At 43.9% G+C, this 262,165-nt stretch overlaps 16 protein-coding genes and 2 long non-coding RNA genes across 44 annotated transcripts; 9 read left to right on the forward strand and 9 right to left on the reverse strand.

Moving 5' to 3' along the window:
* Positions 1-4,410: 4,410 nt before the first annotated feature.
* On the reverse strand, positions 4,411-6,933 carry LOC149975681 (uncharacterized). 2 transcript variants are annotated; one of them, XM_090204231.1, is made up of 4 exons: positions 6,648-6,933; positions 6,503-6,561; positions 6,344-6,397; positions 4,411-6,313 (listed from the first exon to the last, which is right to left on the reverse strand). In XM_090204231.1, exons 1-4 carry the CDS (start codon positions 6,683-6,685, stop codon positions 4,926-4,928), a joined length of 1,539 nt encoding a protein of 512 aa, XP_090060357.1. In that variant the 5' UTR covers positions 6,686-6,933; the 3' UTR covers positions 4,411-4,925. The 2 variants fall into 2 exon arrangements, with proteins under 2 accessions (XP_090060357.1, XP_090060356.1); XM_090204230.1 differs by having other exon boundaries at positions 4,411-6,397; positions 6,648-6,929.
* Positions 6,934-14,605: 7,672 nt separating this feature from the next.
* LOC149975682 (uncharacterized) lies at positions 14,606-25,092 on the reverse strand. Of its 2 annotated transcripts, XM_090204228.1 has the most exons (5): positions 22,757-25,092; positions 21,955-22,129; positions 21,473-21,659; positions 17,765-17,817; positions 14,606-17,674 (listed from the first exon to the last, which is right to left on the reverse strand). In XM_090204228.1, exons 3-5 carry the CDS (start codon positions 21,544-21,546, stop codon positions 15,021-15,023), a joined length of 2,781 nt encoding a protein of 926 aa, XP_090060354.1. In that variant the 5' UTR covers positions 21,547-21,659; positions 21,955-22,129; positions 22,757-25,092; the 3' UTR covers positions 14,606-15,020. The 2 variants fall into 2 exon arrangements, with proteins under 2 accessions (XP_090060354.1, XP_090060355.1); XM_090204229.1 differs by lacking the exons at positions 21,473-21,659; positions 21,955-22,129; positions 22,757-25,092 and adding an exon at positions 17,909-18,086.
* A 5,700-nt stretch (positions 25,093-30,792) lies between these two features.
* Positions 30,793-33,159, reverse strand: LOC149975683 (uncharacterized). Of its 2 annotated transcripts, XM_090204233.1 has the most exons (4): positions 32,892-33,159; positions 32,747-32,805; positions 32,588-32,641; positions 30,793-32,557 (listed from the first exon to the last, which is right to left on the reverse strand). In XM_090204233.1, the coding sequence occupies exons 1-4, from the start codon at positions 32,927-32,929 to the stop codon at positions 31,308-31,310; spliced, it is 1,401 nt and encodes a 466-aa protein (XP_090060359.1). In that variant the 5' UTR covers positions 32,930-33,159; the 3' UTR covers positions 30,793-31,307. The 2 variants fall into 2 exon arrangements, with proteins under 2 accessions (XP_090060359.1, XP_090060358.1); XM_090204232.1 differs by having other exon boundaries at positions 30,793-32,641; positions 32,892-33,153.
* A 7,686-nt stretch (positions 33,160-40,845) lies between these two features.
* LOC110511450 (uncharacterized) lies at positions 40,846-44,413 on the reverse strand. Its single transcript, XM_036949384.2, has 3 exons — positions 44,149-44,413; positions 44,005-44,057; positions 40,846-43,914 (listed from the first exon to the last, which is right to left on the reverse strand). The coding sequence occupies exons 1-3, from the start codon at positions 44,175-44,177 to the stop codon at positions 41,261-41,263; spliced, it is 2,736 nt and encodes a 911-aa protein (XP_036805279.2). The 5' UTR covers positions 44,178-44,413; the 3' UTR covers positions 40,846-41,260.
* A 12,333-nt stretch (positions 44,414-56,746) lies between these two features.
* LOC149975684 (uncharacterized) lies at positions 56,747-59,582 on the reverse strand. The gene is made up of 3 exons (XM_090204531.1): positions 59,449-59,582; positions 59,304-59,362; positions 56,747-59,198 (listed from the first exon to the last, which is right to left on the reverse strand). Exons 1-3 carry the CDS (start codon positions 59,484-59,486, stop codon positions 57,262-57,264), a joined length of 2,034 nt encoding a protein of 677 aa, XP_090060657.1. The 5' UTR covers positions 59,487-59,582; the 3' UTR covers positions 56,747-57,261.
* A 12,655-nt stretch (positions 59,583-72,237) lies between these two features.
* Positions 72,238-75,055, forward strand: LOC110493505 (osteocalcin 2a-like). The gene is made up of 4 exons (XM_021567820.3): positions 72,238-72,606; positions 72,773-72,976; positions 73,504-73,639; positions 74,262-75,055. Exons 1-4 carry the CDS (start codon positions 72,546-72,548, stop codon positions 74,362-74,364), a joined length of 504 nt encoding a protein of 167 aa, XP_021423495.2. The 5' UTR covers positions 72,238-72,545; the 3' UTR covers positions 74,365-75,055.
* Positions 75,056-76,297: 1,242 nt separating this feature from the next.
* LOC110493504 (target of Myb1 membrane trafficking protein) lies at positions 76,298-84,142 on the forward strand. Of its 2 annotated transcripts, none has more exons than XM_021567817.3 (15): positions 76,298-76,490; positions 78,168-78,252; positions 78,433-78,511; positions 78,734-78,883; positions 79,361-79,495; positions 79,779-79,934; positions 80,268-80,384; positions 80,642-80,775; positions 81,122-81,164; positions 81,369-81,504; positions 81,668-81,740; positions 82,040-82,115; positions 82,527-82,604; positions 82,694-82,733; positions 82,861-84,142. In XM_021567817.3, exons 1-15 carry the CDS (start codon positions 76,439-76,441, stop codon positions 83,001-83,003), a joined length of 1,497 nt encoding a protein of 498 aa, XP_021423492.2. In that variant the 5' UTR covers positions 76,298-76,438; the 3' UTR covers positions 83,004-84,142. The 2 variants fall into 2 exon arrangements, with proteins under 2 accessions (XP_021423492.2, XP_090060658.1); XM_090204532.1 differs by having other exon boundaries at positions 76,320-76,490; positions 81,372-81,504.
* Positions 84,143-84,964: 822 nt separating this feature from the next.
* On the forward strand, positions 84,965-86,117 carry LOC118940361 (noggin-2). Its single transcript, XM_036949390.2, is given in 2 exon segments — positions 84,965-85,713; positions 85,715-86,117. Coding segments are annotated over 2 exon segments (888 nt in total). The 3' UTR covers positions 85,854-86,117.
* Positions 86,118-86,753: 636 nt separating this feature from the next.
* LOC110493503 (GTPase IMAP family member 9) lies at positions 86,754-91,740 on the forward strand. Of its 2 annotated transcripts, none has more exons than XM_021567808.3 (4): positions 86,754-88,320; positions 88,663-88,760; positions 88,891-89,667; positions 89,921-91,740. In XM_021567808.3, exons 2-4 carry the CDS (start codon positions 88,730-88,732, stop codon positions 90,304-90,306), a joined length of 1,194 nt encoding a protein of 397 aa, XP_021423483.2. In that variant the 5' UTR covers positions 86,754-88,320; positions 88,663-88,729; the 3' UTR covers positions 90,307-91,740. The 2 variants fall into 2 exon arrangements, with proteins under 2 accessions (XP_021423483.2, XP_021423486.2); XM_021567811.3 differs by having other exon boundaries at positions 88,046-88,320; positions 88,659-88,760.
* A 1,891-nt stretch (positions 91,741-93,631) lies between these two features.
* Positions 93,632-98,795, forward strand: LOC110493501 (uncharacterized). 2 transcript variants are annotated; one of them, XM_021567806.3, is made up of 4 exons: positions 93,632-94,251; positions 94,482-94,552; positions 96,798-96,827; positions 97,059-98,795. In XM_021567806.3, the coding sequence occupies exons 3-4, from the start codon at positions 96,807-96,809 to the stop codon at positions 97,452-97,454; spliced, it is 417 nt and encodes a 138-aa protein (XP_021423481.2). In that variant the 5' UTR covers positions 93,632-94,251; positions 94,482-94,552; positions 96,798-96,806; the 3' UTR covers positions 97,455-98,795. The 2 variants fall into 2 exon arrangements, with proteins under 2 accessions (XP_021423481.2, XP_090060659.1); XM_090204533.1 differs by having other exon boundaries at positions 93,638-94,187.
* Positions 98,796-99,025: 230 nt separating this feature from the next.
* Positions 99,026-124,646, forward strand: LOC110493500 (bMERB domain-containing protein 1-like). 2 transcript variants are annotated; one of them, XM_036949391.2, is made up of 6 exons: positions 99,026-99,610; positions 105,690-105,810; positions 110,748-110,821; positions 116,933-117,047; positions 119,492-119,577; positions 120,252-124,646. In XM_036949391.2, exons 1-6 carry the CDS (start codon positions 99,523-99,525, stop codon positions 120,362-120,364), a joined length of 597 nt encoding a protein of 198 aa, XP_036805286.1. In that variant the 5' UTR covers positions 99,026-99,522; the 3' UTR covers positions 120,365-124,646. The 2 variants fall into 2 exon arrangements, with proteins under 2 accessions (XP_036805286.1, XP_090060675.1); XM_090204549.1 differs by lacking the exon at positions 99,026-99,610 and adding an exon at positions 101,367-101,629.
* A 182-nt stretch (positions 124,647-124,828) lies between these two features.
* LOC110493497 (meiosis regulator and mRNA stability factor 1) lies at positions 124,829-148,447 on the reverse strand. Of its 16 annotated transcripts, none has more exons than XM_090204539.1 (28): positions 148,159-148,447; positions 145,199-145,407; positions 142,129-142,980; positions 141,743-141,887; positions 141,087-141,146; positions 140,117-140,325; positions 139,881-139,998; positions 139,598-139,773; positions 138,584-139,096; positions 137,677-137,831; positions 137,149-137,325; positions 136,633-136,840; positions 135,931-136,109; positions 135,669-135,749; positions 135,074-135,310; positions 134,812-134,931; positions 134,478-134,659; positions 133,897-134,117; positions 133,389-133,531; positions 132,890-133,023; positions 131,714-131,916; positions 131,164-131,391; positions 130,493-130,732; positions 129,730-129,960; positions 129,340-129,400; positions 128,943-129,047; positions 128,645-128,803; positions 124,829-128,476 (listed from the first exon to the last, which is right to left on the reverse strand). In XM_090204539.1, the coding sequence occupies exons 2-28, from the start codon at positions 145,358-145,360 to the stop codon at positions 128,229-128,231; spliced, it is 5,547 nt and encodes a 1,848-aa protein (XP_090060665.1). In that variant the 5' UTR covers positions 145,361-145,407; positions 148,159-148,447; the 3' UTR covers positions 124,829-128,228. The 16 variants fall into 16 exon arrangements, with proteins under 16 accessions (XP_090060665.1, XP_090060664.1, XP_036805293.2 ...); XM_090204538.1 differs by having other exon boundaries at positions 128,943-129,050; positions 148,159-148,291; XM_036949398.2 differs by lacking the exon at positions 148,159-148,447 and adding an exon at positions 147,928-148,107 and having other exon boundaries at positions 128,943-129,050; positions 141,743-141,842.
* Positions 148,440-156,860, forward strand: LOC110493499 (nuclear distribution protein nudE homolog 1). Of its 2 annotated transcripts, XM_021567804.3 has the most exons (9): positions 148,513-148,666; positions 149,038-149,172; positions 149,630-149,783; positions 150,224-150,372; positions 150,726-150,862; positions 151,614-151,781; positions 152,320-152,405; positions 152,629-152,780; positions 155,009-156,860. In XM_021567804.3, exons 2-9 carry the CDS (start codon positions 149,087-149,089, stop codon positions 155,103-155,105), a joined length of 1,029 nt encoding a protein of 342 aa, XP_021423479.3. In that variant the 5' UTR covers positions 148,513-148,666; positions 149,038-149,086; the 3' UTR covers positions 155,106-156,860. The 2 variants fall into 2 exon arrangements, with proteins under 2 accessions (XP_021423478.3, XP_021423479.3); XM_021567803.3 differs by having other exon boundaries at positions 148,440-149,172.
* Positions 156,861-156,914: 54 nt separating this feature from the next.
* On the reverse strand, positions 156,915-195,805 carry LOC110493498 (myosin-11). Of its 4 annotated transcripts, XM_090204536.1 has the most exons (43): positions 195,486-195,747; positions 190,530-190,971; positions 189,855-190,011; positions 182,155-182,182; positions 177,943-178,042; positions 177,728-177,751; positions 175,130-175,222; positions 174,830-174,893; positions 174,080-174,178; positions 173,507-173,650; positions 172,751-172,846; positions 172,432-172,550; positions 172,070-172,222; positions 171,678-171,851; positions 171,274-171,447; positions 171,038-171,152; positions 170,626-170,819; positions 169,886-170,007; positions 169,596-169,665; positions 169,235-169,395; positions 168,823-168,931; positions 168,538-168,669; positions 168,097-168,303; positions 167,784-167,921; positions 167,357-167,480; positions 166,881-167,052; positions 166,354-166,566; positions 165,971-166,115; positions 165,458-165,664; positions 165,093-165,197; positions 164,726-164,878; positions 164,148-164,396; positions 163,615-163,827; positions 163,215-163,427; positions 162,868-163,029; positions 162,036-162,164; positions 161,837-161,925; positions 161,491-161,614; positions 160,401-160,526; positions 160,075-160,266; positions 159,747-159,919; positions 159,346-159,384; positions 156,915-158,196 (listed from the first exon to the last, which is right to left on the reverse strand). In XM_090204536.1, the coding sequence occupies exons 2-42, from the start codon at positions 190,872-190,874 to the stop codon at positions 159,354-159,356; spliced, it is 5,838 nt and encodes a 1,945-aa protein (XP_090060662.1). In that variant the 5' UTR covers positions 190,875-190,971; positions 195,486-195,747; the 3' UTR covers positions 156,915-158,196; positions 159,346-159,353. The 4 variants fall into 4 exon arrangements, with proteins under 4 accessions (XP_090060662.1, XP_090060663.1, XP_090060660.1 ...); XM_090204537.1 differs by lacking the exon at positions 177,728-177,751 and having other exon boundaries at positions 195,486-195,805; XM_090204534.1 differs by lacking the exon at positions 159,346-159,384.
* A 5,946-nt stretch (positions 195,806-201,751) lies between these two features.
* Positions 201,752-203,012, reverse strand: LOC110493495 (centrosomal protein 20). The gene is made up of 4 exons (XM_021567797.3): positions 202,856-203,012; positions 202,400-202,597; positions 202,185-202,269; positions 201,752-202,048 (listed from the first exon to the last, which is right to left on the reverse strand). The coding sequence occupies exons 1-4, from the start codon at positions 202,881-202,883 to the stop codon at positions 201,916-201,918; spliced, it is 444 nt and encodes a 147-aa protein (XP_021423472.3). The 5' UTR covers positions 202,884-203,012; the 3' UTR covers positions 201,752-201,915.
* A 500-nt stretch (positions 203,013-203,512) lies between these two features.
* On the reverse strand, positions 203,513-235,695 carry LOC110493494 (multidrug resistance-associated protein 1). The gene is made up of 32 exons (XM_090204548.1): positions 235,611-235,695; positions 235,203-235,314; positions 228,295-228,471; positions 227,040-227,165; positions 224,300-224,437; positions 220,590-220,712; positions 219,367-219,428; positions 219,007-219,138; positions 218,266-218,472; positions 217,201-217,378; positions 216,746-216,907; positions 216,526-216,618; positions 215,596-215,799; positions 212,858-213,004; positions 212,680-212,767; positions 211,991-212,060; positions 211,785-211,911; positions 211,453-211,629; positions 211,167-211,334; positions 210,762-210,957; positions 210,561-210,642; positions 210,283-210,400; positions 209,863-210,070; positions 209,014-209,324; positions 208,554-208,753; positions 207,822-207,948; positions 207,450-207,551; positions 206,917-207,063; positions 206,560-206,718; positions 206,298-206,464; positions 205,516-205,710; positions 203,513-205,337 (listed from the first exon to the last, which is right to left on the reverse strand). The coding sequence occupies exons 2-32, from the start codon at positions 235,242-235,244 to the stop codon at positions 205,229-205,231; spliced, it is 4,542 nt and encodes a 1,513-aa protein (XP_090060674.1). The 5' UTR covers positions 235,245-235,314; positions 235,611-235,695; the 3' UTR covers positions 203,513-205,228.
* On the forward strand, positions 206,938-209,657 carry LOC110493496 (uncharacterized). The gene is made up of 2 exons (XR_002469151.3): positions 206,938-207,066; positions 208,434-209,657. It is a non-coding gene; the product is annotated as an uncharacterized LOC110493496 (long non-coding RNA).
* LOC149975685 (uncharacterized) lies at positions 211,462-216,277 on the forward strand. Its single transcript, XR_016487694.1, has 2 exons — positions 211,462-212,551; positions 216,109-216,277. It is a non-coding gene; the product is annotated as an uncharacterized LOC149975685 (long non-coding RNA).
* Positions 235,696-262,165: the final 26,470 nt, after the last annotated feature.

Here is a 262,165-nt window from a genome sequence, read left to right on the forward strand (position 1 = left end):
AAAAACAATCCCGCACAAAACAAGGGCGGGACAAACTACTACATATAGGGAAGCTAATTAAACTAAAATACACACAGGTGAAACTAATAAGACAAAACCAACAGACAAACGAAAAAGGGATCGGTAGCGGCTAGTAGGATGGTGACAATGACCGCCGAGCACCGCCCGAACAGGCAGGGGAGCCAACTTCGGCGGAAGTCGTGACAGAACCATAAACAATTAATGAACATGCACCTGTTGAACGGTCGTTAATACACTAACAGCTTACAGACGGTAGGCAAATAAGGTCACATTTATGAAAACTTAGGACACTAAAAGAGGCCTTTCTACTGACTCTGAAAAACACCATGCCCAGGGTCCCTGGTCATCTGGGTGAACGTGCCTTAGGCATGCTGCAAGGAGGCATGAGGACTGCAGTTTGGGCCAGGGTGATAAATTGCCATGTCCCTACTGTGAGACGCCTAAGACCGCACTACAGGGAGACAGGACAGACAACTGATCATCCTTGCAGTGACCGACCACGTGTAACAACACCTGCACAGGATCGGCACATCTGAAGATCACACCTGCGGGATAGGTACAGGATGGCAACAACTGCAGAGTTACACAGCTACTTGCCACAGCTACTTGCCCAAGCCTCCCCAGCTTTTCCTTCACCCAAATCCAGATAGCAGATGTTCTGAAAGCGCTGCAAAACCTGGACCCGTACAAATCAGCTGGCCTAGACAATCTGGACCCTCTAAAATTATCTGCCGCCCTTGTTGCAACCCCTATTACCAGTCTGTTCAACCTCTCTTTCGTGTCGTCCGAGATCCCTAAAGACTGGAAAGCTGCCGCGGTCATCCCGCTCTTCAAAGGGGATGACACTCTAGACCCAAACTGTTATAGATCTATATCCATCCAGCCCTGCCTTTCTAAAGACTTCGAAAGCCAAGTTAATAAAGAGATCACTGATCATTTTGAATCCCGCCCTACCTTCTCCGCTGTGCAATCCGGTTTCCGAGCTGGTCACAGGTGCACCTCAGCCACGCTCAAGGTACTAAACGATATCATTACCGCCATCGATAAAAGACAGTACTGTGCAGCCGTCTTCATCGACCTAGCCAAGGCTTTCGACTCTGTCAATCACCGTCAATCACCGTATCCTTATCGGCAGACTCAACAGCCTTGGTTTCTCAAATGACTGCCTCGCCTGGTTCACCAACTATTTCTCAGACAAAGTTCAGTGTGTCAAATCGGAGGGCCTGTTGTCCGGACCTCTGGCAGTATCTATGGGGGTACCACAGGGTTGAATTCTCGGGCCGACTCTTTTCTCTGTATATATCAACGATGTCGCTCTTGCTGCGGGTGATTCCCTGATCCACCTCTACGCAGACAACACCATTCTGTATACATCTCACCCTTCTTTGGAAACTGTGTTAACTAACCTCCAAACGAGCTTCAATGCCATACAACACTCCTTCCGTGGCCTCCAACTGCTCTTAAATGCTAGTAAAACCAAATTAATGCTTTTCAACCGATCGTTGCCCGCACCCACCCGACTAGCATCACTACTCTGGACGGTTCTGACTTAGAATATGTGGACAACTACAAATACCTAGGTGTCTGGCAATGCTGTAAACTCTCCTTCCAGAACTTTCCTTCCAGAATGTTGGATCTCCAATCCAACATTAAATCTAGAATCGGCTTCCCATTTCGCAACAAAGCCTCCTTCACTCACGCTGCCAAACATACCCTCGTAAAACTGACTATCCTACCGATCCTCGACTTTGGCGATGTAATTTACAAAATAGCTTCCAATACTCTACTCAGCAAACTGGATGCAGTCTATCACTGTGCCATCCGTTTTGTCACTAAAGCCCCTTATACCACCCACCACTGCGACCTGTATGCTCCAGTCGGCTGGCCCCCACTACACATTCGTCGCCAGACCCTCTAGCTCCAGGCCATCTAGAAGTATATGCTCCGCCTTATCTCAGCTCAATGGTCACGATAACAACACCCACCTGTAGCACACGTTCCAGCAGGTATATCTCACTGATCATCCCCAAAGCCAACACCTCATTTGGCCACCTTTCCTTCCAGTTCTCTGCTGCCAATGACTGGAATGAATTGCAAAAATCACTGAAGATGGAGACTTATATTTCCCTCACTAACTTTAAACATCAGCTGTCTGAGCAGCTAACCGATCGCTGCAGGTGTACATAGCCCATATGTAAATAGCCCACCCAATCTACCTACCGCATACCCATATTGTTTTTATTTTATTTTCTGCTCTTTTGCACACCAGTATTTCTACTTTCACATCATCATCTGCTCATCTATCACTCCAGTGTTAATTTTCTGAACGGTAATTACTTCGCTACTATGGCCTATTTATTGCCTTACCTCTCCATGCCATTTGCACACACTGTACATACTCTTTTTTATTGTGTTAGTGACTGTACGCTTGTTTGTTCCATGTGTAACTCTGTGTTGTTTGTGTCGCACTGCTTTGCTTTACCTTGGCCAGGTCGCAGTTGTAAATGAGAACTTGTTCTCAACTAGCTTACCTGGTTAAATAAAGGTGAAATATATATATTTTTTTAAATAAACACCAGGAACGCACAATCCCTCCATCAGTGATCAGACTGTCCGCAATAGGCTGAGAGAGGCTGGACTGAGGACTTGTAGGCCTGTTGTAAGACAGGTCCTCACCAGACATCACCGGCAACAACGCTGCCTATGGGCACAATCCCAGGGTCGCTGGACCAGACAGGACTGGCAAAAAGTGCTCTTCACTGACGAGTCACGGTTGTGTCTCACCGTGGGTGATGGTCGGATTCGCATTTATCGTTGAAAGAATGAGTGTTACACCGAGGCCTGTACTCTGGAGGGGGATCGATTTGGAGGTGGAGCGTCCGTCATGGTCTGGGGCGGTGTGTCACAGCATCATCGGACTGAGCTGGTCACTGCAGGCAATCTCAACGCTGTGTGTTACAGGGAAGACATCCTACTCCCTTATGTGGTAACCTTCCTGCAGGCGCATCCTGACATGACCCTCCAGCGTAATGCCACCAGTCATACTGCTCGTTCTGTGCGTGATTTCCTGCAAGACAGGAATGTCAGTGTTCTGTCATGGCAGGCGAAGAGCCCAGATCTCAATCCCATTGAGCACGTCTGGGACCTGTTGGATGGGAGGGTGAGGACTACGGTAATTCCCCCGAGAAATGTCCAGGAACTGGCAGGCGCCTTGGTGAAAGAGTGGGGTAACATCTCACAGCAAGAACTGGCAAATCTGGTGCAGTCCATGAGATGCACAGCAGTACTTAATGCAGCAGGTGGCCATACCAGATACTGTTACTTTTGACTCCCCCTTTGTTCAGGGACACAATTCTATTTCTGTTAGTCATGTCTGTGGAACTTGTTCAGTTTCTCAGTTGTAGATTCTTATGTTCATACAAATATTTACACGTTAAGTTTGCTGGAAATAAACAGTTGACGGTGAGAGGACGTTTTTTTGTTTATATTAACTTCAGTTGCAGTGAAATGATAAAAATGCATCTTTAAATTGTCTTGGGAACAGAAGTGGATAAATATTTCTATCAGCCTCTCGTGTAATGCACGTGTAATCTGACACTTTTGCAAGCAGACAGCATTTCAATCACATTCAATACACACGCAAGACTAACTGAAGTTACCATTCTCAGCTTTCCATTTCCTTAAAATGTGTCAAAATGACATTTGGCACAGGACCAATGTTTCCACTGTGTTCTAGCATGCTACCTGGTCCTTAAATCATTTTACCTGTTAAGATTACTAATGCATTCATTCTATCAACGTAAGACATTTGTGAGCACTACTTTAGTCTTCTGGGGCAACAAGTTATGACAGAAGAGAAGCTGCATGTATTAAACTATAGTTCACAAATGACCTACCTTAAGTAAGCAGAAACTTGTCTAAATTAGGGGTGAAAGTAGCCGTTAAGCTCAGTTATGGTGGATCAAACTGAGCAAGTAGCCCACTTTAAATGAATTTGACAGAGTCAGACCACCATGAGATGTATGCGCAGGCTCCGTTTCACCACAAAAACAGAATTGAGGTTTACATGCCACAGTAGCCCATCTCCAGGGTACAAGCTTTCTCAGGTTTTGTAAAACAGGATTTGATGTATTTATTTTGTGTTGAAATGTAAACTTCAGTATCCCGAACGAAATATTGATGTCAGTGGCTTTAACTGTAGAGCCAATCTAGGGATTTGTCAACCAGCAGCAAAGATAAAAAGTCATTATATATTTCAAATCCAAAAGAATAGGAACGGTGAACCACATTCCCTTTTACTACAAATTGCACTGGCAACCAACACTGTTCTCAACCAGCAAGCCAAAGGTAGACATTAAACACACAGTATTTCAAAACACAAGGAGGCACTTAAAGGTACAATATTTTATTGTTTTACAAGTAATGCAGGGTAGCATGAGCAGCAGCAACTCCCTGGCCAACACAAAAGCATACAGTGGAAGCTTAAAGTGTCAGCAACAGCTTGGAATTGGCATCTAAAGGATGAATCTACCATTGCAATTCTGTTGATAGATGATTAGTACAAATTATTTCAAAATCAGAACGCAAAGTGCAGGTGAGTGTAAAAGTTATACATTACATCCCAGTAGACGTTCCCTTGTGGCAGGGCTCCTTTAGCAGGTTGTGAGTTTTTAGCAGGTGGGGATATGGTTGGTTCAGAGATGCCAACGTCACTACAGTCCTTGAGAGTATCTCCGCTATCAAAATGGTATAACCTCCCCAGTGGTGTGGCAGGTTGTGGAGTAGACAGTTGTTACATTCTCATACACACATTTGTAACATATATTGCGATAATAACTGACTGTTCAACGATGCTGCCTTGAACACTGCTGGAGCTGACACATTGAGTGCTTTCATTGTCACCATCAGACCCAAAATCCATGTTGCTTGAGGAGTTGGCCCTCCTGTTCAAGGCCTGTCGCTTCTGCCGAGGCAAGGGCGCCTGTCGCTTCTGCCGAGGCAAGGGCGCCTGTCGCTTCTGCCGAGGCAAGGGCGCCTGTCGCTTCTGCCGAGGCAAGGGCGCCTGTCGCTTCTGCCGAGGCAAGGGCGCCTGTCGCTTCTGCCGAGGCAAGGGCGCCTGTCGCTTCTGCCGAGGCAAGGGCGCCTGTCGCTTCTGCCGAGGCAAGGGCGCCTGTCGCTTCTGCCGAGGCATTTGAGCCAAATTCCGCACCTGATGAGGTACCGTGGCCGGTTGCTTCAGCTAAGGTATTTGGGCCAGTCGTGACGCTTGCTGAGGCATTGTGGGTGGCCGCTTGCACGGCACTGTGGCCAGTTGGTTCCACTGCCGAGGCTATGTGGCCAGCTTCTTCACTTAAGGCATTTGGGCTAGTCATGGCGCTTGATGAAGCATTGTGGCCAGTTGCTTCACCTAAGGCATTTGGGCCAGTCGTGACGCTTGATGAAGCATTGTGGCCAGTTGCTTCACCTAAGGCATTTGGGTCAGTCGTGGCGCTTGATGAAGCATTGTGGGTGGCTGCTTCTGAGGCACAGGATCCGGTTGCTCCACCTAAGGTATTTGGGCCAGTCGTGACGCTTGATGAAGCATTGTGGCCAGTTGCTTCACCTAAGGCATTTGGGTCAGTCGTGGCGCTTGATGAAGCATTGTGGGTGGCTGCTTCTGAGGCACGGGATCCGGTTGCTCCACCTAAGGTATTTGGGCCAGTCGTGACGCTTGATGAAGCATTGTGGCCAGTTGCTTCACCTAAGGCATTTGGGTCAGTCGTGGAGCTTGATGAAGCATTGTGGGTGGCTGCTTCTGAGGCACGGGATCCGGTTGCTCCACCTAAGGTATTTGGGCCAGTCGTGACGCTTGATGAAGCATTGTGGCCAGTTGCTTCACCTAAGGCATTTGGGTCAGTCGTGGAGCTTGATGAAGCATTGTGGGTGGCTGCTTCTGAGGCACGGGATCCGGTTGCTCCACCTAAGGTATTTGGGCCAGTCGTGACGCTTGATGAAGCGTTGTGGCCAGTTGCTTCAAAGGTATTTTGGCCAGTAGCCACACCTGCCGAGGTATTTTGGGTGGCCGCTTGCACGGCACTGTGGCCAGTTGCTTCCGCTGCCGAGGCACTGTGGCCAGCTGCTTCACCTAAGGTATTTGGGCCAGTCGTGATGTTTGCAGAGGCATTGTGGGTGGCTGCTTCTGAGGCACGGGATCCGGTTGCTCCACCTAAGGTATTTGGGCCAGTCGTGACGCTTGCAGAGGCATTATGGGTGGCTGCTTCACCTGCCGAGGCACGGGAGCCGGTAGCTTCACCTGCCGAGGAACGGGAGCCGGTAGCTTCACCTGCATTGTGGCCAGTTCCTTTTAATTGATTTTGGGGAATATATCTATAATTACCTACGAAAGAAAAGAAAGTTACATATCGTAAAATGCCAGCATTTGAAGTTCTGCTATTTATACAGTGTTACTTTTACTGAATTAAATGTGCAGAACAAAACACACCTTTAGGTGGAGGATAACAGGTTATCCCTCCAATTAGCAGGCAACAAATCCAAGAAATTCTAAATAAAAATAAAAACATCCTAGTCAGTTAAATACCTTTAAAACATGGAAGACAAGGGAATCAAACTAGAGCCATACAACTTACCTCAAAGACATTTCAAAACTCACAGCCATTTTTCTCATCAAATCCTCAGTATTCAGAACTAATGGTAGCCAGAAGCCTTACCAGGAGATCCCTGATATTGTATCTGATTGTCTTTTTTTGCTGCGCCTTACAAAGGAATCCTAGCCCCTTCTAATCTGGCTGGTTAATTAGGTACATCTGCAAGCCACTGAACATAATTTCCATTGGTCCAATTTCCCAATTGGGGTTAGGTGCGCTTGATTTCATTCAGCTGGTGTACTGGAGGGTTTGCGCATTCATGGACAAATCCAATGGTTTTAAAGAGTGAACTATATCTACCCAGTGCACTGGGTGAGCTTAATCAAGTGCACCTTCATTTCATGCTAACTAAGATCCTGCCAGGGGCTTTTGCAGGTGCAACCTCAGTCGTCCGGTAGAAGTGTGTTGTGCAAAAGTATATTTTAGATTTTTCAAAGTAGCCTCACTTCGCCTTGATGACAGCTTTGCACACTCTTGGCATTCTCTCAACCAGCTTCATCTGGAATGCTTTTCCAATAGTCTTGAACCAGTTCCCACATGTGCTGAGCACTTGTTGGCTGCTTTTCCTTCACTCTATGGTCCAACTCATGCCAAAGCATCTCAATTGGGTTGAGGTCGGGTGATTGTGGAGGCCAGGTCATCTGATGCAGCCCTCCATCACTCTCCTTCTTGACCAAATAGACCTTACACAGCCTGGAGATGTGTTGGGTCATTTGTCCTATTGAAAAACAAGCGATAGTCCCACTAAGCGCAAACCAGATGGGATGGCGTATAGCTACAGAATGTTGTGGTAGCCACTGTACCTTGAATTCTAAATAAGTCACAGACCGCGTCACCAGCAAAGCACCCCCACACCATCACACCTCATCCTCCATGCTTCATGGTGGGAACCAGACATGCGGAGATCATCCGTTCACCTACTCTGCATGACACAAAGAATGCATATACAATTTCATCCCGTATCATGAGTCTTTGGCCAAACAGGCAGTCGACTACAGCAGGCAAATGTGCTAATTTGTGTCAATGTTTGTGAATGAGTTCCATATGACACATTATGCTAGCTAAGCTTCCCTGCTAGTGCCTTGCTGGCTTCATCATTGGAACTTAAATGGATTCATTTAAGGTCTGAGTTCTCATAGTATGTAGTTAGATGATTTCACCAACAATACTTGGTTTAGAAAAATTGACTTGTTCTTATTTTTTTTATTTCGCCTTTATTTAATTAACCAGTTAGGCCAGTTGAGAACAAGTTCTCATTAACAACTGCGACCTGGCCAAGATAAAGCAAAGCAGTGCGACAAATACAACCACACAGATACACATGGGATAAACAAACGTACAGTCAATAACACAATAGAAAAATATGTATACAATGTGTGCAAATGAAGTAAGGAGGTACGGCAATAAATAGGCCAATAGTGGCAAAGTAATGACAATTTAGCAATTTACACTGGAGTGATAAGCAGTGGGGCAAAAAAGTATTTAGTCAGCCACCAATTGTGCAAGTTCTCCCACTTAAAAAGATGAGAGAGGCCTGTAATTTTCATCATAGGTACACTTCAACTATGACAGACAAAATGAGAAAACAAAATCCAGAAAATCACATTGTAGGATTTTAATGAACTTATTTGCAAATTATGGTGGAAAATAAGTATTTGGTCAATAACAAAAGTTTATCTCAATACTTTGTTATATACCCTTTGTTGGCAATGACAGAGGTCAAACGTTTTCTGTAAGTCTTCACAAGGTTTTCACACACTGTTGCTGGTATTTTGGCCCATTCCTCCATGCAGATCTCCTCTAGAGCAGTGATGTTTTGAGGCTGTTGCTGGGCAACACAGACTTTCAACTCCCTCCAAAGATTTTCTATGGGGTTGAGATTTGGAGACTGGCTAGGCCACTCCAGGACCTTGAAATGCTTCTTACAAAGCCACTGCTTCGTTGCCCGGGCGGTGTGTTTGGGATCATTGTCATGCCGAAAGACCCAGCCACGTTTCATTTTCAATGCCCTTGCTGATGGAAGGAGGTTTTCACTCAAAATCTCACGATACATGGCCCCATTCATTCTTTCCTTTTCAGTCGTCCTGGTCCCTTTGCAGAAAAACAGCCCCAAAGCATGATGTTTCCACCCCCATGCTTCACAGTAGGTATGGTGTTCTTTGGATGCAACTCAGCATTCTTTGTCCTCCAAACACAACGAGTTGAGTTTTTACCAAAAAGTTATATTTTGGTTTCATCTGACCATATGACATTCTCCCAATCTTCTTCTGGATCATCCAAATGCTCTCTAGCAAACTTCAGACGGGCCTGGACATGTACTGGCTTAAGCAGGTGGACACGTCTGGCACTGCAGGATTTGAGTCCCTGGCGGCGTAGTGTGTTACTGATGGTAGGCTTTGTTACTTTGGTCCCAGCTCTCTGCAGGTCATTCACTAGGTCCCCCCGTGTGGTTCTGGGATTTTTGCTCACCGTTCTTGTCATCATTTTGACCCCACGGGGTGAGATCTTGCGTGGAGCCCCAGATCGAGGGAGATTATCAGTGGTCTTGTATGTCTTCCATTTCCTAATAATGGCTCCCACATTTGATTTCTTCAAACCAAGCTGCTTACCTATTGCAGATTCAGTCTTCCCAGCCTGGTGCAGTTCTACAATTGTGTTTCTGGTGTCCTTTGACAGCTCTTTGGTCTTGGCCCTAGTGGAGTTTGGAGTGTGACTGTTTGAGGTTGTGGACAGGTGTCTTTTATACTGATAACAAGTTCAAACAGGTGCCATTAATACAGGTAACGAGTGGAGGACAGAGGAGCCTCTTAAAGAAGAAGTTACAGGTCTGTGAGAGCCAAAAATCTTGCTTGTTTGTAGGTGACCAAATACTTATTTTCCACCATAATTTGCAAATAAATTCATTAAAAATCCTACAATGTGATTTTCTGGATTTTTTTTCTCATTTCGTCTGTCATAGTTGAAGTGAACCTATGATGAAAATTACAGGCCTCTCTCATCTTTTTAAGTGGGAGAACTTGCACAATTGGTGGCTGACTAAATACTTTTTGCCCCACTGTATGTGCAGATGAGGATGTGCAAGTTGAAATACTGGTGTGCAAAAGAGCAGATAAACAAAAATAAATATGGAGATGAGGTGGGTAGTTGGTTGGATGGGCTATTTACAGATGGGCTGTGTACACCTGCAGCGATCGGTAGGCTGCTCTGACAGCCGACGCTTAAGTTAGTGAGGGAGACATAAGTCTCCAATTTGAGTGATTTTTGCAAATCGTTCCAGTCATTGGCAGCAGAGAACTGGAAGGAAAGGTGGCCAAAGGAGGTGTTGGCTTTGGGGATGACCAGTGAAATATACCTGCTGGAGCGCGTGCTAGGGGTGTGTGTTGCTATGGTGACCAGTGAGTTGAGATAAGGCGGAACTATACCTAGCAAAGACTTATAGATGACCTGGAGCCAGTGGGTTTGGCGACGAATATGTAGCGAGGACCAGCCAACGAGAGCATACATGTCGCAGTGGTTGGTAGTATATGGGCCTTTGGTGACAAAACGGATGGAATTTGCTGACGGCATCCAATTTGCTGAGTAGTGTGTTGGAGGCTATTTTGTAAATGACATCACTGAAGTCAAGGATCGGTAGGATAGTCAGTTTTACGAGGGTATGTTTGGCAGCATGAGTGAAGGAGGCTTTGTTGACGTTCTGTTGTCTGTTTGGGAATATCTTTGTTTATTGATAGGTTAAACCGTTCCAGGCATTGTAAAGATCAAGTACACTGAATCCACTTTTTAAGACCCTGTGGATCGATAAATGTACTTGAAGGAAGAATGAGCTATAGGTTAAAAATCTATTGACGCTCATGTGAATCAATATAGGAAAAAACAAAAAAAATCTATACATTTAAGCTAGAAATATCAGGTTTTTGCATGGGCTGCATCTTAATCCACTTTATCCGCCTGCCCATGTCGCCCTTCCGCATCTGGTGTACGGGGCCGAGCTACAGCTAAATTGTCAGACCATGTGACATAACTGAAATCCATCTTCTCACGAAAGCGTCTGTGGCGTCTGAACGGTTTGGCCTACAAACTATTATGACCACTATGGAAAGGGGAGATTCACAAACATGGTTCCGTTTTGCTCTACGACCCCAACAAGTTTCACATACTAATCTGAAGGTAACCCATACAAACTAATGGAAGTATGGAGGTAGTTGTGCCAACATCCATAAAGGGTTAAATATGTGCCATCACCTAGATATTGGACAGACTTCAAAACTTTGCCATTTATAAAAAATGTGTTATTCAATGTGTTTATGTGGGCTATAGTAGCAAAGGCACAATTCTATATTTTATCAAAACATTGCGATAAAATGTTGATACCTAAAGTGTCCCAAAGATTCATACAGCTAATTGATCATGGTTGAACGTTTAAAACAATTCCTTATGTTACGTCTGGATTGTCAACACCGTGTACAATGCATGCTTACATAACTACATCTAGAGCATTGGACTAGTAACCGGAAGGTTGCAAGCTCAAATCCCCTAGCTGACAAGGTACAAATCTGTCGTTCTGCCCCTGAACAGGCAGTTAACCCACTGTTCCTAGGCCGTCATTGAAAATAAGAATTTGTTCTTGACTTGCCTAGTTAAATAAAAGGTAAAATAAAAAATACAATTTAGCCGCAACAGTATTAATGGGGTCAGAAACTGATGTTGATTGATTAGGCCTGGCTCGCAGTCGGCGTTCCAATTCATCCCAAAGGTGTTCGATAGGGTTGAGGTCAAGGCTCTTCGCAGGCCCATCAAATTCTTCCACACCAAACTGTTTCTGTATGGACCTTGCGTTGTGCACAGGGGCATTGTCCTGCTGAAACGGCAAAGGGCCTTCCCCCAAACTGTTACCACAGTTGGAACCACAGAATTGTCTAGAATGTTACTGTACGCTGTAGCGTTAAGATTTCCTTTCACTGGAACAAAGCGGTCTTGCCCAAGCCATCAAAAACAGCCCGAGACCATTATTCCTCCAAACTTTAGTTGGCACTATGCAGTCGGGCAGGTAGCGTTCTCCTGGCATCCGCAAAACCCAGATTCGTCCTGCCCGATGGAGTGATCAGTCTCTCCAGAGAACTCACTTCCATTGCGATAGAGTCCAATGGCAGCGAGCTTTACACCAAGTGTTGTAACCGAGGACAGACGATTATGCGGTACAGCATTGTTCTGAGAGTTTGTGTGGCCTATCACATTAACTTATTTGACCGGGGTAACATTTGACAAACTGACTTGGAAAAGTGTCATCCTATGACTGTGCCACGTTGAAAGTCACTGAGCTCTTCAGTAAGGCTGCATGCATGGCTGTGTGCTCGATTTTATACGCAGGTCAGGACAAAATAGCCGAATCCAGTCATTTGAAAGGGTGTCAATATACACAAAATATGACCATGAGGAAGGTCTGACATTTCGCGACTTGACAACACTAATGTAGAGCCAATCTTTGAATAACCGGTAGCAAATGTAAACCCCAGATATTTGAAAACTGAGCCACATTCTCTTTTACTACAAACTGCACTGACAACCCACATTATCTGTTTGAAATCAGCAAGCACAGTGGGCACAGGAGAACCCTCAGTATTTCAATGACACATTTTTATTGATTCAATCATGCAAGAGTAGCAAGAGCACCGGCAACTTCCTGGTCAAAACAAAAGCATGACTAAAACCTGAAAGAAATTTAAAAAGTGTCAGCAACAAAATCTTATTTCATCAATTTGACATTAAAAGTCTCACCATCAGCTTCTAAAGGATGAGTCCAACATTAGATTCTTCTGTTGGCCGAAACATGGTTAGTTAAAAGGACTTCAAATTCAGAAAGCAAAGTGAAGATCAGATTAAAGTTGCACGATAACTTGTAGGATCCTTTACTAGTGGTGAGTATGTGCTTGGTTCAAATATGCCAACACTGTCATTGGGAGCTTTTCCACTCTTAACAATGTTCCCAGGAGTGTAGCGCGTTTGGGAGAAGACAGTTTTGCCATTCTCGTAGTGCGATTTGGAACTGTAGGAACGGATTGGGATGAGAACTGACTGTTCAACGATGCTGGCCGGAGAGCTACCATAACCACCATCTTTAGTGCTTCTGCTGAGACATGGGGCCAGTTGCTTCTGGAGCATTTGAACTACATGCCATAATTGCTGAGGCATGGGGTTCAGTTGGTTCCTTTAGAATAGGAGCTGGTGTCTTTTTAGATTGATAATTACCTAGGAACCAAGAGAATTCAACATAGTAAAATGCCATAATTTATTAAAGTTATTGGCACTATACAAAGTGTTATTTTAACTGAATGACTGTGTATAGCACAAACACATTTAGGTGGAGGATAGCAGGTCATCTCTCCAATTAACAGGCAACAAATCCAAGGAATATTAAATGTTTTTTATCCTAGTCAGTTAACACAGATGCCTGTGAAACCTGGAAGAGAATAGGAAACAAACTACAGCTAGTAGTGAACATGGCTGAGGTGCACCATGACCAGCTCTGAAACCAGATTGCATAGCGGAGAAGGTACGGTGGGATTCGATATGGTCGGTAATCTGTTTGTTGACTTGGCTTTCGAAGACCTTAGATGGCAGGGTAGGATAGATATGTCTGTAGCGATTTGGGTCTAGAGGATAGTGGACCAATCCAATGGTTTTGTAGAGTGAAATCTAACTAGCCATTGCATTGGGTGAGCTTAATCAAGTGCACCTTTTAATGCAGGCTAATGAAGTTCCTGCCAGGGCCTTTTGCAGGTGCAACCTCAGTGGTCCGGTAGAAATGTGTTGTGCAAAAAGGCTGCACACACACACACACGAGATTGTGTCCAAAAATTCCATACTGTGACAAATTAAATGAAGTTGTCTGTTGACGTACGCTAGGCAAGAGATGGTCCAACAGCTAAGTGTAACTTCTTGTAGAAAATTCAATGCATATACAATTTCGTTCATGAGTCTGGCCAAACAGTCAACTACAACAGGCAAATGTCAAGTTGTCCCAAAGACCTGGGTGACATCTTATGCTAGCTAAACAGTCATGCTAGTGCCTACCAGCTTCCTCTTTGGAACTTAATGGATCCATTTAAGAGCTGAATTCTCATACTACGCAGTTAGATTAATAATTGGTTAAGAAAACTGTGCATGTTTGAAGACAGTCTGTACAGAATATATTTGTTAATTGATCGGTTAAACCGTTCCAGGCATCGTAAAAATCAAATACACCGAATCCATTCCATAGGAGTCTGTGGTACAAGAAATGGACAAGGAGGAATGGGCTACAGGGCAAGAGTATTGAGGCAGTCAAAGTGAAAGGCCCATCAAAATCCAGTTGAAGCTAGAACATTGAATGGGCTGCGTCTCAATACACTGCATCCGCCTGTCGCCCTTACGCATCTGCGGTGGACAGGGGCCGAGCTACAGTGGTGTTGGTTAGACACCCCAAAAATGCAGTCTCAAAAACATCTATAGCTTCAGAACGGTTTGGCCCACAAACTGACAATTATGGGAAATTGACTCCCGAACATAGTTACATTTCCCTCTATGACCCCACAATTGTAAGACAGGTAACCCATACAAACAGAAGTATGGAGGTAGATGTGCCAACAGGGGTTGACGCATCTAAAAATAACATTTGAGCCATCAGCTAGATATGGAACAGACACTCCTAAACTGATTTGACTCTTTGCCATTTCTGGTATGGGCTATAGTATAAGGCCAAATGCAAGTTTGAAACCAAAAAGTCACTCAATTTAAGTAGCTAAATGAGCCATGGTCTGACCATATAAAAAACATTCCCTATGTCATCTTACTGACCAACAACTTAGACCTAGGTTGAAGACCGTCTCATTCTATACAATGCATGCCTACATCTAAGTATGAACATATGAAGAATGTCTGACAACTCACCCCTTGACAAATGCTCTTATGTAGACCCAAGCTTTTATTTTGAACAATCAGTAGCAAAGGTAAAAGATTAGAAAACCAAAGAATTAACTGAACAGTCATTTTTACTACAGACTGAACACCACCTGTTCTCAATTAGAAAGCAATGGACACGAGAACCATTATTTCAAAGAGACAAGGCATTTTTGAAAGTAAAATGGTTCATGTACTCCCTCACTCTAGCGTAGCAAGAGCACCAGCAACTTCCTGGTCAAAACAAAAGCAGAAAGAAATGCAGTGTCAGCAACACAGAAAGTTAAGTAACCAATGTCAAAAACAATTCTCACCATTAGCTTCTAGAGGATGAATCCATTACATTTTCCTTTTAAATATGGTTAGTACAAAGGACTTCAAATTCAGAGAGCAAAGATCAGAGCAGGTTAAAGTGAACCATTAGCTTGCAGAATCCTTCACTAGTGATGGATATACGCTTGGTGCACCAGTACCAACAAAACTGTCCTTGGGCGCACTTCCACTGTCAACAGGGATAGCCTCCCTAGGAGTGTAGCGGGTTTGGGAGAAGACAGTTCTGCCATTCTCGTAGTGCGATTTGGAACTGTAGGAATAGATTGGGATGACACCCGACTGTTCAACGATGCTGGCCTGAGTGCTACTAGAGGCACCATCTTCAGTGCTTTCGTAGTGCTTCTGCTGAGACATTGGGGCCAGTTGCTTCTGGGGCATTTGAGCTACATGCCATAATTGCTGAGGCATGGGGGTCAGTTGGTGCTGTGGCATGGCAGTGTGTTGCTTCCGCTGCTGGGGCATTTGAGCTGGATACCTCACTTGCTGGGGTACGGCGGTCGGTTGCTCCTGCTGCTGGGGAAATTCAGCTGGATGCCACACTTGCTGATGTGTCTGCGGCATGGCGGTCAGTGCAGCGACTTGTTGCTTCTGGACCATTTTAGCTGGATACCACACGTCGTGAGGCTGCTGGGGCATAGGGGCCGGTTGCTTCTGTGCCCGATGCCACACTTGCTGAAGCACGGCAGCCGGTTGCTTATGCTGCTGGGGCATTTGAGCGGATTGCCACAGTTGTGATGGAATGGCGGTCAATGGATGCATAGTGGCTGGTTGCTTCTGCTCCTGGAGAAATTGATCTGGATGCCACAATTGCTGAGGTGGCTGGGGAATGGCTGTCGGTTCAATTTGCTGCTGAGGTTCAGTAGCTGGTTGCTTTTGCTGCTGAGGCATTTGAGCTGGATGCCATACTTGCGGGGGCATGGTGGCCTGTTGCTTCTGCGGTTGAGGCATTGGGGCTGGTTGCTTCTGCAGCATGGTGGCCAGTTGTTTCTGCTGCTGGGGCATTTGAGCTGGATGCCACTCTTGCTGGGGCATGGTGGTCGGTTGCTTCTGTGGTAGAGGCATGAAGGCCAGATGCTTCTGGGGCATTTGAGCTGGATACCTCACTTGCTGGGGTATGGTGGCCAGTTCCTGTTGCTGCTGGGGAATGTGCACTGGATGCCACACTTGCTGAGGAATGGCGGTCGGTTCAATTTGCTGCTGAGGTTCAGCGGCCGGTTGCTTCTGCAGCTGGGGCTTTTGAGCTGGATACCATGGTTGCTGGGGCATGGTGGCCGGTTCCTTCTGCTGCTGAGGTTCAGCAGCCGGTTGCTTCTGCTGCTGGGGTTCAGTGGTTGGTTGGTTCTGGGGCATTTGAGCTGGATACCACACTTGCTGAGGTTGCTGGTGTATGGCGGTCAGTTCCTTCTGCGGTAAAAGCATTAGGGCTGGTTGCTTCTGCTGCTGGGGAAATTGAGCTGGATGCCACTCTTGAGGCATGGTGGTCAGTTCCTTCTGCCGCCGAGTTGCAGCTGCTTGTTGCTTCTGGACCATTTTAGCTGGATACCACACGTCATGAGGCTGCTGGGGAATGGGGGCCAGTTGCCACAATTGCTGATGCTTGGCAGCCGGTTGCTTATGCTGCTGGGGAATTTGAGCGGATTGCCTCAGTGGTGGAATGGCGGTCAGTTCCTTCTGCAGGTGACGCATAGGGACTGGTTGCTCCTGGGGAAATTTGGCTGGATGCCACTGAGGTTCAGCGGTTTGTTGCTTCTGGGGCATTTGAGCTGGATGCCACACTTGCTGGGGCATGGCAGTCAGTTGCTTCAGCAGCATTTGAGCTGGATGCAACACTTGCTGAGGTTGCTGGGTTATGGAGGCCGGTTCCTTCTGCTGCTGAGGTTCAGTAGCCGGTTGCTTCTGCAGCTGGGGCTTTTGAGCTGGATACCATGGTTGCTGGGGCATGGCGGTCAGTTCAATCTGCTCCTGAGGATCAGCGGCCAGTTGCTTCTGGGGCTTAGCTGGATACCACACTTGCTGGGGCATGGCAGTCAGTTGCTTCAGCAGCATTTGAGCTGGATGCAACACTTGCTGAGGTTGCTGGGTTATGGAGGCCGGTTCCTTCTGCTGCTGAGGTTCAGTAGCCAGTTGCTTTTGCTGCTGGGGCAATTGAGCTGGATGCCACACTTGCTGGTGCATGGTGGCCGGTTGCTTCTGCTGCATTTGAGCTGGATACCATGCTTTCTGGGGCATAGCTGTTGGTTGTTTCTGCGGTATAGGCATTGGAGCCGGTTGCTTCTGGGACATGGTGGTCAGTTCCGTCTGCTGCTGAGGACCAGTAGCTGGTTGCTTTTGCTGCTGAGGAATTTGAACTGGATACCACACTTGCTGAGGTAGCTGGGGTATGGAGGCCTGTTCCTTCTGAAGCTGAAGTTCAGTAACTGGTTGCTTCTGGGGCATTTGAGCTGGATACAACATTGATTGAAGCTGCTTAGGATAAAAGGCCGATAGCGTCTGCTGTTGGGTCATGGCGGCCGGTTGCTTTTCCTGCTGGGGCATTTGAGTTGGATACCACATTTTCTGAGGTGCCTGGGGCATGGGGGCCAGTTGCTTTTGCAGGATGGCTCCCAGATGTTTCTGTTGCTCTTCGGTCAGCTGCGCTTGCAATTGAGCTGTTGGAGAGTTGTAATTACCATATCCTTTAGACCTAAGTGGGCCTGTATAGAGCCATGCTGCATCAGAACCTGGTGCAGGATACCCATCACCTAGGTTAGATAAAGAAAAAAAGTAAAATGCCAGCCTTTGAAGTTATTGGTACCACAACAGTTAGTTGAAATTCATGTGTAGAAACTCACTTGATGTAGAACAGGTTATCCCGCCAATTAGCAGGCAACAAAGCCAAGAAACTCTTTAAAAAAAGAAAGTCTGTTATAAACAAAGCTACCTGTAACACCTGACGTACAAGGGAAAAAAACTAGAGCAATACTTTAAAAACCTACCTGAAAGCGATTCCAATCATCACGGCCATTTTGCGCCTCAAAAGCTCCCCAGTAATCAGAAATAATGGCTGGTATAAGCCCTAGCATAATATTCCTTATGATGTATCTGGCAGGCTTTTTTGGTTGCTCCTTTTAAACAAATCCCAGACCCTTCTAATGGCATTGGCTAATTAAGGACAGCTGTTAGCCCCTGATCTACATTTGATTCCTAATTCCAAATTGACCCCTAAATCCTACACCCTGGCCTAAACACTTCTGTGCATCAGAAATGATTCAATAAGCAATATGGCAACAATTGCATCCAGCCTATCAGAAGGCAAGGTGATGCAATTACCATATTGCTATAACCTATCTAATCGTTTAAAATACCCATAAGTGACTAAGTGGTAGGTGTAGGGGCTAGGGGTTGATTTGGAATTCAGACATTTACTCAGGTGTGGTTGATTCTCTAATTGAATTCCTGACAGGTTTGACAGCCCTTACTCTAAAGCACGCTTCAAACTCATTACACGGAGGGCCAAGTGTCTGTGGGTTTTTGCTCCTTCCTTGTACTTGATTGCTGAATTAAGGCCACTAATTACTCCCCTCACCTACGGTAGTTGTCTAGGTCTTAAACAAAAACCTACAGACACTAGGCCCTCCATGGAATGAGTTTGACACCCCTGCTCTAATGTAGGAAACACATTTTGTCTTGGCACTTCATTGATCGGTTTAAATTATTGCTTGTACAAAATTCACTTAGTTCATTTGAAGATTAGAGGCTAAATGAGCAGTTAGGCACCATTATTTTACACATGCCTTCTTTTAAACCGTGTGTTTCATTCAGCATAGCAACAGTAGATGGTTAACATGTTTCAGTTGCACATAGTGCCACATCTTGGACAAATTCTGAATTCAGACAGACGCCAATTAAACACTCACATTATGCAAACACTGCACACACATATGCTTTAATTTTTCAGAGGCAAACATATAGTAGGGCTCGTTTGAGTGGTAAGGCTAAAGCAACTGACTGTAGACCAAAGTCAAGAAGTTAAGTCAGGAGAGGTGCATCTGCTACAACCGAAATTCGGATAGTAAAGTTGTTTTCCAACAGCAAGGCTCAGATCACCATGGCAGTGTTGCCATTGTTTATAAAAGGTTTCCTTTATAATGTCAAAAAAACATGTCTCCAACACCCACTCACAAACTGAAATAATTTGTTACATTATACAAACAATAAATGAGAGAGAGCCTTAATCACATCATTTATGCACTGTAGGCTACACATTAACTGCAGCAAATTGGTTCCTGTTTCAGTCATGTTCTTTTTCACTTGGGTTAAACAAAAACAATAATGATTGGGTGACAATGGAGATCCCACATGACAGGTGATGGCTGCAGGATGAAGTTGGTGAAGAGCAATTGCAGAAACTTGGAAATTCTGCAGATTTTTGTAAAGTTCATGCAGTCGACATATCGACAGACTCACGTGGGAAATGTTTTATCCCCAGAACGCAAAACACTTTGAAAGGCGGTGACCAACAATTGTCACCGACTTGACAATAGTGATCAGCTCTGAGGTGCCCACTATCTCCATAAAATGTCTCCCTCATATGGATGAAATAATACAAGACAACAACCCATCCTCTGACCGTCTACCCTCCTTTGTGGAAGCTATTTTTCCAATGTTGTCTCAACTTTGATTGCAGTACACATCCACAAACACATAAACACGAATGACACTGTTTAGATAGCTATGCATATATCTCCAGCCCCCTTAAATCTGCCAAAGTGTTTTCCCTATTCCGACTGATGTTTCCGCTTGCAATCCATCTCTGATAATTATACTTGATTCAATGTCTGTGCCTTGAAAATTCCAATCTCCTTTTCTTCTCCTGTTTCTTTCAGCACAGCAGGCAGACAATCTGTTCTTTTTTCTGGTCTTTTATATTCACCCCGAGTGCTCCAACCATTCTGTACTTTATTGTACGGCCCTTAATGTCTAGTAAACTCCCCTCTTCCACTGCTGTAGGCTGGCCTACTGTAACTGGAAGGCAAATGTATGTCACTTAAATCAGACCGGGTTCAAATACTATTTAAAATATTTCAATTAATTTCACATACATTCAAAGTAAGTATTCTGATCTTTTATTTGAAAAGATAAGTAGTTAAATGTTATGTATTTGGAAATACACTTGGAAAGTGTTTGAAAAACTCAAAATCACACACTATTTTACACTCCAATGTATTAAATAAGTATTTGAAATACTGTCAAATAGTACAATTTGTATTATAACCCAGATATTATAACTCAGATACTGAAATACACATGTTTTTGAATACAGGTCTGCACTTAAATGTAGCATTTGCATGAAAATACACAGATATATATTGTATTATACTGCATCACATTCTATTGTATTTCTTGTTTCTTTGCGATTGCATTTGGAATCCTCAACTGTTGTTTTTTCTGAAGACAGATTCCAATTCTTATTTCTCTGTTAGACCCTCCAGGCCCTATTAGTCTACTGAGGTCAGTCAGTTGCGATTGTAACCATCAGATCCAAAATCTCAGTGGTGAGTAGCCACTGAGCTGTTGTCAACTCGCAGATGGCAGTCCTCACATAAAGACACACCATGCCCACCAGAGCACACACATAGCCTACATCAGATTCAGGCAGAAATCAATACGGACTCCAAAACAGACAATTATTATTTACATTCATTTATTTGTTTGTTTTACAACTCAGTTTTAGGATCGGGTACTAGTGCCTGCTTCACCTCCTAAAATTAAGAAAAAAGTATTTGAGAAGCAATGTAGATAGATTATATAGAGACAACTCAGTATAATTCACTGCTGCTTTCTATATATTATCAAAGCCACTTAAACGTATACTGCTCCATAGACATGGGTTCAAAATGAATTTGTTTCTTTCAAATACTTTTTTAGCTGCTCATAATTGAGAGTTTATCTGTCACTCCGGGCAGGCTCAATCATCCCTCAAAGGCATTTGAAAGAAAACCAATAGTATTTGAACTCAGGTTTGTTTTCACCTCAGACCTTGAGATCGCCTCTTATGAGTGAGTGGAGATCTCTCCCTCGGGCATGAGCCATTTCATGGCTGACTCGCTGTCGTAAATGCCCAGACATTTTTCATTGGACTTCAGCCTGTTCACCAGCACAAACAGGAACTGAGACAAATAAATCATAGTTATGTTCAGTAGGGCACAGCGTAGCAAAACGTTCTGCAACCGAAACTAAAACTAAAATCAGTTTTTTTTTGGACGAGACCAATGTCAAAAGTAGTTCAATACACATATATGAATTTTGTTGATGGGCATTTCCTTTTCTCCCGCATTTGGTAAGGGTTTTCTCAGATCACAAAGCAGTGCAACACATCTGACTCCAATGAATCAATTTACAAATTCAATTCAAGCTGCAATTAAAGAGTTGATTCAAAATAACTTGTTCCAAATAGTGGATTAGGGACATTATCTTAAGATCTGAATCAAATAGCCAATATAATAGAGGTTTTGGTGAGTCGCTCTTTTCAGGTCCAGTAGCTGCTTGCCTGATCTCACCTTTTCAACGAATTCTGGGGCCAAAGCTCCTGACCTAGCCGGTCCTTGAGCACTTCATAGTCACCACTCCCCATGTTGATGAAGAGCAGGATGTCACCCCTTCACCTCTGACTGGTACAGACCCACTGCTGTCTGTCTGTCTGTGTGAGAGTGTGAGAGAGAGAGGGAGAGAAAACGAGAGAGAGAGCTAGCGACAAAGAGAAAGACAAAAGTATGGGAAATAGATATCAAAATAGGCATGTGCCAGTACATTAACTGTCTGTATGTATAGTCTGGTTATATGACTGAACATGACAGGCTAATAATACAAAGATGTGATGCCAAGGTGTAGTTTTAACCAAGCTGGTTTAAATCTTGCTGTCCAGGTATTTGTAATGCGAGTCAAGCAGGTGATTTCTGATGGAATTTTTGGACGGTTGCATCTGGCGAGTCATTGTGGCTGGTTGCTTCTAATGCAGAGGCACGCGAGCCGGTTGCTTCACCTAAGGTATTTGCGCCAGTCGTCACACTTGCTGAGGCATTGTGGCTGGTTGCTTCTGCCGAGGCATTGTGGACGGTTGCTTCTGCTGAAGAGGCATGCGAGCACGTTCCTTTTGTTGCTGGGACATAGGAGCAGGTTCCTTTTAATGAAGTGTGGAGAATATATCTATAATTTACCTTGGAAACAAAGACAAAAAGTTCAACATAGTAAAATGCCAGAATTTGAAGTCATAGGAACTATTCAAATGCTGTTTTTTTTTACTTAATTCATTTGTGTATAACAAACACTTTTAGCTGTAGGATAACAGGTTATCCCTCCAATGAATAGATCAATTGAAGGTCAGAATTCTCATAATATGCAGTTAGTGAATGATTTCAGCAACAGTAGAGGACTGGCCACCCCACATAGCCTGGTTCCTCTCTAGGTTTCTTCCTAGGTTTTGGCCTTTCTAGGGAGTTTTTCCTAGCCACCGTGCTTCTACACCTGCATTGCTTGCTGTTTGGGGTTTTAGGCTGGGTTTCTGTACAGCACTTTGAGATATCAGCTGATGTACGAAGGGCTATATAAATACATTTGATTTGATTTGATTTGATTTAGTTGGTTTAGAAAAATGTACATGTTCAAAGACATTCTGTTGTGTGTAGAGAATATTTGAGTTAATTGACATATTCCCAACCAATTGTGTTTTTTGTTCGTTTGAGTTGTTTGGAACTTATTATTTTACTTCTTTTGTACATAATGTTGCCGCTACCATCTCTTATGACCAAAAATAACTTCTGGGCATCAGAACTGCAATTACTCACCACGTACTGGCAGAATCCTTTATTTTTTTTTTACGAATCCGACAATCTCGACGTGAATGACATACTGCTTTCCCAGGAACAGGCCCAGATCCCCGTGATTTGTTTGAAGAGAAGGTGGAGAAAAAGGGGCCAAGGGCTGGACTGCCTTCTGAGAATTAGTAGGCCATCGAATAAATCCCCACATCCTTCCATTCTGCTAGCAAACGTGAAATCATTGGAAAATAAAATACATGACCTACGCGGAAGATTAATTCAAAACTGTAACATCTTATGCTTCACAGAGTCGTGGCTGATTGACGACATTATCAACATGCAGCTGGCTATCCTCCAGGATAGAACAGCGGCATCTGGTAAGAGAAGGGGCGGTGGACTATGTATTTTTGTAAATAACAGCTGGTGCACGATATCTAAGGAAGTCTTGAGCTATTGCCAGCCTAAGGTAGAATATCTCATGATAAGCTGTAGACCACACTATCTACCTAGAGAGTTTTCATCTGTATTTTTTGTAGCTGTCTACATACCACCACAGACTGAGGCTGGCACTAAGACCGCATTGAATGAACTGTATTCTGCCATAAGCAAACAGGAAACCGCTCACCGGGAGACGGTGCTCCTAGTAGCCTGGGACTTGAATGTATGGAAACTTAAATACATCTTACCAAATTTTTATCAGCATGTTAAATGTGCAACCAGAGGGGAAAAAAACTCTGGACCACCTTTACTCCACACACAGAGACGCATACAAAGCTCTCCCTCACCCTCCATTTGGCAAATCTGACCATAATTCTATCCTCCTGATTCCTGCTTACAAGCAGTAATTTAAGCAGGAAACACCAGTGACTTGATCAATAAAAAAAGTGGTCAGATGAAGCAGCTGCTAAGCTACAGGACTGTTTTGCTAGCACAGACTGGAATATATTCCGGGATTCCTCCGATGACATTGAGGAGTACACCACATCAGTCATTTGCTTCATCAATAAGTGCATCAATGACGTCGTCCCCACAGTGACTGTACGTACATACCCCAACCAGTAGCCATGGATTACAGACAACATTTGCACTGAGCTAAAGGCTAGAGGTGCCGCTTTCAAGGAGCGGGACGCTAACCCGGAAGCTTATAAGAAATCCCACTATGCCCTCTGACGAACCATCAAACATGCAAAGCATCAATACAGGACTAAGATTGATCGTACTACACCGGCTCTGACACTCGTTGGATGTGGCAGGGCTTGCGACCCTTTACAGACTACAAAGGGAAGCACAGCAGAGAGCTGCCCAGTGACACGAGCCTACCAGACGAGCTAAACTACTTCTATGCTCGCTTCGAGGCAAATAACACTGAAACATGCAAGGGAGCAAAAGCTGATCAGGAAGACTGTGTGATCACGCTCTCCGCAGCCGATGTGAGTAAGACCTTTAAAGAGGTCAACATTCACAAGACCGCAGGGCTTGACGGATTACCAGGACGTGTACTGCGAGCAGGTGCTGACCAACTGGCAAGTGTCTTCACTGACATTTTCAAACTCTCCCAGTCCGAGTCTGTAATACCAACATGTTTTAAGCAGACCACCATAGTGTTCTTGAGCACAGGGACTAAGGTAACCTGCCTAAATGACTACCGACCCGTAGCACTCACGTCTGTAGCTATGAAGTGCTTTGAAAGGCTCACATCAACACCATTATGCCAAAAACCCTAGACCCACTCCAATTTGCATACCGCACTAACAGATCCACAGATGATGCAATTTTGTTGCACTCTACACTAATATTCTTTGCTATTCTTTGACTAGAGCTCAGCATTCAACATCATAGTGCCCTCAAAGCTCATCAATAAGCTAAGGACCCTGGGCCTAAACACCTCCCTCTGCAACTGGATCCTGGACTTCCTGACGGGCCACCCCCAGGTGGTAAGGGTAGGAAATAACACATCCGCCACACTGATCCTCAACACAGGGGCCCCTCAGGGGTGCGTGCTCAGTCCCCTCCTGTACTCCCTGTTCACTCACGGCCAGGCACGACTCCAACACCATCATTCAGTTTGTCGACGACACAACAGTGGTAGGCCTGACCACCGACAACAACGAGACAGCCTATAGGGAGGAGGTCAGAGACCTGGCAGTGTGGTGCAAGGACAACAACCATTCCCTCAACGTGATCAAGACAAAGGAGTTGATGGTGGACTACAGGAAAGAGAGGACCGAGCATTCCCCCATTCTCATCGACGGGGCTGTAGTGGAGCAGGTTGAGAGCTTCAAGTTCCTTGGTGTCCACATCACCAACAACACATCACCAACATGGTCCAAGCACACCAAGACAGTTGTGAAGCGGGCACGACAAAACCTATTCCCCCTCAGGAGACTGAATAGATTTGGCATGGGTCTTCATATTCTCTAAAGGTTCTACAGCTGCAGCATCGAGAGTATCCTGGCTGGTTGCATCTCTGCCCGGTATGGTAACTGCTCAGCCTCCGACCGCAAGGCACTACAGAGGGTAGCGCGAACGGCCTAGTACATCACTGGGGCCAAGCTTCCTGCCATGCCAGGACCTCTGTCCTAGGCCGTGTCAGAGGAAGGCCCTAAAAATTGTCAAAGACTCCAGACACCCTAGTCATAGACTGTTTTCTCTGCTACCGCACGGCAAGCGGTACCGGAGAACCAAGTCTAGGTCCAAGAGGCTTCTAAACAGCTTCTACCCCCAAGCCATAAGACTCCTGAGCATCTAGTTAAACGGCTAATCAGACTATTTGCATCCCCCCTTTACACTGCTGCTACTCTCTGTGGTTATCATCTATGCATAGTCACTTTAATAACTCCACCTACATATTACCTCAACTAAACGGTGCACCTGCACATTGGCTCTGTATCCCCCTGTATATAGTCTCGCTATTGTTATTTTACTGCTGCTCTTTAAATTCTTGTTACTTTTATTTCTTATTCTTAGTCATATTTGTTTTTAAACTGCATTGTTTCTTAGGGGCTTGTAAGTAAGCATTTTCACTGTAAGGACCTGTTGCATTCGGTGCAATTGACTAATACAATTTGATGCCTACATATTACTACATCTAAAGTATGAACATACTGTATGAATAAGGTCTGACATTTCCCCACTGGACATTGACCATGTTAACATTAGCACAGCAGTCTGGATTGTAGCTCATATCCCACATAAGGTCTTTACTCGGGATGAGCTCTTTACATGCACTTTTAATATCCCGCTCATGAGTATCCCTTTATCCATGAATAAACAGAATATTCCTCATTTAAGTGTATGGGTTAAATGGAATAGTAACTGAAATATGGACACTGACGGCAGGACTATAACCTCACATGTAATAAACTCAGCAAAAAAAGAAACGTCCCTTTTTCAGGACCCTGTCTTTCAAAGATAATTTGTAAAAATCCAAATAACTTCACAGATCTTCATTGTAAAGGGTTTAAACACATGCTTGTTCAATGAACCTGTCACTGGATACTAGGAGCGGTGAATCAGGCGCAGAGAGCAGGATTCAGTATATGGTGATTTATTCTCCGGACAAAAAACGGTCACGACAACATACAGGGCGCATAGAACAGACCAGCCCAAACAGTCCGGAGAATACACACATGAAAACCACATCCAACAGAGTAACAAAAAACAATCCCGCACAAAACAAGGGCGGGACAAACTACTACATATAGGGAAGCTAATTAAACTAAAATACACACAGGTGAAACTAATAAGACAAAACCAACAGACAAACGAAAAAGGGATCGGTAGCGGCTAGTAGGATGGTGACAATGACCGCCGAGCACCGCCCGAACAGGCAGGGGAGCCAACTTCGGCGGAAGTCGTGACAGAACCATAAACAATTAATGAACATGCACCTGTTGAACGGTCGTTAATACACTAACAGCTTACAGACGGTAGGCAAATAAGGTCACATTTATGAAAACTTAGGACACTAAAAGAGGCCTTTCTACTGACTCTGAAAAACACCATGCCCAGGGTCCCTGGTCATCTGGGTGAACGTGCCTTAGGCATGCTGCAAGGAGGCATGAGGACTGCAGTTTGGGCCAGGGTGATAAATTGCCATGTCCCTACTGTGAGACGCCTAAGACCGCACTACAGGGAGACAGGACAGACAACTGATCATCCTTGCAGTGACCGACCACGTGTAACAACACCTGCACAGGATCGGCACATCTGAAGATCACACCTGCGGGATAGGTACAGGATGGCAACAACTGCAGAGTTACACAGCTACTTGCCACAGCTACTTGCCCAAGCCTCCCCAGCTTTTCCTTCACCCAAATCCAGATAGCAGATGTTCTGAAAGCGCTGCAAAACCTGGACCCGTACAAATCAGCTGGCCTAGACAATCTGGACCCTCTAAAATTATCTGCCGCCCTTGTTGCAACCCCTATTACCAGTCTGTTCAACCTCTCTTTCGTGTCGTCCGAGATCCCTAAAGACTGGAAAGCTGCCGCGGTCATCCCGCTCTTCAAAGGGGATGACACTCTAGACCCAAACTGTTATAGATCTATATCCATCCAGCCCTGCCTTTCTAAAGACTTCGAAAGCCAAGTTAATAAAGAGATCACTGATCATTTTGAATCCCGCCCTACCTTCTCCGCTGTGCAATCCGGTTTCCGAGCTGGTCACAGGTGCACCTCAGCCACGCTCAAGGTACTAAACGATATCATTACCGCCATCGATAAAAGACAGTACTGTGCAGCCGTCTTCATCGACCTAGCCAAGGCTTTCGACTCTGTCAATCACCGTCAATCACCGTATCCTTATCGGCAGACTCAACAGCCTTGGTTTCTCAAATGACTGCCTCGCCTGGTTCACCAACTATTTCTCAGACAAAGTTCAGTGTGTCAAATCGGAGGGCCTGTTGTCCGGACCTCTGGCAGTATCTATGGGGGTACCACAGGGTTGAATTCTCGGGCCGACTCTTTTCTCTGTATATATCAACGATGTCGCTCTTGCTGCGGGTGATTCCCTGATCCACCTCTACGCAGACAACACCATTCTGTATACATCTCACCCTTCTTTGGAAACTGTGTTAACTAACCTCCAAACGAGCTTCAATGCCATACAACACTCCTTCCGTGGCCTCCAACTGCTCTTAAATGCTAGTAAAACCAAATTAATGCTTTTCAACCGATCGTTGCCCGCACCCACCCGACTAGCATCACTACTCTGGACGGTTCTGACTTAGAATATGTGGACAACTACAAATACCTAGGTGTCTGGCAATGCTGTAAACTCTCCTTCCAGAACTTTCCTTCCAGAATGTTGGATCTCCAATCCAACATTAAATCTAGAATCGGCTTCCCATTTCGCAACAAAGCCTCCTTCACTCACGCTGCCAAACATACCCTCGTAAAACTGACTATCCTACCGATCCTCGACTTTGGCGATGTAATTTACAAAATAGCTTCCAATACTCTACTCAGCAAACTGGATGCAGTCTATCACTGTGCCATCCGTTTTGTCACTAAAGCCCCTTATACCACCCACCACTGCGACCTGTATGCTCCAGTCGGCTGGCCCCCACTACACATTCGTCGCCAGACCCTCTAGCTCCAGGCCATCTAGAAGTATATGCTCCGCCTTATCTCAGCTCAATGGTCACGATAACAACACCCACCTGTAGCACACGTTCCAGCAGGTATATCTCACTGATCATCCCCAAAGCCAACACCTCATTTGGCCACCTTTCCTTCCAGTTCTCTGCTGCCAATGACTGGAATGAATTGCAAAAATCACTGAAGATGGAGACTTATATTTCCCTCACTAACTTTAAACATCAGCTGTCTGAGCAGCTAACCGATCGCTGCAGGTGTACATAGCCCATATGTAAATAGCCCACCCAATCTACCTACCGCATACCCATATTGTTTTTATTTTATTTTCTGCTCTTTTGCACACCAGTATTTCTACTTTCACATCATCATCTGCTCATCTATCACTCCAGTGTTAATTTTCTGAACGGTAATTACTTCGCTACTATGGCCTATTTATTGCCTTACCTCTCCATGCCATTTGCACACACTGTACATACTCTTTTTTATTGTGTTAGTGACTGTACGCTTGTTTGTTCCATGTGTAACTCTGTGTTGTTTGTGTCGCACTGCTTTGCTTTACCTTGGCCAGGTCGCAGTTGTAAATGAGAACTTGTTCTCAACTAGCTTACCTGGTTAAATAAAGGTGAAATATATATATTTTTTTAAATAAACACCAGGAACGCACAATCCCTCCATCAGTGATCAGACTGTCCGCAATAGGCTGAGAGAGGCTGGACTGAGGACTTGTAGGCCTGTTGTAAGACAGGTCCTCACCAGACATCACCGGCAACAACGCTGCCTATGGGCACAATCCCAGGGTCGCTGGACCAGACAGGACTGGCAAAAAGTGCTCTTCACTGACGAGTCACGGTTGTGTCTCACCGTGGGTGATGGTCGGATTCGCATTTATCGTTGAAAGAATGAGTGTTACACCGAGGCCTGTACTCTGGAGGGGGATCGATTTGGAGGTGGAGCGTCCGTCATGGTCTGGGGCGGTGTGTCACAGCATCATCGGACTGAGCTGGTCACTGCAGGCAATCTCAACGCTGTGTGTTACAGGGAAGACATCCTACTCCCTTATGTGGTAACCTTCCTGCAGGCGCATCCTGACATGACCCTCCAGCGTAATGCCACCAGTCATACTGCTCGTTCTGTGCGTGATTTCCTGCAAGACAGGAATGTCAGTGTTCTGTCATGGCAGGCGAAGAGCCCAGATCTCAATCCCATTGAGCACGTCTGGGACCTGTTGGATGGGAGGGTGAGGACTACGGTAATTCCCCCGAGAAATGTCCAGGAACTGGCAGGCGCCTTGGTGAAAGAGTGGGGTAACATCTCACAGCAAGAACTGGCAAATCTGGTGCAGTCCATGAGATGCACAGCAGTACTTAATGCAGCAGGTGGCCATACCAGATACTGTTACTTTTGACTCCCCCTTTGTTCAGGGACACAATTCTATTTCTGTTAGTCATGTCTGTGGAACTTGTTCAGTTTCTCAGTTGTAGATTCTTATGTTCATACAAATATTTACACGTTAAGTTTGCTGGAAATAAACAGTTGACGGTGAGAGGACGTTTTGTTTATATTAACTTCAGTTGCAGTGAAATGATAAAAATGCATCTTTAAATTGTCTTGGGAACAGAAGTGGATAAATATTTCTATCAGCCTCTCGTGTAATGCACGTGTAATCTGACACTTTTGCAAGCAGACAGCATTTCAATCACATTCAATACACACGCAAGACTAACTGAAGTTACCATTCTCAGCTTTCCATTTCCTTAAAATGTGTCAAAATGACATTTGGCACAGGACCAATGTTTCCACTGTGTTCTAGCATGCTACCTGGTCCTTAAATCATTTTACCTGTTAAGATTACTAATGCATTCATTCTATCAACGTAAGACATTTGTGAGCACTACTTTAGTCTTCTGGGGCAACAAGTTATGACAGAAGAGAAGCTGCATGTATTAAACTATAGTTCACAAATGACCTACCTTAAGTAAGCAGAAACTTGTCTAAATTAGGGGTGAAAGTAGCCGTTAAGCTCAGTTATGGTGGATCAAACTGAGCAAGTAGCCCACTTTAAATGAATTTGACAGAGTCAGACCACCATGAGATGTATGCGCAGGCTCCGTTTCACCACAAAAACAGAATTGAGGTTTACATGCCACAGTAGCCCATCTCCAGGGTACAAGCTTTCTCAGGTTTTGTAAAACAGGATTTGATGTATTTATTTTGTGTTGAAATGTAAACTTCAGTATCCCGAACGAAATATTGATGTCAGTGGCTTTAACTGTAGAGCCAATCTAGGGATTTGTCAACCAGCAGCAAAGATAAAAAGTCATTATATATTTCAAATCCAAAAGAATAGGAACGGTGAACCACATTCCCTTTTACTACAAATTGCACTGGCAACCAACACTGTTCTCAACCAGCAAGCCAAAGGTAGACATTAAACACACAGTATTTCAAAACACAAGGAGGCACTTAAAGGTACAATATTTTATTGTTTTACAAGTAATGCAGGGTAGCATGAGCAGCAGCAACTCCCTGGCCAACACAAAAGCATACAGTGGAAGCTTAAAGTGTCAGCAACAGCTTGGAATTGGCATCTAAAGGATGAATCTACCATTGCAATTCTGTTGATAGATGATTAGTACAAATTATTTCAAAATCAGAACGCAAAGTGCAGGTGAGTGTAAAAGTTATACATTACATCCCAGTAGACGTTCCCTTGTGGCAGGGCTCCTTTAGCAGGTTGTGAGTTTTTAGCAGGTGGGGATATGGTTGGTTCAGAGATGCCAACGTCACTACAGTCCTTGAGAGTATCTCCGCTATCAAAATGGTATAACCTCCCCAGTGGTGTGGCAGGTTGTGGAGTAGACAGTTGTTACATTCTCATACACACATTTGTAACATATATTGCGATAATAACTGACTGTTCAACGATGCTGCCTTGAACACTGCTGGAGCTGACACATTGAGTGCTTTCATTGTCACCATCAGACCCAAAATCCATGTTGCTTGAGGAGTTGGCCCTCCTGTTCAAGGCCTGTCGCTTCTGCCGAGGCAAGGGCGCCTGTCGCTTCTGCCGAGGCAAGGGCGCCTGTCGCTTCTGCCGAGGCAAGGGCGCCTGTCGCTTCTGCCGAGGCAAGGGCGCCTGTCGCTTCTGCCGAGGCAAGGGCGCCTGTCGCTTCTGCCGAGGCAAGGGCGCCTGTCGCTTCTGCCGAGGCAAGGGCGCCTGTCGCTTCTGCCGAGGCAAGGGCGCCTGTCGCTTCTGCCGAGGCATTTGAGCCAAATTCCGCACCTGATGAGGTACCGTGGCCGGTTGCTTCAGCTAAGGTATTTGGGCCAGTCGTGACGCTTGCTGAGGCATTGTGGGTGGCCGCTTGCACGGCACTGTGGCCAGTTGGTTCCACTGCCGAGGCTATGTGGCCAGCTTCTTCACTTAAGGCATTTGGGCTAGTCGTGGCGCTTGATGAAGCATTGTGGCCAGTTGCTTCACCTAAGGCATTTGGGCCAGTCGTGACGCTTGATGAAGCATTGTGGCCAGTTGCTTCACCTAAGGCATTTGGGTCAGTCGTGGCGCTTGATGAAGCATTGTGGGTGGCTGCTTCTGAGGCACAGGATCCGGTTGCTCCACCTAAGGTATTTGGGCCAGTCGTGACGCTTGATGAAGCATTGTGGCCAGTTGCTTCACCTAAGGCATTTGGGTCAGTCGTGGCGCTTGATGAAGCATTGTGGGTGGCTGCTTCTGAGGCACGGGATCCGGTTGCTCCACCTAAGGTATTTGGGCCAGTCGTGACGCTTGATGAAGCATTGTGGCCAGTTGCTTCACCTAAGGCATTTGGGTCAGTCGTGGAGCTTGATGAAGCATTGTGGGTGGCTGCTTCTGAGGCACGGGATCCGGTTGCTCCACCTAAGGTATTTGGGCCAGTCGTGACGCTTGATGAAGCGTTGTGGCCAGTTGCTTCAAAGGTATTTTGGCCAGTAGCCACACCTGCCGAGGTATTTTGGGTGGCCGCTTGCACGGCACTGTGGCCAGTTGCTTCCGCTGCCGAGGCACTGTGGCCAGCTGCTTCACCTAAGGTATTTGGGCCAGTCGTGATGTTTGCAGAGGCATTGTGGGTGGCTGCTTCTGAGGCACGGGATCCGGTTGCTCCACCTAAGGTATTTGGGCCAGTCGTGACGCTTGCAGAGGCATTATGGGTGGCTGCTTCACCTGCCGAGGCACGGGAGCCGGTAGCTTCACCTGCCGAGGAACGGGAGCCGGTAGCTTCACCTGCATTGTGGCCAGTTCCTTTTAATTGATTTTGGGGAATATATCTATAATTACCTACGAAAGAAAAGAAAGTTACATATCGTAAAATGCCAGCATTTGAAGTTCTGCTATTTATACAGTGTTACTTTTACTGAATTAAATGTGCAGAACAAAACACACCTTTAGGTGGAGGATAACAGGTTATCCCTCCAATTAGCAGGCAACAAATCCAAGAAATTCTAAATAAAAATAAAAACATCCTAGTCAGTTAAATACCTTTAAAACATGGAAGACAAGGGAATCAAACTAGAACCATACAACTTACCTCAAAGACATTTCAAAACTCACAGCCATTTTTCTCATCAAATCCTCAGTATTCAGAACTAATGGTAGCCAGAAGCCTTACCAGGAGATCCCTGATATTGTATCTGATTGTCTTTTTTTGCTGCGCCTTACAAAGGAATCCTAGCCCCTTCTAATCTGGCTGGTTAATTAGGTACATCTGCAAGCCACTGAACATAATTTCCATTGGTCCAATTTCCCAATTGGGGTTAGGTGCGCTTGATTTCATTCAGCTGGTGTACTGGAGGGTTTGCGCATTCATGGACAAATCCAATGGTTTTAAAGAGTGAACTATATCTACCCAGTGCACTGGGTGAGCTTAATCAAGTGCACCTTCATTTCATGCTAACTAAGATCCTGCCAGGGGCTTTTGCAGGTGCAACCTCAGTCGTCCGGTAGAAGTGTGTTGTGCAAAAGTATATTTTAGATTTTTCAAAGTAGCCTCACTTCGCCTTGATGACAGCTTTGCACACTCTTGGCATTCTCTCAACCAGCTTCATCTGGAATGCTTTTCCAATAGTCTTGAACCAGTTCCCACATGTGCTGAGCACTTGTTGGCTGCTTTTCCTTCACTCTATGGTCCAACTCATGCCAAAGCATCTCAATTGGGTTGAGGTCGGGTGATTGTGGAGGCCAGGTCATCTGATGCAGCCCTCCATCACTCTCCTTCTTGACCAAATAGACCTTACACAGCCTGGAGATGTGTTGGGTCATTTGTCCTATTGAAAAACAAGCGATAGTCCCACTAAGCGCAAACCAGATGGGATGGCGTATAGCTACAGAATGTTGTGGTAGCCACTGTACCTTGAATTCTAAATAAGTCACAGACCGCGTCACCAGCAAAGCACCCCCACACCATCACACCTCATCCTCCATGCTTCATGGTGGGAACCAGACATGCGGAGATCATCCGTTCACCTACTCTGCATGACACAAAGAATGCATATACAATTTCATCCCGTATCATGAGTCTTTGGCCAAACAGGCAGTCGACTACAGCAGGCAAATGTGCTAATTTGTGTCAATGTTTGTGAATGAGTTCCATATGACACATTATGCTAGCTAAGCTTCCCTGCTAGTGCCTTGCTGGCTTCATCATTGGAACTTAAATGGATTCATTTAAGGTCTGAGTTCTCATAGTATGCAGTTAGATGATTTCACCAACAATACTTGGTTTAGAAAAATTTACTTGTTCTTATTTTTTTTATTTCGCCTTTATTTAATTAACCAGTTAGGCCAGTTGAGAACAAGTTCTCATTAACAACTGCGACCTGGCCAAGATAAAGCAAAGCAGTGCGACAAATACAACCACACAGATACACATGGGATAAACAAACGTACAGTCAATAACACAATAGAAAAATATGTATACAATGTGTGCAAATGAAGTAAGGAGGTACGGCAATAAATAGGCCAATAGTGGCAAAGTAATGACAATTTAGCAATTTACACTGGAGTGATAAGCAGTGGGGCAAAAAAGTATTTAGTCAGCCACCAATTGTGCAAGTTCTCCCACTTAAAAAGATGAGAGAGGCCTGTAATTTTCATCATAGGTACACTTCAACTATGACAGACAAAATGAGAAAACAAAATCCAGAAAATCACATTGTAGGATTTTAATGAACTTATTTGCAAATTATGGTGGAAAATAAGTATTTGGTCAATAACAAAAGTTTATCTCAATACTTTGTTATATACCCTTTGTTGGCAATGACAGAGGTCAAACGTTTTCTGTAAGTCTTCACAAGGTTTTCACACACTGTTGCTGGTATTTTGGCCCATTCCTCCATGCAGATCTCCTCTAGAGCAGTGATGTTTTGAGGCTGTTGCTGGGCAACACAGACTTTCAACTCCCTCCAAAGATTTTCTATGGGGTTGAGATTTGGAGACTGGCTAGGCCACTCCAGGACCTTGAAATGCTTCTTACAAAGCCACTGCTTCGTTGCCCGGGCGGTGTGTTTGGGATCATTGTCATGCCGAAAGACCCAGCCACGTTTCATTTTCAATGCCCTTGCTGATGGAAGGAGGTTTTCACTCAAAATCTCACGATACATGGCCCCATTCATTCTTTCCTTTTCAGTCGTCCTGGTCCCTTTGCAGAAAAACAGCCCCAAAGCATGATGTTTCCACCCCCATGCTTCACAGTAGGTATGGTGTTCTTTGGATGCAACTCAGCATTCTTTGTCCTCCAAACACAACAAGTTGAGTTTTTACCAAAAAGTTATATTTTGGTTTCATCTGACCATATGACATTCTCCCAATCTTCTTCTGGATCATCCAAATGCTCTCTAGCAAACTTCAGACGGGCCTGGACATGTACTGGCTTAAGCAGGTGGACACGTCTGGCACTGCAGGATTTGAGTCCCTGGCGGCGTAGTGTGTTACTGATGGTAGGCTTTGTTACTTTGGTCCCAGCTCTCTGCAGGTCATTCACTAGGTCCCCCCGTGTGGTTCTGGGATTTTTGCTCACCGTTCTTGTCATCATTTTGACCCCACGGGGTGAGATCTTGCGTGGAGCCCCAGATCGAGGGAGATTATCAGTGGTCTTGTATGTCTTCCATTTCCTAATAATGGCTCCCACATTTGATTTCTTCAAACCAAGCTGCTTACCTATTGCAGATTCAGTCTTCCCAGCCTGGTGCAGTTCTACAATTGTGTTTCTGGTGTCCTTTGACAGCTCTTTGGTCTTGGCCCTAGTGGAGTTTGGAGTGTGACTGTTTGAGGTTGTGGACAGGTGTCTTTTATACTGATAACAAGTTCAAACAGGTGCCATTAATACAGGTAACGAGTGGAGGACAGAGGAGCCTCTTAAAGAAGAAGTTACAGGTCTGTGAGAGCCAAAAATCTTGCTTGTTTGTAGGTGACCAAATACTTATTTTCCACCATAATTTGCAAATAAATTCATTAAAAATCCTACAATGTGATTTTCTGGATTTTTTTTCTCATTTCGTCTGTCATAGTTGAAGTGAACCTATGATGAAAATTACAGGCCTCTCTCATCTTTTTAAGTGGGAGAACTTGCACAATTGGTGGCTGACTAAATACTTTTTGCCCCACTGTATGTGCAGATGAGGATGTGCAAGTTGAAATACTGGTGTGCAAAAGAGCAGATAAACAAAAATAAATATGGAGATGAGGTGGGTAGTTGGTTGGATGGGCTATTTACAGATGGGCTGTGTACACCTGCAGCGATCGGTAGGCTGCTCTGACAGCCGACGCTTAAGTTAGTGAGGGAGACATAAGTCTCCAATTTGAGTGATTTTTGCAAATCGTTCCAGTCATTGGCAGCAGAGAACTGGAAGGAAAGGTGGCCAAAGGAGGTGTTGGCTTTGGGGATGACCAGTGAAATATACCTGCTGGAGCGCGTGCTAGGGGTGTGTGTTGCTATGGTGACCAGTGAGTTGAGATAAGGCGGAACTATACCTAGCAAAGACTTATAGATGACCTGGAGCCAGTGGGTTTGGCGACGAATATGTAGCGAGGACCAGCCAACGAGAGCATACATGTCGCAGTGGTTGGTAGTATATGGGCCTTTGGTGACAAAACGGATGGAATTTGCTGACGGCATCCAATTTGCTGAGTAGTGTGTTGGAGGCTATTTTGTAAATGACATCACTGAAGTCAAGGATCGGTAGGATAGTCAGTTTTACGAGAGTATGTTTGGCAGCATGAGTGAAGGAGGCTTTGTTGACGTTCTGTTGTCTGTTTGGGAATATCTTTGTTTATTGATAGGTTAAACCGTTCCAGGCATTGTAAAGATCAAGTACACTGAATCCACTTTTTAAGACCCTGTGGATCGATAAATGTACTTGAAGGAAGAATGAGCTATAGGTTAAAAATCTATTGACGCTCATGTGAATCAATATAGGAAAAAACAAAAAAAATCTATACATTTAAGCTAGAAATATCAGGTTTTTGCATGGGCTGCATCTTAATCCACTTTATCCGCCTGCCCATGTCGCCCTTCCGCATCTGGTGTACGGGGCCGAGCTACAGCTAAATTGTCAGACCATGTGACATAACTGAAATCCATCTTCTCACGAAAGCGTCTGTGGCGTCTGAACGGTTTGGCCTACAAACTATTATGACCACTATGGAAAGGGGAGATTCACAAACATGGTTCCGTTTTGCTCTACGACCCCAACAAGTTTCACATACTAATCTGAAGGTAACCCATACAAACTAATGGAAGTATGGAGGTAGTTGTGCCAACACCCATAAAGGGTTAAATATGTGCCATCACCTAGATATTGGACAGACTTCAAAACTTTGCCATTTATAAAAAATGTGTTATTCAATGTGTTTATGTGGGCTATAGTAGCAAAGGCACAATTCTATATTTTATCAAAACATTGCGATAAAATGTTGATACCTAAAGTGTCCCAAAGATTCATACAGCTAATTGATCATGGTTGAACGTTTAAAACAATTCCTTATGTTACGTCTGGATTGTCAACACCGTGTACAATGCATGCTTACATAACTACATCTAGAGCATTGGACTAGTAACCGGAAGGTTGCAAGCTCAAATCCCCTAGCTGACAAGGTACAAATCTGTCGTTCTGCCCCTGAACAGGCAGTTAACCCACTGTTCCTAGGCCGTCATTGAAAATAAGAATTTGTTCTTGACTTGCCTAGTTAAATAAAAGGTAAAATAAAAAATACAATTTAGCCGCAACAGTATTAATGGGGTCAGAAACTGATGTTGATTGATTAGGCCTGGCTCGCAGTCGGCGTTCCAATTCATCCCAAAGGTGTTCGATAGGGTTGAGGTCAAGGCTCTTCGCAGGCCCATCAAATTCTTCCACACCAAACTGTTTCTGTATGGACCTTGCGTTGTGCACAGGGGCATTGTCCTGCTGAAACGGCAAAGGGCCTTCCCCCAAACTGTTACCACAGTTGGAACCACAGAATTGTCTAGAATGTTACTGTACGCTGTAGCGTTAAGATTTCCTTTCACTGGAACAAAGCGGTCTTGCCCAAGCCATCAAAAACAGCCCGAGACCATTATTCCTCCAAACTTTAGTTGGCACTATGCAGTCGGGCAGGTAGCGTTCTCCTGGCATCCGCAAAACCCAGATTCGTCCTGCCCGATGGAGTGATCAGTCTCTCCAGAGAACTCACTTCCATTGCGATAGAGTCCAATGGCAGCGAGCTTTACACCAAGTGTTGTAACCGAGGACAGACGATTATGCGGTACAGCATTGTTCTGAGAGTTTGTGTGGCCTATCACATTAACTTATTTGACCGGGGTAACATTTGACAAACTGACTTGGAAAAGTGTCATCCTATGACTGTGCCACGTTGAAAGTCACTGAGCTCTTCAGTAAGGCTGCATGCATGGCTGTGTGCTCGATTTTATACGCAGGTCAGGACAAAATAGCCGAATCCAGTCATTTGAAAGGGTGTCAATATACACAAAATATGACCATGAGGAAGGTCTGACATTTCGCGACTTGACAACACTAATGTAGAGCCAATCTTTGAATAACCGGTAGCAAATGTAAACCCCAGATATTTGAAAACTGAGCCACATTCTCTTTTACTACAAACTGCACTGACAACCCACATTATCTGTTTGAAATCAGCAAGCACAGTGGGCACAGGAGAACCCTCAGTATTTCAATGACACATTTTTATTGATTCAATCATGCAAGAGTAGCAAGAGCACCGGCAACTTCCTGGTCAAAACAAAAGCATGACTAAAACCTGAAAGAAATTTAAAAAGTGTCAGCAACAAAATCTTATTTCATCAATTTGACATTAAAAGTCTCACCATCAGCTTCTAAAGGATGAGTCCAACATTAGATTCTTCTGTTGGCCGAAACATGGTTAGTTAAAAGGACTTCAAATTCAGAAAGCAAAGTGAAGATCAGATTAAAGTTGCACGATAACTTGTAGGATCCTTTACTAGTGGTGAGTATGTGCTTGGTTCAAATATGCCAACACTGTCATTGGGAGCTTTTCCACTCTTAACAATGTTCCCAGGAGTGTAGCGCGTTTGGGAGAAGACAGTTTTGCCATTCTCGTAGTGCGATTTGGAACTGTAGGAACGGATTGGGATGAGAACTGACTGTTCAACGATGCTGGCCGGAGAGCTACCATAACCACCATCTTTAGTGCTTCTGCTGAGACATGGGGCCAGTTGCTTCTGGAGCATTTGAACTACATGCCATAATTGCTGAGGCATGGGGTTCAGTTGGTTCCTTTAGAATAGGAGCTGGTGTCTTTTTAGATTGATAATTACCTAGGAACCAAGAGAATTCAACATAGTAAAATGCCATAATTTATTAAAGTTATTGGCACTATACAAAGTGTTATTTTAACTGAATGACTGTGTATAGCACAAACACATTTAGGTGGAGGATAGCAGGTCATCTCTCCAATTAACAGGCAACAAATCCAAGGAATATTAAATGTTTTTTATCCTAGTCAGTTAACACAGATGCCTGTGAAACCTGGAAGAGAATAGGAAACAAACTACAGCTAGTAGTGAACATGGCTGAGGTGCACCATGACCAGCTCTGAAACCAGATTGCATAGCGGAGAAGGTACGGTGGGATTCGATATGGTCGGTAATCTGTTTGTTGACTTGGCTTTCGAAGACCTTAGATGGCAGGGTAGGATAGATATGTCTGTAGCGATTTGGGTCTAGAGGATAGTGGACCAATCCAATGGTTTTGTAGAGTGAAATCTAACTAGCCATTGCATTGGGTGAGCTTAATCAAGTGCACCTTTTAATGCAGGCTAATGAAGTTCCTGCCAGGGCCTTTTGCAGGTGCAACCTCAGTGGTCCGGTAGAAATGTGTTGTGCAAAAAGGCTGCACACACACACGAGATTGTGTCCAAAAATTCCATACTGTGACAAATTAAATGAAGTTGTCTGTTGACGTACGCTAGGCAAGAGATGGTCCAACAGCTAAGTGTAACTTCTTGTAGAAAATTCAATGCATATACAATTTCGTTCATGAGTCTGGCCAAACAGTCAACTACAACAGGCAAATGTCAAGTTGTCCCAAAGACCTGGGTGACATCTTATGCTAGCTAAACAGTCATGCTAGTGCCTACCAGCTTCCTCTTTGGAACTTAATGGATCCATTTAAGAGCTGAATTCTCATACTACGCAGTTAGATTAATAATTGGTTAAGAAAACTGTGCATGTTTGAAGACAGTCTGTACAGAATATATTTGTTAATTGATCGGTTAAACCGTTCCAGGCATCGTAAAAATCAAATACACCGAATCCATTCCATAGGAGTCTGTGGTACAAGAAATGGACAAGGAGGAATGGGCTACAGGGCAAGAGTATTGAGGCAGTCAAAGTGAAAGGCCCATCAAAATCCAGTTGAAGCTAGAACATTGAATGGGCTGCGTCTCAATACACTGCATCCGCCTGTCGCCCTTACGCATCTGCGGTGGACAGGGGCCGAGCTACAGTGGTGTTGGTTAGACACCCCAAAAATGCAGTCTCAAAAACATCTATAGCTTCAGAACGGTTTGGCCCACAAACTGACAATTATGGGAAATTGACTCCCGAACATAGTTACATTTCCCTCTATGACCCCACAATTGTAAGACAGGTAACCCATACAAACAGAAGTATGGAGGTAGATGTGCCAACAGGGGTTGACGCATCTAAAAATAACATTTGAGCCATCAGCTAGATATGGAACAGACACTCCTAAACTGATTTGACTCTTTGCCATTTCTGGTATGGGCTATAGTATAAGGCCAAATGCAAGTTTGAAACCAAAAAGTCACTCAATTTAAGTAGCTAAATGAGCCATGGTCTGACCATATAAAAAACATTCCCTATGTCATCTTACTGACCAACAACTTAGACCTAGGTTGAAGACCGTCTCATTCTATACAATGCATGCCTACATCTAAGTATGAACATATGAAGAATGTCTGACAACTCACCCCTTGACAAATGCTCTTATGTAGACCCAAGCTTTTATTTTGAACAATCAGTAGCAAAGGTAAAAGATTAGAAAACCAAAGAATTAACTGAACAGTCATTTTTACTACAGACTGAACACCACCTGTTCTCAATTAGAAAGCAATGGACACGAGAACCATTATTTCAAAGAGACAAGGCATTTTTGAAAGTAAAATGGTTCATGTACTCCCTCACTCTAGCGTAGCAAGAGCACCAGCAACTTCCTGGTCAAAACAAAAGCAGAAAGAAATGCAGTGTCAGCAACACAGAAAGTTAAGTAACCAATGTCAAAAACAATTCTCACCATTAGCTTCTAGAGGATGAATCCATTACATTTTCCTTTTAAATATGGTTAGTACAAAGGACTTCAAATTCAGAGAGCAAAGATCAGAGCAGGTTAAAGTGAACCATTAGCTTGCAGAATCCTTCACTAGTGATGGATATACACTTGGTGCACCAGTACCAACAAAACTGTCCTTGGGCGCACTTCCACTGTCAACAGGGATAGCCTCCCTAGGAGTGTAGCGGGTTTGGGAGAAGACAGTTCTGCCATTCTCGTAGTGCGATTTGGAACTGTAGGAATAGATTGGGATGACACCCGACTGTTCAACGATGCTGGCCTGAGTGCTACTAGAGGCACCATCTTCAGTGCTTTCGTAGTGCTTCTGCTGAGACATTGGGGCCAGTTGCTTCTGGGGCATTTGAGCTACATGCCATAATTGCTGAGGCATGGGGGTCAGTTGGTGCTGTGGCATGGCAGTGTGTTGCTTCCGCTGCTGGGGCATTTGAGCTGGATACCTCACTTGCTGGGGTACGGCGGTCGGTTGCTCCTGCTGCTGGGGAAATTCAGCTGGATGCCACACTTGCTGATGTGTCTGCGGCATGGCGGTCAGTGCAGCGACTTGTTGCTTCTGGACCATTTTAGCTGGATACCACACGTCGTGAGGCTGCTGGGGCATAGGGGCCGGTTGCTTCTGTGCCCGATGCCACACTTGCTGAAGCACGGCAGCCGGTTGCTTATGCTGCTGGGGCATTTGAGCGGATTGCCACAGTTGTGATGGAATGGCGGTCAATGGATGCATAGTGGCTGGTTGCTTCTGCTCCTGGAGAAATTGATCTGGATGCCACAATTGCTGAGGTGGCTGGGGAATGGCTGTCGGTTCAATTTGCTGCTGAGGTTCAGTAGCTGGTTGCTTTTGCTGCTGAGGCATTTGAGCTGGATGCCATACTTGCGGGGGCATGGTGGCCTGTTGCTTCTGCGGTTGAGGCATTGGGGCTGGTTGCTTCTGCAGCATGGTGGCCAGTTGTTTCTGCTGCTGGGGCATTTGAGCTGGATGCCACTCTTGCTGGGGCATGGTGGTCGGTTGCTTCTGTGGTAGAGGCATGAAGGCCAGATGCTTCTGGGGCATTTGAGCTGGATACCTCACTTGCTGGGGTATGGTGGCCAGTTCCTGTTGCTGCTGGGGAATGTGCACTGGATGCCACACTTGCTGAGGAATGGCGGTCGGTTCAATTTGCTGCTGAGGTTCAGCGGCCGGTTGCTTCTGCAGCTGGGGCTTTTGAGCTGGATACCATGGTTGCTGGGGCATGGTGGCCGGTTCCTTCTGCTGCTGAGGTTCAGCAGCCGGTTGCTTCTGCTGCTGGGGTTCAGTGGTTGGTTGGTTCTGGGGCATTTGAGCTGGATACCACACTTGCTGAGGTTGCTGGTGTATGGCGGTCAGTTCCTTCTGCGGTAAAAGCATTAGGGCTGGTTGCTTCTGCTGCTGGGGAAATTGAGCTGGATGCCACTCTTGAGGCATGGTGGTCAGTTCCTTCTGCCGCCGAGTTGCAGCTGCTTGTTGCTTCTGGACCATTTTAGCTGGATACCACACGTCATGAGGCTGCTGGGGAATGGGGGCCAGTTGCCACAATTGCTGATGCTTGGCAGCCGGTTGCTTATGCTGCTGGGGAATTTGAGCGGATTGCCTCAGTGGTGGAATGGCGGTCAGTTCCTTCTGCAGGTGACGCATAGGGACTGGTTGCTCCTGGGGAAATTTGGCTGGATGCCACTGAGGTTCAGCGGTTTGTTGCTTCTGGGGCATTTGAGCTGGATGCCACACTTGCTGGGGCATGGCAGTCAGTTGCTTCAGCAGCATTTGAGCTGGATGCAACACTTGCTGAGGTTGCTGGGTTATGGAGGCCGGTTCCTTCTGCTGCTGAGGTTCAGTAGCCGGTTGCTTCTGCAGCTGGGGCTTTTGAGCTGGATACCATGGTTGCTGGGGCATGGCGGTCAGTTCAATCTGCTCCTGAGGATCAGCGGCCAGTTGCTTCTGGGGCTTAGCTGGATACCACACTTGCTGGGGCATGGCAGTCAGTTGCTTCAGCAGCATTTGAGCTGGATGCAACACTTGCTGAGGTTGCTGGGTTATGGAGGCCGGTTCCTTCTGCTGCTGAGGTTCAGTAGCCAGTTGCTTTTGCTGCTGGGGCAATTGAGCTGGATGCCACACTTGCTGGTGCATGGTGGCCGGTTGCTTCTGCTGCATTTGAGCTGGATACCATGCTTTCTGGGGCATAGCTGTTGGTTGTTTCTGCGGTATAGGCATTGGAGCCGGTTGCTTCTGGGACATGGTGGTCAGTTCCGTCTGCTGCTGAGGACCAGTAGCTGGTTGCTTTTGCTGCTGAGGAATTTGAACTGGATACCACACTTGCTGAGGTAGCTGGGGTATGGAGGCCTGTTCCTTCTGAAGCTGAAGTTCAGTAACTGGTTGCTTCTGGGGCATTTGAGCTGGATACAACATTGATTGAAGCTGCTTAGGATAAAAGGCCGATAGCGTCTGCTGTTGGGTCATGGCGGCCGGTTGCTTTTCCTGCTGGGGCATTTGAGTTGGATACCACATTTTCTGAGGTGCCTGGGGCATGGGGGCCAGTTGCTTTTGCAGGATGGCTCCCAGATGTTTCTGTTGCTCTTCGGTCAGCTGCGCTTGCAATTGAGCTGTTGGAGAGTTGTAATTACCATATCCTTTAGACCTAAGTGGGCCTGTATAGAGCCATGCTGCATCAGAACCTGGTGCAGGATACCCATCACCTAGGTTAGATAAAGAAAAAAAGTAAAATGCCAGCCTTTGAAGTTATTGGTACCACAACAGTTAGTTGAAATTCATGTGTAGAAACTCACTTGATGTAGAACAGGTTATCCCGCCAATTAGCAGGCAACAAAGCCAAGAAACTCTTTAAAAAAAGAAAGTCTGTTATAAACAAAGCTACCTGTAACACCTGACGTACAAGGGAAAAAAACTAGAGCAATACTTTAAAAACCTACCTGAAAGCGATTCCAATCATCACGGCCATTTTGCGCCTCAAAAGCTCCCCAGTAATCAGAAATAATGGCTGGTATAAGCCCTAGCATAATATTCCTTATGATGTATCTGGCAGGCTTTTTTGGTTGCTCCTTTTAAACAAATCCCAGACCCTTCTAATGGCATTGGCTAATTAAGGACAGCTGTTAGCCCCTGATCTACATTTGATTCCTAATTCCAAATTGACCCCTAAATCCTACACCCTGGCCTAAACACTTCTGTGCATCAGAAATGATTGAATAAGCAATATGGCAACAATTGCATCCAGCCTATCAGAAGGCAAGGTGATGCAATTACCATATTGCTATAACCTATCTAATCGTTTAAAATACCCATAAGTGACTAAGTGGTAGGTGTAGGGGCTAGGGGTTGATTTGGAATTCAGACATTTACTCAGGTGTGGTTGATTCTCTAATTGAATTCCTGACAGGTTTGACAGCCCTTACTCTAAAGCACGCTTCAAACTCATTACACGGAGGGCCAAGTGTCTGTGGGTTTTTGCTCCTTCCTTGTACTTGATTGCTGAATTAAGGCCACTAATTACTCCCCTCACCTACGGTAGTTGTCTAGGTCTTAAACAAAAACCTACAGACACTAGGCCCTCCATGGAATGAGTTTGACACCCCTGCTCTAATGTAGGAAACACATTTTGTCTTGGCACTTCATTGATCGGTTTAAATTATTGCTTGTACAAAATTCACTTGGTTCATTTGAAGATTAGAGGCTAAATGAGCAGTTAGGCACCATTATTTTACACATGCCTTCTTTTAAACCGTGTGTTTCATTCAGCATAGCAACAGTAGATGGTTAACATGTTTCAGTTGCACATAGTGCCACATCTTGGACAAATTCTGAATTCAGACAGACGCCAATTAAACACTCACATTATGCAAACACTGCACACACATATGCTTTAATTTTTCAGAGGCAAACATATAGTAGGGCTCGTTTGAGTGGTAAGGCTAAAGCAACTGACTGTAGACCAAAGTCAAGAAGTTAAGTCAGGAGAGGTGCATCTGCTACAACCGAAATTCGGATAGTAAAGTTGTTTTCCAACAGCAAGGCTCAGATCACCATGGCAGTGTTGCCATTGTTTATAAAAGGTTTCCTTTATAATGTCAAAAAAACATGTCTCCAACACCCACTCACAAACTGAAATAATTTATGTTACATTATACAATCAATAAATGAGAGAGAGCCTCAATCACATCAGTTAAGGCTACACCTTAACTGCAGCAAATTGGTTCCTGTTTCAGTCATGTTCTTTTTCACTTGGGTTAAACAAAAACAATAATGATTGGGTGACAATGGAGATCCCACATGACAGGTGATGGCTGCAGGATGAAGTTGGTGAAGAGCAATTGCAGAAACTTGGAAATTCTGCAGATTTTTGTAAAGTTCATGCAGTCGACATATCGACAGACTCACGTGGGAAATGTTTTATCCCCAGAACGCAAAACACTTTGAAAGGCGGTGACCAACAATTGTCACCGACTTGACAATAGTGATCAGCTCTGAGGTGCCCACTATCTCCATAAAATGTCTCCCTCATATGGATGAAATAATACAAGACAACAACCCATCCTCTGACCGTCTACCCTCCTTTGTGGAAGCTATTTTTCCAATGTTGTCTCAACTTTGATTGCAGTACACATCCACAAACACATAAACACGAATGACACTGTTTAGATAGCTATGCATATATCTCCAGCCCCCTTAAATCTGCCAAAGTGTTTTCCCTATTCCGACTGATGTTTCCGCTTGCAATCCATCTCTGATAATTATACTTGATTCAATGTCTGTGCCTTGAAAATTCCAATCTCCTTTTCTTCTCCTGTTTCTTTCAGCACAGCAGGCAGACAATCTGTTCTTTTTTCTGGTGTTTTATATTCACCCCGAGTGCTCCAATCATTCTGTACTTTATTGTACGGCCCTTAATGTCTAGTAAACTCCCCTCTTCCACTGCTGTAGGCTGGCCTACTGTAACTGGAAGGCAAATGTATGTCACTTAAATCAGACCGGGTTCAAATACTATTTAAAATATTTCAATTAATTTCACATACATTCAAAGTAAGTATTCTGATCTTTTATTTGAAAAGATAAGTAGTTAAATGTTATGTATTTGGAAATACACTTGGAAAGTGTTTGAAAAACTCAAAATCACACACTATTTTACACTCCAATGTATTAAATAAGTATTTGAAATACTGTCAAATAGTACAATTTGTATTATAACCCAGATATTATAACTCAGATACTGAAATACACATGTTTTTGAATACAGGTCTGCACTTAAATGTAGCATTTGCATGAAAATACACAGATATATATTGTATTATACTGCATCACATTCTATTGTATTTCTTGTTTCTTTGCGATTGCATTTGGAATCCTCAACTGTTGTTTTTTCTGAAGACAGATTCCAATTCTTTTTTCTCTGTTAGACCCTCCAGGCCCTATTAGTCTACTGAGGTCAGTCAGTTGCGATTGTAACCATCAGATCCAAAATCTCAGTGGTGAGTAGCCACTGAGCTGTTGTCAACTCGCAGATGGCAGTCCTCACATAAAGACACACCATGCCCACCAGAGCACACACATAGCCTACATCAGATTCAGGCAGAAATCAATACGGACTCTAAAACAGACAATTATTATTTACATTCATTTATTTGTTTGTTTTACAACTCAGTTTTAGGATCGGGTACTAGTGCCTGCTTCACCTTGAGATCGCCTCTTATGAGTGAGTGGAGATCTCTCCCTCGGGCATGAGCCATTTCATGGCTGACTCGCTGTCGTAAATGCCCAGACATTTTTCATTGGACTTCAGCCTGTTCACCAGCACAAACAGGAACTGAGACAAATAAATCATAGTTATGTTCAGTAGGGCACAGCGTAGCAAAACGTTCTGCAACCGAAACTAAAACTAAAATCAGTTTTTTTTTGGACGAGACCAATGTCAAAAGTAGTTCAATACACATATATGAATTTTGTTGATGGGCATTTCCTTTTCTCCCGCATTTGGTAAGGGTTTTCTCAGATCACAAAGCAGTGCAACACATCTGACTCCAATGAATCAATTTACAAATTAAATTCAAGCTGCAATTAAAGAGTTGATTCAAAATAACTTGTTCCAAATAGTGGATTAGGGACATTATCTTAAGATCTGAATCAAATAGCCAATATAATAGAGGTTTTGGTGAGTCGCTCTTTTCAGGTCCAGTAGCTGCTTGCCTGATCTCACCTTTTCAACGAATTCTGGGGCCAAAGCTCCTGACCTAGCCGGTCCTTGAGCACTTCATAGTCACCACTCCCCCTGTTGATGAAGAGCAGGATGTCACCCCTTCACCTATGACTGGTACAGACCCACTGCTGTCTGTCTGTGTGAGAGTGTGAGAGAGAGAGGGAGAGAAAACGAGAGAGAGAGCTAGCGACAAAGAGAAAGACAAAAGTATGGGAAATAGATATCAAAATAGGCATGTGCCAGTACATTAACTGTCTGTATGTATAGTCTGGTTATATGACTGAACATGACAGGCTAATAATACAAAGATGTGATGCCAAGGTGTAGTTTTAACCAGGCTGGTTTAAATCTTGCTGTCCAGGTATTTGTAATGCGAGTCAAGCAGGTGATTTCTGATGGAATTTTTGGACGGTTGCATCTGGCGAGTCATTGTGGCTGGTTGCTTCTAATGCAGAGGCACGCGAGCCGGTTGCTTCACCTAAGGTATTTGCGCCAGTCGTCACACTTGCTGAGGCATTGTGGCTGGTTGCTTCTGCTGAGGCATTGTGGACGGTTGCTTCTGCTGAAGAGGCATGCGAGCCCGTTCCTTTTGTTGCTGGGACATAGGAGCAGGTTCCTTTTAATGAAGTGTGGAGAATATATCTATAATTTACCTTGGAAACAAAGACAAAAAGTTCAACATAGTAAAATGCCAGAATTTGAAGTCATAGGAACTATTCAAATGCTGTTTTTTTTACTTAATTCATTTGTGTATAACAAACACTTTTAGCTGTAGGATAACAGGTTATCCCTCCAATGAATAGATCAATTGAAGGTCAGAATTCTCATAATATGCAGTTAGTGAATGATTTCAGCAACAGTAGAGGACTGGCCACCCCACATAGCCTGGTTCCTCTCTAGGTTTCTTCCTAGGTTTTGGCCTTTCTAGGGAGTTTTTCCTAGCCACCGTGCTTCTACACCTGCATTGCTTGCTGTTTGGGGTTTTAGGCTGGGTTTCTGTACAGCACTTTGAGATATCAGCTGATGTACGAAGGGCTATATAAATAAATTTGATTTGATTTGATTTGATTTAGTTGGTTTAGAAAAATGTACATGTTCAAAGACATTCTGTTGTGTGTAGAGAATATTTGAGTTAATTGACATATTCCCAACCAATTGTGTTTTTTGTTCGTTTGAGTTGTTTGGAACTTATTATTTTACTTCTTTTGTACATAATGTTGCCGCTACCATCTCTTATGACCAAAAATAACTTCTGGGCATCAGAACTGCAATTACTCACCACGTACTGGCAGAATCCTTTATTTTTTTTTTACGAATCCGACAATCTCGACGTGAATGACATACTGCTTTCCCAGGAACAGGCCCAGATCCCCGTGATTTGTTTGAAGAGAAGGTGGAGAAAAAGGGGCCAAGGGCTGGACTGCCTTCTGAGAATTAGTAGGCCATCGAATAAATCCCCACATCCTTCCATTCTGCTAGCAAACGTGAAATCATTGGAAAATAAAATACATGACCTACGCGGAAGATTAATTCAAAACTGTAACATCTTATGCTTCACAGAGTCGTGGCTGATTGACGACATTATCAACATGCAGCTGGCTATCCTCCAGGATAGAACAGCGGCATCTGGTAAGAGAAGGGGCGGTGGACTATGTATTTTTGTAAATAACAGCTGGTGCACGATATCTAAGGAAGTCTTGAGCTATTGCCAGCCTAAGGTAGAATATCTCATGATAAGCTGTAGACCACACTATCTACCTAGAGAGTTTTCATCTGTATTTTTTGTAGCTGTCTACATACCACCACAGACTGAGGCTGGCACTAAGACCGCATTGAATGAACTGTATTCTGCCATAAGCAAACAGGAAACCGCTCACCGGGAGACGGTGCTCCTAGTAGCCTGGGACTTGAATGTATGGAAACTTAAATACATCTTACCAAATTTTTATCAGCATGTTAAATGTGCAACCAGAGGGGAAAAAAACTCTGGACCACCTTTACTCCACACACAGAGACGCATACAAAGCTCTCCCTCACCCTCCATTTGGCAAATCTGACCATAATTCTATCCTCCTGATTCCTGCTTACAAGCAGTAATTTAAGCAGGAAACACCAGTGACTTGATCAATAAAAAAAGTGGTCAGATGAAGCAGCTGCTAAGCTACAGGCCTGTTTGCTAGCACAGACTGGAATATATTCCGGGATTCCTCCGATGACATTGAGGAGTACACCACATCAGTCATTTGCTTCATCAATAAGTGCATCAATGACGTCGTCCCCACAGTGACTGTACGTACATACCCCAACCAGTAGCCATGGATTACAGACAACATTTGCACTGAGCTAAAGGCTAGAGGTGCCGCTTTCAAGGAGCGGGACGCTAACCCGGAAGCTTATAAGAAATCCCACTATGCCCTCTGACGAACCATCAAACATGCAAAGCATCAATACAGGACTAAGATTGATCGTACTACACCGGCTCTGACACTCGTTGGATGTGGCAGGGCTTGCGACCCTTTACAGACTACAAAGGGAAGCACAGCAGAGAGCTGCCCAGTGACACGAGCCTACCAGACGAGCTAAACTACTTCTATGCTCGCTTCGAGGCAAATAACACTGAAACATGCAAGGGAGCAAAAGCTGATCAGGAAGACTGTGTGATCACGCTCTCCGCATCCGATGTGAGTAAGACCTTTAAAGAGGTCAACATTCACAAGACCGCAGGGCTTGACGGATTACAAGGACGTGTACTGCGAGCAGGTGCTGACCAACTGGCAAGTGTCTTCACTGACATTTTCAAACTCTCCCAGTCCGAGTCTGTAATACCAACATGTTTTAAGCAGACCACCATAGTGTTCTTGAGCACAGGGACTAAGGTAACCTGCCTAAATGACTACCGACCCGTAGCACTCACGTCTGTAGCTATGAAGTGCTTTGAAAGGCTCACATCAACACCATTATGCCAAAAACCCTAGACCCACTCCAATTTGCATACCGCACTAACAGATCCACAGATGATGCAATTTTGTTGCACTCTACACTAATATTCTTTGCTATTCTTTGACTAGAGCTCAGCATTCAACATCATAGTGCCCTCAAAGCTCATCAATAAGCTAAGGACCCTGGGCCTAAACACCTCCCTCTGCAACTGGATCCTGGACTTCCTGACGGGCCACCCCCAGGTGGTAAGGGTAGGAAATAACACATCCGCCACACTGATCCTCAACACAGGGGCCCCTCAGGGGTGCGTGCTCAGTCCCCTCCTGTACTCCCTGTTCACTCACGGCCAGGCACGACTCCAACACCATCATTCAGTTTGTCGACGACACAACAGTGGTAGGCCTGACCACCGACAACAACGAGACAGCCTATAGGGAGGAGGTCAGAGACCTGGCAGTGTGGTGCAAGGACAACAACCATTCCCTCAACGTGATCAAGACAAAGGAGTTGATGGTGGACTACAGGAAAGAGAGGACCGAGCATTCCCCCATTCTCATCGACGGGGCTGTAGTGGAGCAGGTTGAGAGCTTCAAGTTCCTTGGTGTCCACATCACCAACAACACATCACCAACATGGTCCAAGCACACCAAGACAGTTGTGAAGCGGGCACGACAAAACCTATTCCCCCTCAGGAGACTGAATAGATTTGGCATGGGTCTTCATATTCTCTAAAGGTTCTACAGCTGCACCATCGAGAGTATCCTGGCTGGTTGCATCTCTGCCCGGTATGGTAACTGCTCAGCCTCCGACCGCAAGGCACTACAGAGGGTAGCGCGAACGGCCTAGTACATCACTGGGGCCAAGCTTCCTGCCATGCCAGGACCTCTGTCCTAGGCCGTGTCAGAGGAAGGCCCTAAAAATTGTCAAAGACTCCAGACACCCTAGTCATAGACTGTTTTCTCTGCTACCGCACGGCAAGCGGTACCGGAGAACCAAGTCTAGGTCCAAGAGGCTTCTAAACAGCTTCTACCCCCAAGCCATAAGACTCCTGAGCATCTAGTTAAACGGCTAATCAGACTATTTGCATCCCCCCTTTACACTGCTGCTACTCTCTGTGGTTATCATCTATGCATAGTCACTTTAATAACTCCACCTACATATTACCTCAACTAAACGGTGCACCTGCACATTGGCTCTGTATCCCCCTGTATATAGTCTCGCTATTGTTATTTTACTGCTGCTCTTTAAATTCTTGTTACTTTTATTTCTTATTCTTAGTCATATTTGTTTTTAAACTGCATTGTTTCTTAGGGGCTTGTAAGTAAGCATTTTCACTGTAAGGACCTGTTGCATTCGGTGCAATTGACTAATACAATTTGATGCCTACATATTACTACATCTAAAGTATGAACATACTGTATGAATAAGGTCTGACATTTCCCCACTGGACATTGACCATGTTAACATTAGCACAGCAGTCTGGATTGTAGCTCATATCCCACATAAGGTCTTTACTCGGGATGAGCTCTTTACATGCACTTTTAATATCCCGCTCATGAGTATCCCTTTAGCCATGAATAAACAGAATATTCCTCATTTAAGTGTATGGGTTAAATGGAATAGTAACTGAAATATGGACACTGACGGCAGGACTATAACTTCACATGTAATAAACTCAGCAAAAAAAGAAACGTCCCTTTTTCAGGACCCTGTCTTTCAAAGATAATTTGTAAAAATCCAAATAACTTCACAGATCTTCATTGTAAAGGGTTTAAACACATGCTTGTTCAATGAACCTGTCATGGGATACTAGGAGCGGTGAATCAGGCGCAGAGAGCAGGATTCAGTATATGGTGATTTATTCTCCGGACAAAAAACGGTCACGACAACATACAGGGCGCATAGAACAGACCAGCCCAAACAGTCCGGAGAATACACACATGAAAACCACATCCAACAGAGTAACAAAAAACAATCCCGCACAAAACAAGGGCGGGACAAACTACTACATATAGGGAAGCTAATTAAACTAAAATACACACAGGTGAAACTAATAAGACAAAACCAACAGACAAACGAAAAAGGGATCGGTAGCGGCTAGTAGGATGGTGACAATGACCGCCGAGCACCGCCCGAACAGGCAGGGGAGCCAACTTCGGCGGAAGTCGTGACAGAACCATAAACAATTAATGAACATGCACCTGTTGAACGGTCGTTAATACACTAACAGCTTACAGACGGTAGGCAAATAAGGTCACATTTATGAAAACTTAGGACACTAAAAGAGGCCTGTCTACTGACTCTGAAAAACACCATGCCCAGGGTCCCTGGTCATCTGGGTGAACGTGCCTTAGGCATGCTGCAAGGAGGCATGAGGACTGCAGTTTGGGCCAGGGTGATAAATTGCCATGTCCCTACTGTGAGACGCCTAAGACCGCACTACAGGGAGACAGGACAGACAACTGATCATCCTTGCAGTGACCGACCACGTGTAACAACACCTGCACAGGATCGGCACATCTGAAGATCACACCTGCGGGATAGGTACAGGATGGCAACAACTGCAGAGTTACACAGCTACTTGCCACAGCTACTTGCCCAAGCCTCCCCAGCTTTTCCTTCACCCAAATCCAGATAGCAGATGTTCTGAAAGCGCTGCAAAACCTGGACCCGTACAAATCAGCTGGCCTAGACAATCTGGACCCTCTAAAATTATCTGCCGCCCTTGTTGCAACCCCTATTACCAGTCTGTTCAACCTCTCTTTCGTGTCGTCCGAGATCCCTAAAGACTGGAAAGCTGCCGCGGTCATCCCGCTCTTCAAAGGGGATGACACTCTAGACCCAAACTGTTATAGATCTATATCCATCCAGCCCTGCCTTTCTAAAGACTTCGAAAGCCAAGTTAATAAAGAGATCACTGACCATTTTGAATCCCACCCTACCTTCTCCGCTGTGCAATCCGGTTTCCGAGCTGGTCACAGGTGCACCTCAGCCACGCTCAAGGTACTAAACGATATCATTACCGCCATCGATAAAAGACAGTACTGTGCAGCCGTCTTCATCGACCTGGCCAAGGCTTTCGACTCTGTCAATCACCGTCAATCACCGTATCCTTATCGGCAGACTCAACAGCCTTGGTTTCTCAAATGACTGCCTCGCCTGGTTCACCAACTATTTCTCAGACAAAGTTCAGTGTGTCAAATCGGAGGGCCTGTTGTCCGGACCTCTGGCAGTCTCTATGGGGGTACCACAGGGTTCAATTCTCGGGCCGACTCTTTTCTCTGTATATATCAACGATGTCGCTCTTGCTGCGGGTGATTCCCTGATCCACCTCTACGCAGACAACACCATTCTGTATACATCTCACCCTTCTTTGGAAACTGTGTTAACTAACCTCCAAACGAGCTTCAATGCCATACAACACTCCTTCCGTGGCCTCCAACTGCTCTTAAATGCTAGTAAAACCAAATTAATGCTTTTCAACCGATCGTTGCCCGCACCCACCCGACTAGCATCACTACTCTGGACGGTTCTGACTTAGAATATGTGGACAACTACAAATACCTAGGTGTCTGGCTAGGCTGTAAACTCTCCTTCCAGAACTCTCCTTCCAGAATGTTGGATCTCCAATCCAACATTAAATCTAGAATCGGCTTCCCATTTCGCAACAAAGCCTCCTTCACTCACGCTGCCAAACATACCCTCGTAAAACTGACTATCCTACCGATCCTCGACTTTGGCGATGTAATTTACAAAATAGCTTCCAATACTCTACTCAGCAAACTGGATGCAGTCTATCACTGTGCCATCCGTTTTGTCACTAAAGCCCCTTATACCACCCACCACTGCGACCTGTATGCTCCAGTCGGCTGGCCCCCACTACACATTCGTCGCCAGACCCTCTAGCTCCAGGCCATCTAGAAGTATATGCGCCGCCTTATCTCAGCTCAATGGTCACGATAACAACACCCACCTGTAGCACACGTTCCAGCAGGTATATCTCACTGATCATCCCCAAAGCCAACACCTCATTTGGCCACCTTTCCTTCCAGTTCTCTGCTGCCAATGACTGGAATGAATTGCAAAAATCACTGAAGATGGAGACTTATATTTCCCTCACTAACTTTAAACATCAGCTATCTGAGCAGCTAACCGATCGCTGCAGGTGTACATAGCCCATATGTAAATAGCCCACCCAATCTACCTACCGCATCCCCATATTGTTTTTATTTTATTTTCTGCTCTTTTGCACACCAGTATTTCTACTTTCACATCATCATCTGCTCATCTATCACTCCAGTGTTAATTTTCTGAACGGTAATTACTTCGCTACTATGGCCTATTTATTGCCTTACCTCTCCATGCCATTTGCACACACTGTACATAGACTCATTTTTATTGTGTTAGTGACTGTACGCTTGTTTGTTCCATGTGTAACTCTGTGTTGTTTGTGTCGCACTGCTTTGATTTACCTTGGCCAGGTCGCAGTTGTAAATGAGAACTTGTTCTCAACTAGCTTACCTGGTTAAATAAAGGTGAAATATATATTTTTTTAAATAAACACCAGGAACGCACAATCCCTCCATCAGTGATCAGACTGTCCGCAATAGGCTGAGAGAGGCTGGACTGAGGACTTGTAGGCCTGTTGTAAGACAGGTCCTCACCAGACATCACCGGCAACAACGCTGCCTATGGGCACAATCCCAGGGTCGCTGGACCAGACAGGACTGGCAAAAAGTGCTCTTCACTGACGAGTCACGGTTGTGTCTCACCGTGGGTGATGGTCAGATTCACATTTATCGTTGAAGGAATGAGTGTTACACCGAGGCCTGTACTCTGGAGGGGGATCGATTTGGAGGTGGAGCGTCCGTCATGGTCTGGGGCGGTGTGTCACAGCATCATCGGACTGAGCTGGTCACTGCAGGCAATCTCAACGCTGTGTGTTACAGGGAAGACATCCTCCTCCCTTATGTGGTAACCTTCCTGCAGGCGCATCCTGACATGACCCTCCAGCATAATGCCACCAGTCATACTGCTCGTTCTGTGCGTGATTTCCTGCAAGACAGGAATGTCAGTGTTCTGTCATGGCAGGCGAAGAGCCCAGATCTCAATCCCATTGAGCACGTCTGGGACCTGTTGGATGGGAGGGTGAGGACTAGGGTAATTCCCCCGAGAAATGTCCAGGAACTGGCAGGCGCCTTGGTGAAAGAGTGGGGTAACATCTCACAGCAAGAACTGGCAAATCTGGTGCAGTCCATGAGATGCACAGCAGTACTTAATGCAGCAGGTGGCCACACCAGATACTGTTACTTTTGATTTTGACTCCCCCTTTGTTCAGGGACACAATTCTATTTCTGTTAGTCATGTCTGTGGAACTTGTTCAGTTTCTCAGTTGTAGATTCTTATGTTCATACAAATATTTACACGTTAAGTTTGCTGGAAATAAACAGTTGACGGTGAGAGGACTTTTTTTGTTTATATTAACTTCAGTTGCAGTGAAATTATAAAAATGCATCTTTAAATTGTCTTGGGAACAGGAGTGGATAAATATTTCTATCAGCCTCTCGGGGAAAATGCACATGTAACATGTCATCTTTGACACTTTTGCAAGCAGACAGCATTTCAATCACATACAATACACACGCAAGACTAACTGAAGTTACCATTCTCAGCTTTCCATTTCCTTAAAATGTGTCAAAATGACATTTGGCACAGGACCAATGTTTCCACTGTGTTCTAGCATGCTACCTGGTCCTTAAATCATTTTACCTGTTAAGATTACTAATGCATTCATTCTATCAACGTAAGACATTTGTGAGCACTACTTTAGTCTTCTGTGGCAACAAGTTATGACAGAAGAGAAGCTGCATGTATTAAACTATAGTTCACAAATGACCTACCTTAAGTAAGCAGAAACTTGTCTAAATTAGGGGTGAAAGTAGCCATTATGGTGGATCAAACTGAGCAAGTAGCCCACTTTAAATGAGTTTGACAGAGTCAGACAACCATGAGATGTGAAACGGAGCCTGCGCATACCACAAAAACAGAATTGAGGTTTACATGCCACAGTAGCCCATCTCCAGGGTACAAGCTCTCAGGTTTTGTAAAACAGGATTTGATGTATTTATTTTGTGTTGAAATGTAAACTTCAGTATCCCGAACGGAATATTGATGTCAGTGGCTTTAACGTAGAGCCAATCTAGGGATTTGTCAACCAGCAGCAAAGATAAAAAGTCATTATATATTTCAAATCCAAAAGAATAGGAACGGTGAACCACATTCCCTTTTACTACAAATTGCACTGGCAACCAACACTGTTCTCAACCAGCAAGCCAAAGGTAGACATTAAACACACAGTATTTCAAAACACAAGGAGGCACTTAAAGGTACAATATTTTATTGTTTTACAAGTAATGCAGGGTAGCATGAGCAGCAGCAACTCCCTGGCCAACACAAAAGCATACAGTGGAAGCTTAAAGTGTCAGCAACAGCTTGGAATTGGCATCTAAAGGATGAATCTACCATTGCAATTCTGTTGATAGATGATTAGTACAAATTATTTCAAAATCAGAACGCAAAGTGCAGGTGAGTGTAAAAGTTATACATTACATCCCAGTAGACGTTCCCTTGTGGCAGGGCTCCTTTAGCAGGTTGTGAGTTTTTAGCAGGTGGGGATATGGTTGGTTCAGAGATGCCAACGTCACTACAGTCCTTGAGAGTATCTCCGCTATCAAAATGGTATAACCTCCCCAGTGGTGTGGCAGGTTGTGGAGTAGACAGTTGTTACATTCTCATACACACATTTGTAACATATATTGTGATAATAACTGACTGTTCAACGATGCTGCCTTGAACACTGCTGGAGCTGACACATTGAGTGCTTTCATTGTCACCATCAGACCCAAAATCCATGTTGCTTGAGGAGTTGGCCCTCCTGTTCAAGGCCTGTCGCTTCTGCCGAGGCAAGGGCGCCTGTCGCTTCTGCCGAGGCAAGGGCGCCTGTCGCTTCTGCCGAGGCAAGGGCGCCTGTCGCTTCTGCCGAGGCAAGGGCGCCTGTCGCTTCTGCCGAGGCAAGGGCGCCTGTCGCTTCTGCCGAGGCAAGGGCGCCTGTCGCTTCTGCCGAGGCAAGGGCGCCTGTCGCTTCTGCCGAGGCAAGGGCGCCTGTCGCTTCTGCCGAGGCAAGGGCGCCTGTCGCTTCTGCCGAGGCAAGGGCGCCTGTCGCTTCTGCCGAGGTACCGTGGCCGGTTGCTTCAGCTAAGGTATTTGTGCCAGTCGTGACGCTTGCTGAGGCATTGTGGGTGGCCGCTTGCATGGCACTGCGGCCAGTTGGTTCCACTGCCGAGGCCATGTGGCCAGCTTCTTCACGTAAGGCATTTGGGCTAGTCGTGGCGCTTGATGAAGCATTGTGGCCAGTTGCTTCAGCTAAGGCATTTGGGCCAGTCGTGACGCTTGATGAAGCATTGTGGGTGGCTGCTTCTGAGGCACAGGATCCGGTTGCTCCACCTAAGGTATTTGGGCCAGTCGTGACACTTGATGAAACATTGTGGCCAGTTGCTTCACCTACGGTATTTGGGCCAGTCGTGACGCTTGATGAAGCATTGTGTCCAGTTGCTTCACCTAAGGCATTTGGGTCAGTCGTGGCACTTGATGAAGCATTGTGGGTGGCTGCTTCTGAGGCACGGGATCCGGTTGCTCCACCTAAGGTATTTGGGCCAGTCGTGACACTTGATGAAGCATTGTGGCCAGTTGCTTCACCTAAGGCATTTGGGTCAGTCGTGGCGCTTGATGAAGCATTGTGGGTGGCTGCTTCTGAGGCACGGGATCCGGTTGCTCCACCTAAGGTATTTGGGCCAGTCGTGACGCTTGATGAAGCATTGTGGCCAGTTGCTTCAAAGGTATTTTGGCCAGTAGCCACACCTGCCGAGGTATTTTGGGTGGCCGCTTGCACGGCACTGTGGCCAGTTGCTTCCGCTGCCGAGGCACTGTGGCCAGCTTCTTCACCTAAGGTATTTGGGCCAGTCGTGATGTTTGCAGAGGCATTGTGGGTGGCTGCTTCTGAGGCACGGGATAAGGTTGCTCCACCTAAGGTATTTGGGCCAGTCGTGACGCTTGATGAAGCATTGTGGCCAGTTGCTTCAAAGGTATTTTGGCCAGTAGCCACACCTGCCGAGGTATTTTGGGTGGCCGCTTGCACGGCACTGTGGCCAGTTGCTTCCGCTGCCAAGGCACTGTGGCCAGCTTCTTCACCTAAGGTATTTGGGCCAGTCGTGATGTTTGCAGAGGCATTGTGGGTGGCTGCTTCTGAGGCACGGGATCCGGTTGCTCCACCTAAGGTATTTGGGCCAGTCGTGATGCTTGCAGAGGCGTTATGGGTGGCCGCTTGCGCGGCACTGTGGACAGTTGCTTCCGCTGCCGAGGCACTGTGGCCAGTCGTGGCGCTTGATGAAGCATTGTGGCCAGTTGCTTCAGCTAATGTATTTGGGCCAGTCGTGACTCTTGCAGAAGCATTGTGGGTGGCTGCTTCTGCGGCACGGGATCCGGTTGCTCCACCTAAGGTATTTGGGCCAGTCGTGATGCTTGCAGAGGCGTTATGGGTGGCCGCTTGCGCGGCACTGTGGACAGTTGCTTCCGCTGCCGAGGCACTGTGGCCAGTCGTGGCGCTTGATGAAGCATTGTGGCCAGTTGCTTCAGCTAATGTATTTGGGCCAGTCGTGACGCTTGCAGAGGCATTATGGGTGGCTGCTTCACCTGCCGAGACACGGGAGCCGGTAGCTTCACCTGCATTGTGGCCAGTTCCTTTTAATTGATTTTGGGGAATATATCTATAATTACCTACGAAAGAAAAGAAAGTTACATATCGTAAAATGCCAGCATTTGAAGTTCTGCTATTTATACAGTGTTACTTTTACTGAATTAAATGTGCAGAACAAAACATACCTTTAGGTTGAGGATAACAGGTTATCCCTCCAATTAGCAGGCAACAAATCCAAGAAATTCTAAATAAAAATAAAAACATCCTAGTCAGTTAAATACCTTTAAAACATGGAAGACAAGGGAATCAAACTAGAGCCATACAACTTACCTCAAAGACATTTCAAAACTCACAGCCATTTTTCTCATCAAATCCTCAGTATTCAGAACTAATGGTAGCCAGAAGCCTTACCAGGAGATCCCTGATATTGTATCTGATTGTCTTTTTTGCTGCGCCTTACAAAGGAATCCTAGCCCCTTCTAATCTGGCTGGTTAATTAGGTACATCTGCAAGCCACTGAACATAATTTCCATTGGTCCAATTTCCCAATTGGGATTAGGTGCGCTTGATTTCAGTCAGCTGGTGTACTGGAGGGTTTGCGCATTCATGGACAAATCCAATGGTTTTAAAGAGTGAACTCTATCTACCCAGTGCACTGGGTGAGCTTAATCAAGTGCACCTTCATTTCATGCTAACTAAGATCCTGCCAGGGGCTTTTGCAGGTGCAACCTCAGTCGTCCGGTAGAAGTGTGTTGTGCAAAAGTATATTTTAGATTTTTCAAAGTAGCCTCACTTCACCTTGATGACAGCTTTGCACACTCTTGGCATTCTCTCAACCAGCTTCATCTGGAATGCTTTTCCAACAAGTCTTGAACCAGTTCCCACATGTGCTGAGCACTTGTTGGCTGCTTTTCCTTCACTCTATGGTCCAACTCATGCCAAAGCATCTCAATTGGGTTGAGGTCGGGTGATTGTGGAGGCCAGGTCATCTGATGCAGCCCTCCATCACTCTCCTTCTTGGCCAAATAGACCTTACACAGCCTGGAGATGTGTTGGGTCATTTGTCCTATTGAAAAACAAGCGATAGTCCCACTAAGCGCAAACCAGATGGGATGGCGTATAGCTACAGAATGTTGTGGTAGCCACTGTACCTTGAATTCTAAATAAGTCACAGACCGCGTCACCAGCAAAGCACCCCCACACCATCACACCTCATCCTCCATGCTTCATGGTGGGAACCAGACATGCGGAAATCATCCGTTCACCTACTCTGCGTCTCACAAAGAATGCATATACAATTTCATCCCGTATCATGAGTCTTTGGCCAAACAGGCAGTCGACTACAGCAGGCAAATGTGCTAATTTGTGTCAATGTTTGTGAATGAGTTCCATATGACACATTATGCTAGCTAAGCTTCCCTGCTAGTGCCTTGCCGGCTTCATCATTGGAACTTAAATGGATTCATTTAAGGTCTGAGTTCTCATACTATGTAGTTAGATGATTTCACCAACAATACTTGGTTTAGAAAAATTGACTTGTTCTTATTTTTTTTATTTCGCCTTCATTTAATTAACCAGTTAGGCCAGTTGAGAACAAGTTCTCATTAACAACTGCGACCTGGCCAAGATAAAGCAAAGCAGTGCGACAAAAACAACCACACAGATACACATGGGATAAACAAACGTACAGTCAATAACACAATAGAAAAATATGTATACAATGTGTGCAAATGAAGTAAGGAGGTACGGCAATAAATAGGCCAATAGTGGCGAAGTAATGACAATTTAGCAATTTACACTGGAGTGATATGCAGTGGGGCAAAAAAGTATTTAGTCAGCCACCAATTGTGCAAGTTCTCCCACTTAAAAAGATGAGAGAGGCCTGTAATTTTCATCATAGGTACACTTCAACTATGACAGACAAAATGAGAAAACAAAATCCAGAAAATCACATTGTAGGATGTTAATTCATGTTAATTAATTTCCTGCCAGGGGCTTTTGCAGGTGCAACCTCAGTGGTCCGGTAGAAGTGTGTTGTGCAAAAATATATTTTAGATTTTTCAAAGTAGCCTCACTTGCCTTGATGACAGCTTTGCACACTCTTGGCATTCTCTCAACCAGCTTTACCTGGAATGCTTTTCAAACAGTCTTGAAGGAGTTACCACATTTGCTGAGCACTTCTTGGCTGTTTTTCCTTCACTCCGTGGTCCAACTCATGCCAAACCATCTCAATTGGGTTGAGGTCGGGTGATTGTGTAGACCAGGTCTTCTGATGCAGCACTCCATCACTCGACGTCTTGGTCTAATAGACCTTACACAGTCTGGAGGTGTGTTGGGTCATTTTCCTATTGAAAAACAAACGATAGTCCCGCTAAGCACAAACCAGATGGGATGGGGTATCGCTGCTGAATGTTGTGGCTGCCATTCTGGTAAAATGTGTCTTGAGTTCTAAATATATCACAGACAGTGTCACCAGCAAAACACCATCACACCTCGTCCTCCATGCTTCAAGGTGGGAACCAGACATGTGGAGATCATCCGTTCACCTACTCTGTGTCTCATAAAGACACGGCGGTTGGACCCAAAAATCCCAAATTTGGACGCATTAGACCAATGGACAGATTTCCACCGGTCTAATGTCCATTGCTCGTGTTTCTTGGCCCAAGCAAGGCTCTTCTTATTGGTGTCCTTTGATGGTGGTTTCTTTGCAGCAATTCGACCATGAAGGCCAGATTCACGCAGTCTCCTCTGAACACTTGATGTTGAGATGTGTCTGTTACTTGACCTCTGTGAAGCATTTATTTGGGCTGCAATTTTTGAGTCTGGTCACTCTCATGACTCTCATGATCTTCCGCAGAGGTAACTCTAGCTCTTCCTTTCCTGTGGTGGTATAGCCATACTCAAATTTTCCCTACACCCATCATGAGGTTGCTACAACCTAGCCTATGAATAAAAGTTTAGGTCGAGAGACAAATTTGAAGGGGACCGACAGTGGCATATGGACAGAGAGTGATTTTCAATGCCACCTTGCACACTCTTGCCTGCATCTAGCTGATATAGGATGTAATCATTGGTCCAACTGTTACAAATTAGAGTTTCTATTGGACAAATTCAGGTATGTTTATCCTTGTTTTGTTCCATTTGCGTCCGTTTAATTAAGAAACGTTTTTAACAGAATCTGCGAAATGAATACACTCCTGATCATGCGTAAGCACAGTTCACTTTCATAGAAGCCATGCCAACATTGTTGTCACCATACTAGCTAAAGTAATTTCATAGTCAGCATAGCTAATATAACTAACATGTTAGTAATCCTTCTCCAATCATGCAGTAACATTACAGTGTACAGTCCGTAAGCAGTTACACCGGCGGGCCCTGGTGGGAATAAATTTGTAAAACCAAAAGCTTACCTTGACTTGGAAGAGTTCCAGTGTTGTGTTGGAAAGTCATAGCCAGCTAGCTAATATAGCATCCCTCTGTTTGAGCAGGGTGTTTCAGTAGGCTAAACTAGCTAGCTGCATTTGCTTGCCAAGTAACTGCAAGTGAACAAAAAAACAATCTCTCTCTCTTTTTCTCTCTTGCTTCTCCTTAATTTTGGAAGAAATGATTTTGTTCAAAACTGTTCAACTATTTCTCTCTCTTTGATTCAACTACTCACCACATTTTATATACTGCAGTGCTAGCTAACTGTAGTTTATTCTTTCAGTACTAGATTAATTATTTGATCCTTTGATTGGGTGGACAAAATGTCAGTTCATGCAACGAAAGCTCTGATAGGTTGGAGGATGTCCTTCGGAAGTTGTCATAATTACTGTGTAAGACTATGGAAGGGGAAGAGACCATGAGCCTCCTAGGTTTTGAATTGAAGTCAATGTACCCAAAGGAGGATGGAAGCTAGCTGTCCTCCGGCTACGTCATGGTGCTACCCTACAGAGGGCTGTTGAGGCTACCGTAGACCTTCTTTGCAAAATAGTGTGTTTTAATAAATTATTTGGTAACATGATTATATTCTTGGTATAGTTTTATCTAAAAAAACCTTTTTAAATGTTTGGAAAATATTATTTGTGTAAAATTCACTGAGGAGGATGGTCCTCCTCTTCCTCCTCTGAGGAGCATCCACTGTTTTGATACCAATTGGTATTGAACGTCGTCACCCTTTCATTCTTCTTCATGAAACTGATCTCAGGCAGACTTTAACCCTCGGTTTTAATTCACACCTTTTTCTGTTTATCCCACAGAATGATAGGGTTTCTTCAACAAAAAGTCTACAACATTTTCAGTAGCTTTGGCCATTCTGCCATTCTGGCAGCGAAAACTGCACACTCGCGCTGGTAGCTAGCTACTGCTTAGCAAGGACATTTGAAATAAATTGCACTAACTGGACACAAGAATAAAGTTCTAAAACAAAGAAAACAATTTATAATCTACCTACTCCGTCTCCTGTAATTTGAAGAAACTAATTTGAATTTAATAATTTAATAATTTTTCAAAAGATGCTCACCTATACCTTTTCACTCCTAATCTCTATCCAATAAGGTCACCAACTCACCAAACTTCACAACCCCAATACAACACAGGTTCATTCGCTGATCCTAATCCTATGATTGGATGGACAACATGTTAATTCATACAGCAAAAGCTTTGATTGGTTGGAGGTCGTCCTCTGGAAGTTGTGTTAATTAACATGTAGGTCTATGGTAGGAGGTGAGGCCGACGAGCCTCCTAGGTTTGGTATTGAAGTCAATGTAGCCAGATGAAAATGAAAGCTAGCTGCCCTCCAGCTAAACCATGGTGCTACCCCAAAGAGTGCTGTCAAAGTAACCTTAGACCTTCATTGCAAAACAGTGTTTCAATAAATTATTTGGTGACGTGAATATATATACTATACTATACTTAGTATAGTTTTATCTAAAAAGGATAACTGTTTTATGTTTCACTATTTTTATTTTTATGAAATTTCAATGAGGAGGATGGTCCTCCCCTTCCTCCACTGTGGAGCGTCCACTGGCACATGGTGGAGATATACTATTATACTGATGTACTGACTATTGAACCTCACCCGTACACACAGCCTTTCAGGATGAGACTTGAGAGCTGTTGATGGCTGGAATAGTTTGTAGTGTCAGATAGTTGCTAGTTATCTCTCGCTCTCTCTCTTTCCACTCAAGTCTTGTCCTCAGAAGTCTGCCCTTGTCTCCAGATGTGGTAGTCCAAGGTTAAGACTCGTTTGTATTCTGTTTTACACCTCAGACCCCTAGATTTCCCCTTGCAGACACAGTCTAAAACCTACACCTCAACCAGCTTACCCTCTTTTTAGCAAACAATTCACACAGGTTCTGTAAAGGAGTGTACTTCACTGTTGCTAGTCATACAACTGGCCTCAACTCTGTAAGGTCAGAAACTCAAATTTCCTTGTGTTTTAATGACCGGCTATAGAGTGAAGTTGCACTCAGAGAACGGCAGGGAATATTGTACAGGGTCAATGTGCAAGGATGCTTCAAATAATTAGGCCTACTCATCTCTACCCTTAGGTGTGTAATAATAGCAATGTAGTTATTAAAATGTCCAACAGTGTATTTCAAAACCCTTCTTATAACAGTTATGGCGCAGACTGAACACTCTTTAAGGTTATATACATGAGGCCTTTGTATTAAGGAGTGTATGGTTTTAACAAGTAGGACTATGGAAGCATCTCACACTACAAATACATAATTGCAATATTATAGTTACTATATAGCACATTGTCCCCTAGGGGAGGGTGGCACTAACAAAACAAAATGCTAAATAAAAGAGGCTGAGTTTTATGTCTTTGGAATGAGCTAAGGGCCCCATTATATCTGTCTGTAATGAGCTAAGGGCTCCTTATCTCTGTCTGGAAGGAGCTATGGGCCACTTGTCTCTGTCTGGAAGGAGCTATGGGCCACTTGTCTCTGCCTGGAATGAGCTAAGTTCCCCTTGTCTCTGTCTGTAACCGTGTCACTTTCGGCACTGGGAGAACAGTAAAACATTTTGTCCAGATTACTATGTGGCTTGCACTGTATGTGATTTTCAGGACGAAAATGCACACTAAAACAGACCTGATCCTGCAGAAAAGCCTAGACTCTTAACATCTTTGTTTATTCGACCGGGGATTTTTTGGCAAATGTTTTCTCAAACTTTGTCCTCCTGCATTGAAACGCGTTCACAAAATAGGATGCTGGACCAGACATTGAAATTACACCCCACACTATCCAAGACAAACCCTTAAAGGGGCAATCAGCAGTTGAAACCATAACCAAACAGTTGATACAAAACAAGGCGAGTGATTGGACTGGAGAAATATAACCAGTCTCAAATTCATAGACAGAGCAAATTCAAGGACTGACCATCCAGGATTTCAAAGCTATAGTTTTAACCATGTTTTGAGGCTATACAGTGTTAGGTTCTGTTATGGGGTTTGACAGTTGAAATAAGCTCATGAGGCATTTATTGTTACGGTGAGTGAATGAGGACCCAAAAGCGAACTAACTTAAACAGAGCTTCTTTAATAACCAAACTGTGGTAGGCTCAGATAGACCGGCAGATTCCGACAGGACAGGACAAGGTTACAGCAAACATGACGATAGTCTGGCTCAGGCATGAAACACAACAAACAAGAATCCGACAAGGACAGGAACAAAAACAGAGAGAGATATAGGGGACTAATCAGAGGGAAAAGGGGAACAGGTGGGAGAAGGGGTGACGAGGTAGTCAAGAGGAGACAAGGAACAGCTGGGGGAAAGCGGGGGAGAAAAGGTAACCTAATACGACCAGCAGAGGGAGACAGGGTGAAAGGAAAGGACAGAAAGACACAACATGACAATACATGACAGTACCCCCCCACTCACCGAGCGCCTCCTGGCGCACTCGAGGAGGAAACCTGGCGGCAACGGAGGAAATCCTCGATCAGCGCACGGTCCAGCACGTCCCGAGAGGGAACCCAACTCCTCTCCTCAGGACCGTACCCCTCCCAATCAACGAGGTACTGGTGACCACGGCCCCGAGGACGCATGTCCAAAATCCTGCGGACCCTGTAGATGGGTGCGCCCTCGACAAGGATGGGGGGGGGGGGGGGGAAGACGAGCGGGGGCGCGAAGAACGGGCTTAATACAGGAGACATGGAAGACCGGGTGGACGCGACGAAGGTATCGCGGAAGAAGAAGTCGAACTGCGACAGGATTAATGACCCGAGAAATACGGAACGGACCAATGAACCGCGGGGTCAACTTGCGAGAAGCCGTCTTAAGGGGAAGGTTCTGAGTGGAGAGCCAAACTCTCTGACCGCGACAATATCTAGGACTCTTAGTTCTACGCTTATTAGCAGCCCTCACAGTCTGCGTCCTATAACGGCAAAGTGCAGACCTGACCCTCTTCCAGGTGCGCTCGCAACGTTGGACAAAAGCCTGAGCGGAGGGGACGCTGGACTCGGCGAACTGAGATGAGAACAGCGGAGGCTGGTACCCGAGGCTACTCTGAAAAGGAGATAGCCCGGTCGCAGACGAAGGAAGCGAGTTGTGGGCGTATTCTGCCCAGGGGAGCTGTTCTGACCAAGACGCAGGGTTGCGAAAAGAAAGACTGCGTAAGATGCGACCAATAGTCTGATTGGCCCGTTCTGCTTGACCGTTAGACTGGGGGTGAAAGCCGGAAGAGAGACTGACGGAAGCCCCAATCAAACGGCAAAACTCCCTCCAAAATTGAGACGTGAATTGCGGACCTCTGTCCGAAACGACGTCTGACGGAAGGCCATGAATTCTGAAAACATTCTCGATGATGATTTGTGCCGTCTCTTTAGCAGAAGGAAGCTTAGCAAGGGGAATGAAATGAGCCGCCTTAGAGAACCTATCGACAACCGTAAGAATAACAGTCTTCCCCGCTGACGAAGGCAGTCCGGTGACAAAATCTAAGGCGATGTGAGACCACGGTCGAGAGGGAATGGGAAGCGGCCTGAGACGGCCGGCAGGAGGGGAGTTACCGGACTTAGTCTGCGCGCAGACCGAACAAGCAGCCACGAAACGACGCGTGTCATGCTCCCGGGTGGGCCACCAAAAACGCTGGCGAATGGAAGCAAGCGTACCCCGAACGCCAGGGTGGCCGGCTAACTTGGCAGAGTGAGCCCACTGAAGAACGGCCAGACGAGTAGGAACGGGAACGAAAAGAAGGTTCCTAGGACAAGCGCGCGGCGACGGAGTGTGAGTGAGCGCTTGCTTTACCTGCCTCTCAATTCCCCAGACAGTCAACCCGACAACACGCCCCTCAGGGAGAATCCCCTCGGGGTCAGTGGAGGCTACTGAAGAACTGAAGAGACGAGATAAAGCATCAGGCTTGGTGTTCTTAGAGCCCGGACGATAAGAAATCACGAACTCGAAACGAGCGAAAAACAGCGCCCAACGCGCCTGACGCGCATTAAGTCGTTTGGCAGAACGGATGTACTCAAGGTTCCTATGGTCAGTCCAAACGACAAAAGGAACGGTCGCCCCCTCCAACCACTGTCGCCATTCGCCTAGGGCTAACCGGATGGCGAGCAGTTCGCGGTTTCCCACATCATAGTTACGTTCCGACGGCGACAGGCGATGAGAAAAATACGCGCATGGGTGGACCTTGTCGTCAGAGAGGGAGCGCTGAGAAAGGATGGCTCCCACGCCCACCTCTGACGCGTCAACCTCGACAACGAACTGTCTAGAGACGTCAGGTGTAACAAGGATAGGAGCGGATGTAAAACGATTCTTGAGGAGATCAAAAGCTCCCTGGGCGGAAACGGACCACTTAAAGCACGTCTTGACAGAAGTAAGGGCTGTGAGAGGAGCTGCCACCTGACCGAAATTACGGATGAAACGACGATAGAAGTTCGCGAAGCCGAGAAAGCGCTGCAGCTCGACGCGTGACTTAGGGGCGGGCCAATCAATGACAGCTTGGACCTTAGCGGGATCCATCTTAATGCCTTCAGCGGAAATAACAGAACCGAGAAAAGTGACGGAGGAGGCATGAAAAGTGCACTTCTCAGCCTTCACAAAAAGACAATTCTCTAAAAGGCGCTGGAGGACACGTCGAACGTGCTGAAGATGAATCTGGAGTGACGGTGAAAAAATCAGGATATCGTCAAGGTAAACGAAAACAAAGATGTTCAGCATGTCTCTCAGGACATCATTGACTAATGCCTGAAAGACAGCTGGAGCGTTAGCGAGGCCGAAAGGAAGAACCCGGTATTCAAAGTGCCCTAACGGAGTGTTAATCGCCGTCTTCCACTCGTCCCCCTCCCTGATGCGCACGAGATGGTAAGCGTTACGAAGGTCCAACTTAGTGAAAAACCTGGCTCCCTGCAGGATCTCGAAGGCTGAAGACATAAGAGGAAGCGGATAACGATTCTTAACTGTTATGTCATTCAGCCCTCGATAATCTATGCAGGGGCGCAGAGACCCGTCCTTCTTCTTGACAAAAAAAAAACCCCGCTCCGGCGGGAGAGGAGGAGGGGACTATGGTACCGGCGTCAAGAGCTACAGACAAATAATCCTCGAGAGCCTTACGTTCGGGAGCCGACAGAGAGTATAGTCTACCCCGGGGGGGAGTGGTTCCCGGAAGGAGATCAATACTACAATCATACGACCGGTGTGGAGGAAGAGAGGTGGCCCTGGACCGACTGAACACCGTGCGCAGATCGTGATATTCCTCCGGCACCCCTGTCAAATCACCAGGCTCCTCCTGTGAAGAAGAGACAGAGGAAACAGGAGGGATAGCAGACATTAAACATTTCACATGACAAGAGACGTTCCAGGAGAGGATAGAATTACTAGACCAATTAATGGAAGGATTATGACAAACTAGCCAGGGATGGCCCAAAACAACAGGTGTAAAAGGTGAACGAAAAATCAAAAAATAAATGGTTTCGCTATGATTACCAGAAACAGTGAGGGTTAAAGGTAGCGTCTCACGCTGAATCCTGGGGAGAGGACTACCATCCAGGGCAAACAAGGCCGTGGACTCCCTTAACTGTCTGAGAGGAATGTCATGTTCCCGAGCCCAGGTCTCGTCCATAAAACAGCCCTCCGCCCCAGAGTCTATTAAGGCACTGCAGGAAGCTGACGAACCGGTCCAGCGTAGATGGACCGACAAGGTAGTGCAGGATCTTGAAGGAGAGACAGGAGTAGTAGCGCTCACCAGTAGCCCTCCGCTTACTGATGAGCTCTGGCTTTTACTGGACATGAAGTGACAAAATGACCAGCAGAACCGCAATAGAGACAGAGGCGGTTGGTGATTCTCCGTTCCCTCTCCTTAGTCGAGATGCGGATACCTCCCAGCTGCATAGGCTCAGCTCCCGAGCCGGCAGAGGAAGATGGTAGTGATGCGGAGAGGGGGGCAACGGAGAACGCGAGCTCCTTTCCACGAGCTCGGTGACGAAGATCAACCCGTCGCTCAATGCGAATAGCGAGTTCAATCAGGGAATCCACGCTGGAAGGGACCTCCCGGGAGAGAATCTCATCCTTTACCTCTGCGCGGAGACCCTCCAGAAAACGAGCGAGCAAAGCCGGCTCGTTCCAGCCACTGGAGGCAGCAAGAGTGCGAAACTCAATAGAGTAGTCTGTTATGGATCGATTGCCTTGACATAGGGAAGACAGGGCCCTGGAAGCCTCCTCCCCAAAAACAGATCGATCAAAAACCCGTATCATCTCCTCCTTAAAGTCCTGATACTGGTTAGTACACTCAGCCCTTGCCTCCCAGATTGCCGTGCCCCACTCACGAGCCCGTCCAATAAGGAGAGATATGACGTAGGCGACACGAGCAGTGCTCCTGGAGTAAGTGTTGGGCTGGAGAGAAAACACAATATCACACTGGGTGAGGAACGAGCGGCATTCAGTGGGCTCCCCAGAGTAACACGGCGGGTTATTGATTCTGGGCTCCGGAGATTCGAAAGCCCTGGAAGTGGCCGGTGGATCGAGGCGGAGATGGTGAACCTGTTCTGTGAGGTTGGAGACTTGGGTGGCCAGGGTCTCAACGGCATGTCGAGCAGCAGACAATTCCTGCTCGTGTCTGCCTAGCATCGCTCCCTGGATCTCGACGGCTGAGTGGAGAGGATCCGAAGTCGCTGGGTCCATTCTTGGTCGGATTCTTCTGTTACGGTGAGTGAATGAGGACCCAAAAGCGAACTAACTTAAACAGAGCTTCTTTAATAACCAAACTGTGGTAGGCTCAGATAGACCGGCAGATTCCGACAGGACAGGACAAGGTTACAGCAAACATGACGATAGTCTGGCTCAGGCATGAAACACAACAAACAAGAATCCGACAAGGACAGGAACAAAAACAGAGAGAGATATAGGGGACTAATCAGAGGGAAAAGGGGAACAGGTGGGAGAAGGGGTGACGAGGTAGTCAAGAGGAGACAAGGAACAGCTGGGGGAAAGCGGGGGAGAAAAGGTAACCTAATACGACCAGCAGAGGGAGACAGGGTGAAAGGAAAGGACAGAAAGACACAACATGACAATACATGACATTTATAAGTTATATTCTTCAAGAATCAATGAGTACATATCACATCATTTATGTCAAAAAATGGATGTAGCAACTACCGATTGCCCCTTTAACACCAAGAACAGACCAGCAAGAGATTGACATAAAGATCAGTCTGCTACAGCAGGAGGCAATGGTATTTCTCATTGTAACACACAACCAGGCCCCTGGTGTCAGCGCCGAGATATATAAATATATACATCAAGACATATTGGATCATCTACCATATTTACCTTTCAATGTGGCTTTACTCCCTGTCCACAGTCTGGAAATTGAAATGTAAAATCAGTCGATATCAGATGCAAGCTTGTCTCTCTATATATCGACCAACCACAGTCTATATTAGGCCCCCACCAAAACAAATCTATCCAATCCATATGCATATGCATATCACACACACATCATTGTGCATTTAACATATGGGCAACCCAGGCAAGCTGTTTATACCTGTGCATATGCAAAACTACATCAAGTGTGGCTGTAACAGTTGGGTCGTTAAGTTAGTTTAAACCGTGTGGCTGTGGATCTGTCTGGAATTGAATGGCCCCAGCCTTTATATAGTGAACGGCTGTGGCTTCAGTGGGGCACTGGTAGGCTGTAATTAATCTCTGTCACATAATGAGTCTTGGTGCTGTTCCCAGTCACTCGATTAGTAGTGTGTGGTAGACCTGGGCTGTAGTTTGGGGTTTGTGGGGGTGGGAGTTTGAGGCAAGCAGCCAAGGAGCTGAGCCTCTCAGCAACTCAGATCCAGGGTCATCCGCTACACGCCACTGGCTGGGGCCTGATTTAAATCCAATCACAACTTATAGACAATGTCTTATTTAGAGGGATACATTGCTTCTATTCTGACCCGTTTGGTTTTTTTGAGGTATTTCTGTTGGGATTATTTATGCTACACTGATGAATGGTGGGGATGGAATCGAATTCAGGAGAATTTCAGGATTGATTCCATTTAGACCGAAATGGGGGGAAATTAATGGTTGGGATTCAGAATAATTGTTGTGAATGAATATAACTCTAACAGGATTTCATTTAGCATGCACATACAGGTAACTGCCAAAATAAAGGAAACACTTGCATAAATGAGGGATATAACGTATATTGAAAGCAGGTGCTTCCACACCATAGACATTAAAACCAGTTCCACACAGGTGTGGTTCCTGGTCCCCATCATGCTTAGGGTCATGTATAAAAAAAATCTGGGCAGGCCCAGTTGACCTTTATTTTGTTTGTGACAAGATCTGACATATTTGACTCAACCAAATTGAATGAAGATGTTTTATGATGGTGTTTCCTTTAGTTTGGCAGTTACCTGTACACTACAACAATAACAATGCCAGAAATAGCCTGTGTTTCTGATCATATTTCTCAACTCAAAGCCTATATTCATTTTCAAACCAGCACTTTTCTGTTTTCAGACACAATATTCCTGGCGTGATGGTTATGTAAGGTCCATTCTAGATCAAATGTAGTAGTCCCTGTGCAATTAAAGGGGCTACATAGAAGAGGAATTCCATTTTTAGAAACCTTCTTACACATCCCTACTTGTTTCGTTTCATTGGTTCCGCTACATGGGATGGGTGTACATGTATGTATGCCACATCGAGTGTGTATGTTTGTGTGGGTGTGTTTTAGCCTGTTCCAGTGCCTGTCGGGTGTGTGGGTGGTTATGTGATGAGTGTCCAGGAAAGTGGAAGTGGTACAAGTTGACATTCGATTCCCTAACCAATCACATAGTCCCACCATAGTGTGTATCTGATTGGGAGGGGGATGACTACAGTATATATTGACCATGGAGGGATATACAGTGAAGAAGGCATTGAAAGAAGGAGAGAAAGAACCAAAGCTCTACTACTACCACTCACTGGTAGTTCAAGAAAGCAGCAAGACAACAACCCAAAAACAACATGAAGTCTCTGACTCTCCTGACCATTTGTGCCGTTCTGTCGGTCTCTCTGTCCATGAACGGTAAGTTGGGAAAGCATATTGTGTTGTTTCATCATAACTTCTGATTGTGACAATGTATTCTGAACGAGATGAACTAACGAGAGAACTAACGTAACATGTTTTATAAGAAGACATAAACGCTCATACGTGCTTATAATGAGCCAATGGGATTTTCTCTGTTCAACAGATCTGGCTCTTGATGTGGTTCTCGATCCTGCTCCTGACCCTGCCACTGAACCAGCACCAGCCGCAGACTCCTCCGCATCTTCATCAGCTTCCTCCTCTTCCTCCTCGGCTTCCGACTCATCAGCCTCTGCCTCAGACTCCTCGGACTCGGACTCTTCCTCAGCCTCTTCCTCATCTTCTTCTTCAGAGTCAGCTAGTGCTGAAGGTCTGGCATCTCTCTAACTAACTCTAAATGGTGTCGTTGCTCCGCAGTGTGCTGATGTAAAGTTAACAGATGCATTGATACTAGCAGATTGTGTATGCAGTATATGCAGATCTGCATAGAAACGGGAAAGAGGGTCGCCTTCTTTGTGTTTGTATTTGTAATGGTATCAGTTTAAGGAAATGTGTAAGACTATGTGTACAGGTTTGTGTTGACATTTACAAAAAATGGGAAATAAAACTGTTCATAAATTTAGGCTACCATAGCTGCTCTAAAAAAGGAAGCAAAACCACATTTGTACTGTGTAAGGGTTGAATTGTGTGTGTGTGTGTGTGTGTGTGTGTGTGTGTGTGTGTGTGTGTGTGTGTGTGTGTGGTACGTACGGGTTTGAAAAGAATGTGAATTAAGACTACTGTGAATAGTGTCTTAATAATAAAGGAGTCTTTTTGCACCAGGTATGGTTGTTAAACATTTGCCAGATGTAAGTTTGTGTGTGTGTGTGTGTGTGTGTGTGTATATATATATTCCAGTTATGACAGAGGACCCAGCTGCAGCTACAGAGCGAGAAGTGGTGATTATGAAGAGAGACCTGGCCTCAGTTTTGCTGAGGAGGAAGAGGGCGGCTGGACAAGCAGCTGCTGCCTTCACCCTCACCCAGGTGGAGAGGTAGGCTCCAATACCCTTTTAGAACTCGAAATTCTAGAACACACACACTTCTAGAACACATCACAGAACTACTCTACCATTGCTCTATAGAAAATGTACAAGCTAATAGACTACTGTACAATAAGACAACATTCTAACCCAAGCTTTTTGCTACCATCATTCAACACTACACTACACACACTATGGCTATCTGCCAGCCAACAGCTGTCACAACCATGTCAAATGTGACCTACTATAATTGGGGGTGTTCGCTTTTCCTGAATGCCTCATTTAGTCATTTAACAGTCAAGGGTGTTACCTCACATGATTTGGTGTTAGAAGGTGACGTTGCAATGATGCTTGGGAAAAAGTGTGTGGAATGTTAACTGCATCGTCACCGCCAAGAAGCCAAATAATCTGTTTACATTTTACCTTACACATGTTTACAATTAGGCAACACTCTTACTGTACTTCATACAAGCCAAATGACTGGAGCAAAATATGCAGAATATCACTGCTGTTTTGTAAAAAAAAATCACATGAAGCAAATTGATAAAGTACATTTGCCCTACAGTTATGTGTAATTGATGAGAAGTCAATTAACCCCAACTTTCTCTCTCTTTCTCTCTCTCTCGGCGTCCAGTCTAAGTGAGGTGTGCGAGCTCAACCTGGCCTGTGAGCACATGGCGGAGACAGCTGGCATCGTTGCAGCATACACCGCATACTATGGACCACCTCCCTTCTAAACAGACTCTTTACTATGCAACCTGGAGAGAGAGAAAATACTCTCTTCCATTTCATCATCATGAAGCTACATTCTTGAGAAGGGATCAACCACTCCCAACAGTGTCCTAATAAGGGCATAGGAAACAAACACAAACAGGTTTCGTCCACGTTTTAGGGAGCAAGACCAGCCACAAGTGAAATTGGTAGCTACAGTACTCGTAATGCCGGCTGTAACTATATGTTTTGGGTAATGTAAGAAAAGGCATGTCTGATCCAAGCTTTTGTAATATTGAGGAGAAGCTAGAGGCATATAGGAACTGAGTCCTGTGGTTATAGGGGCCTGCTAATGTAAATTGCTCAACACAATATCACAAAGAATGGTGCTAAAACCGCAAATGTATTGTATCATAAATGTATTAATCTTTATCCGTTTTGTAGTATTAGGTAGGCTAAAGCGCACATTAATATTTATCTGCAATGTATTATCACCATACATTTTAAATTATTGCTTCCTGTTCGTAGTGTAACTATTGCTGATAGTCAATACTGTCATAGATTTGTATTGATTGTTATCATCACTAAATCAATCTTCTAAGGAGGGGTTTAGAAAGAGTGAGGACACCACAGTTTGTATGCAAACTCAAACCTTGTTGATGCCACTTTGACTACTGTCTTGCACATAAGTGCTGAATAAAGTGGAGAACATTTTAATATTTTGTGTTTGGGTGTTTCCTTTATAGCAAATTGAGTACAGTATTGGGACCTAAGCCATATAGGCTTCCATACCAGTCTGTCTCAATTACCCTCTTCTGTATTTGTTTGAATAAGTCTTTTTTATATACCTAAAGACAAGATATTAACACACGAGGGTATAGCTCACTGATTGTCATCACTGCTTCTGCAGACTGTCCACCACAGGAGGTTGGTGGCACCTTGACTGGGGAGGACGGGCTTGTGGTAATGGACGGAGAAGAATGAATGGAATGGTATCAAATACATTCCATTTGCTCTGTTCCAGCCATTATTATGAGCCGTCCTCCCTTCAGCAGCCTCAACTGCTGAGTGTCCACATGGGAAAAACTATTTTCATGGCACTTCGATACCGAAGTTACTTTTTAGTAGAGGGCTAGGGAAATTTAACACATTAGGAGAATATGCGTAACAGGTTAGAAGACCGAGGTTATAGGTTGGGAAAAGGGTTAGGGTTAGCAAAAATGCTCTCTTAACCTGCTAAGAAAATCACTTTGTATCGAAGTGCCATGAAAAGAGTGGGTATTCTGTCCTGTCCACACATCCACTTTATAACACAGTATAGTATGTAATCCTTATAACCATAGCCTGGCCTGGTGGTATTCACGTGACCGCGCGTCCACAGATCAACCTACGATCTGTGTGAAGCTAGCCACAATAGGGGAATTTCCGGTTTGCATTCAAAATAAATGTCCTCCATTGAAAGTTATTCAAAACAATGCAAATCGTTGATTCATGCCATATTTGGTCTAGATCATGCTAAACAAGGCCGGAATGTTGTTATATAATTTGTTTTTTAAATACAATAATTAGTTCATTTCACACCAAAAAGTTAAATTCAGTTGAAATCGCACTGTGGATGTATTCGACTTTAGAATTGCCCACAGTTAAAGTTCCCTAATAAGAGCAAAGTTGTGGGTGTCTGTGGGTGTCACCGAGTAGGCTGATACCCCATTTCAAGGGAGCACAATCTCTAGTTTAGGCTGTACAGTGCATATTAGTATGCCCCAAAGGCAATTATGTGGTCTAATACATCCACAGCGGGACTTATACGTTATATGTTTATTGACACAAATAATGCATTATTTAACTTCATTTTAAATTATGTAACAACATTATAACCTTGTTTAGCATTATCTAGTCCAAATATGGCATAATTACATTGTTTGAATCCGTTTACATGACTTTCCATGGGGAACCTTTATTTTGAAGGCCACTAAAATCCACTGTCGTGGCTAATCCTTATTGTGTCTAGCGTCATACAGGTCTACTTACGAACGGGGAAATAACGGGGAATTGGGAGTGAAAAAAGTACCGTTTTGGAATTACGACTTTGTGGAAAATATGGAGTTTCTCATAGGAAGCCCCTTCTCTTCTCCTGTTGGACAACGAATTGGTAAGTCGGGAGGAATATTGCAGAAAGATGTTCAAAGCGGAGCCATCAAGCTAATTATGCGTCGCTCGATCTGCAACGTTGAATGACATCGCAACTTAACTTTAGAAACTTGAAAATTGTATCTATCCAGCTAGGTATTTATTTATGTTCAAACGTTTAATACATTTTGTGAAAGTTACAGGGCTGTTTTGTTATAGAGGTTCAGACAGAAAAGTTGGAATTGCAGCTACTTTTATTTGCCAAGTACTATATACGAACGTTAATGTGAGTTTATGGCCGTTATCTGCCTTGAAAGATCTGTTCTCAAGCCAATAAAATACTAGAAGCAGTCTAAAGTACCCTTATCGCTCATGTGATTCGTAATTTGTGGGGACATGACAGCAATATTGACGAATCACTGATGCCAATGGGTGGGTTTAGGGGCATAGAATTTGTTGCTTAGTTCCTTATTCAAAACCTTGGCTCACAACCCGTTTAAAATAGGCTCCATTTCAAGACTGAAATTATTATCAGCCTATAACCAATGAACATTTCACAATTTATGCCCAAAGAATTTAAATCCTAGATATCTGGTTTCTTAACTGGCATAGCATTATTGCAGTCAAAGTTGGTCAACTTCCACATCATGTCTTGAAGGGTCTTTATGGCATACATAAACAGATTATGTAATTGATATCAACAAACTGTCTATATCAAATGCAGATCATGTTTTTAGGTCACAGGTGTTTTGATGGAGATGAGCTATGGAAAGTTATGTCTACTGTCCAGTCTAGTGAAAGTGTTGACATCCTTGGTGACCTTAAGTTCCTGACATCACACACACACAAACTCCTCTTCCTTCATTCACTTCGCCCTCTCTCTCACATGGCATATATGCTTAGACTACCCCGGAGGGAATGCGAACAGAAGCAGCTGACAGTCACATGAAATAGGGGGAGTGAGTGTGAGAGAGAGAGGCTTGCTTTGGCAATGTTAACATGTGTTTCCCATGCCAATAAAGCCCCTTGAATTGAATTGAATTGAATTGAATTGAATTGAATTGGGGAAGGTGTGGATGAGAGATTAAGAGGGAGATTAGCAGAGAATTACAATGACCAACTCAAGGGGCCACAGAGTGGAGTGCAAAGAGGATGAAATGGGAACAAACATTCCTCAATAAATGCCATTTAGCTGAGTTTAGATAATTTGCCGGATTGTAAATACTTTAAACTGAATCATTATTCAATTAAAATCAACCCTCAGTTGTTTATGACAATCACACGTAGGCCAATGCCTGCTGAATAGATTTTACAGTAGGCCTATGTTTACGGTCACTCATAGGCTAGATGCTATTCTATGTGTTCTCTTGATATCGAGCTATATTGATATGTATTGATAAGTATCAATAATGCTGGGGTATAAAATGTGACTTTGTAGTCTGCCTATCTGCATAATCATCCATGTTGTGTGTCTATCTGCATACAGTAGGCATGATTAATCATCCATGTTGTGTGTCTATCTGCATACAGTAGGCATGATTAATCATCCATGTTCTTTGTTGCCTCAGACAGTCATAATAAGAGTATAATATCATATTGTTTGTCGTCTCAGACAGTCATAATAAGAGTATATTGTCATATTGTTTATCGTCTCAGACAGTCATAATAAGAGTATAATATCTCCTGTTGATGTTGACAGAACGAGCCACCAGCGCCTCGCTGCATGCAGAGGACTGGGCCCTTAACATGGAGATATGTGATATCATCAACGAGACAGACGAAGGGTAACTATGGATGGCGTCACATAGGCCATTTTGTTTTCTATGGTGTTTTTATTGATGACTGTTTTGTACTGCGTCATTTTCGATGTCAAACAGTTAGCAATACTGTTAATATGATAACAATAAATACAGTCTTTCTGGGAATTAATGCTGGAAGTGCGTATGTGTGGTTTTCCTCCCTAGACCCAAAGATGCAGTCAGAGCCATAAAGAAGAGGATTGTTGGTAATAAGAGCTTCATGGAGATCATGTTGGCTTTGACAGTGAGTATTATTTCAGGTCTTTCTATTCCATTTTCTGAGGATTGGAGTTCTCTTGATGGGAATGTTGAATCATCTGGGTCTCTCACTGGGGATTGAAGAAAACAGGAACCGAGTGACTTCAGGGAGTGACTGAACTAAATGGGGTTATATACAGTACATGCTGCTCAGTGTGTTCCTTGCAGTGTGTGTATTCTCAGTCGTTCCTCCTGTATCTATCTTTAGGTTCTGGAGGCATGTGTAAAGAACTGTGGCCACCGGTTCCATGTTCTAGTGGCGTCCCAGGACTTTGTGGAGGGGGTTCTGGTCCGAGCCATCCTGCCCAAGAACAACCCTCCCACCACCCTGCACGACCGGGTGCTGAGCCTCATACAGGTGGGTTGCATCTCACAGGTAGAGTCTGAAATGGCATCCTTTTCCATATGTATATAGTGCACCACGTTTTGGGCTCTGGTGAATAGGGGGGCCATTTCTGACGATCCATTTGGATCATATACAGGCACTGTACAACTCCGCTGTTTATTGACTGTTGATTTAGCTTGGACATGATCCCACTATTGCAAGACTGTAGAGTCAATTGTTATAGGCTATGATGGGGTTAATGCCTTGATTTAATTATCACGTCAATCGTCTATGGTCATTCGTACATCATGTAAAGTCATTTATCAATTAGAGATGATGTAGAAATTGGTTGGAATGACAACATTCATTACAAACTCTGAGCTTAATGGTGGACAAATGCATGTTTTCTCTGTTCATTCATGAAGTCTCTTCTTTTGCTCCTCCCCTCTCAAATTCTATTCTACTCTCTGTCTGTCTGTCTTTGTCTCTATCGCTCTGTTTGTCTCTCAGGCGTGGGCCGATGCATTCCGTAGCTCTCCCTCTCTGGGAGGTGTGGTCTGTGTGTACGAGGATCTGAGGAGGCGGGGCCTGGAGTTCCCTATGACCGACCTGGACGCCCTCTCCCCCATCCACACCCCCCTCAGGGTAAGGCTCATAGAGATGCTATAATTTACTGGTGATTTGTTATGTAATCCTATGGTGAACTTTGACCTTCCATGTCTGTTATCTCTGGATAGATCACTATTTCTCTTACACACACACATCGCCTTCCCACAAAACATACTCTTTACTATGCTGAGGTTCCGATAGCTCAGTTGGTTGGAGCATGATGTTTGCATTTCTGCATGAGCCACATGTGTGCTGTTTTGGATCAGATGATGTGCTAATGGCTCTATTATTACGTGGCTCTCTTTCTGTTGTTTCCTAGAGCATTCCAGAGAACGACTCCTCTGTTACAGTGCCAGCTCCACCACCTCAGAGTCAGATTCCCCGTGGCCCTGCTGCCTCGTCCCCTACCCAGGCTGCACTGACTGCCGTGCCCCCACAACTCAGCGATGGACCCATCGCCATCTCTCCTGAACAGGTACTGAATAGATCATAAATGCATTACCCTTTTGATATTGTGGTAATACTCATGTACACACAGTGTGAGTAAATACTAGCTACAGTTAAACATTGGTTAACTGTGTTTAAAGTGTTGGTTCTGTTTAAGACCACTATTGACTTATCTCTTCAAATTGTTGTGAAACGTGCCGAGGGGAAACGTCTGTACGTACCATCGTGGTTAAAGTGGTAATGACGACGACTCTGTAGCCTCTATGATTCTTTGCCTCCTCTCCTCATGTCTTTCCCCAAAGCCTCATTTGAGAGAGCATTGACAAAGAGCCTAAGGATGCTACTGTTGATGACCTTTCAGGCCCAGAAGCTGAGAGTTGACCTGGCTCTGGTCAGGGGGAACCTGACTGTGATGACTGAGATGTTGAACCAGTTGACGCCTGGACAGAGCCAGCAGGAGGACTCGGAGCTACTGCAGGTCTGTCTGCATGTCTTTCTTCCTCCCCTGCCTCTCTACTCCCTCTCGCTCCATTTCTTCTTGCGGTCTCTTTCCCTGTTTATTGCCTTCATGTATTCAAATGTGCCACTGTCATGTATTCCAATTCAGTGTTATCAGGCAGTGAATCCTGGATGTCCTCTGACTCCCCCAATCTGCTGCACTCTCTTTTTCTCTCTCTCTCCCTTCTTCTCCCTCTAACCCCCCTCCCACCCAACCCCCTCTGTTTGTGTGAGCAGCAGTTGTACCAGGTGTGCAGGGAGATGCAGAGCCGTGTGGTGGAGCTGATCCCCAGGCTGCTGGACGAGGGCCTCATAGAGGAGCTGCTGGTCGTCAACGATGACTTACACAATGCCTTCATCCGCTACGACAGGTAGAATACTATTTTCAAATACCTGTGTTAAATGCATGGGATTGTATTTGAGTCAGAGAACTACTGTATATTAGTATTTTCAAATGCATGCCAATACTTTCTAAGTGTATTTCCAAACGCTGTACATTCCAATATTCAACTACTTGTCTTTTCAAATATCCAGGTACTTACTTCAAAATATCTTTGAAAATAAATGAAATACCCTAAATAGTATTTGAACCTAGGGCTGACACACACACATTCTCGGCTACTTGCAGTCAGAAAGACATTGAAAATGAGGCACATGTATTACAGAGTGTCCATGTTCTGAAGTCTGTACTTTCTCTTTTTCTCCCATGTTGTTTAGGTTTGACAGACTCAATAAGGCCCAGAGAACAGCTACAGAGCAGGTACAGTCATCTTTCACCTTTTTGTTTTTGTGTTTTACATCTAGTTCAGTAGGGCACAATGTTCAGACATAAATCTATTCTGCTGACCAGACGTGCCTCACTGACGTGTACAGTAAGCAGTCATTTCAGCTCTTTAATTGCAACGTTCAATACGATGCACCATCCTGAACACGACCCAATGTATCCTCTCCCTCTGCCCTATAGCAGACTCCTGCCAGGGCCAACCTCATTGACCTCAGCCCTGTGCCCCAGTCCCTCAGCCAACCAGCAACCACCTCCGCGGCCGCCAGCCAACCCGCATTCAGCGCTCCCTCCAATCAGAGGCAGGCAGCCAACCACAGTGAGTGGCATCTGTTTTGCATTAAAACTCAAGGCCGGTCGGACTCCATTTCTTAGTCTTAATCTCTCAGACCCTAGATCAGCACTCCTACTCTGAGGCCGTGGTCATTGAATAAGAGAAGGTGATGTTGGTGTCTGTCTCACAGCCTGTCTCTGTGCGTCAGGTGCACCAGAGGAGGATGAGTTTGACATGTTTGCCCAGACCAGGGGCAGCTCTCTGGCCGATCAGAGGAAGAGGTGAGACACCTTCACTGTGGCGATGTAGAGTGTTCTATCAGTATACAAATATCAAAACACACCGAAGAAATGTACACCAAAGACGACTGTTATACATATTATGGTATGTAGTCCACAGGAGGTTGGTAGGCACCTTAATTGGGGAGAATGACTGGAGCGGAATGGTAACAAACACAACAAACGCTTGGTTTCCATGGTTTCCATGTGTTTGGTGCCATTCCATTCGCTCCGTTCCAGCCTTTATTATAAGCCGTCCTCCCCTCAGCAGCCTCCACTGATGTAGTCTTGTGTGTGTCCAGTATGCGGTACGAAGACCCAGGAGCAGTGGAAGGACTGGCTGGAGCCCTGGACACCAGGTTACAGGTCACTGGAGCGGTAATGTTTCTCATTCATTATCTACGGTCAACATAGCATATCTTACGGAAAGCACCGGGTAGGATCTAAAAATACTGACTTAAAGGCCTTCAATTTACTGTTGATTTACATTCTGAATCATACTGTTATTGCCAGCAATAAGGGTGTAACTTTCCGGAAGGGACTGTTTCGATGCAGACAACAGCAATGAGCCAATGTCCAACACACAGTCCCAGTTATATAACAGTTCAGGAGCGACTCTATTAGCGGTGATGCAGAAATGGGTTTGAATGAAAACATGCATTCACACACTGAGGCCCTGAGGACTAGACCCCGCTAGAAACATCTGCCTTGTGCCGTTCTACTAAGACTCAAACCTCCCTCTTTCCTTTCTACCCTTCTTTTTGTTCTGTTTCTCTCCCTCCCCCTCAGATTCCTTCGTCTAAGCCTGGCTCTAAGAACTCCATCCTGGGAGACATTGACAGATGTCTGTCTGCGGACACAGAAACGGTAAGACGGTGACCTCTTAATGTGGTGTGTTTTCTTGACGTTTCAACAAACATGAATGGGTTGCTATGTGTACTTGTTTCATGTTACAGCAACCAGAGGCTGGGGACAGGGAAGGGCTGACCAGTGAGGGTAAGTCTTTTTTTCCTTCCCTTTTTAACCATCGTCATTGCCAATATCCTATTTCAGCCTGTGCCAGTAGAAATCAGTGTTGCAAAATACCCACACCATTAACTCTCTCTCTCCTTCTCCCTCTCAGAGTTTGACAAGTTTCTGGAGGAAAGGGCGAAGGTGGCCGACCACATTCCCTCAACACACAGCCTGCCCCCCGTCTCGTCCAGGCCCCCGCCACAATCCGCCCGGCCACAGGAGAGCTCCCATGACCAGCTTTTCTCACTCTGAGAGAACAGCGCACGCGCAGCAGAGGTGGACTCACAGGTGGACACGTAGTCCTAGCCAACACATAGGATGAATACACACAGTGCCTTGCTACCTCTTTAATCATAGTGTTTCTACTATAAAATGAAGATGTTTTTCAGTCTTCACTTTGTGCTGTTGCTGTAGTTAAAGTCTAGGACATGATGACAATCGGTTATGTTGTGGTGGCACTTTACCTTATCAATGTGTATATATATATATATATATATCACCTGAGTATGCGTGCTTGGTTACACACACACTGCGTGGTGGTATTTTTTTTTATTGAATCTTTATTTAGCTAGGCAAGTCAGTTAAGAACAAATTCTTATTTTCAATGACGGCCTACACCGGCCTAACCCGGATACAGTCTGGATTCTAACCAGGGTGTCTAGAGACGCCTCTAGTGCTGAGATGCAGTGCCTTAGACAGCTGCACCACTCGGGAGCCCCCACTCTGGTATCACATCATTCAAAAGCCTATACACTGAGGGTACAAAACATGGGCATGGACTCTTCAAGGTGTTGAAAGCATTCAACAGGGATGCTGGCCCATGTTGACTCCAATGCTTCCCACAGTTGTGTCAAGTTGGGTGGTGGACCATTGATACACACAGGAAACTGTTGAGCATGAAAAACCCAACAGTGTTGCAGTTCTTGACATACTCAAACCGATGCGCCTGGCACCTACTACCATACCCCATTCAAAGGCAATTAAATATTGTGTCTTGTCCATACATCCTCTGAATGGCACACAAACACAATCCATGTCTCAGTTGTCTCAAGGCTTAAAAACCCTTCTTTAACCTGTCTCCTCCCCTTCATCTACACTGATTTAAAGTGGATTTAACAAGTGACCTCAATAAGGGATCATAGCTTAGAGCCCATGGAAAGAGCAGGTGTTCTTAATGTTTTGTACACTCGGCACAGACTTGTAAATATACACTATGTAGATTTCCTGAATACTGAGACCAGTTGAATCAATGCAGAAAGCAATATTAATAGAGATTCACACTTAATTCTACTTCTGACGTTTGATAGTTCATATACTGCACTATGTGAACTGTATAATATATATATGAAGCCTAGTATTATGAATGAAAATAAAATATTGATATTTGAAAACGATAGTACAGTATTATTATTTATTATAGTGAAACCTGTTGTTGTGGCTTTGACCATGAAGAGGTGATTCCAGTAACCGTAAATGAAAGGGGCTCTTGTCCTGACGAACATATTTGGTCTGGGCTGCCAGTTTGTTATGTTTCAGTCTCTGAGACTCAGGGTGAGCCACACGCTGCAGATACTAGTTATGTTTGACGTAGCGGGAACTTGTGTGATTATGACCTCTCCTGACCACAGGGTTTCCCTCCTGTTCCTAGTAGCCTACTGGAGCTACATACATGGGATGGTATGAGGAATTATCAACTGTTTCCAGTACTGTAAGGCCGTTGTGATAAAATGAAGGTCAACAACTCACGCCTTTCCACCACGCTTCTCACCACTGCAAACCATTCCCACTCTAGCGTTGTCTCTCTCCTTTCCTGCCTGTGGTGTTTCAGCACGAGGTCTTTGACTGAGTGATCATACCAGAGAGAGAGACGGTGTGGACAGTATCGCCTGTTCCAGCCATAGCTGATAAAATCCCTGTTGTTCAGGTGATAAGAGAGACTCCTCCCAGATCCTACTTTATTGACATCAGCTCTATTTGTGTATTATTGTGTCCTTGTTCAAGGATGTGTGCACTGACACACTGACTGTATGGGTTTGTGAAGACTCCAAAACAACCATGTATTATGAGAGGAAGAAGGAGAAACTACATTAGACTTGCCAGAGCTAGTGGAGAGGAGCCAGTGAAGTGGGACAGTCCTTTGTACCTATTGAGTCAATGCCCTAGGCCTACTACAACTGTGATTGACTTCACTTTAGACATCCATTGTTTGGAAAATGGATGTATTGATAAATTGGTTAAGGAGCGTTTTACTGTGCTGGACATATCTGGTTGTCTTTCTCACCAGCGCAACTTCAATGATTCCCAACCAGGAGCAGGTGCGCAGTGAAACCCCTATGGGCCAAAAGGACACAGATTTCGATGATGTATCCTTTCTACGGACCAGATCAAGTCGTTTCGTATCTTCCTCGCAGCTGATTCGGCCATATTCACTCTCGATGAATGAGGAGGATTACCATTACGCTCCGAAACCCAAACACCTGCGGCACAACCGGCTCCTGCGTATTTTGGGATCGTCTTTTGATCCGTTCTGGATGTCCATAGAACGCCCAGCCGAAGCAAGGGTCGACACCGATGCGTCTCGTGGTGACCCGCCCGCTCCTCCCGCTTTATCAAACTACACCACCATCGAGGGGTTCAACTTCGACGCGTCTCCAGAGCTGACCGAGGGTGCAGCGCGCTACCAACGAAAACTACAAAACGACGCAGAGGATTTGGACTTGAGTGAACTTCCTGCAGACGTTGCCAGCACTCTGCGTGATTGGCTGGTCCGCTCGGCCACCTGTGGAATGCGCTACCAGTGGGTCAAATTAGCTCCAGTGTTCTGGCCCCGCTGGTTACGCCACACCGATTGCGAAAAATCTGGTGGCTCGCGGAGTTGCTCTTTCCCCAGCGGGATGGCATGCCGGCAGGCCCAAACCACACAGATAAAGATACTCGCCTGGCACTGCTGGAGCAGCGAAGAGAGGCGGGGATGGGTTAAGAGAGATGGCCGGGATCGACAGGGGGATTGTGGTGGTAGGGACAGGTGTTGCAGGCAGGAAGTGTTTGTGGAGGCAGGTACCTTATCCTGTGGTTACAGCGTGTAAATGTTCATGCAAATAGTTTTATTTGATCACTGTTAATCACGAACATGTAACCTATTTGGGGTTGGCCTACATTCAGGAGAGAATTTATTTGAACATCTGATTGTCAATGTAGGCTTACGACAATTTGTTTTGCAATTGATTATCAAGTATTGTTTGTCCAGCCTTAAATAAATATACCTGCATACAATTAATTCACTTGGGTTTCGTAATCAACTTGTTTTCATTAGTATGAAATGAAGCTATTGGACGAAAATTGAATAAACTGAATGTTTCCAACCAATGTGTTTTAATGTGGGTTTTTTTGGTGGACATTTTCATTTTTGATTAGATTTCACATTTTGTAGCGTTTTTCTATGTCTGTTACACAGGATAGCCTACTGTGACGGAAAGAGATGAAAATTACAACGCTGTCCTTCAGCACTGAATTTTTATTTATTGTCAACGCGCGCCATCTAGTGGTAATGTCATAACACAAACGGGTCAATGTCGATTATTGCGTAAATTAGTGGACTCTAATTTTGAGTTTCAAATACATTTTACATTGACTGCTATTTACACCGCTTGTGTTGCTTGTATTTCTCGATGTATAGGTCTTATTTGTGATTGGGCCGTTTTCAGCCCAGTTATTGCCAGGCGAGAAAGCTTGTGTAACTGTTTTTACTGGTCTCCTGGTTACACCTTGGATGAAATATGGATGATTCTTCATCCATCCAAGGGTATTCTTGGGTAGTGTTACCTTGATTAGTATTGAATTAATGCTGCTACAGTAGCCAGCTACATCCATGTGTTCAAATGAATTGCCTGTTAGCTCTCTGCTCACTGGTTCCAGAGCGAATGATGTTTTACAGAGAAAGCTCATCAGAGAGTTCCTGACTCTTCAGGAGCAAGGCATACTTTGGCATACTGCCAAACTACATCACTGTCAATCACATGAGAAAGCCTTCCTGAAGAAGTGAGCGAAACCTCAAGTTTCACCGACTCCAGTACAGTATGATGCACACATATATAGACAGATGGATAGATAGGCCCACAGGGATAGACATCGAAACATAAGAGTGATTGATACAAGTTGTATGTCTTGTGTATAAATGGCAGAATGGAGAGACATCCACGTCATTGAGCTGTTGAGTAGATACTGTATATAGATAAAGCTGTGATAGTCTGAACAAAATTACAATTTCAACTACGCTGAACAAAAATAGAAATGCAACATGTAAAGTGTTGGTTCCATATTTCATGAGCTGAAATAAATATCCCTGACATTTTTAATACGCACGCACAAAAAGCTTATTTCTCAAATGTTGTGCACACATTTGTTAGTGAAAATTTCTCCTTTTCCGAGCTCTGTTTGTTCACAGGAACCAGAATCCCTCTCAATGGAGGGCGATGATGGAGGTGGGAAAGGGGAGAAGAACAAGTTCTGCAGGCTGTAAAATAAAAACAGCAATGGAGAAACAGATGGAGGATTGTGAAAAGTATTGTCTCAGGTGCGGAATTGTGTCTGTCATAGTCTGATACAGTACATGCTTCATGTGTCTTTGTTTTACTGTTCTGCCTAAGTTATGTTTTCATGTTATGATTGTTAATATTAACACACTAGCTGACAATATGTTCAAACATTTGATAGAATATAAAATCGGATTTAAAAAGATTACTTTCTAGATAACGCTTGTCATAATTCTCAAATGAGTCAAATGCATCAGCCTTTGTAGGTCAAGAATAGGCCTACATACAAACTCAATGGGTCATTAGTTGAGTTATTCTACCTTGAAATATATGTCTATATTTGGCTCTGCTTCTTCATATACGTGAAACTCAAGGTCAAAGCTCTTAGGTGTTCTCTATTGACCTGGAACCATATCTCAACAGTAGAGGAAGTGTGTGTTATCCGGTTTGCTCTGTATGTTGCAGAGGAAAACCACATCACGTGGGCAGAGTACTCACTCAGGAAATAACTCGATCTGTAACTGCATCTAAAATAGGAAGAGGTAGCAGTGTTGCCGTGCAATAATTTATCTTCTGTTTCGTCTACATCTGTTCGTTCATTCTAATATGATGTCAACATGATTAATTTGTATCAAAATGTCACAATTATTCACATTATTTCCATTTTTTTATCAACTGTTTCAAAATAAATCTTATTATTAACTGTTTTAACAATTATTTTCTGATTTAAAAAAAAAACATTTCACGTTGGCCTATATGTTATTGTCCCCTTTTGGGGCATAGATGGATAACATCACTTTAATTTAGCTTTACAATGCTTTATTTGTCCTTACATTATATTTTACATAATATAGTGTTGCCTGTCATTTTTATGTACACGCCTACTCTGCTACTAGACTAAAGTCCATCATGTGTCTTTTGACAGAGCATAAACCACCTGTTAACTTTTCAGGAAGTGTTAACGTGCACGTCTGTCTGCTTCTGCCATGTTGTGCTGTTAGCTATTGGAAACGGATAATTATCAAAATAATATAAATGTAAGTAAAACATAATTATTTTACCAGACACAGTTGATTTAAGATGCATGTGTAATCACTATCAAATGTAATCTCTATCACCTGGGATTCCTGTGTTACTGGTTCCTTCGCTTCCTTGTTCGTACGTACACACTGTACGTTTATGAACAATGAAATCATATCGCTGTCTTTATTCATTATGTAACTCATTCTAAGCTAGTCTATAACGTGGAAGAGGATGATGACAGAGGCATAGTAAAATTCCATAAATTGTGTATGATTGTGAATGGTATGGGACACTTTAAGTGTATAAACCATGGTGATCTAATTTAACCTGCGTCAATGTGTTTCAATGCGAGGCAGCTAAAGAACAGCGCGTGAGAGGTAACCTCTGAGAGACGACATAAAAACAAAGTCACTCACCTGTGCAATGGCGAGTGAACGCTCCCCAAATGTTTATGGTAAGTAAATTCCAGTTCAGCCTATTACTTTTCGATAATTCCTTCCTTTCCACAGCGTGTGTTTTGAAACACATTGTGTAAGTTAAGACTATGTGCTGAGCTTGTGTCTGATTATTACCCTCTAATGCAGGGGGTCCTCCTCCCCAGTCCGATCTTAGACTCCTGCTGCTTGGGAGAGTAGGAGCTGGGAAGAGTACAGTAGCCAAAACCATCCTGGGCAGAGAGAACTTCCGGAGTGAAGGAGGCATGTGTGTGAAGAAGCAGGGTGAGGTGGCTGGAAGGACCGTCACCGTGGTGGACACCCCGGGCTGGGACACTGTGAAATACACGTCCACACATATCAAACAAGAAATTAAGAATAGTGTGACCCTATGTCCTCCAGGACCCCATGCTCTTCTTCTGGTGGTGCCCATAGGCGACCCACTCTCCTCCGCAGAAAGAAAGGCGATTCGGTATCACATGGAGTTATTGTCAGTTAGGGCATGGAAGTTTACCATGGTATTGTTTGTCAGTGAGGCTGAGGAGAAATGCACATCCATTGCACAGAATCAGATGATCGACAGAGCAAAAAGTATTCTAGCGAAATGTGGAGACAGACACCATCTCCTTGAGTGTGGGAATTCTCTTCCCCAGATTTCTGAGCTCCTGATGAAGATAGACACCATGGTAGCAGAAAACTGTGAAGAATTCTTAATCCCCCAAGTATACTATGAACTGATGGAGACCATGCCAAGGGAAGTGACCGAGCTGAGAAGGATGTATGAAGACCGAGAGGACAGACTGAAACAGAAATACAAAACAGAGTTGAGGGAAAAGGAAGAAGAGCTGAAGAAGTATAGAGAAGAAGAGAAGCCTAAAGAAAGGTTGATGAAGAGGACAAGTAGCAGTCAACTACTTCCCCCCAGTAGTAAGTATGATAAGTTTAAAATTGCTTCTAAAGTTAATTTCCACTCTGACATTTCAGACTAGATTTGCCCTAACGAAAAATGTATCAACCACTACAGAACTGTCCTTAAAAAATAATCCACATAATAATTCACATTTCCTATTGCTGCAGGTTTATTTTCCTGCTGAAGCAAACTGGCTCAAATTAAGATCCTACATCTGTAACGGTGATCTGATTCATGAACTGTCTCTGTGTGTGTGTTTATTCTTTGAAGTAAGCACAGAGAAGCAGGACGGGTCGGTAATGGCTGACCATCAGAAGGTGGACCTACAGGCCGTCAAGCAAGGATACAGGGAAGAGGCCTTGTCTGTGGTGGGCCACTACGTCAAACCACTAATAGTGATTATGACTGCTGTAGTGGGGGCACTCATGGGAGCAGTTGCAGGTGCAGAACATGGAACACTTGGCGCATGTATTGGGATTCCTATAGGCATTATTTTGGCTGTTCTTGTGAGTTATGCTGTCCGTGGAGCCGCCACAGCAGCAAGGGATATTTCCATCGCAGTCAAAGCCGAGGAAAATGAAAGCCAGAGGAGAGAAGAGCGAGCAGGCTTCTTCTTAGATTCTCCAAAATCTAAAAGATTTGATAAGGATCAGTGACACACTTTTGAATGTCAACACTTTTCTATTGCTACAGTGTGTAGTGTATGGACTGTGCTGTATGGACTCTCATGGTTCACCTGACTTGACTGGCTGACCCCAGTGAAGAGACAGGACAGACTGCCCAGCAAACCGGGAACATACCCAGAACATAAGAAAGGGTTTTTATACGAAATTAGGACGTTCTCCTAACATTCACAAAAACGCACACCATCTGTAACAACCACCTTTCCCCAACCTTTCCCCAAACATTCTCGTAATGTTTCCTGGTAATGTAATAACACAATGTACCAGCAATGCTTTTTGAACATGCTGCAACAAAATGTATGCGCAACGTTCTGGGAACGTTCTTGCAACATCAGGCGAATGTTTTATACAAACGTTGTATAATCATCAGCACAACTGGACTCTCTCAAATCTCTCTGTCTTTGTCTGTGTAACTTATGGTTGTTGTTGAGAGGTTTTTATTATTGTGTGGGGGTGAATGTCTGCATCCTTTGTGACCTGATGGATTGTGTTGATCTGAGTCCTACTATACTATTATCTGGTGTAGTCAGGTTGTCCAGTAGCTGTAGATATATATTTACTCTGACAGCCGCAGAAGAGAAGGATGATAGCAGACTTGAGAACTTCGGAAGACATGAATCATATTCTTCTCAGCTTTTTAAAGGATCACTGTTCAAGGATTTCACAGAGACACATTTAACATACAGCACAGTAGGCTTGAGCACGAATGCACATATTTCAGTGAATTAAATAAACAAATGTGAGATGCCATATACTCTGTTGCAATAAAACAAAAAGTCATAGATTGTGATACAAGGATGAATTCAAAACGGTTCTGTTTTCATATTGTACTTTATTTCAAAACTGTTTCACCACAGAATTTCCTCTGTTGACCCACAGTTTTCTCATACTTGATCACTCAAAAGTCTGCACTGAGGCGCTCACTAAACCAACCTTTTACAGCGCACCTCACCCTGGTACCCAGCTAACTAGGGGATTTTTGCACTGAACATTCTATTCTATATTTAATTCATGTTTAACATGATTTATTGAGCTATGTTTTCTTTTTTATTTCTGATATAAAAAAAAACACAAAGGCTTGTATAGAAGCCTATGTGTCTTTGTTTGAATGTTTCCTCTAAATTAAATGTTTTCATATTATGATTGTTTAAATTAACACATTCGCTGACAATATGTTACAGACGTGTTATATGTTATATGTACACCCTCTATTCGAATACGTATGAAATGCACACTTATATTTGGTAACAGTTACTTATTTTCCCATCGACCCCCAACCCCATTCGATGCGTTGTGGGTGGAGCTATGTCTACATAAGGGTGTTAATAAATAACTCACAAAAGCTCTGACGTCGGCCGCGAGGCCGTTATGTAAAGCTTATTAATTAAAGAGTAGTGATACAAGCAAGAGCATTATGCGGGGTTTCTTCTTTTTTTCTCATCTGACAATATGTTTTAAAAAATGATATACATAATCCGATTTTTTGTTAAATATACTCTAACCAAAAATGTAGCAGAAGACATGCGCAGCTTGCACCTCACATTGCGCTGCAACATCATTCTTGATCTTGAACTTCTGTTGGTCAAACTATTATTCAAATTCATGCTCAAACCTGTATGATAATCCCAAATAAATCTTTGGCACCTGCACGAATCGAAAGGTGAAATATCGAGCACAGGATTATAGGGCACTGGTGTAATGAGGACAAAATAAAGAAACATGGCACGCAAGGAAGAGGCTGACAGCAGGCCATAAACAGCAACCACTGGTAAGAAGATATAAAGGGGGTGAAATTAGATTGAAACATGGCTGAGTCTGGGGGTCATAGTGGGGGGGTCGAAACAGCTGAGTCTAGGGGTCATAGTGGGGGGTCAAAACATGGTGGAGTCTGGGGGTCATAGTGGGGGGTCAAAACATGGTGGAGTCTGGGGGTCATAGTGGGGGGTCAAAACATGGCGAAGTCTGGGTGTCAGAGTGGGGGGTCAAAACATGGTGGAGTCTGGGGGTCAGAGTGGGGGGTCAAAACATGGCTGAGTCTAGGGGTCATAGTGCGGGGTCAATGTGGAAACCTGGATTGAAGAGGCGAGGGGAAGCTACAGGTTGCTCCCCCCAACTGTGCATATGAATTAATGACACTAGATAAATACAGAGGTAACGTTACAATAAATCCAAATTAATGTGGCTTCGGGCAACTCCCTGAGCTCTGCATACAAACGTTGTTCTGTTGAAACAGCCCAATAATGATGGATGAGTACCGCAATCAATCGATCAAATTATTTATATTTTATTTCTTTATAAAGCCCTTTTTACATCAGCAGTAGTCACACGGTGCTTTACAGATGCCCAGTCTAAAACCCCAAAGAGCAAACAATAAAGATGTTACTCCCTGACCTTAGAGAGGCTTTTTATGTCTCTATTTTGAGACATATGTTTTGGCGGGGTATGGTTCTCAATCAGGGACAGCAGTCTACTGTTGTCTCTGATTGGAAATCATACTTAGGCAGCCTTTTCCCATTTGTTATTGTGGGAAGTTATCTTTGTTAGTGGCACTATAGCCCTTGTAAGGGTCATGGCCTTGTTTTGTTGGCGACATTCATTTAAAAATAAAATGTAGGCTCATCACGCTGCGCTTTGGTCCACTTCGTGACCAAAAGAAGCAGAAGCACAGTGGGCAGAAATGTAGACTCAGATGGTTGCCAGTCCTATTCTGGCTGTACCATTATAAACTTAATTTATATTAATACAGTACTTTCTGTAGTCATGTATGTTGTCTGTGTGTCCCCCCAGGAACTACATGAGCTGAAAACAGACCTGAACAGAACCAGGAACGAAATGAGCTGAAAGCAGAGGTGGACATGCAAAAGCAATACGAGCTGAAAGCAGAGGTGTGCAGAAGCAGTACGAGCTGAAAGCTGAGTTTGAAAGACTGTTTCGGGAACAGAAGGAGATGAAAGTAAAGATTAGTAAATAGTCACATTTATGCAGAATATTTCCGTTTTTCGTAACTATTTAATCGTGAAGTTCCTGCTGTCTATTTTTATTCTGCACATTTTACAGTGGAGACTGGTGTTCTATAGCATTGAAAAACTCAGTTGGCTTTGCACAGTGCACATTATGGGTTTTGTGCATTTTATAACATTTAAGATAAAAATCCTGTTCTATTATTAAGGTTGATGGTCTAATAAAGATATCATCTTTAAATGATCGTCTGCTTGAGATCTGTGTGCTGGACTGTAATAGAGAGCCAATAAGCTCCTCCTGAATATGGCGTCTTTCTGCTCTGATTTTACGTCACGGGGGGCGTTCCCATTCTATGTAGAATTCAGTACGGCCCAAAACCCCTCTGCTGGATTCCCGCAAGTATTATGCTCTTGCTTTACGTTCATTTAGCCTAGGCTTATTTTGTGAAATTCGTTGATATTTTGTCAAAATATAATTTAATTGAAATGTATGTTACATTCGAAATGCGATAGGCCTATGTGTGAGTGAGAGATGATAACAAATGGGCTTTTCAGACAGAAGACGGCGAAGACCCCCATCCATCAACTGCTTGATATCGACCTCGTTTTATTTGTCATATTCTATTCAAACTTCTGTATTCCGATGTCGACAACATGAGAAAGGCATTCATAAAACACGTCAAAAAGTTTCCGTGGTTTACCAACGTAACCCTCTACGGTTGCCTTTTTGCCGGTGGGGATATCGTTCACCAGTTGTTCTCGCGCAATGAAAAAATGGACTGGAGGCACACACGAAATGTGGCAGTGGTCGCTTTCAGTTTCCATGGCAACTTTAACTTCTTCTGGATGCGGTTTTTGGAGCGCAGATTTCCCGGGAATTCGATCAGGATGGTTGTGCGTAAACTTTTCTTGGACCAGACCACAGCCGCCCCTCTGGCCACTAGTGTATTCTACACAGGTTAGTCAGAGCGATCGAGAACAAAGTTCACTCTGTCTGTCTGTATGTAGGCCTAACTGAGGTCACGTGGAAGACTTGAACAGACGTGAGCTCCATAAATGACACATCGGATATTTTAAACCTACTAATGTTGGTTTCAACCAAATAAAGTAGCCATTCAAGTCAATTGTTGTCTCTAAATGTAGGCTAATAGATATTTGACTAAACACACTGAGCTGTGTTCTCCCTAGGGGTGAGTTTCTTAGAGGGCAACGAGGACATTTTCCAGGACTAGAGGGAGAAGTTCCTGAATACATCAAAGGTGAGTCTATAGTCTGAAGAGAAATTCCAATCATGCCTGCCGTTATAGGGCCCTGTTTTACTGGTCAGGTCAGTTGGTTAGGAATAAAACCCTGCCACTACTCAGTAGCGATGCGCAGGTTGACTTATAACCCGCTGTACCGACTATGTCATGCGTGATGATTGTGAGGCGCTATACAAATTCGATAGTCACAAGACGGGGACTTTAAATAAGGAAGTTCAAGGGAACTATAGCCTACTGTTCAGATGGGTTAAATGGAACCTGAACTCGGGGCGGCAGGTAGCCTAGTGGTTAGAGCGTTGGATTAGTAACTAGAAAGGTTGCAAACTCTAATCCCCGAATCTGTCGTTCTACCCACTGTTCCGAGGCCATTATTGAAAATAAGATTTTGTTCTCTACTGACTTGCCTGGTTAAATAAAGGTTTAAAAAAATCTGTCTGACTGTAGGTCTATACCTCCAGTGGTTGAAAAAGTACCCAGTTGTCATACTTGGGTAAAGATCTACTTGATTAAAAGTGTTTGGTTTAGAAAATACTAAAGTGTAAATGTAGTTACTTAAATAAAACTATAAATCATTTCAAATTCCTTTTAATAAGCAAACCAGATAGCACCATTTTCTTATTTTGTATTTATTTATAGATAGCCAGAGGCACACTCCAACATTCCAACATCATTTACAAATGAAGCATGTGTGTTTAGTGAGTCCGCCAGATCAGAGGCAGTAGGGATGACCATGACTTATTCTGTTGATAAGTGCGCGAATTTGACCATTTTCCTGTCCTGCTAAGCATTCAAAATGTAACGAGTACTTTTGAGTGTCAAGGACAATTTATGGAGAAAAAGTACATTGTTTTCTGTAGGAATGTAGAGAAGTGAAAGTAGTCAAAAATATAAATAGTAAAGTACAGATGCCCCAAAAAACTATATAAGTACTACTTTCAAGTATTTTTACTTAAGTACTTTACATCACTGATAACCTCTCACATAGCTTTAATATTAACTACTGCAGAATAATATTTTCTTGCAGTAAAATAATACACCATGTAGGCAAAATGTTGACTTGGGGACAGGAGTGGAGAAATATTATTAATTTTTTTCAGCATCTTGAGAGAATGAGAATGGTCAGTTAGATATCATCTGTAGAGGTGGTATCTTTATCAGTGTCATAGAATCTTAGTATTTCAACCACATAAAATATGCAAGCCTAACTGGAATCTTATTAGTAACATGTTGGGTCGTTTTCACAGCTTTCTATTTCTTTACAACCAGTCAAACTGATTCCATTTGGACATTTTGCACAAAATCTTTCCCATTTAGTTTTTTTGTTGACATATTGCGTTTTATCCCCGGTCCCTAAACATCTTCGCTCCGTGAAAGAAGATGACAGAGAAATTTACTGATGTCAACTACATTGAAGCATTCATTCTATCGATTTATGACATTCTGGTGAGCAAGGATTTATTTAGTATTCTAGGGCAACATATAATGACAGAAGAGAAGCTGAATGTATCTAATTATAGACAAGTTGACTAACAAATAGCCTACCAAAATGTCAGAAATTATAAGCAGAAACATATCTAGTCTATGCAAAAGAAAATCCTGCACAAACTGTCAAAATTGTTTCCGCCATCTTTGACTGTAGCCTACAACGCATTTTGCGTGTAAGATTTTCACTTAATCACATATAGTCAGCCCCACTTCTTTTTTTCATTCTTTTTTTGTGGGGAGGGGAGGTACTTTTCACCCTTTTTTCGCTCCAATTTCGTGATATCCAATTGGTAGTTACAGTCTTGTCCCATCGCTGCAACTCCCATACGGACTCGGGAGAGGCGACGGTCGACACACCAAACATGTGGAAGAAACACGACTCCGCCAAGCCGACCTGTTTCTTGACACACTGCTCTCTTAACCCGGAAGCCAGCCACACCAATGTGTCGGAGGAAACACCGTACAGCTGGCAACCAAAGTCAGTGTGCATGCGTAAGGCCCACCACAAGGAGTCGCTAGAGCGCGATGGGACAAGGACTTCCCAGCCGCCAACCCTCCCCCTAACCCGGACGACACTGGGCCAATTGTGCACCGCCTCATAGGTCTCCCGGTCACGGCCAGCTGAGACACAGCCCGGGATCAAACCTGGATCTGTAGTGACACGATGCAGTGCCTTTGCGCTGTCTAAAACAGCCCAAAGTCTAAAAACATGGACAAAGTCTGATCTTGTAATGGTTGCTATGCTTTTCTCTTGCAGACTGGACTCATGTTCTGGCCATTCATGCAGGTAAATGACTGTCTTTGTATAATCATATCTTAAAGAATATGAAAGCCTTGAACACACACTTCCTGTCCAACCAGTACTACTAACTTGAACAATGTCAATCATTACGGTTTCATAATATATTTACTGTATTCCATGAACATTTACAAATGTACAATGAACAAGACTTTGCTCTCTCACCTACCTCCCACACGTCCTCCTCTCCCCTCATCTCTTCCTTCCCCTCTCTCCTAGTTCCTTAACTTTTCCATGGTGCCTCTGTACATGCGGACCACCTTCGCAGGGTGCTGTGCCTTCGTCTGGGCCACCTTCCTGTGTTTCTCACGTCAGAGTGGGGACGGCACGGCTAACGCCGCCCTCGCATGGATGTTTACTCCAAAACAGGATACGACGATAGAGCCTGAAGCGGAGAAACTAGGGCCAAAAGTGGACCAGACAGGGCCCAAACTAGACACAGAAGAACCCAAACCGGAGAACCCAAGCCCCAAAGAGGAGACACAAACACCCACTGTTAAGCAGGACGACCAAGCACAAACAAAGGAGGTGGAGGCTAGTTTGAACAAGGGCACACAAACTGACACAACACCCAGCCAGGAGAAGGGACCACAGACAAGCACTGACTCAAAATGAATCTCTGGTAGATGCTAGTTCTATAGAACCTTCCGATAAGAATACTGTCTATATCTCAAAATGTTCTCATCTTGAAACGTTCAATTCCAATGTGCTATGCTACGGCACAAGATGTCGGCAGGGTGTAACGTATTGCTATACAAAGGGGCTTTGTATTTATTGAAATTGTTATTGATAACAATTGGATCCAGCATTCTTTAACAAACCATACTTGAACATAGAAGTGCTTGTACTACTGCACTTATCTTCCCCCTTTCTCCATCTCTCTCTATATCTCTCTCTCTCTCTCCCCCTCTTGACAGACAACTTGTAAAATCAGTGTGTTGTACAATGTAGGCTATTTTAAATGTTCTGCTCTTATCTCTGACGTCTGAAGGAATGAGTGTGCATTTCCAATGAGTATTGAGTCATAGTGATTCACGAATCTTGTTATTTGTTTGTTTCCTATCTCCTGTCAAACATCACATATTTCTGACAACATGAATAATTTATCCAATCTATAGTAGTAGATACATATGTTAATACTATTTACAATAGTTGATAATCAATGCTCGATATAGATTTTTGCTTGATATTATTATCCGTTAAATGTTTGAAAACATTTTCCATTGCACGTCCTGAATGAACATAACTCTGAAGTGGCTCCTATGCAGATGATATCCACATCACAGATCTGCCTCCCCTCAGAATCTGCTTCCCCAAGCAGACATCTGTGTCTACCCTCCTCCTCCTTCTTCTGTCAAGGCTCTCATTATGCTGACCAGTTGATTGATAAACAGATGTTCAGGGTATTGATTAGGCAGCTTGTTTTAATGCGATTAGTGTGATTACACTGGGTTAATTCGAGTATGTGTCTGGCCTGGCTCTGGCAGTGATGACAGTGAAGCTAAGTTGATAGGGGAGCCTGGTATTTCTTCGAATAGTGATTGTGGGAACTTGGGAGGATTAAATTCTACTGTATGTCTGAATAACTGGGATTACAGTAGATATTGTGTGGAGAACGCTGAAACTACTGCTGTTGTCATGATATATATTATATTTCCTATCATGTCTGTACACGATCCAACTAGTACATAATGTTTAGCAGGGCATTATGTACCTGTCGGTACTATAGGGCTATATTTAATTGTTTTTATCTGTGGGATCAATCTAAAACATATCTGTATTTCTATTTCTACTAGTACACAATTGTTATACATTGTAATATGATTAATATGATATTTTACTAAATATTTTGAATGTACGCCTATTGGTGCACATCAATCCAAGTCTATTGTGAGATTAACCTTGCCTCAGATTTAATATATTTATTATTGTAAATTAAAATGAAAACATCATCAATGCTGGTCTATTCTCTTTTGTGATTAATCTCTTAACACATTTATTTTACACATCAAAAACGTCCAAGTGAAACTAATTATTGGCCCAGTCATGTGCATCAACATAGCAGCAGCCAATAGGTTCAACAGCGTGAAATGAGTCATCACGTCAGAGCCATATTGAATAGACCCCTAACAGGGTCCCACCTGCTCTGGCTACTCAGCTACCATGCATAGTCCTAGAGTATCTTCAATTCTTTGACATTCACTCGTTTGAAGGACTTGCTATTTCGAGAGTGATACTGTATTAGTGAAACATTTTCCTATAAATGCATTCAGCACCTAGGCCTAGTGATATCTTGACATCTTCATTGAAAAAAATGCTATTGCTAGAAATTCTTTTCATAAATAATTTTATGGAAAACTAGTAGAAATGTATAGAAAATGTCGATTTCCAGCTTTGCATTTGAAAAATATGACACTGTTTCAATGCAAGCTCGGTGCCGTTTTTCTCCCATTCTCCGGTTCGCAATGCGCGTGCGCTCTGCATCCATCTGTGTACGGTGTACCACACATCGAGGAATTTGTAAGCTTAAATAAAGATGCTCAACGTCTCGGCTCCGTGGTGCCTTCCTATCGGCGAAACTGATTTATCCTAAAAGGAAAACAAGAGCAGAACTCAATATAGGATTTTAACAGATCTTCCACAACCCATTAAACTCATAGTGTATCAAAAATCAATTCCAGCTATGGAATTGAAGAAATCAATTTCTGATACCGAGCGCTCATTGAAGAGCTACGGCTCTGTATCGGAAACGGAATGGACAAAAGACAAAGGTGAGCGTCATTTATTACAAAGTAACGTTTTGGCCTGTTATAGTGGTTATTGCTATGTGCAGAATAAAGCATGTGGTTTCAGATAGGGGAAGTTGCGTTGCAAAACAACACCCGTTAATTGCAATGAGTCCGTGCATCTTTATTGTTGCCTGAATGTCATTCCCAGTGCCTTGAAAATGGACTGGAGACATCTCCATGCATGAGCGTTGCTTTCAATGCATTTTGGAGGTGCATTTGACCAGTTGTTCGCTGATAATAACCATATCATTACTATTTGAGAAGATCTTTCTCATTTACAATAGCTTACCCACTGTATTAACAGTATATATTACAATAGTACAAAGGAGAGGAGCCCCGAAATGTATACACATATGTAATGCCCCATATCTACTAGCCTATTTCCATAACACTAAAGAAGGACTGACATCTGCCCCAGCACTTTCAGCTAACTGTACATTCCAAAGTTGTCTGACTGGGTCTTTGGCCTAATATATTGAACTGCACCCCTTCCAGTCGATGGATGCAGCAGGGTAGAACAAGCTAGAAGCCTACCTGCCGGGCTGTGAGTGTGCGAGTCAATACCAGCATCACCAGCACTGATACCAGCAGGAAGGATGATATAAACAAACTGTAGAGACAGGCAAGAGATTTTCATCCTTCTCGTTTTCATCAGTAAGATATCAATGCATTATAGATAAATGTTTCAATAATGTTGTTTATATGACATGCCATGTTCATTGTTCTTAATTTTACTGGTATCTATTTGTGATATTATGGGTAGGCTAGGCTAGTGCCATGAAGCTGTCATCAGAACAGTATGATATATGTCTAATAATACAGACATAAAGAGGGTCATGGGGGGGAGGTCAGAGGTGAGAGGTCAGGATTGACATAGTCCTAACAAGAGGTCATATTGTGTGCTTTATGTAACCAGAGATCCACAGCAGGGAATCCTGTCATGAGTCAGCCTCACACACCTACGGGGTTAAGTTCAATATTCACTTGACTTATACTGGTAGTTATGTTTCACTGTCTATTTTGTGTAGGCCTGTCTGTGTGACATCTGTATAGGCCTAACTGCAATTATGAGTGTTTATCTGCATTCAGATGCTCACAATGTCTTCCTGTGCTATTTGACCATAACAGCCTGAATCAAACTTTCAACAGAAATCAGCCCATTGGATCTTGGAATAATATATTCTTTGAGTGTCCTCTTCATTAGTTCCATTGTTAGAATATGAATGAAAAAGAGAGACGAGAGGAGAGTGGGGTGCAGAAAGTCCGAGATGAATTCTTCAGCTCATGAATATGAATAGAATAAGACTGCATCTATTTTTAGAGATAGACTCTCAATTCCCCCCCCCCCCCCCCCCCACACACACACACACAGACAGACACACACACACCTATTCATCATTCCCTTCCCCTGGTTCCTCCTTGTGTGTTACAACTTTCAACTTCCATCTGTGTTGGGAGATGCATAGCTGGATACTAAAACACAGTGGGGAACATTACAATTAACACAGTACTTCTGGGCCCTGTTCATTAGGAGGAAAGCAGACTGAAACAGGGAGGGGCTACCAGACATTGTACAATAAGAAAAGCTCATGTTCGTTTTCCATTACAAACCCTTTTTTTTTTAATCCATTGCATGCCCGAATGAACATAACCCTGAAGTGGCTGCTACGCAGATAATATTCACATGACAGCTCTGCTTCTCCTCATCAAGCAGACATCTGTCCACCCTCCTCCTTCTGTCAAGGCTCTCATTATGCTGATCAGCTGATTTATAGACAGATGTTCAGGCTATTGATTAGGCAGCTTGTTTTAATGTAATTAGTTTGATTACATTGGGTTAATAACTAGCTTGGCTCTGCCAGTGAAGCTACGTTGATAGGGAAGCCTGGTATTTCTTCTAATAGTGACTGTGGGGACTGGGGAGGATAATGATGCTGTTACTGTATGGATTTAGAGCTGGATTCAACCCGCATCGCGGAAGATCTGCATTAAAACGTCAAGGTATTTTCCGATTGAGCCGACATATACAGCGTTTTACCACGAACACGGGAACATTGCCTTTAAATTCCAGCTATACGGCGGGTCTTCCGTGATACTTCAGCGATTTATTATTATTTTGGCTTTTGCTTTTCGATACAGTGCTGTCTGTAGGCCACACTGTGTCTGTTTCCCTGTAGTAGGTTTAGCACGATTCTTACTTTGTCTTTCAATGCTGCCTTCCATGGCGCCCACTCTAGCATACCACGAAGAATGCATGCCCAATACATTGCTTCATACTAATTGGTATGGTGCTGTGTGTGTTGGAACAGAGCCTCAGCCTTCCATACTTAACATTTACCATGTATCCAGGAGTTTATCGGAAGACCCCCATGAGCAATATCTTCCTCCTCTCTAATCCTGCTGATGGCTGAATGTGGACTACTGAGTACGGGAGTGTGTGCTGACTGAGTGTGTACTGCGTTAAGATAACTTCCTCGGCTCAGAGCAGTCGGCAGTTTAGATCCTTTGTGTGTTATTCATTACAGACCTGGCTCTCTGCCATCATAATGGGCCAGTCAGGATTTTGTGTGGCTCGGTCCTATTGACAGTCAGCAGCAAATTGTGTGTGTGTGTCTTTGTGTGAGGTAGAAAGAGTAGCAGGGGAGAGAAAGGTAGAAAGAAGAGGGGGAGAGGGAAAGGGAGAGAAAGATAGAGCAGTGAGGGGTAGAGAGAGAGAGAGAGAGAGAGAGAGAGAGAGAGAGAGAGCGAGAGAATCCACTTGGTATGAATCCTCCACAGTTTACCACACTGTGTTATTGACTGCAGAGACAACTATGTGGGTATCAGCATTGTTTTCATGCTGCGGTTACCACAGCAGGGAAAACACAGGGCCGCTACTTTTTATTCAAGGACTCGACGTCAAGCTAAGCATTGAGTCTCATCAGCTATGAACAGTCACAGGATGCAATTTCGATTCTTGTTACATTTGTCTTAGACAAAAACAGTGACTCAAACGAATGTCAAAATATCATCCAGGCAAAGAAAAACAATAGAGGGACAAAATTGAGGTGACATCATTTTTTGTTAGTTATTTCCAAGATTTGTAACGCCACTAATTTCCCTTTTGTCGATTGTCTTTAAGAGTCCTGCCTCCACATTAGCACCTTGTAAAGGTCTCTGGATGGATAGCTTTGCCAGTAGTTGGTTGAGGAGTCACAGAACAGTCAGTTCACCATTCTGGACTCGTAGCCTGTCTCTCTCCATAGAGAAAATCTGTCTGGAAGGCCTGTCTCCCAGCAGTACTGTACAGTACGTCCTTCTAACCCTGAGTGAAATATTTAGATCCTGCCTAGTGGGGGATGGGAGGCTATAGTTTACAATGGATGTCCAAGGTGTGACAGAGGGTAGGTGGTTGCCCCCTAGGCCTATGCCACAGGAGGTTGGTGGAACCTTAATTGGGGAGGACGGGCTCGTGCTAATGACTGGAGCGGAATTAGTGGAATGGTATCAAATACATCAAACACATGGATTCCAGATGTTTAAAGCCATTCCATTTCCGTCGTACTCCGGCTGTCATTATGAGCTGTTCTCCCTACAGCAGCCTCCTGTGACCTATGCACTCTATCTGACAATGGTAGCGTAATGATTGTTCTGCGGCTTAGTGCTACTGACTGAAATATGTGTTTATTAAATCAGGTTGCTTTCTTGCTGACATAGGTTACACATTGGAGAAGCCTAGGATTATTGTTAGCAGTGTGTTCAGTTGGTTGACATTGGGATTGCGATGATCATTCAGTTGCTTATGCTGGCTTCACGTGCTGGTGGAAAATGGGAAGTCGTAAGTCTGACATGATTGTGTTGAAGTGATTTTGAAGTCGGAACAATTCTTTAACCAATAAGATTTTAGCTAGCTAACATTGCTAATAATAAAGTTAGTTAGCTTATTTAACATTGACAATATGGTGAAACTAACTACATTCTCCATATTGATAAGGTTGTAATTGTCAAAAACAGATTTGTTGCCATCTTTTGGTTCAAAGGGTGAAAGGTTGTGGTGAAACGTCACAACTCAGCAAACAACATTTTCTCCAAATTTCCCACTTGGAGGGTTATTAAAGTGAAATTTCCCACTAGGAGCTCACGATAACTCCAATAGCACTTGAACGCTGCATTAGTGACTAGCAATATAGGTTTATTATTCCATCAGTTTCCATTTCTATTGGCTTCACTGTGTTGCTGTGTCCGGTCTTTGATTGCTATTGGTTGAATAGGTGGCTTTGTGAGGTCATTGGCCCCGGCTCAGGGTGTATTAGTCCAATCAGTGAAGAGTTACTCCAGGTCATTGATCTATGTCAGTACCAGTATCAGATTTCTCTCATCTCTTTGGCTTGAGGCCCTTCCCACTGACTGCATCCCAAATGGCTTTCTATTCGCTATATAATGCACTAAATGGGGAATAGGCTGCCTTTTGGGACACAACCACTGCCTTCAAGACATCAACCCTTCAGCCCTTCCAAAGCCTCACTAATACTCGGAGTCAATGACTCCTTCCACTATGTATTTCTATGCTCTTGATTCAGCGAGCGTCACACCAGAGTGTCTGAGCATCTGGCATCGAATTTAAGGTGGTCAGCTACTTCTTTCTTAGTCATCAGCCATTTTACTAGAACCTTTTCTATTCCTTTTAGGTGGGTACTGTGAGACACAATGACACATACCTTAGCTATCATCTGGACTTGTCTAGGTTTGCCAAGAAGCACTTTGACAGTGTGTGAGTGAGTCAGACTTGAAAAAGACAGCTCAAAAGCAACACTGATTTTCGTTTAGTCAAGAGAGAAATTCCTGGTGTCATTTACATTTCAGATCATTTACTATGCGTATCTTGTCCCTTGACTTACTCGAGCGTCACTTTCATAATTAGGACGTTGGATGGAGCAGGGAGTAGTGTTGTATTACTGTAAAATAAATCTGCCAAACAAGCCTTGGGCATTGTACTGGATAAAGGGAGGGGAATAATAGGCCAGGCTAGACAGTAAAGCAGTAATGCTTGGCAGGACCATGTCCATTGTGATTCCATGTACTGTTCTTTAAGTCAGAGGAAGGAGGGAATAATAGGCCAGGCTAGACAGTAAAGCAGTAATGCTTGGCAGGACCATGTCCATTGTGATTCCATGTACTGTTCTTTAAGTCAGAGGAAGGAGGGAATAATAGGCCAGGCTAGACAGTAAAGCAGTAATGCTTGGCAGGACCATGTCCATTGTGATTCCATGTACTGTTCTTTAAGTCAGAGGAAGGAGGGAATAATAGGCCAGGCTAGACAGTAAAGCAGTAATGCTTGGCAGGACCATGTCCATTGTGATTCCATGTACTGTTCTTTAAGTCAGAGGAAGGAGGGAATAATAGGCCAGGCTAGACAGTAAAGCAGTAATGCTTGGCAGGACCATGTCCATTGTGATTCCATGTACTGTTCTTTAAGTCAGAGGAAGGAGGGAATAATAGGCCAGGCTAGACAGTAAAGCAGTAATGCTTGGCAGGACCATGTCCATTGTGATTCCATGTACTGTTCTTTAAGTCAGAGGAAGGAGGGAATAATAGGCCAGGCTAGACAGTAAAGCAGTAATGCTTGGCAGGACCATGTCCATTGTGATTCCATGTACTGCTCTTTAAGTCAGAGGAAGGAGGGAATAATAGGCCAGGCTAGACAGTAAAGCAGTAATGCTTGGCAGGACCATGTCCATTGTGATTCCATGTACTGCTCTTTAAGTCAGAGGAAGGAGGGAATAATAGGCCAGGCTAGACAGTAAAGCAGTAATGCTTGGCAGGACCATGTCCATTGTGATTCCATGTACTGTTCTTTGTCAGAGGAAGGAGGGAATAGGTCTCCTCTTCAGACTATTTGATGGTGGCAACAATAGAATAGGCCCTTTGGTTCTGAAGTCCAGAAGTTGGTATTGTATTGGTATTTTATGAATGATCTATTGAAATATTTAAGACCGAAATATTTAGAAATCTCCCTCCCGTTGTGTTAGAATGTTGTAACTCACAATAGTGTTAAAGCACAAAGTTCCCTCTCTCCCTCCAGGTCAGTCAGATGTGTCCATGGCGGAGAGCATCATGTCTCCAGATGAGATTGAAGTGGAGATGGCTCGCATCCAGCGCCTCAGGGAGGTGCTGGTGAGGAGGGAGTCCGAACTGCGCTTTATGTGAGTACTGTACAGAGACCATCAACACCACGATAAAATAATTACAGACTGAGGCTTTAATCAATCAATCAATCAAATGTATTTATAAAGCCCTTCTTACATCATCTGATGTCACAAAGTGCTGTACAGAAACCCAGCCTAAAACCCCAAACAGCAAGCAATGCAGGTGTAGAAGCACGGTGGCTAGGAAAAACTCCCTAGAAAGGCCAAAACCTAGGAAGAAACCTAGAACCAGGTTATGATGGGTGGCCAGTCATCTTCTGGCTGTGCCGGGTGGAGATTATAACGGAACATGGCCAAGATGTTCAAATGTTCATAGATGACCAGCAGGGTCAGATAATAATAATAACAGTGGTTGTAGAGGGGGCAACAGGTCAGAACCTCAGGAGTAAATGTCAGTTGGCTTTTCATCGCCGATCCTTCAGAGTATCTCTACCGCTCCTGCAGTCTCTAGAGAGTTGAAAACAGCAGGTCTGGGACAGGGAGCACGTCCGGTGAATAGGTCAGCGTTCCATAGCCGCAGGCAGAACAGTTGAAACTGGAGCAGCAGTACGACCAGGTGGACTAGGGACAGCAAGGAGCCATCAGGCCAGGTAGTCCTGAAGCATGGTCCTAGGGCTCATGTCCTCAGAGAGAGCGAGAAAGAAATAAATAAAGAAAGACAGAGAGAGCATACTTAAATTCACACAGGACACCGGATAAGACAGGAGAAATATTCCAGATTTAACAGACTGACCCTAGCCCCCCGACACAAACTATTGCAACATAAATACTGGAGGCTGAGACAGGAGGGGTCGGGAGACACGAAGACGTGTTGGATTTGAATAATAGAGAAGCTCATTGGAATAGATACATTGAATTTCCATTTTCTTCCAAGAGTGGGTGAATGTATTATGTACAGTAAAGAGAGTACGTAGACTCTTTGGGACCCTTGAAAATAATGACACCTATACACATAAGCCTAATAGGTTTATACTGTGTATCCTGATGATAATGATATTATCCGGATGTAGACGCAGTAAAGCCGTATTTCTGACACTGTGAATAATCAGTATTACATTTGTCACTGGCCCACTCACAATACCCCCATAATATCAAATTAAGAAAAGATTTAAAGCTGAAATATATTCAACCCCTTTGTCGTGCCAAGCCTACACAAGTTCAGCAGTTAAACAAGTCATATAATACGTGGCATGGACTCACTCTGTGTGCAATAAGTGTTTAACATGATTTTTGAATAACTACCTCATCACTGTACCCCACACATACAGATAATTGTAAGGTCCCTCAGTCGAGCACTTGAATTTCAAACACAGATTCAACCACAAAGACCAGGGAGGATTTCCAATGCCTCGCAAAGAAGGTCACCTATTGGTAGAGGGGTAAAAATAAAAAAGCAGACATTGAATATCCTTTTGAGCATGGTGAAGTTATTAATTACACTTTGGATGGTGCATCAATATACCCAGCCGTTACAAAGATACAGGCATCCTTCCTAGCTCAGTTGCCAGCGAGGAAGGAAACCACTCAGGGATTTCACCAAGAGGCCAATGGTGATTTTAAAACAGTTACAGAGTTGAATGATGTGATAGCAGAAAACTGAGGATGGATCAACAACATTGTAGTTACTCCACAATACTAACAAATGACAGAGTGAAAAGAAGGAAGCCTGTACAGAATAAAAATGTTCCAAAATATGCATCCTGTTTGCAACAAGATACTGCAACAAAATGTGGCAAAACAATGAACTTTTCTCCTGAATACAGTGTTATGTTTGGGGCAAATCCAATACAACACATGACAGAGTACCACTCTCCATATTTTCAAGCATAGTGGTGGCTGCATCATGCTATGGGTATGCTTGTAATCGTTAAGGACTGGGGATTTTTCAGGACAAAAAATAAACTAAATGGAGCTAAGCACAGGCAACATCTTAGTGGAAAACCTGGTTAACTCTGCTTTCCACCAGACACTGAGATGAATTCAGCCTTCAGCAGGACAATAACGTAAAACACAAGGCCACTTTGACATTACAGAGTATTTTGTGTAGATTGATTTAAATCCCTGTTAATCGCACTTTGTAACAACAAAATGTGGAAAAAGTCAAGGGGTGTGAATACTTTCCAAAGGCACTGTATATTCCCATTCATATCGTATATGACAATTCATTATACTTACATATAATAATAATGATGATAATAATGATAATAATAATGTATTGCATTTTTAAAGCGCTTTTCATTATACTGAATATTCTTAAAGTGCATAAAAAAATATATAAAATACAAATAGAAGGAAAAAAATGGACACGGCTAGACAGGGCAACTGACACAAAGAACCCAGCTGATGCTACAAGAGACAAGGAGCTATGTCCTGGGGGCGTGGAGGAGCAGTCTATCACTTGACCTGAGGGTGCGGGTAGGGTTATGGAGGGAGAGCAGTTCTTTGCCATGAATACACTGTACAGTCAGCAGAAGGGTTTTGAATTCAATCCGGAATGAGACAGCCAGTGCATAGATGCCAGGATGGGGGTGATGTGATGGTGTTTCCTCACTCACATCAGGATCCTGGCAGTGCTGTTCTGGAAGTATTGGAGCTTCTGAGGACTCCTGTCAGGGATCCCGATGAAGAGAATAAACTCCAGAGGAGATAAAGGCATGGATCAGCTTCCCTGCGTCAGACTGAGTGAGGGTGGGACGGAGTTTGGCAATGTACTTTAGGTGATAGAATAACACTTTACACACTCGTCTGATGTGGCTGTCAAAGGTCAGGGAGGAATCAAGATCTACACAGTCGTCTGATGTGGCTGAAAAAGGTCAGGGAGGAATCAAGATTTACACATTTGTCTGATGTGGCTGTCAAAGGTCAGGGAGGAATCAAGCTGTACAGGCAGATTGGAATCTGAGGGGGAGAGAGGAGCGTTCTGTCCTGCAATGATGAGGTGTGTTAACGGTGAGTGCTGGACCTGGTGGGGGGTGCCAAGAAGTAGGGCCTCAGTTTTGCTGCTGTTCAGTTGAAGGAAGTTTTGCTTCATTCGTGCCCTTATCTGCTCACGGCAGGTGTTCAGACGGTCACTTGCATCAGAGTGACATGGGGCCATTTTTAGATACAGCTGGGTGTCATCAGCATAGCACTGCAATGTGATTCCATGCCGGATGATGACATGACTAAGGGGGACCATGTACAGGACAAACAGGATGGGTCCAAGAACAGATCCTTGTGGGACACCACAATACTCATACTCAGTCCTGTCTGATAGGTAGGAGTGGAACCAGCTCAGAGCTGATCCAGACAGTCCGATGGTGTCCCGGGAGGCGTTCCAGGAGGATGGGGTGGTTCACAGTGTCAAACACTGCTCTCAAGTCCAGGACGATCAGGAGAAAGGGGGAGCCTGCAGCCACCATCAGCAGGTCGTTGGTGACCTTATTGGTCTTGTCACGGGGTCAGGTGACCAGATGATCAGAAGTTCATGCTTGATTTTCAGGGGATCTTGGACCACCATATTGTGTCGCTATTGAGTTATAAACATTGAGAAAATATACAGTGAAATGTTTTGGTGTGATGGAAAATACAATCAATAAACTGGAAAGAGATCGGTGGGAATTGTGGCTTAATTAGCTTGGATGGCTTCATCAGTGAACAGTGATGCCAATACCTCCAGCTATGTGTGACTCAGACACACACACACACACACACACACACACATTCTGTAGCAGATGGAGTGGCAGAGTGCAAAGCCTGCTGGAAGCACCGTTGGGGTCTAGTGAGTGGGTAAACACAAGGCAGATAGGGGATAGTGAGGAGGAGAGAAAAAGATGTTGAGGTTGAGAGACAGGAACAAGTGAGTGGGTGAGAAATTACAGGTGGTCGAAAGAGCAGAGGGAGAAGAAGCTGAAGAATGGGAACAGGGGAGAAAGAGGGAACTACAGGAGGCGGAGAGAGATGAAGGGAGGTAGGGAGGATAGTAGGGAGAGGGATGGAGGAAGAGGAGGAAGAGAGGGAGATGAAGAAGAGGGACAGGTAGAGAGTGGAGGAGGCAGAGGGGGAGGTGAGTGATGAAGGGAGGTATGGAGTGAGAGGAGACAGGAGGAACGGGGGAGAGAGAGATGGAGGGAGGAGGAGGAATGAGAGGTGTTGGGAGCTGGTGGATGAGTCATCAGTCTGATTTACAACAGAGAGACTTAAATCCCTGGTAGCTGTCGCAGCGCTGCAGAGAAAGGTAGGGATGGATGGAGGGAGGGAAAGGAGGGGAGGAGAGGAAGAGATAGATGAATGGGAGGGGGAGGAGAGGGAGAGAGGGAGCGGGCATAGAAGAGAGGGGAAAGAGAGAGTGAAAGATGGAGGGAGGGAGTGATGGAGGGGAGGAGAGGAGAGGGAAGGATGGGATGGAGGGGAAGGAGTGGAAAGAGAGAGAAGGAGAAGGGGAGGAGAACAGAGGGGGATGACATTACAGAGAGGTACCAGTAGGGTCCTCAGGGTGGGTCTTCAGGACCAGAGGATCTGGTAGAGGAGTGATTCATTCAACACTTTTCATCTGCCTACACTCTTCCCTAAGGGGAGTGTAACTTTATATATTTCCCCCTATAGCTTTTATATGTGGATGTTTGCTTTATCTTTTATATTACTGTAAAACACTATTTTTATAAGATATCTGTCAGTATGACTGCACAGTGTGTTTATGATGTACTGGGCCGCATTGATATATAGTAGGTCATTTTTATGTTAGGAAATGGATAGAGTGGATAGCGGGCCCCATACCTTTCAAATCCTATCCCCTTTCCCCTAGCTCATAGATCTGAAATAAATAGATGAATGCAAATTATGTCAATAGGCCTCCAATAGCCAGGTCACTTGGAAGAACCAAAATGGAACAGGGCCAGAGAGTCACACTGTGCTTTACCCTTCCTAACTGGAATGAATGTTGTTGTCTTTTCAAGGGCGGACGACATCCAGCTCTGCAAAGACATCATGAGTCTGAAACAGGAGCTGAGGAAGGTGGTAACTGTACCAGGTAACTAACAGCAACAAATAGAGACAATCACAACAGTTCCACTGCCCACAGCTATCCTACCAAATAACAGGCAGAAAAATTTACCATATACAGTGCCTTGCGAAAGTATTCGGCCCCCTTGAACTTTGCGACCTTTTGCCACATTTCAGGCTTCAAACATAAAGATATAAAACTGTATTTTTTTGTGAAGAATCAACAACAAGTGGGACACAATCATGAAGTGGAACGACATTTATTGGATATTTCAAACTTTTTTAACAAATCAAAAACAGAAAAATTGGGCGTGCAAAATTATTCAGCCCCCTTAAGTTAATACTTTGTAGCGCCACCTTTTGCTGCGATTACAGCTGTAAGTCGCTTGGGGTATGTCTCTATCAGTTTTGCACATCGAGAGACTGACATTTTTTCCCATTCCTCCTTGCAATACAGCTCGAGCTCAGTGAGGTTGGATGGAGAGCATTTGTGAACAGCAGTTTTCAGTTCTTTCCACAGATTCTCGATTGGATTCAGGTCTGGACTTTGACTTGGCCATTCTAACACCTGGATATGTTTATTTTTGAACCATTCCATTGTAGATTTTGCTTTATGTTTTGGATCATTGTCTTGTTGGAAGACAAATCTCTGTCCCAGTCTCAGGTCTTTTGCAGACTCCATCAGGTTTTCTTCCAGAATGGTCCTGTATTTGGCTCCATCCATCTTCCCATCAATTTTAACCATCTTCCCTGTCATTGCTGAAGAAAAGCAGGCCCAAACCATGATGCTGCCACCACCATGTTTGACAGTGGGGATGGTGTGTTCAGCTGTGTTGCTTTTACGCCAAACATAACGTTTTGCATTGTTGCCAAAAAGTTCAATTTTGGTTTCATCTGACCAGAGCACCTTCTTCCACATGTTTGGTGTGTCTCCCAGGTGGCTTGTGGCAAACTTTAAACAACACTTTTTATGGATATCTTTAAGAAATGGCTTTCTTCTTGCCACTCTTCAATAAAGGCCAGATTTGTGCAATATACGACTGATTGTTGTCCTATGGACACAGTCTCACACCTCAGCTGCAGATCACTGCAGTTCATCCAGAGTGATCATGGGCCTCTTGGCTGCATCTCTGATCAGTCTTCTCCTTGTATGAGCTGAAAGTTTAGAGGGACGGCCAGGTCTTGGTAGATTTGCAGTGGTCTGATACTCCTTCCATTTCAATATTATCGCTTGCACAGTGCTCCTTGGGATGTTTAAAGCTTGGGAAATCTTTTTGTATCCAAATCCGGCTTTAAACTTCTTCACAACAGTATCTCGGACCTGCCTGGTGTGTTCCTTGTTCTTCATGATGCTCTCTGCGCTTTTAACGGACCTCTGAGACTATCACAGTGCAGGTGCATTTATACGGAGACTTGATTACACACAGGTGGACTGTATTTATCATCATTAGTCATTTAGGTCAACATTGGATCATTCAGAGATCCTCACTGAACTTCTGGAGAGAGTTTGCTGCACTGAAAGTAAAGGGGCTGAATAATTTTGCACGCCCAATTTTTCAGTTTTTGATTTGTTAAAAAAGTTTGAAATATCCAATAAATGTCATTCCACTTCATGATTGTGTCCCACTTGTTGTTGATTCTTCACAAAAAAATACAGTTTTATATCTTTATGTTTGAAGCCTGAAATGTGGCAAAAGGTCGCAAAGTTCAAGGGGGCCGAATACTTTCGCAAGGCACTGTATTAACCATATATCAGAGGTATATATTTTTAAGCAACAAGGCACAAGGGGTGTGGTATAAGGCCAATATACCATGGCTAAGGGCTGTTCTTAGGTGCGACTCAACATGGATTGCCTGGATACAGCCCTTAGCAGTCGCATATTGGCCATATACCACAAACACCCGAGGTGCCTTATTGCTATTATAATAAGGATTGGACCCTTTTTTTAATTTATAATTTCACCTAAAATTTCATACAAATCACTGCCTGTAGCTGAGGACCTGAAACAAGGATATGCATATTCTTGATACCATTTGAAGGAAATACTTTGAAGTTTGTGTAAATGTAAAATTAATGTCGGAAAATATAACACATTAGATCTTGTATCTTTGAAATGCAAGAGAAAGGCCAAAATGTAATATTCCAGGTTAGGCGACTTTTGAATTTGGCCACTAGATGGCAGTAGTGTATGTGCAAAGTTTTAGACTGATTCAATGAACCATGGCATTTCTGTTAAAATTGTTGTATCAATACTGCCAAAATGTGCCTAATTGGTATATTAATATATTTTCAAGTTCATAATTGTGCACTCTCCTCAAACAATAGCATGGTATTCTTTCACTGTAATAGCTACTGTAAATTGGACAGTGCAGTTAGATTAACAAGAATTTAAGCTTTCTGGCCATATCCGATATGTCCTGGGAAATGTTCTTGTTACTTCCAACCTCATGCTAATCACATTAGCCTACGTTAGCTCAACCATTCCTGCAGGGGGAGACACTGTTCACGTAGAGGTTAACAAGATTTTAAGCTTTCTGCCCATATCAGATATGTCCTGGGAAACGTTTTTGTTACTTACAACGTCATGCTAATCACATTAGCTCAACCTCCCTGCGGACACCAATCCCGTAGAGGTTAAACTGGTTACCAACGTCATTAGAGCAGTAAAAATAAATGTTTTGTCATAACTGTGGTATACGGTCTGATATACCACGACTGTCAGCCAATCAGCATTCAGGGCTCGAACCACCCAGTTTATCAATAACCATATATCCAGGTAACTAACGGCAACACAGACTTCACAACACCTCCACTGGCTGCCCTCTCCTGTCCTATTGCCTTTCCTATCCTACCTGGGAACAGAGAGAAAAATGTACCATTTAGTATTAACCATATATAACTACAGCCAAGAAATCCACTTCACCGCCCTCCCCTGTCCTATTCTACCCAGCAACATAACAGGGAGAAAAATGAGCCATACTGTCTATCCCTCTAGGAAATAGAACAAGCATATCTGGATGTATCCTCAATGTACCCTTAGCTTAGCCAAATTGCTTATGCATGCTGTAGAGCATGTGTCAAACTCATTCCACAGAGGGTCGAGTGTGTGTGGGTTTTCACTCCCCCCTTGTACTTAATTGATGAATTAAGGTCACTGAGTCGTTAGGAACTCCCCTCACCTGGTTGTCTAGGTCTGAATTAAAAGGAAAAAACACCCCTGCTGTAGTGAGTATAGATCCAAAAATAGGGTAGAGGAGAAAACTGCTACCGTATGCAGCTACCCACTGCTACACATTGAGGTGATTTGTGGGTAGGTGATTTGTGGGTAGGTTCACTGCGGTAAAGTAGCCGCACAATTGATTGTAACTCTCAGGGACATGGGAGAGTTATGAGGGGGGGGAGGTTCTTCCCCTCAGGTAGTTTAGAGTAGGCACAGTCATAATGGCCACACAGGCACACAAACACACACACGCATAGCTAACCGTAATGGATATATGAGCCAATGGTCCATTTCCTGAGACTGTGGCCTAAGATTATATCAACGAATACTACTTCATTTATACTTTCCTCCACAAATGATGTTAGGTCTATTTGTGTCCACGGCTGACAGCAGATGGAGTCAAATAGCCACTACAACCTCACAACTCTACAACATCACAGTCTAGAGTTAGCTGTCTAGCCTGGTCCCAGACAGCATAAACAGATCTGGTACCAGGCTAGTTTCTCTTTTTACTTGTGAACTTGTGATGACATAGTGACTGGATCTGTATTAGTGATAATCTGGAATCGCAACAAACAAGAACAATGGAATTAATTGTTCATTAGAGCATACATAAAGCCTACACACTGTACAGATGCCATACTGATTACATAGAAGCTAAATCCAGTACATGATTCATGACCTTCATTGACATTTAGAACACCATTCACACATTCCAAATCAAATCTAATTCCTTACACCATTATGAGTCATAATATACCATACCCTATGTATCAATATGTATGTGACCCAACAAGCTCTGTTATTACCTCAGTACAGAGAAAGGCCCTAGCCCCGCTGCTTTTCCATTTGACATTCAGATTTCTGCATCCGTCTATGTGTTCCGGGAACACTGTGACTCCAGGGAATGGCTGTACGGATCTAGTTCTACCCCGGTGGGAGAGAAAGAGCTGAGACTGCACTCCTCTCCTGCCTGGTGCCTCAGCTTTCCCACCTACTATTACTACGGTCAACAACACTGCACACTGTTTTCCATCTATTGTAGTGTGTGTATGTAAGTGTGTGTGTGTGTGTGTGTGTGTCTCAGTCTATCACTGGGTCCCACAAGGGTGTGTGCTCAGCCCTCTCCTGTACTTCCTGTTCACCCATGACTGCGCAGCCATGCACGCCTCCAACTCAATCATCAATGCACACAAGAGTAATGGGCTTGATTACCAACGATGACGAGACAGCCTAAAGGGAGGAGGTGAGAGCACTCGGTGTGTGGTGTCAAGAAAACAACGTCAACAAAACAAAGGAGATGATCATGGACTTCAGGAAACAGTAGAGGGAGCATCCCCCATCCACATCAACGGGACAGTAGTGGAGAAGGTGGATAGTTTTAAGTTCCTCGGCTTACCCATCACGGACAAACTGAAATGGTCCACCCTCACAGACAGTGGGGTGAAGAAGGCGCAACAGCGCCTCTTCAACCTCAGGAGGCTGAAGAAATGTGGTTTGTCACCTAAAACCCTCACAAACCCTTACAGGTGCACAATTGAGAGCATCCTGTCGGGCTGTATCACTGCCTGGTATGGCAACTGCACCTCCCTCAATTGCAAGGCTCTCCAGAGGGTGTTGCAGTCTGCACAACGCATCACCGGGGGTAAACTACCTGCCCTCCAGGACACCTACAGCACCCGATGTCACAAAAAGGCCAAAAGATCATCAAGGATAACAACAACCCGAGTCACTGCCTGTTCACCACGCAACCATCCAGAAGGCGAGGTCAGTATAGGTGCATCAAAGCTGGGACCGAGAGACTGAAAAACAGCTTCTATCTCAAGGCCATCAGACTGTTAAACAGTAATAACTAATACAGAGAAGCTGCTGCCTACATACAGACTCAAATCATTAGCCACTTTAATAAATGGATCACTAGTCACTTGCCATTTTAATCATGTTTACATATCTTACATTACTCATCTCATATGTATATACTGTATTTTATACCATTTATTGCACCTTGCCTATGCCGCTCAGCCATTGCTCATCTATATATTTATATGTACACATTCCTATTCCATCCCTTTACATTTGTGTGTATTAGGTAGTTGTTGTGAAATTGTTTGATTACTCGTTAGATATTACTGCACTGTCGGAACTAGAAGCACAAGCATCTCGCTACACTCGCATTAACATCTGCTTACCATGTGTATGTGACCAATACATTTGATTTGATTTCAGTGTGAAGGTCAGAGGAATTACGTCGAAATCCTTTCCAGAGAATTGGATACAGAGTTTATGAATATACGACTGCTTATGCAAATTAACCCATTGGACTCTGGTCAAAAGTATTGTCCTGTGTAGAGCACAGGGTAACATTTGAGATTAATTCCCTTAATATACGACTGCTTATGCAAATTCCCCCATTCAGACAGGACATTGCATCATTGAACAGCATTTGCATATTTTGTCTCCCGATTAGTTCTCATGAATTAAACACGAGGAGGACTATTTAAGAATCTAAATATCTAGGACTCTATTCAATCCGCAACGCAGAAGTTCAGCTTTACAGCATGATTGAAATTTGAAAGCAATGTCCCGCTTTAGCAGAGACTGCATTCACGGTATCACTGCATATGTTGGCTCAACTGGAAATGACCTTTACAGTTCCATCACTTGAGCTTTACAGATGGAAAAGGGTCCCTACGGTTTGTGATGTGAATCACTATTTGGTAGCATGCACTGCCTTCCCAGGAAGTTTCCTCTTCCCCTGTAGCTCAGTATCTAACAAATGTTGAATCAGTTGAGAAATGTATTTAATAGAAGATAAAAATATACTTTTTAGTTTGATATAAAACATCAATCTTTCAAATCTAAACCCCTCTCTACCTCCCCTCTATCCCCTTCCCTCTCTCCCTCTCTTCTTCCTCCAGAGAAAGAGAAGACCAAGAAACAGAGACAGTGGGAGGAGGAGTTGATCCTGAAAATCCATAAACTGGTGCAGAAGAGGGATTTCCTAGTGGACGATGCAGAGGTGGAGAGATTAAGGTAGAACTGTGGTCCGAGGGAGCTGGAGGGAGGGAGATGGAGATGGAGGGAGAGAGCGAGGGAGATAGAGGGAGAGAGCGAGGGAGATGGAGGGAGAGAGCGAGGGAGATGGAGGGAGAGAGCGAGGGAGATCGAGGGAGATGGAGGGAGAGAGCGAGGGAGATTGGGAGATGAGAGGGGAGATGAGAGGGGAGATGAGAGGGAGACGGAGCGAGGGAGCTGGAGAGAGGGATGGAGAGAGCTGGAGAGAGGGATGGAGAGAGCTGGAGAGAGGGATGGAGGGAGGTGGAGAGAGGGAGGTGGAGGGAGAGAGATGGAGAGAGAGGGAGAGAGATGGAGAGATGGAGGTGCAGGGAGGGGGCTGGAGAGAGGGAGGTGGAGGGATGGAGCTGGAGGGAGGGAGGGAGATGGAGAGAGGTAGGTGGAGGGAGGGAGCTGGAGAAAGGGAGGGAGCTGGAGAGAGGGAGGTGGAGGGAGGGAGGTGGAGGGAGGGAGGTGGAGGGAGGGAGCTGGAGAGAGGGAGGGAGGTGGAGGGAGGGAGGTGGAGGGAGGGAGCTGGAGAGAGGGAGGGAGCTGTAGGGAGGGAGCTAGAGGGAGGGAGGTGGAGAGAGGGAGGTGGAGGGAGGGAGGTGGAGGGAGGGAGCTGGAGAGAGGGAGGGAGCTGTAGGGAGGGAGCTAGAGGGAGGGAGGTGGAGAGAGGGAGGTGGAGAGAGGGACGTGGAGAGAGGGAGGTGGAGAGAGGGAGGTGGAGGGAGGTGGAGAGAGGGAGGTGGAGGGAGGCAGCTGGGGGGAGGGAGCTGGAGAGAGGGAGATGGAGGGAGAGAGGGAGATGGAGAGAGGGAGGTGGAGGGAGAGAGCTGGAGAGAAGGAGGGAGATGGAGAGAGATGGAGAGAGGGAGGTGAAGGGAGAGAGCTGGAGAACGGGAGGGAGATGGAGAGAGGGAGGTGGAGGGAGGGAGGGAGGTGGAGAGATTAAGGTATAACTGTGGTCTGGGGGATGTGGAGGGAGAGAGCTGGAGAGAGGGAGGGAGATGTAGAGAGGGAGGGTGATGAGCGAGGGAGGGAGGGATCTGGAGAGAGGGAGGGAGGGTGATGGAGAGAAGGAGGGAGCTGGAGAGAGCGAGGGGGAGATGGAGGGAGCTAGAGGGAGGGAGGGAGCTAGAGGGGGAGGCGGAGGGAGGGATCTGGAGAGAGGGAGGGAGCTGGAGAGAGGGAGGGAGATGAGGAGATGGAGAGAGGGAGGTGGAGGGAGAATGCTGGAGAGAGGGAGGGAGCTGGAGAGAGGGAGGTGGAGGGAGCTAGAGGGAGGGAGATGGAGAGAGGGAGGTGGAGGGAGAATGCTGGAGAGAGGGAGGGAGCTGGAGAGAGGGAGGTGGAGGGAGCTAGAGGGAGGGAGATGGAGAGAGGGAGGTGGAGGGAGAATGCTGGAGAGAGGGAGGGAGCTGGAGAGAGGGAGGTGGAGGGAGCTAGAGGGAGGGAGATGGAGAGAGGGCGCTGGAGAGATTAAGGTATAACTGCCAGACAGTCTGAGGGAGGTGGACAGATTACGATCTAACTGCCAAACGGTCTGACGGAGATGGAGAGATTACGGTCTAACTGCCAGACAGTCTGAGGGAGGTGTAGAGATTACGGTCTAACTGCCAGACAGTCTGAGGGAGGTGTAGAGATTACGGTCTAACTGCCAGACAGTCTGAGGGAGGTGTAGAGATTACGGTGTAACTGCCAGACAGACTGAGGGAGGTGTAGAGATTACGGTCTAACTGCCAGACAGTCTGAGGGCGGTGTAGAGATTACGGTCTAACTGCCAGACAGTCTGAGGGATGTGACACATGACCACAGTTCAACTCCTTATCATCTTCACTTCCTCTTCTACCTAAGCTTCTGTCTTGTTCCCCCTTGGTCTCTCACTTACTCCCCATCCTCTGCCTGCTATCTTGGTCCCCCTTGGTCTCTCACTTACTCCCCATCCTCTGCCTGCTATCTCGGTCCCCCTTGGTCTCTCACTTACTCCCCATCCTCTGCCTGCTATCTCGGTCCCCCTTGGTCTCTCACTTACTCCCCATCCTCTGCCTGCTATCTTGGTCCTCCTTTATTTGACATGGAGATTACTTACAGACAGCTGATATGAGATCACAGTGTCATTCAGTGAATGTATGGAGTGTTGAGGATATTGAGAAGTAAACTGCAACGGACAGATTGCGAGACATTCTTGGAAACAAAGCTATGTGTATGGAGATTTTATGTGCTGCAAATAGTCACTAACTTTATTGAATAGGAGTATGGACACAAGGTATGTTACAGTCTGGAAAGTGACAACTGTTTAGGGGCAAATGCTTTGGTACGCACGTATGGGGGTATTCTACAGACTATGTGACGTTTTGCCATTGAGTAAGGGGTGACTGTCTGTCTGTAACCACTGACTCTAACCCATATCCTCTCTACAGGGAGCAGGAGGAGGACAAGGAGATGGCTGAGTTCCTGAGACAGAAGCTGATGCCTCTGGAGAAGCTGGCCAGAGAAGCTGCCCAAAGTGAGTAGTATCCTTCATACAAAACGCACACTAGTACACAATCAATAGTTTGTTTATGAGTCATAGAAATGGTACACGTGTAGGACACAGTGCAATGAAATGCTTACAGGTTTCCCCTCTTGACAACGCAACACCAACATGGTCATGGTCACAGTGGCCTTGATGAAAACACTCAAGAACGTGTTAAAAGCACACATACAGTAAAGATGTGGATATGGTGTAATACCAAGCAGATGAGTTCTGTCATCTCCAGAGTCACAGACCATGAGTGGCCCTGACTGTCATACAGTTTCACACCGGGCACACTGGCTCTGTCACATTAGGTCAAGACCGAGATAAAATCGAGAGGCAACAAGGGACAACTGACAAGCCACGTAATGGAATTAATGTGATAACAGCCGATTCAAATCATATCAGAATATCGATTCTAGAGCAGTCTTAGTTGTTAGGGCGTTGATTTCATCTACTCATGGCTAGGACTTCATTCAAACAGAGTCGAAGATGGGAATCGTAGAGAACTGGCTGTGCCTTTTTCATTTCCATCTAAAACCACAGAGAACATGTCCAAATGTGCACCCCTATACGAGTCTCTGGTAGGAGTGCAAAAAGTAGTGCGCTGTTGGGAACAAGGTGCCCTATGACATCTCAGATTTGCCCATACTCTCTTACCCTAGATCCCCAGAAGCCCAAGAGACTCCCTGGTCCGCCGCCCAGCAAGCCGTCCGTCACCAAGTCCATCACCATCATCAAGGACTGCTGCGGAGCCACCCAGTGTTGTATCATGTAACCGTGGTTACAGAGGAGTTGAGGACAGTACACCCTCCCATTCACAGCACCACCCTAGTAACAACAACACAGTCACACTGTACATCTGTCACCTGACCTGGTCTCTTGGTGTCATATCACCTATCGTTACATAATTTCCTGTGATCCAGAGAACCCTGGTGCAAAATGGACGCCCATATAGGTGATAGATGGACAGGACAAGCCACATGTAAATAATGGAATAACAGAAATGTAAATGAAATATGTGGCACTATATAATGTTAAAAGGCAATTGGAAATTGAATATATGGGACCTGTACAGTATTGTAAGCAATACACCAATTTATATTGATTTAGGGACTCATTACATCCCTCAAAACATTCTTCAGAGATCAATAATGACATATATTCCTCAGATTTATAAGCACAACGTCCCATACCCAACCGCAAACGCATCATACCAAGGTTCTCTGTCCACCAGGAAATTACATCATGACGGAATTGTTATTGACTGTCATTTTGAATAACGGGTATTTACTGGATGCTTCCATTCCAACCCTTTAACGGAACAACTAGAACTCCTCTCAGACTTAGGACTGTATGCTTACCAGGGTGGGGTCAATTCCATTTCAATTCAGTCAATTACTTACCGAATTACCAGATTTTAAAATGAATTGATCCAACCCTGATGCTTGCTCTGGAACTGTAGATTATGAAACACTTCATTCACTGCAGGACATTTTTTATCCCTTTATTGTAAAGGTATACTTCCTATATAAAACAGTATTACCGAACACAGTTGCTATGATACCATTTACATTGGCAAGCTGCAACAATCACATGATTGAGTTATTTTGTTTGTCTATGATGTATATTAACGTATCAATAACCAGCCAGTATACGCACGCATTTATGTTGCTAAGACAACGTCAGCCTTACAACTGGTCATTCTTATCTTCACCAAAACATACTGGTAGTTATTACCATGGTATCACTACAATATTACTCATGATTACAATGAATAAGTATAGCAAAGGAATACGATTAGCGCCATACTACGAGTCTTGCAATTTCTACAGCAAAACAAGAAGAGGTGAATGCAATTCTTTATTTGTACATGCCTTTGTTAAGATTCTGGAAAAGAGAGTGTTTGTTGGAATCTGTTTGTAGAAGATTAGGGAGTCCTGTTCAACAAGGTGACCCTCTACTTCAGAATATTGTCCTCTAACCCCACGCTTCCCTTTGGGTAGATCTTGGAAGTATTTTTCTTGATTCATCAAGTCCTTCTCCTTGCTTCCATCGGAGGTTTTGAGAAGCAAAGAATTGAGGAAAACACTGAGACCCATCCCTGAACTTTGTTCTGTAGTATATTAGTGATGCTTTAGTGTCCAAATTGAACATTATGCATAAAATGAGCCGAAATTACCTGTACATATACAGCACCAGTCAAAGGTTTGGACACACCTACTCACCTACTTTTTTTTGTTCTTCTACATTGTAGAATAATAGCGAAGAAATCAAACCTATGACATAACACATATGGAATCATATAGTAACCAAAACAAGTGTTTAAATCAAAATACACTGCTCAATTAGCAAGACACCCCCAATAAAGGGGTGGTTCTGCAGGTGATGACCACAGACCACTTCTCAGTTCCTATGCTTCCTGGCTGATGTTTTGGTCACTTTTGAATGCTGGCAGTGCTTTCACTCTAGTGGTAGCATGAGACGGAGTCTACAACCCACACAAGTGGCTCAGGTAGTGCAGCTCATCCAGGATGGCACATCAATGCGAGCTGTGGCAAGAAGGTTTGCTGCGTCTGTCAGCATAGTGTCCAGAGCATGGAGGCGCTACCAGGAGACAGGCCAGTACATCAGGAGACGTGGAGAAGGCCGTAGGAGGGCAACAACCCAGCAACAGGACCGCTACCTCCGCCTTTGTGCAAGGAGGAGCAGGAGGAGCACTGCCAGAGCCCTGCAAAATGACCTCCAGCAGGCCACAAATGTGCATGTGTCTGCTCAAACGGTCAAAAACAGAAACAGACTCCATGAGGGTGGTATGAGGGCCCGACGTCCACAGGTGGGGGTTGTGCTTACAGCCCAACATCATGCAGGACTTTTGGCATTTGCCAGAGAACACCAAGATTGGCAAATTCGCCACTGGCGCCCTGTGCTCTTCACAGATGAAAGCAGGTTCACACTGAGCACATGACAGACGTGACAGTCTGGAGGCGCCGTGGAGAACGTTCTGCTGCCTGCAACATCCTCCAGCATGACCGGTTTGGCGGTGGGTCAGTCATGGTGAGGGGTGGCATTTCTTTGGGGGGCCGCACAGCCCTCCATGTGCTCGCCAGAGGTAGTCTGACTGCCATTAGGAACCGAGATGAGATCCTCAGACCCCTTGTGAGACCATATGCTGGTGCGGTTGGCCCTGGGTTCCACCTAATGCAAGACAATGCTAGACCTCATGTGGCTGGAGTGTGTCAGCAGTTCCTGCAAGAGGAAGGCATTGATGCTATGGACTGGCCCGCCCGTTCCTCAGACCTGAATCCAATTGAGCACATCTGGGACATCACGTCTCGCTCAATCCACCAATGCCACATTGCACCAGACTGTCCAGGAGTTGGCGGATGCTTTAGTCCAGGTCTGGGAGGAGATCTCTCAGGAGACCATCCGCCACCTCATCAGGAGCATGCCCAGGCGTTGAGGGGAGGTCATACAGGCACGTGGAGGCCACACACACTACTGAGCCTCATTTTGACTTATTTTAAGGACATTACATCAAAGTTGGATCAGCCTGTAGTGTGGTTTTCCACTTTAATTTTGAGTGTGTCTCCAAATCCAGACCTCCATGGGTTGATAAATTTGATTTCCATTGATAATGTGTGTAAATTTGTTGTCAGCACATTCAACTACGTAAAGAAACAAGTATTTAATAAGAATATTTCATTTATTCAGATCTAGGATGTGTTATTTTAGTTTTCCTTTATTCTTTTGAGCAGTGTATATTTTATAGTTGATATTGGTCTTGACAGCTTTGCACATGCTAGGCATTCTCTCAACCAGCTTCATGAGGTTGTCACCTGCAATGTATTTCAATTAACAGGTGTGCCTTGTTAAAAGATAATTTGTGGAATTTCTTTCCTTAATGCGTTTGAGCCAATCACTTGTGCTGTGACAAGGTAGGGGTGGTATACAGAAGATAGCCCTATTTGGTGAAAGACCAAGTCCATATTATGCCAAGAACAGCTCAAATAAGCAAAGAGAAACAACAGTCCATCATTACTTTAAGACATTAAGCTCAGTCAATGTGAATGAATGAAATGATATAACTGTCTCTCATGAGGACCGCCACGGGAAAGGAAGACCCAGAGTTCATTTGAGTTACCAGCCTCAGAAATTGCAGCCAGAAATAAATGCTTCACAGGAGTTAAAGTAACAGACACATCTCAACATCAACTGTTACGAGGAGACTGCGTGAATCAGGCCTTCATGGTCAAATTGCTGCAAAGAAATCACTACTAAAGGACACCAATAATAAGAAGAGACTTGCTTGGGCCAAGAAACACAAGCAATGGACATTAGACCAGATGAAATCAGATGAAATCAAAATTTGAGATATTTGGTTCCAACCACAGTGTCTTTGTGAGACGCAGAGTAGGTGAACGGATGATATCTGCATCTGTGGTTTCCACCATGAAGCATGGAGGAGTTGGTGTGATGTTGTTTTGTTGGTGACACTGGCAGTGATTTATTTAGAATTCAAAGGCACACAACCTGCATGGCTACCAGAGCATTCTGCAGCGCTACACCATCCCATCTGGTTTGCGCTTAGTGGGACTATCATTTGTTTTTCAACAACCAAAAACACACCTCCAGGCTGTGTAAGGGCCTTTTGACCAAGGAGAATGGAGTGCTGCATCAGATGACCTGGCCTTCACAATCACCTGACCGCAACCCAATTGAGTTTGACCATAAAGGAAAAGCAGCCAACAAGTGCTCAGCATATGTAGGAACTCTTTCAAGACTGTTGGAAAAGCATTCCTAACGAAGCTGGTTGAGAGAATGCCAAGAGTGTGCAAAGCTGTCATCAAGGCAACGGGAAGAACCTAAATTATATTTTGATTTGTTTAACACTTTTTTGGGTACTACATGATTCCATGTGTGTTATTTCATAGTTTGATGTCTTCACTGTGATTCTACAATGTAGAAAATAGTAAAAATAAAGAAAAACCCTTGAATGTGTAGATGTGTCCAAACTTTTGACTGGTACTGTATTTAAATAAAAAGGCATCTTTCAGGAATTCACTGGTTTTTCAAGTCATTTAAAGGGATCGTTCAGTTTGAAGTTTTAGTAACATTGCTAAATTACCAGCTAGCAAACCATAACACCCATTGCATTTACTGTCACTTTCAGCAAGTAAAAAATATAACACCTTTAACTATCCCTTTAAGAGAAACTCAAGTCAAAAATAAGAGGAAGGAGTAATGCTTGAGTGATTTATTCAACAGAAATCATTTGGTCCCCTCAACATCAATGAAACGGTCACAACAACATCTTGTATGGGGAGGTGAAGGGGGAACAGGGAGAAGGAACGATAGAATACTTCAGTGAAACAAATACAGAACAGAAAAGTTATCACAAAGGATAACCTTGATAACGAAAACTGGAGGGGGTGAGTTCCATGGGAGTACAACAGACAGACTAAGAGAAGTGCAAACAAACATTGACAGACAGGGTAGTATCCAGAATAGCACCCTATTCCCTATATAGTGCACTACTTTTGACCAGAGTTCATATAAAGTAGTGCACTATATAGGGGATATGCTGCCGTTTCAGACGCAGACCGTGACATACTCACTTCGAGATCCAATTAAATCGCACTATAGTGGAGCCCGATACAAATTAACCAACGACAAAACAATTATTTTTTTCACCTCAGAAATGAACAAGCCCACAATAAACCTCCTTTTACAAGAACCAAAGCTATGCAAAGGTGCATACAGAGTACTTTACCAGTACATGCTGCTTTTTACTGATGTAAGCAAACTTAGGAGAATTGTACCTCTTATTTTAACTCTGCCTTCTGAGATAGTGGACACTGTAGCACCTGGGAGTTAGTTCTAACGTAAAACGCAGTTGTATCTTTCGAGGCCAAACTAAAGTATAATTTAAGTTTTAGTGCACAATTTTAAGGCACCTTTTGTGCCGATTGTCCCTTTGTTAAAGAGAGAAATAAGATTCTGCCCATTGTTCAAACTGGGTCTAACACTTTCGGAAGATTCTGAGCCTTTAAGCCGTTATGCCTCAATATACCGTATCGGAAATCGCTCAAGATTCTGGGAAATCCACCTCCTTGAGTCATGTAATTAGAAACAGGAAGGAAATCTTGGGCGTCAAAACACAAAAGTATAGTAACTAACGAGGAGAATCAAATTAGATGCTAATTTGAAAACACAGTCAACAGGAAAAACACTGACAGGAATCTGAGTAGCCATATTGGCTCTTGGCAAGGAGATCACTATCATGGGCTCTGGCCCAATTTCTCTGGTCTTCAACTGAATCTCCAACACATACAGTAACACTGACAGAAGGAGACATTTTGGATCAAAGGAGATGGACATCAGGGGCCCTGGCCCAATTCTCTGGTATTTTCCGCATCTTCAACACAGTAGCAGCACAAGAGAGAAAACTGCATTTTTCAACATCTGTTCATAGGGATGCTGTTTTCCCCTTACATCAAGTCATGCCTTCTTTCCAAACCATGCTTGTAGGTAGGAACTCTGTCATAACCTGGGGTTGGTTGGTACACTCTCAACACGTAGGATAGGCAACAACAAAAAATAAATCTATAGACAATAACAAGTAAAAATGTTATGTAAAGACGATTGAGGTATGTTATGTCTCCAGTCCAGTCAGTAGACATCCCTTACTAAGCGCCATGGCAGATACAAGCCATTGTAAGAGCCAGGCGTTGTCCAGCGCCGCACGAGGGCCTTTGTCCCTTTGATCCTATCGGGGGCCTCCAGGGGCCCCTCTTGCTGTTTCATGTGTAGCTGGAGCACACAAGTGCCCATCTTTTCTCTCCACTTTTACTAAAAACACCAAGTCTATCTCATTGTTTTAAAAATCAAAAATCCCAGCTCCTCTACTCAACCAGTAGAGACAACACTGAAAATGTAGACAAAAAGCAACAAGGTTGAACAAAAACAACCTTGGGCGTTTCCACAGTAACCAGGAGTGAGGGGGAGGGGTGATGTAAACGTAACCAGGAGTGAGGGGGAGGGGGGGGGGGGTGATGTAAACAATACCTCTAATATATTGTTTCTGTGGAAACAAGACAACTTCAACTAATTTATTTTAAAAAATGCAGTTTACCAACAGTCTGATTTCTGACCTAATAGGTTTACACCATGCATAAAATGTTTGTTTTTATGCACAACATGCATATTACACACCACCTATAAGTTATTCAAGTGTAAACCGCACTCAATCTCTAAAAATACAAAAACAGAAATCATTTCTACTTAGCTTCTGGCAGGAAACAGTGTCATCATATCTTTGTTCACGCTGCCTCCAAGCTTTTTAACACTTGTTCCGAGTATTCAGGGTCTTGGCTTCTGCCTTGCATAAATAACGGCCCAAGGCAGACTGGCCCTCAACCTCGCCAAGAGCTTGTTCAAAACTCTTCACGGAGGAGTCAGAATTCCTTCTCTTTCACACTGTCGGAGACAGCGCTGATTGCGACACCCCATTGAGAACACACAGATACAAGCTTAGATCGATTTGACTGAGACCAGACTGCCGTCAAAGTTACTTCGAAGCCATTTTGGCAGTTTGATCACTCCTGCCATTGACTCGATACTTGAATGAGAAACTGAAAACACCAGCCACATAGGCTACTACTTTATGAAAGCACATAGTCAAGGTGGAACGATGTCTGAGGACTCTAACACTGGACTGTGAACTGAACACAATGCTAAACATTGCCCAAGAGAAAGTTAAAAGAATGAGATGGGCATGGTTACTCAACGATAATTGTCAATACTACCTCCAAAGCTGCCTCAATGGCAAAGCTCAAATATCTTTTATTTTATTTATTTTTTAAACTTCTAGCTGTATGAAGAAGTGCATTTGTCCGATGACAAAATGCAATGGGGACAACACAGCGGAGAGGGCAGTAGACACTTTACGGTTCCTTTCTTGAAACATAGCAAGGCAGTATGAAAATAATGACGTTTCTCTACATATTTATATAGCTTTCCCTCAGAGCTTCCTTGACACATGATATAAAATCCCTATATAAGTTCCCATTTTTAAACAAGTTACTGTATTAAATCTCTGAGGGGTTTTGAGTTGAGGTAAGGGTATTCAGTGGTAAAATAGGCATCTTTTGCGATTTGCAGTGTAAACTCGTGGCTACAGTGCCAACTACCTCAGTATTTGTTGTTGCTGTATTGTGGGGAAGTTCTCTTTCCACTTTCAGAGAATCATGTTTCCAAACAGTTTATCCATAGTATATAATTCACATCTACCACAAAACCTTCCTGGACATGCATTAATCTGACTAAAATTACACGGCTTTGAAAAATGAATGGCTGTTGCAGAAATAACTGCAACAAGAAAATGCATGGCTTTGTGAAGGAACACCTACATCAACACGATGATTGAGTTTGAAAAGATAAAGGGAAAAGGCAAAGAAAGTAAATAACGTCACAGTTGTTGCGAGGGGCATGACTAAAAACAAATCATTATTTTTGGGGCTTTTTACAATTTAGCCGATCAACTCTTCATTTTCGAGATGCGTGTGTGTGATGAATGTGTGTGATGAATGTGTGTGTGTGTGTGGGCGCTTGTTCCAGCATGTGATTGTCAGTGAGTTATCTTAGGGGGCGGCTGTAAAAGAGAAGTTAGCTGCCAGCTTCACTTTATTGCGAGGAGTCCTCTTGCTGGGGCTGTTTTCAATGGACGCTATTTTGCGGGTCACATTCTGTGGAGGCTTGGTAGTCGTAGAAACCAAAACAACAACATTCTGGTTGTTGTCAGTTAGTGGTTCTATAGGCTCAGATGTGTCACAGACAGCAGGAGCTGCTACTTCTTCTGCTACAGCTTCCTCCTCGGGTTTATCAAGCTCTGAAAAACACAATGGCAACACATATCCACAACAGTCCAAGGGAAGATGTCAGCTGTGTGTATAGCGGAGCACGAGTAAGCTTGAAGCTAATGCCTAGGAGGGATAACAGTCTCATTGCACACACAAGACCTGGGTTTGAACCGCGGTTGATCACGTGATCAGCTCACCTGCTGGTGATGGCGTCTGCTCGAAGTGGATGAGGTCAGCCTGTTGGAGAACGAGGTCAGGGTGCAGCTGGGGAGAGGGCAGGCAGGAGGGTACTGGGCCACACAGCAGGTCTACTGGAGAAGTCAGACACAGCAGCTCGGTCTCCACCCCACCAACACCTGAGGGAGAAAAAGAGACTTCATTTCTGCTTCAATGTATAAACAACTATTAAAAAGCCTAAAAACACCTACAAGGCAGAAAGAAGAACATCAAAACATTGGTAATAGTGCCTATGACTCCAGTGGTGTGGTTAGCTACCTGGGCTGTGAGTTCCAGACTCTGTGTAGCTACAGGGGCTGTCTCTCTGGCTGGCCCCGTCCTCAGGCTCCTCTGAGACTGCAGGGCTGGCTCCAGTGGCTCGAGCTGCTGAGGAGAACCAACCAACAGACCATTATTACACTCTTTCCATTACAGAGTAAAACACTGTGCCTTCAAGACACTACCATTTCTGTTCTCATCATACAAGCAAAATACCACGACTTCTGTTCCCATTACATGTCATGTTCAACTTGTCTCGTGTTGAAGGATCATACAACATGATGCCCATGAGATGAACTGATAACAACCCCTTCCCGTATGTTAATACTAAATGCAGGTAAGGACAAAGCCATTTGTTTCCACAGTTCCTGCTGCCAGACGGTTGATTTGTCTTTACCTTTCATATCGTTCTTCAAAACGATAATCCTCTTGTGGCCATGCCCTTTGATCCACACTACCTGCACACAGGCAGAAACAACATCCCATTTAATTACCACAAACCCCATCCATCCGTCACCACAGAGTCTGCTATGGGGGCTAAAGCCGCACAGTGCAGGGACAGAGAAGGCAACTAACCACATTGACTACATCTGCTGCTTCGACAGTGATATCCCCAGTGCAGGTCCATTTGCCGAAGAACTCTTTAGATACAAGCGGTATAAATTCCCATCTTATCATCAACACATCTGTGTATTTCCAACATGTTGTTTAACGAGACGTTTCTTGTCTATCAGCTTTGAATTTGAGAAAAGCACTTAAAAAAAAGAAGTTTTGCCTAATTCTGTACCTGTGGTATGGCGTTGAGCAGGTCGTCTACGCTGACGTGGCCGTAGGAGCGAGGTTGGAGGCCGCGTCCGGTGAACTTGGCATAGGCCCCGGGGAACTCCGTTAGGAAGATCTGGTGGTAGTGGTAGGTGTGGAGCAGGGCACGCACCCTACGGGCAAACTGGTACAAACGGGTGAGTCTAACTCTCTCCTCGCCACGCTCGCCTTCCTCCTCACCCTCACCGTAGAACAGCTAGGGGGGGGGGGGGGGGAGAGAGAAGGGAAGTTATGAGAAACACCAGGGGAGGGCAAACTTTATGGCTCGAGGGCCACATTGTGATTTCAAAATTAAACAAACAGAGAGCCACACACATTTTTCGGGGGGTGGGCCAGAACAGGCAGTTATTTGAAAATGTATAGGTCCATTGTCATTTCAACATATTTTGTCTAGTTTGAGGTTTAAACGTTTTTTTATTTTTTATTACCTGCGGGTCGTAGTTTGCCGACCCTGGTCTAGACTAGACCTACACACAAAGACCTAATGGTCATCATTCCAAATATTTTAACATAACCACAGTATTTCATTCAAAAGGATTGTGCAATATGTCTCAGACAATTACAAAACCCGACTAACACAATGCTACCCAACTTTAAGACCCGGTGAAAAAGCCCTAAAAAAAATGCTTTTCACAGGAATCCATGATCCATCATTCTTCAAATCAGACAAATAGAACTAGAATTAAACATTAGTATAGTATGATATCTCTATGGTCCAGTCCACCGACCTCCACCAGGTAAGGCAGGCTCTTCAGCAGCTCGCTGAGCGAGAGGAAGCCGTATTCACAGGGGTTGAGCTGTACCCCATGTACAGAATGATACAGCAGACTCAAGCCCTCCACGCTGACGGAGCCGTCTCCCTCGTGCTGCCCCAGGCCCATCAGCAGGGACAGGAGCTGGCACGTTAACGAGCGCAGAGACTTCCTGTTGATCAGCTGGACCTCACGGCCGTTAGTGCCGTCCACCACCTGAGGAGTAGATCAAATCAGATGTATTTATAAAAATCCCTTTATACTGCAGCAGGTATCAAAGTGCCTTCAGTTGGAGGTGAGAGATGAACCTTGGCATTCAGAAAACATGGCTGAATCTGGAATTGATGGCTCATTTCCAATATAAAGATGACATTTCAACCCACCAATAAGGGGCCTGCATGCTCAAAATTCATCAAAGCCACTTCAGTGACATCAATTCATATCAAGAAATACTTGTGACTCATCCTTAGGGGCCAAAATAATGTTTACACGAGGTCTTGTATAGCTCAGGATGCTCTTGTTCAGTGTTGGGGTCGACAACCATCAAAACATGCAGTATCACAACCATTTAAATCAGTCTAAATCTATTAAGTACAACAGCCTACTAGATGTATTTGACTGAACTGACTAGAAAGTCCCAACCATACCTTGACGACGTGGCAGAGCTTGACGAGAAGGGCAGGCAGGGAGGAGACGTCGTAGTCCTGGAGCCTCAGGCCGTAGCCGAAGGTCTTGCTGTACTCAGACAGTAGCTGGACAGCAGGCAGGCTGGAGTCTCTCTGGGAACGGAGCATCTTGACCAGCTGGGCAGCCAGGGCCTTCACACGCTCTACTTCTGTTAGGGTCAGCACCTTCTCCTCTCCGCACTCCAACACCTGGGGAGAGAGAGAGGTTCCATAACAAAATGTTCACTCTACTCTAGGAATAACGTTATTTGAACTGATAATAAATTACCCATTAGGACAGAAATGAGATGCACACCAATATTTATTACACACAATTTTTGTGGCTGGTGTTTTGAAAAATAGCTGCTGGGTATGACAGTTTTTACTGTCAGACGTTGCGATTAATTTCCAAATCATTCCAAATTAAGGTAGTGCTCTGGATAAATTGAGGATAAATTTGCAGCACTCTGAAGTCAACAAATAAAAACACACACTCCTCCTGGGACAGAGAATGACTCTGGCCTCCACCCACCACAAGTACGTCGGGGATGGCCTCGAAGAGCTCCATGAGCTTGGTGAAGCCGTAGTAGGCGAGTTTGCACTGGCGTCCGAAGTGGTGGTGGTAGGTAGGGATGAACTTGGAGAAGGCCATGCGACAGTGGGCCTGGTGACGCAGTAGGTCCACCACCTCCTTACCAAACTGCTTGGTCCGCTCCATCTCATCTGATGTACGATCTGAGGGGGACGAGACAAAGGAGGGCAAGAGTTAAAAACCCAGTTTTTATTTTTATTTTTCTATTATATATTTTTAGAAGCCAGTTAGACATGTTCTCTGCTGGATGGCGTCTCCCTGTTGTAATAAACCACGTATTTATACATTTACTTCACCTTCTCTCCTTTTAACTCACCTGGTAATTCCTATTACAGGTCATTTCATTTTTTTGCAATTTTTTTAATTTGCCATTTTTAAAGATTATACAGAAAAACATGAAGGGAAAAACAACCTGATCCCCAACCACATCAACCCCATCCCAAGTAGAACAGGTATTTTCTGACTTAACTGAACAGAGAGAGGATGACAGTGTGGAAAGAGGTTGTGTCAAAAGGCAGTAGGCTGGGTTTAAACCTACTGTACGCCGACACCGTAGAAGTGTACCGAAGGCTGCGGCATTACTGCTACACCAGCCAGGTCACAGTCAGGAGATAGTCAGGCATATGTGTGTGTGTGAAATGCATTACTTTATTCCATGCCCTCCAATGGCAAGGATATTCTTACCCATCTCCAAGGGAATTTCTGGGTTGAATGAGTGAGAAAAAAAATCCAAAACAAAAAAGTGACTAATATTTCACAATTTTCCCCCAGGGATCAAACGTACAACCACAGACACAAACAAGACAACAACCCAACCGTCTGGTCCCAAGTTCAACATATTTTCTAAACAAACGTTACCAATATTTCACATGTCCTTCCTAAAGCTGGGTATGTTCCCCCAAGGGATCAAATGTACTAGAAAGACAGAACAACCCTCTGGTAGTTTATCCATGACCCTGATATCAGACCCATTAGGGTTGCACAATTATTGTTACTTTCCCCAAATCCCAGGTGGAAGTACACTGGGAACAATAACCACGAAAAATACAGAATCCTTTTGGGGAAGTTACCGGAATGTGCATACCCTAAGACCCATACAGAGGGACCTCATCTCACCTCTCTTGGGTACAGAGATGACAGTGTCCAAGTCCTGGTGTGTGATGGTGATGGTGGTGTCAGGGATCTCAGCTAGCAGGTCCATCAGATCACACATCCCATAGTCCAGCACCTGCCAGTCTCTGGAGAAGCACCTGTAGCAATAGGAACACGTTGAATGAACACGCACACAGACAAGGTGCCATTTGACACAGAAAATACACTTCCAAATGAATTCATATAAAACACCATCACAAGTAAAAACACCTCCAAATAAACCAATAGAAACAGAATCCAAACAAAGTCATAAAACAAATACTTTACTGTTAATTAACAATAGCTGACAGGAATGTGCTTAGCTCTTGGGATAGACAACCTGATTGGCTGAGAGCGTGGGAATGGGTGGTCCTCCTATAGAATTGACCAGTGGTTGGTCTGCATGAATTTTAGACTCTTTGGCTAGACGGTATGATTTGCTGAGAGAGTGGCGGAGTGGGCAGTTCCTGGCGGTAGTACTGACCAATGGTAGGCCTGCATGAAGTCCGTGACGGCGACCTGTTTGCTGGCCTGGAACTTGAGCAGTTTGAGTAGGTCCTGGGTGAATCTCTTCACCTGGGCACGGTGGGTCAGGGTCAGCAGACGCTTGGTCCCCATGCCAAGGATCTGGAGTTGAGAGAGGAAGAACAGATTTTACTTCAGGGTCGCCACCACTGCGAGTGTATGCTAGCACTTCCTGCTGCAATAATCTATTAGATATTGTACTAATTGTTTCTGTCAGGGATCTAACCTCAAGGCTGTTGAAGTGTGTAATGAGAAACAAAGTGGGCAAGGCTTTGTCAGAAGGGATAGCAGATGGTCTCCCAGTCTCTTCATTGTGTGTTTGAGCTAGGAAGTCACTAAACTAGCAAGATTAAATGTGATCCATCATGTATCAATTAATTGAGCTTGAGTAACTGCCATCTTTGATTATCTGTGTAATGGAGCGATTTATTAAACTGTGCGTGTATGTATGCATGTATGTATGATACCTGCAGTACGTGAGGCACAGCCTCCAGTAGCTCCAGCAGCTTAGAGTATCCGTAGTCAGAGACCCTACACTGCTTGGCATAGTGGTGGTGGTAGGCAGGTATGAACTTGCTGATGGGCATCAGGTTGCAGGGCTGACCCTTCATCAGGTCAATGAGCTCTCTACTGAACTGGATCAACTGGGGGTTCCCCACCGGGGACTTGCATCGCTGCGTCCACTGGTCTATGACACACACACACAGCAAGAGGTTTTAATGACTTCTATTATGATAGTAGTATGGGTGCAGCTCTGTCTTGGAGTGCTGGTATCTGCGTCAGCAGCACAGCATCCACCTACTAAAAATGTCAGGAAAGCAGTTTTTAGCTCAACATATCGCTGACACAATTCTTATGGCCTCCCGAGTCTCTTCAAGTGTCTTTGAGAACGGTCTTATGCGATAGGGGTCTCCATTGTTAATGAATATAGGGTTTAAATTCTGTAGGTTTGTATTGCTTTTATGAACCCCAGAGGATTCCTCTGCGAGTCTAAATAAAAGGTTTTCAATGTAATTCTCCCCGAGGGTTAGGGCTGAGAGTCAGGTACCTGTGTTGGATGCGGGCGGCTTGTTGTGGATCCACTTGATGACCTTGAAGCCGTTCTGAGCAGTGACGATGTTAATGCCTGGTATACAGGTGATGAGGTGCTCCAAGGGGACACTCCCCTCCTCCTCCCCCTCTTCAGACACCACCAGGGGGCCCAACTCTGATGCATAGCACTCTAAGAAACTGAAGTCACAGGAAAGCAAAATTAATATTCATGAAACACAAAATCTAGTAACATTTACAGTGTTATAGGAAATTCCAAATGGCCATTGTACTCCATTTGTATGAAATGGGTTTTAGAAATATTGTTTTGCTTAATTAAAAAAGTTGGTTACCTGAGCAGGGGCAGGGTTCCCTCATGGGACTGTAGCAGACAGTGGACCTGGGAGGCCAGGGTCTTCAGAGACACCACCACAAAAGGAATCTTATATGAGTCTGGGTCAAAGTCTGCCTCACTACAGGGGGGGACAGAGAGAGATCGAGCTCTTATGAAATACTTTTCCAAAAAGAGTCCTGTAAGATTACATAAATGTGAGTGAGTGTGTGTGTGTGTGTGTGTGTGTGCGTGCGCATATGGGTCTTTCAGTCTATCCCTACCTGAAGTTCTGCTGTGTGTAGTGGTAACTGCAGACAGGCTCGTGGTACTCCAACTGTTCAAACACCACAGGACTACCATTAGCCGAGGACCCCTCCAGGGACTGAGACGACCCCAGAGGGCTCTGCCTGGCCTGGCTACTGGGGAGGAGACACACCAGCCTGCCTCCACCCTGCTCCCTCACCGCCACAACCTCTTGTAGTCTGTATAGGTCGCTCACCACCAGCTTACGACCAAATCTAGGGAGAGGTGGAAAGGAATTAATAAAGAACATCGACAGCCTTTATTTAGCCTCCATTTACACAGGCAGCCCAATTCGGATCTTTCCCCCCCACTGATTGGTCTTTTAACCAATCAAATCTTATTGGTCAAAAGACCAATTAGTGAGAAAAAAAAGATCAGGGCCCGTTTCCCAAAAGCATCTTAAGAATAAGTTCATTAGAACCATAGGATCCCATAGCTCTGTTGAACTTAGCATTAAGATGCTTTTGGGAAAAAGTGTAAACGCAGCCACAGTACTTAACATTGCATAGGACTAACTCCTACAGAGGTGGAGGGAGGTTGAGTGATGAGGAGGAGAGAAGCAACATGACTCACCTTTTCTCGTAGATTTCAGTGAACTTGAAAAGGGGAAGACAGCTGGCTGGCGCGTCCTGGAGAATCTGGAAGATTTCAGAGCTGTAGAAAGAGGAAACCTTTTCATACCATCCGAATCCATCTCAAACCAGGTACAAATCATGTGTTGGCGACATTTAAAAAAGGATGGTGCCGAGTTCCCTGATCGAAGACATGAAACTGCCAAATGATGTGACACGCATGGGAGAGAGTACTACCTCAATGTTAGCTGTGCTGTACATACCGGAGCATGGCTAGAGACTTGTTGCCGGCCCCGGTGATGAGGGAGACGTGGATGCGTTTGCTTCCTATCTTGTAGCGGTGCAGGCTGCTCACAGCACTGATGGCCTGCTGTAGGGAGACGAACTGGACGGTGGCCTTCAGCTGGTAGTCTGTGTGGGGACTCAGCTCTACGCCTTTAACCTGGAGAGAGACACGCACGTTAGCTTTTCATGTCGTCTACAGAGTCCGCGAATGACGCACAAGCAATTTGACCTCATTGTGACAGTGAAATCCCATCGCCTTCCTCAATGACATTGCAATAGGGCAGGGTTTTCCAAACTTGGTCCTCAGGACCCCAAGTTTTGATTTTTGCCCCAACACTACACAGCTGATTCAAATAGTCAACTAATCATCAAGCGTTGATCATTTGAATCAGCTGTGTAGTGTTTGGGCAAGATTCCAAAACATGCACCCCTTGGGGTCCCAAGGGCAGAGTTTGGGAAACGCTGGCATAGAGTGCAGTCTACCATATAAATACTACAGAGCACTTTTTGCACAAGCACACACAGCCGCATCAGAAAATGACAGAATAGGTTGAACCAATGACACTAAACTACTAAATCCTGACCTCGCCATCTTGCTATTTAGCCTCAAATGGGAGACAGATTAAAGCTCTATTCATCTATAATGAATAGCATCAGAATACTGTCTGTACAGGACTCACCCGTCCGTGTCTGGAGAAGGCGTCGTGCAGGCTCTGCTGCAGCTCCTTACGGGACATCCTGTAGTCCAGGTTGGCCACCTGTAAGTCTGCCCCGTCCGAGAAGGGCTCCGAGGCCTGTGGGCCCACAGGCAGACAGGGGCTACTGCTGCCCCGGGGAGGAGGGCCTATTAGGGGGGAGGAGCGGCTCGACATGCAGGGGGATCCACTCCTGGAGCAGAGAGAAAGTTGAGTTGAGTGGGTTGGTTGGCAGCACCATAGGAAGGTATAGATTGAAATGTCCTGACCAAATCATCAAAGTGTCAGATATTTGTGTAGCTTAATGAGGTTACTTTAAGACGATTCGTGCAGGAAATTTTAAAAATAATTTGGGGGATATTCCCTTGCATTGTTTTTTGGGGGATAAAAAAGGCTGAAGTTAAAACCAAGGCATACACTGACGTCTCTCCTCGCCTAAAGACTGCTTACAGGGTAAAGAAACAAAGAAACGGGTAATTCTGTAGTGTCTGATGGTCTCACCGTGAGGACCAGGAGCCTTGGGAGAGGCCCTGTGGCTGGGGGAGGACCGAGGCGCTAAAGGTCTTGTGCAGGGTCAGCTTGCTGAAGGCTGAGGGTGTGCTGATCTGGAACTCTCCAGAGCTCCGGTCCACATGACGCTCAGAGTCCGATGCACTGCGGGGGCTGGAGAGGTCCCTCCTGATGGGACATTAACTCGAAGTTTAAAGATTATGGCATACTCAGCTCTCTGAAAACAACAACTGCATGTGAGAGTTTTAGGCATCACCTCAGCTCCAGTAGTTTCAGCACAAGCCACCTCATTTAGAAACAGCTGCTTATTAATTCCTACATCTGCCTATGTGTTCTACACTTCCTTGGGTCGATGGAGGCCTCTATAACAGGGATACTTTTTGCAGGCCATTTTACAATATTGAAGGTAAAAACACATACAAGCCTGTGGGAACCAACTGTGATGGAACCATCTAAAAATTGGTACATTTGTTCTTTCTTCATTTTAGTCTGAAAGGGGCCCTGGTGTCCATAGAGTACCTCCTGCAGCTGAACATAGACTCTCCTATGAGGCCGGCCTTGATGGGGTGTTGCTGGGACGGCCCCTCTCCGTTGCTGTGGGGGGAGGAGTTGCGCTGGCCTTTCTCCAGGGGGAAACCCCCAATCTTGGGCTTGGTCTCCAGTCCACCTAGCTCCTGCACCAGGGGGACAACCAAAATGTAACTAGATATGTAGTGGTGAATGTATTAGAATAGCCATCAGCTTGGCAGAATGGATGTGAAGTGGAAGAGGCTAATAAATAAACAATAGAGCTGAGAGGAAGTGGTCCTTCAGAATGCTGGTGATTTTTTACCAAAGCTATTTATTCAAATCAGAGCTATACGTTTCCCCCACTGTTATTATTCAACCTCTTGTATTGTCATACCTCTGACATTATCATCACCATTCTGCAGTCTTCCCCTCAGCTCTATTGTCGGGTGGAGACAAAGCAACGGAGCAGCAGAATAAAAAGAGCAGAGATCAAAGTAACACATCAAAAGCGTAGAGAAAGAGACCATAAAAAAATAGACTGTTACGGCCGGCAGGACAGGAAGCGATTACAAACAGAAGCGGGATTCTGACGAGACGAGGCGTGGGATAGAGCAAAGATGTGGGAGAGAGAGATATGCAATCATTAGATGAAACTTTGATCGAGGCATTAATTGACGCGATGAAAAAAAAAAAAAAAGGCTCAACCAGACATTATATGAAGCACAGGACAAAGTGTTAAAAAAGCATGAAATGTTGAACAAAGCACAGAAACAGACCAGGCACTACATGAAGCATGGGATGAAGCATGGCTATAGTTTAAAAACCACAGGTTAGCGCAGGCAGAGTGGAGGACATGGACAGGGTTAGGGGAGGACAGGCAGAACGCGGGATGGGGGGACGGCAGGATGCTGCTGACCTGAGGAAGGGTTCTGGTTTGGAGGGGAACGGGGAAAGGTGTCCCCCCGCTCCCCCTCCTGGGGCTGTAGGGCCTCTCAGGCACCGGAACGGAGAGGGGGAGCGAGGATTCCCTCTCTCTCTGACACTCACGCCTCACACGCCTTTTCCTCCTAGGGGAGCGCAACTTCTCCAGGGGAAGGAAGGAAAAAGAGGAGGAGGGAAGAGGTTGAACTGGAAGCGGAGGTGAAGTCTCAGATGAGGGTGATGATGGGGTCGGGTCATTCCCCTCAGTGGACGGAGCTGAGAAGGAGAGGGTGATGCGCCGGCCGAACACGTCCTCGTTCACCATGCGCTTGCGGGCGCGCTCCGCCGCTTCCTGCGAGCCGAAGCGGAGGACGGCGGTGCCGGTGGCCATGGAGACGCCAAGCACCTTGCCCCCGCAGTTGTCCGAGAGGCGGCGCAGGCGGTTGCCCACGCTCTTGCCGTCGCAGCCCGTCGGCAGGTTGTACACATAGAGCAGGTTGAAACCGAGCTGGTGGGGGGAGGAGAGGAGGGAAAGAGAGAAGAGGGGACCGCTCTGGGTTTACGTTTTTGAACATTCTTTGGAAATGTGTTTTGAAATGACAAGAGGTTTACATGGTCGGAGTCTTGTAATTCGTAGCATTACACTACTGAAGATCACACTGTAGAACGAGAGGGAAGACACAGGACCCGTGTGGCTCAGTTGGTAGAGCATGGCACTTGCAAGGCCAGGGTTGTGGGTTCGATTCCCACAGAGGGACCAGTATGGCCAAATATGAAAATGTAAGTCGCTCTGGATAAGAGCTTCTGCTAAATGACTCAAAAGTCAAATGTAAAGAGGTCTAGAACCATTGGAAGAGTAAAGGGAAGATTTCAGATCGCCCAGAAGTAATGCCTAAAGGGCAGATATCTGATGTCTCTGAGCAACCAGTCAGAGTATTTATTGAAAAGTGAACTTCTGACATTCTGCAATATGGATTACATATATCAATTAAGCATCTCTGAAGCCTACCTGTGATTTGACAGTCTGTCTGGGCGGCAGGTCGGCTACCATCTCTTCAAAGGCCACGTGGCGGTGGGCGTGCTGCAGCAGGGCGTCCGACGTCTGACCGCTCTTATGGACCAGGTTCACCTGGAAACCATGGCGATGCCGGAGATCACTCAGCTCGCTGGCAAAGTTCACGTCGGCTGCGAAACGGATTCGGAACCGGGGTTAACTACATAGGTATGGAGTGGACGAATGAAATGAATGAAAAACAGTTTTAACATTCATAATGTAAAATGAGCATACGCACAGGAGACTAGCACCACAGTAGCAGGGGCAGTGTGTGTTTCTGCAAAGCGCCGCAGGCTCTGACGAAGCTTGTCGTCCGCAGCGTTCTTGGCGGTAGCGTTAATGTGCGCTACCGTCACCTGGGGAAATTTTTTTACCAGAAGACTATCAGACATTGCTCATTTAGGTAGAGTCAGAGACTGAAGAATAGAGTGGAACACTTTACCAGCTGAGGGAATCAGATCACACACAGGTTACCTGGCAGTTGTTGAGCTCCTGGATGACGGCCTTGTTCTCCTTGCTGATGTCACAGACGCAGATGAACTCTGCCTCTCTGTGGCCCTGGAAGAAGTGGCTGCGGAGGCGCTGGACCACAGCTGCAGCAGAGCGACCGCTGGGAACGCAGCAGTTCTCGATGTCCCAGAAAACACCCACCGGAGGGATGTTCTCAGGACCTTCTGGAGAACCTTGGGGGGGGGGGGGGGGGGGGGGGGGCGACAACAAACGTGTTCAGAAATTGAGCATAACTGGGAGGTGCTGCATATCTCTAGTAGAGGTCGACCGATTAAATCGGAATGGCCGATTAATTAGGGCCGATTTCAAGTTTTTATAACAATCGGAAATCGGTATATATGGGCGCCATTTGCAGATTTTTTAAAAACACCTTTATTTAATCTTTAATTTGGCAAGTCAGTTAAGATCACATTCTTATTGTCAATGACGGCCTAGAAACGGTGGGTTAACTGCCTCGTTCAGGGGCAGAACGGCAGATTTTCATCTTGTCAGATCGGGGGATCCAATCTTGCAACCTTACAGTTCGTTGCACTCCATAAGGAGACTGCCTGTTACGCAAATGCAGTAAGCCAAGGTAAGTTGCTAGCTAGCATTAAACATATCTTGTAAAAAAAACAATCATAATCACTAGTTAACTACACATGGTTGATGATATTACTAGATATTATCTAGCGTGTCCTGCGTTGTATATAATCTGACTGAGCATACAAGCAAGTATCTAAGTATCTGACTGAGCGGTGGTAGGCAGAAGCAGGCGTGTAAACATTAATTCAAACAGCCCTCTCATGCGTTTTGCCAGCAGCTCTTCGTTGTGAGTCAAGCATTGCGCTGTTTATGACTTCAAGCCTATCAACTCCCGAGATGAGGCTGGTGTAACCGAAGTGAAATGGCTGGCTAGTTAGCGCGCGCTAATAGCGTTTCAAACTGCACTCACTCTGAGCATTGGTGGTTGTTTCCCTTGCTCTGCATGGGTAACCCTGCTTCGATGTGGTGGCTGTTGTCGTGGTGTTGATGGTTCGAGCCCAGGGAGGAGCGAGGAGAGGGACGGAAGCTATACTGTTACACTGGCAATACTAAAGTGACTATAAGAACATCCAATAGTCAACGGTTAATTTAATACAAACGGTATAGAGGGAAATAGTCCTATAATTCCTATAATAACTACAACCTAAAACTTCTTACCTGGGAATATTGAAGACTCATGTTAAAAGGAGCCACCAGCTTTCATATGTTCTCATGTTCTGAGCAAGGAACTGAAATGTTAGCTTTCTTACAAAGCACATATTGCACTTTTACTTTCTTCTCCAACACTTTGTTTTTGCATTATTTAAACCAAATTGAACATGTTTCATTATTTACTTGAGGCTAAATAGATTTTATTGATGTAATATACTAAGTTAAAATAAGTGTTCATTCAGTATTGTTGTAATTGTCATTATTACAAATACAAATACAAAAAAATATATAAATATCGGCGTTGAAAAATCATAATCGGTCGACCTCTAGTCTCTAGTGAGAATTGTTTTTGAGAAAAATGTTGGTACAGTGTGCCCTTCTGAACACGACTGGCATCATTACAGTGATACATACCATACTTTGTTGCAGATTTGCCCAGGCTGGAACCCAGCAGTAGCCGGCCATCGGACGAGGTTCCACAGCCGTTACACACAGGGATGGGCACTGAGGACGACTGGGCCAGGGGCAGAGGAATGTTAGGCCACAACTTGTCTGCAGGCTGAACACGTGGAAAGAACAAGTTATAATTCTGTAGTCAGACAAAACAACTCATGTCTTCAAATGTTGTAATATTGTAGAGTCAGGGATGGGCAAAGAGTCATTTCCAAATGATGGGCAAATGACACAAATTGTAACTTGTATGCATGTAACTGAACAAAGTACTGCCCGTTCCTGTATACAAGTGACACCCAATCCAATAGAGTGCCACCACCACAGTGAACAAAGAGAATTCCACCAACCTTCGTCAAACAATCCCGGCAGTAGTGCGCCCCGGTGCGACAAACTGTGCGTTCAAGATTGAAGTGCATAGCATTAGAAGAACAGATATGTCCCGAGGTGGGTATGTGGGGGTCACTGTGTGCTGCCAATGATCTCTGGACCCCCAGAGTGGCAGGGTTGTAATCACCACCACTGGGGTAATACCCAGCGGGAGTACCCAGGTTACAAGTCCTATGGTGGGGGGTAGAGAGGGTGGCGGAGGTGGTATTGAATTTAGACTCGTTGTAGGGTAAAGGGATGGAGGGGTAAGAGTGGAGAGGTCTGAGAAGGCCTCCTGTACAGCAGGAGCATGGTAGGTGGGAGTGAGACTGAAAGGATAGGGGCTGGGACGTGGTGTCTACAGAGGGGATGTGGAGTTTGTAGCTCCCAGAGGGGAGTAGCGTGGCTCTGGCATCCCCTCCACCAAGGCTGGGGAAGTGCGGGTGTGAGTTGAGGGTGGTTGGCGTTATTTGACTGGCTCCTAGCCTGCTGAAAGAGGCTTCCTGAGAACTTGGAGGGAGGTAGAGTGGGACACCACTGCTGACACCGACACCACTACTAATACTAGCGCTACCTCCACCACTAACAACCCCATAACCACCCCAACCTAATGGGTCTGTGCTGCAGTGCTCACAGTGAGTGCACACGCTTACTTTGGGACTACCCCCCTGTTGTGGTAGTTGTTGGAGTGAGTCTTGCGGAAGAGGAGACAGACAGGGGGGGGGAAGAGGGAGGGGGGCGAGGGGGAAGGGCTGGGAGGCAGCGGTATGATGCGGAGGAGGAGGCAGATCTTTCAGCTCCAATACTGGCTTTCTGTTGTCCATGTAATCGTTCTGAGAAAAGAAGTTAAAACAAAAAGGTTATTTCTAAACTAAAATGTTATTTCTAAACTAAACAAAAAGGTTATTTCTAAACTAAACAAACAAAAAGGTTATTTCTCAGCATTATCATTTCATGCTTACTACTTATTTTTGTACTTTTTTATTTGCCATTTGATTCCTGATTGATATTGTACGGCATTGTTGAGGAGAGTTAGTAAGCATTTCCCTGAGCAGTGCTCACGTGACCAATAAACGTTGATTTGATGGGGAAATGTATTCTAGGTTTACCCTGACCCATCTTTGTACAACTTACACCTCAGCTCTACTACACACGTGGCGTTGCATTGCCTTCAGCGCCATGTCAATGTGACTTTCTACCTGCTACACAGAACATTGTTTTGAGAGCGGAGAGTCTTATTTTCCCCTACTGTACCATATTCATAGATTATGCACAAGTACAATAGCTTTGGTCCAGGTTTTTGCAGGTACTCATGAAATTATTGCTAGTGGTTGTACCAAATGATCCTCCAATTACACAAGCTGATTTTGGTAGCTAGCTAGTAGCTTCTTGACTTCATAAATCTTAGTACAATAACCAGTGGTGTATAGTCGAGGGCATATGCAACCAAAAATCAACCTTTTTCACTCGAGAATTGAACCTCTGCGATTCTTGAGCTTGGAGGCTGCCGTTGGACGGGAGACAAAGGCGAGCGCAACGCGGCAGTATAGCAGCTTTCATTGACGTCAAAGGAAGCATTTCCTCAATGGCTGATGGCAATGCTGGATGCCCGATGTCTATAGCATAGCAGAGCCGTAAGATGGTAGAGAAAACGAGGTTGATGAATGTAAGCCAGTTCACTGATAAGAGTAAAGAGATGTGTGCCTAACACGTCAGATAGTGGCCTTGGGAGGATTCACGATATGTAATAAGAGGAACTATCATTCTAGAACAACCAAGTTCAGGAATAAACAGTCTCTGGCTTTTGAAGCCTATCTAAAATGACTGGAGGCAGCAATGTACATAGTTATGACTAAAATGCTACATTTCACTATTATGTTTGTAACCTTTTTTAACTTTCATTTAAAAAAAAGGCAAGTAGTTTAAAGAACAAATTCTTATTTACAATAACGGCCTACCCCGGCCAAACCCTCCTCTGACGGCGGTGGGCCAATTGTGCACCACCTTATGGGACTCCCGATCACGGCCGGTTGTGACACAGCTCGGGATCGAACCCGGGTCTCTAATGACGCCTCTAGCGCCTTAGACTGCTGCGCCACTCAGGATCTATAAATCCTCTTTTATTACACAGACTTCACTCTCCACAATTCACACACTGCTTCCTCTCAAAGCTTCAAATTAATTGGTCCCTCCATGTTGAAATCAGTATCTTCCATGTCTACCCCTAATAATACGATTGATTAGAGCTGGGAAGAGAAACCACAAATTGACACCGACCACTTATCGTGGACATTTAGCTGATATCGTTCATTACCTGATAGGGACTTATTAAATAAGTTTGCTTATGTGGGCGATTGTCAATGGGACAATTGATAGCTACACCATTTAAAGTAGTAGTAACTTTAACTTATTTGGGATAGGGGGCGGTATTTTGACGTCCGGATGAAAAGCGTGCCCAAAGTAAACTGCCTGCTACTCAGGCCCAGAAGCTAGGATATGCATATAATTGGTAGATTTGGATAGAAAACACTCTAAAGTTTCTAAAACTGTTAAAATAATGTCTGTGAGTATAACATAACTGAAATGGCAGGCGAAACCCCGAGGACAAACCATCACCCCCCCCCCCTACCACTTTTATAATAGGGCGAAATCGTGCCCGATTGCAGTTCCTAGGGCTTCCAGACTTTAGAAAGCGTTTCAGGCTGGTTCTTGGAAAAATAGCCGGAAATTGTATTTTTTGTAGGTGGCTCCCATTTTGGGTGTAGTGTTTTCAGTGTCTGCAATTTCACCGGAAGGTGTAGAAATGGGACGCTAACGTCCCAACTAATCCGCAAGCAGTTAAGGCCCTTAAAAAAGAAAATGGTACGCATAAATGTAAAAACCCTACATTCAATGTATCGTTAGTGACAATTCGGTCAATTTATTGACTGATGGGGGTTTTGTATTTCATACCCATCATAGAACGTAAACTATCATTGGTCTCTGGGTACAATATGCCAATACTTAATTGAAGCAGAATGTAATGTTCTCTTGGGCTGAGATGTTACATACTTGTTTGTCTGTGTTGTAACTTGGGGTGTTTTGCTGCTCGGAGGTGGAGAAGCAGTCTGTGAGTTTCCAGAGCCGGGACGAGGCCTCTTTCTCGGGATGACTGAGCCATGGGAAGGGCCTAGAACTGCATATGGATCTCTCCTTTCCCAGTCCTTCCATCATACAACCTAGCAAAGCCTTTCACCATCTCGCTTCCTTCTCATGCTTCCCTAAGATAGAGAAAAGAGGAAGCCCTTTGTTTTAAATGTTTCCAAGTTGGTCTTCATAACTTTCCACTGGCTGCAATAGGGTAGCTAACATTATCTAGCTAGCAACCACCACAGAATGTTTAAACCTACCCCCAAAGGGCTCTACAGAGCTACCATTTCAGGGGCATAAGCTCCTAAATATTTAGTTGTGCTGCCTGAAATTATAACTTGGGAGCACAGTGCCCCTAAAAAACAGAATCCAGGTAATAATTGTTGACATGATTTCTTCGCTGTCCCACAGCCGCAGTAGTATGCAAACATGTGGTGGCACAGAAAGGAAAAGGTAGCTTCTTCAGGAGATGAGCTTCAAAACTAGCTAGGATTCATGTATTTATTATTTTAGTCATTTAGCACACTTATCTCGAGCAGCTTATAGGAGCAATTAGCATTAAGTGCTCATATTTTTCACCAAGTCAGCTTGGGGATTCGAACCAGCAACCTTTCGGTTACTGCCCCAACACTCTTAACCACTAGGCTACCTGCCACCTTTATATATGCCTACTGTAGGCTCTTAAAAATCTTCTAGGTTTATTCAATTACAATAAACCCTGTATTTTTGCTGGCAAGTCTTATCAATGAAAGGGCAATCTGCAATTACTTCACTCATGCTGCCAAACATACCCTTGTAAAACTGACCATCCTACCAATCCTCGACTTTGGCGATGTCATTTACAAAATAGCCTCCAATACCCTACTCAACAAATTGGATGCAGTCTATCACAGTGCAATCCGTTTTGTCACCAAAGCCCCATATACTACCCACCATTGCGACCTGTACGCTCTCGTTGGCTGGCCCTCGCTTCATACTCGTCGCCAAACCCACTGGCTCCATGTCATCTACAAGACCCTGCTAGGTAAAGTCCCCCCTTATCTCAGCTCGCTGGTCACCATAGCATCTCCCACCTGTAGCACACGCTCCAGCAGGTATATCTCTCTAGTCACCCCCAAAACCAATTCTTTCTTTGGCCGCCTCTCTTTCCAGTTCTCTGCTGCCAATGACTGGAACGAGCTACAAAAATCTGAAACTGGAAACACTTATCTCCCTCACTAGCTTTAAGCACCAACTGTCAGAGCAGCTCACAGATTACTGCACCTGTACATAGCCCACCTATAATTTAGCCCAAACAACTACCTCTTTCCCAACTGTATTTCATTTATTTATTTTGCTCCTTTGCACCCCATTATTTTTATTTCTACTTTGCACATTCTTCCATTGCAAAACTACCATTCCAGTGTTTTACTTGCTATATTGTATTTACCTTGCCACCATGGCCTTTTTTGCCTTTACCTCCCTTCTCACCTCATTTGCTCACATTGTATATAGACTTGTTTATACTGTATTATTGACTGTATGTTTGTTTTACTCCATGTGTAACTCTGTGTCGTTGTATCTGTCGAACTGCTTTGCTTTATCTTGGCCAGGTCGCAATTGTAAATGAGAACTTGTTCTCAACTTGCCTACCTGGTTAAATAAAGGTAAATAAATAAATAAAAATTACTACAAATGTTGGGACATAAATAAATTATAAACCCATTGATTCCTGAAGAGTATAACTTAAACTGCCCAGCGAGCTTAGTTTAACTGTCATAACCCATCAGAATCCAAAATATGTTTCCCCCATGTTTGTAAACAAAGTAAATGTAAACAAAACACTATAGCCTCAAACATGGTTACAACTGTACTTTTATATCATGATGGTCGGTCTGTGAATTTAAGTGTGGTTACATTTCCCACACCCCAATCCCTCAACCTTTTACCGAAACAGTAGCGGGAAACCTGCTTAGTTATTGTTTGAACTGTGGATTACCGCTTGAATACCTCATATGTTTATTTGTGTGTTTGGGAGCACGTGTGGAAAATGTCAGCATAGAGCAACAAGCAAATTGTTAACTGCAGCGTTTAGCCGATTAAACTCAACGTTTTAAATCGTGGAGTTGAGTTGCCTATGCAGTTGTGACATGCTAGTGTGGATTTACTGTTTAGCTATATCCGTGCCATTAAACTAAATGCGTGTTCCCGTTTGCTATGTTAATGACCAACTGTCCTCATAATTCACTGGTTCATTTTAGTGGTGAAACGAGGAGTGTACCTAGCTAACAGGACTGTTTGCGTAAACCAATCTCAGTGTTTGGTTAGCAGCTAACCAGAGTGAGTTAGCTAACGTTACATGGATTCGCTTGAAAGTAGTTACAAAAACGACACAACCCAAACGACATAGCTTCCTCTCTAAATACCATTCTGGCAATTCCTCATAACATTACCTTGACAAATGACAGGAATTCTCTCCAATAAGAGTACCGTTAAAGTTAGCTAGCCTAGGTTGGTTAGGTAGCCAGCTAATGCTAACTGACGATTGTTTGTTGAGACAGCACCTGCTACATACTGCTTAGTAGCAGGTACAAGGGTAACGTCATGCTATATCAACTAACAGTCAACGTATTTGAATGGGGTATTTATCTAGATAACTGGTTATTTCTTACCGGACTTGAGAGCTAGCTAGCTACTTTACTTAATTTCTTCTCATCATATCCCTCCGCGTTATCCGTCTACCTAGCAACCAAACGTTTTTTTTAACATACATTTGCCATAAACGATTCCACCACTGTCGCAATTGCACACAAAGCACCCAACTGGTTTCAAGTGTCCTTGCCACTGAGCCTATCGTCATATCCCTGCTAGCTGGTTATCAAATTCCTCAAAACGAAACTTACCATAATTACAACAGTATGCTGATCGAATTTGTAGCCATTTTAATGTAAAATAACCTGTAATGGAATACATAATTTGCTTAACGAAGGCAATGCACATGTTCTCTCTATTCTGGAACGTCCGTCAATTTTAAATCGTGTAATGTTCCCACTTTTCTAGTGGGAAATTGGTTTAGCAAATCGAAACATTTGTTTGTGTACACAAGGTTTATTTATTACACAACTCGTTTATAATTTCTTAGAACTTGTAACGGTGCACCGAATGACGAATAAAGTGAACCCCGTTGTCTACGCTCACAGTCTTCCAGGAAATATAACTTGATTGGTTGAAATGCCTATACTTTGCGTCATCCTCTCAATCCACCAATGGTGTGCTGTAAACGCGGGGATGTAATTGTTTGGATTTGGGTAGAAGGGCAGTTTATTTCCTGATAGTGTTTTGCTATCTATGTTATTGATCTACTGTTTGCTATGTAGGTAATATTACATTTTCTTAGCTATCAGCGTCCAGGTAAGCATTCTGCCTTATATTTTACTCTCTGAAAGTCGGAAATCTTCACTGTCGTGTAACAGTTTATATGTTATTCACGTAACGGTTGTGATGTCGCTAAACTAGCTAGTTAACTAGCCAAAATGTTGCTAGATAAAGTAACTGAATAATTATCTGATCAAACTGGACATGCCAACGGGCTGTAAAAAAACATAGCTATCAAGTGTCTAACGTTATGTAGCTAACCCTACTGGGCTAACTGTTGTGTCAACATGCATGCAAGCATCATGCATTCCATTGTATGGTTAATTGGTCTCCATAGCTAGCTAGCTAGCTAGACAAACAAGGGCCTGCCTCAACATGACCAGTGCCATGTTCCTTCTTTACTTTAGATGTTTTACTAGGTTTTGTGAAACCATAGAGTCCGCTGTAACGTTAGACATGGGGGAGCCCAAGACGCCCAAATTTGGGTCCATAGAAGAAGAACTGAGTTTCTGGAAGGAGCAGTCAGACAAACACCAGCAAAGGTAAGGAATTCTACCAATGGTTGGTAGCTCGCAGCCGAACTGGTTGGCCTAGATGTGTGGATAATGGATAGAAGTGAAACAATCTGAATATGTATCTCTGAAGTTGTCCGTAAGTGTATATCTAGGAAGTTTATCATATATCAATCCTAAACGGTCATGGCTAGAAGGGATCCAGCTTAACGTCAAAAGTGTGTTTTTTTGTGTGTGTGTTTAGCTAACTCTAAACCTTTTCCTTACTTTAAGCAATTTCTCCTAACCTGCTGTGTAAGTTCTCCTAACGTGCTACGAAAAGTCAAATCTGATGTTAATTTGACAAAAGCTGGATCCCTTCTAGCCATGACCATCCTAACTTCACCCTGTAACAGAGGAAAAAATTGAATCTAATCCTAGATCAGAATTCAGTGGCGATTTCCTTCTACATAGTTTAGCTATGAAGGTTAGACGTGTTTGTGTCCAGGGCTGAGGAGGCACAGGAGGAGTTGCAGGAGTTCCAGCAAATGAGTAGGGACTATGAGGCGGAGCTGGAGATAGAGCTGAAGCAGTGTGAAGCACGGAACAGAGAACTACTGTCCAACAACAACCGGTTACGCATGGAACTGGAGAACATCCAGGTTAGAACCTAGAACACCTGTATTGTCAAGGCCAACACTACTCATATTCTGTAGTCTTGCATTGCATCACCACGTCATATTATCTCGTATACTCTGCATCCCATCACGTAAAGTTTGGGCTCCATATTCTGTATGTTTTGGTAGACTTCAAAGCGCCTTCTGTGTCTTGAGTTGTCTAGTAGTACACACACGGTCACACTAGATCATAGCCACCATCACCAGAGGCCCTGTGTGTTCATTACCACGGAGCATCTGACTTCTGAGCAACTATTTATACTGCTGAGTCCAGAGGGAAGGTTAAAGTCATTGAATACTTGATTGTGCTAAAAGCCTTCATTTCTGGGGACAGTCAAGGACAAGCCTGTGAAGGGGGAACATAATCTAAGGCCAGAAATGAACAGCAGACATGCATCAAAAAGAAGTGTTCTGTGTTTTTGCAGGAGAAGTACGAGGCACAGCACTCTGAAGCGTTTAGGCAGATCTCATTGTTGGAGGGAGACCTGGAAGAGACCACAGCGGTCAAGGACCAACTCCAGAAGTACATCAGAGAGCTGGAGCAGTCCAACGACGACCTGGAGAGGGCCAAGAGGTCAGTCTGGACACTTTGACCTCGACTTGGTTGTTATTATTGTGGCGTAATGACACTGACCGTTGTTATGTTGATGAGGGACTTTCAATAACTATGTAAAAAAAAGCCTGTCTCTGCTGGGTTGTCATTGTATTGTAACTCTGAAGTGTCTGTCTGACACTTCTTTATCCAATCACCCTAATGAGATTGGTGTGTGTCTTGCCAATGTGTCCAGCCAATGTGTACCCATTTTGTCACAAACTTCATAGGCCTTCACAGATTCAACCATGTCTGTCCTTCCACTCACCCTGGAGGTTAGGATGTAATTTAAGACGTAACCATAGTAACTGACTGACCAATGTCCTGTCTTGCAGGGCGACCATCATGTCCCTGGAGGACTTTGAGCAGAGGATGAACCACGTGATCGAAAGGAACGCCTTCCTGGAGAGTGAGCTTGACGAAAAGGAAAACCTTCTGGAGTCTGTCCAGAGACTAAAGGATGAGGCCAGAGGTTTGTGTGTGTAAGGGGGGGGGGGGTACAGAGGTCAGTGTGTTTCTCTGTGTGTGAGAGAGAGAAGCCAGAGGTGAGTCAGTGGAACAAGAAACTCAAAAAGGTTTTCATTTCATGTTCTAATCAAGAACAGCTGATTTTGCCAGATTTAGTTACCAGTTTCAAAAATATGTGCAATTTGATAGTTGACTGACATTGTAATATCAGGATGATCCAGCCTTGCCCATTGTATTCCTCAAAAAGTAAGCAGAGCAAATGTGAGATTGAGTTTGGCATTATGTGTAGAATTTACAGGAATAAAAGTCCTGGCTCAAGTCCCGTACTGTTTATTAATGGTCTTCAAGCTTATATATCATCATATTCATGATGGGGGTCATCTTAAGATATATACTGTAATTGTATTTGTGGATTAATTCACCTTTACCCAGTGCCTTTTATGAAGGTTTTTGATTACGGGAGAAAAACGCAATAAAAAAACATTCATGAAAGACATCAGTTAAAAGTAAATTCATCCACAAATACGAATATCATTTTACATGTACAGTATCTTAAATGATCACGTTTTCATGAATTTGATATATAAGCTTGATGCCTGTTCAAAAACATGATCCAGGAAGTAGGTGGGACTTCCATTGCGTATTGGTGATTACTTGTATTGACTTTTTCTATATTTGTACTGTAGTATCAATGTCACAAATGTCCTCAGTATTGAGATCTGATCTGTTGTCTCTTCTCTCTCTGTGTTGGGCAGATTTACGACAGGAGCTAGCTGTACAGCAGGTCCAGGAGCGACGCCCCCCCAGTAGCCTCTCTAAAGAGAAAGACAGGACCGAATCATCGTCACGCTCCACCATACTGACAACCCCCTCCAAACCACTTGGTACATTCCCAGCAACCCCAGCCTCAAGCATCCGTCGAGGTGGGTGAGACCAATGGTAGCTGTGTTGTGGGTTAAACTGTAATAATGACTTTTTCCTCATTTTAAAATATAATTTAATGGTGGAATGCTAGTTAATCCCTTAGTCAAAGACAGTACAGTATGAAGATATAGGCAAAAAATGCCTTTCTAATAGAAATCCCCAATCACACTTGTAGGCGATGCCATGGCGACGTTGACTAGCTAAGCCCGTGCGTAGAAACACGTCATCGGGTTTAACGGCGCGTGAGCAGGCCGTCAAATCAATGGCAATCCTTCGATATAAAGTTATTTTTGACGAAAATGAAAACGATACATTTTCACCAGGTTGGAATAATAACATGTTCAACTACTTAAGATACTGGCTCGAATCATGGTTGTGCATTTAGATTCAGAAAAAGTACAACTAAAGAAGAAGTTGCCACCAAACCCTGGCCTGGTTTGTTTTGCGATGTTGCCCTCTGGCTTTAAAAACTCTGTGCTTTAGTAGCTGTAGTTTGATGTTGTGATATGTGCTAAATGTAATGTGTTTTGTGTTTAGGGGATAACCTAACAGGAACTCCCCTGAGTACGTCGGCTCGCATATCTGCACTCAACATCGTCGGGGAGCTCCTAAGAAAAGTTGGGGTAAGAAACAGTGTAGGACCTATGCATTTAATACCACCCTCATATCACCAGGAACCTTCAATGATGTATAGAATAAAATAGAACTCTAATTTAATGACTTAAAGGAAAACTCCATACAAAAACAATATTGTTTGGGAATTTTCATTTTTAACACATCTCCATTTCTGTGTCTATGATGATCTCAGACTGTAATAGAACTTATTTCCCCTCTTGGATGCTGTAGAACCTGGAGTCCAAGTTGGCGTCTTGTCGAGACTTCGTATACGACACGTCACCGAAAAGACCGTCTCTTCCGTCGTGTCCTGGTACCCCCTCTGCTATAGAGGGAGGCACAGAGATCCAGGCCTGTAGCATGAGCCCTCCACACTACGACAGGTAAATGGGTCACAATGAGAAAATCACATATTTCTGAAAATCATATACAGTGGGGCAAAAAAAGTATTTAGTCAGCCACCAATAATTGCAAATTATGGTGGAAAATAAGTATTTGGTCACCTATAAACAAGCAAGATTTCTGGCTCTCACAGACCTGTAACTTCTTCTTTAAGAGGCTCCTCTGTCCTCCACTCGTTACCTGTATTAATGGCACCTGTTTGAACTTGTTATCAGTATAAAAGACACCTGTCCACAACCTCAAACAGTCACACTCCAAACTCCACTAGGGCCAAGACCAAAGAGCTGTCAAAGGACACCAGAAACAAAATTGTAGACCTGCACCAGGCTGGGAAGACTGAATCTGCAATAGGTAAGCAGCTTGGTTTGAAGAAATCAACTGTGGAAGCAATTATTAGGAAATGGAAGACATACAAGACCACTGATAATCTCCCTCGATCTGGGGCTCCACGCAAGATCTCACCCCGTGGGGTCAAAATGATGACAAGAACGGTGAGCAAAATTCCCAGAACCACACGGGGGGACCTAGTGAATGACCTGCAGAGAGCTGGGACCAAAGTAACAAAGCCTACCATCAGTAACACACTACACTGCCAGGGACTCAAATCCTGCAGTGCCATGAAGTTTGCTAGAGAGCATTTGGATGATCCAGAAGAAGATTGGGAGAATGTCATATGGTCAGATGAAACCAAAATATACATTTTTGTTAAACTCAACTCGTCTTGTTTGGAGGACAAAGAATGCTGAGTTGCATCCAAAGAACACCGTACCTACTGTGAAGCATGGCGGTGGAAACATCATGCTTTGGGGCTGTTTTTCTGCAAAGGGACCAGGACGACTGATACGTGTAAAGGAAAGAATGAATGGGGCCATGTATCGTGAGATTTTGAGTGAAAACCTCCTTCCATCAGCAAGGGCATTGAAGATGAAACGTGGCTGGGTCTTTCGGCATGACAATGATCCCAAACACACCGCCCGGGCAACGAAGGAGTGGCTTCGTAAAAAGCATTTCAAGGTCCTGGAGTGGCCTAGCCAGTCTCCAGATCTCAACCCCATAGAAAATCTTTGGAAGGAGTTGAAAGTCCGTGTTGTCCAGCAACAGCCCCAAAGCATCACTGCTCTAGAGGAGATCTGCATGGAGGAATGGGCCAAAATACCAGCAACAGTGTGTGAAAACCTTGTGAAGACTTACAGAAAACGTTTGACCTCTGTCATTGCCAACAAAGGGTATATAACAAAGTATTGAGAAACTTTTGTTATTGACCAAATACTTATTTTCTACCATAATTTGCAAATAAATTCATAAAAAATCCTACAATGTGATTTTCTGGATTTTGTTTTCTAATTTTGTCTGTCATAGTTGAAGTGTACCTATGATAAATTACAGGCCTCATCTTTTTAAGTAGGAGATCTTGCACAATTGGTGGCTGACTAAATACTTTTTTGCCCCACTGTGTGTGTGTGTGTGTGTGTGTGTGTATATATATGTATATATTTTCTTTTGATATATATATTTTTATTTCTGTCTCGTTGTGTGTATCTAGATTCAGCTTACTTAGTAGTAGTATTTATTAGGATTCCCAATTAGCTGCTGCCGAGGCAGTGGACACTTCCTGGGATCCAAACAGAAATCAAAACAACAAATTAAATGCATAATATACACTGAGTATACCAAACATTAGGAACACCTTCTGTACCCCCCGCCCTCAGAACAGCCTCAATTCGTTGGGGCATGGCACACATACACAATCCATGTCTCAAAGGTTAAAGTTTTTTTTTTTAAAAGCCATCTCCCCCTTCATCTACACTGATTGAAGTGGATTTAGCCAGTGACATCAAAAAGGATCATAGCTTTCACCTGGTCAGTCTGTCATGGAAACAGGTGTTCATGTTTTGTATACTCGGTGTACATGGCACAACATTTAGCAGATGCTCCCATCCAGGGTGACCCACAGCAAGTGCATTCAACTCAAGATAGCCAGACATCTGGACTAAAAAGTACTTTACTCTCCATTTAGATTTATACTGGTCTTAGAAATCAACTAAGAGGGGGGAGGATGTTCAGCTGGTGGTGTAGTGACAACTAATGAACATGAACTGGGTGGGATCTGTTGTTCTGGTTCCTGTTGCTCATAACATTGTCTGATCTACATTAAAATTAACTTGTTGATTTACATGTTACTCATCATGGTAGACGTTCTGTCTTTCAGTTTGGTGAAGCGGTTAGAGTTTGGACCTGCGCCTCCTCGGGGGATCTCCTCCCACGGCACCCAGTCACCATCAGGGGGAGTCAAGATCCTGCTATGAAACGAGGGCCTCCCCTGTCCCCCTCCCCACACCAGACTGTACTACCCATCAGTAGGGCTTTAAACTGTGTCCCCCTCTCACTACACTATCAGCTGAACATCCTCCCCCCTCAGTCAGACTATGAACCAGGAAGCTGCTCCCTCTATCAACTTATTTGCTGCATGGACTCTGAGAAGAACCACTGAGTCATGATGCTACGCTTCAGTTTTATTTTATTAATTAATAATAGAAGTGAGGATTCCTTGACCCCGCTGCATGTCCTCCTGCTGATCCCTTGACCCCTGAACCCAAGTCCTGCAATGGCAACACCAACCCTGCTACTAACCCCCCCCTTATCCCACACCTGGTCCTCCTTGTACCCACGTTCTGATTGGACTCCATCTTGGATTCTTGGTGTGCCAACTGTAGCAGAAGAGTGAAGTTGGTCAATAGTTGGTGCTGTTAGCCTTTAGCATTGCTGCCTTTTAGCAATATATCACCACCACATGTAAGTTTTGCCTAGTCGTGATTCCTTTCTGTATGTCTAACTCTGATATGTCCGTTCGTAGCTAAGCCACATGTGCTTATAGAGGCTATACATGTAAAGTGTCGGAGATGGTAAGTTAGGCTAGCTTTACCTTTTGGAGAATGTGTATTATTCCTTTCTTTGTGCTGGGTTGTCAGTCTAAAAGCTAAGGATGGTCTGAAGTTTATGGGTACTACTACTTTACAGGTCAATGTTTGAGTTAAAAGCAATGGTTTATTCATGTACGAAGATACTTTCTTTTAAAGGTCTTCTACCTGGTAACTTGAAGTATTATGTGAGAAATGCACAGACTAGCTAGCCTATACCCTGTCATGCATTTGCAGAATCTTTTATAAGGTAGGCAAGATATAGGAACAGAGAATGTACATTGAGTTTAAACTTCTGAAAATCTCAAATGTAGTCTAGGTCTTTGGCAAAAACATTTGTTGCCATTTCTTCAGTGTTTAAGTTTGAGATTCTCTCCATTTTTTTTTTTTTAGGGGGTACCACTGCACTGCATAGAATCTATATTAGATCTTTCCAATAGGAAGTGGCCTAAAGACAGCTTTGGTTCAGTTTGAGCAGGTCAGTCGACCCAGAATTCCTGTCAAAAGACTGATCTTATATCAGATTAGGGAGTTATCAAAGATGGCAATAATAGATTTTACAGAATAGGGTTTCGAGAAAGCACAGTTCATACTATATTTCCAAAACCATTATGGATGATGCCTTGGTTACACTGTTAATGCTGGACATGTGAATTCTTTACGCACTGTTTAAAAGAGAATGTTTTAGCCTTGTGTCTTTCCAATGAGGATCGATAGTCCAATATCAAGGACATATGACACTAGGGCATGTTACTACTCAATGACGTTTGTACTTACTAACAATGTGGAAATATCGTTGGTTTATATTGGTTCCATCCATGTGCTTTATCCAATTCCCCTGTCATGTTCATGATGGAGTTGGTTAGAACACACAGATTTGAGACCAGGATAATGTCTACAAAACAACTGTTACAGCAGCTGTTCTTATGGAAGTACTCTGCTGTTGTGTGTGAACTAAGGACCAGGAAGTACAGTTTGTAGAGCTTATTTTACAACTGTACATGCAACCGTTTGTGGGTGTTACTAACTTCTGTCTGGATTTACATTGAAATGTATGCACCTGAGGTGCTCTACCTTTTGACCTGTTGGTTTGCAATCCTTTTTGTATCAAAATGAAAACATAAAATGAACATTCTAAACATGCTTTTGACAATATCATTCAGGATGTGGAGAAAGATATATAGTACATGAATACGGTTACTTTTTCACTTATTTATTGTGCAGGTGGTTCCACATTTTATAGATTTGAAGAAGTGGCATGTAAACGTCAATTGAGTAAAAACAAGACAGAACATTGTTGTAAAGGTGACCAGTGGCGGGAATAACATATTTGGTGAATATGCATCTGGACATACACAAAATGGCCCTGATGGTATGACACGATTCCTGCTGATGATATTCTACTTGGCAAGGTACACAACTGAAAAAGTACCTGTCTTGTTGATACTACGTGTGTATTAGACTTTAGGAACAAGAAAAGTCTGATAGGAATATGTAGGTGAAAGGGGTGACTGGTTTTGGTTTCTAGAAGTAGGAAGGTGTTCTGCTACCCATACTTGACAGTCAGAAAAATATTCAAAGTATGAAATATATATGGTCGATTCACTGTCCTTACCATAGACTACAGAACAGTTGCTATGGTTGCAACCATGCACCAATATTGGGGCAGCAATTCTGAATACAAACAAAATACATTTGGACTACATCAGTTTTTTTTAGCTGGGTGGGTATACCATTTGTCATAGTATACATTGACCTTCTATAACGATCTTAAAAGTTAACAGCAGTGTAGAAGACGGGACAAGTCATGATGTCATAGAAATAGAATTACATGACTGCTAGATGTATAAATCTAGAAATACAATGTGATGCCTATAATTAATTAGGATTTAAAGTGACGAATAGTAACACCTGGATTTATCCTTCCAGATGAAAGGAGAATAAGGAACAACATGTAACCTACATACCTTCGAGGGGTACAACATTATGCTAAGGAAGTATCGTAGGGACAAGTAATTCAGTGCAGTACAAAACAGTGTAGCAAAAGAACAAATCACACTAACATCCCAGGCACTAAAATTAAACAAAATTAATTATTACGCCTTTGTCTCTTATGCCTCCATTTTGTCTGTTTTGAATTGTGAAAAGCCTTATGTGCTCTGAACGAGAAGGCAGTCGATATGTGACTGATATAGAGAATCATATTTGGAAGTGATATGAAAGAAAAAGGTTGAAGTCACTTGTGTGTTCTTTGGTAAAGCGGGTCTGTCTGGCACCTAATACAGAGTCTGATTGGTTGGATGCTTGTAATACTGAATTTAAATTGGATGGTTTTGGGCTCTTCTACTCAACAGACTTTGTTCCGTTGTAGTCCCCCTGTGAATCTCCGTCTTCTTCTGACGCGTCATCGATTACCCCTCTCCGGGCACTGCCCCCGACACGGCGCGGTGCGCTGCTGAAAGAGGGCTCGGTCCCGCGCCTGAAACGCAGACCGACAGACAGCACCGATGCAAGACACACAGACACAGGACACACAGACACAGGACACACAGATGAGACGAGCTATGGGCAAGACCAGTCTAGGTTGTCCTGAGGTTACCGGGAAATGTTGGACTTTTTGCTCCCATGGTCTGCGTCTGTATATCACTCTGCCTTTATCCACCTTTCTGTTTTAACAAGGTAAAATGGATGTCTAACAATACCTACCAGACAGGTTGTGATCGTCACTGTTAATAAAGTATTGACATCCTATTGCAATAATAGTCCCACTTGAAACAATGCACAACTTAAAGGCTTTATATAGCCTACATAAATACTTCACAAATCATCTGTGAGCGTATGTCATAATATAAGTGGTATAAATATTTGGCAATTCACCCTACTCTGGTTGTCACGCCACCCTTTATAGAGTATGACATGCTTATAGATTTATGAAGCCTTAATGTAGTTCTTATGAGGCCTTTGCATGTTATATATAAAGCCTTTATAAGTTGTGCTTCGTTCAAAGTGGAACCACAATGGTCTATTAAGTTCAAACTGCATCCTTTCATGAAACTTGTCTATTATGTTTTGTTAGGCTTGAGTAAAAAAAAAAAAAAAAAAAAAACACTCGTGTTGAACACGAGGAAGATTAAATGGCATCGCTGAAATGCAGAATGAGTGAGATGTTATAGTAACAGTAGGCACGCTGCACACCGGCCGGTTATATCTTTAACTCATTTGACTCCTGTCTAGACGAACACTAGTCTGGTCCCAAAACTGTTTGTGCTGTATTGTCAACTCCGATGGTCACCGGAGACCATAGGATTTGGCAAGACAGCACAAACAGATCTGGAACCAGGCTAGACAGACACAGAGAAATGAGTTTGGTTTAGGGCAACTAAACCAAGCATGGAGAAAAATATGGTCACCAGTAGTAGAAAGACCACAACGGACGTGCAATACACTTTTCTTGCACTGTTTCAGACTATGAGCTCGACCAGAGGAGCTCCATTGAAGATATTGACCGATAAACCATATTTCACTCTTTCAGGCGGAGAAATGGCACAGTCAGTTGGACAAGAGTGCATGGGGGTAAGTTATGGAAAGTTAAAATGAAAATGGTGATAAACTTTGAGCGCAGAGGTACCTGCTACGTTACTCCTTGGGTTCTGGGATTGGGTTGCCTCTGCAATAAAGATTCGAGAAAGGCTTTGATTTCCAGAGGACTCACCATGGTGTTGGAAACAGATATACTGTAGTACAGTGTTCAAATTGTTATCTGCAAGCCCCAAAAGGGCACTTTATGCTCATTTGCCCATTGGGAGAAGATTTAATTGTGGTTGGCGAATGGTTGATTGTGTGACATGTCAGTGTGCTTGCTGTAAATCTACTCAGTGTTATATATTGGACCTGCCTTGATTTGGGGTGGTTATCCTTTTCTATCGAGTGATTTGAGCACAGTGAAACTACAGTACACAGGAGAAGTCAGGAGCAGGGACTCTTGCCAAAGACACCGCCCTGACTCTGGGGTCATGGGTCACACTGTACCTGAGTTTACTCTTGAGGGAGTTGACCTCGCGGCTCATGGCATCGTTAGCCTCGGTGGACTCATCCAGCTCCCTCTGCAGCTTCCTGCGGGCAGCCGTGATGCGCTGAGACTCCTCCTCCGACTCCTCCAGCTGGCGCTTCAGCTGCTTCATCCGCGTGTTGCCCTTTTCTGCCTGGGGACGAGAGGGGGAGAGGAGTAAGGTGTGTGTGTGGGGGGGGGGGTTCATAAGAGTGTCGTAACACTGCCAGAGTGTCGTAACACTGCCATGAGCAGATAGGAAGAAGAGGGTGTTCATAAGACTGGTGTCAGCATGACACAACAGCATACCTGTTCCTTGTACTGTTCGGCCTGTTTCCTCTCGTCCTCCACCTGGATCATCAGATCTTTCAGCTTTTTGTCCTTCTGGCGCAGGCCCTTGGCTACGGCCTGCTTGTCTCTGCTCTCTTGCTCCACCTGCTCCTCCAACTGAGCCACCTTGGCCTCCAGGGCGGTGATGGATGACTTGAACTTGGACTTGACCTGTTCAGAGATGAAAGAAACCGATACCCCACAATTTAACGTTACACTACACGCCCACTAAGATGGACCGGAAAGTAGGGATACTTAATATTTTCTCAATGGGGAGCAACCTTAGTAAATCTACTATCTCTGACCTGGTTCTCCATCTCCTGCAGCTTGGCCTTTAGGTCCTTGTTCTGCCTCTCCATCTGCTGCCGGGCGCTCTCATTCTTCTGGGAGGTGGTGCGCTCGGTCTGCAGCTCATTGTTCAGCTGGTCCACCTGAGTATGAAGAGTGGTCAAGATGTGGTCACGCTGGGAGTTCAAAACTTGGTCACTGAGGGTTAAAGGTATGGTCAATGTACGTCCAAGAGTTGGTCAATGTGTGTCTAAGAGGTGGTCAATGAGGGTTGAAATTGTAGTCAATGAGGGTTCAAAGCATGGTTGATAAAAGGTCAAGTTGTGGTTCTAGTGCAGGGCTGCCCAACCCGCTTCCTGGAGATTTCCTTATTTTTTTTTAATTTCACCTTTATTTAACCAGGTAGGTTGAGAACAAGTTCTCATTTACAACTGCGACCTGGCCAAGATAAAGCAAAGCAGTGTGACACAAACAACAGGGTTCCATATGGAATAAACAAATGTACAGTCAATAACACAATAGAAAAAAGTCTTTATACAGTATCTGCAAATGGCGTGAGGTGGTAAGGCAATAAATAGGCCATAGTAGCAAAGTAATTACAATTTAGCAAATGAACACTGGAGTGATAGATGTGCAGATGATGTGCAAGTAGAAATACTGGTGTGTAAAATATCAAAAAAGTAAATACAAAGAATATGGGGATGAGGTAGGTAGATTTGATGGGCAATTTACAGATGGGCTGTGTACAGCTGCAGCGATCGGTAAGATGCTCAAGATAGCTCATGTTTAAAGTTAGTGAGGGAGATAAAGTCTCCAACTTCAGCGATTTATGCAATTCGTTCCAGTCATTGGCAGCAAAGAACTGGAAGGAAAGATCTACTGTCCTGTAGGTTCAGTCCAACCCTAATTTAGCATATCTGATTCAGCAATTGAAGGTCTTGTTGAGCAGCTAATTAGTTGAATCAGGTGTGTTAAATTAGGGTTGGACTGAACCTACAGGACAGTAGATCTCCAGGAAGGAGGGTTGGACAGCCCTGTTCTAGTGTGTTTAAGGTGTGGTCACAGTGTGTTTCAGGTCGTTAGGAGGAGGGGTCCTGCCAGTCTAACCTGTTGAGTGCTCTTCCTCAATCTGTCGTTGAGAATCTCCATGTTACTGCTCTCTTCCTCCAGCTCCTCCTCCAGCTGGGAGATCTTAGCCTCCAGCCGACGCTTTTCATCAGACAGGGCTGACCTGGAAACAGCACACAGGAAACAGTCAGTCACACAATGAATGCTCCCCTACATTACCACACAATGTTTCAGTTGCACAATGCTCCACTACACCACCACCTAATGCTGCGTTCAATTCACCGTTTCCAATTCATTCCACTTATTTGACTGTGGAAAATTGTGAAATACAAGAGGCATTATAATGCTGTTAACATCACATTAATTTAGTAAAGGTTCTACTTACTTTCCAGAGGTGTTGCTGGCTAGTTCGTCGGACAGCTCGTCCCGCTCAGCCTCTGCTTGTTTCCGTGCCCTCTCAGCAGCAGCCAGCTCCTACACACACACACACACAATAGCACTCTGGTCAAAAGTAGTGCACTATATAGGAAATAGTGTCATTTCACACTTTGCCATACTATCTACAGTGAGCCAGGCTGCGTTACCTCCTGAATCTGCATGAGCTCAGCCTCCAGACTCTTGGCCTTCCTCTCGCTCTCCTTGGCCGTACCCAGCACCTCTTCTCTGGCTGCACGGGCATCTTCCAGTTCCCTCTGGAAGTCCTTCATCTGGGCCTGGAGATGGAATGACATAGTTACATTATGAGGCATCAGAAGGCTTTCATAATGCTTTATAAGGTGTGATGGGTTCCAACTTCTAAACTTGAAATATGAAAAATTCTTGTTCATGGTACTGAGGGAGAGAGGGGAATGCAGAACGGTTACATTCTGTCAGAACATGTTATTGATAGACATCAGGTATCCTATGGAAAGGAGAAAGGCTACAGTCTGGTACAAGTCAAGAGGACAGCCGTGAGTTGGGGAGGAGTGAGGAATTTGGGCCGAGGTCAGGTCAGATGAAGTGAGAAAGAACATGCATCACTAAAGTCCCGTCTAGCAACAGAGATGTATTGGCTGTCCAGATGTGTAAAGGAGGGGACTCAGCATAGGAGGAAGGCTTAAATACCAGTGCTTGTGTAAATAGGTCTTTGTCCTTTCAGCTGTCTAACCAATTGGGTGAATAAACTTGGTTAGAGCTTTTCATAGTTGTCCATTAGTTTTACTCTGTTTATTTAGAACCTAACAGGTGTTATGTCAAAGCCATAGCCAAACCTCACACTGGCTGGATTCATTTTACACCATGAATGTCAGTTACATAAGGCTACATAAGACATGCTACATATGACTAAATAAGGAATAGGCTGTCGTACTGCTACATAAACACAACAGTATCACTGTAAGGTAATGTGTTACAGTATCGTTGTTCGCTCCAACTCACCTGGATCTTGCGCAGCTGTTTGATGGCCTCATCGCGTCCCTTGTTTGACATCTCAATCTGTCCCTCCAGGTCCTTCATGTCTCCCTCCAGCTTCTTCTTGGCTGCTGCCGCCGTGGCTCTCTGCTTCCTCTCGTCCTCTAGCTCCGTCTCCAACTCACGCACCTGGGGAGCACACATACAGAAAGCAATGGTTGAGCACAAGCTCAATTCAGCAACATTTGTTGCTGTGTATGTGTGTCAGCTCAAGAGTGGCTTGAACACCCTGGAGAGTTAATCCCATGAACCTACTACTCTTCTGTGTAACAAAATGGTGGCTTTTCCTCTTTAGTTTTTCCTTCTTTCCCTACCTGCTTTATGAGCTGTCTCTTCTTCTCCTCTCCCATCTCGTCACGTCCCACCAGGTCCCTGTCGAACTGGGCCTTCAGGGCCTGCATGTTGACCTCCAGACGCAGCTTGGCGTCCTCTGCAGCCTGCAGCTCGTCCTCCAGCTCCTCCAGCTGGGTCTTCATCTCCTCCACCTGGGCCTCCAGCCCACGCTTCCCCTTCTCCAACTCATGGACCTACGGATGGGATGGAGGGGTGGGTGGGTGAGAAAAGGTTGTGGACATGCCTGCCACCTATTGGTGGTTTAAGAATATTGCCATTAAAAAAAACCTAGTTCTGGATTCAAAATCAGGCTCAATCTAGGACTAGGCTTTATCGGTATCTGGCCCATAGATTCCAGAGAAGTTGGTTGTCCACACTCACACTCTTGCCCACGTCGTCCTTAGAGCTGACCAGGTCTTCCATCTCAGTCCTCAGGGACTTGTTGGCTCTCTCCAGCTCCTCCCTGCTCTCCTGGGCCTCCTCCAGAGCACGGGCCAGAGACAGGGCCTTGGTCTCCTTCTCCCTGGCCTCTGCCTCAGCACGGTCCCTCTCATCAGCGTACTTACTGGAGATGGTCTTCTCCTCGGCCAACATCTGGAAGAAAGAGTGAAGTGGAGAAGATAAGTTCAGATGGCTTTCAAGTCCACATAAATTTGAATTCACTTACACGGCAGAGAAAGTAGTTAAAGAGAAGTCTTTTTTGTTGTTGCATGATTTAAGTAAATGTTTTCTCCTTATTTACATTCTCCTACACCCTGTTGATCTTTAACATAACATGCATCACAATTGCCCTTTGATTAGTGTCAGCATTTGGATATGTCTGTTGTACCAGCAGGCAAAACCGGTTGGTATTGTGTCATTTCCACCCCTATAATGTTATGTCGACCAGTTTTGTAGTTGGTTGGTTGACTGACCTGGTCGAACTTCTTCTGCTTCTTCTCCAGGTTGGAGACGATGGTCCTCTGGTTGTCCAGGTCCATGAGGATGTCCTCTAGCTCCTGCTGCAGACGGTTCTTGGTCTTCTCCAGCTTGTCGTAGGCAGAGGCCTTCTCCTCGAACTGGGTGTTGGACGCTTCCAGGTCTCTCTGAAGACGCTTCTTGCTCTCCTCCAGGAGCTCATTGTTGCCGGCCATTTCTTCAAGCTTCTTCTTGGAGTCTGACAGCTGATGATACAAGGAAAATAGTGTAAACAAGTGTATGAATGTACTTTCTTCACGTTTTCATTATTTGTTCATTTAACTGTTATTTTACCAGGTTAGTTGACTGAGAACACCTTCATTTCCAGCGAGTCTTCATTTTAAGTGGATGCTGTATTTGACTGTCCCAATACAGTAACTCCGAATGACCACTACAATCTCTTGTTTTGGGAACATAACGCACAGGAAATGTCCACTTGAAATGGTAACAAGATGGATCTCTTCACATGCAGCATCCATCTCAATGAGGTTTTACCGTTTGACTCCGGTCTCTGACCCTGTGTGTGAACTCTGACCTGTATGTTGAGGGTGGACACGTGTCTCTCCACGTTCCTCTTGGCCTCCACCTCCTCCTCCAGCTGTTCCTGCAGACTGTTGCGATCGTCCTCCATCTGACGCAGCTTCGTGGAGAACTGCAGCTTCTGACGGGTCTCCTCAGCCAGCAGCTCCTGAGGAGGGCAGAGACAAAATCAAAGTTCAGTATCAAACACCAAACAATGAGCAATAAGTGCTACATACAGGATATCATAAACCAGTATTGAACCACACAGAGCAGTTATGGTGAGTCATTTTGGTAATTTCTCACTTAAAATATACTTACAATGAAATGTTAGCTTGCATGAATATGCAGTACAGAATAAACAGGATGAATTGTGTGTGTACTTGTGTGTCTTGGACTTGGGCACTGAGGGTGGAGACATCTTTGCTCAGCTTGATGTTCTTCCCCTCAGCTTCATTCAGGAGGTTGGTGACACTCTCTAGTTCAATCTGTGTAGAGAAAGAGATGGGATATTAGTCAGTATCTCATCTAGCTAGTGAATCTTGTCTTCTATTTGTAATGGACTATTTAATCCAGTCATCTATTGCATTGTGTGTCATTATACATAACGAATATCATTCTACAAAGAATAGGGTCCCTGTGTGGGTCTATGGGTGTTCCAGCAGGTCCACATTTTTTATGAATTATGGCCATATGGGCTCTGTGTGATGATGTCATCATTGTGCGACCCCTCATCGTCGTCACTCACAGTGATCTTGGAGCAGCGCTCTCCCAGCTCGCCCTTCTGCTTCTCGCTGTCGGTGAAGCGCGCCTGCAGCTCGTTCAGCTGACCTTCGACCTTCCTCTTCTTGTTCTCCACGTCCTGTTTGGCCGTGGTCAGGGAGCGCACCTCCACCGTCAGCTCCGACGTCTCCTTCTCCAGGGCCTGCTTGGCCTTGTCCAGGTTCGACTTCACCTGGGGGACACAGAGAGGAAGGGGATTCAACCAGTCAATGGAAATACTGTATAATGTAGGTAGGCCCACACAGCATCTAATACATATGGATTTTTCCGTATCTTGAAACCAGAGTGCTTATACACAGAGCTTCCATAATAGAAAGGTAAAATGTATCCTGTTCTGTGGAAGATGGATTCATGCACACATTAAGTTCATATGCTTCAGAATGTAGTCAGTTAGTCACATCAAATCTGGCCAGTGAGATGATGCTAAACAATCAGATACAGAACTTTGGGCACTTGTAGTGTAGCTACATTTCCTTACCCGTTTGGACTGCTCCAGCTGCTCTGTGAGCTCCTCTACAGCCTGGGTGTGTTTCTGTCTCATCTCCTGCACCTGGGCCTCGTGGGTCCGACCTTCATCATCCATGGCCTTCTTCAACAGGTTCACCTCCTGTTCTCTCTTCGCCCTGCAGAGATGAGAGGATGGATGTTGGTGAAAGAATAAATGGATGGATAGATGATGAATTGCATGAGTGATTGAATAGACCAAGTATTACCTTAAACTGTATGAATATACAGACAAATGACCAAAATGGCTATGTTCCAATGTCCATACTAGCATTCACTAAGAATATATTGCTTCATACTAAGTGGTATGCCGGTGTGGATATTGGAACAGAGCCACTGCCTAGTATTTGTACTCACCGAAGCTCCTGCTGGGTAGCGGTGCTGTCAAGTGTATCCTCCAGCTCAGACTTGAGGGCCTCCAGCTCCTCTCCCAGGTCCCTCCTGGCCTTCTCAGTCTTGTTCCTGGCCTGGCGCTCTGAGTCCAGGTCCTCCTGAAGGTCTGAGATGTGGCCCTCCAGCTCCCGGATCTTCTTTAGGGCATTGTTCTTCTGGGCCATCTCGTCCTCTAGCCTAGGGGAAAAAGGTGAACATTGATGAAAATTGAGGAACATTGTTTATACATTGTTAATACGTTGTTTGTGGATGATTTCAAGATAAAACGTATCACTAATAAAAGGCATATTCTGAGCTGATGCTAATATCAATAGATGGCACTGTTACATTTGGTGCTGTGTTTTAGAGGTCATATACAAGTGTAATGTGGACTTTATCATAGTATCATGTGAGGATCTATAAAACAACTGAAGGGGGCTCAAAAGGAAAGAATAATGAAAAGTGACAAAATTACTAAAAATAAATAGCAAAATCCAGTGTTTGTTGCCCACCTGGCCAGAGCAGCCTGTAGCTCCTCCTCCTTCTTAGCCAGCTGGGCTTTGAGCTCAGCGATCTGGGCCAGCAGGTCGGCTATCTGCTCCTGGAGGTCGTTAGACTCCGCCTCCAGCTTACGCTTTGCTTTGTCCAGCTCCTGCCGACCCTTCTCCTCCTTCTTCAGACGGACTAGAGGACAAAAGATAAAGAAATATATGGAAGGTTACTCTATGGCTGAAGATGTGTGTAGTGGCTGAATAGCTTCAATATGTTCTTCAGACAAACTTAAGGACACCACAGATTGTTTACGATATAGGATGCTCCTTTATGGATATGGCTAGTTTTTCCTGGTCAGGTCACATGTCAGGAAAACCCCCAAAGCCACTATTTGTAAGGACAAAGATGTGCATTGTTGCTTGATAACTGAATAGGTGTGGTATCCATTGAGAGTGGTTTATTTGATGTCTGGATGGGGTAAAAGATTGATACGAACCCTCAAGTTCAGAGATCATCGACTCGTGTTTGTTCTTGAGCTTGGTCAGGTTTTTGGACTTCTCTTCCTCCTCTGCCAGGTTGGAGCTGAAATCTGCTAGCCTCTCCTCCATTAGTTTCCTCTCCTAAAAAACAGGGTACACATGGAAAACAAACTGGTAAACACACAGTGTAAATCCTAAACGTCATACCCCAGCTTTCATCCAATGCCGATTGAGTGGACAAATGTAAAACAGGATCAACTGTCATTATCAAATCTTCATTGGAATCATGGGCCTAGAGACTGCTTATTTTATGATGCTTGAGACATATGGTAATTGACACACTAGTCTCTCTTGATAGACGAAAACACTCAAATGTTCCTTTAATGGCCCATAGCCTTGACAATACGTCTCATATGACGCCTGAGACATGGTACTATAACTGACCTTTAACAGTTTGGTGTTGTGGTCCTCCATCACTAAGACATCGTCCTCTAACTTCTTGATCTTGCCTTCACATGCTACCTTCTCCAGCTGCAGCTTCTGACGGGCATCCTCCTCCTCCTCCAGATGTTCCTCCAGGTCCTAAACACAAACCAAGAAGAACTGAACTGCCAGACTTAGGATTCAAACCAGCAACCCTCTAACCTACCGCCATGACTTAACATGACTGGCACAAGTCTAAGCAACACACACCCCGAACTCTAAAATACAAAGTCAAGGTGAAAGACACAGAAGGAAAGAAAAAGGTCAAACAAACCTGCATCTGTTGCTGCATCTTTTTCTTGTCCACCTGCAGGGCCTGAGCGCGGTCTTCCTCCTCTTCCAACCTGGCCTCCATTTCATGGAGGATCTCCTCCAGCTCCTGCTTTTTAGCGGCCAGACGCACCCTCATCTCCTCCGCCTCTGCATACAGCTCGGTCTCAGCCTGCAGCTGCTCCTGCAGTGCGTTCCTCTCCTCCATAATCTGGATAGAAGAGGAGCCAGAGAAAAAGCAAAGATCTTAATAGAAAGAAAAGTGTAGGGGGCCCAACACACAACCCTGTGGTACACCAAACTTTTGAGTTAAGAAGTGTTATGAAATAAATACATTATGTAAATGCCAATACTTTTTTTGAGGCAATGAAAGTGGTGAAAAGGGTTACAATAGTAATTTCATTCAAGCAAATATCTGTTCCTGGTGAATGAACCCTATACATACTGTTGTGTGTTTCAGGGTGATCTCCTTCAGCTCTGATTCGTACTTCACTGCAGACTCCTTGGCCTTCTGCAGCTCCTCGTCCTTCAGGCCCATCTCCTCCTCCTGGCGGGTCACTTGCAACAGAGGCTTGACCTGCAGGTCAGAACGACGTGACTTGGTCAACACTGCATCCACCACCAAAGTCTAAATCTGATGTCCTTGGTAGGACAGACATCCATCCTACTTCCTAAGTAGGACAGACATCAATTAATGGAGTGAGTTGAATAGTTCATGTTGAAACTCTACCTTGGTGAAGAGTCTCCACCACTGCCAGTTTCTGAGTTTGAGGTAGGCAGCACAGTTCCTCTGAATCACCTTCATGGCCATCAGTTGCTGCTGTCTCTTAGCAAAGGCCCTGTTAGAACACAGGAGCGGAACCAACATTGACCATTGTAATGTAGCATTTATTTGCTCATAAAAGCCGTTTGCACTGATTCAGTTTCAATTGTGGACTGTGCTAACAGCATACATAGTGGAACTTTCGGAACCAGAATCAGAAAAAGTCTGTCCTGGAAACGTTATATTGCGACGTACCCTGAACTTTCCCTAACATTTAGGGGACGTTCCCAGGACAAAATGTTAGCTGGGTAGAATTGATATATATAGACGGAGGGCTTTATTGTATTAAAGCAGTGTCAACACTGAGGCCATTGCTCACTTTCTGGCCAGGAAACCTCTAGCCTGGGACTGGAAGGCGATAATGACCACCGTAATCTTCAGATCTCTCTCCTCCTCGAGCTGGGCCAACACGCCGGTACGGAAGAAAATCTTACTCTGACCAATCCGGTACAAGTTGGGGTCCAGATCCAGGTGCTTAATCTACAGAACCAGGAAATGGGACAGAAAAGGAATGTGAGAAAAGGGGAATTAAGCTTGGTATGTGGCAGAGTTGGTACCAGTTGGTTTCTATCTTGGTACTTGGTGTCTTGGTAGAATTCCAGAGAAGAGAATATGTTTTTATAGACTTGATATGATAAATTTCCTGATGCTAAGGTTTGGAAATGGCTCCACTTTCTTACCATGAGACCACAAGCCTGTTTGCCATCCATGAATCCCTTGGGGATAGCACTAGCCGCCAGGATCTCGTAACTGTAGAGTGAAAATATTGAGACAGAGACATGTCTGATGATTTAAGAGAAATGTTTACCACAGGCTGTGTTTGATACATGCCAATGTTGAATGAACTGGATAGTAGGCAATAGTATAGCCTGGTTAAACCAGACTGAACGGTGAAACCATGGTGAGTGACAGTGTCCAGGCTGGTTTAACCAGGCTAAGGTAACAGATTCTTCCATTCCAGTCTACTCACCGCTGACGGAACTCCTGGAAGAGGATTCGGTTGGGGAACCCTTGCCGGCAGATACGGATGCCCTCCAACACACCGTTGCACTTCAGCTGATCCAAGACCAGATGGGCGTCCAGTTTCCCCGCCTGAGGACAACGGATCAGGATATAGGATTAATGAATATGATCACATTTGCTTTACATATTGTATACAAAACATCATAAATTTGTTACAAATACCCAAGCATAGCAAACACTAAAGTAAGGGCGAGATTATTTACGGCTCCTTACCTTAAGAATAGAAATAAGTACATAAAGTCATTCTTTAGATTTGTTCTAAAAAGTTTAAAAGGTTGAAAGTGAAAAAGTAGAAAAAGCAGTTGAAGAAAATACTTAACACTCCTTCATAACTGGGGGAGAAACACTTTATTCCATTCAAATGTCCTAAATTACCTTTATCAGGCAAACAGGGCGTCTTGCCGCTAATCTAATATGGTATTTTTTCCCATTTTATAGAGGGAGTTGCTTGCACCTCTCCTCTGCATCAACAAACTACAGTTCAAAAGGAATGCCCCTACAAGGGGAACAATAGTGGTGGACTGAGGTAGGCTTGAATTGAATCAAGTGGATTTCTTCACTCCACTTAGACACTGGCAACAGGGTGAAGGGAACCGCCCTCGACTTGCAGCCTAATAGACCTTTGTTCACAGCTGAACGTTCTATTGAATGGCCACATTGTGAGTAATGTCTATGCTTAGTGCCTACCCTCTTCTCGTGGTTAGGGATGATACATCTGACGAAGTTGGGCTGGGTGTTGTGTAGCGTGGTCATGAGCTTGGCCAGGGACTCCTTGTAGAGCTGACCCACGGTCCGGAACATGCCCTTCTTGGTCTTGGAGCCGCTGGGCATGGAGCTGTCGGACATCTTGGCCATGGTCTCCAGGCCCACCACGCGGTCCGCTGAGTCACATTCATGACAGAGAGGGGGGTTTGTTTTAGGATTTGGGTTAGGTTAGGACACTGGCAGCCTGTATGCCAAACATGACACCAGTTGGCTAATAGTTCTGGTTACCACGCTTAGGAGGCAATATTTTCAATCAGAGCTAGTCACACAAAATGAAAGGGTATATGTATCCATCTCGATGTTAAAAAGGCAACTGGAGTCCAGGGGAACTTACCATCTTTCCAGAGCTCCTGGATAAACGTGTTGGACGAGCCGTTAAGCAGTGCTATGACGTTGTCGTTGAGCGGGTCCATGTTCTTTGTCAACCAATTATCAGCATTGTAGTCCACCTACAGGCAAAGCACCACACATTTCTTGTATTTGTATGTGATCCCTGTGAGGATTGAACCCACAACCTTGTCCCTCTTACCCACTTACTGAGCCGCACAGCACCACAAAGATGATAGATACCTTTCCAGCGTAGTGGTGAACAGAGAACACTGTCTTGCTCTTCAGCTGTTTGGGTTTGCTGAACTTGATGTGGCTGGCCTGGGTGTTCATGAGTTTCTCCACGAAGGAGACGTCTGTGGCTTTGGGGAACCAGCACTCCTCATCCAGCAGTGCCAGAATACCAGGAGGATTGTTCTGTGGAGAAACAGAATTCAAATACATATTTTCCTGGTTTCCTAATATATCTAGCTAAGGTTTCCAGGACACAGATTAAGCCTAGCACTGAACTAAAAAGCTCTTTCAATGTAGAATCTACCCTGAGAATGCTATTTAGTCTTGGACTAGGCTTAATCTGTATCTATTTAATGTCTTAAATGCATACATTTTACACCTAAATAGTGTTTTTCCACAGTCTTCCCACTCACCGGCCTCTCAATGAGCTCAATGCAGGGCTGCAGGTCCAGGCCGAAGTCGATGAAGCTCCACTCGATGCCCTCCCTCTGGTACTCCTCCTGCTCCAGGACGAACATGGTGTGGTTGAACAGCTGCTGCAGCTTCTCGTTTGTGTAGTTGATGCACAGCTGCTCAAAGGAGTTATCCTGCAAGAGAAGGGAGAGAAGAAGAATTTGAGTTTCCACCAAAGACAGTTTGGTGTGCCGCAGGGTTGTGTGCTAGGCCTCCCAAGTATTTTCCTTCATCTTAATACAACTTAATAGCTCAACTTTGACGTATAGCATGTAGCCCAAGTCTTATCCAAGATATCGTACATACAACCCTATGAATCCTTCCATGCAATCATATGAATCCCCTCACTCACCTCAAAGATCTCAAAGCCAGCGATGTCGAGGATGCCCAAGAAGGATGCTCCCTGGCGTTTGGTCTTGTCCAGAGCCTTGTTGACCCTAGCTAGCAGCCAGCGGAACAGACGCTCGTACATAGCCTTGGCCAAGGCCTCGATGGCAAAGTCAGCCTGGAGGAAACAGAATAAAATATAGATAACTAAACAGTTTAAAACAGTCTCAAATTCAGCCCAGCAGTATGACCTATTCCTGGACCAAAAAGCACTTTTAGTGGAGATTCTCATTTGAATAATGTTTTTTAGCCCAGGAGATAAAATCTGAGTCTGGGAAACAGGCGAACAGGACTGTCTGAATTTCAGCCTGCCAAAGCAACATGTACCTGCTCTTTGGTCTGGGCCTTCTGCACCACCTCTCTGCCCACTTTGATGCGAGGCGTTAGGATGGCTCTGGTGAAGTCTACCACGTTGATGCCCTGGAGATGACAGACCTTCTGAGCCGCTGGAGAGGTAAGAAACAAAGACCCATTTCAGAAAGAAAGTAGATGTGATATTGTCCTACACATTAATAACATACAGCATGTACTACATTTAATATAAGTGGCGTAATACATACCATATTCATAGCACAACATATACTATACTATAACATACAATGGCAAATAACAACATAATATATACATAACTAGTGCACTATCTAACCTGTGTTGTCAGGCATGGTGGCCTGCTCCTGGTTCCTCTCCTTCTTGAACTCTATGTTTCCCAACTGCAGCACCGTGGAGCACACCTTCAGGATGCCTAGAGGACACAGACAGCACAGAGAGTACAGGTCAATTACAGTAAATACAGGGACAAATCAAAATGGCCGCCATGACATGCCATATTCTATGCCTCGTCAGCCTAGCTAGTCAGTCACCATTAGCTATCTAAGATCTGCACACCTAGTTTACTGTATCTAATGTATTTGACATGCTGATGTAGGGCCACCGGGTTATCCTGACCATGTGATCTTGAAGAAAACATCCTAGACTCAAGTCATAGCCTGGTTATTCCTGAAAGTTATATCATATAACATTATAGTGGAACTGCCCTAGTAATGAAGGGTTTGTTGTGTTTGAATAGAATGGCCCTGTGCAGTAGCCTACCTATCCCCTCATCCTCAGTGAGGCCCATGCTATGCAGGACTTGTTAAGGTGATTGAATAGAATGGCCCTGGACTGTAGCCTACCTATCCCCTCATCCTCAGTGAGGCCCATGCTATGCATGGTCTCATGCAGGACTTGTTAAGGTGATTGAATAATTGATTGATGTACCAATTCATTTTTTTGTTGATTCAATTAATGAACTACTTATCCTCTTGTTCTCAGTGAGGCCCATGATGTTCATGAACATACGCAGGACTTTTTGTGGTGATTTGTTGGTTTGATAAATTGATTAATTTATTGATTGATACAGTACCGGTCCTCTCTTCCTCAGTGATACCCATGATGTTCATGGCCTCCATGGTCTCCTCGTACATCTCGTCGTCCTGCTGGCCCGAGATTGAGACATGGCCCGCAATCAGGAAACGGTAGGCGCTGAAGTTCTCCAGCAGAAGCTCCTCTGGAATGACAATGATTCAGTGTGTTCAATTTTGACAGTTCTAGAAATTCTAGCTCTAAGTTCAATCACGTACAGGAGCGCATCTGGGACAACAACGGTTGAGGGTTTTCATTGATGAAGTGGAGAGTTCTAGAAATTCGAGCTCTATAGTATCAAGAAATGATAATATTTGATTGTGTACAGAATGATTCTGCTTCTGGGGTCAATGGGATGAAAAGTAGGACTTCCACAACTGCCCGTCCTGCACTACAAATTAAATATCCTACTCTCCTCCACCATGACAATAATCAGGTTGATCAGGAACCCTGATCTAAAGCCAAAATGGCACCTTATTCCCTACAGAGTGAACTACTTTTGACCAGAGCCCTATGGACCCTGGTCAAATGTAATGCACTACCTAGGGAATAGGGAACACAACCCAGATCTTACCGCGTAGCTTGTCCTTGACCCCAGCCACCATGTAGTAGAAGATGTGGAAGGCTCTCTCGGTTTTGGCCTGTCTGATACAACGAGACTTCTCCAGCAGGTCTGAGAACAGCTGTTAAGGATATACATTCTAATGCTCTGGATGGAGTTTCAAGTTTATGCCTGAGAGGAAAACAGCCTAAAGAAACACATTTACAAACAAGCTTGTCTACTTTGTCATCTTACAGTGAACATACGCTGTGAACTACACACAGAATATACATTATATGACACTGGAGCTTCATTATCTCAATTTCTGACACGTTCTTGGCAACCTGTATGTGATAACATGGACGGTTCAGCACCCTGTACCTACAGTATGCATGAACCTTCACAAAATCGGGCTCTGCGCCAAAACATCTTTAAAACAACATGACCCAAATACATAATTCCAACCTAAACATTTCTCATCATTCCATTCCATGGGAACTTAAGTTATTGGAGTGACAGCACTTTTTAGACTGTCAGTGTGCAGATGCCAACGACCTCCCCCAGTGTTTACCGTCGGTCACAGGAGAACCTATGACACTTCTAACAGGAATGTGTCAACAGTCCAATACCTCAGGTTTGGGTCTGGGTTCATGTTTACTGTTCAAACACAGGAGTCACAGGAGCTTTTGTAGCCGTTTTCCCAAGGTAGTGAACACAAAGAACAGCTTTTCTTAACCTGGATCCCCCCGTTTAGAGTTACAGTGTGTAACACTGTCAGGATACAGGTTTCAATGTTGGCTCCGACAATGTAGCCAGTCACATCAAAGTTGATGCGAATGAATTTACCCTAAAGGGAACAGGCACACCAGGATTACAGTAGGTCATGTGTTACACAACGAGGTACCGTATACATCCAACTGTCAGATGACTTAAATAATAATAATAATAAAAATATATGGTTTATTGTGCAAATTACACAAATCAATAGCTTGAATGAATGAATTGATGAATGTAAAAGTGGACACTACTCGGTGACCCGCCTCAAATACTTTAGGCCTATGCGTCTGCGAAAGTGGAACTCACAAATCGTGAAGAGTTGTCATTTTTGATGGTCTTGGCGTTCCCGAAGGCCTCCAGGATGGGGTTAGCCTGCAGAAGCTGCTTTTCCAGCTCCCCCTGGACAAAACAACGTAACGACAAACATTAAACTAAATCTGTGACATTATTCATTTGTAAATTGAATAGTCAAATAAAAGGCTGGGACAGCGCAGCACAAGCCCTATGAAAGTCAATTGAAAAAATAAAATTTTCTAAAGATAGAAAGAACAGAAAGAAATATATCCTAAAAAAACAAACCCAGTTGTTTTCAACAGTTTGGACTCCTATATCATCATCTCTACACTGTGTATATCTACATCGTGACTGGGCCTAATAGCATTATTACTGAGCGGACAGCACCTACAACTCCAGAACTTCTAATCCCCTATTAGTCTCTCTGCACTGAGGACACGTGTCCCACCAACATGACTTATTTCACTACCAATCTGCCTCAAACTGAGACAACCAGGGCCTGATTGTTCAAATGAGGCCCAGTAGAGTGTTTGCTGGCTGGGCCAGGGGAAGGATGTGAAGAGGGAGTGGCTGGAGGTGGTAGATTCAGAGTGTTGCCGGTCTGGAGAGGGGCCAGAGCAGAGGGTGGCGATGGGAGTGTGTGCTAGTAGGTAGGCAGTGGGTCTGTTCCAGGTCCGCAGAGATGACAGGATTATTATTTCTATAGAAAAGGTGCTTCTTAGAAATCAAATATTTTGCATTTCTCTGAGGAAAGCATACCTCTGTCAAACACACACACACACACACGGAAATGTGCACAAACACACACATACTTAACAATGCTCCTCTGGCTTAGATTGGAAGCAGTGGATGGTTTAACCTCTCCCATCTTGACTAGCCGAGAATGATAGCTTGTTAGCTTGTTGTGGTCCTTACACCTGTTTTAATGGGTGTTTTTAGACTGGAGAGTTGAAACCAGGACACTTTTGTGCAAAACCACAGGGCAAATTAATGTAAATTAGGCTAATTATTTAACTGGAGTTCACAGGTGTCTGTCACATGCCTTTCAGATCTAGATCTATGAGAAAACTGTTTGATGATAACACATCAGCCAAATTTCCTATTGACAAATTCCCAGTAAGATAAAATCTCACCCAAGTTAGATTTTAAAACAGAACAAGTTACTGCTACTTGAGTGAAAAGAGAGTAGCAACCAGATCCTTCACATTTCAGCAGGGAAAAGGCCCTGCTCGCTTCAGACAGCCACAGAGAAATAGAGAAAAGAGACAGAAAAACAAATGGAAAGAAACAGCGAGGGGAAATGACAGACGACAGGAAGGATCAGTCATTAATAGGCTGTTGAAATGGAGAGGAGGAAGGAGGAAGGAGGGAGGAGAAGAGAGCGACACATCCTAATTCTAAAGCAGACGTATTAAGTCCACTGCTGGTGGTAGGCTTCTAAAAACTTAATTACATTCTAATCTCCACACTAGCATACTACTTAGAATGCATGGCCAATACATTGCTTCATACTAAGTACCCACTGGGCACAGACGTCAATTCAACGTCTATTCCACATTGGTTCAATGTAATTTAATTGAAATGACGTGGAAACAGTGTTGATTCAACCAGTGTGTGCCCAGTGGGTAGTAGAGAAGGCTGGACAATGAAATTATGATTGGGCTTCACTGCATCTCCTGAAGGTCTTGCGGGGTAATGGCAAAGAAAAACACATATTTTGACCCTTGACCTGGAAGTTATTCCCTTCATTGCTATACAATGATGACTATTCTGACAGTAGAGAGCTGCCCGAAAATGCACGTTTTTTTTAAAAATCAGGGGCGAAGAGAGACCTGGCTGTTGTGATGAAAAGGTCAAAAGTCAGAGATCACAAGGTCACGTGTAGCTCACATGGTGTCTGAAAAACTCCACACTGGTGCAAATCATCAAAAGTGGTAGAACAACTACTGTGTAAGGCTACGGAGGAGCAAGACGCCGCCACAACGCCCACAGGACAAAATGGCGGGTGGTGTATGTTAGCATTAGGGGATGAGGTAGGGGGGTTCGGTGACAGGATATGAGGTCATTTGATAAACAGGAAAAGGTAGATGGACATGCTCACACTGTGCTCTGTTGATCTGTGACGATCTGTGGTGGTGGTTAACCGTTTCAATGCCGGGCTCCAACCCCAGGCAGTGAAAGTGTTTTTGGAAAACGATGGACGACATAACAATAACAACCAATCTCAGGGGGAATATAAAGTAAATCATCTGACATTATCTACCATTTTGTATTTGGATGAGAGGGCTGCAATTTAAAAAAAAATCACTATCATGCAGTTTTTAGTTGTGAGGTCCATAACTGGTAATATCAGGAAGTTATGAGCACACAATGGGGATATGGGATGATATTGCTCATGTTATAGTACATTTTAAATGTATTATTTTGAGCTCAACAACAAAGGAGATGGGGAACTTGATAGGAGGGGGATCTTGTCAGAAATATATTTTGTTACTACAAAGAAAAAACCTGTCAGTGAGCCACTCTCGCATGCAATCCTTCTTTCTAGGAGAAAACACGCATACACCACCACACGCAAAACACACTTGGGTCATTCCCTTTTTTACTCACGTGGACAAATGCTCCTGGCTGTGTCTATTTGGAGGAAATTGCAGTACAGAATTATCATTCAACGGGGCAGTTTCCTCACACATTGGCCAAGTCTCCCTTAGAGCATGGAAACCGGCTTGGGGAGGTCCCCACTTTTGACACACAATAGCCACTTGTCATAGACGGCACAATGGCAAAAACCATACAAAAAAAAACGTTGTTTGCAGTATACTTACAGCACTGGTGTCCTTCTTGCCTTTGTGAGAAGAGGCCACTAGAGCCAGATACTGAATGACCTTCTTGGTGTTCTCTGTCTTACCCGCACCAGACTCCCCACTGGAGAGCAGGAGAGATGGGTTAGAGAGAGAGAGAGGGGGGAGAGAGAGAGAGAGTGAAAGAAAGAGTTTGAGATAGAAAAACAGAGGGTGAGCGAGAGAGAGGGAAAACAGAACTGACAGGCTGTTCACAGTTGAATAACACACTTTAATTAAACCGTGAACCACGTGAGTGACTGAGTGAAATAACAACATCAACTCCCAAGCACAATGTTATTGTCATTGTCCAAAGTAACATAATGCCATCCAACCTCTCCCTGTGTGCCTCTAACAAACGATTAGCCCTACCCTACTGCCTTATACCATGATGAAAGGAAACTAAAGGGTCAGACTGACCCACTACCAGACCAGGGGGTCCAAGGAAAGGTCTGCTAACCTGGAAAGACCCATGTACACGGAAGGCAGATCCAGGTAAAACATAATCCCTAATCCGGTGTATTTGAGGCTTAAGGAAGACAAAGGCAGGGTACAAATGTATGACATATCCTACAGCTCTAAACCAGAAGGCCAAGGGTGGGTATTGGACATATTTAACAGAGGTCGGAAACTACAGAAGGATGAGGGAGAGTAGTTTATTGGCCTTTGATCTCTAGATGCTGGAGACGCCAACCGCAATGCTGCTGTCTGAATGATCCCAGCCTAGCGTCCAGCTGGCTCCAACAACTCCATAAAAGGAGAGGTGTTTGTAAGACCCACCAGAGGCTGTCTGTCATGGGGCCGACTGGGCCGACAGGAATCTATCCAGTATCCACCATAAAGATGTAAGCTCTTAATTTGACGTATATTGTCATAGCAAAATAATCATTTTAACATTTAGTCCATAATGTTGTTGGATCGGTGGTTAGGCTATTAGCTGACCAAAAGTAGACTACATGAAAAGTACAATACTGTTAATATAACCGTGTGTAAGTGCGGGTTTTCAGTGAATTTATGTAATTCACAAAGCTCATCTCATTCGTGATGAATGTTATCATACATTTCCGTCATAACATTCATACCTCACCGAAATACAACAGACCAAGACTCACATCAGGCCCAACATTAACTGTCAAACAAAAACCTAAAATCACACTACACTAACTCAACACTGCATCAACACACACACGACTTACAGCGTCACTCCTTACACCAGGTCTAGAACACTACCCAGGCCTCAACACATTGTAAAAACACAGAACTCCATAATCCTTGAAAATATCCTCCGAGTCCTATAAGCACTGAGACAGAGACCTCACATTCTGTATATCGAAGTGAGGGGATTCCTCTTCTAACACAGTTTACGGCTTAAACCATCCCAGGGTCAGGGTGGCCACCGTGGATCACTGGTCTGGATGGCTGGTCAGCATCCTGGGCTTTGGCCCTTTTCATTCCAGACCTGGGTTCAAATGCTATTCCAAATCATTTAAAAATACTTTGCCTGTGCTTGATTGAGCTTGCCTGGCTTATTGGACATAATCGAATAATTCCAAAACAGTAAACCCCCGCCCATCTGGCACTCCAGGCAGGCTAGAGCAACCGCTCAAAGTATTTGAAAGAGTTTGAACCCAGGTCTGGTTCACTTTTGGAAATGATGCTAGGTCTCTTACCACACTCTAATTATTGTAAAGAGAAAGAGATGACCCCAAATAAATGAGATGGCAAGACCCCAGCAAGGATTTGGTGAGCTATATGGCTTGGTTGTAACTAAGGATTGTGAGGAGAAATTCAGCAATGGAATGGGAAACTGCAGCGTGCGATTGTGTATAACATGTTATTGTCAACATACCACACCCTGACAGCAGTCCATTAGCTCATGTTCACTTTTATGTGAACTGCATCTTACAAAACTAACCATTTATAAGAGGAGTCTGTCACAAAGCCTACACAATACTGTTATAAACAGCACCCTCATATAAATGCTATTACATTGTCATAACAAATGCAATTAAAATCTCTAGACTTCAAAAGATGGTACATTACATTGTTTGACGCCATACAGATGTGAGATCTTAATTTGAGCCAGTTTGCTACAGCAGGAAAAATACTCCAGCAGCAGGAAATGTGAATTATGTGGAATATAATTCATGGACATTTTTGTAGACGTTGATACAATTTCATATGGGAAACTCAAGTTTGAAATGTCAAAGTGTAAATGACAAACTTCAGAACTATTTTTAAACCTGAAAAACACTACAACCTTTACATTTCCTGCATTGTGATCCTACACCAGGGTGATCAAATTAAGATCCAACATCTGTATGTTGACTATGTATGCCATGACGTGTGCTATGTCATGTTTATCAATATACAAAGTATACAAAGTAATGCCATCGTCACCAGGTCAAACCCCTGTTTGCTATGGCGACAACACAGTCGGTCCCTGGTTCATATGTTTTTAACAATACATCAGTGTCATTTCATACACACTCAGGGAGCATGTCATACATGGCATTCCCCGTGGCGTATGTTTCGCCTATATATGGATAGAGAGCATGCTTATACCTAGCTGACCCAACTAGAGGTGATCTCCCCCCCCCCCCCCCCCGCTCTGATTTTTCCCTACTGATTCCAGGAATCTTTCAACAGGGATTTTGAAAAAACATGGGGGAAACATTAGGAACACAATTTTGAAACTCTATAGCTCCAAACTTCCCTGCTTCCATCCACAACCCTACTGCATTGCCGGCCTCCCATTCCCCGACTACAACAAACAAACAGGAAAATCAAACCCCAGTTCTCCAAATAAGCCTCCTCTGGTAAATTGTTCAGGCAAAACTTCAGGAAGTGAGTCGATTTGATCAGAGAATGCTGCATCCTGGCATCAATCGGTTTAGAATAGAAGGAGCCCGGAGCTCCAGGGCAGTCTACTTTAGACAGGGACCCTCCCATTTCCTCTACTGGGTACACTGGAGGCTCGACAGGAAAGGTGCTCTGACTTACTGTAGAGTAGGGCTTACTGTAACTAGGCACGAGGTCAAACAACATGCCAAGAGGTGCTGAAGTGTATTGGGTTTTGTTTTGTGTAGTAGACCCGACTAGCTAAAACCCCTAGAACTAGGGCCCAAAGATGTTCCTGAATGTGTGGCCTGACAACGCCTAGTCTATATAGTAACTAGAATGAGACAAGCAATTCCATTTCTCTCCCAGAGTCCCAGAGATATTCTCAATAATTGCTCTACAATGAGTAAACAAACAAAATGGAGCCCAAACAAAAACAAATCTGTCTTTATAATCAGGACAGGGCACACTTCCTGTCTCTGAGAGGACAGAGGGGAGGAGAGGAGAAAGGAGAGAAGAAAAGAGAGAAGAGAAGTGTTCTAACCCCACAACTCCCTGGATAATGGTTCCCACAACATACAGATGTAGGATCTTAATTTGATCACTGTTTTGTTGCTTAGCATTGTCTTGCACAGCAGGAAATTCTAACTTGTAGTGAATGAGTTCAAACAGCTTCTAAAGTTTGTAATTTCCACTTAGAAATGTCAGACTTTATTTGCCAAAACAAAAAAATGTATCAATCCCTACAAAAATGATTATTATAAGCCACATAATAATTCACATTTCTTGATGCTGCAGGATTATTCTCCAGCTGTAGCAAACTGTCTCAAATTAAAATCATTCATCTGTATGACATGAGCATTTCAGCTAAGATTCACCAAAATACCCACGGAACTTCCTGTCATCCTTATTGTCAAACCAATCAGACATGGTCACCATAGATGTCCCCCAAAGTGTTAATTTCCACCAGACAGACCAGTGTGTTAGGGTAGTGCAGTAGCAGGCTGGAAAAAGGTAATGTTGATGTTAGAGGTATCTCATTTGTTTAACTGTGCCTGTGTCTGAAATTGCTCCCTATTCCTTATGTAGTGCACTACTTTTGACCAGGGCACGTAGGGCCCATAGGGAATAGGATGCCATTTCAGACACAGTGTGTGTTTATGTAACCCATGGGTTACATAACTGTTACTGTTCCATCTTCAACATCCCCCTCCTCAACCCCCCCATCCAACCATGTGACGTCTAGGAAAAATGTGGGGAGAAAAAACAACAAGGTGTATTTTAGGATCAAACGTACTGTATAGTGTGAAGTGTAGTGGATAGTGTAAAGTGTCAAATGTTTATTTTTTCACTCACGTGCAAAGAATGGACTGGTCCTCACGATCTGCAGAAAAAATAAAAATCCTGATGTCAGGATAGAGTTGCTCATACATGCACATATGCAGTATGAAGACAGGCATCTGACATCAGTACACCATATAGTAAGACAATTGGATTGGTTAATCAAGACGACGTGTTTTTCTGGTCCTGGTAAGAGCGTGGCGCGTGCAACGCCAAGGTTGTGGGTTCAAATTCCCACTAGAGCCACAAATTCAAAAACATACTCGCTGCACTTTAAGTTGCTTTAGCATGATATACCTGAATCATTTCTAAACGTGTGTAAATCATATACAGTATTGGTATGTTTATCTGCTACCTGTTCATTTGGACAGTATTTCATTTTAATAACTCTTCCTGTATTCGGTAGTGGTGCTCCTGAGTAATAACTGAGCGATGACGACGTTCTGTTGTTTCCTGTCTCGGTGTACAGTGCAGTCCTCAGATCACAGCCGGTCATATGAAACATACATTTTATTACTCCAGAGAAATCAACCAAGCGTTCACATCTTTGTACAGCCATATGCGTTGAACCTTTGTACAAGTTGAATCATCTGCTCAAGTGAGAAATTGGTAGGGCTTTCCCAAGCCTAAAACATGAAAACAAAACAATAAATAAAAATTTAAAAAATGCTTTGATTTTGAAAAATAAATGTGTCCACCTGATGTGTTCAGCAATACGATGACTATCAATTCCTGATATGTGATCCCCAAAAAAATAGACTACGTCACAAGTCCTAGGAAAATACTAAAGGTCCATGTAGGGGTATAACGAAACAGTATCCCCCTTTAAAAACGCTAGACAGGGTGTGTATGTGCTTGTGTGTGTCTGGAGTCTGGGGAATGCTGTTAAGGAGAGAAAGACCATTTGGATATTATTAGTTAAATTATCAAGTTAAACTATTTGGAGCCCAGTGCAATCTAAACATGACCTATGTGAAACAGTGGGAGGGGGGATTGGAGGGAGAGAAAGCAGAAGGAGAGCAAGAGAGAGAGAGAGCAGCAGAGAGAGTTAGTTAATCCCCTTGTGCATTATCCTTATCTGCTAATAGAAAGCCCATGGCTCGTATGTTGTGTCATTTAACGTAACTCCTCAAAGATTGAAATCTCTCCTTACTGGCCATCATTCCCATCCCTGGTCCTACTGGGAATGTGCTACGCTAGGCTACACTAGTCAGGCTAGCCTGTGTGGCTTTGCTCAGGTTGGAAAGAACTGAGCGCTAGGATGCTGTTCCTCATTTTGGACGTGACTTGGCAGTGGGTTAGGTTCCATTCCACACACAGCAAAATTCTGTCTGTTCCCCTTTCTTCCTAATTAAGGCACAGAGGGGAGAGAGGGAGAGGAGGGGAATCCAGGGTTGTGCAGCATTTCCAAACACGCTCAAAACAGATTCAAACACTGACACCAAATGTAACTCTGAGCCAGGGAGTAGAACCTCAAGGGGGAACGGGAGGCATTGGGAGAAGGGGAAATGCCAAACAGTAGGGGCCAATCTGAAATGGCACCCTATTTCCTACTGCAAAGCGAGATAAATAAAATACAGACAGAGAGAAAGAGAGAGAGAGAGAATCTCCCAAATTACAATTGGTTTAAAGGGAAAATTCCAAGGTCACTCTAGTCTCATCCCAATCACGAGTTCACCAGAGAGATAAAGCCAAAACCTGTCATCAAATCACCGTCAAAACAGAACATTTCATATAAGAGATGTATATAAATTCCCGTTATGACAATGGCATTGGAAAAAAAAAATCAACATTTCAATCATCCTCACCAGCTGAAATTTTACACAAAACCCAATCGCATGAGAACTTCCCATCTCTATTCCCTTCAAACTTCAAAGAGCAGGCAGGGCAAATTTCTAAGCCTTTGTGAAGGAATGCGAGTCTTCCCAGGAGAGATGAGAGCCAAGATTTCACAGACTTGTCAGAGACTGATTGTAGATAACCCTGTTAAGACACTTAAGAAAGTATAGACTAAGACTATTATCTAAGACTTTCATCTGTTGTTATGTAGCAGACAGGCAAGGCTGTGGCTGGTCAAAAGTACTGCACTACATACAGTGCATTCGGAATGGATTAAATTGTTTTTCCCCCCTCATCACACAATAACCCAGAATGACAAAGCAAAAACTGCTTTGTATGCATTTTTGCAGACTCTTTACTCAGTAGCTTGTTGAAGCACCTTTGGCAGAGATTACAGCCTCGAGTCTTCTTGGGTATGATGCTACAAGCTTAGCACACCTGTATTTGGTGAGTCTCTCCCATTCCTATGCAGATCCTCTCAAGCTCTGTCAGGTTGGATGGGGAGCGTCGCTGCACAGCTATTTTCAAGTCTCTCCAGAGATGAACCCGAGCGAACAAGTCCGGGCTCTGGCTGGGCCACTCAAGGACATTCAGGAGATTTGTCCCAGTCACTCTTGCATTGTCCTGGCTGTGTACTTAAGGTCGTTGTCCTGTTGGAAAGTGAACCTTCGCCCTAGTCTGAGGTCCTGAGCAGGTTTTCATCAAGGATCTCTCTGTACTTTGGTTCATCTTTCCCTCGATCCTGATTAGTCTCCCTGTCCCTGCCACTTGGCATTCAGGCCAAAGAGTTCAATCTTGGTAGAATCTTGTTTCTCATGGTTCGAGAGTCCTTTAGGTGCCTTTTGGCAAACTCCAAGCGGGCTGTCATGTGCCTTTTACTAAGGAGTGGCTTCCAACTGGACAATCTACCATAAAGGCCAGATTGGTGAAGTGCTGCAGAGATGGTTGTCCTTCTGGAAGGTTCTCCGATCTCCACAGAGAAACTCCGGAGCTCTGTCAGAGTGACCATCGGGTTCTTGGTCACCTCCCTGACAAAGGCCTTTCTCCCCCATAGCTCAGTTTGGCCAGGCGGCCAGCTCTAGGAAGAGTCTTGGTGGTTCCAAACTTCTTCCATTTAAGAACGACGGAGGTCACTTTGTATTTGAGGACCTTCAATGCTGCAGAAATGTTTTGGTATGCTTCCCCAGAGCTGTGCCTCAAAACAATCCTAACTCTGAGCTCTATAGACAATTCTTACAAACTCATGGCTTTTTTTTGCTCTGACACCCACTGTCAACTGTGGGACTTTATATAGAGAGATGTGTGCCTTTCCAAATCATGTCCAATTAATAGAATTTACCACAGGTGGAGTCCAATCAAGTTGTAGAAACAGCTCAAGGATGATCAATGGAAACAGGATGCACCTGAGCTCAATAACGAGTCTCATAGCAAAGGGTCTGAATACGTATGTAAATAAGGTATTTCTGTATTTAAATGTTATATACACATTTGCAAAAAAAATCTAAACCTGTTTTTGCTTTGTCAGTATGGGGTATTGTGTGTAGATTGCTGAGGATTTGTTATTTATTTAATCCATTTTAGAATAAGGCTGTAATGTAACAATTTGGAAAAAGTCAAGGGGTCTGAATACTTTCCGAATGCACTGTAGAAAATAGGGTGCCATATCAGACACTGCCAGGGTTGTTGATAGTCTTGCTCCTCTTAAATGTACATGTAGACCCATGGAGAGATTGCCACAGCGACACCCCCCTAAAGGGTTTGTTTGGACCGTACCATTAGTCATCTCCTCTATTCTGTCGTGGGAAATCCTATCAGTCTGTTAACAATAAAAATTCCCAACACTCCAATCTAAACATAGCGACAGAGTAGACAGCGAGCTATTGACCGTCCATCGCCATAATGTTTACTCACGACCCTGGATGCACACACCATAGCTGTAGGATGTACACACTGACATTTCCTGTGTGTACATGCAATTAAGTTGGTAGATTCCTACACAAACAACATATCAACAGAAAGTATGAGTCATACACTACACTTGAGATGGGCAGCTTTTGTTGGCCCGCTGATAAAAAATAAATACAAAATAATCTACTATTCTAACTCCTAACTTACTGTTGGGAGTTAGAATAGTAGAACACACAAGGTGCAATTTCAAATTGTTGTTGTGCATCTGCATTTTTTGTTCTTGTTATGTCAGTCACTGAGAGTCAGCCCATGTCAGCAACATTTTTGGGGGGTGTTATCTAAACTTGTAGTTATCATGGTAGAATTACCGACCGGAGGGCCCCTATTGATTTTGTTAGTCACTCAGTCAGATATCATATTAAAAAACAACTCTCTCCACGCCATGACAAATTGAGTAGAATTGCAGGAAATTTGCAACATTTTGCTTAGGGCCCCCTCAAATATTATTGTTCTCAGATTTTTATTTATCAATTTTAGGTGTATTAAAATGTTTGTTTTTTTGAAAACACTATACACTGAACAGCTGCTCTTTCCATGACAGACTTATCAGGTGAATCCAAGGTGTTCCTAATATTTGGTATACTCAGTGTATTTTCATTGTCTAGCTGGAATGGCATGTTCATTTCCTGTATATTTGACTGTGATATGTGGTCACCCAAGATGAATGAACTAAGTTGTTCTGGATAAGAGCATCTGCTAAATGACGAATGTAAATGTTTTACATACTCATTACTGTATTGATTCATTTTTAGATATTGATGTCACAAATGTATCATTTTTATTTAAAAAGTAGTTATTTGTTACATTTGTCTGTGTAAAACCTAGCAGTACTACTTATTTCTGAGACCGAGGCAGATATATATAGTTTTGCAAAAAACATGATTGTCTCCCCGAAATGAAACCATCAAGTGATAGATTTCAAACAAATACATGTCTGTCATTAAACAACCCCATGCCTTGATTAGACAGTGAAAAATAACTATATTTCATAAGTTCTTTAAACAATAAAAGCAAATTTTCCAACATTTCTGAAAATGGTTATATAGTGTTTTGGAAAGAAACTCGTCATATAAGCACACCTACACATCTAGCAGCTTAAAAGATCTTTACAGCTAGACACATTCTAAAATGCTGTTTAAATTACTCCACATTTCTCAAAACAGATCAAATCGAGTAACAATCATAGACCAACGTAGATCAACCTTAGTAAAGAAATAAAATAAAAAATAGCTGTTAAAAACATTGATTAACTATTTGTTATTCTGCTCCAAAGTAGGTATAAAGTGTCAGTGGCACAATTCATAAATGTATCCAATGAGGGCTTAACATTCTTGTTGTGGTTTTGTTTAACCTCAACCTGCCTTGTTTCCTGTTCACCTGACAGATCCCCCTAGGAGCTGCGTACACACACACACAAACTAATGTGTTAATTCTGCCTAAGCTGGAATGTCAAATGCTATCTGACAAGAACCCATAGAACTGCAGGCAGCTTCTAGGGGGATCTGTTGTGTGTGTGTGTGTGTGTGTGTGTGTAAATTGAAAGAATGCGCACACACACACACAAGCACGGTATCCTGCACGCACACACACACACAGGCTTAACCTGTGACTTACGAGTGTAAGAAAGTCCATCTAAGACCTAAATCCAAATGATATGAACATGGAGTTTCAAGTTTATGAAGTTGGAGTGACTGATAAAAAGAGGATAATCAAGTCAGTGTGTTTGCTCTCCTCTTTGTGATGTATGACTAGAAATGTATCCAGTACTTAAACCGGGTACTACATAATAGGGAACTTGAGCTCGAGTAGGAGTGAGGTCATTGTGTTTCTGCTTGGCCAGCATCACAGGGCTTATTCTAACTTCTCTCATCATGCTGCAGCACTTTGAACAATGGAGAGGGTTGGTTCTTACATCATTTACAATGTGCTTTCAATGTCATGTTCTGGGAGGACCCCATTGGTCAGAAAAGGGTCCAAATGAGGTCTAAAGGAGAGATGGTGTTGTTTTTCCCCAAAGAGGGGACTGCTGTTTGACTGCAATGTTAGGTTCACTAATACTCTTTTTAGACTATCGTGTCAACCTGAACCATACGGTGCTGACTCGGATACATTTGTGTCACATTCTTTTCACAACTACCGTAGATGAGTAAGCAGGCCAGTGCGATACGTTTGCCTCAGCTTGGCTCAGTGGTGTAAAACTGGTGAAGAGTAACCATGCTGAAGTAGTGACTTGGTAAGGAACGTGGTATGCCAACAAACTTAGCAGAAGAACAGCCTCTTTGTGTGGTTATTGATTTGTTTGAGTGAGTCAAATCTAAGTTTTGTTGATGCATGGTAAGCAACACAGTGACTGGCTGTAAAAAAGACAGTCGTAGAAGTGTGATATAACCACAAAGCCCTTGTGAGAACATGTTGTATAGTGTCACTTATCGCCGCATAATTGACATGTACTGTCACAAAAGTGATGATAATTTAAATAAACTGTTAACATTTACTTACAGCTAAAATGTAAATTGTAGAATTTAAAACATAAAAAAAAGGGTCTGATATCTACAATCTGATTAGAATTTACAATAAATTATACAAGTGCTTGAATCAAGGGGGTAAATACGGAAATGTTTGTCTCTGGGAACTTTTGCTTTTGGGCCAAAATGAGTCATTTAAATGGACAGAAATATTGTCAGAAGTTAGCAACTTAAACTTCCATAGTTTATCTTTAATCCTAAAGCAACAGACAGAAAAGGCTAAATGGAGAGCACATTTTATTGAAGATTCCAACAGGAAGTGTCTTCCGACTTCCCGTCCTCTATCTCTAAAGCCAGATGTCAGTAAGCTCCTCTGAAAATCCCCCAGAATTCTTATAAAATCCTTGGGGTCAACTAGGTCCCGCATGACCCCTGACCTCTGGCATCACATAACAAAGCCTTGTGGGAAACGCTGAGTTGTCCACATCACGATTTTAGCCTCTTGTCCTCTCTCAGTCTTAGCACTGTAGGGGCTAGCCAAGAGCCCTTCACTGGTATTTACTGTAAGCAGAGTTAGCCCATCGTCACCTCGTGTCCAGATTTATCTTTGAATGAGCTACTAAAAGGCTTTTTCTGCTTCTAACTTCTAAATTAACTTTCATTGAAGTAAGCTGTTTTCACATTGTTTTTAATGCAGTTTCACAGCACACGTACTTCAGGAAGAGAGGTTTTTGACCATTGAGGGCATTGATAGAGCATTCAAGGCTATAGTATATTTAAGCAATAAGGCACCTCGGGTGTTTGTGGTATATGGCCTATGTGCATTATAAACTGGTTGGGTCGAGCCCTGAATGCTGATTGGCTCACAGCCGTATACCACTGGTATAACAAAACATGTATTTTAAGTGCTCTAATTATGTTGGTAACCAGTTTATAATAGCAATAAGGCACCTCAGGGTTTGTGATATATTGGCCATTTATCACCACTCCTTGGGCCTTATTGCTGAATTATATCTCTGCAGTATTCTGCACTGCAGTTTGGCTGCTGCTGAGTTGATAAAATATTGTACCTTTTGAAGAGTATTGAAGCTATCGTTGAGTTATTGAAAATGTTGTTTTGTTCATTTGTTGACCTAAAGACAGCTGACACAAGACTGTTGCAATCACTGTTTTGTAGCAGCTGATATTATACAAACCACTTTTAATCCTCCCAAGATAGTAGCTAGCTAGATAGGAAGATAAGCTATGTTGAGATACCATGGCCCTCAAGCAGGGTTGGGATCAAATCAAATGTCATTCATTTCAATTCAGCAGGTAAACTGACATTCCAAACATTTCATTTCAGTCAATTGATGGACTGAATTGAAGCGACGCCAACCCTGCCTTCCCAGACAAAGAAGCTACAGTATCAGGAAGAGGTGTAACTATGAACGATGAACCCACCCTGCATCATGTTTCTGTAGGCATTGTCAGTGATGGAGTAGATGTGAGGGGGAACTTCGTGGCGTTTCTTCCCTTTGTACATCTCAATGATTTTCTCAGAGTAGATGGGCAGCATCTTATATGGGTTCACCACTACACAGAACAGGCCAGAGTATGTCTGCAGAGAAAAAACAAGGATGAGCAGGGTTATTATTAAGCAATAAGGCACCTCTGGGGTTTGTGGTATATGGTCAATATACCACGGCTGTCAGCCAATCAGCATTCAGGGCTCGAACCACCCTGTTGATTATTGATAATAAGCCAACATGGTTATTCTACACTTATTAAATTGCTGTGTTTGAAATTACCCTTGACTGTCATGTGTATCACAGTCCTTTTTGCTGGTAGCAAGGACCTCTTTCTCAGATTGTGAAGACTGTGTATTACTGTGAGTATTTATGGGTCTGTGTGCTTCTACGACCATATATTCTCATGTAGATGGGCCTATCCCACTGGCCACACACTGGTTGAATCAACGTTGTCTCCACGTCATTTCAAGGAAATGAAGTTGAACCAAAGTGGAATGGACGTTGAATTGACGTCTGTCCCAGTGGGACGGAATTCATTTACCTCAGGTTGTGTAGAGTGTGTACTGTACAAGTGTGTATATGTGTGAAAGTAGAGAGTCCAACTCACATAGATGAGCCCGGAGAAGTACCTCTCCCGGATGTTGTGCAGCACCGACGCCTCGTTCAGGCAGGTGAGCTCGGCCATGTCCTCCACCTTACTGAACTTGGGAGGGTTCATTTTCTGGATATCATCCTTATTCACCGTCACCTTCTTCCCGTTGTCGGCCAGCTCTACCAGACACTCGTCCCCGTGCTCCTCCTTGACGCTCGCCGCCTCGAAGCCATTCTTCTCTGAGGGGATCCACACCAGCTTCTTGGCTGACCAGTCGGCCTGGGCCATGGGACTGTTGATGAAGTCCTTGTCCAGGAAGAGGAACTTCTCGTCCTCAGTCATCTGTTTTTTATTAGCCATCTTGGTGGTCGGTGGAGGATCTTGGATCTTCTAAGACCTTCTGTCTTTGGGGGGGGGGGGGGGGGGGCAGCTGGAGATGGGGATAGAGATAGGGGGGCTGGTGGGAGAAAGAGAGAAGAGATATTCAAATGTTAAAAGACTGGGTTGGATTGGTTTATGTGTTTATGGTTTGGCTAGTCATCGACTCTGAGAGAAGGGGGTTATGGGTCTGGGTCGTGCACAGCAACCACAAGGTCAGGGGTCAGTGGTATAGCTCCATAAATTGCATGATTCTTTCTGTAAATACGTTCTCACACAGAAAACTCTGTTTTCAGTCCAGCACTTCAAAAACATACTCAAGGGGTTATTAACTAAATGGTGTACGAGTCAGACACTACATATACACTCTCCTACCACTGCCAGCCATATGTCCACAGAAGGCATGGACACTCAAAGGGTTAACATTTCTTCATCCATCCAGAAACTCCCAGAATACAGTAATTCTCACAGACCCCCCTCTTCGGGCTTAGCCTCCTACACGAGCCACAAGGGAGACTACAACCATTACAGTGCCTAGTTTAGACATGAAGATAGACTCTGGGAAACTAGTTCTAAGTAACTGTACCATATGCGATAAGGACTTACATCAATCTTCTCATCTCGTGTACTGTAAGTACTATACACTTTTACAAGTGAGGGGTTTACCCATACCCTAATCAGAAAAAAATGCTCCAACAACAATAAAGTCCATTTTTCTTCTTTCCCTCTCTCTCCTGTGCAACACCGTCCGCTACATTGCAGTCCCGTGCTGTGATGCCCATATATGGCCTGCTTCTCTGGAGCAGGCCTTTCGATGGACCTAAACAGCCAGGCAAGTTCAACTCCCAAACAAAGCCCTTATAGGGAAGAGTATGTCTACAGCTGGTCCACACAATTTGGAGTTTACGCCAAAATGATAACACAGACAGAGAGGGAGAGCTTGTTTGGGGGGGGGGTTCATGGTTCATGCTTCACATGGTCCCGCTGCTGTGCTGTTCTCCTCTGTGGCTGTGTAGTGTCGTGTGGTGGTGGGAGGGAGGAAGGGATGCTAGCTAGCTAGCTGCTGGGCTCTGAGTCATACCTGTAGGAATTGGAGCCACAGCAGGTGCACAGTTCTATGGCAAACTCGGTGCTAGTATTTTATCATTCACTGCTGTTATGAATGCATTACTGGAATCTTGGTAACAACTTGCTGTGATTAACACCCTAATAGAAACACCAACGGGTCAGTGGAGACTGCTGAGGGGAGGACGGCTCATAATTATAACTGGAATGAAATCAATGGAATGGTATCAAACATGTGATTTCCATGTGGTTGACACCATTGCATGGACTCCATTCCGGGCCTGACTATGAGCCATCCTCCCCTCAGCAGCCTCCACTGTAATGGATCCAGTTCAATAGTACTACAGTGTCTAAAGGATTCTGACACACTATCTTTTAAATTACAATCAGACTATGCAGACATAAGACATAACTAATGATAAATGTTGACCTTTGTGCTGGTAAATCAAACTACTCTTGCTTGATAAGATTCAGACTATAATCCATTGCACTACCTCATGGAGTCCCTGCACCCATCATTCCTATCCAGCCCAGTCACAGTTACAGATTGGCATGCTCTTTCTAGGACTAGAAATGGGAACTATGCGAACAAGTCACAAGTCCTCCTGGGAAAAATTGTCACTGCGTCCCCTGGGACCAGCCAGAGCCAAACTACCCACAAAAGCATAAATATCCACTTAGCCAGAGTGAAACACTATTTTTTAGGAAAAAGGACATTGTCCTCTACCCTGTTCCTTATTTGCAATGGTTGCAGAGCACAGCACAGAATAAATTGGGGCCGTACTAGTACACAACCCCATGCAGCTCTAACACAGTAGTCCAAGGTTGTGTATGAAGGGGAGACATTACAGCTGATACAGTATGAACTATTTCCTTTACTGACTGAGGATAAGTGGACTTTTCCTGACACTCCCCTCCAGTACTGTTACTGTAGATGCAGCAAGACAAGTGTGTTCACTCCCTTGAACTTTTCCGCACCTCTCAAACAATTTAGACCTCTCTCTCTACTATTTTTATATCTTTCTTTCTCTCTCATCCCTAATCCTTAACATTTCAGCCCTTTCCTTCCCTTCTTGTCGTGTCAACGCATGGTCAGTGGTTCCTCACCCCCTTCTCTGTCTCGCTCTTCATCTTGTTGTGTCAACGCGTGTTCACCTTTGTTCTCAGCCAGCGTACACTGACGACAGCTGTCTGAGTAGGGGGCTGACAGGGTGGCAGTTTGCTGATAGGAAGCAGTCCAGCCTGGGTAGAGACTATAAGACCGTACTTGAAGAGCATGATAGGGAGGGAACATGAGGAGGGAGGATGAGGTGGAGGAGGTGCCTGTGAAAGGCTTTACCCTCTCCCTCATCATTCCATCCCTTCCCTGATTCCTGGCTTCATTGCAAAAACTAATTTCCTAATAGTTACTGTACACTGCATCATCAAGCCTTGACGACTCAAATGGATTGCACTCAGCTATGCCAGGATAAGAGTTAGGCCTAATAAATGAGTTAGGCCTAATTCTCCCAAACTATCACAGAATCTAACACATTCACTACTCTGGTATATCAGCTGGTATTCTGTGTCAACTAACACTAAGGCCCTGATTTTCCTCGCCTGATGACTCAAACTCTGCTCTATGTTCACTACATACTTCAGTCTGAGACAGCCATCATTGAAGTCGTTTGTGGTGATGTCAAAGTGAGGTGTGTTGGACAAAACAAAGTCATCAGCAATAGGATCATTTCTAACCAATCAGAGTATCAAAGTCCCCAAAAAATTAAGTCTAAAAGCAGTCGGGTTTCTGAGACCATTCAGAACAGTTAGAACGTGTTTGCGTTCTAGAAATCGTCAGGGAAGTACTCAGATCCAAATCAAATCAAATTTTATTTTATATAGATCCAGACTCATTGTGGAGAGGAAACGTAGCGTTTTGCCAGAGCAAGGAGTTTGGGTAGCCAGGCAGCTGATTTGTTGCGCTCTGAGTCCTGATGAACTGCAATAGTCCCACATGTAAATACAGACACAGTTATCCTAGTGAGCGAAAACCGGGTGTAATGATACCGGATTCAAATAGATTTGCATGCTGAGGTATGTGATGATGAATAAACAACACTCCAATCCAGTACATCCAAATAAAAATGTAAAAGCCAGGTCCTGTAACATTGAAGAAGAATGAAGCCTATGAACTCACAGTTGTGTTAGGTCATTGAAACGCAATTAAGGTTAATGTTGTAACTACCTGCCCAGAGATAGTCAGAGTACCATGCATTTCAGTCTGGGGTTCTACTGCTATGGTGTCTCATGTGTTGCTTACTCCAAACACCTCTCTTCTTATTAGGCAGTTTGGCTGTTCTCCACCTCTAAAAGCATCTGCCTTTATTTTCTCCTGATAGACCTTCTGACCATGTTGTTTTCACTTGTGCCTTAGAGCAGTGCTTTATTTCACCAAAAAAAACTTGGATGAAAGTCGGTTGAAAACATCATTTCGATGATGCTGCAGGCTCTCTGTGGTGGATCGACAAAGGCCGTCAAAATGAATCTCCAAAGTCAGAGACAAGATAGCTGAGAGGTAACAAAGTCCTCAGACTGAGATAGAAAACCTCATGCTTGCTTTACTCAAACTCCCATGCAGCATAATCATATGATAACCACTTCTCCTGTCAGCAAACTACGAGGTTGTGTTTCAACATCAGTTACTATGATGACGACCCCAATGTCTTTCTGCTCAGTCACAGACATTTTGGAGAGGATACGAGTCTCACAAGTGACAAGTCTACCCTGAGCCACCACACCGCAAAGTTCGGCATCAAGACAGACAGCTTTAAACTACCATATTAGGAGAACAGGAAACACCCTGGTTAGCGTTCAGCCCGTTTCTTCTTTCAGATATACAAAGTCAACTTCCCCTTACTTCCTATAACATGGCACTACTGGTGTAAATAATTCAGTCAAGCTGTTATTCCAAGCTGTTACAGTATAAATAACATGGCTGCTGTATAGATAGAATTACTGGTTAGTGTATAGAAAACGTGGTAAAGAAAGGCATTGTTAGGCAATGTTGTGCAGCACTGATAAAGGGAAGAATTCGCTGATAAAGATGGCCAACATAAAAAAGGTCACACTCTTTAACCACATCATATGACTGCATCATACAGATGTCAGCACAGCAGTTACATTGTATCGGCTACCACGGATAGTCATTTCTTCTGGGGTGATTTGGCTTGTTCTGCATTTACATTAGAGTCATGCGAAAACAGCTGTCAAAAGCATGCAATTGTAACAGAGATGAACAGTGATAATTGATATCCGATATCTATTTTCTTGTCATTTTGCTCAGTGATAAATGCTGTGTGTGAAACCTAAACACATGAAGGAATTACAATATAGGGTACATGTGATAAACAAAAATGTCAGTTTTAGAGGCACAATCCATGTCGCTAAGCGTGCATAATAAAGGTGCGCGCAAAACAACAAGTGCACTCTCATTCTCTCCAACTTGTATCAAAGTAAAACAATGGCCTTGCATAAAAATAAATTACTTACAAATTTGATGAATTCGAATCAGCAGGGGGATTTGGAAAGTTGTGGTTTGGAGCGTCCTGCGGTTGACAGGGTGGCCTACTCCAAAAACGAACAGTCCAAATTACCCTGGTAATTACCTCGCTTTACCATTTAAACCCGGGGGGTGGAGTCGCACGCGCAGACCCTCCCCTCTCTGATCTGACAGCAGAAAATCATCCAATTCTACCGCAGAGCGCGAAGTACTGTCCAAGACGGTACTTGTTTGAAGACTCTGTGGTACTGTAATGTTCACAGCGTGCTTGACGCTGAAAAGCAGAACGAATTGCAATTTGGCTGCGCGTATTTTAATTTGACGCGGACACACTTTATAGTTATCTGCTATGCATAGTACACTTTAGTATCTCTTCATATTCATTTTCTTTCAGTGAGCATAATGGCAAACGTTATGGGGTGTGTGTACAGTATATATGTATAGCCTACTTGTATGTGCAATTAAATTCATGGTAATTATCTAATATTATACCTTCATAGAAACTGTTGAATATGCGGGTGATGAGTCATCCAAGGACTATATGACCCTCCTATGGACCTACTGTGGGAATATTGCCCGAGGAGCTCAACAACATCTATAGTAAACAGTGGTTATCAGTGTCATTTGTCTGTTTTTAAGGATGATGTTTAGAATTGACACTGTCACTGTCTCTTTCCAAATGGCACACTTCCATCAACACCAAGAGCCCTCGGCACACATCATATCATGCAGAACCTTTGGAAATTACATCAATTTAACTCAAACTTGGCTCCCTTTTTCACTATTTTGAACTCTAAATCATGGGAATCTCAGTATATCCCATGGATACATATACAGTCTGTGTCTCTACAGTCTGTCTGTTCACTTGATGGTACTTAGGCCTGTCAAAATAAATAATATGGGCAATTCATCTCCATTGGCAATTCATCTCCATGACACTTCTGATGATGTTTAATGGCACTTCGTCCCAGAGGTTCTGTGGTCCAGTCCCATTGACATACAGCACTATTGTATATACAAAGGTCCAGTCCCACTCCCATCAAGCCCAGCTGTTACCAGAGGAGAAAATCCGTCTTGATGGACTTTAGAGGAGGGGGAAGAGAGAGAGAGATTCCCCTTGATACACACTACTGGAGGACGAGGGAGGAAGGGGGAGGATGGTGGAGGAAGGGGATGCGTCCCATGTGTTTGTGTGTCCCCATATTGTTACACACATCGCATTCCACTCTTCTCCCTCTTTCCTGCTCCTCTATCTCTAGTCCAATGGAACGTCCTATATAAGGACACCTCCTGATTGGCTCAATAAATGACCTTGCTTTGTGATGCCATGACTGGGCCTCTCTCCGGTGCCAAACAGCACATCTCCATTGGCATGTGTGCAAAACGACGATGACAGTTCAAGGGACCAAGATGGAGGGGGATGACTAGGGGTTGGAACCTGCTGGCTCGGTCTCTGGTCAACATCAAGATCAGGGGGGCTGGTGTGTAGTAAGGAAGGAGAAAGGAGAGAGAGAAAGAGAGAGAAATGCAGAGACGCAACGCACTGTGCCATATAAGGACTGTGGGGTCTGGATGGAATCTGGGCAGCTTAAAAGTCTAGTGTGTGGTGGCCTGGGCCCCAGTGACTAAATATGGTCCAGCAGCAATGGTATTGTTCAAACAAGAAGGGGTGTTTCTATGGGGATAACTCTGCACTATTTACTTGTAGCATCTCCCTCTGATGACATCTCAGTGTCTTTGCTATGAGAGTTTTGGTGATCAGTATTGGTTATTATCAATATACATTCATATGATGTTAATGACATCACCTCGACAGATTAGCATTCAATTTGTGTGTTTAAAGGGATAGTTCACTTTGGTGAAATGTCATCTCATTCCTAGGGTGTTGATTCCATGAAGTTATATTTCATGATGTACTCGCGCTGACTATTTTCAAAGCGCCAGTTCTCCAGCACACACCACAGTTAGTAGTTATTTAGTCTGTATAGACTTTCCGCTCCCTGAGCCCTGCTCATCCCTCCACCTCTCCTCTCACTGCCGCTTTGTTTGTTTCTCGGTTTATTCATTGCCCTTTAATGACAGTGTAACAGACTGTATCTCAGGCAGTAGACATTATGTATGACCCAAGAAAAGTGGGAGGTGCGGGGGGAGAGATGAAGGACGGACGAGGTGGAAAACCCTGACGGGGTAAGTGCAGAAGTCAGGACGAGGCAGCAGTCCAGGCACGGCCTGTAGCTGAGAAAGAAGCTCTTCTGATAGGTCCGAGCCAAGACATACTCCCCTCCTCTGGTTCTCCAAGATGCCTGCCTCATTCAGCCTCAATTCATCTCTGACAGACTGTGTCTGACTGGGGTTATGCGGAGGAGGTGGTGATGAGGGTGGGTGTCCACATTTCTGACTGGGAGAAGGTTACTTACAGTAGAAGAGGAAATGGACACCATTCCAGACAAGGGTATTGTTGTTGTTGATGATCACGCTGTTGATTAGAAGGATGTAGAGAGAGATGAAGGGTTTTGCCATGCACAAGTACAGTACTTGGTGATTACATGGGCATGAACCATAAGTGCCTATCAATCTCGCCGGCTTTGTCCCTCACCTCCAAAAACAGCATAAAAAGGTTATGATTTATTGACACGAGTATTAGTTCATAACCAAATTCTCCTTATACAGCACAATCTATATGGGAGCTGAAAACTATCCAAGACAAATACATATTTTCTGAGTTCTTTAAATAATTTACCATACATACACTTTATGTCCCCAGCGGCCCCCCTGACTACCATTTGTAGCCATAGATGGACAAACAGTTGACACAGCCATATGTTTGTAGATACATTTGTCCCCATAGAAATGTAATTGCGTTCTAATTTAAGCTCAGAACAAACAACGCTGCTCTCTGGTGCAGTGAAGCAGCACTGTACTCAATCGTATTTATACAGATGTTGCACACACTTCCAATGTACAATATAAATGGTGGAACAATGCTACCAATTTTCAGGCAATCGGCCCAGTGAATAACAACAGTCATAGTTATATTTCCTCTGCATATATAGCTATGTATCTGTCTGAGAAAATATTTGGACTGCCTGAGCAGAGGTGCAACCTAGGCAGGGCTAGGGAGATCCGCAGATAGAGCTGTAGTTCTAAGAATTAGCTAAAGAGTTCTAGGAATAGTGCATGGCATCACTCCTAGGGATGCCAAAAGCAGGTTGCTTCTGTAAAGCATCTTTGCTGTCACCATTGATACTGTGTCTACAGGAGCAGCAAAAAATAACATCTCCATGAATTAACACTCAGTAAACAAACAGGTACAGGAACACCTGTTCATCTCATAGAATATGGATAGACATCACATTCATAACTAGTTTCTCTTTAGATCACTTGCCGATGCAATGGCAGGCTATTCAAGTAATGTCTTTGTTACATTACAGTTCAATACAACAACCTGTAACACTACAGTACAAGATATCTGACTGGGGAAACAGGAGGTAAGGTAAAGAAAGATGTCTGACTCTAGGTATAGACTTGAGTTTCCAGGGCTCAGAGCAATGTCATTCTCAGAGTGAGATAAGAATGTTGTGTTCCCTTTTATGGCGAAAGAGGAAATGAGGATGGGGGAGACGGGTGAGAGAGGGAAGATAGAGGCCCGGCCCACAGCAGCAGCAGGCAGATGTTTGTGTGACCTGCGCTGAGTCTAGGCAACACAGGGACGTCACTAGGGCTCTCCAGCTAAAGTTCTGAGCTGTCCCACGGAACACAAGGAAGGAGGGAGGGATGAGAGGAGAGGGGGGGGGGGGTGAGATAGAGAACAAGAAGAGAGAAAAAGAGAGGGAGCAGGGACCGGGGGGAGGGAAGGAGGAGGACGTTTCTCACTTCATAATCAGTTTAGGTCAGGGATCATCAACTAGATTCAGCTGCTGGCCCATTTTGTCTTGATCGGATGGATGGTCAGGGGGCCGGAACATAATTATACATAATAGACTGCAAATTGACCACAAGGCACCCAAACATATACAATATTTGACTAAAACATAACCATTTCAAACATTACTTACATTTGTACACAATCACATATACTGAGTATAAAAAACATTAGGAACACCTGCTCTTTCCATGACACAGACTGACCAGGTGAATCCAGGTGAAAGCTATGATCCCTTATTGATGTCACTTAATAAATCCATGTTAAGCAGTGTAGATGAAGGGGAGGAGACAGGTTAAAGAAGGATTTTTAAGCCTGGAGACAATTGAGACATGGATTGTGAATGGACAAGACAAAATATTTATGTGCCTTTGAACGGGGTATGGTAGTCGGTGCCAGGCGCACTGGTTTGTGTCAAGAACTGCAACACTGCTGTGTTTTTCACGCTCAACAGTTTCCGTGTTTTTAAAGAATGGTCCACCACCCAAAGGACATCCAGCCAACTTGACATAACTGTGGGAAGCATTGGAGTCAACATGGGCTAGCATCCCTGTGGAATGCTTTCGACACCTTGTAGAGTCCATGCCCCGATGAATTGAGAATGTTCTGAGGGCAAAAGGGGGCCTGCAATTCAATATTAGGAAGGTATTCTTAATGTTTGGTATACTCAGTGTATCTCTCTATTATGGGTGGGAATACTTTGGAACAGTTTTCCAAAATGAAAGTCACTTGGAGCTGATTTGCTGGTGTTTTTACAGTCTTGGGTGGCCAAATAGATTCACTGCCAGTTGAGGAATCCTGGCTTAGGTAAATATAGGGATTAGTAGAAATGTTGTTTTTCGTTCAACTGATTTGGATAGGTCTCAGAAATAATTTAGTTGAGAGGGAGAAGTGGACGTTTCCCATTTTATAAACGGAAAGATTAGTGAGTATTTCATAAATTGATATGAAGGAGATGGTAATTTGGGTTGAAAAAAAGTTAATCTCTGTGGTAATTCTACTAATAGACCTTCTGCTTGTGGAAATGTGAAAGCAGATAGGAGATGCATAGTAAAGGGCTATATCTCCTTGGCTTGTCAACAATATATCGATTTCGAGAGATTTAATACTAAAAGGGTGAATCCATGCTGATTCTGGGCTAAAGTGTCTCTGAATCTGCACCCACTACACTGTTATCAGTTGTTTGAAATCTCCATCATAACTTTCCTAACATCAGAGAGGTAGACTATGTAGATAAATCAACAGAAGTCCACAGGGGACATTGTTCCAAGACAACTTCAACCTTTTAGATTTTGGCAGCACTGGGAGAGCATTGCTCAAATCTTTCCTTATACAGCAACAGTACGGTGCTCTGACTGTAAACGTGGAAAAAAAGGGTTCCAAGAGGGTTCTTCGGCTGTTCCCATAGGAGAACCCTTTTTGGTTCCAGGTATAAACGTTTTAGGTTCAAGAGAGCACTTTTTTTTGGTCATCTGTATGGTCATCTGGCCTTAGAATTTATAGCAGCCATTTATCAAGTGAGAGAAATCAGCTCTAGACTAGTTAGATTACATGAGAGACGTGATAGCAGGCAGGCCTATGGGTCCCAAACGGAACCCTATTCCCTATAATAGTGATAAAGAATCCCTATAGGCACTGGTCAAAAGTAGTGCACTATAAAGGAAATAGGGTGCCATTTGGGACACACAGGGTAGATGTGATAGCAGGCAGGCCTAAGTCTTTCTTTACATGTGAGCTACAGCATATTATGCTCTACAGTACAATGCCTATATGCTAAGACCATGAGATAACACTTGTATAAACATTCTATACTGACTTCATAAATGTTGGCTTTGTTTGTCGTGACCACAATAGACATTCGAGACAGTTTATTGCCTCTGTGCACTTCCTCAGTGGAAGGTGTTTATCACTGAGTTTTATGAGAATGTGGGAGTGAAGATACACTGTAAAAATGCCTGAATACTCCGGGCAAAATTATTTTGTGCTACTACAGCCACTGTGTGATGAAACATCAAAAAATTATAAAGTGATAAACCCATTAACTACAAACAATAGACCTAATGCCAAAATATAAATTATTACCTATAGATCCACATCAACAAAATCAACATGTGTAGCCTATACCTAAAATCGAATAATTACAAATATGCTAAAAATGCTTTATTAAAATAAAAATGTATTAAAACAACTATTTATTTGAAATACATCTTCATGAGCAATTGGCACATAAAACGCTTACTACAGTATGTACAGCTATGCGGACATAGCAGTAGTGAAGAACAGACTACATTTACAGACTCTCAGGGAACAAACAATTGGCCAAATGAAATCAAATTCAGACCTGTTGATTTTAATCTGTTTTGGCAACATTAACACACACTACTAAGGCTTTATTGACATCAACTGCAAAAAAATAAAAATAAAAATAAATAAAATAAAAGTCGCTCAACACCCCCAGTCCCAGTGAAATCTGGAGTGACAGACAGGACACACCTGTGTTAAGACTCAGGACCAGGGAGTGTGTTAGGGTCTCTGGTCATATTAGCAGGTGCTGAGCCCCTGAGAAACAGCTTCCCTCCACTGTCTCCACTGCTGCTTAGGAAGTGGGATAGCAATCCGCACAGTAGAGGCCTGAAAACACACAATATGTACGTCTTTACTAGGCCTACTAGTAGTATTTACAGTTTTCAATCAGTATAGGATAAGAATTTCAGGTCTGGAATCAGTTTCCTGTGACCTTTTATGAATAATTTCTAGATAAACTTACACAGATCTGGAACTGGGGTCCTCCACCACTTTCAGCTCATTCGCCATGAACTGTCTGTCAAGTGGTACCTCAGGTTGACCTGATTCTGAAAAACATTGATTTGATAAGGTCATAAGATCCAACTTGTAATTGAATAACGGTGAACCTACCAATGGCACTTATATTCAGTTCTGAAATTGATTGTCATATGGTTGAATTGAATGCATAATATTCACCTGCTGTCAACACAGACGCTGTGTATCGATACTTGTTGAATTCCAGGTACTCGCGGATGAGCTCGTTGATTAGAAGGTTGTCGTGCGACAGCGCAGGACGCGGCTCGCTCTGATCGTCGAGCGCACTGAACACCTCAGCTCTGATCCGAGCCTTCAGCTGACCCAACACACCTCGAGACTCTAGGCTCTCCCTCAGAGCTGGGAAATAAGATAAGATAAGTTGTTGGAAATGGTATCTTAAAAACCTCTGCAACTTGTGGGGACATATTAATAACGTACAATTTAAGGTGTGTTGCTCTGTACGATAGCCAGGCAAACGTTGATAGCTAGCGCTACCTACTGTCCTCTTCTTACACTGTGCGTTGCACGAACTATGAAATAGTTGCACAGTTGCAATTCGCTTCCGTTTAATAAATGTAATATATACTTTAAAGTGAAAGAAAGGACAATGCTTACCGCAGTTCAGTTCCGTTATGGTCGCCATTGCAACAGGTATAAACAAATGCCGTTCGTGTCCCTCACCGAGTTCAGAGGATAAACTGTTAGCTTCACAAGTTAACTTTTGCTCCCACCTAGTGATCTAAATTGGTTACTTGCCTGGGCATGACCAAATCGTTTCCCACTAGTTCCCACAGCGACAAAGTCAAAGTGGTCTATGTCGTAAACATTTATGAAAACAAAAATGAGCTTTTTTGTTTTTAATGTAAGGTCAGGTATAGGCACAATGTTAGCAGTGTTATTAAGGTTAGGTTTAAAATCACATTTTAAGTAGAGTTTATGACTTTGGCTGTGGTGACTAGTGCCTTTACTGTAAGCAAATTATGCCTAATGTCTGCATGGCAGGAGGTTGGTGGCAACTTAATTGGGGAGGACGGGCTCGTGGTAAAGGCTGGAGTGGAGTTGGAATGATATCAAATACATCAAACACATTCCATTTGCTCTGTTCTGGCCATTGTTACAAGCTGTCCTCCCCTCAGCAGCCTCCTGTGGTCTGCACACCCTGTCAATGACAGGCTTTGGAAAATGTTACCCAACTGCCTGCAGTCATGCTTGACTCATACTTATATAAGGCATAGAGGCATAAAGGTTTCACAGACAAGACTCACAAAAACATTATTTTCAAAACAGTTTTATTATTTCCAGCATGAATTATTGCACAGTAAAATGTTCAATCAAAAAATTAACAGATTGAATACAAAAAGTATAAATATAATACAATCTCTTAGAATTTGAAGGCAACTTCCATGTTCATTATTTCACAAATATTGTATAGTTTCTTCTTAGCATATTGTCTAAACCAGTAAGACAAAAATATTAAGATCCTTTGACTTCTTTTGGAAAAGTCCATGTTATAGATATAAACAGGAAGGAATGTCTATTTACAGCCAGTCATAACTGGAACCAAAGGAATAACAACAATAACACTGACATTGAATGGTATGTGATGAGAGTCTGTTACCTCAATATGTCACCCATAGCTTTGAGAATTAGGTGGTCTGTGTGCACATGTGTGTTGCACCCATAGCTGTGAGAATTAGGTGGTCTGTGTGCACATGTGTGTTGCACCCATAGCTGAGAGAATTAGGGTGTGTGTGTAGGTGGAATGACTGACAGATGTAAGGTGGAGAGAAACTTTTTTTCCCTTTTTTTTTTTTTTACACGTTTTGTCCATTGTTTTGAAAAGGCGTTCTCTTCATTCATGTTGGGTTTCCCGTCACCACTGTAACAGTTGAATGGCCAGGTATTTTAGTCCTACATACCCGACCATACAGATTCTATTGACTGTTTTATGTGTTTACTTAGACTGAAATAAACAAATACCGCAGAATAGTTGGACGCTAGGCTAGCTAAGCACCTTGGCTCGCTGCAGTGTTTTCTTCTTTGACCAGACTCATAAAACACTGAAATGGCTGGGTAGGAATCAGACTGATGAATGTGTTTGTGCGTCTGAAATGGCACCCTATTCCCTATATAGTACAAAGCCTAAAAAAGTGCACTATATTCTGTGGAATAGGGTTCAATTTCAGATTGATGACTGTGAAAAGCTTTGTGTTTTCTGGGTTTTACAGGGTCAGCCCTTTAAGGCTAGTGGTCAGTCAGAGAATATTGCTCCACTTTCTCTAGACTTGCCCTGTGGTTGGATGGTATGAGAATAGATCTGAATCTATTATAAACTTTTTTTCTGTCTGATGAGATGATAACACGGGGGTCCTGTTGGATTAAGACCCAAATGTCAGTTACCATCACTGATATGAACAAAATAGTTGGATTTGGTTGCCTGAGATTTCAACTCAACATCAAATGTACCCAAGTGTTCTTCAAAAAGATGCTTCATTAAATGTAGCAGATCTACAAAAATAATTTGGTTCACATTCAGAGACGGAACCAAAGTCCTTTGGATTTTGCACTCAATCTGACTTTCATCTCCATAAGTTTCATTGGCACAGCCTATATACAATATTTAAAATGTTTGCCTAGCAACAACCCATCTGCGTCCAATAATAGCTTCATAAATTACAGTCTTTGAGATCGGGGCTTGATGTCTCTTTCCCCTTCCGAGCACCAGTTTAAGTGTGCGTAGGTTACATGTCTTTATCGGGACCAGAGAGCACATACTGTTCACTAAATCGTCATCAGCTTCGCTTCTGGGTCATCTTTGGTTTACATCGACTTCAGTTCCTGGTTGTTATAAAAGCATTGCTCTCAGGAAGAGTTTGAACTGCCTGGATCGTGGAGCTTGGAATGGCCGATTCTACATGTGTTAATTTGGAAGAGCCAGAGCCATCAGAATTTTCCCCTGGCCAGAGCCACCTCGGAGCTGGGTAGCTTTTAGACTAGCCCAGCTTCTCGGCACATGCGGTAGAACTGTCCTCTGTTTGAGATGAGGTTGGTTGGGGAGTCCATCTCCGAGATGTGGCCTTTGTCCATCACTATCACTCTGTGGAAGGAAGAGAGAGAAGAAGTGTCAAATTCTGTGACAGAACCATTGATTTTGAGATGTTACGACATCATTTGACTGGGGCGTAGTAGCTACTAGGTGTAGGAAAGGAATTGATATGCACATCCCAAACTTGAGACAACTGGCGCTGGGCAAAAAGTAGAGCAGAGAGCCTTACCTGGTATAGTCCATGATGGTGTTGAGGCGGTGGGCGATGGTGAGCACGGTGCAGTCCTCAAACTGTTGTCTGATGGTGGACTGGATCAGGGTGTCTGTCTCCAGGTCCACAGCGGCTGTGGCCTCATCCAGAACCAGGATCTTGGTCTTACGGAGGAGAGCGCGGGCCAGGCAGACCAGCTGGCGCTGACCCAGACTAGAGATGGAGACAAGTGAAGGTTGAATATTGACACTTAAACCTTTGAGCACCAAAGCACAGAATATAGAGGTTTACAGGTGATAGAACCAGATATAGTAGACCAGATTAAGCAAAAATAATGCTCAATATAATTTGTAGTTCAGGAATAGGCTTAATCTGGATGCAGGACACCAGCCCTAGCCTATATGCTTTGTGTTTGGTCTTTAGTGGTTCTTTGTAGCTCAGTTGATATGTGTCACATATTGTCACGGGAGCGACACAGGAGATGAGAAGCAGGTACGGGGAGTGAAGGTTTATTAGCTGACGGATATTAAAGGGAACAGGAACAGTGCCTGGACAGGAACACATAACACAATGCGGACACAGGGAAAACAACCAAGGAACAGACAGATATACAGGGGGTAATCAACAAAGTGATTACCTCGAGCACCAGGGGGGCAGAGCGGGAGCAGGTGTGACAGATATACATGCCTAAAGTGTAGGCACGCATGACTGTAAGTTGCTTTGGATAAAAGCGTCTGCTAAATGGCATATATTTATATATACTATTATGTTATTTGGTCAAATATCTCAATTGTCCGTACCTGAGGTTCTCTCCTCCTTCCGAGCACTCATAATTCAGTTTGTCAGGCAGGTTGGACACAAAGTTCTTGAGGTGTGCAAGCTCTAGCGAACTCCATATTTCCTCGTCAGTATACGTGTCGAAGGGGTCAAGGTTCATACGCAGAGAGCCGGAGAACAATACAGGGTCCTGTTGGAGGAAGAAGCAAAAGTCAGTTACCATCACTGTAGTAAGACATTTTGGGGGATTATCAAATAAAATCAATCAATCAATAACTGTAGTACCTGTGGGATGATGGTAATGCGGGATCTGAGGTCGTGGAGTCCGATCTCTGCGATGTTGACTCCATCGATGTAGATCGCTCCCTTGGCTGCCTCTAGGATTCTGAAGATCCCCAGGGCAAGGGAAGACTTTCCAGCTCCGGTTCTGCCCACAATGCCAACCTAAGAATGACAAATGAGACCCTTCGTTAGATAGGATCAAATAGTTTTTACTGGTCAGGTAACATGGCCGGGAAAATGCCCCTGGTCCTAAGTATGATAAAACTGTAAAAGGAGTATGTTGCCTCAGACAAAACTGAATATCATAAACAAAGCATTATGGGTACTGTAGAAGGCTACCTCATTCTAGATTGTACTGACCTTTTCTTTCTCCTGGATTTTCAGGGTGATGCCTTTCAGTGCCCAGTCCAGGCCCTTGCGGTACTGCAGTCCATAGTCTTGGAACTCTATAGTGCCAGTCTGAGGCCAGGTCAGAGGCAGGGAACTGCCCTCCACGGTCCACACAGCCTGGTGAGTATAGAGAACAGTTAAGATTAAATGGATCTGTGTCTCTATATCTATGTTCTTTGTGTCTCTATATCTATGTTCTTTGTCCCTCTATGTCTATAGATTTAAACAGGTTAGTTGCACAACACTTCAGTTACTGTAAACCTTGCTAGATAATGATTAGTTAGGCAAGACTTCAGATACTGTAAACCTGGCTAAACAATGGTTAGTTTGGCAACACTTCAGTTACTGTAAACCTAAAAAAGAGAATGAATAATATTCATAAAACAGTAACTGCCGACATAACTTACAATGTTAATGTCATGACTCATGTCATGCATATTACTTGTATAACAGCTAATTTCATTGGGGGTATTAGCTAACAGAGAAGGTATGCAGATGCTTACCTCTTTTGCAGTGTCAGCGTACTCCTTCACCCTCTCAACAGACACAATGTTGTTCTCTACGTCTGTCCATGATCTCACAATCCAGCTCAGAATGCCAGTCACCTGCACAACACAATTGCGAGGTTCAAATGAAAACAGAGCTCTCTCATTTGAGGTAATATGCAGTTAGGATTGTGCAGCACGTAGGTAGGCTATTCTTCTGCTTTTTTTCAGTTTGGTAAACCACGCACTTTCTGATGCAATAAAAGGGATTGCCTGTAATGGGTTTTGTGTGATTGTAGCCGGATACAAAATATTAAAATGACTATTCTTCTTTGTTGCTAAATGAGTTGTCTACCTATAATGACTATGGTATAGGGTGTAATATCTTACCTGGAGGGAGTGTGACACAGCCAAACCAACAATGCCAGGGCTCAGGGTGTCTTTCCCCATCACTGAGAGAATAGCTGCGGCTAAGACCACACCGTTACCGACAAACTCAAGATTAACTGCCAACCACCTGCGGTTATCAAGAGAAGAAAGCCCGATTAGTTGTGGAGAAAGTTTTGGCCTCCACCATTCATCATGGAGGTGTTTTGATTGTGTCAAATAGGCAGTTGGCAACCCATCCCTTACGGGATTAATTTACACATAAACAAACATTACAATGATTCACAGTGATAATTCCCAGTGATAATTCTTCAGGTGTTCTGCGCAGTACGCACCGCATAAAGAATGAAAAATAAATCAATACATAATAGAGATAAGGTTATCCAAGCAATAATAACCCTAGAGTAGTGAAGAAAGAAATGCAGATAAAGAAATATAGAAACATTTGACAGAAGGCATTTAAAACTGGTCTGTCACAAAGAGAAGAGAGAAGATGTGAGAGATATAGGCCTACAACACAATCAATATGCATACGTGCACTTTGCTATAGGCCTATGTCTGGAGCTAAATATTTGTATAATTTAATTATAGGTTGCCCTTTTTCTTTTATTCCAGGCTTTATTAAAAAAACATCTGAAAACGGAACAATGTACACCAGTCACCACATCAACTGGATATATTATTTTGCCAGAGCATGTACTGCAAGGTGAATGTGTTGTTTCTATCAAACCTAACCTGGTGGCCACAAAGCGGGGGAAGTAGGAGGTCTGGTTGAAGTCGACCCTCTTGTTAGCCTGCACAATGAAGCGGTGCTGTTCTCCGAAGGCCCGTATGACACTGGCTCCCTGCACCGTCTCGTTGAAGTGGGTGTAGATGGGCGAGCGGCTCACCGACTCCAGCCTCCGCAGCTGGCAGGATGTGGCCACGTAGAAACTCTGTATAAAAATAAAACATTACGTTTTAATGAACCGAAAGTACCAAGAGGTGGTGTATATGTGTGGAAGTGGGTTTTCCACTCCAGCATTTCTAGTAGATTTACAGTATCTAGCCTGCCATTACTTAGCACTACTATGTTAGCAGGTGGAATAAATCACCATGCAAAACCAACAACTTGCAAAATCCGCTATTTTGGTTTTCAAGAGTCTAAAACTATTATTCTCCCACAAAACGGTGTCTCAGTTGGTTAGAAACATACCTGAACGAAGGCGTAGAGAATGGCGAGGGGCAGGATGACGACCGCCGCAAAAGGTGTAGCCAGCATGACGATGATACAGACTTCCATCAGCTTGAAGAGGTAGCCCAGCATCATCTTGAGGCCTTCGGGGATCATGCAGTCGATAGCGTCGATCTCCTTGGCAAAACGATTTAGGAGGTTCCCACTGGGGGTGGTCTCAAAGAAAGACATGGGGGAGTGGAGAACGTTCTTCAGGAGGTCCATGTGGAGGTGACGGGACGCGATGATACCTCCGACCGAAATGGCCACCGTGGTGCCGAAAATAGCGATTCCTGAAATATAAAATAAACTGCTGTTAGGATCCCTGCTGTTTGGCAACTGTGGTTTATATCAGATACTGAAACTCTCAATCTCTCAGAAGGACTCTTGGAGTACAAGTACAATGGAGGGTTATAACATGTCCAAATAAACAAACATTAGTGGGATTAAAGATGGAATCCACATTAGGGGACATAGCGCCACTGTCCTCCCCAGCACCTTTGTTGTTATTGTTTTTGTTTTGTGGATGAAATGGAGTTGAGGTGTGTCAAGCAGCATGCTAAAACAAAATGCAGTACATATTCTGCTGTTCAGTCGTGCAAGCAATAACAAAACAGTGTTCATTCTTCAGAGTAACTCATTTGTTGTTGTAATAGCCCCAAACGTACCTGGCTGTTTCACCATTAAGGATTCTAACTAAACTGTAGTATTTGCTGTTTCACCATTAAGGATTCTAGCTAAACTAGTCTATGCTGTTTCTGTTCATCCAAGTCAAAAGGACCTACTTTTATCTTTGGTGTCTTTTCTCAGTAAAATGCATTCACCACTGACCTTGTGCGAAGCCCAGAGCCCCGTAGACGGCCAGCTTCATGTCCGTGTCGACCTGGGTGCCGTTGACGATGGGTTCGTCGGCCCACAGGCTCAGCCAGTAGTTGTAGGTCAGCGAGGCCCCCTGTTGGAAGGCGTACAGGAAGACGATGGGGATGATGAAGGCCATGCCGATGGTCTTGAAGTACTCCATGTACATCTCCAGCCTCACCTGTGGTAAAAAAGACAGGCAATCAGTTGCTAGAAATTGACAAACACCTTAATATGTAAAAGGTGAGAAAGAAGCTCCATTTGTTTTAAAGAAACAATGTACTGGAGCGCTCAAATGGGTACAACCTGTATGGCTATGGAGACTTTATCATTTAGTTTGAACCATTTTTAACCATAAGAGGTGCAGTCAAAAATCAGCTCTTCTAGACTCACCCTCCCAGTGCGTGCCTTGTCAACCTCCATCAGCTTTCCCAAGTCCTCAGGAACCTGCTCCTCGTCTATCTCAGACATGGGCTCCATACCCTGCAGGTTAGTACTGTTGGTGTCTCCCCTAGAGAACATAGAGGGGTTTCAGTTAGGTTTTTATTTTTAAAATGCTTGGCATGCTCAATGTGACTTTCTCCAATAGACGTTTATTATACCACTGAATCAATTAGAACCATGATGTTATCAGGAAAAAAGTATGTGATGTGCGCTGGAAATTCACTTACCCAATGAGCTGCTCTTGGGATAGATCTCTTGAGAATGGCATGAAGTCTGTAACACTCAGCCGTGAGCTGGCCCTCCTGGCACCTGCAGCAATGGTACAACATTTTAATTTACATGGTGAATAGCTTGTTGGTGAGAAGCAAATGTTTGTTCATCAATGGCAATAATGACTTCTCCCAAATTTCATTACAATGAGGTCCTACCTCTCTGTGTGGCAGTCTCTGTGACACTCTCTTTACGGTCGTTGCTGGCGAAGGTATGGATGAAGTCTGCAAAGGCCCCATGGCGGCTCAGCAACTCCTGGTAGGAGCCACTCTCTGTGATCTCCCCGTCCACCAGCACCAGGATGAGGTCCGCCTGGGGCAGGAAGCTCATCCCATGGGTTACTAGGACACGGGTCTGGTAGCACAAACCACAGGAGCAGGATTAATCAAAACAGACAATCAACGGAACTAGCCTAATACAAATGGTGGATTTGATTTGAAGAATCTGCTTTTCCATCTCAAAACCACACAAGGAACAGTCGATTACGTGTAAGCTTCTAATATTGATTTCTACAAGTGTCACTCTGACTGTTAATAGAGATCATATTTTGGTCGTAGTTTTACCTTATTTCTTAGCACTCCCTTGGGTCCGATGACTTTGTCGAAGATGTGTTGCCCCACATGAGCATCCACAGCAGACAGGGGGTCATCCAGCAGATAGACGTCAGCCTTCCTGTACACAGCCCTTGCCAGGCTCACCCTCTGCTTCTGACCACCCGAGAGGTTCAGACCCTGTCAGGGAGAACAATCAAGAAGAAGACATGACTCAAGATTCCAGAACATTCTAGAAGACCATTTGATTGACCATCTAGTGAAAATGAGGTGGAATTCTAGAATATTATTTTCACACCTTCTCCCCAATCTCTGTGGAATCTCCAGCAGGCAGGATCTCTAGGTCAGGCAGCAGAGCACAGGCATCCAACACCCGCTGGTACCAGGTCTTCTGCTTCTCACGACCAAACGTAACATTGTCCTGGACCGTGGCATTCTGGATCCAGGCCTGCTGAGGTACATAGGCCACTGAGCCCTGTGGAACATTAAATAGAGGAACATTAGCATTGAAGAAGAAGAACATTGAGTGTAAACCAGACCCTCATAGACAGATTGTAACACTGAAACTGAAAACCTTAGATTCAATATATTCAACTTCTGTTGCTTCCTATTTTAAGATAACTTGTTTACCTTAATTGAGACACTGCCGCTCCTCTTCTCTGTCTCTCCAAGCATGGCAGACAGCAGGGAGGACTTACCGCTACCCACATGGCCCACCACCGCCACCAGTGAACCCTGGGGTACACGCACATTAATCCTGTAAACAGAGGAGTGGAGTTGAGTCTCTTAACTTAAACTTCAGGACGTGTGAAAATGGGAATACTGTTATGATTTACCTTTTAAGGCATGGAGGACCTTCTTTAGTCCAACTGAACGTTCCGTTGTCTATCAACACACCTTCCCCATCTGAGAAGAAAATAGAAAGAGAGGAGAGAGGAACCATTGAAGAAATACACTAATATTTCCTCTCTGCATACAGGCATAACAGTTTATGCACCCGTTTATGCACCCAACAACTACCCAACGTTAAAAATATAATGTCCTTTTAAGTGACATGTCAAATTGCAGAGTCTACATAATTACAAGAAATCTAAAATTACAGTGTGTTCTTTTTACGAGCTGTCTTAAGGAAGTGTTGACGGATTACAGGCGAAGAAAACTGCTTTTATTTATCCGGAATCATACGTCTGACTGTCTAGAAGTAATTTACATTCAACCACTGGATGGCAACATCCTATCATTACTCAGTCTCCCCAGTCGACCTCGATCACAGGAAGTGACAACATAACATTACCATTACGGGTTCTGGATAGAATGCCATGGATGTAAACAACAAATCTTCAGAGGCTTGTTTTTATTGGTTATGACAGGCAGAGGCAGACCACAGTTCCCACTGGGTAAGAGTTGCTATGAGTGTTTTTGTTGATTAATTGCTATAGGCTGATACAAAGCCCTTTGCTCCACTTGGAGCTAAAAGTTATAGGTCAAGTATGTCAACATACATGGCACCAGTAGGTGTTCTTACCAGTACTCAAAGGGGCCTTGGCTACATTGTCGTCTTTCAGCTCCTCAGAACACAGGTATTTCCCTAAGCGCTTCAGCGAGACAATGGCCTAAAATTCAAAGACATTTTTTTTGTTGAACAGCAGCACAAAACATTATACATTGGTTTGGTCTGTTGAATACTGGACATTGTATTTCACCTGCATGGTAGTGCTCATGGCAAAGGGTAGCTGGCTCAGTGGGGTCTTCAGAATGTTGATGAGAGCCATGGAGACAAAGACCTTCTGGGCATCTAGGACGTTCTTGTCATCAATCAGCACATAGACACCAAACATGGCAAAGGCAATCTGGGGGGAAAAACTAATTAGCATGATTGGGACATGGTGACCTGAAGCTGTAACTGTAACCATCACACACAGAATTCAGCGATGATACATTTCTACAGTGAGGCTTGAAGCTATGGATAGAAAAGAGTAGACCTGTATAGCCGAGCGAACACTGCAGCACGGGTATTATTTACCATGCATTTTCCAGACAATTGTATGTGTTCTGGCTTGTTAGGATGTTCAACAGAGGGTTACATTTATACAAATGTTGAATTTAACTTTTTTCCCTTCTATTTACTTATTTAATTAAATGTTTTGAGAGTTGTGTGTGTGTATATATATATGTGTGTTTCAAGTCATCCTAAGTGGTTGAGGGGGGGGGGGGGGGGGACATAAACCTATACTTCCTTTTTTATATATTGTTTTACTATCCTTAAAATATGCATTTTGCATAAGATACCTTAGATAACTTTGGTGGTTCCCTCCAGAATCCCTTCCCTAGTTGTAACTTTATTATGTTGGCCCAGGACAGAGCTCTACTGAGGTTCATTTGAACATGGTAGCATTTCGCTCTGGTCTAGGAGAGGTAGATGCAGCCTTCCAACAGGAGGAAGGCCAGCATAGGGGTCCAAGTTTGTCTTCTGGGTATTTTGTTGTTTTAGCTGTTTTTTATTTTCTTTACATTTTACATTGTACTAACATTCATTTCTGATTACTATGACTACGCCTAATTAACATACTCTAGGCTCCACATGCTTTATCAGCTGGGACGTGAAAGGAATTACCCAGGTGGTCAAGCGTAGCCAAGTGTATGCTCATCTTATGTCCTTAAGTCTGGACATTGTTTTTCTCCAAGAGACCCATCTCCGGTCCAGCGACCATGATGAACTAAAGAGAGGATAAGTAGACCAAATATTTCACTCCAACTTTGGTGCTAAGGCCAGAGGGGCAGCCATCCTTATCAGAAAAGGCACCCCTTTTGTCTCCTCCAAAGTCATTTCAGATACTAATGGAAGATATATTATAGTAATGCGGAAATGGTTTAGCACACAGGTTATTCTGGCTAACCTCTATGGTCTTAAATGGGATGACGCAACATTTTCCTCTGACCTCATCGCAACACTTCCTGACCTTAACACTCATCATTTGATATTGGGCGGAGATTTCAATTGTGTAATGCATCCCAGTCTAGACAGATCCAGACCGAAGCCCAACAATGTAATTTCAAAATCAGGTGCAGTAATCAACTCACTTCTAGAATCCTATAATTTGTCTGATCCATGGAGGAGGAGCAATCCCACTGCTAAACAGTACTCCTTTTTTTTCTCCAGTCCACAGCTCATACTCTAGGATTGACTTTTTCCTGCTGGACAATAGAATTCTTCATTTTGTAACTAATAGCCAATATCGCAGCATCGTTATCTCAGACCATAGCCCTGTCCTATCTCAGACCGTAGCCCTGTCCAGCTAGATATCCGCTTTCCGGACAGTACTGTGTCACAAAGCGCATGGAGACTTGACCCACTACTACTATCATGTAGTGCATTTAAAAAATACACATCAACTCACATTGATGTATTTTTACAGATCAACTGCACCCCTAATGTGTCTCACTCTGCTGTGTGGGAGTCGTTAAAAGGATATCTAAGAGGCCAAATTATTTCATTCACAGTGTATGACGACAAACAGCGCACCAAACGCTTATTTGAGCTATCTCAACTCATTCTAGATGTGGACAACAGATATGCCTCTTATTGGAGCTATCTCAACTCATTCTAGATGTGGACAACAGATATGCCTCTTATTGGAGCTATCTCAACTCATTCTAGATGTGGACAACGGATATGCCTCTTATGGGTGCTATCTCAACTCATTCTAGATGTGGACAACAGATATGCCTCTTCTCCGACTCCTGAACTCTACAAAGAGAGACTGCTACACCAATCAAAAATGTGACAATCTTTCCACCAAACAAATCACTTTAGTAGCCTTAAGCCATTAATCAACCTAGATGGCAGTGACCCCAACCCAGTCACTGACATTTTTGGGTTACTTCCCCTAGACCAGAATGCTACAATGCATCAGGCTCGCCACCTTGTCCTCTTTCACTGGAAGTCTGCAAAGCCGCCCTCCTTTATGCAGTGGGTTAAGGAGGTGGTGTCATCTCTGCCTCTGGAGAAGGTTGGGTACACTGTGCTTGGGTCCCAACAAAGTTTGACTTAACCTGGTCTCCATTAATACAATACCTGGAGAGCCTGTCTTTTACTTAGTGTAACTTGCATAGTTTGGTAAGCAGCCATGTCTGTTCTAGTGGCCATTTGTGCTGATAACATTTTTTATTTAACTTTTTTTCCCATTGGTTTTGTTTCTATTACTGTTTGTTTCTTTCCTATTGAACTTACTTTTATAGATGCCTTGGTGGGTGGGTGTTGTGGAGGGTGGTTTGGAGGCAGGGAGGGAGGGGATGGATGGATGGATGGGAGAATGAGGGGTTGGGGTTGTACTGTTTTTGTTGTCTATAAAGTTTTTGTTTTAAATAAAAAAGTAAAGAGTAGACACTGCTATACTCCGAAAGACCAAATAACTATTACTATTAGTTATATTGTATATACCAGGAAAGTGGATGAGTTGAAGGAGGCGATGGAGATGGAGTAGAGGATCTGGGACTTCTTCAGGGCCTTCAGTTCTTTCTCCCTGTATCCCAGGACCTGCTCCAGAAAGGCCTTCTCCCATGCATAGAACTTCAAGATCTTGATCCCGTTCAGGATCTCGTTCATCAGCTTGATTCGCCCATCCATAAACTTCATCTGTACCTCCTAGGGAGAAGCATTCAAAGACATGGTTAAATAGAAGTGTTGTTGCACCAGCATACCTGTATCTATTACTCATCTCAGGATGGCGCTGCAGTGGATAGTAGCTGTCTTACGGGCTCCTGACCAATTCTGCTATTTTGTGTGTTTTTTTGTCTGACGAAGCCATTGACAAATAAAATGTGATTTAATGTGATTTTATAAACATTGAGTTGTCAGTTACAGCTGCAAATACTTGTCAAGTAACAGCTAATGTTGAGCACTCTACAGAAGTATGTACTTGTTTAATTTAATTAGAATTGTACTCTGTTACAGCATTGAACACAGTTCTTAACACTTAGCAGTTTTACGACGAGGAAACAACAAAGCGTCCAGGAAAGCGGTCAGTGACATTCTACGACTGTAAGTTAGATTAAAACAGGCATTATTGCCAAAACTGTCTGTTGTTTTTCCAAAAAACAAATGAAAAATATAGCCTTTTATAGCCCCTTTTTTTCTGTGGTTGTTTTTCATAAGCATAACAAGGTGGAGACATCCATCCAACCCGCACTCCCACACAGCTCTGCTTCGGCTATGTAAACCAGCTGTGGCATCCCTGACCAAACATGCAAAATCACATTCTGATTCGGCTACTGCCTGGGGTCAAAGTAGCCTGGAAAGACTGTCTGGTCCCAGATCTTTTTGCACTGAGGTCAAAGTGCATATGAGTCTCCTCTTAGGACATGTCCGTACCTGCAGTTTGCTCCTTTTCTTGGCGATGAATCCGTTGAGTGGGAAGATGAGGATGACGGTGGCAATTCCGGCTAGCGCAGATGGGCCTAGGTGCTGTAAAATGGCATCGTTTTACACAAGTCATCAAAAGCAATGTTTGTTATAAATGAGTACCCAAGAAAACAAATGTCCATCATCAATGAGTACCAACAAAAAACAGAAGTGACCGTGCCATCCATACCTGCCAGAGGAAGAAGAGGCAGAGGGCGATCTCGATAGGAGCCAGCCACACTGCGTTGAAGTAAACCACAAAGTCCATGAGCTTCTGAGTGTCGGCTGATACCAGGTTGACGATCTCCCCCACTGTGCACGTCCTCCTGGATGCGCTGTTGATCACCAAAGACTAGAGGAAAAACAGAACAACCTCAAGTTAAACCTCCAGTAAATGAGTATTATGTAACACTTGGTTTCAAGGTTTCTTAACATCCAGAACCTCTTTTTCCAACTTAAATAAACCCTAAACTTGACAATTAACATTTATTTTTCAATGTTTTTTTCTTGGTCCTTGGAAAAATAATATGTTAATTGTCGAGGTATAGTTTATTTACGTTGGAATTTCAAGCCTGCCATTAAGAGCCAATGTTTACAACGTGACGCACAGTCACCCACTGTCTACGGGTTGGCACGACGAGGTACCTTTCTGTAGACCAGTCCCATCACGGCTGTCTTCACTCTCATGCCCACGGTGAAGCAGGTGTACATGTACTGGTGGTTGAACAGGGACTGGAGACAGGACAGCAGGAACATCAGGGTAGCGTAGAAGTAACCCTTCCACAGGGGGGCGTCTTCTTCGTTCATGAAGCCCAGAAGAAGACTGTTGGAGAGGGGATAAGGGTGAAAGAGAGAACATGGTAATATCATACAGTGCTTCCTGTGGATACGTTCTGCTTCATGTTTCTGGAGACTTTCAGCATACTCAACTCAACAGAGTCTTATTCATACTATAAAACATAAGCCTATACACTGAACATGGACACTGTGCCACTGCCAATGCAGTGCATTTAATGGAGTCATAAGCACAGACAAGTTACTGTTCTCTGTCAGCTTTATGTACCCCTGTCATGTTCCTTCACTATCACTGCTTTGCCATGCAGCCCTGTGTGGACTATGATCATTAGTGTGGTCGCAGGGCCTGCTGGTCGACACAAAGCCGTCTCTAGTTGCACAACAGTGCTCCTCTTGTGGCTGGGCTGGCCTCAACACTTGGCTAGTGGCTCTCTTATTGTGGTCCACCAGAGCAACCTCAGCCTTTCTGCTGTTTAGAGCCTTCTCTTCACTCTCTCTTTCCTACCTTTCTTTCTTTTCTTCCCTTCCCTCCCTTAAGCTAAGCTAATGTCCTTGACTCTCCATGTTGGGACAGAAAGCTGTGGTCTCTGACTCCTTTCTCTTGACCGTAATTAACACTTCCACCAAGCCATGGCTGTGCAACAACAACAACAAGGTTCCTGTCTAGACTGGCATTGGGTGCCAGAGATGGGGTCAAGCATGGCGGGTCCAGTTTTAAGGTTGCTAAATTGACATTTTAGTATGTATATCAATGTAAAGGGCATTGGAAATAGACGTGGAATCTGTCTGACTTGCAAGGGATTATTGTGTCGTGCTGCCCAGTTTACGATGGCTTTGTTTACGATGTGATGCCATGGATTTTTGGGAGCTTAGTCTCCTGTGTAGAATTAACGTCAAACCCTTAGCAATTTTTACCTGAGCACCTGAGGGATGGCAAACATAAAGAAGTCGTGGAAGATGATGCACATCGTCCCAGTAAGGAAGTAAGGTCCCAAGTTCCTGGCCAGTGTCCTCAGCAGACAGAAGCCGGAGCTCTGCTCCTTCTGCAGCTTCCTAAGTATCTGGGCCTGGTCAGGCAGTCTGGAGCCCAGCGCCACGCCTGCCGCTATGGTCTTCTCCTGCCTGGAAAAACAAACAGACAGAGACGACATCTGGGTTTGATGGCCCTACATGTTGCCTGTTTTTAAAAATCTGAAACAAAGGGATGAAATAAATTCAACAACAGTCATTGTTGTTCATTTGACACATCTCCGGTGCAAAAATGTGAAGAGAAGACTTTTCAGCAGCCATAAAAGGCATTATCCTGCTCACACGTGAGTTGATGAGCGCTGAACGCAAGGTTTTGGAATTTAACAATGGGTCTTCAAAGCTAGTGTCTCAACATTACTGTAAGAAGGGGACTTCTTTTGACCTATTTGAAGGGGACTTCTTTTGACCTATTTTCGGACTTAAGTGTCCCTTAGCGAGACAGCTTGTTTTTCCGATTACAACTACACAAGCTCCCCAAGGGACCTCAATCATCTAGAGTTCTAGGCAGACACTATTCTGAAGTTTAACCACAATGTCATTGTCATAAAATTAAGTTAATTGATTCCTCAGTCTCTGAAGCTACTGAATTAGTTTGGCGAGAGTATGCATATTGTAATTGGTTCTTACTGTTGCAGTTTGGCACATTCTGTGGTCCACTCCTCCTCCAGATCAGAGATGATCTTGTCCGATGTGTCCTCTTCCCTCAGGTTCCACAGGTCTCCAGCTTCCAGAGGGGTACGATAACCTTTAACCACCAGCCTGAGGGGAACAGCGATGATACACTAAGTGTGCAAATTAAGAACACCTTCCTAATACTGACTTTCACCTGGTCAGTCTATGTCTTGGAAAGAGCAGGTGTTCTTCAGGTTTTGTACACTCAGTGTATAAGTTATACACAAACACCCACGTACATTATAAGATTTACAGTATAAAAGATTTTTCAAACAAGTCAACATGTTGTTTGAGAGTTTCATTAAACCATCTTACCCAGTAAACCACCAGAAGAGCATCTTCGACAGGAAAGAGGCATCCTTGACTGGACATGGGTTCTGAAACAGATTAGAGGGTGAATGTCACTGACTTTGACCACCATGTAAATCTCTCAATGTTTAAAGGTTTTGGTAAAACATAGGACTCCTCTGTGGCTGACTTTAATGGTTCTATGATGTACTTGTGGAGTCTATTTACTGGATGCTAATGAGTTTAAACAGCATGATGCAGTAAGGTGGTCCTCAGTGGAAACTGCATGTGTAAATAGCTGGAGACTGTGGACAGGAGTGAAGCGCGTAAACAGTTAGAGTTAGTATTGGAGCTAGGGTTGGGAGGAGAATTTGAGGTCCATGCTGGGTGGTAACGTGTCGTCACTGTGGCACCATGCTGAACACACACACCTACACACTAGCAATTTGTGCTCATGCTCGATCTTTGGCAACCTCTCTTCCCTCTACCGCCCCCTCACCGGAGGTCTTACTCTGTCTCTCTCTCTCCATCTCTCTTGCTCTTCCTCTCCATCCCTTGCTTTCTCTGTTGTTGTCTGACTATGAGAATCTCTGACCAAGATGTGGGGGAGCAGAGAACACACTAGGGTGTGGCTCTTACACCAGGCTGTGGCTTCCAGTCCTCTGAACCTCACTACCGCTGACCGACCAGGATAGATGCTGAGAGACATTTAGGAGTTTTTTGGGATAGTTTGTTTTCTTGTTTTTCTCTCAAGAAATGTAATGTCATGTAATGTCATGGACTATATAGGCTTCACTGTAGCTACCACTGCCAAAGTCAGGTTGATAGTCGCTATGGTTGTTTGGTTGGGACATGATTCATCAGTCTTTTTTGATTGGACCGACCGTGAGAGAGTATGATTCCTTAAACCGCATAAATACAGAACAACGTTGGTGTAGTAGTGGTGTAACGGTCGTAGCATGGTTCATGTGGTGTGTGAGTCGTGTGTATGGAATGGACAGAGTAGTCAACACACATTCATTCATTAATTCACACTGTCCTCATAGGAAAGTGGGCAGAGAGAGGAAGTGAATCACTTGAGCTTCCACCAAAAGGGAAACTCAGTGAGTGTGTTGACAACGAAAGTCGAAAACCACAAGATGGATTCTATTCTCAATCCCAGTCTCTGCCCAAGCATTCTCTCATGTTTTGGAAGGAGAGAGCATTTTGGCGGAAGTGAAATATAGCCCACGTTCTGATCTAATGCCTACTTTGACGAGGACGGTTTTTCCCTCTGGAGGCTGGTCAGCGAAACAACACAGGAAGAGCTGGGCCAGTTGGAGTGAGAAGTAGGAGAAAAACGCTGTGTATCTCACAATATCGGTAGTGATACCCTGTTAAAAAAAGAAAACACAGAATATTACATGATTTGCCGAAGTAAATAAAGGTTAAATAAGGGGAGGGTTACTGAGACATGCATCTTTTGAGTTTTAAGACATGGAAATGGGTTGGTTACACACAGTATTGGAACTGTGGCATCAAGGAAATTGTGTTTCAATTGAAATGCTCTGTCCCAACTCGTAAACAATGTATCATTAATTGCGATACTTTTTATTTAATCAGTGTGGGTTTGCATGAGTTTGTAAAAAATGCAAGCTTTTCTTCCCAGATAAAGATTTCAAGATTTCCCATGCTTGAACTCAACATAAGGAACACTATATAGGACAGGATATGGTTATATGCCACGATCACAGAGAGACTCAATAAAGCTTATTTTGAACCGTAAAGCCAAATCATGGTGAAAAACCAAAGTCTTTAATACGTCGCTTTATATAAATGAAGCAATAGTAAAAAGCTCCCTGCAGTCACGCTACAACCCATATCTGTAAATAGAGAGATTGTGGGTGAAGCAGACACAAACCAACAACCCTCCCTCCCTCTTTCTCAATGGAAGACAGCCAAAACAGTGATATTAACCACGTATTATGTGAAATGTGGTTTTCACATGTTATTCTTAACTTATAAGAGACCAGCAGGCCTGTTTTTGATGGCCCATATGTCAACCTAATGTTGACCCGTTTCCCTTTGTGTGAAAGTTAGAGCCATAGTAAACGGCAGTTGGAGTGATTTTGTCATTTTAGTCATTTAGCAGACACTCTTATGCCCTTACAGGAGCAGTTAGGGTTAAGTGCCTTGCTCAAGGGCAAAAGATTTTTCATCTAGTTGGCTCAGGGATTTGAACCAGAGACCTTTCGGTTGCTGGCACAACACTCTTAACCGCTAGGCTGTCTGCCGCACAGGTACGAATTGCAATCTGACAATTGTAATTGCCAGATGCTTCATAAACAACAGGTGTAGATTTACAGTCAAAGGCTTATGAGCAGTGATAGCTTGGCTATGTACAGGGGGTACCAGTACCTAGTCGATGTGCAGGGGTACAAGGAAATTGAGGTAGATATGTACATAAAGGTAGGGGTAAAGTGACTAGGCAACAGGATAGATACACTGCTGCTATTGTCTATTACTGTATGTGATGAATGTGTGTGTGGCGAATGTGTGCGTGTATGTGTTGGAGTGTCAGTGTAAGTATGTGTGAGTGTGTGGGTAGAGTCCAGTGTGTGTGCATAGAGTCAGAAATAGTGCAAAAAGGGTCAATGGAGATATTCCGGTTAGCTATTTAGCACACTTATGACTTGGGGGTTGAAGAGGTACAGGAAGCTTTTGGTCCCAGACTTAGCACACCTGTACCATTTGCCATGCGGTAGCAGAGGGAACAGTCTATTTTTATTACCTTTATTTAACTAGGTCAGTTAAGAACAAATTCATATTTTCAATGACAGCCTAGGAACAGTGGGTTAACTGCCTGTTCAGGGGCAGAACGACAGATTTGTACGTTGTCAGCTCCGGTTACTAGTCCAACACTCTAACCACTAGGCTACCCTGCCGCCCCGTCTATGACTTGGTTGGCTGGAGTTTTTGACAAATTTTAGGCCCTTCCTCTGACACCACCTGTTACATAGGTCCTGGATGGCAGGGAGTTCAATCCCGTACGCACTACCCTCTGTAGCATCTTGCGGTCAGATGCCGAGCAGTTGCCACACCAAGTGGGGATGCAGCCAGTCGAGATGCTCTCAATGGTGCAGCTGTTGAACATTTTAATCATCTGACAGCCCATGCCAAATCTTTTTAGCCTCCTGACGGGGAAGAGGCATTGTCGTGCCTTCTTCACGACTGTGTTATTGTGTTTGGACCATGATAGGTCCTTAGTGATGTGGACACTGAGGAACTTGAAGCTCTCGACCCGCTCCACTACAGCCCATGTGAATGGGGGAATATTTGTCCCTCCGTTTCCTGTAGTTGTTGATGACAACCTCACACTATGTTGCGCCCAGAGTGCAGATGGGGAGAACAAACTAGATCCGGCCGCATAGTGAAAACAGGGTCAGGATGGTATGGAGCTAGGAGTGGGTGGTAATATATGCCTGTAAACATAGGTCAGTTGGTCTGACCAACGAGCCGAGGGAATTGGGTCTGCAAAACCAAACCAAACATGAACTCCGTACACTCAGAGCTTTTACCGTTGCAGTGAAATGTCTTATGTTGAGATACAGGAACTCTCTTCTAATGTTGTTGCTAGTCTACCAGAAGAGCTGTCTCAAAGTTCTTCTCTGAGTTTGTCCATATGATCAGTGGCTGGTGGTGGCCACGTCTGTGCACGTTTGAAAATGTGTCCGTCTATACACTAGTGTACAAAACATGCTCTTTCCGTGACAGACTAACCAGGTGAAAAGCTATGATCCCTTATTGATGTCACCTGTTAAATACAATCAGGGTTTTTCACGCTCAACAGTTTCTAGTCTATATCAAGAATGGTCCACCACCCAAAGGACATCCAGCCAACTTGACACAATTGTGGGAAGCATTGGAGTCAACATGGGCCAGCATCCCTGTGGAACGCTTTCAACACCTTGTGCCGATGTATTTAGGCTGTTCTGAGGGAACAAGGGGGTGCAACTCAATATTTGGAAGGTGTTCTTAATGTTTTGTTCTCCCGGTGAATGTGACTGTGTTGAGTGGATAATACAAATACTGTATTTCCCAGTAGGTCGGTCCCAGTAGGTGTTTGCTGGCTGTTCCTGCCTTTAAAAGGGGTGTTGATGTGCCTCTGGTCTGACCCTGGGCTGCCATGTTGGGTTGTCTCACCATCACTATCGGTTTTACCTCAGAGCTGTCATTACCGCTGGCCTAAACACTACGTGTGGTAATGTCATACTGGAGGCGATAAGGATGTGATATGGATGTGTGTGTTTCTAAAAGCACGAATGCTGTTACCGCTTTGACAAATACGAGGACAATGATTGCAGTGTCTGTAAGGAAGAGCCACCGTATGAGAGGAGGAGACAAGAGTCTAGAAATCTACAGAGGCTTTAGGGAGACAAGGGAGACGAGAGTTGGCAGTGTCTGTCATCCGCCCTACCAACACTGCAGGGTTTCCTCTGTCGACTTTGGGGAGGCAATGCATTTATACCCAAGTCATGCTAAGTCTAGACTAGAAAACCCTTGGCTAATTTTGTGGAGTTACGAATGAAGCATAGCAGGTACAACAGCATATCTATATCAAGCAATGCACTCTCTAGTCTCTAAATCTAGACTATGGGTAGACAACCCTAGACCCTAGACAACCCTTCAGACAAACTGGTTCTGTGGGGTCACTGAGTGCAAACCTAAGCAGACATAACAGTCAGGATGTAGGCGTAGCATATTCATTCAAGTAAATTGTTTCCTACGATACAAAATTACTGTGTGTCATGACTGTTTTGACAGGAGTCTCTAACCTACATTCACATAGCTTGTGAGAATAATCTTGACTACTTGTAACATCAGTCATGCAGACACTGAGTAGGTTAGTGCCTGTGTCATCACACCTGCTACTTCTCCCATAGACCATGGAGAATAAAGTAATGTTCTACTACCACCGTACCTCGTACATAACCAGCTGGATCTTTGCCCTTAGGGGCACCAGGGAACACACCACCGCCAGGACCCAGAACAGGAAGAGGAAGACGGAGGAACGACAGCCTCGTATCCTCTCCAACTGGATGATGCATATGGCCAGGACCTGAGGAGAGAGTGGGAGAGTGAGTGAGAGACTGGGAGAGAGAGTGTGACAGTGAGTGAGAGTGAGATTAGTATGACTTGCATTACAACGGATTGTGAAAGTCAAGCGAGAGACCCCTGACTGAGGACTGGCAAGCGAGTCTACTTTGAAACTCAACAACTATTACTTTGAAGATGAAAATGAATCACTCAATAAATCCTTTGTATCAGCATTCACTGTCATTCCCAGTAGTCTCCCTGATAGAAAATAGAAAATATTTGTAAGGATTGGCTTTTGTTGGTTTTGGAGAAAGAGGTTAGATTGGGATTTCCCTGACCACAGGTGGTGGCCACGTGTGTGCACGTTTGAAAATGCTGACTTCCTTCAATAAAACAACAGATGTATGGTACTATGCCCTCCACCCCTCCTTCCTTCCATCCCTCCATCCATGCATTGCCTTTTGCCTGAATTGCACTATATTTATTTTATTTTATTTGTTTTAATACAGGCTGTCATTGTAAATAAAATAACATTCTTAGCTGACTTGCCTGGTTAAATAAATGTGTAGTAAAATAAGTAGATAAAACAGGACTGATTCCATGTTTTGGGGCACCACAGTCTATCCGAAAAATGCCTCGTCTTTCCACCGACTGTGTTTTGGCTGTAATTATCTCTGACTGTCTGTAGTTTGGTCAAGTTGAGAAGTCATCTAGCCTCGCCAGCTCATCACTAAAAGGAGAGTTGTGGTTATAGAGTTGCATAATAGATACCATACTGGTTCCATGAGATCTAAAAAACTGTCCTGTTTTTAAGCAACCAGCCATGATTATTTAACGTTTGATAGATCAACAACACCATAGAAACACTTTTTGTATGCTATAGAGTAGAGATAAATATGGTGATTGTTGGGTTCATTTCAGTTTCTACGCCTATTGTCTGACTAGCCACATTGCAGGCAAAGAAACTGCCTCCAGCCTCATAATTACCAGTATAAACTCTTGATAGATCAATGACGCCATAGAAACTAACCTGGTCCCAGATAGTTTTGTGCTACCTTAAAGGTTGTAGTGTGGCAAGACAGCACAAACTGATCTGGGACCAGGCTAGGTAGAAACACTATAGAAAAAGATCTATGCTGTGTGGTTGGATGTCAGGTTCATTTCCCAGTTTCTATGCTGCTTGGCCTGTTGCCTAACTAACCACATTGCAAGCAAGAAATGGTCATTCCCTTCTGAGAGGAACCCATTTCCTTGAATGGAAGTCAGTGGGTAGAACTAAGTCCATTACTAAAACCTAACTCAATTCCCTACCTAGTAATTATACTGGAAGTCTGGGGAATTGGGGTGGAAAAATAACTCTGCGTCATGGTGTCGCTGATTACAGCAGATGGCGTGCCTTGCAAGCAGCTCTCATGGTAGGAAGGGAGAGTAACCATGACCACGAACCGGGGTGAGTCTGGTGAAAAAAATGTAATTCCCATACATTGACTGTATATGGGTCGATGAGGACGAGAAACAAGCAAAATAACGTTGTTTCTTTTGGACACAGTGTTCCTTAGCTTTACGTATGGGAAACCAGAGGGTGGTGGCTGCCATTATGGTTCTGTGTCCAGAAAAGTATTGGCCTTGGCTTTTTATTTATATAGCAACCAACCAATCAACTGTAAATATCATGGCTGGTTAACTGTAGCAAGGTCTTGGATTTTAAATCCGGGTCCCTAATGTGATAAAAAAGTGACCTTTTTAAAAATGGATGCCTTGTGTACCTGGTACAAGAGATGCATTCAGTTTTTCTTCACCCAAACAGTTGCTGATATTGACCTAAGAGTCTGAGGTGACCACAGGTGGGCCAGACTGTCTGATTTGGAGACCTGAGTCTGTGCAGCACTTGTGTTCGGCCTCTGAGGGAGAGGGGAGTTATGGGTAGAGGGGTCATGGCTCTGTGAGTCAGCTACAGGAGGCACACTGCCCTACATCCGGCCTCCTCCGCTCCTCCCTCTATTCCAACCCCTTGCACCTCTGCCTTTGTCTTAAATCTGACGTTATACCCCCTCACACAGTAGTAAACAGGACTTTATTCTATCTAGCTGGACCTCCCATAGTGCACTGCACTGCTCTCCACCGACATTCTTCTCAGCCTGATCCCAGTACTGTAAATCAGTGGGGAGGATGATTTGAGAGTAGAGTACAGTATGTCTTTGTAATCATTGTAAAAATTGTCACAGTGTTTATTGACAGAGGTCATGGAGTGCTTTACTTAGCCCCTGCCCTCTCTAAGAGTAAATCAGGAGTAAACGACTCAAACTGCTGCTATACGCATGCACCCCCAGGATCTGCTGTCAGGGAAGCCTCTTTGTTCACGATTGCTCTCTCCATCTATTCTGTCTCAGTATCGCCTCTTGACTTCTCTTCCTTGACGGCAGATCCTGGCGGTGCATTAAAAATATATATCATGTATTTCACCTGCTTAAATAAAGGTAGGGGGGAAAGCAACTCCCAGGATCTACTGTCAGGGAAGAGAAGTCAACAGCAGATACTGAGACATAAACAGTAGATAGAGAGAGAGAGCAATCGTGAAGAAAGAAGCTGAGACAAAGACATTGGCTGATGGTTACAGTACTTACCACAGTCAAGCTGCGTATGATGGGACTGAGGAGGAAGACCATGTGGTTTTGGATCTCATGACTCCTCTCCAGAAGAATGTAGAAGAACTCCACGAAGCCAAATGAGGCCAGGAGGAACCCCAGCACCTGGAGGATGGACAGACACAGGGAGGGAAGCAGAGTGAGGTCTGCAGTACTGTCATTGTGATTGATTCAAATGTTTTGGTTACTGGGGAAACCAGAAACATGCATCTTTAGCACCTAAATGACAATCTGGACTCCAAAGAGACTGGAACTGTCATTCCATATTGTCAAGTTGCATGTCTCCATATTGTAAGTATTTGATATACTTTATACAGACTGAAGTACATGGAACTTAACAGTGGAAAGTGAGAAGGGACCAATACATTTAAATGTACATGTAACCCTCTTGGAGTGCCATGTAAGCCATCCTATAAACTCTTACGTTCGTCCTGTAAACTCTTACGTTCGTCCTGTAAACTCTTACGTTCGTCCTGTAAACTCTTACGTTCGTCCTGTAAACTCTTACGTTCGTCCTGTAAACTCTTACGTTCGTCCTGTAAACTCTTTCGTTCGTCCTGTAAACTCTTACGTTCGTCCTGTAAACTCTTACGTTCGTCCTGTAAACTCTTACGTTCGTCCTATAAACTCTTACGTTCGTCCTGTAAACTCTTACGTTCGTCCTGTAAACTCTTACGTTCGTCCTGTAAACTCTCCATGCTTTCTTGAGTACTCTCTAAACCTTCAAGGCTTTTCCCCACTGATATCCCCTCCTTTTGCTCACTAAGGCATGAAATTGTCCCCGGCCGGCCCTATATAAACACTAACCATGTGGTGCTTGGTTTTCACAGTACTTCACACTCATATTATTTTATGGCAGATATGGTTGGTGCACTCGAACACTCGCCTGGTCTTGTATAATGTTAATGGCCATGCCATGTCTACTCTTGCGGTTTGGTTTAAGGCTGGTCTTAAGGCTCAGGACTGATTGGTGCAGGCTGGTTGTACTTTCGGGTTGATGCGTTGCACTGAATAACACTACAGGCGCATCCAGCAGTGTGTGGGTACTGGGTATCTATTTTTCTTTCATGACTTTACTTTTTGTACCCTGCATCTGCAAGTCACTGGATGTGCTTATAAACTCAGGCTGGCTTGGCTCATAGAGATAGAATGACTAGAATGGACAATTCAAGTCACTGTTCTGTGATCAGTGGACCGACCGCTGACCGTATTGGGATTCTATGGGTTGGCTCACCGTCTTGGCAGTGCAGAGAGTGGAGATTCGGATGCATCCACAGTCATGGCAGTAGAGTTTGAGGGCGTAGAAGGGCGCCAACAGCCAGAGGTAGACGCACGGGAACCAGACCAGCACCGTGTTCTGGAAGCACTCTGTCAGGTCCGGTTTGTCTGTGTACCACGTTCGATTCCAGTCCTGGAAAAGACAATGATAGACCAGTTAATATGCAGTGTAAAATTAGGATGGTAGAGAGCGGAGGAGTAGGTTTCTGCACCATTCTCTGCACTGAGTAGAAGTCATTTCTTTCTTGACTCAATACAGATTTACATTTATGAAATGGAGTATTGTTCATTGTTCATTTTAGGTACAGAATTTCTCATTCAGTCTCTGAATTGGCTGTGATCAAATAAATACAACTCAACCAATTTTCCTCCAAGCTTCGCCTACTGTACTGTCAACTTGAGGAACGTCAACTTGATATATCAGTCTAACAGTTTACTTCTGTCAGGGTATTAGCCTGCTTGAAGCAGGGCTGAGTCCAGTCCAGAGAAACTGGACGCTGGTTACAGTATAATGTCCCGGTCTGTGTATCTAGGCAATGGAGAGTGAAACCACAGCAAGTCAACATAATCTGTGCGCGTTGGTTGGATGGTTGGAGCTTGGGAGTTTTTCGTCTTTTTTTTCTACAGAGCTGAGTCAGTCCTGGAATATTTTAACCCACGGCTCCACCACGTTTAAAAACTTTCCCCTTTGGAAGGGCGAAGTCAGTCAAAATATTACAGTACATGATGACGATACAAACCCACTTAGACGACAGTGGGATGTATTCTGTTTGTGCCGAACGAAGTGTGTACTGTTGGCCGAAGTTGCCAAATCCACATTTCCAGATTGCATCATGCAAGCCTGCAGCCCCCGGCGACGGTGGGCTGAAAAGGAAGGAAGTCTGACTGTAAAAAGCACCAAAATACTCTTAGCCTCTAAGTGCTCTGTTGTACTCTCACCTCTCCCTGTTTATCACCTCTAAGCCCTCTAACGAGGGGCTGGGTGTCTGGCTGCAGTTTGGAGGAGCTAGAGGTGCCTGCAGAGTCGCGAGAGGAAGTGGGTTTAACTACTACGGTCGGCTGGACTTGTTGAGTGGCGGCAATGCAGCATTGTGAAACACACACACACACACACACACACACACACACACACACACACACACACACACACACACACACACACACACACACACACACACACAGCAGCTTATAGCAGCTGGGCAAGGCAGACTCCAAAGGGCGTAAGGGAGAGTGACCACAATTCATAACAGCTGCATGTTGGTTCATTACGCAACAGCAACACCAAATGTGTTACTATACTAACAAATGTGTTATTAATTTCAGTTAAGTTTATCCATCCCACATGAGACTACATAAAATACTCCAGATCATGTGTGAGGAAATTCATCCACCTACTGAATATTTTGTCAGTGTAACAGGTATTCTTCTGAAGTGCTAGATGGCTATTGACTCAATGAGTGGGAGTCTTTTTCACAGTCTCTCCTTGGCTCCAATTTAGGCCTGCGAACAAACACTTTTCCAACTTTTATATAAGAATCGTAAGTTGTCAAACAAACTCAAAAGCTTTTTCTTGGTCACCTTTCTCAGCGTTTTCTGAATTGGCAACAGAAGCTTCTTCCAGACCTTGGTTTGGATGGAAATGGAAGGTCTATTTTTACCTATAAAACGTAGTGATGTGAACTGAGGAGAGAGAGCCTGCATGGACTGTGTTGTGCACCTTTCATTTATCTGAGAGAAATGATACATTCTGATTCCTTTTTGATATCATTCAATTCCTCACTGTAATACTTTACGTCACTGCAAGCATAAATGTGTCCAAAGATCTCAACCATTAGTGATAGTTAAATTGGATCTGTTCATTGTCATTTAGAGAATGTTGTAATTGTCTCGACAGGACTGTTCCTCACTGCCTTTGTCACGTCTCCCAAATTGCAGAGTAGTTTTGATTTAAAATAATGTTTTCAAAACATGTTGAATTGCAGGGTTTCAATACAATCCCTCCAGTTTGCAGAGTAGGTGTTCTCTGAACCACACCTCTCTTGCTGAATGCAGGATTCTCTACGTCAAATTGTCTTTATCCACAATGCAAGATAATAACATTTGATTGGTAGGGGATGAAACAATTATCTTTTCACCTTTCAGCTCTTTGACCAGAACTGTTACCAAAGTAAGATTTATGTTGTTGATGTAGCCGCACAACTCTGAAGGGCCCAGGGACATACGTTGCCATAGAATTACTACATATCCGTTATCTATTCTATGTTTCACCTTCTGTAAATGTTTCATTTGGATGTTCCAGAGTTCTCCTATTCACAACATTCTGTTTTATGTCTTGTCCCACGTTGGGAACTTTGTTAAAGAGGCTGCTGGCACAAGATTAGGTCAGCCACCTTTGTATACAGTTAGATTGGTGAGCTCTGAAGGTACATCGACTGATAATGGCCATGTTTTTTTCTGGCTTTGTTGGCAATATAACGGTTATGGCATGTTACTTGGTAGCAGATTGTTCTAGAAGTAGCAGACTGTTCTATCGATGAAATCACAATGTGTTTGCATGTCTATTCCTGAACAAGACTGATATGTGAATATCAGGTGTGTGAAAGAGAGAAAGAAAGAGAAATAAAAAGAGAGGGGGAATAGAGAGAATGACACAGGGAGAGAGCGAGAGAGGTACAGAGACAGAGAGCGAGTGATGACAGGCGATTGACCGATACCTCTCTTCCTGGATCAATGCCATTCTCCAATTTTCAAATAAAAGTACACTTACATCAACGATAGTGTGTATCTGAATTTGGCTGGCATGTGAATAGCAGGTCTGAGTGATAGAGAAAGAGGGGGGGACGGTTAGAGAGAGAGAGAGAGAGGACAGGGGGATTGACTAATGGCTTTCTAGCTGGATCAGGGCCATTCTCACATTTTTTTAATCCAGATACAGAATGTGGAGCTTTGCTCCTATGCGTACTATTAGGGATTACCGGCAGCTGTCCACATACTGATTGATCCACATGCTTGGCTGTACCTGATATTCCCAGATATCCTTACATTACCTACGGTAGCATCACATAGGATGCTTACGCTCTTTGAGACTGCAGTTCTCGTGCTTAGCGTGGTGTCACTATCCATGCCATCATTCTACTTAGATTAGAATGCATGTCCAATACATTGATTTCTTCATTAAGTGGTATGCTAGTGTGGATATTGGAACCTCGTAGCCTAAGGTGTTTCTTGGCCAGGATTATTCCTGTCTGCCTATGTGCCCTATGTGCACCATAGGTGTCTATGGCTCTAATGTAATTTGAGAAAGGTCCATGCATACTGTGCAACTGTACCTTCCTTGTACAGCAGAGAAGTCTACCTGGAAAGTCTTCAGTAACCTAACTTTGAAAGTGAACTTTCGGAAACGTATGCCTGAACTCTGAACTTACTCTACGCCCTGTAGGTTTAAATGTGTCAATATGTGCATGCTGGGACAGTTTGAACTGAACTCTTTCAGGACAATAAAGTCAACCACCAATGAGCACCTTATAGAAAATTGGCAGAACGTTAGTAAAAAAGACAATCCTACACAGTACACACTACTCTGCCAAGATGCATTTATCCCTGCAGAACAATACATAGTCCTGCCACAATAATTGCATGATACACTATATGTACAAAAGTATGTGTACATCGCTTCAAATGAGTGGATTTGGCTATTTCAGCCACACCCGTTGTTGACAGGTGTATAAAATCAAGCACACAGCCATGCAATCTCCATAGACAAACACTGACAGTGGAATGGCCTTACTGAAGAGCTCAGTGACTGTCCCATTTGGCACCGTCCAACAAGTCAGTTCATAACATTTCTGCCCTGCTAAAGCTGCCAACTGAAAGTGCTGTTATTGTGAAGTGGAAACGTCTAGGAGCAACAACAGCTCATCAGCCGTGAAGTGGTAGGCCACACAAGCTCCCAGAACTGGACCGCTGTGTGCTGCAGCATGTAGCGCATAAAAATCGTCTGTCCTCAGTTACAACACTCACTACCGAGTTCCAAACTGCCTCTGGAAGCAACGTCGACTATTCTTCGGGAGCTTCATGAAATGGGTTTCCATGGCCGAGCAGCTGCACACGACCCTAAGATCACCATGCACAATGCCAAGCGTCGGCTGGAGTGGTGTAAAGTAAGCCAACATTGGACTCTGGAGCAGTGGAAACGCATTCTCTTGAGTGATGAATCACGCTTCACCATCTGGCAGTGTAACGGACAAATCTGGGTTTGGCGGATGCCAGGAGAACGCTACCTGCCCCAATGCATAGGGCCAACTGTAAATTTTGGTGGAAGAGGAATAATGGTCTGGGGCTGATTTTTATTTTTCTGGCTAGGCCCCTTAGTTCCAGTGAAGGGAAATCTTAACGCTACAGCATACAATATTCTATATATTCATTACTCTTCTGGGAAGGCTTTCCACTAGATGTTGGAACATTGCTGCAGTGACTTGCTTCCATTCAACCACAAGAGCATTAGTGAGGTCAGCACTGATGTTGGGCGATTATGCCTGGCTCACAGTCGGCGTTCTAATTCATCCCAAAGGTGTTGGATGGTGTTGAAATGCTTATGTTTCTAGCTCCAACAGTACAGTAATACCTAACAGCACAAAACAATACACACAAATCCCAAAAATATCAGAACGAGCAATGTCAGCGTCCAAAATGGTGTGTATAGACCGTATGGACAGCATATGAACAGAAAAGGTGTGTACAGCAGTAGTTATATGGGATTCGATGACTATATACATATGGCAGCACTATGTACATAGAGCAACTGTCTATAAGGTGCAAAGTAGAGTACTGGGTGGGAGCCGGCTAGTTGTGACTATTTAACAGTCTGATGGCCTGGAGATAGAAGCTGTTTTTCATTCTCTTGGTCCCAGCTTTAATGCCGCCGACAGGAAGCTCTCAATGTTACATCTGTAGAATTTCTTCAGCCTCCTGAGGTTGTTGCACTTTCTTCACCACTTTCTTCACCACTCTGTGTGTATGGACCATTTCAGGTTGTCAGTGATGTGCACGCCAAGGAACTTGAAGCTTTAGATCATACCCCAAAGACAAAGATCATACTCCCAAGACATGCTATCCACCTGTATCCGAATACCTGAGACCCGAGCGGGTCCGGATCCAGAATTCTAAATTATGTCACGGGTCTGGGTCGGCTCTGATATGATTGTCACGGGTTTCAGGTAGGTGGATGAGAGAGAGAGAGAGAGAGAGAGAGAGAGAGGAGCATGTAGCTTGTTGTTGTTGGCCAATCATAAGTCAGCAAAGCGGCAATAGGCTACAGTCATAGAGCCTCTGTGTGTGGCAAAAGTTAGGAGATATCTAATCAATGGAAGATGGAATTAAAATGATGGAATTTTAAAGTTAAAGGAGAAGGACATGCTACAGCTACCAAGAGCCAACATGTAGACTTCTGCTTAGTATTCTGAATGGAGTTGTTGTTATTTGTAACTGTAGGATGAGAAAGCGTGTGCACTGCAGCCTCAATTAGCCTAGCTAGCTAAAGTTAGTTAGCTTTAATAGCTTCTCCTGGTTTGATGCAGTCAAGACAGGTACTACGTCATCATGTTGGATGATAAATAACCTAGCTATGGCAGCTATTAGTCTACTATAGTGCGAGTCGGCTTGTTGGTTGCCGTCTCTCGTCTCTCACTCCCTGCTCCCTGTGTCACTCGCTCACAGTAAGGCCCCTCCCCTGCCTAGTAGAGCGGCACCTCTCTCTCCCTCCTCTCGCACTTTATCAGCTCTGGTTAATAAATTAGCTTAACAAAGGACTTTTCTGCTGCTCCCATCACTTGGATCAGACCTGTTCAGGATTATACCAGGTCTATACGGAAAGGGTTTAGTTTTCCTCGGGTCACTTTGGAATGGATCTGTATTTATGCATATCGGATATGGGTGTGAAATCCCCAGGTCCATTTTGGAATGAGTCGTTTTGGACCCATAAAGACCTCTATTGCTAACCTCTTACCATTACCAATAATAGGGAAGGTTAGCATTTTTTTGGGGGGGGGGGGGGGGGGGTATGATATGTATGCCTCTGTAACTTTCTCACTCATCATTATTCATGATTCATTCAGGATTATCCGTAATCATGGTAGCATCCACATTTTCCATTGTTATTTACTGTAAAAGCGAGACCAAATGACACAGTACATTATTTACCATTGATATCTATTGGGCACAAAATAATCTGAAACATAACCAAAACAAACTGCAAATGCATCCCACAAGTTTTGCTGCATCATGTTATGAGTATGCTTGTCATCGTCAAGGACCCGGGAGTTTTGTTAGGATAAAAATAAATGGAATAAAGCTAAGCACAGGAAACATCCTAGAAGAAAACCTGGTTCGGTCTGCTTTCCAACAGACACTGGGAGACAAATGCACCTTTCAACAGGACAATAACCTAAAACACAAGGCCAAATCTACACTGGAGTTGCTTACCAAGATGACATTGAATGTTCCTGAGTGGCCTAGTTACAATTTTGACTTAAATTGGATTGAAAATCTATGGCAAGACTTGAAAATGGCTTTTTAGCAATGATCAACAACCAACTTGACAGAGCTTGAAGACTTACGCAAAAAGACTCACTGCCAAAGGTTTTATTTGTCATACATTTTTAATCAATGTAAGAATTTTTCTTCCACTTCCACATTACATAGTATTTTGTGTAGATCATTGACCAAAAATGACAATTAAATCCATTTACGTAAAGGGGTGTGAACACTTTCTGAAGGCACTGTATTCTAAATAGATTTCAAACAGTTGACTACAGGTACTTGCTCAAACAAGTGAACTTTTGAACATGAGGTCCATCATGCACTCACCCATAGAGGATCCAGGCCACTGAGTTCACAAAAGGCATCCATCCACTCCCCTTCTCCTTCCTCCTCACTTCTCTCTGGGGTACAATATCCCTTCTCAGGATGGGCACAGGTACTGTATGAGTGAGAGAGAGTGTCTGTGTGTAAGACTCCTTTTTCGGAAGTAAAATATCCCTGCTCTCAGGTGTAGGCTAGTCACTCAGTGTGTGTCAGTGTGAGACTTCTCCTCAATGAAGGCACATTGTGTGTGTCTGTGTTTTAAGGTACACTGTGTGTGTCTCTGTGTTAAGGTACACTGTGTGTGTCTCTGTGTTAAGGTACACTGTCTGTGTCTGTGTTAGTATAATGCTGTGTTAGCCACTCAAGTGTTCTAGTGTTCAAGTCAAGTGTTCCTCTCTCTCTCTCTGACACCTTGTGCTCTCTCTGTGCTCCTCCAGCAGTTCTGAGTCCCTCTCTGTGTCTCCGCTGTTTATGAGTGTGTCTCCCTGTTAGGTGGGTGGAAGTATTTCTCTCTCTCTGTCGCTCTCTCTCTCTCTCTCTCTCCCCTCTTTTTCTCCAACGTCTGCTGGATCTTGATCAAAACACCACAACTTGCTACTCCCCCTTGATAGGATGGCAGTCTGTTCCACACCCAGAAACACTCCTCTCCCCCCTCTCTCCCTTCTCCCTTCCTCCCCTCAACACCCGTCCTCTCCCTGTAGTAAAGTAGCAGCTTTATCTCCCTCTGTGACCACGATGAGTTTTGTTTTTGCATTGACACAGTTAAGTAGGTGCGATTTTCAGAGTTCAAAGTTCATTCCTGGCCCCTTGCTTGTCCTAATAACCTAGATATGTATGTACAGCTGTTTGACATCTATGTAAACAAAGGACCATGGGAATGCCATGAATTTCCTACCAGCATTTAGGTGAGAAACACTCAGCAAGAGCAGAACAAACACACACACACATATATCTATATATATGTATACACACACACACGCACAGTGATGATTTATTTGAGTGTAGTTCATAGCCGTGCCATGCCACTCTTGCTAACCACACACACACACACACACATACAGGCAACAGTAGTCTATCAGTGCCCCAGCCAGCATCATGGAGTTGACACAGAGAGAGAGGGTGTTATTTCTGAGATATATAGCCATCCATGATGTTGTGTGGAATGCAGCAACTTACTGATTCGTTTTTTTGGGAGTGGATTCTGAGAGGCGATTATGGAGTGTGTGTGTGTATGAGGAACTTTTGTGAGTGTATATGCGTGTGTGCTTGTTCATGCATGCGTCTGTGTGTGTGTGTGTGCATGTGCATCTGTGTGTATGTACTGTACATGTGTGCTTGCTCATGCATGCTTCTGTGTGTGTGTGTGTGTGTGTGTGCGTGCACGTGCGTCTGTATGTGAGTTTGTGTGTGTGTGTGTGTGTGTGTGTGTGTGTGTGTGTGTGTGTGTGTGTGTGTGTGTGGGCAGTGTGTGGGGCAGTTATTGTGTGAGGAGAGTGCCAGATGTGAGGATGAGTAACCCTGCAGCACTTCACTTTCCTCCGAACCTCAGCCAAACCTTTAAAAAAACTCACCACAAACTCTGACCCCAACAGACATCCATCCCCATCTGAACCTCATGGAATATTTTTGTCGAAACCCAATAAAAACAGTGTCTGTGTCTCTCGCTCTTTAAGGGTCTTTGTAGTCTGCTTATAGGTACGGTAGTCTAACATCAGACACACTAACTGATGACCATCACCCTGGTGAAGACCCAAGGGAAAGTTCAGATGGTGCACGGGGAAAGTATGACAGTGTCTGGTAATACCGACACCACAGTAGAGAAACATGGAAAGAAGGGAGGGCTGGAGGGAGGGATGGCATGGTAGAAGCAACCCACCATGCCCTCTGCTGTGTCTAGCCACGTCCAAAGAGCGTGAAAGAAAATATTACTCTATTTTTCTTCAACGTGAATCATCATCGTCATAAACATATCAGTTCTTCTCAAGGTCACTTGTCTGTCCATGGTGTGAAACCTGGGGGGGTAACACAATCCAGTAGTCTCTCCCTTGGAGTCTGTGTAGAATCCAATTAAATATCCACTTCAATATTCAGTTCGATATATTCTATTAAATGTAACTTTAGGTGTTAAGATGTGTTCTAGCCTATAGAATAAAAAATATATAGCTGTATACTAAATGTATTGAGTGATACTGACATAATGCTCATATTCTTCATTGTCCCCCTTTTTCAGTGTCTTCCTTAACAAAGGTCAAAGATGTGTCATAGTCGTTGTGCTTGATATCCCTCCTCTCCTGTGTGACTCGTTCTACTCTGGGTTGCTCTGTAACATCGCTGATAAGGCAACAGGGTGATAGTGACAGGGGGAGGGGTTTATAGGAGAGCGATATCTCCCTGACCACCAGCACCACTACGGTAAATGTGAGTTTTAGCTTTTATCATGAAAGGCCATCTTCCTAATTACTGGGTCATCCATGTTTTGGTGTGTATGGGTAACGTAGTCTATGGTCAGGGATGCTATATGCTGTCTGTTGTCCCATACAGGTGAAGTAATAGGATGTAGCACTGCAATTCTCTAAAACATGACAAAGTAGTTAGATGCATCCAAATGACTCTATGGATGTTGTATATACTGTATAGACAGTATGTCTATGTATTGTGCATTTATAGTACATACCGCTATATATAAATATATATATATATATATATATATATATATATTTAACCTGTGTGTGTGTGTGTATATATAGTACCAGTCAAACGTTTTGGACACACACTTTTAAACAAATCAAAATATATTTTATATTTGAGATTCTTCAAAGTAGCCACCCTTTGCCTTGATGACTGCTTTAACATGATTCCACTTATTTATTTTATTTAACCTTTATTTGACTAGGAAAGTCAATTTCATAGTTTTGATGTATTCACTATTATTCTACAATGTAGAAAATAGTAAAAATATAGAAAAACCCTTGAATGAGTAAGTGTGTCCAAACATTTGACTGGTACTGTACCTGGTAAAATAATGATTAATAAACAACTCTATGGGGGGCCCTATGAAATATTTGACTTTTGAATGGTACTGTGTGTGTATATAAACTCAGCAAAAAAAGAAATGTCCTCTCACTGTCAACTGGGTTTATTTTCAGCAAACTTGTGTAAATATTTGTAAGACTATAACAAGATTCAACAACTGAGATATAAGCTGAACAATGACTAACAGAAATGGAATAATGTGTCCCTGAACAAAGGGGGGGGGGGGGGGTCAAAATCAAACGTAGCAGTCAGTATCTGGTGTGGCCACCAGCTGTATTAAGTACTGCAATGCATCTCCTCCTCATGGACTGCGCCAGATGTGCTAGTTCTTGCTGTGAGATGTTACCCCACTCTTCCACCAAGGCATCTGCCAGTTCCCGGACATTTCTCGGGGGAATTACCCTAGTCCTCACCCTCCCATCCAACAGGTCCCAGACGTGCTCAATGGGATTGAGATCTGGGCTCTTCGCCTGCCATGACAGAACGCTGACATTCCTGTCTTGCAGGAAATCACGCACAGAACGAGCAGTATGACTGGTGGCATTGTCATGCTGGAGGGTCATGTCAGGATGAGCCTGCAGGAAGGGTACCACATGAGGGAGGAGGATGTCTTCCCTGTAACGCACAGCGTTGTGATTTCCTGCAATGATAAGCTCAGTCCGATGATGCTGTGACACACCGCCCAAGACCATGACGGACCCTCCACCTCCAAATCGATCCTGCTCTAGAGTACAGGCCTCGGTGTAATGCTCATTCCTTTTACGATAAAGGCGAATCCGACCATCATCCCTGATGAGACAAAACCGCGACTCGTCAGTGAAGAGCACTTTTTGTCAGTCATGTCTGGTCCAGCGATGGTGGGTTTGTGCCCATAGGCGACGTTGTTGCCGGTGATGTCTGGTGAGGACCTGCCTTACAACAGGCCTACAAGCCCTCAGTCCAGCCTCTCTCAGGCTATTGTGGACAGTTTGAGCACTGACGGAGGGATTGTGTGTTCCTGGTGTAACTCAGGCAATTGTTGCCATCCTGTACCTGTCCCGCTGGTGTAATGTTCGGATGTACCGATCCTGTGCAGGTGTTGTTACACGTGGTCTGCCACTGCGAGGACACTCAGCTGTCCGTCCTGTCTCCCTGTAGCGCTGTCTTAGGCGTCTGACAGTACGGATATTGCAATGTATTGCCCTGGCCACATCTGCAGTCCTCATGCCTCCTTGCAGCATGCCTAAGGCACGTTCACGCAGATGAGCAGGGACCCTGGGCATCTTTCTTTTGGTGTTTTTCAGAGTCAGTAGAAAGGCCTCTTTAGTGTCCTAAGTTTTCATAACTGTGACCTTAATTGCCTACTGTCTGTAAGCTGTTAGTGTCTTAACGACCGTTCCACAGGTGCATGTTCATTAATTGTTTATGGTTCATTGAACAATCATGGGAAACAGTGTTTAAACCCTTTACAATGAAGATCTGTGAAGTTATTTGGATTTTTACGAATTATCTTTCAAAAGACAGGGTTCTGAAAAAGGGCCATTTCTTTTTTTGCTGATTTTATATATGTGTGTGTGTGTGTGTATATGAACTCAGCCAAAATGTCACGGTGTTCATAATAAGAAGGATTGGACCAAGGTGCAGCGTACATCTTTCTTTATTTGATGAACACAAATTTTATAAAAATTAAACGAACGTAACGTTTTTGTGGCGCTAACACAGCAACTATACAAAAACAAGATCCCACAAACTAAAGGTGGAAAAAAGGCTGCCTAAGTATGATCCCCAATCAGAGACAACAATAGACAGCTGCCTCTGATTGGGAACCATACCCAGCCAACAAAGAAATAGAAAAACTAGAATGCCCACCCAAATCACACCCCGACCTAACCAAATAGAGAAATAAAAAGGCTCTCTAAGGTCAGTACGTGACACACAAAAGAAACGTCCCTTTTTCAGGACCCTGTCTTTCAAAGATAATTCGTAAAAATCCAAATAACTTCACAGTTTCCCATGCTTGTGTTTTTGCTGAGTTTATATATATATATATATATATATATATATATATATATATATATATATATATATATACAGTTGAAGTCAGAAGTTTACATACACTTAGGTTGGAGTCATTAAAACTAGTTTTTCAACCACTCCACACATTTCTTGTTAACAAACTATAGTTTTTGCAAGACGGTTCGGACATCTACTTCGTGCATAACACGTCATTTTTCCAACTATTGTTTACAGACAGATTATTTCACTTATAATTCACTGTATCACAATTCCAGTGGGTCAGAAGTTTACATACACTAGGTTGACTGTGCCTTTAAACAGCTTGGAAAATTCCAGAAAATGATGTCATGGCTTAGAAGCTTCTGATAGGCTAATTTACATAATTTGTCATCATCAATTGTCATCATCAATTTGTCATCATCAATTGACATCAGTCAATGGGAGGTGTACCTGTGAATGTATTTCAAGGCTTACCTTCAAACTCAGTGCCTCTTCGCTTGACATCATGGGAAGATCAAAATAAATCAGCCAAGACCTTAGAAAATTAATTGTAGACCTCCACAAATCTGGTTCATCCTTGGGAGCAATTTCCAAACACCTGAAGGTACCACGTTCATCTGTACAAACAATAGTACGCAAGTATAAACACCATGGGACCACGCAGCCGTCATACCACTCAGGAAGGTGATGCGTTCTGTCGCCTAGAGATGAACGTACTTTGATGTGAAAAGTGCAAATCAATCCCAGAACAACAGCAAAGGACCTTGTGAAGATGCTGGAGGAAACAGGTACAAAAGTATCTATATCCACACTAAAATGAGTCCTATATCAACATAACCTGAAAGGCTGCTCAGCAAGGAAGAGGCCACTTCTCAAAAACCGCCAATAAAAAAGACAGACTACAGTTTGCAACTGCACATCGGGACAAAGATCGTACTTTTTGGAGAAATGTCCTCTGGTCTGATGAAACAAAAATAGAACTGTTTGGCCATAATGACCATTGTTATGTTTGGAGGGAAAAGGGGGACGCTTGCAAGCCGAAGAACACCATCCCAACCGTGAAGCACGGGGGTGGCAGCATCATGTTGTGGGGGTGCTTTGCTGCAGGAGGGACTGGTACACTTCACAAAATAGATGGCATCATAAGGAGGAAAATTATGTGGATATATTGAAGCAAGCTTGGTCGCAAATGGATCTTCCAAATGGACAATGACCCCAAGCATACTTCCAAAGTTGTGGCAAAATGTCTTAAGGACAACAAAGTCAAGGTATTGGAGTGGCCATCACAAATCCCTGACCTCAATCCTGTAGAAAATGTGTGGGCAGAACTGAAAGAGCGTGTGTGAGCAAGGAGGCGTACAAACCTGACTCAGTTACACCAGCTCTGTCAGGAGGAATGGGACAAAATTCACCCAACTTATTGTGGGAAGCTTGTGGAAGGCTACCTGAAACGTTTGACCCAAGTTAAACAATTTAAAGGCAACTCTATCAAATACTAATTGAGTGTATGTAAACTTCTGACCCACTGGGAATGTGATGAAAGAAATAAAAGCTGAAACAAATCATTCTCTACTATTATTCTGACATTTCACGTTCTTAAAATAAAGTGGTGATCCTAACTGACCTAAGACAAGGGAGTTTTACTAGGATTAAATGTCAGGAATGGTGAAAACTGAGTTTAAATGTATTTGGCTAAGGTGTATGTAAACTTCCGACTTCAACTGTATATATACACACACTGTGTTTCTGGGAACGTTTATTTGTAGATTGCAGTGAGGTTCTGAGAACCTTTTACTCTGGTTCCTTGAAAATCTTATGAACACTCTGAGAATGGAAATTATTGGTTATTTGGAGGCCTTTTAATAACTTCCTTACAACTTTTAATAACAATGCTATTTATGTATTTATTTTTTAACTGCAAGCACAGATAGGACACATGGCAATTAAATTCCTGAGGCATCAATCATGCAAAGACATTTTGTTTTTATTGTGACACGGCAGCAGTGAGATTTGAACCTCTGATCTTCCGGTTTCTATCCATGGAATTAGTCCACTGTTCCACTCGAAGGGAGCAGGCATGCCATGTTTTTTTTTAGACATACAAAGCTGTTCATTTTAGTCTGTTGCAACGGATCCCATTTCAAAGGAAACAAGTTATCATTAAGATCAGGTGTGGCCGATGAGTGGGCACGGCCAACACATCTGAACACACTTAACAGAGGATAGAGAGAGTTTTGTTGATGCTGAGAACGGAATGTATATGTGTTTTTTTAAAAAACATTCTCGGAACGTTCTTACGTTTCCTTGTGGTTTTTTATGGCAAGTTTTATTAACGTTCTCTGAACAATTTGAGGATATAATCAGGAAATAACCATAGGTCAACCACGCTCTCACCACGCTCTCAGACACATATGGTTGTTTGAAGGTTTAATGTGCTATCTGGGTATTGTGTAGTTTAATCAGTGTGACTAGGGCCAACATACCATTATCTCTGACAGGACCATCAAGCAAAGAGAGACAAATACATGCTCAACCCTAAAGGTCAACCCTAAACCCTACCAGCCGTTTCACCCACCAGACAGACCAGTTCCAAACAAGAACTAAAAATGACCTGTCTCAGTTATGTCTCAGAGTTCCAGAGCTTGGAGTTCTGAGTGGAGTGTTTTTACTGGGAAGGACATGGTCCGAGTCAACCAATGGCAATAACAAGGCACACACCACCACAACTAGGGGGGCCTCGAGAGAGACCATAACACCGTCTGTCTGATGTTTATTTCACTATACTCCACTCTGGTAATTGCTCAGAAGTGATACTTATGGAGAAGTTAGGCCTCAACCTGTGTTTGGCCCCGTCTGTGATTGAAAACACACTCATCCAGGGGAATAAAACGTTTTTAAAAAGAATTGCGGCTAAGCCTGTTGGTCTTTACTAATCAACTCCAGACCAGACAAAGGAGTATGTTCTGGTAATTGAACGGTAGCAAAACAACGTCTGGTGCGTTGGACAAATCGGGGGAATCTATTTTCGGGGGGATTTGTGCAACATTATGGAGCTCAATGTGTACCTGACTGCCACTTCACTTTACAGGTTCTCATATACCGTTTGTGTCTCACAGGCGGGCGATGTGAAATTGGTCTGTTGTCTGTCTGTAACTGCACTCTATAAAAGCCCATTGGTCAACGTTAACAACGTTAGCTCTCACCTCGGCCAATCATAGGTGCATATTGGAGTCCAGAGGAATGCTTAATGTTACAGTTGTGTCCAGAATAAACTCTATGGTAAGTAGAGTTGGCCTTATAGCAAGACGTTTCAGCTGGAGAGAGACAGGAAAGTGGAGGAGGTCAGAATTTGGAAGTGTTGCAATCCTGTGAAGGGTGCACATTGCACACACACACACGTACACAATCTTCATGTTATATGCCAGACTGTGTAAACCAACCACTGAGCCCCAAGGTGTATGTCTGTAAACAATATGAACACAACACCATACAGAAAACAGCACTAACCAGCTGTTTACATCAATGGGGAGAGACTGAAGGTCGGGACGAGCCAATGGGAGGCTGTCACTGGACTGGGTCCACTTGCAGTTACGGAGTATAGTAGCTGTGATGGTCTAGCAGTCGGAGGCAGAGGCCAAGCGAGAGATGATGAGGGAGGTGGCGGGGGAGAGGGTGTCGGTACCAACTGTGCCCATGCCAGCCCTGCCAGTGGTGGTTAACCGACCCAGGTCACCTACACTTCCTCTGGCCTCTCCTCCGCCTCTCCTCTCTGCTCCTCCTCCTCTTCCTCTCCTTCAGAGGGAAAACAGTCTAGTCTAAATAATGGTGTAATTTTGGGCTCTTACATTGGGGCTGGAGTGCTAGGCTAGGGGGATAAATATAGCATCCGACCAGCAGCATCAACCAGGGGAGGGTTGGCTTTCGGCTGCTGAAACCGATTAAGAAACATAGCGAACAAAAATGTTTTTTTTTCATAAGCGGTGTTAAGATGTGTGGCTTGACTCCAGCTGCAGGCTGTAAAATAAATTCAGATGTGTCAGCCTACGCAACCCTATTATAACTGGGTTCTGTCTTCCGCTGCTTGCTCGCCCTCCATCTCTCCCTCCCTTCCTCGCCTCACTCCTTCCCCCTTTCCTCCCTTTCCCTCTCTCTGCGTGCAGTCGGCTGGTCCATGAAGATGAGACAGGGGGGAGTGTGTGTGTGTGTGTGTGTGTGTGTGATGCCTCTGTCTGTCTCAGACTCCAGACTCCAGACCTGTCTCACATGCCACTGTGAGTGTCATGCTCCAAAAGTATTTACCACCCTGCTGTTCTGGCACCTGCAATAGAGCTTTGCCTATTCAAAGAGACTGGATAAACGTGTGTGTGTGTGTGTGTGTGTGTGTGTGAGATACTATATAACCACAGGAGGTTGGTGGCATCTTAATTGGGGAGGACAGGCTCGTGGTAATGGCTGAAGCGGAATAGGTGGAATGGTATCAGATGCATCAACCACATGGTTAATGCCATTCCATTTGCTCTGTTCCAACCATTATTATGAGCCGTCCTCCCCTCGGCAGCCTTCCAATGTATATAACCATATATACTGAACAAAAATATAAACGCATCAATTTCAAAGATTTTACTGAATTACAATTCATATAAGGAAATCATTCAATAGAAATTAATTAATTAGGCCCTCATCTATGGATTTCACATGACTGGGAATACAGATACTGTGGATCAGAAAATCAGTCAGTATCTGGTGGGACCACAATTTGCCTCATGCAGCGTGACACATCTCCTTCACATATAGTTGATCAGGCTGTTGATTGTGGCCTGTGGAATTTGGGGTGGCAGGTAGCATGGTGGTTAGAGACTTGGGCCAGTAACTGAAAGGTTGCTTGATCGAATTCCTGAGCTGACAAGGTAAACATCTGCCTTTCTGCCCCTGAACAAGGCAGTTAACCCACTGTTCCTAGGCCGTCATTGTAAATTAGAATTTGTTCTGACTTGACTTGTTAAATAAAAAAAATAATTTAGAAAAATGTTGTCCCACTCTTCTTCAATGACTATGCTAAGTTTCTGGATATTAGCGGGAACTGGAACATACTGCGTACATGTCAATCCAGAGCATCCCAAACATGCTCAATGGGTGACATGTCTGATAAGTATGCAGGCAATGGAAAAACAGGGACATTTTCAGCTTCAAGGAATTGTGTTCAGATCCTTGCGACATGGGACCATGCATTATCATGATGAAACATGAGGTGATGGCGGCGGATGAATGGCACGACAATGGGCCTCAGGATCTCGTCATGCCATCTCTGTGCATTCAAACTGCCATCGATAAAAAATGCAATTGTGTTTGTTGTCCATAGTATATGCCTGCCATTACCCCACCGCGACCATGGGACACTCTGTTCACAATGTTTGCATTAGCAAACTGCTCATCCACACGATGCCATACAAGTGGTCTGCGGTTGTGAGGCCGGTCGGACGTACTGCCGAATACTCTAAAATTACGGAGGTGGCTTATGGTAGAGAAATTAATATTAAATTCCCTGACAACAGCTCTGGTGGACATTCCTCCAGTCAGCATGCCAATTGCACGCTCCATCAAAACTGTGGCATTATGTTTTGTGACAAAACTGCACATTTCAGAGTTATTGTCCCCAGCACAAGGTTCACCTGTGTAATTATTATGCTGTTTAATCAGCTTCTTGATATGCCACACCTATCAAGTGGATGGATTATCTTGGCAAAGGAGAAATGCTCACTAACATGTTTTTTTTACATAATTTTTGAGGGAAATAAGATTGTGTGTATGACTAACTAGGACCATAACCTATACACTTCACGTAGAATGGGTCTCCAAATTATAGCCTCAACTATGGGAAACTGGGTATTATGCAACCAGTATAAAACGTATCGTTTTTTCTCTCAGAAAAATATCCCAGTATTCTTTACCGAGGAGTCACACTAATAAATGTCACCGCATTCTTGCCTCCCCCTCAGTTTTCAGCGACTCTATTCTTAGGGTGCCATTCATTGAAGAAAACCAACAGGTCGTCTGTGTCAACAGAGAGTCTCACCGCCACACTGCTGTGTCGTGACTCGTTGTGACGTTGTGGAGCCTGCCTACGTCAGGGAAACCCGGTTGAGTGGGTGGAGGGGCTCCAGCCCGCATTAGGACGAGTGGAGCAGTCTCCAAAGTTATTGGGCATTATGATGGGGAGACCATCCCCATCCTGACGATTTCCATACTGATGCTATTTTAGGTTGGACCCGGGTCTGTTTTGAGTTTTATCCCCAAAGCCACAACATTATTAACGGAATTGAGCAATGTTTACTGAAAGGCTTGCCTGACTCAGTCGAGGCAGATGGGCGAAGAGACTGATAGTAGGAATGGGTCATATGGAAAACATTTCTTGAAGTTTAAACTGCAATTTTTGGGGGGTTTTCCATTAAAATGTATTCAAGTCCACGTGAATTAACAGTGCAGCTGCGCTGCTGCCAGCAACAGTTTGGGTCTCACGGTACGACCCTGGTTAAGCAGCTGTACTACCATTACTGTACCTCAATTGCACCTCGCAAAGTTTGCATTTGCTTGTCATTTAACTTGTCAAAGTATTGCAATACAGAACTTCGCTGCGGTCGCTTGCCTTTCTTTGTCATTTTCCCAACTGTTAACGACGGAGATGTAGTGGTGGAGAGTCGACTCCAAAATAATTGATTCCTCGACTCCTTGCGTGTCGACTCCGGGTGTAAACTCCCATTTCTGAGTGTCGACTCCTAAGATTCAGTATTTTTGGAACTGAAGAGACAGATTAGTTGCAGTTTCTTGGCTTGTAATGTCTCGCAACTTCCGTAAAGTAGGGTCAATGAATCAATGAATAGGCTAGGATATTTTGAATCAAATAACATTTTATTTGTCACGTTTCGTAAAACAACAGGTGTAGACTAACAGTGAAATGCTTACTTATGGAACCTTCCCAACAATACAGAGAGAACATTAACCCCACCGCCAATGAGTAGCGTTAACTATGTGCAGAGGTACGAGGAGAGGAAGATACTGTATGTACATTTATTTAACTAGGCAAGTCAGTTAGGAACAAAATCTTATTTTCAATGACGGCCTAGGAACAGTGGGTTAACTGCCTTGTTCAGGGGCCGAACGACAGATTTTTACCTTGTCAGCTCAGGAATTCGATTTTGCAACCTTTCGGTTACTAGTCCAATGCTCTAACCACTATGCTACCTGTCGCCCCAGGTATGGGTAGGGTTAAAGTGTGATGTTGTGGGTAGGGGTAAAGTGTGATGCTGTGGGTAGGGTTAAAGTGTGATGCTGTGGGTAGGGTTAAAGTGTGATGTTGTGGGTAGGGTTAAAGTGTGATGTTGTGGGTAGGGTTAAAGTGTGATGTTGTGGGTAGGGGTAAAGTGTGATGTTGTGGGTAGGGTTAAAGTGTGATGTTGTGGGTAGGGTTAAAGTGTGATGTTGTGGGTAGGGGTAAAGTGTGATGTTGTGGGTAGGGGTAAAGTGTGATGTTGTGGGTAGGGGTAAAGTGTGATGTTGTGGGTAGGGTTAAAGTGTGATGTTGTGGGTAGGGTTAAAGTGTGATGTTGTGGGTAGGGTTAAAGTGTGATGTTGTGGGTAGGGGTAAAGTGTGATGTTGTGGGTAGGGGTAAAGTGTGATGTTGTGGGTAGGGGTAAAGTGTGATGTTGTTGTTAGGGGTAAAGTGACTAGGCAACATGATAGATAATAAGCAGTAGCAGCAGCGTATGTGATGAGTCAAAAGAGTTAGTGCAAAAGAGTGTCCACGCAGATAGTCCAGGTAGCTATCGGGTTCATTATTTAGCAGTCTTATGGCTTGGGGGTAGAAGCTGTTCAGGTTCCTGTTGGTTCCAGACGTGGTGCATCGGTACCGCTTGCCATGCGGTAGCAGAGAGAAGAGTCTATGACTTGGATGGCTGGAGTCTTTGATTATTTTTAGGGCCTTCCTCTGACAGGAAAGTCCTGGGTGGCAGGCTCGGCACACTGTCTGCACTACCTTCTAAAGCCCCTTGCGCTCAGATGCCAAGCAGTTGCAATACCAAGCGGTTAATGCAGCCAGTCAAGATGCTTTCAATGGTGCAGCTGTAGAACTTTTTGAGGATCTGAGGACCCATGGCAAATCTTTTCAGCCTGCTGACTGGGAAGAGGCATTGTTGTGCCTTCTTCACAACTGTGTTGGTGTGTAGACCATGTTAATTCCTTAGTGATGTGGACTCTCGACCTGTTCCACTACAGCCCTGTCGATGTGGATCATTTTTCGGTTTGTGATGTTTCTTAATGTCAAGGATCCCAATTTCATTCACACACCTAGCGGATAACGACAGTAGAAGGGATAGAGAAGATACATGTAAACACTGTGTGGCTTAAGGTGGGGAAAGCTAAAAGCAACAACAGTTAGCCATGATGTCACTAATGTACTTATGAAATATGACACAAAGGAATATACATTCTGACAAGCTTCAAGAGGAGGAAGTGTTTACCACACACTGTGTGACTCGGTACTTACACTGTAGTGTGAGGATTTAGAAATGTGAAGAAATAAAAGGAAAGCGTAGGTTAATTACTGTATCAAAGATTTATTTAACACAGCTTCCGCTTGTCAGATACTTTTTAAGAGCCTTTAGTAGGCTAAAAAAATAGACAGCCATTTTTTGACGAGTCTTCACCACCTCCATTCTACTGGCTGCCATACCTCCGCAAGACTGTGGTTTTCTTCAACGGTGCAATCACAACATCGTTCCTCATCGTCATCACTTCCTGTCTATAGAGGGAGGTTAGACTAGAGAACCATATCTGTCTGGACTCTGTCTGGGAAACAAACCAAAAAGTGGGTTCAGCTTTACTTAGCCAACTGTGCTATATATGGGGGTTCAAGATATGGGTTATGGTATATTATGTGATTGTTGGGTTGTGACTAGAGAAACCGGATTTGTCTGGAGTCTATCTGGGACAATTAACATAAAAGTGGGTTAGCCTACAGTAGGTAAAGTTTATCTAGGTGTAAGATATGTTCAGTTGTTCAGTTGAAATGTCCCACTCTATGCTTAAGGTAATAATAGTATATAATATCTTAATGTCATGTGACATCAAAATATAAGGTCCTATTAATACTGTAATTCGTTACCTGGGATCTTCCTTTTCTAAGAAGGTACATTTTTAAGTAAAGAATGTAGTTGAAAGTTATTGCTTTGAATTGCGTCAAGCTGATTTGATTCTGTCTGACTGAAGAAGGGAATCATTTATCTGGTCTGTCGAACTTCCACTCCTGTTGGTTCCTTCTCTCCTCTCTCAGTCTGCAGCTGTTTCCCATATGTGCCTCTGCAACCGCCTGTTGCACAAGAACAGCAGCGAAGCGACATGTAAACACAGCAATTACCCTCGATTAAAGTGGCAAAATAACGCCAGAGCCATTTTCTTAAATGTTTTTAACCAATATATTTTCATATAGAACCAACCCAGGATAGCCCAGTCAACCTCTCATATAGTCATTATCCTAAACAAAAAAAAGAAGGTGCCCTATCTCCTCCACCCCAAAATAAACCAGCCCACTCACTGGCCTATTGTAACGGGTGTCGTCAGAAGGATGAGACCAAGACGCAGCGTTCTTTGAGTTCCACATAATTCATTAACGAAGTGAAACTTTAGAAAAGAGAAAACAATAAAGAACACAACGACCGAACAGCTTCGTTGTGCAAACTACCTGCACACAAACAAAGAACAAGATCCCACACAGAAGGAGGGAAACGGGCTGCCTAAGTATGATCCCCAATCAGAGACAAACGATAGACAGCTGCCTCTGATTGGGAACCATACTCGGCCAGAAAAAAAAGAAATAAAGAACATAGAATGCCCACCCAAATCACACCCTGACCAAACCAAATAGAGACATAAAAAGGCTCTCTAAGGTCAGGGCATGACACCTATATAACACATTAAGGTTGTGTAAAATTTGATGTAAATGATGTTAATTAAAAACACAAACACATTTAATTCCCCCTATATTCTCTACATCTCGGACTCACTTCACGCCTCAAATTCACCGTAATAATAAACGTGACATATATACAGTATGTGCACACTATTGGGCTTTTATTTATTAATTGAACCTTCATTTACCAGGTAAGTTGATTGAGAGCATGTTGTCTTTTATAGCAATGACCTGGGGAAGAGCAGGGATGATTGAGCCAAGCTGGAGACGATTAGGTGGACATGATGGTATGAGGGCCAGATTGGGAATTTAGCCAGGACACCGACTCTTACGATAACTGCCACGGGATCTTTAGTGACCACAGAGAGTCTAGACACCCGTTTTAACGTCCCATCTGAAAGATGGCACCCTTTGCAGAGCAATGTCCCCTTCACTGCCCTGGGATCTCTTTAGACCAGAGAGAAGAGGGCCAATTCTTCAACCAATAAGGTTTTAGCTAGCTTGATAAGCTAGCTAACGTTGCTAATAATAAAGTTGGCTAGCTTGCTTAAATTGAAAATATTGTCAAACTAGCTGGCAGTGGCGGGTTTAGGTATAGGTGACATGGGCAGACGCCCAGGGCGGCACGGGGCGGCCGCACCAAACAATTTGGAATGGTGACATTTGCACGATCGGTTTTCTATCGCTCATTTGCACGTCACGTCAATGATATCATGTCACCGTGTGGGACTGTGGGACAATTAACCTTGTCGGAGTTGGCGCCCTGATTCTAGTTTGTGAGCTAGGCAGGCTACTGCCTGGGAAGGTCTCCCACTCAGAAGTACAAGTTGGGGAGGGGGCTGGGGGTAGGTTGACCTCAGGTCTCCCCACTCAAAGCCCAAGGTAGGGGGAGTGGGGGAATCGATCAAATATTTTGGAGCATCCTCTGGCACAGGCTAGGAGCCATCTACCTCCTCAGCCACACAGGCCTCTTCAGAAATGACTTCGGAACCTCAGGATGAGGAGCCATCCACCTCCTCAGCCACACAGGTGTCTTCACAAATGTTGTCTGAGCCTGAAGATGAGGATGAAGACCCATTTGCTTCCACATCTTCCCAGCAGGATTCTTTAGATATGTTTGTGCGCATGCGTGTGGGTACACGCACATGTGTTTATGTGTGCATCCCTGCATAACATAAACAAAATTAATAATTTCCCTTTTGCAAAGTTTTATGCTTCCATATTGTAGGTAACAATGATGATTTTATTATTACTGGGTATGTACAGTATGTGGGATGTTCCACCACTATAAAACTATAAATGCTGTGAATAAAGTGTGTAAACTAATGCCCATGTGCTCTCCATTAGAATCCCCACCAAATCCTGCTTTTTTTTTGTGTGGGTGGGGCTGAAGTGGGGGTTCGCCCAGGGAACCAAACAAGCTAGAACCACCACTGCTAGCTGGGCTTCATTATCTACATTGATATGTTTGTAATTGTCCAAAACTGATATATTCTCATCTTTTGGTTGAAAAGGTGAAAGGTCGTGGTGAAATGTCACAACTCGGCAACGCGGGTAACAACATTTTCTCAGAGTTTCCCACTTGCAATTAAGACCTGGAGAGTTGTTCAAGTGAAACTTCCTAGTCAGAACTCCGAACGTCCAATAACTCCGACAGCATGTGAACGCCCCATATGTGCTTTCGAATAATGTCTTAAAAAATAACCAACATTATACTTAAAAATGTGAACTTGTTTTGACACTTGAACCCTTAATTTACTTCCTATAGGAAAACGATTTGTTTTGTGTACTTTTTTCCTCGTTAGTGTGCACTTCCTTGGAACCCCAGTTAGCTCTCTATTAACCCAAGGATGAGGAGAGCTTAGGAGAGTTTAGAATTATATATAGAATCATAGGATCTCTATGGAAGAGACTTCCTGAAACTGTCATTGTCAGTTACAGAACTCTAGGGATAATTCCCATAATTCCACAGACATTCAGTGGTGTAAAGTACTTAAGTAAAAATACTTTTAAGTAGTTTTTTGGGGTATCTGTAGTTTAATATTTATATTTTTGACAATTTTTACTTTTACTTTACTACAGTCCTAAAGGAAATAATGTACTTTTTACTCCATACATTTATCCTGACACCCAAGAGTACATTTTGAATGCTTAGCAGGACAGAAAAATGGTCCAATTCATGCACTTATCAAGAGAACATCCCTGGTCATCCCTACTGCCTCAGATCTGGTGGACTCACTAAACACAAATGCTTCGTTTGTAAAAATGTACAATGATGTCTGAGAGTTGGAGTGTGCTTCTGGCTATCCGTAAATAAAAAACAAACAAGACAATTGTGCCATTTTGTTTGCATAATATAATCAAATTTGATACTTAAGTATATTTTTGCCATTACATTTACTTTCAATACTTAAGTATATTTAAAACGAGATACTTTTAGACAAGTTGCATTTTACCAGGTGGCTTTCACTTTTACTTGAGTCATTTTCTATTAAGGTATCTTTACTTTTACTCAAGTATGGAAATTGGGTACTTTTTCCACCATGGCAGACATCCGCATGATGCCCACATCCTGTGACTAACAGGAACAGGTAATGCTAGGTAATGCTAGGTTTTATGATAAATAGGTCTGGTTTGCCATCACAACCCTTTAACCCTGGCCCCGCCCTGTTCTTACAGTTCTCTCTGTTTCAGCACTTAGCTAGTGTAATGTTAGCACTGATGATCTTTACAAATATGAAAGAAAAATGTGGCTTATTTTGGGGCTCGACTCAATGTTATGTATGCTGATGTTGAACATTACCAGACTGCAAAAGCAAAACCATTGCATTAAGTAATGGATCAATCGTTATTTGTCTTCAAAACAATTAAGACAAAAAAAGAATACCTCATGGTTGTTGATACAGGTCTTTTAATGTGTGTTCCATTGACAATTCATACTATATCAGCTTGAGGTCTATCAACCCTCAAGAGCATTGCATGTGGTTGATGTTTTCATGAAGAACTTTAGTTTCTCCTGTAAAACCATTGACATGTTCCCGCTTGCCTCTATCTGCAACTTGCTCCGACTATCTCTCTCTTCCACTTGTGTAAACCGTAGAGTTGGAGATCTGTTTAGGAGTGCCATAGAAACCAAACAAAAACAAATCAAGTAATTGTTTTTTAGCCCAATGATTTCCTCTGTAATAGCAGTTATTATAAGGGTGGTTTCATTGAGACATCCAATGTTCTACCTGGGTGAGATATGTCCTGACATGAAAAATCATGAACTTCTTCATCTACAGGTGCAGCTCAACACACACCTTACCGCTACAGAGGGATAAGGCCTTGAGCCTGCATTTCTCCTGAGAAAATTACAACTTGAGCGACACTTTCAGACAGGCAATGGCTTATTTGCTCAACCCGAGACATAGCTACATTAAAACACACTGGATCGCCAATGTTCATGAAAACAGTCTGTTTACAGTGCTTTAACAAGGTCTGAGTGCCGAGGAACGCAAAAATAAACGATTTCTTGAGTGTCAACACTTCAATAATGCTAGAAAACGTCACTCTCCACCAGTTCTTATTCTTATAAAGGCCTCTATAAAAAGGGTTGGGTAGCTTCGGGGAGACGGAAATGTAAATCTGAAAATGAATTGTTAGCTTTTTACGAGACAACTTGGTCTTCTCCAGAGGGATACCGCTACAGCAATAAAAATGGGTGATTTTGAGAGTTTTGGATATGAGGCCGATGTTGCGTAACCCTGGATTTTTCTGTCTGTGAACCTAGTTTTCCTTACCAGGTTTGGGGGAGGGTAATGGAGGAGGATTTGGGGCAAATTAAAAGTACCCATTCGTTCTATGCCAGGACCCGGTTTCCCAAAAGCATCTGAAGGCTAAGTTCATCGTTAGAACCATCAAAATCGATGAAATTAGACTTAAGATGCTTTAGAGAAACCGGCTCCAGCCCTCTTTGTATAATGAAAGACGTGTTTCCTGAATAGGTGACTTAGTCCACTTGTCATGTGAATAACATTTACAGACTTTGTCTTTAACGAAGGCTCCATGTCAGAACACCTGAGAGCCTACAGTTATCCAAGATGACACCACGCGTGCATGTATGTATGCAAGAAGACACAATCACATGTACAGCGTGTACAGTTTGCGGTTCCTTTGGATATTGATTTCAAGAGGCCAACACGTTGAAAAAACAAAGACTCAAATCCACAGCGGAATCAAAACATATACAGTATGTAGACCACATGCCACTTCCAAACAAAATCGGTACAACCCCATAGCATAGAAACAAACATTGTGGGAAATTGTGGTGTTTCTATGCATTGAGTAATGGCGGTAACCTCCTGACTTTGGGACAATATTAGCATCCAACAATGTCCAGCACAGGAGGCTGCTGAGGGGAGAATGGAGCGTAATAATACCTGGAAACCATGTGTTTGATATATTTGTTACCATTCCACTTATTCAGCTCGAGTCATTACCACGAGCCCATTCTCCCCAATATAAAATCTCAACATGTCGACATCTTAACCCAAGCTAGGGAGTAGCTGACTAACAAGCTGTTGAATTGACGAAACTTGTTTGTTGTTTACTTGAGGGTTGACTTGGGGTTTTGAAATCTATGCCCTCCAACTTGGACACATAAACACAGGACATACTGTTTTTTTGGGTGTCCTGACAGGACTGGGAGGACCAAGATCAGGCACGACATGTCATGTCGCAGCCAGGCAACGACCCACAACTTGGATACATAAATACCTACACAGTCTCAGGGGGGGGGTGCTTCCCAAATACACCCTATTCCCGAAATAGAGCACTTCTTTTCACCAAAAGTAGTGCACTATATAGAGAATAGGATGCCATTTAGGAAACAAACTGGGTGTCTGTCGTACCAGGACCAGACAAGACATGTCATGCTCTTCAGCCAGGCAGTGCTGCCTTCCAGGCCCCCCTCTATGTACAGACGTGTTCACTTACTCTAGCCTAAGGGTCCTTAGCCTGAGCCCCACCACAGCTATGCACTGTCTGACCAGAACCCTGGAGCAAGGGTGTACACATACGAACATACACAAACAGAGAGACACAGGCGCATAGTACACAGGCCTACACACACACACATGCACCTGCACACAGCCCTGATCCACTCACCAGTTGCAGACAACAAGGGGAAAACAACTGCTCTCTCTCTTTCACGCTTTCTCTCAGTACGGCAACTGCAAGGTACCTGACCGCAAGGCGCTCCAGAGGGTGGTGAGTATGGTCCGGTACAGAGTTACCAGGTCAGAACTCTGACTGGGCCACTCCAGAAGGCGTATTTTCTTCTGTTGAAGCCATTCTGTTGTCGATTTACTTCTGTGTTTTGGGTCGTTGTCCTGTTGCGTCGCCCAACTTCTGTTGAGCTTCAATTGGCGTACAGACAGCCTAACATTCAAAATGTCTTGATAAACTTGGGAATTCATTTTTCTGTCGATGATAGCAAGCTGTCCAGGCCCTGAGGCAGCAAAGCAGCCCCAAACCATGATGTTCCCTCCACAATACTTTACAGTTGGGATGAGGTTTTGATGTTGGTGTGCTGTGCAGTGCCTTTTCTTCTCCATACATAGATTTCCAGAGATTTCCGTAAGTCTTTAGCTGACACTCTAGGATTCTTCTTAACCTCATTGAGCATTCTGCTCTCTACTCTTGCAGTCATCTTTGCAGGATGGACACTCCTAGGGAGAGTAGCAACAGTGCAGAACTTTCTCCATTTATAGACAGTTTGCCTTACCATGGACTGATGAACATCAAGGCTTTTAGAGATACTTTTGTAACCCTTTCCAGCTTTATGCAAGTCAACCATTCTTAATCATAGGTCTTCTGAGATCTCTTTTGTTTAAGGCATGGTTCACATCAGGCAATGCTTCTTGTGAATAGCAAACTCAAATTTTGTGAGTGTTTTTTATAGGGAAAGGCAGCTCTAACCAACATCTCTAATCTCGTCTCATTGATTGGACTCCAGGTTAGTGGACTCCTGACTCCAATTATCTTTTGGAAAAGTCATTAGCCTATGGGGTTCACATACTTTTTCCAACCTACACTGTGAAAGTTTAAATTATGTATTCAATATAGACAAGAAAAATAAAACAATTTGGGTGTTGTTAGTTTTAGCACACTGTGTTTCTTCATTGTTGTGACTAAGATGAAGATCAGGTCAAATTGCATGACTAATTTATCCAGGTAATTCCAAAGGGTTCACATATTTTTTCTTGCCACTGTATGTGGATCTAGCCAGGACAATGAACATTGGTCCTCCAGCACTAGACTGATGCTCCATGCCACACCACTACCAGCCTGACAGCAGGGACAGAGCTGTCTTCCTTCACTCCAAACCAAGTGCCTGCTACCTCTTACACCTCACACCGCCACAGCCTACCCCCTGCAGCTCCAGCCCGCTGTTCCTGCCCCATCTGTTTTCCTCAGCCCCACATCCCTCACCTCAGCCCTACTTTCCCTAGCCCCATGCTCCAGCCCCATCTCCACACCCCACGTCCCTAGCCCAAACCCCTCAGTCCAAGTCTGCCCCACATCCATTGTCAGCCCCACACACAACCACGCTGCCTTCCCCATTTCCAGTCTGCCTCACAGCCAGCCTCAGCTCTAACTGCCCCAATCTCAGTCTGCCTCACAGCCAGCCTCAGCTATTCCATTAAATGCACCAGTCTCATCCCTGGTTACCCTGGGCCATCGCAGTCAGCCTCACCATTCCTCAGATGTCTCTGCACGTTCTTTTATAAACCTGCAGAATGACGGTGTCTGACTGACTGGCTGAATGCTGCATGCTGGTCTACGTGTAAATCATAAAAGGCCCGATTCATGAAGTTGCATATGTGTGAGGTGCTGTTGGCTGGTGGGGTTCTCTATAAAATATCAATGCAATTTATTGGATGTTTGTATATGATGATCATTCACTGTGGCAAAACTTTGAATTGTTGATCCACACCAAATGAAAGTTATTGAATATTTCTAGGCTTCTGAAGTTGTCCGTCCTAATATGTTTGTATAAGACTGCCATCTATGGGTCACATAGGGAAATACTGATTATTATTTCAGAACTGAAACAATAACAGCAAAGAGAGTCTCTGATAACAGCATACATCAGTGGAGGCTGCTGAGGGGAGGATGGTTAATAATAGTGGCTGGAATGGAGTCAGTGGAATGGTATCAACCTCATGGAAGCCATGTGTTTGATGTGCTTGATACCATTCCATTGACATCATTCCAGCCATTATTATTGCAAGGACCGACGCCAGGGATGAGAAGCAGGTAATGGGAGTTGAACATTTAATGAGAAACAGACAGGTAACAGGACAGAACCAGCGTCAGCACATGGGTAAACAAGGACATTTGACAATCAATGCAGAAGCAGGGAACAGAGTAGTGAACCAGACTGATATAGGGAAGGTAATGACAGAGGTGATTGAGTCCAGGTGCGTCCAATAATCACTGACACGTGTGCCGGAAGGCAGGTATGCGTAATGATGATGGCAGGAGTGCCAATGCTGGGAAGCCTGGTGCCTTCGAGCTCCAGGGTGGAAGAGTGGGAGCAGTCGTGACAATTATGAGTCGTCCTCCCCTTGGCATCCTCCACTGGCATTCAGGTAGTTTAAGTTATATTCCCAATGCATTATTTGTGAATTATTGCATTGTTGAATGAGATTACAAGTGTATTCACAAAAGAAAAATGTATTCATGGAAGAAGATAATGTTTTTGTATGTAAATATTTATTTCTTCGTTATTTGTCTGCCAAAAATGATTTGATTGGGCTATTTTTGGAGGTTAATAAATGTGCGTTGCGAACGTGATGTCATTTTATTACCTGATGAGGTCATACATGTTCTCCTGGAATTATTTAATAAGATTTAGAGTGAGGGGGTTATACTTTCTGGATGGAAACATGTAGTAATATTACCTTTTGTAAAGCCTGGTAAGGATCCTTCATGTGCTGATAGTTACAGACCAGTAGCACTGACCTCTAACTTGTGGAAACTGATGGAAAAGATGATAGTCAACAGACTGTCCTATTTCCTGGAACATAGAGGTTTATTGAGTCAATATCAAAGTAGATTCCATAAAGGTAGATCTACCTTGGATGCATTAGTAAAGGTGAGCAATGAAGTTGAAAAAACTTTGGTCATGAAAGAAGTAGCCCAATAGCTACTGTCTTTTTTTTTACATTGAAAAGGCCTACGACACAATGTGGAGAGGCGGGCTATTGGTGGGAGGTTATATAACTAGGGTTTGGCCTTCATATTTAATCTCTGTTTTCGAGTTAAAATAGGATCCATTTTATGCAATGCCTATGGAGTTGACAATGGTATTCCTCAAGGCAGTGCTATCAGTCCTATTCAATATTATGATTAACAATGTGTTTACGAATGTGGGTAGGGGCATTGGGGCTTCCCTATATGCTGACTTTAGAGCTATTTGGAAGTGGGGAAGGAATGTCTCTCATGTGACCAAATCTATTCAACAATCTATAGTGGCTGTTGAAAGATGGTCGATTGACTGTGGTTTTAAATTGTCAGTGGCTAAGTCTTGCTGTATGTTCTTCTCAAAGAAGAAAGTTGCTGATTAATATACAGTTGTTTCTGAATGGACAGCCTAACGGTAGGCTTTCTACCTTCAAATATTTGGGTATATGGTTCAATGAGAGATATACATGGAAAGATCATGTCATAAATGTTGAAACAGAGTGTAAGCAGGACGTGAATCTTATGTGCTCGGACTCTGGTTATATGAATGGGGTGCTGACATAAACGCTGATGGATATTTATAGAGCTCTGATGAGGACGACAATTGATTAGGGTTGCATAGTTTATGGAGCATCGGCGAAGACCAGGCTTCAGAGGCTGGACAGAATCCAGTACATCGCTTTAAGGATATGTGTTGGTGCATTTAAATCAACATCTGTAAGTGCCTTACTAGTGGAGGCAGGAGAGATGCCTTTGGACATACGCAGTAAAAAAAAAAACATTATCTTATTGGATTATGACTACAGACCCGTAGCACTTACGTCCGTAGCCATGAAGTGCTTTGAAAGGCTGGTAATGGCTCACATCAACACCATTATCCCAGAAACCCTAGACCCACTCCAATTTACATACCGATCCACAATTTGCAAACCTCTATTGCACTCCACACTGCCCTTTCCCACCTGGACAAAAGGAACACCTACAGTGCCTTGCGAAAGTATTCGGCCCCCTTGAACTTTGCGACCTTTTGCCACATTTCAGGCTTCAAACATAAAGATATAAAACTGTATTTTTTTGTGAAGAATCAACAACAAGTGGGACACAATCATGAAGTGGAACGACATTTATTGGATATTTCAAACTTTTTTAACAAATCAAAAACTGAAAAATTGGGCGTGCAAAATTATTCAGCCCCCTTAAGTGAATACTTTGTAGCGCCACCTTTTGCTGTGATTACAGCTGTAAGTCGCTTGGGGTATGTCTCTATCAGTTTTGCACATTGAGAGACTGACATTTTTTCCCATTCCTCCTTGCAAAACAGCTCGAGCTCAGTGAGGTTGGATGGAGAGCATTTGTGAACAGCAGTTTTCAGTTCTTTCCACAGATTCTCGATTGGATTCAGGTCTGGACTTTGACTTGGCCATTCTAACACCTGGATATGTTTATTTTTGAACCATTCCATTGTAGATTTTGCTTTATGTTTTGGATCATTGTCTTGTTGGAAGACAAATCTCCGTCCCAGTCTCAGGTCTTTTGCAGACTCCATCAGGTTTTCTTCCAGAATGGTCCTGTATTTGGCTCCATCCATCTTCCCATCAATTTTAACCATCTTCCCTGTCCCTGCTGAAGAAAAGCAGGCCCAAACCATGATGCTGCCACCACCATGTTTGACAGTGGGGATGGTGTGTTCAGGGTGATGAGCTGTGTTGCTTTTACGCCAAACATAACGTTTTGCATTGTTGCCAAAAAGTTCAATTTTGGTTTCATCTGACCAGAGCACCTTCTTCCACATGTTTGGTGTGTCTCCCAGGTGGCTTGTGGCAAACTTTAAACAACACTTTTTATGGATATCTTTAAGAAATGGCTTTCTTCTTGCCACTCTTCCATAAAGGCCAGATTTGTGCAATATACGACTGATTGTTGTCCTATGGACAGAGTCTCCCACCTCAGCTGTAGATCTCTGCAGTTCATCCAGAGTGATCATGGGCCTCTTGGCTGCATCTCTGATCAGTCTTCTCCTTGTATGAGCTGAAAGTTTAGAGGGACGGCCAGGTCTTGGTAGATTTGCAGTGGTCTGATACTCCTTCCATTTCAATATTATCGCTTGCACAGTGCTCCTTGGGATGTTTAAAGCTTGGGAAATCTATTGTATCCAAATCCGGCTTTAAACTTCTTCACAACAGTATCTCGGACCTGCCTGGTGGGTTCCTTGTTCTTCATGATGCTCTCTGCGCTTTTAACGAACCTCTGAGACTATCACAGTGCAGGTGCATTTATACGGAGACTTGATTACACACAGGTGGATTGTATTTATCATCATTAGTCATTTAGGTCAACATTGGATCATTCAGAGATCCTCACTGAACTTCTGGAGAGAATTTGCTGCACTGAAAGTAAAGGGGCTGAATAATTTTGCACGCCCAATTTTTCTGTTTTTGGTTTGTTAAAAAAGTTTGAAATATCCAATAAATGTCGTTCCACTTCATGATTGTGTCCCACTTGTTGTTGATTCTTCACAAAAAAATACAGTTTTATATCTTTATGTTTGAAGCCTGAAATGTGGCAAAAGGTCGCAAAGTTCAAGGGGGGCGAATACTTTTGCAAGGCACTGTATGTGAGAATTCTGTTCATTGACTACAGCTCAGCGTTCAACACCATAGTACCCTCAAAGCTCATCACCAAGCAAAGGATCCTGGGACTAAACACCTCCTTCTGCAACTGGATCCTGGACTTTCGGACAGGCCGCCCCCAGGTGGTGAGGGTAGGTAGCAACACATCTGCCACGCTGATCCTCAACACTGGAGCTCCCCAGGGGTGCGTGCTCAGTCCACTCCGGTATTAAGTTTGCTGACGACACAACAGTGGAAGTTCTGATCACCGACAACGTCAGAGACCTGGCCGGGTGGTGCCAGAATAACAACCTATCACTCAACGTGATCAAGACTAAGGAGATGATTGTGGACTACAGGAAAAGGAGCACCGAGCACGTCCCCATTCTCATCGACGGGGCTGTAGTGGAGCAGGTTGAGAGCTTCAAATTCCTTGGTGTCCACATCAACAACAAACTAGATTGGTCCAAACACACCAAGACAGTCGTGAAGAGGGCACGACAAAGCCTATTCCCCCTCAGGAAACTAAAAAGATTTGGCATGGGTCCCGAGATCCTCAAAAGGTTCTACAGCTGCAACATTGAGAGCATCCTGACCGGTTGCATCACTGCCACCCCAGTCATAGACTGTTCTCTCTACTACCACATGGCAAGCGGTACCGGAGTGCCAAGTCTAGGACAAAAAGGCTTCTCAACAGTTTTTACCCCCAAGCCAAAAGACTCCTGAACATCTAACCAAATGGTTACCTGGATTATTTGCATTGTGTACCCCACCCCCAACCCCTCTTTTACGCTTCTGCTACTCTCTGTTTATCTTATATGCATAGTCACTTTAACTATACATTCATGTACATACTGCCTAAATGGCCCGACCAACCAGTGCTCCCGGCGCATTGGCTAACCTGGCTGTCTGCATTGTGTCTCACCACCCGCTAACCCCTCTTTTTACGCTTCTGCTACTCTCTGTTCATTATCTATGCATTGTCACTTTAACGATACCTACATGTACATACCACCTCAATAAGCCTGGCTAACAGGTGTCTGTATATAGCCTTGCTACTCTTTATTTATTTACTTACCTACACACACACACACACACACATACTTTTTTTTCGCACCATTGGTTAGAGCCTGTA

The sequence above is a fragment of the Oncorhynchus mykiss genome, chromosome 17, assembly GCF_057628025.1.
Source record: "Oncorhynchus mykiss isolate SJ-2025 chromosome 17, ASM5762802v1, whole genome shotgun sequence".
Classification (NCBI taxonomy): domain Eukaryota; kingdom Metazoa; phylum Chordata; class Actinopteri; order Salmoniformes; family Salmonidae; genus Oncorhynchus; species Oncorhynchus mykiss.

What these genes read in the sequence shown, in the direction of transcription:
- LOC110493504 (XM_021567817.3), top strand. Translation starts at nt 76,439, where the DNA reads ATGGAGTTTCTCATAGGAAGCCCCTTCTCTTCTCCTGTTGGACAACGA. An exon ending in TCCTGTTGGACAACGAATTG is followed by an intron (nt 76,491 to 78,167) that starts GTAAGTCGGGAG and finishes TGATGTTGACAG; the next exon opens with AACGAGCCACCAGCGCCTCG. An exon ending in ATCAACGAGACAGACGAAGG is followed by an intron (nt 78,253 to 78,432) that starts GTAACTATGGAT and finishes TTTCCTCCCTAG; the next exon opens with ACCCAAAGATGCAGTCAGAG.
- LOC149975684 (XM_090204531.1), bottom strand. Translation starts at nt 59,486, where the DNA reads ATGAGAAAAATGGCTGTGAGTTTTGAAATGTCTTTGAG. An exon ending in AGTTTTGAAATGTCTTTGAG is followed by an intron (nt 59,363 to 59,448) that starts GTAAGTTGTATG and finishes ATTTTTATTTAG; the next exon opens with AATTTCTTGGATTTGTTGCC. An exon ending in CTGTTATCCTCAACCTAAAG is followed by an intron (nt 59,199 to 59,303) that starts GTATGTTTTGTT and finishes TTTCTTTCGTAG; the next exon opens with GTAATTATAGATATATTCCC.
- LOC149975683 (XM_090204232.1), bottom strand. Translation starts at nt 32,929, where the DNA reads ATGAGAAAAATGGCTGTGAGTTTTGAAATGTCTTTGAG. An exon ending in AGTTTTGAAATGTCTTTGAG is followed by an intron (nt 32,806 to 32,891) that starts GTAAGTTGTATG and finishes ATTTTTATTTAG; the next exon opens with AATTTCTTGGATTTGTTGCC. An exon ending in CTGTTATCCTCCACCTAAAG is followed by an intron (nt 32,642 to 32,746) that starts GTGTGTTTTGTT and finishes TTTCTTTCGTAG; the next exon opens with GTAATTATAGATATATTCCC.
- LOC110511450 (XM_036949384.2), bottom strand. Translation starts at nt 44,177, where the DNA reads ATGGCCGTGATGATTGGAATCGCTTTCAG. An exon ending in ATGATTGGAATCGCTTTCAG is followed by an intron (nt 44,058 to 44,148) that starts GTAGGTTTTTAA and finishes CTTTTTTTAAAG; the next exon opens with AGTTTCTTGGCTTTGTTGCC. An exon ending in GATAACCTGTTCTACATCAA is followed by an intron (nt 43,915 to 44,004) that starts GTGAGTTTCTAC and finishes TATCTAACCTAG; the next exon opens with GTGATGGGTATCCTGCACCA.
- LOC149975681 (XM_090204230.1), bottom strand. Translation starts at nt 6,685, where the DNA reads ATGAGAAAAATGGCTGTGAGTTTTGAAATGTCTTTGAG. An exon ending in AGTTTTGAAATGTCTTTGAG is followed by an intron (nt 6,562 to 6,647) that starts GTAAGTTGTATG and finishes ATTTTTATTTAG; the next exon opens with AATTTCTTGGATTTGTTGCC. An exon ending in CTGTTATCCTCCACCTAAAG is followed by an intron (nt 6,398 to 6,502) that starts GTGTGTTTTGTT and finishes TTTCTTTCGTAG; the next exon opens with GTAATTATAGATATATTCCC.
- LOC110493495 (XM_021567797.3), bottom strand. Translation starts at nt 202,883, where the DNA reads ATGGCGACCATAACGGAACTGAACTGCG. An exon ending in CATAACGGAACTGAACTGCG is followed by an intron (nt 202,598 to 202,855) that starts GTAAGCATTGTC and finishes CTTATTTCCCAG; the next exon opens with CTCTGAGGGAGAGCCTAGAG. An exon ending in GACCCCAGTTCCAGATCTGT is followed by an intron (nt 202,049 to 202,184) that starts GTAAGTTTATCT and finishes GTGTGTTTTCAG; the next exon opens with GCCTCTACTGTGCGGATTGC.
- LOC110493505 (XM_021567820.3), top strand. Translation starts at nt 72,546, where the DNA reads ATGAAGTCTCTGACTCTCCTGACCATTTGTGCCGTTCTGTCGGTCTCT. An exon ending in GGTCTCTCTGTCCATGAACG is followed by an intron (nt 72,607 to 72,772) that starts GTAAGTTGGGAA and finishes TCTGTTCAACAG; the next exon opens with ATCTGGCTCTTGATGTGGTT. An exon ending in AGAGTCAGCTAGTGCTGAAG is followed by an intron (nt 72,977 to 73,503) that starts GTCTGGCATCTC and finishes TATATATTCCAG; the next exon opens with TTATGACAGAGGACCCAGCT.
- LOC110493494 (XM_090204548.1), bottom strand. Translation starts at nt 235,244, where the DNA reads ATGGATGCCTTTTGTGAACTCAGTGGCCTGGATCCTCTATGG. An exon ending in CTCTTCTGGTGGTTTACTGG is followed by an intron (nt 219,139 to 219,366) that starts GTAAGATGGTTT and finishes TGTTCCCCTCAG; the next exon opens with GCTGGTGGTTAAAGGTTATC. An exon ending in TCAACTCATCCACTTTCCTG is followed by an intron (nt 213,005 to 215,595) that starts GTATATACAATA and finishes TTTTCCCCCCAG; the next exon opens with ATTGCCTTTGCCATGTTTGG.
- LOC110493500 (XM_036949391.2), top strand. Translation starts at nt 99,523, where the DNA reads ATGGAATTGAAGAAATCAATTTCTGATACCGAGCGCTCATTGAAGAGC. An exon ending in GGAATGGACAAAAGACAAAG is followed by an intron (nt 99,611 to 105,689) that starts GTGAGCGTCATT and finishes CTCTCCCTCCAG; the next exon opens with GTCAGTCAGATGTGTCCATG. An exon ending in GGCCAGAGAAGCTGCCCAAA is followed by an intron (nt 119,578 to 120,251) that starts GTGAGTAGTATC and finishes CTCTTACCCTAG; the next exon opens with ATCCCCAGAAGCCCAAGAGA.
- LOC110493499 (XM_021567803.3), top strand. Translation starts at nt 149,006, where the DNA reads ATGACCAGTGCCATGTTCCTTCTTTACTTTAGATGTTTTACTAGGTTT. An exon ending in TCAGACAAACACCAGCAAAG is followed by an intron (nt 149,173 to 149,629) that starts GTAAGGAATTCT and finishes GTTTGTGTCCAG; the next exon opens with GGCTGAGGAGGCACAGGAGG. An exon ending in AGCCCTCCACACTACGACAG is followed by an intron (nt 152,781 to 155,008) that starts GTAAATGGGTCA and finishes TCTGTCTTTCAG; the next exon opens with TTTGGTGAAGCGGTTAGAGT.
- LOC110493498 (XM_090204534.1), bottom strand. Translation starts at nt 190,874, where the DNA reads ATGGCTAATAAAAAACAGATGACTGAGGACGAGAAGTTCCTCTTCCTG. An exon ending in CTACAGGCTGCTCTGGCCAG is followed by an intron (nt 166,567 to 166,880) that starts GTGGGCAACAAA and finishes TTTTTCCCCTAG; the next exon opens with GCTAGAGGACGAGATGGCCC. An exon ending in CCCAAGTCCAAGACACACAA is followed by an intron (nt 164,879 to 165,092) that starts GTACACACACAA and finishes TGCCCTCCTCAG; the next exon opens with GAGCTGCTGGCTGAGGAGAC.
- LOC149975682 (XM_090204228.1), bottom strand. Translation starts at nt 21,546, where the DNA reads ATGGGGAGTGGTGACTATGAAGTGCTCAAGGACCGGCTAGGTCAGGAG. An exon ending in CCCCAGAATTCGTTGAAAAG is followed by an intron (nt 17,818 to 21,472) that starts GTGAGATCAGGC and finishes CTTTTTTTAAAG; the next exon opens with AGTTTCTTGGCTTTGTTGCC. An exon ending in GATAACCTGTTCTACATCAA is followed by an intron (nt 17,675 to 17,764) that starts GTGAGTTTCTAC and finishes TATCTAACCTAG; the next exon opens with GTGATGGGTATCCTGCACCA.
- LOC110493501 (XM_021567806.3), top strand. Translation starts at nt 96,807, where the DNA reads ATGTTCTGGCCATTCATGCAG. An exon ending in TGTTCTGGCCATTCATGCAG is followed by an intron (nt 96,828 to 97,058) that starts GTAAATGACTGT and finishes CCTCTCTCCTAG; the next exon opens with TTCCTTAACTTTTCCATGGT.
- LOC110493503 (XM_021567808.3), top strand. Translation starts at nt 88,730, where the DNA reads ATGGCGAGTGAACGCTCCCCAAATGTTTATG. An exon ending in ACGCTCCCCAAATGTTTATG is followed by an intron (nt 88,761 to 88,890) that starts GTAAGTAAATTC and finishes CCTCTAATGCAG; the next exon opens with GGGGTCCTCCTCCCCAGTCC. An exon ending in TCAACTACTTCCCCCCAGTA is followed by an intron (nt 89,668 to 89,920) that starts GTAAGTATGATA and finishes TATTCTTTGAAG; the next exon opens with TAAGCACAGAGAAGCAGGAC.
- LOC110493497 (XM_090204538.1), bottom strand. Translation starts at nt 145,360, where the DNA reads ATGATGGAAGGACTGGGAAAGGAGAGATCCATATGCAGTTCTAGGCCC. An exon ending in GCCGGGATTGTTTGACGAAG is followed by an intron (nt 141,888 to 142,128) that starts GTTGGTGGAATT and finishes CCACGTGTTCAG; the next exon opens with CCTGCAGACAAGTTGTGGCC. An exon ending in GCAGACGCCATCACCAGCAG is followed by an intron (nt 128,477 to 128,644) that starts GTGAGCTGATCA and finishes TGTGTTTTTCAG; the next exon opens with AGCTTGATAAACCCGAGGAG.